Source organism: Ambystoma mexicanum, chromosome 6p (assembly GCF_040938575.1).
Source record: "Ambystoma mexicanum isolate Mex_15411 chromosome 6p, UKY_AmexF1_1, whole genome shotgun sequence".
In the NCBI taxonomy this organism is placed as follows: Eukaryota; Metazoa; Chordata; class Amphibia; order Caudata; family Ambystomatidae; genus Ambystoma; species Ambystoma mexicanum.
This window is the reverse complement of record NC_090935.1, coordinates 605,410,154-605,694,757: the sequence shown is the minus strand read 5'-3', so window position 1 is coordinate 605,694,757 and position 284,604 is coordinate 605,410,154. Positions and strand designations below refer to the sequence as shown.

General features: G+C 45.5%; 1 protein-coding gene across 1 annotated transcript; it reads left to right on the top strand.

Annotated features, from left to right (window-relative positions):
- Positions 1 to 126,178: 126,178 nt before the first annotated feature.
- On the top strand, positions 126,179 to 257,972 carry F2R (coagulation factor II thrombin receptor). The gene is made up of 2 exons (XM_069627447.1): positions 126,179 to 126,605; positions 251,652 to 257,972. The coding sequence occupies exons 1-2, from the start codon at positions 126,527 to 126,529 to the stop codon at positions 252,842 to 252,844; spliced, it is 1,272 nt and encodes a 423-aa protein (XP_069483548.1). The 5' UTR covers positions 126,179 to 126,526; the 3' UTR covers positions 252,845 to 257,972.
- The last annotated feature ends 26,632 nt before the right edge of the window (positions 257,973 to 284,604 follow it).

The following is a 284,604-nucleotide window of genomic DNA, read 5'->3' as shown; positions in this document are numbered from 1 at the left end:
ATGAGGCCAAAACAGCGGAAGTTATCAAAGTACGCAATGGAAGGGGCGGTTATAACCAGACCCACCCCACAGACACAGCAGCAGCATTAGCAGCCACAACAGTTTGCACAGCCCATGGGAGGAGGGTACATGGGGCGGGGCAGCCCACAGCAGGGATTCTGAGGAAGGGGAGGTTTTCAAAGGGGGTGTGGCTTCGGGCACAGATGCACCACAACCAAGGGGGGTTTCCAGGAGGATTTCAGGGATATGAACAATAGATGCAGCAAAACACAGGGGACTTTTCGGGGGGTTTTCAGGACAAGAGAGGGAGCCCCCACAGTGCTTGACCTACGGCCAGCTAGGACATATTTCACGAGCATGTCGATTCAGAGGAACACCACAGAATTGGGGAGGGCAGGTCAGCAGCATTACCAGGAGGGACAAGAAGATTATTATATGCAGGATCAACAGCCACAAGGGCAGATGCAAGGTGCATATCGGCAGATGCCACAAACACAAAGCACCACTATACGCACCAGCACAACCACAGGTACAGACGCAAACGATGGGAGCACGACTACCACAATACTTGCAAGCACCACAGATTTGGGGAAGCACACAGCAACTAGCACACATACAGGATGACACACCAGCACATGTGGACACAGCGGGACAGTATCAGTTTGATGTTTGGGAGGGGTTACCATGGTGGGAAACAACCCCTTTACAGGAAACAGATTATCTATGTACCCTCAATAGGACAGCCCACAGATGAACTTGGTGTCCCATCCTGTTGATCACACCCAACCCTGCGGAGGAACCTCACATGGGGGTGGCGATAGGTGACAAAACTGTTTCCTTTTTTGTTGACACTGGGGCGACTAGGTCATGTATTAGGGAAGGAACATTTAAGTTGTCAGGAAATGCCATGAACACTCAAGGATTATCTGGGGCTTGCGTAGTTGTTCCTTTTACTGATAACATCTCACTATCTATAGGAGATCACGACTTATCACTACCTTTACTGTACTCTCGACAGACACCTGTAAACATACTGGGATGAGACACCATGAGCAGACTGAAAATGACTATTTCATTCACAGACAAGGGCATAGTGTGCTCAACACCAGGCATACACAAATGTAAAACAGATCGTCCATGCATATTGTGGACACATGGTACAGAGGGGGGTGCCAGTGGATGCAGAGATGTTTCAATAATGACATCACCATCGCATGGATGCCAGGCTTCCTTCTCAAGCCCTTCACTCATCAGCCTCCAACTCCCTCACGGTCAGTCGCTTCTCCAAGCAACGAGTTGGTGGTAGATCTCTTTCTTCGGCTGTGGCCTCCCTCTGGAACAACCTTGCTGCCTCCCTGAAACTTGAGGAGAACAATCTCCAGTTCAGAAAGCTCCTCAAGACCTTCCTCTTTGCTTCTGCTTTCTCTCCTCCTCTCCCCTGCTGAACTCCTGGCTGACACTGAAATTGCAATGATGGCCACCTGGCTAACCTCTGTTCTCAGGCCCAGGACTCCGTCCGCCAGTTGCACACCTGCATTGCCCCCCTGGCAACCCCATGCACTCGGGGGCTGTTTCTGTATCCCTACAGCCCCCTACCAGCACCTGACACCTGATGTCTGCACTTAACCCTTCACTTGCCACCACTTGGCTGCACTTCTTATTTATTGTATTTATTTATTTTCTTTACTTATTTTACTGTTATCCTATGTATTGCACTGCCCCCTCCCCTTTCCCATCGCACTTTTCCTTTTCCCCCCTCCCCTGCACTTGCGCAATCTCAATGTCACCTGTTCTAGTAAGATCGTTGTCTCTGTCTTCCCTCTGTTCCCCCCTTTGCCTTGTCGTGCCTTGAAACACTTGTGTATAGGTGCGTTATAAATGCCATATCATATATCATTGCAGGGAAGGTGTTGTGAGTTCCAAACAAATATCTGTTCAGGCCAGAGACACCATTGGACGAGCCAGAAGGGACGATAGTGTCCATAGAGATAGAGGCAGTGTTGGCAAGGGAGGATTGGATTTCAGAACATGTAATAGATGACACAGGAAGGGCATGCAAAGCAATAATTGAAGTTGCAGAGGGGTGCAGGATAACCACAGTGACAGATGAGGAGCTGTTCAAAGAGGAGAGACCGGAACTGGAAATGGTGTTTGAAATGAGTATAACATTTTGGTTACAGATCCATTACAGAGAGAAACCACAGAGTATGGCAATGGCGCTGCAGGCGCCACCCTCATTGGTCATGGCCAAGGTACTGGACAGTTTATGGACCACAAGTTCTTATGACGTGGGCTGCATAAAGGGCATGGGGGGAGGGAAGAATAAACTGAAACCAGGAGCAATTTTGCCAAGAGTAAAGCAGTATCCCCTAACCAAGGAAGCAGACTAGGGCATTTATGAGATAATTACCACCTTGATTGAGAGAGGCATTCTGGTACCATCAGAATCTCCATGCAACACAGCAGTGTACCCCGTGCGCAAGGCGCACGGGGGATCTTGGCATTTTATTCAGGATTTAAGACCTCTTAATTACATTGTAGAAGCAGAGTATCATGTAGCAGCAAACCCGGCGACAATTGTGTGCGGTATCCCAGCGGAAGCCACATGTTTCACAGTCATTGATTTAAAGAATGCATTCTTTTCAGTGCCACTACACTCAGACTCCCAAGATTTAACCAGTTTTATGTAGCGAGATCAGAAGTGGAAACAGACTTGGTTGCCACAAGGGTGCTGCGAGTCACCATCCATCTTTAACAAAGTGATATAATATAGATGGATTAAGCAACAGAGAGACAGAAAGTAAGGTTTCATAGTCGGTAGATGACATTTTGATTTGCAGCGAGACAGAGGATAAGTGCAGAGAGGACTCGATGCACATACTAACAGTGTTAGCTGACAAAGGGTACAAGGTGGACCAGGCCAAATTGCAGTACTGCCAGAAGCGGGGGCTGCACATTGGACAGATGATATCTAAGGACGGCTGACACCTTGCCCCAAAGAGAGCAGAGACAATAAGCAAAACACCCCAGCGACGACAGTAAGGGAAATGCAACACTTCTTGTGGCTGTGCAATTACTGCAGAGCATGGGTCTTTGACTACAGCAAATACACATTGCCCCAAAGAGAGCAGAGACAATAAGCAAAAGACCCCAGCCGACGACAGTAAGGGAAATGCAACACTTCTTGTGGTTGTGCAATTACTGCAGAGCATGGGTCTTTGACTACAGCACATACACAAGGCCACTACTGGGAGCTCTGAAAGAGGCGCAAAGGGGAACAAAGACAGTGACCTGGACCACAGACATGACTGAGGCTTTAGAGGAAATGAATGAAGCCACACGCACAGCTCCAGTGTAAGGAGCCCCAGACTACAAAAAGCATATTTTCTTGTTTTCACACACTGACGGTGTGGTGATGAAGCCGGTGCTCACTCAGAAGACAAGGGCCATAAGCCAATTGCTTACTACAGTGGACAACTTGACCCAATGATGAAAGGACATTATCAGTGCGAACAATAGTTGGCAGCCGCAGTCTTTGCAGTGGGAAAGTCATTAGCAGTGACAATAGGGTGTACCACCACTCTTTACATGGAGCACACCCTCTTTGCGATATTGCATAAGCCAAGGAGCACACTGACCATTCAGAGAGCATCAGGGTATGAAGTGATACTATCCAATGTAGGACTAAAGATCGTAAGATGCAAGACAGTAAACCCAACACTGTTTTTGGCAGATGTTCTCAAGGTAGGAGACTATGCACATGACTGCACAAAGAACATGGAGAATGTTCAGCGAGACACGCAAGGTGGAGGAAGACGCACTTGAATGGGGAGACGTGCTGTACATTGGTGGTTCGTCAACAATTGACCAAACTGATGGGATCGGACGTACTGGGAATGCAGTGGTAAGACTGAAGGAGGACGGGACAAGCGAAGTGGTTGTAAGTGCCTGACTACCACCCCATTATTCAGCAAAGGCAGCAGAACTAGTGGCTCTTATATTAGCACTGGAACACAGCATAGAGAAGTATGTGACAATTTATTCTGACTCCGCGTACGTGACGTCAACAGTACACTCAGGACTGGCGTGATGGCTCAGGAGAGGGTTCAGGAGATCAAGTGTGTCTGTACATTGTCTATACCCATTGTCAAACATGTAAAAACACTAGGCTTTTACCTCAATGCTAATTCCAAACTAACTAAACATGTAAATATGACTGCCTCAGCCACTGCCTACACTGGCAAGCTGATCAGGGCATGCAGACACCGACTATCACCTAACAGTTGTCTCACCGTAGCCAGAGCACTCATACAGTCCAAATTGGACTACTGTAACAGTCTTTTCCTAGGTGCCAATAAATCCATTCTCAATAAACTGCAAATATTGCAGAATAATGCACTTAGAGCTGCCTTAAACATTCCCAGAAAAGAACATATATCGGCCACCAGAAAACTCTGTAAATGGCTATCTATACAAGAAAGAAATTGACCTGAAAACTCTCTGCCTCACCCACAAAGCATTGAACCACCAAGCCACACCTTATCTTACTGACAAATTTACCTTGAGATCCACTACCCGCACCACGAGATCCACTAGCACCCCCTGCCTAATGGTACCCAGATATAACCTCAAAAGAGCAGGAGGCTCTAGCTTCCCGGTCCAGGTCGCCCAACTATGGAACACACTCCCACACGAAATCAAATCTATGCAAATATTCAATAAATTCCGAAGCAGTGCCATCACCTAGCTACTCAAGAAGAATTCACATATCCACGCTGTGCATCATATGTCTTGGTCCTCTTCTGAGGTATCATTTGCCTTTGTAATATATTGTATGATTTGTATATATCCTGTGTCTCTATAAATGCTGTATAACTTGCATCTTGTAACCATCTTCTTATCTAGCGCCCAGATGCCCCTGGGTCAGGTGCGCTATACAAATAAAATAAACAAACAAACATGGGCCATGGTGGCCGAGGTGCATGTGGCTGCGGCACAACTATCAACTGTTGTGCATCCATGGGCAGGGACAAGTTGCATGGTGGCTATGTTGGCAGTGCATGGGTGTCAAGTGAGGGGGGGTCTGGTGGTCAATGGTTGCTGGCAATGGGGCATGGTGCTTCACATGGGTGGTGATTCTGCCTGCATGGTTGTGCAGTCATCATTGAATGTGTCACTGTGGTACTCACCACATTCGGCATTGGCTGCTGGCTCCTACCTCTGCCGTGCCCATGCCCTCGATCCTGACCATGTTTAGGATGCCACTGACCATCTCCTCCCACTGTGTCAGTAGCAGGTGTTCTACTGTGCCACCTCTGGTGGCAGCGGTCTCGCAGCGGTGATTGGCGATGAGGGTCCTGACCCTGGACTTGAGGTAATTCCAGCTCTTCTTCATTTCCTCAATGTCACGTTGAACGTGCCCTCCAACTACCACCTTGTCCCGGATTTCTGCCCATATGTGGTTTTTGCGCTGTTGGCTGGTCTTCCTGTGAGATGGGCCATATAGCTCATCTGAGTTGGCACCTTCTTGCTCTGCCAACACTGTGAGCTCCTGCTCACTGAATTTTGGCTTCCGCTGCCTCATATCGGGTACCCTTGATTTGCCCTTCCCTGTAGACATTGTTGCATTTACCTGGGTCTCTGGATGGCATTCCTATCACGAGATATTTGATGGATTGTGTTTTTCAAAATGGCCACTGCGGAACTTCCTTTCATACCGATGACGAATTTCCGCACACGTAATTACCACTGGCGGAATTTCCGCAGACTGCCATGGCGGTAACAGTAATTCCGCAGAAAAAAAAAGATTTACGTCACACCACAGGGTGTTCGGGGGTAACTCCGTGTTGCGGATTTACCGTTACCGCCATTGCTATGTGCGCGCGCCCGCCAGGTTGGAATTTCACAGAATTAGAACCCCGATGCATGGCGGTAACAGTAAATCTGCCTCAGCAGATTTATCACCGATTTTCCACAAAACTCGTAATGAGGCCCATAGTGTTGTATTGTTTACTATCCCTCTGTCTGGGTTTCAGGTTACCACTCAGTACCGCAATTGTACAAGTGGGACAGGAATCCGGTTGCCCAGCAGCGGGAAGAATTTCTGGAATGATGACAGAAAAGGTAAGTATTAGATGAGGCGTGGAGTGAAGCTAACACAGCACTTGCCACATGGGGATTTATAAAGGTACAAATCTAGAAGGCCGGGTTGGCTGATTAGAAAAGGTTAATGGGCTCATATCAGGGGCAGAGTTGACAGGGATGGAGGTGTGAATTTGGGAGCATTTTGTGATTGAGACACTTAGCCAAATCACCATGGGTGCCCTGCAGAAGCTGCTGGAAGGTGTGATTGAAGCTGGAAGTAACCTGGACTGGGATATGGTATGTAAAGAAGTCCAGGCCTATTCGAATACCCTGCTAATATCGATCTGAGGTGATGTGTGGCATAATAAGTGGCCTAGACTGTTGAAAAATGAATCTGGAATACCAGCACAGCTGTGGCAACGGAGACATTTTTTGAAGTACAGTGGTTGGCACTGTGAAGAAAAATAATTTCTTTTCACTGCATATGGGCTTATCAGAGAACCATGGGCCCTGGCCAGCCGAATACTGCCTGGACCGTGGGCTGGATGTAACTGGGAACGGGAGACTCACCATGAAGTATAGGAAGTCAAGCTGTCAATAATACCTCTAGGTGCCTAATCTCTGCCCTATGGTTTAGTCTTGGATGTAATTGGGAATTATGGCCTTTACAGCCCCCTGCGTTGCAGTGTCTCACTAAGTCCAGGGAATGGACATATAATTTTAGTGGGGAACCAAGTGTGTTGGGAAGGTAAAGGGGTTGGATATAGTCTGACAAGAAGGAGGTTTCTGTGAAGTAAGGATCGTTGTGTAGAATTGATGGCATTACCAGAGTCAGATGTGCTTTTTACAATCCTTAAAAGCACTAAGCAAGTTCATGTTTTTTTGTCCAGAGACGGAAAAGAGAGTAGCAAAAGTGTATGTTGAGTTTTTGAAAGGATGGTCTAAATTGATACCTCATAGATTTGTGGAGTTTGAAAAGGCAGAGGAAGTGGTAAGACATGTAACTGACGTGGCTAACAGTTTACAGGTTTTAGAAACGCTTTATAATCCAGAGAAGCAGGTGTTTGAGTTAGCACACCGAACCTTAAAGATATGTGGTACAGGAGATGCTTTATGTGCAGTAAAGCAGGCAGTAACAGAGCAATCTTACATTGTCGCTATAGTATGTTGCATAATATTTTCTCTTCTGTTGGTAGGGGCGGTGTGGTGCTGCATGAAATATTGGCGCTGTTCCAAAGCCATTGTTATAAACAACACACCGTCCAGCTCTCCTCCTCTTCTGTCGGCCCCGGACCTAAGCCCCTCTTTTGTCCTAATGGAAGTACAGAAGGAAACTGTGATATTACAGAAAGAACTGGGGCAATTGTCGGAAACGAATGATGTAGAATGTGTTTATTATAATTAATGTTAGTAGTGGTAGATGGTTTACCCTCACAAATGAAATGTGCTATTGGACAATAGTATAGTAGTAGACAGAATTCCTGGTGCAAAAGAAGAACTAGCGAATTCCGGGGACAGATTAGGGAATAGTTGCAGTAGAATAGTTGCACAGTTTGTGCAAAAGTGTGGTCTGTGAACGGCCATGAACCCCCGGAGGGGTGAGGATTATTATGACGATTTGGGATGCTATGAAATGGAAGGAGTTTTGGAGTTTTTATAAGCCCTGATGTGTCATTCGTGCATGAACAAACCAGAGGGTTTATTATTTTCTTTTGGTTTCACCGGACATTGGTTAGGGAATACCACACCTTTTGGCTTTGGTAATACTTGTCACAGCTCCGGGAGCTGAGAGCTCAAGCATGCACTCTAGGACTGCTGAGACAGCAGTTTAGGAGCTCTCAAGTGTACTGGGTGAAGGCCCCTTGTGCCTCTATCTAGGATCTAGCTAGTTTGGACTGGACCGCAATAATTGGACCTTATTCATGGCCGAAGTACGTCAGGGGGCAGTGACCCTATGCCTATCTTCTGAGGAGGTGGGCACTAGATATCGTCAGACCAGAATGATGGACCTGGAAGGAAACGATCATGTGGGAAGGAGGATCCAGATAGAAACCTAGGACGGAATACTGTCAAAGAACAATTGTGGCTATTGTGACCAAGAGGGGATGGGTCCCTGGGAGCAGGCGTCACGACAGCACTCCCCCCCAAGGCCCCTTCTAAAATCTCTAAAATCGTTCTTCCCTGTGGTTTCGGTTTGTCTGGGAAATTTTGGTAGAATTATTTCACCAATCGGGGTGCATGAACATGGTCACATGGTTCCCATGACCTTTCCTGTGGTCCGTAACCTTTCCATTCAATTAAATAAAAAAGTTTTGAGTTTATCAGCTTGGAGTCCAGGAAGTTCTTAACTTCAAATTCGGGTTCTCCGTCTACAAGGATGGGGTCTGGTGGCTTGGTTAGTCTTGTCCCTGGTTGTACTGGCTTCAAAAGTGACACATGAAAGACGGGATGAATGCACATATTAGCAGGTAAATCCAACTTGACAGCCACCGGGTTGATAATGGCCTTAATAGAGTAAGGTCCAAAATATCTGGGGTTAAAGGTCCGTGTTCCCTTTAGAGGTATATGTTTGGTGGCTAACCATACTTGGTCCCCTATTTGATATTGAGGAGAATCACTTCTATGCCGATCAACATCTTTCTTGTATTTTTCTTTCGCCGGTTTTAAATGTGTAGTTGCTTCCTTAAAGGCTTGCGTAATCGTAGCGTGCAGATGGTCCACTGCGGGCATTTCTAAGTGTTGGGGTGAGTCAAGGTCTGAGGTTCGAGGATGGTGCCCATATAAGGTATAAAAGGGGCTTTGTCCAGTTCCAGAGTGTACTGAATAATTGTATGCATATTCAGCGATCCAAAGAATGTCTTTCCAATTACTCTCCATCTGATGTAACATACAACGCAGTTATTGTTCGAGAGTCTGGTTGGTCCTCTCCGTTTGACCATCGGTCTGGGGGTGGTGACTGGTCGATAACCTCACATCGATTTGCGCCAATTGACAGCATTTTTTCCAAAAATGTGAAATGAATTGACTGCTCCGGTCAGAGACCAATACGGACGGAAATCTGTGTATGCGAACAATGTTTTCGAGGAACTCCTTGGCCAGGATTGAAGCAGAAGGTAATCCCTTCAAAGGAATAAAGTGGGCCATCTTGGAAAAAAGATCCACAATAACTAGAATGGTGTTAAATCCATTGCATGGGGGTAGATCAGTAATAAAGTCTAACGATAAGGTGTGCAATGGTGTAGGCGGAATGTCTAAAGGTTGTAAGAGTCCAGCTAGTTTTTTGTTTTGACTTTTGTTTTGGGCGCATATGCCACAAGACATCACAAATGATTTAATATCCTTTCGCCAGGTGGGCCACCAGAATTGTCTTTTAATGTTAGCTTCAGTTTTCGCAATACCTGGGTGCCCCTCCATTAGGGTATCATGATAACGGGAAATGACTAGCTCTTGTAGTTGCTTGTGTGGCAGAAATAGCCGCCCTTGGTAATAAGGCAGATCATTGGTGACAGAGTAGTCCGGGCCTTTCCTTACCCAGTCCTGCAAAGCTGTAGGATCAAAGAGTTGCTGGATCTTTACCTGAATGTCCTCTAGTGTCTGTAGAGTAGTCATGCCAAGAATCCTTTGTTCGGGAATTATAGGTACTGGTTCTGGGTTCACTTCTGCCTCTCCCATCCCTATTCGGGATAAGGCGTCTGCTTTACCATTCTTACAACCTGGTCGATAGGTTATCACAAAATCGAACTCGGCAAAGAACAATGCCCATCGGAGTTGACGTGATGATTGGGCCTTGGCTGTCTTTAAATACTGTAAGTTCCGGTGATCGGTGATCACAGTAATGGTATGCCTGGCACCGAGAAGATAGTGCCGCCAAGCCTTGAAGGCGGATTTAATGGCTAATAATTCCTTATCAGAAACCGCATAGTTTAACTCGGGTGCCGAGAACTTTCTGGACCAAAATGCTACTGGGTGAAGCTGGCCAGTTTCAGGGTCCTTTTGAGACAGGACAGCTTCCATGGCTAGACTGGATGCATCAGTTTCCACTATGTATGGAAGTTCAGGGCGCGGGTGCTTTAATACAGGTGCAGACGTGAATTTCGCTTTCAGCTCTTGGAAGGCATTTTCAGCTTCTTCAGTCCACATAAAGCGTTTATTTTTCGCAAGAGTGCTGTGCTGGGATGTACAACATGTGAAAAATCCGGGATGAATCTGCGGTAGAAATTGGCAAAGCCAAGCATACTTTGTACTCCTTTAACTGAACTTGGTGATGGCCACTTAAGGATTGCGTCCACCTTTCGTGAGTCCATTCGGACTCCCTTTGGGGTCAGGATAAACCCAAGGAATTCAATTTCTGTGGCATGAAAAACACATTTTTCCAGTTTTGCATATAGTTTGTGCTGGCGCAATTTCTCAAGGACTGCTCGGACGTGCTTCACATGGTCAGATTCTGAAGAGGAGTATACTAGAATATCATCGATATATACGACAACACAAACGTCGAGTTCACGAAGGACATTGTTCATGAAGTATTGGAAGGCTGCAGGTGCATTGCACAACCCGAAAGGCATCACCTGGTATTCGAATAACCCATACTTAGTGCGGAAAGCAGTCTTCCATTCGTCGCCCTCTTTTACACGTACCAGATGGTATGCCCCCTGGAGATCTAATTTAGTGTATATGCAAGCGTCCTTCACTTGGTCTAGTAGTTCAGGGATCAGAGGCAATGGGTATCGGTTCTTAACAGTTATCTGGTTCAATGCGCGGTAGTCTATGCATGTTCTGAGGTCACCTTCCTTTTTGGGCATGAAGAACAAAGCTGAAGATGCAGGGGACTTAGATGTGTGAATAAAGCCATTGGCAAGGTACTGGTCTAAGTATTGTCGTAGGTGAAGGTTCACAGTTTCCGTAAGGGCATAGATCCTGCTACAAGGGGGTTGTGCACCAGGTTTGAGATCGATTTGGCAATCGTACGATCTGTGAGGAGGTAAGGTGTTTGCCTATTCTTGGTATTCAGGAGGTAGTTGCATGACTGCTGTGGTTACTGTGGCCAGGCCTGCACTCAGATTTTTCTTTGGGTAACAGGTTTGCGCACAATCCGGGAAGGTTATTCTCTTCTCTCGCCAATCAATACAAGGATTATGTGTTTCCAACCAAGGTATCCCCAGTATTATTTGGAACTGTGGGGCCTTGATTAGATCAAACACAATAGCCTCTCGATGCCCATCCAGACCCAATAATGTCATCTCTGCGGTGGAACGAGTTACAGGCCCAGAGGCAATTTCAGTTCCATCGACTGTGGTGATGACATCTGAGGTGGTTTTTTGGCAGAGGCAGATTCATCCTGGAAGCCAATTCGTAGTCCACATAGTTTCCTATGGCCCCGCTATCAATGTATGCCCTTACTGCTTGCATATGCGATGGCTGCCCTGGATCTACAAGGACCATTGGTATGATGAATTGCGAGGTCTGAGTATCCTTCTTCAAGCTCGGCAAGCGGACCTCTACGCTTGTCGGGCATGGTCGTTTCCCGAGTCTGACTCCATATGGCTTTTATCAGCAGCTCCTACCACCTTCTTGGGTGGTTTTACAGGGCAATCCCGTAGAAAATGCCCAGAAGTTCCACAATATAGACACAATTGCATTTGCCGTCTCCTTTCTCTTTCCTTCTGGGTTAAGGGTCCTTTAACCCCTCCCATTTGCAAGGGTATTGAAGCATCTGCTCCTTTGGGGCTAGCGTGGGTTTTGACCAACACCCTGTTCTCAAAGTTGGCTCGATCAGCCTTTCTGTTCTGAAGTATGTGATCTAATTGGACCACTAAGTCTATATATTTAGCGCAGTCTTGAGGTGGGTTCACGACTTGAGCCAAGACATCCTTGAGTTCTCCTTGAAGCCCTCGATGAAATAACGTGATTCGTTTTACCTCAGGCCATCCAGTTTCCACTATCAACCTATTAAAGGTTGCGATGTAAGATAGAAGGTCCTAGTTACCGTGTCGTAGAGACAAAAGTTCGTTATCCAGGGCCTGTCCTTGAGAGTGCCGGGCAAATAGTCTTTCCATGCTCGTTTGAAAGCCCTGAAAATCCCGAATAATTGGGTCATCCTGAGTAACTAGTGCAATTGACCAATCAGCTGCACTGCCACTGAGATATGACAATACAAAGGCTACCTTGGCTTGATCGTTTGGGAAGGCTCCAGGTGTGCATAAAAAGTGCAAGCGGCACTGGTTCATAAACACAGAGAACCTTTTGGGATCTCCAGCAAAGCGTTCGGGTGGAGCTAATGGAATATTTCCTGGTAGGTTTATTTGCACAGGGTTACTCGATAACACAGGAGCTGGATTTCCCCCGGAACCAGGTAGGGGTGCTTGTCCAGCCTGGCTTTGCAATAGTTGCCTAGCAAGGTCATCAGTTCGCTCCTTTGACAAAATCAGTTCTCTCCTAAGGGCATTGGTTTCTTGACGGGCGGAATGCACTTCAGCCCTCAGTTCCCCTAGTAATTGGGCCAATTGGTCATTCACTGAGGTATCCATAACGCCCGGGTGGGAATTTGTAGGTAGACTTCGCGTTCTGTTACACTAACCTGGCTCCCACAGAGGCGTCGATCTGGACTGGACAGCTGCGGTCTCCACCAATGTGACGCATAGGGCCGAGATGACGGACTGGATTGGCCCACCAAGCTTCGTTTGCTTGGCCCGTAGGAATATTCTTCTACAAATGGAGAAAGGGAATTAACCACCTGTGGAGTTGAGCTGTTCTCCCCACTGATGACCTTTGATGTCCCCTCTTATAGTCTCACCTGATGGTTTGAAAAGATGAGCTCTCCATCCTGCATTGAGCGCAGGGGCGCGTAGATAACCAGTTGCTTCACTGGCTCGAAGGAATTGGTGAGTTCCAGAACAATATTGACTCCGATATTCCCGGCAAGACGCCGTAAGTATGTAGTTCGTAAGAGTTCAAATGCCTGACTTTCACTCTTGTCTGATTCCTTGCAGGTTGCAGCTTGACCCTACTGAGGAGTTCCTCGTGGCAACCGGTAATATTCTGGTAAGGATTTGTTTTATCCAACACAGTTCGATAAAATAATGTCCATATGTAATCTGTTGCTTTCTCCCTTATTCAGACGCTGAGAGAAAGTATGAAGTCTCGGGGAATAATGCCTCTGGCGGTAAAATCAGGTAAGTCTTTTTTGGTGAGGAGGGTTCCCCTTGTTAGTCCCTTTGTTTCACCTTGCTGTCCTTTTGTTTCCCCTTAGGGGCCAGGGTTCGGCTAGGATGCAGTGGAAGCTGTGCCGACCCGTGAAGAGGAATAGTACCCCGGTGGTAAAATCAGGTAAGTCTATGGGGGGTATTCCTCTGTGTATTCCCTTGGCTTACCTTGCTGTTCTTGTCTTCTCCTTAGGTGCCGGAGTGTGGCGGGAACATGCAGGAGGATGCGGTGGAATGTGAAGATGCTGCGAAGGCCGGTGAGTTCAGCGCGGCGCTGCAGGCGAGGCGATGCGCATAAAATAACTTCTTTCTTCCAGCTCAAAGGCACGATGGATCGGGAATTCAGGTAAGGATCAAAGTCATTGCTCTTGTTCTAACCTTTTCTCCGTCTTTCTCCCTTTTCCTAGGAGCTCCAAACTCGAGGCGGGCGTGGCAGTAGACTGGATGCAGACTTGCAGGCACGGTGAGCGTTACGCTGCTGGACGCAGAATAACGCAAAGTGTGTGCTGCTCTTCGGGCGTGGTTTAAATAGCCTCCAAAGTAGTGCCAGGTAAGTATTCCTCCCCAGCCCCACCCGAGTAAAAACATAGTCCCTAGGTAAAATAGTCCCTTCCAAGCCTCTTTTGGCTTGGAGTTCTTGCAGCATGGTCTGCATCAGGTAAGTTTGCAGCATGGTCTGCATCAGGTAAGTTTTAATCTATGAGCCTGGCGCCTATGGCGCCAGGACTGACTCTCCATATGAGCCTGGCGCCATAGGCGCCAGGACTGCACCCAAATAGCCCCTAGCAGGGGTTGTTGGGCTTGCTTGGGGTAACTTGATGCCTGCTTCCGGGGTTGCTGGACTTGGTCTGGGTCCCCGGGGGTAGGCATCATGACAGCCCCCAAGGATGTTCCCAATATTTGAACAAAATATTGGTCTTCAAATCTAACAATATTATTAGATAGAAGTATCTTCAATAGACTCAATACACATAACTTGTTGGCTGTGCATTCTTCTGAAGACAAGAGGAACCACTCCATGGCTTCTAGCCCTGCTTCATGTGTAATATGTGTGTACAAGCTACACATATCCATTGTAAAGAGACTGTCCACTGTTTCATCAAATTTAAGATCTTTGATTTTCAATAGAAGATCTGTGTTGTCTTTAAGGTAAGTTTGGGTAGATTGAACTAACGGTTGAATTACTTTATGTACTGCGCTAGCAGCTCCAACAGGCTATCAGACGCTGCTATTATTGGTCTTCAACGGGGGTCAATTAAGCTTTTATGCACTTTGGGTAAAATGAACAACACCGGCATCACTGGATATGATTTAGTGAGGAATAATCTTGTTTTCTCTGAAATTCACTGATTTTGTTCCGGCTCATCTAGGAATGAGTTGATGACATTTCGAATTTGTTCGGTTGGATCTTGAAAAACGTCTAGATAAGTATCTTGTTTTGTCAGCTGTCGTTTGACTTCTTGTTTATATTTCAAGCAATCCATGGGACTGATAATTCTGTGGTTCAGTTTCCCTCTCACCCTCCAGCATCCGTCTTCTGCTTCTACCGCCACTGCTGTCATCGTCTTGCCAACATGTAAGACGCCTCGTCCAGCTTCTTCGACCTCTGTTACTACTGCTGCCGTCCTGCAGACCTGCAAGACGTTCTCAATGGTTCCCTTGAAAAACTCCTCTAGCTTCAACTTTACTTCTCCACTTTCCAGTCGTTTCCCTCTTCCCATTCTTTCCCGTCGTCCTGTGTTGCTGTTTGTTTTATATATCCAAGTCCCTTCTGACTTTCTGTCAGCCCAATAGTCAACACCTGATTGAATTGTCTTTGTGCTTTCCGGGAGAGTTCTTGGATTTTTCTTCATCTAAATACTTGTTTTCGGGAGAATGTACAAACTAGTTCAGCAGCACCTAGTTTTTTAATTAACTATTTTTTTAGAAGGCTTGGGTGGCGTGGTTATGTTATAATGTTTGGAAGCGACACATGTTTTCCCCAGAGTTACATCCCTGTCCCCAGGAGGGGATTCCCTCCACATGAGGTTCTCCTGCATTTTATCACCCGTAGGGGGACACATTGTTAGCGGCCTCACCACCCTAGCCTCATGGAAAAGTGACGCTATCTTAAGGATCGTCACACTAGGCATTACAAATGGTGCGTACAATGACCTCAAGTTTAAACAATGTATTTGTTTTGTTAGGATTGTTCTTCCGGTTTTGGTTTCTGCAAGGTGCTTTTCTTCTCCCTGGTTTAATGTCCACGCCACTCTTCTGGCTTGTGTTCTTCCTCGGTTAGTGCTCAAACTAGCTCTTTTGACTTGTCTGTCCTCAGCGGTTCCTTTCTCTGCCTTCTCATTGGCCGGTGGTTCTCCTTTTCTTTCTCTGCTTTCCCTCTGGTCACAGTTTGTTCTTTCCTAATGCTCTGGGAAACTTGCCCCTGTGATATGTTTATAAGGGTCCTCCCTGCCTCGAGGACCTGGTGATACCACTCTCAGGTCCTTGTGATGGTGACTAGGAGGTCACTTTATCACAGGCCACTTGGAAGGACATGGGAAGAGGGGATGCAGCATGTGATATGCAGCGTTAAGGTATACATATGGGAACAAGCAACCAGTGGGTTTGCGAAACACATTGTTTTGTGACTTTTCTTTTTGTCCTTTGGGACGCCCAAATAAATCTGGAATTTCGCAATACAATCAAAAGAAGCAGCCTTGGCGTGCGTTTTTTGTTTGCAACTTATGAGGAGCCACAGGAGTGCAAGTTCTGAACGCTTGTATTACGTTGTGGCTAAGCTTCTATATTACACGGCACGCTGTAGCGGCCGTGTAGTTATGGTTATTTTGCTAAACTCATAGGAAGAGTACTTCTTTTTTCAGCAGCTTATAACTTGGCTCGCCCTGGATGTATCCTCACCAAACTTTGCAAATAAAAGTATATAGCTGGCTCTGAATTTTTTCGCCAAGTTGGGGGAGGGTTTTGTGCGGGGTTGGGGGGTGGAAAGTTATAGGGGGGTTCCCAATCTTTTTTTTTTTTCCATTGACTGAATGGGGAAAAACTTTGTGCACAGCTACAGCCCGAACGGCTGGACGAATTTTCACCAAATGTGTGGCAGGGGCTTGGGTTAGAAAGCGTGCTTTTGTGTGATTGGTGGAAATCCGACCAGTAGTTTTGTTGCAAATAACTAAAATGTACATCCCAAAAAATGTGTGATATCTGGGTCAGCTATGCGGACCCATTTCCCTGTTCGCTCTGCGGACAGAAGTGTCATTGGCACGCGGTACAGCATGCTGTTGGAGAAGTTTGGACGCAGCCGGTGGTTGCCTGTAGTGAAGCGTGGTGTACGTCAACATTTTTTGGGAAAGCCGCCATGGTGTATCAGAGGACAGTGCGGGGGCGGAAGGGTCTGGAAAATGTACCGTACGGAATGCGTTGGCGAAATAAGAGAGGGGACGGGTTGGGGCGTGAGAAGTGCTTAATGTGATATATTTAGTTGAGTACCGTGTGGTGATTGGAGGCAGCTGTCGTAACGGACCCATAGCTTCTGCCGCAACCTGTTTGTGGTGCCCTCTTTTCATGGTGAGTGATGGCAGGTGAATTGCAGAAGGGGAGTTATTTGCACATATCAGCGGGTGGGTGGGAGCACAGGTGGCTGTTCGCTGCGGGTGGAATGTGGAAGTTGGTGACTTCGTGGCATGCATGGGTGAATGAAGGTGCAGTAGGTCTGTGGAAGGATTGGACTAATGGGTGCATGGGCAAAGGCCGTAGGCCGTAGGGTATGCACTCAAGAGCGTAGGGCTGCAACATACCCACCACAGGAACGCATGTTTGACTCTGTATTTGGTACAGGGTGGTGCTTGTATAGTGTGGTATGTGCAGATCGGTTGCAGTAGGGCTAGTGTTGCGACCAGAATGTGGGTAGGTTGGCAGTGACACAGTACTTTGTGAATGGAAGTGGGGACGCCCATAGTGAGTGAATAAAAGTGTACAGGGTTGCAGGAGAGAGTGTTTTCTTTACACATTATGTTCACTGTTGCAATTTGTTGCTGCATAGCTGCATGGCGGTGCGCAGGTTGGTTAGGAGTGCTGGTGGCAGTGGTGTGTATGTGGATGGTGGTAGTGGGTGCCATGGTGACATGCATGGTGGCATTACGTTGCTGTGGGTGTGTTCAGGGCCTATGCCGTGTGCAGATTTCTTAAAGTAGGCCCAATGTCGTGAAAATGTTGTGGTTAGTGACACAACACTTTGGAAATGGCTGTGGGTAGTGCTGGCGGAGGCTGTGGTGTGTTTGTGGATTCTGGTAATTGCGACCTGTTTTCATGCATGGGTGTTTTGTTTGTGCTTAATGTTAGCTGCCCACATGGGCATTATGTTAAGTGGTGCAATTTGGTGCTGCTTAGCACCATGGTGCTGTAAGGTTGGGTAGGAGTGCTGGTTGCTGTGGTGTGTATGTGGATTGTCGTCCTTGCTGACATGGTGACATGCATGGTGGCATTACGTTGCTGTGGGTGTGTTCAAGGCCTAGACTATTGGGTGCATGGCCAAAGGCCGTAGGCCATAGGCCATGCACTCAAGAGCCTAGGCCTTGAGGACACCCATGGCAGCAATGCATTTTTGAATGTGCATCACTTAGAGGGTGGTGACATGTAAGGAATGGTTGTGGAGCACATTTCAGCCATTATAGGACGGTGTTGCAAACAGATTTTGGGTAGGTTGGAAGTGGCACAATACTTTGTGAATGGAAGTGGGTACACCCATAGTATGTGATTGAAAGTGCACAGGTATGCAGGAGAGATTGTTTTGTTTGTACATTATGGTAACTGTTGTAACTTGCTGCTGCATAACTCAATGGCGGTGTACTGTGTTTGCAGATGCTGCAGTGAAAAGTCATGCAGTGTGGGCTCTGGGTGCAGTGTTTGTATACTGTCAGTGTGGTAGAACTGTGGGTGTGACTATTGGGTGCATGGCCGAAGGCCGTAGGCCATGCACTCAAGAGCCTATGCCTTGAGGACACCCATGGCAGTAATGCATTTTTGAATGTGCATCAGTTAGAGGGTGGTGACATGTAAGGAATGGTTGTGGAGCACATTTCAGCCATTATAGGACGGTGTTGCAAACAGATTTTGGGTAGGTTGGAAGTGGCACAATACTTTGTGAATGGAAGTGGGTACACCCATAGTATGTGATTGAAAGTGCACAGGTATGCAGGAGAGATTGTTTTGTTTGTACATTATGGTAACTGTTGTAACTTGCTGCTGCATAACTCAATGGCGGTGTACTGTGTTTGCAGATGCTGCAGTGAAAAGTCATGCAGTGTGGGCTCTGGGTGCAGTGTTTGTATACTGTCAGTGTGGTAGAACTGTGGGTGTGACTATTGGGTGCATGGCCGAAGGCCGTAGGCCATGCACTCAAGAGCCTATGCCTTGAGGACACCCATGGCAGTAATGCATTTTTGAATGTGCATCAGTTAGAGGCTGGTGACATGTACGGAATGGTTGTGGAGCACATTTCAGCCGTTGTAGCCCAGTGTTGCAAACAGATTGTGAGTAGGTTGGAAGTGGCACAATGCTTTGTGAATGGAAGTGGGAACGCCCATAGTATGTGATTGAAAATGCACAGGGATACAGGAGAGATTCTTTTGTTTGTACATTATGGTAAATGCTGCATTTTGTTGCTGCATAGCTCCATGGCGGTCCGCTGTGTTTCGAGATGCTGCAGTGAAAAGTCATGCAGTGTGGGCTTTGGGTGCAGTGTTTGCATACTGTCAGTATGGTAGAGCGTATGGGTGAAGGGCAGCTTATATGTGGTTAGTTACTGTGCTGTGTGCAGAATTATTGAAGAAGGCCCAATATTGTGCAGCTGTTGTGCATAGGTTGCCAGTAACACAATACTTTGTGAATGGCTGTGCGTAGGGGAGATGCAGCCTGTGGTATGTTTGTGGATTCTGCTAAGTGTGTCATGTTTTCGTGAATGGGTGTTTTATGGTGTGGGGAACTTGGGTGGAAGAGCTGCTACGTATGTTACGTTTGTGCATAATGGTAGGTTCCCACATGGTCGCTTGCTTGGATGCATAGTGTGGTGGTGGGTGTGGAAAGGGCTGCAATGTTGTGTGCATGGCCAAAGGTGTGCTCGGTGCGTCTGAGGATCTTTGTGGATGCTGCAATCGTGCCTTATTTAGCAGAATGTTCTGGTGGAGGGGCTTTGCCATGAAACGAAACGTGTGCTGAGAGAGTTCAACTTTAAATATGGAGTGCTGTATAGAAACAGAGACAGTGTGCAATGCAGAGGCTTTGTATGTCATTGCTGCATGCTTGTTTGACAATTTGACAGCACCCAATGGGGGAGTGCTGCAAAAAGTGACTGTGCATAGTGAAGTGGGAGAATGGGAAAACAAGACCATGGCCTAGAGGATCACGGCCCAGGCACCCCCCACGGGACGAGTTTGTCTATCTACCAGATGACAAAATACCCTGGTTCAGGAACATAAGGGTATGCCCACCAGTCTGTCCGACTCAAGCCGACACCTGCGGCATGGATGAGCTCGACTAAGACAATAGCCACAAGTATCCACATCGTTAGAGATGCCATAACGACCTAGCCAACTGCCAAGAACACACGTGCCACCATGCACACTGGTCACTCACACACCAACCTACACGAAGAACATATTCAGTGCTATGACGTATGTGACTGACACACCCACTGACGTGCATCGTTGTTATTTTTCACATAGGCCTTTTAACAGTAATGCAGAAACGCAAGCAAACCCAGCAGATGTGCAAAATGCTGTACATGAAAGTACCCTATGTAATTGCTGGAAGGGCAGTAGTCTGCCCACTGGTCCCTTGTGCTTTGTGTTCAGTTGTCATCATATGCAGTAGAAACAGTTTATGCTACGCCATTAGTGTTAGGGGTAGCATTCACGGATATACATACATTGTGGAATACAAGAATGTTTACAAGCACAGGAAACACAGCTTCATTACGTGCAGCAGGAAGCCATTTATTCTATGCGACTCGTGCAGCTACATCACTTTTCTAACCGGCACTAAGACTGTTTGCGCTCTGCATATTTTGCTGTTTCCTTACTTGCCTTTACATGCACTTGTATGTGCGTGAGAAAGGTGTAGCAGCTTTGCCATTTTGCAGACTAAACACAAACTGTCCCACCTGCACTTGCATGTTTTCTTCAAATGTACGACCGGCAGGCGACCTCTTGATACTTTCCATCACACTGCTGAATGCAGAGACAATGTATTCATTTCACAGGTCATGGAAAGGCAAGCAGCAGATAAATGAAAGTAATGCGACATTTAACATGGCCACGTGACAATGCAGGTTGCTGTTAATTGTTTAACAGTGGCGGTTAAACAGTTAGGAGTACTGTAGCCACACATTGGTAGGTTTGCAGAGCCCCCCACAAAGTCGGCAGCAGTACTTTAAATGCGGTAGCTTACTGCATGATTCCGTAGGGCTGGCGACAGGGGCGGTGTTACCAGCATACAGTGGATGACCTATACATGGGTCTAGGTGTGGAACGGAAACACGTGCGCTTCCACATCTACTTAAAAGTGCATTCGAAAATGCGGCCACTAATTGAGTCCTACGGATACTTGCAGTGTCATTGCACATACTCCAACCAGGTGCAGTGTCCCTAGGAAACGTACATATTGCTCATTTATCTCGGCCAGTACTGTGTGGCACAGATTTATCATGCTCTGTTAACACAAAAAGAGAGCCTACTGCCACACTACACAACGTTTACTATGTACATCTACAATTAGTACGATACGCCCATACTATTTGGAAAAGTAAGGGGTAGCGCAAATGGATACATACACCATTTAATTTGCACTTTCCACACATTTATCATGAGCACAGACAAGGAATTAGTAACGTTATGGTTATGTTGCGTACGAAATACCTATCCTCTTTACAGAAAACGCTATGCTAAAGCAACGTTCTGCTTACAGTGGCATACTAAAAATCTATGAAATTCACTAACAAGAAAATTGTTAAAGGGACGTTATGGTTACGTTGCACTAGCAAAAACCTATTAGAAATTCTCTGGAAAAACGTTACAGGGACGTCATGGTTACAGGTAAAACCGACTAACCCCTTAACATCAAAGATGACATCATAAATGTTGTTGATGATGGGTGTTAGTCTTAGCAGTGCACGGTGGTGGCGCAAGTTATGCTTGCTTAGCTTACCATAACTGTCGAATTTCGGGGGGGTTTCGGTTTTACCTGTAACCATAACACCCCTGTAACAATGTTTTTCCATAGAATTTCATAGGTTTTTGCTAGTGCAATATATTACACAGCCACGTTAGTGGCTGTGTAGTTATGGTTAAGTTGCTAATCCCATAGGAAGAGCACTTTCTGGGTGGCTTATAACTTCACTCTTCCTGGACGAATCCTCACCAAACTTTGCAAAGAAAGTATATGGCCCACTCTGAATTTTTTGCAAAGTTTGGTGAGGTTTGGTCCAGGGGGGTAAAAGTTATAGGGGGGGTCCCAAAACTTCTTTTTTCCTGTAGACTGAATGGGGAAAAACGTTGCTCATGCCTACAGCTCAAACCGCTGGATGGATTTTCACCAAATTAGTGGCAGGACCAGCGGCATGGTCCCGAAAGCGTGCTTTTGTAAATGTGGTGAAAATCCATCCAGTAGTTTTTTTTCAAAACGACCAAAAAGTAGGTCATCAAAAATTAGTGATATCTATGTGTTCGGTCCGCGGACAGTGCCCCTATTAGCTAATCGGCTTCCGTCATGTCTGCGGACAAGCGACGTGTTGAAGGTGAAGAGCGTGAAGTGCGTCAGATTTTCGGAAACGCCCGCCATCTTGGATTCACGGACGTCTGTGGACAGCGCAGTGACAAATGGTTGGGAAATACAATTTTGGCAAGTGTGTTGGTCTGTAAGACTGTTTGGGGATGGTGGGTGGGTAAGAGATGGTTCAAATATTGTATCTAATTAGGTGGTAGGCACTGCTGTTGTGTTTGTTGTGTCCGCGGACAATCGAGCTGTCCTTGATGTCCGCAATCGACCCAGATTGGGATGTCCTAAGGACACTATACCGGTCCGTACTGTTCGTATGCAAGTTAAAACTGTTCTAAGAACACACGTGGTGTCCGGGATGTCCATAATAGCCCAAAATGGGGTTGTCCTAAGGACACTATACCTGTCTGTACTGTTCGCAAGCAAGTTTAAACTGTTCTAAAAACACACGTGGTGTCCGGGATGTCCGTAATAGCCCAAAATGTGGCCGTCCTAAGGACACTATACCTGTCCGTATTGTTCGCACGCAAGATGAAATTGTTCTAAGAACACACTCGGTGTCCGGGATGTCCGTAATTAAACAAAAATGGAGGTGTCGTAAGGACACTATACCTGTCTGCACTGTTCGCAAGCAAGTTGAAACTGTTCTAAGAACACAAATGGTGCCCAGAATGTCCGTAATTAAACGAAAATGGAGGTGTCCTCAGGACACTATACCTGTCTGTACTGTTTGTGGGCAAGTTGAAACTGTTCTAAGAACACCCCACGTGTCCGCGGACATATAAATTGCTGCATAGTTAAAAATGTTTGATTCTATGGGTGTGATCTATGGGTGTGATATGCTGCGGTGGTTGTGGCCAGGGTCTAGGGTCTTGGGTGCATGGACAAGACCAAATTTATAAGCACCGAAGTTATAAGCTACTATGGGTGTGATATGCTGCGGTGGTTGTGGGCAGGGTCTAGAGTCTTGGGTGCATGGCAAGACCAAATTTATAAGCACCAAATTTATAAGCCACTATGGGTGTGATTTGCTGCGGTGGTTGTGGCCAGGGCCTAGAGTCTTGGGTGCATGGCCAAGACCAAATTTATAAGCACCGAAGTTATAAGCCACTATTGGGCTGTACTGTGTAAGTAAATGTTGTCAACAATTGATGGTAATTGAAAAAGAATATTCATTGCTACATTTGCGTAGCAACTTAAACCAGTTATATTTGAAAATTTAAATGGACCAGATAAGTCTGTGTCCAAGTCATTTTTCGGAATGTGTGTTGTTTCTTTGAAGAGGTACTTGAGTTACTTTGAGTAATAGGTTCTTCTTTGGTTGTGGTAATTGATGAAGTATTAGTTTCTTTTACTCTCTTTGGAGGATTTGCAATGACATCCTGTTGCTTTTTACTTTTTGTGGAACAGTATATGTTTTTAGATGGGGATGTATAGTGAACGAAGTCTCTTGTATTCTAAAATGCAAGGAATATCAGCGTTTACTTTACTTGCATCAAAGTTGATTAGAAAAAGACCATCAAGTGTACGTAAGCGTGATAGTGCTACATAGCTCATGCCTTCTTTAAAGACTGAGTTACCAATATCTATCAATGCTTTGTCTAGGGTAAGACCTTGTGATTTTTGAATGGTGTCTGCGTATGCAAGAGTTAGAGAAAATTGTTCTCTGCGTACATACATGTATTTGAAGAGAAGGAATCAAGCTATTGAGCGTCCTATCCTTTTAATTTCTGAAAGTTTGTCAAAGAGAATATTGACAAACTGAATGTTGTTGTCACGTGGGTATGTTTGAAAGCCAACAACTGTACCCAGTGCTCCATTAACTAGTCCTTGATCTACGTCAAGGTTACGTTTAAGCATTACTCTACAGTTTAAGGATAATTTTAATATTTTTTCCAACCCAGCTGAGTTGGAGAATGAATTTTCTAAACTATTTAGTCTTGTTGTGGCTTGCTCACACAAGGGTAGTGTCATAGCATGTACGTCTAGTTTGTCTGTGGCGCTAATTTCCATTATTGGTTGCATTTCTTTTTTCAACATTGTTTCATTGAATTTGGAACAGCTTGCAAGAGTTGGCATTAAGGCAATACAATTGATATTTTTGTGTGCTAATTGTTCCAAAACATCTGTAGCACATACATTATCGCCATAAAGTGCATGAATGTGCCGGATTTTCAATATTGTTTGTGATTCTTGAGATAGTATACCAACTCTAATACTTTTTAAGATGTTGGCATACGTGAGATCTGCAGATTGTCGCATGTTTTCTGTTCATTCTCTGTATTGGAAATGTTGCCAAAGGTTGACCTATGCTGCCAACAGTTTTACGGCAGAGTTTGTGTCCTAAGGTTTTAAAAATAGGCTCACTTTTCACTGGTGTCAATTGAAGAAGATCTCCGAAAACAATAATGTGTTTTCCTGCAAAGAGCTCTTCGTAGTTTGTTTTGAGCACTTCTTGTGATCTGAGGAGAATCAAAGCCAACATTAGGTTGGAGACCATGCTCACTTCATCTATTAGTAGCATTTTCATTTGTTTTAGTATTCTGTGTACTTCCATTGCAGCTTCTGTAGAAAGTTTGTAATAGTATAATTTGTTTTGGTGTTCTACTGGCAGGAGTAGTAATCGGTGTAAAGTGACACCTATGTTGTAGGCAGCTAAATCTGTGGGGGCAGTGACAACAGCTGACAGTTTGTTGTTTGTCAATTGTTGAAGGAATTTGCTGATGATTTTGATTAAGAATGGTTTGCCAGAACCAGCTTCACCACTGATGTACAGTAGTATAGGTTTGTAATTTTGGCAGGTGCATTCTTTCTTTTCATGTTTTACAACATGTGCAATTTCTTTTGTTACTTCTTGAAAAATGCTACGCTGCTCATTGTTTAGGTTTGATTGTAGTATAGTTGTCTTCTTTATCTTCATACTGACACATGGTGTTTTCTACTTCCGTCATAGCTAATTCTGCCTCATTTGCTATTAGTGGCTGTCCCAGTGGTTCTTGGCTTCCTGATATAGAAGGTTGACTACTGTCAGGAGTGTCCTTATCTAGTTGGGCCTGGAGTTCTTCTTCGTGTTGCTGTTCATTGTGCAACATTGTTTTGTAGTGTGTCAAGTTTATATTGGTTATAGTGCTTTCATTTGCTTTGAAAGCATCTTCGTAGGAGTCATAGTTATCTAGTATTTCTTCTTCTTTTCTCCATGGTTTAAAGAGTTGTAGCAGGGAAATGTAATATAGTTCTTTATGTTGAGGAGTCTTTAATGACAATTTCATATGATTAATTAAACTTGGTTTGGTGAGTTTTACTAAGCTGCCTTCACAATTTGTCACTCTGTATCCACCTTTTTTTTTATCGAGTTTTGTATGTGAAGTTTTGGGCTATGTGGTATAGACACATGGTTTCCAAAGTGGTACTTCTGTTTGGGTAGTATGTGTCCAGAAAATTGTTTTTCAAAATGTCTTGGCTGTTGGGATCATTTTTGGCTATTGTTTCTATGTCATCGTATGATTTGAAAACTCTTTTTTCTAGATTTAGCAGGACCAAGACTTAGCCATACTATATTTTCAGATGTTCCATACAAAGCAGTACCGGTTATACGATCTGCTGCTTCATAGGATCCACATTCTCTATGAGAGAGCATTTTATGCCCAAGCTGTACAATTTCTGAGACAGTGTTTTATCTGATGACAGGTCATTCCAGAGGTCTTTAAGCTCTGTTTTTTCTGCTTTGGTTAAGTATGCTGTAACATATCGTGCAACTGCAGTGGAATTGTCTGCAATGTACTACACATCTATGTTTGCATTCCATGAGAGGGCAATGATTGCATTGTAATCATTGATATATTTTTCTTCTTCTGTTCTTTTTATGTAATATGAATTTTTAGGTGATTTACCTTTAACATTATGTCTAGCTGAAGACATGAAGTTGACCTGTTTTTGTAACTGGTCTAAGGAAACCAAAGCAGCATTTGGTGTAGTATTTCCCTTTGTTTTTGTACTTGCGACAATATTTGCCACATTTGTGTCTTTGAAATGGTAAAATTTGTGCATGAAGATCACTATTTGTTGCTTCCGATGGAATTTCACAAGTGACATATTTTTTAAAAAACTGTAACACAGTGGCATCATTGTCTTGAACAAATTTAGGAGCATCTTTTATCCATAGAAGCATGTGGATATGTGGTGCTCCTCTGGCTTGGTATTCTTTTCTCCAAAAGAAGTGTTGCACTTCTCCGAGGGGAGGAACAGTTTTATTACAAATAAAGTGTAGCATAGCAATGAAGCAATGATGAAAATATCTTGAAACATTAACAGGATCTAGAGAACAAAGTTCTCCAGGTGTTAGTATATCTATGTTTGTTTTGTTTTTGTTAGATATGCGTAGGAAATCATGTAAATCTTCCCATGCATATTCTGCACAACTTAATGTAACAAACCAAGTGGGTGGGCCAAGGTTTCTTATCATACAACGTACATCTCCATGTTTGCTAATAGATTTGTAATACTTGATTGTAAAACGTCATCTTTTTCTTGCACTTTTTGTAATAATTGTGTAGCTGACATATTTTGAAAGTGGGTTCCTGATTCTAATGTGTGTGCAACTCCATAACATAGAGTGGCTAGTTCACTTTCAAAGAGTAGGTGGAATATGTATTCCACATTTTGTCTAAATCTGGGATCTACGAGCGGTATTCTGATGCTGTTATTTGAATAGGTCTATCATCATACCTTCCTCCTTTGCCAGTAGGAAAGAGTACAGGAAAAGCACATGCTTCTATACTTTTTTCCCATATGCCGATTGGTGATCCTTTTGTTTGTCGCATTTGGTACGTTTCTAGTGCATCTTCTACGGTGTCATTAGATTGCAATGGATGAATTGTATGATGGTCTAAAGTATTGGATACTGTAGCCGGATCTAGAAGCTCAAATTGACCAGTTTCTGGTGTCTCTGTAATTATTTCAGTGGTTTCCTTCAAGTTTTCTTGAATATTAATTTCTTTGTAGTATTCATTATTGTCTTTTAGATATTGCAAGGCTTGTCTAACTTTATGTAAGTCTACCAGTTGTTGCCAACCTTTTTTTGTCTTTTGTAGGTACACCATTTACTAGGATAATTAAAGATTGCTCCATTGGACGTTGCACTCCCAGAGTGTGCACATTTTGTTTTAGATCTAATGGTAAATACACTACTTTGCCACAAATGCTTTTCACCAATTCAGAGGGAGGTAATTTTGCTGTTTTTGGTTGAAGGCGTATTATTGCTTTAAAGGGGTGCACTGTTTGAATTATGATGCTCTCATATAAATTGAGTTGTTGTAGGGGTTTTGGTAGTGGGAATAATTCCAAATTATTTGTGATAGCATGTGAAGGAGTTTGGTTGTTGTCAAGTTTTATAGTGCAGTAATTGCAAAGTATTAAGGGGTCAGTTATTTCATATCTGTTTTCTGCTATAAGGTAGAGAGCTAATTCAAACCATTTAGAATCTTCATTGTCTTCTATTTTGTATGTTAGGTCTACAGTTTTTGTGTTACTTTTATAAAACAGTTCTGCGGCAACATATACACTTATGGTTTGGTACTTCAGCAGATGTACTTTTAAATTTCAGTATTTCTTTTTTATATGTGTGTAGTAGAAGGTTACCATGCGTAGAATTGTTGCGAGTCTGTTGTAAAGCTATTGCATTTTGTAAGTGGCTTTCACTTCCAAAATATTTTTTCTGGATATAGTTGATTTCTTCAAGTAGGTCTTTGGCTGTACCATGTAGAAGAATGTTATTTAAATTGGCTAGTGCTAAAGCAGGAATTTTAGCATAGTACAGTTTAAAGACTAGATTTCTTATAGTTGAATGATGTGTTGATATAATTTTGATATGATGGAAGGTGGTTTTGCAAATAGGTCCCGAAATGCAGGCTAATGAATGTCCTTGTAGTCCTGTGTACTTGCGCACTGGACAGGTATCCATATTTTGCAGTAGTTTCATTTTGATTTTGTCTTTGGCTTTCACATACTGATTGAGGAATTGGCATAAAGACTTGAAAGATTTTTTTGGGAATGTTACACATTGACGTGCATGGCCATTTGTATACTAGACGTTCTGGTTCAGTTGAATGGAGAGGTAAGGAACAAGTTACTTACCTATAACTGTTGTTCTCCAGCATGGGTCTGGCATGGATTCACATGCTCATGAATATTCCCCGTCGTCAGGCCGGGAATCCTCGGTAAAGAAAAAATCAGTATCAGTTTTGTTTCTGATCTATATTTCTCAGTAGTAATCAATCAATGGTCTCTGGGTCATACTGCCCCCAACCAATGACTGCCCTCTCCCTGAGCCCACCCTCTGGCAGCCATCTTCAAATTTGGTAGCACGCAAAGTGGCAGTATGACCAAGTGAAGAGCCGCAGGGGGGTAGGAGGGAGGGTTCGCATGTGAATCCGTGCAAGACCCATGCTGGAGAATAACAGTCACAGGTAAGTAACTTGTTCCTTTTCCTGCATGGGGTCGGCTTGGAGTCCGATGCTCATGAATAAAAGAATACATAGCAGTACACACATGCACAACCAACGGGAGGTGGCAAAGGCTCAACATTAAGCATTACATCAAAAACTCAACATTAAGCAATTCTTACCTCCTCACTAGGCTCATCTTAGGTGAACAGGTTGCACAACACCGCTTGGCCGACCCTGGACTCCTCCCTGGAATCCCGTTCGACGCAGTAGAATCTCGTGAAAGTGTGCGTCGACCTCCATGTAGCAGCCCTGCAGATGGCCAGCAGGGGCACACCAGACAAGAACGCTGTGGCAGCAGCGATAGCTCTGGTCGAATGGGCTCTCGGACGGCCAGGCAACGGTGGGTTTGCCAACCGATGACAGTGCATGATGCAGCCGGAGAGCCATCTGGAAATGGAAGCCTTCGAGAGAGCCTTCCCTTGATTCACAGGTCCAAAGTTCACAAATAGCTGTGATGTCTTCCGAAAACTCTTCGTAAGGTCCACGTAGAACTTCAGCGCTCTAGCCACATCCAGCGAGAGCAAAGTCCTCTCGGCCGGTGACGAAGGCGACGGGAAGAAAACAGGTAGCACCAAGGGCTCATTGAGGTGGAAGTCCGGCGGCACCTTGGGCATAAAAGAGGGGTGCGTCCTCAGCACCACCCTTGTGTCGTGAAAAATCAAGTATGGAGGCTTGCAGGATAGGGCCTGGATCTCTCCCACTCGTCGTGCAGAGGTGATGGCCACAAGAAACAGTCTTCCATGACAGGAACTTCAACAGTGCCGAATGCAGGGGCTCGAATGGCGCCTGGTCAGCACCACATTGAGCTCCCACGCCGGGGCAGGGGCCTTCACTGGCGGGAACGATCAGAACAGTCCCTTCATAAATTCCTTCACCGGGTGATGGGACCACAAGGACGCCCGTCCCGTGGTTCTGGTGTATCGGGAGATCGCAGCCAGATGTAGCTTGATGGAGGCGTGAGCCAGTCCAGCCTTGGCCAGCAACAGTAGGTACGGCAGCACTTGAGGGGCCATAATCCGTAGAGCACCAAACAGAGAACCTCTTCCACTTATGGCCGTAGCACTTGAGAGTTGAGGACGCCCTGGCCTTTGCAAGGACCTCTCTGCAGTCAGCCGGGATATCGTACCCTCCAAACTCTAGTGCTACAGGAGCCAGGCCTGCAAGTTCAGCGATCCCGGGTCGTGATGAAGTATGGCGCCTCCTTCTCTGGAGAGAAGATCCGTGTCCGTTGGCAGCTTGACTGGTGGGGACGCTGACAAGTCCAGAAGGTCCGGGAACCAGATCTGCCTCGGCCACGCTGGTGCGACGAGGATCATCCTGCACCGGCACCTCTTGAGCTGGTTGATGAGTCGGAGCTGCAACGGCAACGGAGGGAACGCATATAGGAACAGTCCGTCCCAGGCGAACGAGAGCATCGCCCATGCTCCTCGGCTGGTGAAACCTGCTGGCGAACCTCTGGCACTTGGAGGTTGTCGCTGTCGCGAAAAGGTCGATCTGCGGTTTTCTCCATTGTCGGAAGAGTCGATCCACTTGATCCTGACGTAGTTCCCACTCATGGCACAAGCGCAGCTCCCTGCTGAGTGAGTCGGTGATGGTGTTCTTTATCCCTGCCAGACGAAAGGGCACCAGAAACATCCCTTGGGCGATGGCCCAACGCCACAGATCCTGGGCTTCCTTGGAGAGGGCTGGGGATCTGGTTCCTTCCTGCTTCCGGATGTAGAACATCGTGGTGGTGTTGTCGGTGAAGATTCTCACCACCTTGCTCTTTAGGGACGGGAGAAAGGACCTGAGGGCCCAGAACACTGCACGGAGCTCCAGGATGTTGATGTGGAGCGTCTTCTCCTCCGGGAGCCAAAGGCCTCTCGCGTGAAGTTCTCCGGTGTGCGCTCCCCAACCTTCCAGGGAGGCATCTGTCGTCACCGTTATCTGGTGGGATGGGGTCTGAAAGTCTGTGCCCGCCGTCAGATGAGCGCGGGTGCCCCACCACCGGATCACTCGTCGGAAGGTCTCGTTGAGCGGGATCCTGTCCTCGAAGCTGCCCGTCGCTTGGATCCAGCGGGCGTCGAGGAACTCTTGCAGAGGGCGCATCCGAAGCCTGCACAGGCGCACGAGATATATGCAGGAGGACATCATCCCAAGGAGGGACTTGATGGACCTCACCCTGGCCGCGTCCGTGGCCTGCAGACGCTGCACCTTGCCCAGGATGGCCTTCGTTCTTTCCTCCGACGGCGATGATAGACGCACCACTGTGTCGAGCTTGGCTCCCAGAAACAGTGCGACTTGCGATGGGACCAGGTGGGATTTGGGAAAGTTGATGGAGAATCCCAGGTCAGTGAGCAGCTGGACAGTCTTCACTGTGTGATCTACGGCGAGCTCCCTTGTCCTTGCTCGGATGAGCCAGTCATCCAGGTAAGGGTAGACGTGGATCCCCTGCAGGCGCAGCCGCGCCACCACCGGTGCGAGGCACTTGGTGAACACCCTGGGTGCCGACTTCAATCCGAACGGGAGGGCCTTGAACTGGTAGTGCCGTCCTTGGACCACGAACCTGAGGAAATTTCAGTGTCCTTTTAGAATGGGGATGTGGAAGTACGCATCCTCCAAATCCAACGACGACAGGAAATCGCCCTCCTCCAGCTGTCCCAGCACGTGCTGGAGGGTGACCATCCGGAACTTCTGTGCCTTGATGTACTTGTTCAGTTGTTGCAGGTCCAGGATGGGGCGCCATCCTCCTATCTTCCTTTTTATGAGGAAGTACCTTGAGTATACTGCGGAGCCCCAGAGCCTCTTCGGGACGAGCTCGATGGCACCTTTTTTGAGCATCGCCCTTACCTCCAATAGCAGTTGAGGGATGTGATTTTCCTTCCTGGCCACGGGTGGAATGCGGGGGCACTTTTTTAGAAATTCGAGGGCATGCCCCTGGGCCAGGGCGTCCAGCACCCAACAGTTGGTGGAGGTGGACTCCCACACGCTGACGAACTTCGCCAGCCGGCCTCCCACCGGGGTGCTTCAGTGGGGGTCCGACACAGCTGTCGGTTCAATCTTGCTTGGAGGACGCCTTGCCTCCTTGGCCTCCCTGGCGACGACGGTGGGGTCCATCCGACTTGCCTCATCCTCTATAGGCTTCCTGAGACGAGGAGCGGGCCCCTTGGCGGTACGTAGAGGAGGCACCTGCTTGCCTCCGGTGTTCCGAAAGGTCGGCCTTCGTTGCCGGAGAACGCCTAGGGCCTTAGCTGTCACCGTGTCCGCCTTGATGTCTTGGAGGGACTCATCCTCTGTTTTCCCAAACAGATTGTTCCCGTGGAATGGCATGTCCAAAACCTTGGCTTGTACGTCCTGGCGGAAATCCGTCACCTTGAGCCACCCTCGTCGCCTAAGGCAAACGCCGTTGCCTAGCTGGTGAAAACCGGTGTCGGCAATGTCCGTTGACACCGTAATGGCATGGTCCGACGCCACTTCGCCTTCTTGCAAGATCTCCAGGACCTCGGCCCTCTTGTCATCCGGTAGGAAGTCCAACAGGGGGGCGATCTTGTACCATAACTCCCTGTCGTAGCGAGCCACGATCGCGAGGGCGTTGGCCACCTTAATCGTTGTTGCCGCTGATGAGATAACTTGTCGTCCCATTGCGTCCAGCTTCTTTCCTTCGCCGTCCGGCGGGGAAGTTGACGTTGAGGCCGATGCCCCCCCCGCTTTCTTCTTGGCCGCCGCTGAGACGACCGAGTCAGGGGTCGGTTGTGCCCTAAGGCACAAAGGGGCCGCGCCGGGGACCCGGTACTTCTTCTCGTACCGATCCCTCTTGGCAGGCGCCATAGATGGGTTCTTGAGAAGGGTGAGACCCTCGTCCCAGATGTCATCCAGTAGAGGCACGGCAAGGACTGTCTTCCTCTTGGTCTTGCGCTGTTGGTAAAGGAAACCTTCCTTCTTCTTCTCTTCGGGGCAGAGCTGAAAAAGCTTGGATGCCCTGGCGATCATTACATGGAAAGATCTGATCTCGTCGGTTGGGGAGGCCTGGGCTGGGGGTGATGGGAGCTCCGTCCCGTCGTCACTGCCGTCGTCGTCGGTACCCGTCGTGGCCGTGTCCGTTCCCGTGCCATCCCCAGGGATGGGGGACGTGGGTAAAGGCTGAGCAGGCCGCGAAGGCTGAAAAGGCGGGGCTGGATGGATCCGTCTTCTCTTGTTCGGGGGGCTTCCCGCCAGGCCTGGCTCTGGTTTTGGCTCCTCTGTCGAGCCTGGTTCCGGATCCTCCGTCGGTGGTAAGGGCAATCTCGTCCTTAACTCCAAACATAAGGACTGTATCGCCAACAAAATGGCCGCCGAGTTATCCTGAGGCTCTTGTTGCGACGGGTGACTAGGACCCTCGCCGGTGCCGCCGTCACTCTCGTCGTCACCTTTGTCTGGATCCCTCCCGTGGGGACGGCCTCTTCGACACCCTCGTCGAGGTCCTCTAAGACTTCTACCAGCTCCTCCTCGGATGCTGTGTCCGTGTCCACAATGGCCACTGCCCCCACCCTCTTTTTCCACCGGGGTCTTCATGGGGGTCTTTTCAATGGGTCTGAAAGAGGCTTCCCTCCGCGGAGGCAGGGAGACTCTGGGCCCGAGGTCGCCTCCACTGGTGTAGCCTCCACAGGCTGCGCCAGGGCCGCCACGACTTCCTCGATAGAGGCCTTGGCTGGGTGAATCAAGGCCTTCACCACCTTGGGCGTGCTTGAGGCCTTCACCTTGGGGGGAGGGTCACCGCCTCGCTCCCCCTTGGCTGAATCCTTCGAGATCGACCGGGGCCTCTCCAGAAGCTTACCCGGGTTCTCGGATTTCCTCTTCCCCGAACCAGAGCGTTGGCTTGTGGTTGATGGTGCCGTGGAAGGCGAACCCTGCCTGGCACCCGAAGAGCCCGACCGTTCAGTGCTCCTGGTGCCCACAGACTCGCGGTGCTTTGCCTTCTATTGGGCCCCCGTCACCGGGGCACCCTCACAGGACTTAGAAGACCGCTCAGACTTCTTCTTCTTCTCACCTGACGGGCTCTTTCCTTCCAGCCAGTTGGAGAGACGAAGGTGTCGGTCCCTGATGGTCCGTTCTGACATGTTCCTGCAAAACGCACAGTCCTTCTCCACGTGCGTTTTGTCCTCATGAAGGCAGTAGAGACTTTTCGAGTGCTCGTCCTCCTTGAACACATTCTGCAGCTGGCATCCAGGGCAAACCGTGAACAGCTTCCCGGGCGTCGAGCTTCCTTTCTCCTGGGCCATGTTCGGGTAGGCCGCAGAAACTTCTGGAATCCTCCAAGAAACGTGACTCGACGAAATCTTCACCCTTGAGGGGCGTAGAAAAATCCGACACGGATCCCCGTTAATCGGATGTAGAGACGGTGGAGTTTGAGGCTCTATTTGACCAAAAAATGAGAAATTCTCTTTGAAAAAGCGCGAAAACGCAGAAAAAGCTCGAGAGCTAAACACGAGGACTCCCAACACTTGAGCATGCGGTAAAAATCTGAAGATGGCCGCCAGAGGCGGGGCTTAGGGAGAGGGCAGTCATTGGCTGGGGGCAGTATGATCAAGAGACCAGTGATTGGTTACTACTGAGAAAGACAGATCAGAAACGAAACTGATACTGATTTTTTCTTTACCGAGGATTCCCGGCTTGATGACGGGGAATATTCATGAGCATGTGAATCCATGCCAGACCCAATGCTGGAGAATTCTAAGTTTTCTGGGGATATTTTTGTAAGCAGTATTTCTTGTTCCATTATGGAATTAGAAATGTTTTCATAACCTCGTCCACTGCTATGTATGGCAATTGTATTTGTTTGCTTTTGTTTGTATGCTTCTTCATTGAAATATGGTTCTGTGCTTGTGGTGTGACTCCACTCACCTCCACAGATATTTAAGAAGTTATTTTTGTTGATATTTCGTTTATTGAGAAGTCTTTTTTGTAATTTAGTCATTAGTTTTGTTAGTGGTTTCATTTTGTTTAACACTAAAATAAATACCTTTCTTTTGAGAAGGATTGCACTGTCTATCAAAGCTTCTAAGATTAATTTTCTACGGTAGGTTTTAAGGGTTGTGCATGATTTCTCTCCTGTTTTTATAAGATTTTGAAGGACTCTCTGGCGGAACATTTTTGCTAAAATACTTTTTTTGGTATGTTTACTTGGCACTATATCAATATTTATAGGAACAGTTTTAGCAGTTGTGGTAACTGAATTATTTTTAATCGTTTTCTGTTTCGTTCTATATTTTTATAGAGGAGGCAAAGTTTCTGTACTCGAAGCTTGTTTTGTTTCGCTAAATGACTGTATTAGCTGTTTTGTTTGAACTTCTTGTCCAAATTCTGCTAGAGATGGATGCTTATTTTGGACACTTCTATTTTCATTTGCTCTACTTCTGCGTTGCTTTCTACGGACTTGATTTTTGGTAGGCATTCTTTAGGGTCTGTTGAAAAAAATAAAGAAGGTATGGGTTGGAGTGTTCTGCAATGTATGTGTGCTGTGTGCATGCATGAGTGTTTGAGTATGATTATAAAGATGTATGTGGTGGTGTGTGATTGTGCATTGGGCAATTACAACTAGTTGGAATGGGTATTCTTGAATTTATGTGCTACTAAACTGGGGTTCAGATGACAGTAGAAAGTAAGCTAGTGGTGAGGAGAAGCACAAATACTAAATCTAATGGTATAGAATTAAAACAATTCTTTGTTCTATAATATTAAAATTCTAGGGGCTTACTTATGTCATTTGTGCGTCAAAAAATTGGGATTTGTGTGACATTCTGCCTGCAAATCCCTGTTTAACAAATGGGGATTTGTGGACAGAATGGTGCACAATCTCTGTTTTTAGGCACAGAAATACCATGAATGAACCCCATAGTGTGTTTGAGTAATAGTAAAAATATTATGGTGGTATTTAACTTACTTTTTTTGTGGAATGACCAGGTTTCTTCTGAGTTGTAGTTTGTACTTCAGATTCTGCTGCTGCTTTTCAGGAGAGTGGTCTTCACTGCAATTGTAAAGGAAAGAAATTAGTAATTTTGTGTGTTTATAGCACTGATGTTAATTTAGATATTGATTTTTATGTTTTTGTACATGTTTTCTTGTTTGATATCTGAACATAGTGTGTGCATGCAATTTCATTTGACTGTGCAGTCTTTATATTTTACTTTAAATATGTTTGTTCAACATGTTTTGCAAATGTGTGTGTAAGAAGAAATTAAATAGCAGATAGGTTTGGAAGTGACAGTTTGATTATAGCAGATGGGAAAAATGACAGTAAGTTCATTTCATAGGTTATAAAGGTTAAAAGACAGTTAATCTGTTTATATGCATTTATAAGAATTGTACATGTACTATACAGAAAATATGCATAGCTGTAGTTTGTGTTCATGCATATGGGTATGCATGCAGCTGCAAAAAGAAATCTTGGAGACTTGTACAGTAGTTCTTGTAGTAGGTACTTTCCAATGGTATGACTCTTGTACTCAGAGTGATTTACAGTATATTTAAAGTGCTGATCTATGATGATGGAGTTGGATGTAGAGGTCTTGGATGTGATTGGTGGATGGTTGTGTGACTGCTTAGCTGTATCCAATGAGGGAATGGCACAGAGAGTGAAGTGGAAGTGGAAATGGTAGAAGGGCTGTCCATGTTACGATATGTCCGCGGACATGGCTGTAGTCCACGGACACCGCGTGTTACATACGGGGATTTTGGGGTGGGGAGGTATGCAAATGAGAATGAGCAGAGCAGGGGATTGGTCAGTAAAGTTTAGTGGGTGTGTTGTGTCAGGAGAGAGTTTGTCAGAAAGTCTTTTTCCTGAGAGCAGAACAGATAGCTATGGCTGTGTGTTTAAGAAAACAAGGATTTTGGGAGACTCGTGGATACATTGGTTAAAGGTGCATGCAGAAGGCTGTGGAGTAGCTGTAGATCTTGCATTCCCACATGTGGTAGTGCACTGGCATGGAGTGCGTGGAATGAAGTGGCTGGACTTGGTACCTCTCTGTGCTACTTTGGAGACAGAGCATCATCCAGACATAATGATAATTCATTGTGGAGGGAATAATTTAGGACATGTGTCTGGAATTTCTTTGCGCTCTTCTTCATTTGGTCCACAAATGGAGAAAGCGAGGAGCAATGTCAATAAGGCTGTTTGTGCCTTTCTAAGAGATGTTGGCATGTCCTCTTTTCACAATGAAAATATTATGTTTCGTAGCACATACATTTTTCGCAGAGATGGAGTCCATCTTACTTATGCTGGCAATCCGATTTTTCTGAGAAATGTACAAAATGCATTGCGACCTTTTTTGGAATTTCAGCCATCCATTTTGCAGTAGGTGTTGACCATTTCAAGTTTTTCAAACACAAACAAACACCACAAAAAGGCTCTTTTCAGAGCCACCACTTCCTCCCAGAGAAAAGTGCAATGCTTGTAATAGGGCAGCACCCCAAAATTTTAGATGCCCGCGAACTGTCCGCGGACTGCTAAAAAAAAAATAGGAAGGGCCCTGCTCCATTTATTTGCCACTTCTATTTTTAAACTGTGAAAGGCGGCTCAGAGAGGAGGGGAAAGGAGGATAAGTGGGGGACACCAAAAACGGGGAGAAGAAAGGGCGGGTAGAGAGAGGAAGATGTAGGGTGGGCCTTACTTAGGTAGAGGGCAGGTCTTCTCGTGCTCTGATACCGTAGTCTCGAAAGCACTACGAAGTCTCTCCCCCTGCAGAGTACTGTGTCACAGTACATACACACAACTGTGACCCTCGAAAGGTAAGGGTCATCAGCATTGCGAATGGCCTGTGAGGCAGTTGGAAGAATACGCTGTCCCATAGGAGTGTTCCTTGTGGTGACAGGAGAAACAGAGGATGTAGTAGAGGAACTCAACCCTACTACTGTCAGGAAAAAGGGCTGGTGCAAGAAAGGAGTGTGCAAAAGGCGATAGAGGTCTGTGGAATTCACAAATTCAACTCCAACTACATTTCCCAGCATGCCTTGGGGAGGATTGTAGTTGCGGTCGTGCGGCCGTTGACACAGCTGGTAAGGATTAACAAACGTTTATAAGGAGTTAGAGAGCCACGGCAGGTGTGGCTTATTTTGTGTATCGAAGCAGGAGCAAGGCGAAGCTACGACACCGGCAACAGCATGTGAAAACTCTCTACGGGAACACGGAATACAGGCGGCTGCGGAACCAATTTTAGAAGCTGAAGACTGCTATGTCCGGGAAGGCTTGCGGGTCTCCCGGACTTGAGTTAAGTACAGGCGCGTGGCGGCTGGCCGAATCACGCTTGTATGGGTGTTATTTTCTGTGTGTGGAAACGGCGCGCTTACCGATCGGACATAAAGTAGTTTGTCCTAGTTTCTAGTATCCTGCCGCCTTGTAAATCCAGTGCTAGAAGTTTGTTTGATCGCAAGGTTCATTGATCAATGCGGATGGAACAGCCATTACTGCATTGTATAACAACAAATCACGTTCTAAAATCATAAGGGGCATATATTATTTGTTATTTAGGTTGCTGCAAATACGTTCCACGTTTCATGTTATGTGTTCATATTGATTGTGTTCTGTAAGCCCACGGGCCATGTGTTTGTTGAATTCATTGTGAGATTTTCTCCCAAGTATGACATGTGCAGAGTATCATCTATGTTTTCTGTGTTTTACGAGGTCATAGGGACAGGTTGAAGACTATGTTAGATGCACGTATTAAGGTGTTTCAAAGCTCAGGTTTCTAGTCTGTGTATGGTATGCTGATACAGGTGTAAAGTGTTCAGAGGAAAGTAGGTAGGGCTCTTTCCCGTTGCTTCCCTTGTCCTATCCAACATAGGTTTTCCTAATCCTCTTTCCGGTGTTCCTAATTTCCCCCACCCTATCCACAACCTCTTCCTAACTCCTCTTCCCCCCATTGGCTGCCACGTAGTGTCCTGTTTATTCTATCAGGTGCCTGTGCCAACCACGGGTGGAGGGTTGACTTCATTCGGCTTCTGTAGTTCGGGAGAGAGTGTCGAATTCTCTTCCCTTGTACGGAGTATTATTGACAACTACGCTCCTCGCAAGGTACAACCTTGCGAACTGCCCCACCGTGGAACGACCTTAGGTGTCAGTTCATAGTAGTCATACCAAAACTGTACGAACCAGGCCTCCCGCGACTCAGTACCATTTTGCACTGGTTGCAGGTGACTTTGTTCGCACGCATCTTGTGTACGTTACCCTGAATGGTAAATAACCGCTACCCTCAAGACTCACGACGAGTGCTCGTAGTAGGGACTTCCACTACCTCATTCTCGTCATCCTCCTCTACATCCTCACTCCTATTCACCTCTTCAGGCCCTTGGGGAGGTGGTGGTGGTGGAGGGGCTGGTGGTGGTGCCGAGGCAGACGTAGCACCAGGTGGCAGTAGTGGAGCCCTGGATGCCATCAGGTTTCAGAAATAAATCTGGAAAATTGGCAGTAAAAATGCACTGTGTTCTGTAAGATAGCCAGAAACACAATGAGGATGAGCTCTGGGGTGTGGCCTTTTATAGGGGTGCTTCTGCGCGGTTCACGGACACCCGCGCTGTCCACGGACAGATCAAACACCAAAAAAAGGATCAAAAAGTCCCAAAAAGTATGTAGAAAGTCAGGATTATTGTCTGGAACTTGTGCTATGGTGATTTATTATTGTAAAATATTGTGGATTGCCTGAAAAGGTAGTTTTACATTTTTCTCAGACACAACCAGTGTCCGGAGTCAGAACACACGCTCGGCGTGGGCGCGGTCACATGATGGCTTCGCGAAAATGTCCGCGAGGGGAACGGGTGTCCGCAGGACACCAAATGCACTGAGACTGTTTTGTGCATGCGCGTTGGTGTTCTACAGACACTGTTCGGGTCCTGAAACTAATTAAAAGTGCGACACAAGTGAAACAAACAGTTACGGACAGGCGTTTGTTCTTAGAACAGTTTCAACCCGCCTACAAACAGTACGGACAGGTATAGTGTCCTCAGTACACCCCCATTTTGTTTATTTACGAACATCTCAGGACACCGCGTCTGTTCTTAGAACAGTTTCAACTCGCTTGCGAACAATATGGACAGGTATAGTGTCCTCAGGACACCCCCATTTTGTTTATTTACAAACATTTCAGGACACTGCCTGTGTTCTTAGAACAGTTTCACCTTGCTTGCGAACAATACGGACAGGCATAGCGTCCTGAGGACACCCCCATTTTGTTTATTTACGAACATCCCGGGACACCGTGTGTGTTCTCAGAACAGTTTCAACTCGCCTGCGAACAATACGGACAGGCATAGCGTCCTGAGGACACCCCCATTTCATTTATTTGCGAACATCCTGGGACACTTGATGTGTTCTTAGAACAGTTTCAACCTGCCTACGTACAACACTGACAGGTCTAGCGTCCTCAGGACACCCCCATTTTGTTTAGTTACGAACATTTTGAACACTGCGTGTGTTCTTAGAACAGTTTCAACTCACCTGCGAACAATACGGACATGCATAGCGTCCTCAGGACACCCCCATTTACTTTATTTACGAACATTTTGAACACCGCGTGTGTTCTTAGAACAGTTTCAACCTGCCTACAAACAGCACAGACAGGCATAGCATCCTAAGGGCACCCCCAATTTGTTTATTTCCAAACATCCTGGGACACTTGATGTGTTCTTAGAACAGTTTCAACTTGCCTACGGACAGTACGGACAGGTATAGCGTCTTCAGGACACCCCCATTTTGTTTATTTATGAACTTTTCAGGACACTGCATGTGTTCTTAGAACAGTTTCAACCTGCCTACAAACAGCACAGACAGGTATAGCGTCCTCAGGACATCCACCAAAACTGGCTTTAAAAAAAAACACAAAGGACTAAATTAACACACACATAACATTTATTTTTCATTATATTATATATATATGTACAATTTATGATAGAGAATGGGTAGCAGAAACTGACACAAACACAGGGGAATTGGGGTTTTCAGAGGATGGATAGGAGGAGATGAAGGGATGGAAATCTCATCAAAACGTTTTTCTATGTGGTGAGGGTTTGGGGATAATTGACTGGGATATGGAGAGGGGGGACAGGTACAGGTTGCACAATGGTATCTATTTTTTCTTTTATATGGTCCTCCACAAAATCTTTCAAAAGGTGGAAATTTGTCATGAGCTTGTTCATTTTTTCTTCCATGCGCTGGAGAGTTTGTTCTAAAGTATCTTGTTGTGTATTGTTTTCATTGTTTGTGAATATATATATATATATATATATATATGTATATATATATATATGTTAAGTGTACATAAAGTAATGTTTATTAATTTGGTTATATAGAGAAGTGTCTACCATTAGTTTCACTATCTTCAGACATTTCACCATGTGGGAAATTCTCCTCAAGCCATTCTAAAGTATTTGACATTTCTGTGAGGAAAAAAAAATATATATTACTTTTATTGTATTTAATATAGACATTTTAGAAATATATAAGAAAAAAAAGTTTACTTACTAGATTGTAGTAAGTTGTCTTCTCACAGTTTTGTAGATCTGCTGCTGCTCCTAGTTGTGCAGTTTCTGTGAGGTAATTATGTTAGAAGCATACCTTTCTTGTTTTGGTATATCCATTTTACTATATATGGTATTTAAATGGTTGTTTGATGCGTTAGATATATAGGTTCTACTTCTTATTTATTACTATATATAATGTGTTTGTGTGTTGGTTTTTCAACTTGTACAGTGTTCATATGGCATGATATAACAATTTAAGATACCCCTGAGTTTTTGGGTAGTATTGGTGTTGTCCGCGTCTGACTGCGGACATTCGCACAGTCCGTGAACCCCAAAATCACTAGCTAGGGGTTCAGTATGTTCTATGTTAAATGTATATAAAGTAGGGGAATCCTAGTAAACATCTATCAAAATTACACTATGAATATGTATATTCAGTAAAATAAAATTTGATAAAGGGAGGTTATTGTTAAGTTGCGCTACTAAAAACCTATGAAATTCAGTAAAAAAAACTTTGTTAAAGGGACGTTATGGTTCAAAGTAAAACCGAAAACCCCCTGGAATTCGCCAGTTATGGTAAGCTAAGCAACCATAACTCGCGCCACCACCGTGCCCTGCTAAGACTAACACCCAGGACATCAAAGATGACATCACAAATGTCATTGATGACCTCACTGATGACATCACATGTGTATGTAATTGTCATGAAAACTCTGTACAAGGGATTTTTATTATAATGTTGACCAAAAAGTGTGAAGGATCATTGGGATAAATATCATGAGCTAATTAGTGCATTAAGCAATGCATTGATATAAATAGCATTCTATTATGAAGCTCTATCCAGTATAGTAAGCTACGCATGCAGAAACATAGGTAGTGTGTGCAGCATACATGATGAAGGTGCAATATTCATAATCTTGCTATGTTGAATAGTGAAATGATAGCTACTTTCTTATTAGAGTTTTGCTTAATGTGAAACATATAATAAGTAGCTAATAAAACCAACTTACTACATGATTGCCTTATTACAGACAATACACAAAGAGACAACAACAAATACAAATATGAGTATATACAGGGAAAGTGAAGTAAGCAAAAAAGCAGAAGTAGTAGCAGAAAGAGTTCATAACCTAACTGATTATCTTTATGCAGAGAAATGATTGCTCTGTTTCAAAGCTGCTACTTACCTTATGGATGTGTATCACATGATGTGACTGGAACCTAAGGAAAGGAGTGTGAGTACAATGTATACAAATATGAGTATATACAGGGAAAGTATAGTAATAAAAAAAGAAACTATGAGAAAGTGTTGATAACCCTAATAATTATCTTCTGGCACACAAACAATTGCTGTCTTTCAAGCCTGTGTCTTCCGCTATGTATATGTTTCATATGATGTGACTTGATCCCACCGAAGGGAATTACTGTAAGAACATAATCAAGGATAAGTCTACAAATATAGTACCTTTTTAATTTTCAGTTCTTGACTGTCACTGAACAAAACCATGTGCCCTAGATATGTCAGTAAAGGAAAAAAGGGGGAGCCGGACATGTGATGTCATCAGTGATGTCATCAATGACATTTGAGATGTCATCTTTGATGTCCTGGGTGTTAGTGTTAGCAGTGCACAGTGGTGCGGCCAGTTATGGTTGCTTAGCCTACCATAACTGGCGAATTTCAGGGGGTTTTCGGTTTTACTTTGAACCATAATGGCAAGTTTATAACGTTTTTTTTAGTGAAATTCACAGGTTTTTAGTAGGGCAACTTAACCATAATGTCCCCTTAACAAAGTTTTTTTTGTGAATTTTATGGGTTTTTAGTAGGGCAACTTCACCATAACGTCCCTTTAACAAAGTTTTTTTAAATGAATTTCATAGTTTTTTAGCAGGGCAACATAATCATAACATCCCGTTAACAAAGTTTCTTTACTGAATATACACTTTCATCATGTGAATTTGGGAGATATATACTATAATTCCCTTACTTTATGTACATGTAACATAGAACATACTGAACCCCCTCGCTAATGATATTTGAAAGGCACGGACAGAGCGCCTGTCTGCGGACGGGCATGGATAAGATCAGCACTACCCAAATAGTCAGGGGGTTTCTGAAATTGTACTATTGTGCCATATGAGAAATGCACAAGTTTAAAAAAGAACACATAAACACATTATGAGTACTAATAAGTAACCAATTGAACCTACACGTCTCATACATTACCCATGCATTTAATTACTATGTAGAATGAAATGGATTATACCATAACAAAAAAAGATATGCCTCCAACGTAATTACCTCACAGAAACTGTGCGGCCAGGAGCGACAATAGACACACACAGCACAACAAAGACAAATTACAAGAAAATAGTAAGTGAACTTTATTTTTCTTATGTGCGTGTGTACTTTTTTGTATGAGGGGCAGAAAAAATAATGTATTTCTGTTGTTTTGACACAGAAACGTGCAGTACTTTGGAGTGGCTGGAGAAGAATTTTCCACATGGGAAAATGTCGGAAGATAGTGATAATAATGGTACACACTTCTCTGCATAAGCAAATTAATAGTCAGTATTTTATGGGCATTTAACATATATATATTTATTTTTAACAGAGCAGGTAAAAAAAGAAGAAAGTCCACCAAAGGACACATAGCAAGACAGCCTGAAACAGATAGAACAGAAAATGGACATACTAAATGAGAATTTTAACAGCTTAAGGCAATTTGTAGAGTAATACGTGAGAGGAAAAATAAGATATCACTGTCCCACCTGTACCTGTCCACCTTCTCCATTTCCTAGTGAACCATCCCCAAACCCTCAAGCGAACATAAACATTTTGACGAAACATCTTATCCCTTCATCCCCTCACAACCAGCCCGTGTTAAACCCTAATTCCCTATATTTGTTTCAGTATCTGCTTCCCCCTGTATTTCTCTTGATTGATGTATGTGTGTGTATTAAAACATTTGTTCTGTTAGTTGTAGTTGAATGTTTTGGATAAAAACATTTTTTTTAATAAAAGGTTTAAAATTTCTGCGGACAGCGCGCCTGTTCGGGCTGGCCGTAATCAATATAATATGGATGTTCTAAGGGCAATACACCTACCCGTACCATTGACAACCAAGATGGAACTAATCTTACAACGTACCAGGTGTCCAAGTTGTCCGTAAATGAGCAGAATGGGGCCGTCCTAAGGACATTTTACCTCTCCGTACTGGTCACAACCAAGATAAAACATGTTCTTAGAACACACCAGGTGTCCGGGATGTCTGTAAATGAACAAAATGGGAGTGTCCTAAGGACACTATACCTGTCCGTACCGTCCAAAGTCAAGATGGAACTGTCCATAGAACAGGCGCGGTGGCCGGCATGTCCATAGTCAAACAAAATGGAGGTGTCCTAAGGACACTGTACCTGGCTGTACACTCAGCAGAACATCTATGCACATGCGCACCACACCCATAAGTACTGCGAACATCGTGCCTGTCCCTAACTGTCCGTCTCACTTGTGTCGCGTCTTTTAATTAGTTTCAGGACCCGAACACTGTCCGTAGAACTCCCGCGTGCATGCGCACGTCCGTTACTCTGCATTTGGTGTCCAGCGGGAACCCATTTCCTTCACGGATGTGTTCACGACGTCATCATGTGACCACACCCACGCTGAGCGTGTGGACTAATTTGCGCAGTTTGTCTGCTCCGCAACATTTCAAAAGAACTTATACAAACATGGGAAATTATATTACAGCATAAAATCACCATTTTACATGTCCCATACAATGGCCTTACCTTTCAACATATTGTTTAGAATTTTTGTAACGCTTTTCAGTGATCGATATGGTCACAAGGCGCACCCCTCCACCACTATAAAAGGCCACACCCCCGAGCTCATCTTCATTGTACTTCTGGCTATAGCAGATTGAGTTTTGCTGCCTTTACTGCTGTAGCAAAGATTAGCTAAGCAATCCTAATGGCATCCATGGCTGCTGTTGCTTCATTAGCCTCTGCACCACCCCCAAACCCTCCACCGCCACCACCTCCCCAAGGGCCTGCAGAGGGAAATACGCCTGAGGATGTAGAGGGTGAGGAAGAAGAGGAAAAAGAGAAAGAGGTGGAGGAACTCTGCACTACAAGCACTCACCGGGAGTCGTGGATGTGGCGGTTGTTTACCGTTTTTGGAAACGTACCAAAAGCATGTGCGAACCAGGTCAGGTGTAACCAGTGCAGGTTGGTGCTGAGTCGCGGGAGACCTGGTGCGCACAGCTTTGGTAGGACAACCATGAAGCGATACCTAACTTCGTTCCACAGTGCCGACATTCGCAAGGTGCTACCATGTGAAGAACGTAGTAGGTTGAGTTCCTCCACAGCATCCTCCGTGTCTGATCCTCTCACCACAAGAGACAATCCTGTGGGAGAGCGCATCCCTCCAGCTGCCTTACAGGCCATTTGCGATGCTGTTGACCCTTACCTTGCGAGGGTCACAATATTGTGTATGTACTGCGACGCAGTACTCTGCAGGGGGGAGAATATTCTAAGTGCTTTTGAGACTACGGTCATGGAGCACCAGAAGAACTGCTCCCTACCTAGGTAAAGGCCACCCTACATCTTTCTCTCTCCACCTGCTCTTTCTTATCCCCGAGGTTGGTGTCCCTTCCTTACCCTCCTTTACCCTCCTCTCCTAGTGTGTTGTGTGTTGTAAAATAAAAAAATGGAAAACAACAAAAATTACAAAAAAGGCCGCCTTTTTCAGTTTAACAATGGAACTATCAAGTGACCGGTGTAGGCCCCGGTGCATTTTTTCTAAAAGTCAGCGGACAGTCGTAGGACGCACAAAAATGGAGGGTGCAAGCGGAGCAAAACCAACGCACTTTTCGCTGGGAGTGAGTGGTGGCTCTGAAAAGAGCCTTTTCGGTGGTGTTTTGTGCGTTTCAAAAACTGTGGATTCGAAAAAAACGGATTGCCAAATAGGTGACTATGAATCCAAAAAAGGTTGCAATGCATTTTGTAAATTTCGAAGAAAAATCTGATTGCATATGTGAGATGGACTCCATCTCTGCGAAAAATGAATGTGCTGCGAAACAAAATGTTTTCATTGTCGAATGAGGACATGCCAACATCTCTTAGAAAGGCACAAACAGCCTTATTGACATTGCGTCTCGCTTTCTCCATTTGTGGATCAAATGCAGAAGAACGCAGCCACTTTTGTCTTTGTGCAATATGGGAAAAACGACTTTGCAATTTGGAAACATGTCCAAGACCTTCGCAAGTCCTTCCTTCATTGCAAATTGCAAAGAAATTCCAGAGACATGCCCTAAACTCTTTCCTCCACAATGAACGAAAATTATATCAGCAAGGCTGTCACAAGGTGTGGTGAGGGGCAAAAAATCTGGCAAGGCCCCCTTATGATTGTTTGCACTGGGCCAGCGGCGGCACTGCCGCAAACAGGAGACATGAGAAATATCCCCTTGAGTTTTTGTGTGGAGGAACCAAAATATGATTTATTCCTACAACTGTGAATCAACTACAGCAAAGTTAGGTTTTTCTACTGAAGAAAGGTTTATGTCAGACTAACCTTTGTATTATTTGCATAAATATGTATAGGGTGGCATGCCGACGTGTGGTGCAAGGCGCCAGCATTAAGGATGGTCTAGCCCCTGTATGCGTATTACAACACACATGATACAAAGTGACATGTACAGTCGAGGCTGGTGAGGGAGCCCAAACCAAACCAGGGGTGCTTGAGAGGGGTTCTCACTCCCGAGAAAATGTTTGAAACATTGGGTTAAAATGGCGCATTTTACATCACTTTCTTTTAGAAATTGGGTAGAAAGCCATACAGTTTGCAATTGGTGTTGTATGGTAGAACATGGGAAAACCACTAGTTGCAAGTCACCAACCAGGCACAGGAACATTTTCAAATGCATCTCATGCCGCCTTTGCCCAATACATATGTCAGTTTAAAAATATGTTAATGCTGGCTGTTCCCATGCATGTCCATGCAGGCTGCACCAATATATATCAGTATTACCCATTAAGGACTCCCAGAATGTATATCCAGGCTGGCTGCAGATCAGTGTTATTACTGGCTAGACTGGCCTACATTCAATGTGGTCCAGATTAGCCATGTAGTAACATTTAAATTTGCTCTACCCTTGATGCATGGTCCTGTACATCAGGGGTAAAGCAAAACAAGCATTTGCAATGGCAACAGTTCGGGCTTTTGTGTAGGCATGGGAAAGGTACTGCTGTATTGGAATTAACTGACTATCAATGGCAGCAGGTGCAAAATGGTTCGAGAACCTTCCCAACTAATAGCAGTTCCTGGAAAATGCCTAATACTTGTGCACATGCCAAAACTGTTGGCTTTGACAGTGCTTGTTTTTAACAAGACTTCAGTAAAGGTCACGCATGGTACTTTTAAATAAAGTGGCTGAAGACAGACCTGGTCAAGACATTTTTATTACACCAATGGTGTGTTTATAGTGCCCATTAAGTCATTCACTCTAAGAAGACTCTTGAGAAAACACTGGCAGGCACTTCGAGTGTAAAGTTTGACAGTAAGGCTTGATTAAAGCGAGCTCAACGTGCTGCCATGAGGAGGTGTTTTCTTTGGGGTGGGGGCGGTCAGGGACTGGGTGGGAATTGTATAGGTATTCGCATGGCCATAGGCAGTCAATGGGGGGTAGAGGGAGGTATCCAGGCAACACCTACAAGCTTTGTGCCATTTCCCCCATCTGTACTCTAATGCAATAGTTTTGACTTATTGGTGGCACACCTAATAGCTAAAACTAAAAAGGATGTCATAGTCTATCAGTTGGATGATTAATATTGAGGATGTTTATGTCTGCATTCTTGAGAGCTGCCTTCCTTGGATTAAAAAAATCTGTGTTTCATAAAGCTCTGCCCTATAAGAAAAAAGACAAGTGTCTTGGCCTTAAAGTCAAAAGCACTTTGCAGTCTGAACTTAAATGTGTACTGTTCATGTGGGTATTTTAAGTCAGATGTATGCAGCTGTGTTAGCTAAAAAGAACAGCTACGTGGAAATGTCACACATGAGCATAGGCTGTTGCAAAAGGACATGTTCAAGGCAGGCTTAATTACTAGTCTTATGGTGCCCTTGCAGTGTTTTCATTTCATCAAAACAAAACTTTCTGCTGGTTGTAGTGGATACTCAGTTTTATTTTTTTGTCAGAATAAACACAATCGGACTGGTCAGGTGGAAGGAGGATTTATGGTCAACAATCACTGTTCCCAAACTTCGCAGCTGGAAATGCTGTGAACGCGAGAACCTCACACAACAACCTTGATGAGGCTGAAAATGTTTCTGTGCTTCTGGCAGGCGCGAGGCCCCACCTAGGCACGAGGCCTGGGGCAGTTTGCCCCTCCTGCACCCCCCTTGTGATGGCCCTGTATATCAGGATGACGCTCTGTCTGTAAAAGTAGCACAGAGAGGTACCAAGTCCACCCACTTCATTCCACGCACTCCATGCCAGTGCACTTCCACATGAGAAAATCCAAGATGTGCAGATATACCGCAACTTTCTGCATGCACCTCAACCAATGTATCCATGAGTCTCCCAAAATCCAGACAATCTGTTTTCGAGCACGCAGAGCCATAGCTGTCTGGTCTCCTGTCAGGAAGAAGACGTTCTCACTAAATCTCTCCATTCAGAACACACCCACTGAACTTTACTGACCAATCCCTAGCTTCGCACATTCTCATTTGCAAGCGTCTCCACCCCAGAAACCCCATTGGTAATACACGCTGCCTGCAGACTACTGCCATGTCCGCAGAAATGTAGAGGATCTGAGCGTGACGACTGTACATTTAAATAGTATTCCCCTTTTCCCCTTTAAGGTGGGCTCTGAAAAGAGCTGTTTTTTTTTTGTTTTTTGGGCAGATGCCTGTCAGACACCTGTTATTTTGTATTTTTTTATTTTTCTTCTTCTTACATTACTCCTACAATCATTACAGAACCTTCTCAAAAGCAAGCCTTACATTCCAAAAGAACATGGCATTTCCCCAAAAAGATAACGAAACACCATCTGCTTCAAAATAAGCCACATTACTGGACAAAATGTTCTCGTGGCAGCAGAAAAACATACCAGCTCGTAACATGAAAGCAAGCATGCCGCGATTGATGTTACACCTCCCAATACTTTGATCAGGACAGAAAACAGAACAGTTGTCCCATTTTCCTCTAGGCAGTAAGCCAGAAAAAATTACTTTCGCAGTTGGAAAGATGTTAATGACTGCTTGCACCAACTGTTCCAAATCTTCCAACAAAGTATGTGAAGTCACGTAGCCCAAATGGCAAGCACCGTAGTGCAAAACTACCAGATGGGGACTGGTCATCCTACGCATATCTCTGCAAACTTGGAGAATTGCCGCAACTTTGCAATCAGTCGCAGCGCTCCACACCACCTCCACTCCTCTGACATCGAAATTGTGTGCCACATGCCTACTTTCGGGATAGTGCTGTAAACCATGGGCAAAAATATCTCCGAGCACCAACACCCTGACTGTCTCCACCTCTGCCATCTTCAGTACACGCACCGTCTTTCGACACAAATGAACAATGTGAACATCTAATTGGCTGATGCCTACAGTCCCCTTTCCATGCTGGATTTGCTGAAGAACCCTGTATGTGGCACGCCCAACCCGCAGACGAGCGCTGTCTACGTGCGGCACGTAACTCTTAGCCAGTCACTCGCAAATCCATTCCCTCATTGGACACAGCTAAGCAGTCACACAACCATCCACCAAACATCTAACTCTGTCATCAGAGTTCCGCACTTCAAATGTACTATTGATTACTATTGATCACTCTGAATGCAAGTCGCATATCATTGCAAAGCATCTATGTCAAAAATTACTGTGCAAGTGTCGCGGATTTCTACTTAGAGCTCCATGCATACGCACATGCATGAGTACAAAGTACAGGTATGCATATTTTATTCAGAGAACATGTGCAACCCTTATGATTTCATTTAAACAAATTAATGCCACTAAATCTGCATAGCCAATACATACTAACGCTCCCCCTTTAAGTGCAAGACTTCCGATTTTTCATTTTTAAACCGCACTACTTCTTACTGTCTCCCGCATAACCTATACATACGTAACAACCCTCCCGATTTAGGCACGAAACTCGATTTTCCATTAGAAAAGCTCACATTTTTTACTGTCTACCGCCTAAATTAATGCTACTTCCAATGTGATTGTACGAGGAAAATAAACGTTATCGATTGCTGTAGTGACATCTCCCTCTGAGGTTCTCCCGATTTTTCACATTCGTACTTATAACATGAAAGTAGTCAAATTTTTCCCATCTACTATAATGACCTATCACTTACAAACCTCTCTGCTATGGACAACACAGCTTAAAAAAAACAAGGGATTTTCATGAACTGAAAACTGTACTCATTTGCGAAACAGGTTCAACTAACATACTGCAAATAACATAAAGGCTGCACATAGTGAAATGAAATGCACACATGCACTGTGTTGAGATATCAAATGAGAATACTCTGACGAAAGATGCAAAATGAATGTGCACATTAACATCACTGCTTTAAACACACAAAGTTACTAACTTCTTCTTTTTACAATTGCAGTGAAGACTACTCTCCTGAAAGTCAACAGCATCTACACTGCAAACAACATATCCGGAGAAACCTGGTCATTCGCAAAAAAAGTAAGTACAGTACTACCTTTATATTCTTACTGTTGGGGGGCGTGACTACGAGAGCCATGTAAGAGGACGCGTTCTGGAGGAGCTCCCGAGATCCTGCAACGATCCGGGCAAATAAGTGCGTTAAGACGGACTGCCGACCACTGACAAAACACATGCCGGTGTGTGAATGATTGGGCTACGCATGGTGAACTTCTGGATGGTGCAGGAGTGACGGCGGCGGAGATCGGTGCGGATGAGATAAAGAACACCGGAGACGAAGGACGACACAAAATGGCCGACCAGGGTCCGGAACAAAGGAAGAAGTGAGCCGCACGGTGACCCAGCGAAGGCGGCGCACTGCGTGCACATTTGACACTTGAGCAAACTACAGGATCCCTGGGTCATGTCGAATAGGACGGTGAGGCCGAAGGCGAAACAGCCCACCCTGGACGATTTCACTAAGACGTCCCCGGGTCAGGACATCACCAAGAGCAGGGACAAGCTGGCTGCGAGCGGCATGATGACTTCGGGCGCCAACCAAGAAATCCTGGCAGCGATTGCGGACCTAAGGGCGGCCTGGGAATCTAAGCTCGAACTAGCCGTCACCAAACTAAAAACGGCGCTGGACCTCAAGGTCGGAGAGGTTCAGGAGGACGTTAACCTACTCCGACAGGATGTCAGGGCCTTGGCGGAGCGCATGGAGTCCCTTGAGAAGGAAGTTGGCCCGAATACTGCGGACTGCGTCTCCCATAAAGCCGAATTGCACGCCCTGATACAAAGAGTGGGCAACCTGGAGAGCAGAGCGGAGGAGGCGGAAGGACGAGCCCGTCGCAATAACATCCGCATTGTGGGCCTGCCGGAGGGGATGGAGGGCCGTGATCCTACAGAATTCATTGAATCCATGTTATTACAAGAGATACCCGGAGGAGCCCTATCCCAAGGATTTGCAGTAGAAAGGGCACACAGAGCCCTAACAAGGAGGCCGCCGCCGGGGAACCCGCCTAGGCCCATGATCGACAAAATTCTCAATTACCGCGACCGGGAGAGGATACTGGAACACTTTCGTAAGGGAGGAACAATCACACGAGGAGCGGCAAACATCACGGCTTACCCGGATTATACCCTGACTGTGCAGCGTAGCCGCATGAATTTTGGATCAGTAAAGCGGAGATTGAGGGAGGCAGGCCACAAATATATGTTACTTTATCCCGCAAAATTGAAAGTCATTCATGAACATAAAACTCTGTTTTTTGAGACCCCGGAGGATGCCATGGGATGGCTCGATGCACAAGAATGCCCACAGGAGTCACAAGTTCGGACGAGAAAAAGCTCGGAAGAGATACATGAGGCATGAAGATGGCGCCGCAAGATGGCGTGGCACGTGGGACTTGAATATAGTTGTTTGCGCAGCCTTCGGTAGAGAAGGTCAGATGATTGCACTATTTGTCATAAGCACTGTGGTTAATGTTGACTTAACGGGAGCCTTACGGAACGATTCTCTTTACCCCACGATAGTTTTAGTTGGGTGGCCATTAGGGCGACCTCACCCTACTGAGCTCTGTGCATCGGTCGGTGCTTGCAGGGCTAGATGTGGGGGTGCCTGAGCTCCGAGGCTGGAGCTGGGCAGCAGTTGGGGTGTGTGATGTTGGGGAAGGGACGGGGGGAGGGGAGGGAAGTTGGGGTTTTGCTGTGTACATAGTTAAAGAGGGTTTGAGCTGGTACGAGAAGCTACTAGAACGAGATGCTATCTGTACCACGTGGGCAAAGGGGAGTCGCTACATGGGAAGCAAGAAGATACTCATGAGCCATGGGAGACCTTAAGATCGTAACATGGAATGTCAGGGGACTTAACAGCTATTTAAAAAGGAACAAGGTCATGATGTACCTTAAAAGACAGAGGATTGATATTGCGCTGCTGCAGGAAACACACCTGACCCAACAAAAATTGGAACTGGAGGGGAAAAAGTGGAGAGGCACAGTAGTGGGCTCTCCGTACTCTGCCTATGCTAGGGGAGTGCTGATCTGGGTGGCACCGCATGTTCCGCTCCGACTCATACAGGAGGTGGTGGACACGGAGGGCAGGCTGGTCATGCTGAGGGCCTTGGTAGAGAATAGGGAGGTGTGCATTATAAATACATATACCCCCAACCAAAACACTGCCACGTATTTCAGAACCCTATGTACTCACCTGGGCGCGTGTGTGGGGGGAGCGGTTATTTGGGGAGGGGACTTTAACTGCGTGCTCGACCCAAAGGCAGACAGATCTGATGAGAAGATTGATCGGCCCACCCCGGCGGCCAGGGTATTACAGGCATTACTAGAGGACTTTGGGCTGGCGGATGTTTGGAGACTGAAACACCCTAATGACACGCAGTACTCTCACTACTCTGCTCTGCAGCACTTACATACGAGGTTGGATTATTTTTTTTGCCACGCCAGATGTGGTGATAGAGACCACCCAAATAGAATATAGAGCAAGGGTCCTGTCGGACCACTCGCCCCTGGCACTGACCTGGCAGTACTGTCGCCCTAGGGCGCGGATACCGACGTGGCGCCTCCGTGCGGAGGCGCTTAGAGACTCAGTCTTCAGGGAAGACATCAGGGATGCGATCTTGCAGTACTTCAAGGTGAACATGGGTAGTGTGGATTCAGCGAGTACACTCTGGGAGGCTTTTAAGGTTGTGTTGCGGGGCACTGCCATTTCTAAGTCAAAAGGCCTGCAGGGTGGGGTCCTAATGGAACTAGAGAAGGCGGAGAAGCAACTGGAGCGCGAAAGCAACAGGGCAGGAGGGGACGCGGAACTTGTACTCGAGTTGCAGCAGAGGTGTGCGGAGCTTTGGGAAAGGCTCTGCAACCTTAACTAAAAAAAAATTGTCGAGAGGCAACATGCAGGTGGGGACAAAACTGGCCGCTTGTTGGCGTGGTTATATAAGAGCGAAACCCCCAGTCCCCCGATTAGGATAATAACTAGAGAGGACGGGGAGGTGGTTGACACCCAGGGAGGAGTCAATGGGGCATTTTTTGACTATTATAGAATACTATATGAGGACAGAGGAGGGGAAAATCAAGAGGAGATTAGAGAAACATTGAAAGACATGGAACTACCTAAGATTAGTGATGAAGAAAGGGAGGAACTAGACGCACCTATTACCCTGGATGAATTAGAGGAGGTGGTGAAACAGCTGCCCACCTGCAAGACCCCGGGCACGGACGGATTCCCGGGCGAGTTTTATAAAGTATATAGGGCAGAGGTACTCCCCCCTATGCTAGAGATGTTTAATGAGTCTTTTGAGAAGGGTCGGCTACCGGATACGCTTAGAGAAGCACTAATCGTACCGCTCCCCAAGCCCAACAAGCCAGGGCATTGCTGCGGCTCGTAGAGGCCGCTGTCAATGTTGAACCAGGACAGCAAGATCTTGACAGCGGTCCTGGCTAATAGGCTACGAAGGGTCATCAGTAAACTGATACACCCGGATCAGACAGGCTATGTCCCCAATAGAAATATAACTCACAACCACAGGCGACTCCACCGGGTGATTGAAGAGGGGAACAGAAGCGATGAGGAAATGGTGGTGGTGTCCCTAGATGCAGTCAAGGCTTTTGATTCGGTGAGGTGGCCATGGTTGCTGGCGGCCCTGGAAGAATACGGGATGGGGCCGGGTTATGTTAGGTGGGCGGAATTGTTGTACAGCGAACCACTGGCCAGAGTACGCATCGGATCAGTGATATCTAAGAGGTGGCAACTCAGTAGAGGCACTAGACAAGGGTGCCCCTGGTCCCCGATGTTATATATTCTAGCCCTGGAGCCCTTAGCAGTGTACCTCAGACAACAGTATGACTTGGTTGCATTGAAGTGGGAGGAGAGAAACACCTAATATGCCTATATGCTGACGATTTGTTGCTGTATTTGAAATATCCGGAGGAAAATCTTCAGTATATTTTAGAGGTCATGGAAAAGTATGCGGAACTGTCCGGCATAGCGGTAAACCCCCAAAAATCGATCATGTTTCCATTGGGGAGCTACACAGGAGTCCCTCTGGAACGATTGCCAGTGTTGTCCGTGCCTTGGGCAGCTGATTCTTTCCGCTACCTCGGAGTAGATGTATATCATACTGTGGAGGGGGAACACTTGCACAATACCGAGGTGGCTGTGAAGAAAATCCGCACGAATATGAAGTTTTGGGAGAAGCTGCCTCTGGCGATGATGGGGCGGGGGGCGATGCTCAAGATGGTGGTCCTGCCTAGGCTGTTGCATTTCTTCAGTAATATACCACACCTGATACCCAAGAAGTTTTTTGCCAAACTAAACAGCATGTGTAGGGACTTCCTGTGGCACGGCACCCGCAATAGAGTGGCGCTATGGAAGCTACAGAACTTCCATGATAGAGGGGGCATCAAGCTGCCGAACTTTGAGGCCTATTATGTAGCCAGCCAATTGCAATATGTAACAAAATGGCTTTCTGATGAAGAAACTCCTGAATCTAGGCTGTTTGGGCAGGACTGCGCTCCGTTTTACCTAAAAGAGATCATCTGGGTTCCTAGACTTGAAATGAATGAACGCCCGAGTATGCTGTTGCTTGGGTGGAAGATGTGGCACAGAGCATGCCAATTGATGGAGATCCCGTGCCCGTGTTCCCCACAGGTGCCGCTAGTTGCCTTAACTAAGGGAGACAGCCATCTTAGGATGATAATCAGGACCTATTGGGAATCGGTTGGGCTGGCCACATTGGGAGACATATGGCAAGAAGGGACTATCAAAGAATTCGAAGACCTGGGAGAAGAGACAGGGTTGCATGTTGGCCAATATGTTACGTATCTTAGGCGAGTGCAGACTATCCGTAAAACTTGGCTGGAGACTGTGCTGGCGGAAGAACCAGACGCTCTAATTGGAACAATATATGACATATCGGAGGGAGGTCACGAGATCTCTAAATTATACGAGATGGTGAGGACCCGGGTGGGGAAGGACTTGATGGAATTGAGGCTGGACTGGGAAGCGGAGGTGGGGACGCAGTTGACCGATGGGATGTGGGAACGGGCCATGGGATACCAAAAGAAAGTGTCCAGAAATGCTAGATTGCAGCAAATACAGCTATACATAACGCATAGAGCCTATATGACCCCGAAAAGAATATCTAAGTTCGCGAACGCAGGAAGACAAGCATGTCCGAAATGCGATGAGGAAGACGCAGATATGGCACACATGTTCTGGTCTTGCCCAGTGATCGAAGCTTTTTGGGGGGAAGTGGCACGGAAACTAGCAGACAAAGGGGTCCCGCTACACATAGATACGGCCTGGGCCTGCCTGCTGGGAGGGTTTCCCAGACCACGGAACACTAAACACCTTGGGAAACTGAGGGACTTGGCATATGTGCTTGCTAAAAGAAGGATAGCCATGAGCTGGAAGCAATGCCACAAGCCACGGATAGAGGTATGGTGGCGGGACTTGCAAAAATGGGCGGAGGCTGAAACGGTGGTATGGCAGGAGGCATGTAGCAATTGCGGGGAGGAAGATGTGGGTAACCTGACGGCTTGGAGGATGTTAATTACAGGACTGTTTGGCACAGTAGTGGACCCTGCAGCTTCGGAAGGAAGCGATACCCAGCCACACGCAGTGGATACAGAACCGAAATGTTGATAAGCTCTTGAGCGGGGGAGGGGAATTGGGGTGCAGTAACGATTGTTAATTGATGTTTACGAGTCTATTGTAAATTAATGCTGCAGGTTTGGTTTGTATTGTTTATTTTCAAAATAAAAAATTAAAAAAAATAAAAATATATATATTCTTACTGTTCCTCAAAGAGACTGTGTGGGTTATTCATGTAATTTGCGCACCAAAAAAAACATTGATTTCTGAACCATTCTACCCACAAATACCCATTTATTAAACAAAGAATAACCGGCAGAATGCCACACAAATCCATGTGTTTTAGGAACACAAATAACATACAGAAGCCTTAGAATGTTAGTACTACAAAAGAAATAGCTGGTTTAATTTTATACCATTACGTTTACTATTAATGTTTCTCCTCACTACTAGCTCACTTTCTACTCTCATCTGAAGCACAGTGTAGAAATATACAAACAGAAAGATAACCTTCCCAACTCATTGTAACTGCCCAATGCACATTCACACACAACCACAAACAGCTTCCCCATCAAACTCATGCACGCATGCACACAGCACACATACAATGTACAACAGACCAAACCATGCCTTCTTTTTTTTCAACAGACCCCAAAGAATGCCTACCAAAAAGCAAGTCCGTAGAAAGGAAAGCAGAAATAGAGCAAATGAAAATAAAAGTGTCCAAAGTAACAGAAAACGCTTTACAAATAATCGGCTACCAGTACTGCTAACAATGCTCCTATTAATCCTGATATAGTAACTAGAACCCATAGTAAAAAAAGTATTTTAGCATAAATGTTTTGCCACAGAGTCCTTCAGAATCTAATAAGAAGAGGAGCGAAATCATCCTCAACCCTTACACCTACCGCAGAAAATGAATCCTACAAGCTCTCGTAGACAGTGCAATCCTTCTCAAAAGGAAGTTATTTATTTTAGTGTTAAGTTGGATGAAACCACTAACAAAACTAAGTACTAAAGTACAAAAGAAACTTCTCAATAAACGGAATGTCAACAAAAATAACTTCTTAAATATTTGTGGAGGTGAATGGAGTCACACAACAACCACAGAACCATATTTTAATGAAGAAGCATACAAACAAAATCAAACAAACACAATTGCCATCCATAGCAGTGGACGAGGGTATGAAAAAATCAATAATACCATCATGGAACAAGAAACACTGCTTACAAAAGTATCCCCTGAACACTCAGAATTGCCTCTCCATTCGACTGAACCAGACCGTCCAGTATACAAATGGCCGTGCACATCAATGTGTAACATTCCTAACAAATCTTTCAAATCTTTACATCAGTTCCTCAATCAGTATGTGAAAGGTAAAGACAAAATCAAAATGAAAGTGCTGCAAAATATGGATATCTGTCCAGTGCGCAAATACACAGGACTACAAGGACATTCATTAGCCTGCATTTCAGGACCTATTTGCAAAAGCACCTTTCTATGATATCAAAAGGATATCAATACATCATTCAAATGTAAGAAATCTAGTGTATAAACTGTATTATGCTAAAAGTCCAGCTTTAGAATTAGCCAATTTAAATAACACTCTTCTGCATGGTACACCCAAATACCTACAAGAAGAAATTGACCGTATCCAGAGAAAATATTTTGGAAGTGAAAGCCACTTACAAAATGCAATAGTTTTAGAACAGACTAGCAACAATTCTGCACATAGCAACCTTCTATTAGACGCATACAAAAAATAAATACTAACATTTAAAAGTACATCGGCTGAAGTACCAAACCATTTATGTGTGTTGCCGCAGAACATTTTACAAAAGGAACACAAACACTAGAGATGTAACATACAAAATAGAAGACAATGAAGATTCCAAATGGTTTGAATTAGCTCTCTACCTTTTAGCAGAAAACAAATACCAAATAAGTGAACCCCTAATATGTTGCAGTTACTGCACTACAAAACTGGACAACAACCAAACTCCTTCACATGCTATCACAAATAATTTGGAATTATTCCCACTACCAAAACCCCTACAACAATTTGTATGAGAGCATCATAATTCGAACAGTTCACCCATTTCAAGCAATAATACCCCTTCAACCAAAAACAGCAAAATGACCTCCCTCTGAATTGGTGAAAGGCATTTGTGGCAAAGTAGTTTATTTGCCATTAGATCTGACAGAAAAAGTGCACACTCTAGGAGTGCACCGTCCAATAGAGCATTCTTTAATTGTCTTAGTAAATGGTGTATCAACAAAAGACAAACAAATTTGGCAACAACTGGTGGATTTACATAAAGTTAGACAAGTCTTGCAATATCTGAAAGACAAAAACAAATACTACAAAGAAATAAATATTGAAGGAAGCTTAAGGGAACCAACTGAAATCATTCAAGAGTCATCAGAAACTGGTCAATCTGAACTTCTGGATCCTGCTGCAGTATAGACTCTTTTGGACCATTATACAATTCATCCATTGCACTCTAATGAGAGCATAGATGATGCACTACAAACTTACCAAATGTGACAAACCAAAGGGTCACCAATGAGCATATGGGAATAAAGTATAGAAGCACGTGCTTTTCCACTGCTATTTCCTACTGGCAAAGGCGGAAGATATGATGATAGACCCACTCAGATCATGGCATCAGAATACCGCTCATTACGAACGTATTCTCAAGATCCCAGATTTAGATAGAATGTGGAATACATATTCCACCTACTCTTTGAAAGTGAACTAGCAACCCTATTTTACGGAGTTGCACACATATTGAAATCTGGAACCCACTTTCAAAATATGTCAGCTACGCAATTAATGAAAAAAGTGCAAGAAAAAGATGAGGTTTTACAATCAAGTATAACAAATCTGTTTGCAAACATGCGTGATTCGAAAGAATACTGCTTCGGACGGCACGGAGATGTACGTTGTATGATCAGAAACCTTGGACCACCCACTTGGTTTGTTACATTAAGTGGTGCAGAGTATGCATGTGTAGATTTACATGAGTTCCTACGCATATCAAACTACAACAAAATCAACATAGATATACTAACACCTGTAGAACTTTGCTCTCTAGATCCTGTTAATGTGTCAAGATATTTCCATCATCGTTTCATTGCTATGCTACACTTTATTTGTAATAAAACTGGTCTTTCCCTCGGAGAAGTGCAACACTTTTGGAGAAAAGAATACCAAGCTAGAGGAGCACCACATATTCACATGCTTTTATGGATCAAAGGTGCACCTAAATTTGGTCAGAACAGTGATGCCACTGTTTTGCAGTTCATCCAAAAATATGTCACTTTTGAAATCCCTTCACAACGGACACATAGTGATCTTCATGGACAGATTTTACAATTTCAAAGACACAAATGTGGCAAATATTGTCGTTGCAAATACAAAAGCAAAGGGAAATACTACACCAAATGCCGCTTTAGGATCCCTAGAGCAGTTACAGAAACAGGTGAAGTGAACAACTTCATGTCTTCAGTTCGACATAGTGTTAAAGGTAAATCACCTAAGAACACGTATTACATAAAAAGAACAGAAGAATCAGAATATATCAATGATTACAATGCAATCATTGCCCTTTTATGGAATGCAAACATAGATGTGCAGTGCGTTGCAGACAATTCCACTGCAGTTGCACGATATGTTACAGCCTACTTAACAAAAGCAGAAAAAACAGAGCTTCAAGACCTCTGGAATGACCTATCATCAGACAAAACACTATCTCAGCAATTGTACAGCCTAGGCATAAAAATGCTCTCTCATAGAGAATGTGGCGCCTATGAAGTAGCAGATCGTTTAACCGGTACTACTTTGTATGGAAAATCAGAAAACATAGTATGGCTAAGTCTTGGTCCTGCTAAATCTATAAAAAAGAGTTCTGAAATCATATGAGGACATAGAAACAATTGCCAGAAATGATCCCAACAGCCAAGAGATTTTAAAACACAATTAACTGGACACATACTATCCGAACAGGAGTACCACTTTGGAAACCATGTGTCTATACCACATAGCTCAAAACTTTGCATACAAAAATAATATAAAACTTGATGAAAGCTAAGGTAGATATAGTGTGACATATTGTGAAGGCAGCTTAGTGAAACTTACCAAACGAAGCTTAATTAATCATGTCAAATTGTAATTAAAAACTCCTCAACAGAAAGAACTATATTCAATGTCTCTGCTACAACTTTTTAAACCATGGAGAAAGGAGGAAGAGATACTAGATAGCTATGACTGCTATGAAGATGCGTTCAAAGCAAATGAAAGCACTATCACCGATGTGAACTTTACGCAGTACAAAACAATGTTGCACAATGAACAGCAACACGAAGAAGAACTCCAGGCCCAACTAGATAAGGACACTTCCGATAGTAGTCAACCTTCTGTAACAGGAAGTCAAGAACCACTAGGACAGCCACTAATAGCAAATGAGGCAGAATGAGCTATGGCAGGAGTTACAAACACCATGTGTCACTATGAAGAAGATATAGAAGACTTAACTGAACTACAAGCAAAACTTAACAAAGATCAGTGCACCATTCATGAAGAAGTAACAAAAGAAAATTCAATTGTTGTACAACACGAAAATAAAGAATGTACCTGCCAAAATTATAAACCTATACTGCTGTACGTCAATGGTGAAGCTGGGTCAGGAAAAACATTCTTAATCAAAATCATCAGCAAGTTCCTTCAACAATTGACAAACAACAAACTGTCAGCTGTTGTAACTGCCCCCACAGGTTTAGCTGCCTACAACATAAGCAGTGCCACTTTACACCGATTACTACTCCTTCCAGTAGAACACCAAAAGAAATTAGCCTATTACAAACTTTCTGCAGACGCTGCAATGGAACTACGCAGAGTATTAAAACAAATGAAAATGCTACTAATAGATGAAGTGAGCATGGTCTCCAACCTAATGTTTGCTTTGATTCACCTCAGATTGCAAGAAGAACTGAAAACAAACTACAAAGAACTCTTTGCAAGGAAACACATTATCGTTTTCGGAGATCTTCTACAATTGACACCAGTGAAAGGTGAACCTATTTTTAAAACCTTAGGACACAAACTCTGCCGTAAAACTGTTGGCAGCATAGCAAATGTCAACCTTTGGCAACATTTCCAATACAGAGAATTAACAGAAAACATGCGGCAATCTGCAGATCTCACTTATGCCAACATTTTAAAAAGTATTAGAGTTGGTGTCCTATCTCAAGAAGCACAAGCAATATTGAAAAACCGGCACATCCATGCATTTTATGGCGATAATGAATGTGCTACTGATGTTATGGAACAATTAGCGCACAAAAATGTCAATTGTATGGCCTTAATGCCAACTCTAGCAAGCTGTTTCAAATTCAATGAAACAATGTTAAAAAAAGGAAAGGCAACCAATAATGGAAATTTGCTCCACAGACAAACTAGACGTACATGGTATGACACTAACCATGTGTGAGCAAGCCACAACAAGACTAAATACCTTAGAAAATTAAATCTCCAACACAGCTGGGTTGGAAAAAATATTAAAATTATCCTTAAATTATAGAGTAATGCTTAAACGTAACCTTGATGTGGAGCAAGGGCTAGTTAATGGGGCACTGGGTACAGTTGTTGTCTTTCAAACATACCACGTGACATCAACATTCAGTTTGTCAATATTCGCTTTGACAAACTTTCAGAAGTAAAAAGGATAGGGTGCGCAACTGGTCGATTCCTTCTCTTCAAAGACATGTATGTACGTAGAGAACAATTTTCTCTAACTCTTGCATATGCAGTCACCATTCATAAATCCCAAGGTCTTACCCTAGACAAAGCATTGATAGATATAGGAAACACAGTCTTTAAAGAAGGCATGAGCTACGTAGCACTATCACGCTTACGCACACTTGATGGTCTATTTCTAATCAACTTTGATGCAAGTAAACTGAACGCTGATATTCCTTAAATTTTAGAATACAATAGACTGCGTTCACTGTACACCCCCCATCTGAAATCATATCCTGTTCCAGAAAAAGTAAAACGTGCTAAAAGAAAACTAATTCAAACAGAAATGCAACAGAATCTGACGGCAAATCCTTCAAAGAAAACAAAGAAGCTAAAACGTCATCAATTACCACAAGCAAAGAAGAACCTATTAGGGAAAGTAAATCAGGTACTTCTTCAAAGAAGGAACAGAAACTCCGAAAAAATCACTCGGAGACAGAACTAGCTGGTCCATCCAAATTTTCAAATGAAACTGGTGTAAGTTGCTATGCAAATGTAGCAATGAATATTCTATTTCAATTGCCACCAATTGTTAACAATATTTACTTACACAGTACAGACCAATTGTGTTTGCAAATGTTAGTCCTTCATTGAAACGCAACAAACAATACTGACAACACGTACAGTGTTCACGGAATAAGACAAGAATTGGACTACTGTGCTGAAATGGTGAGATTCACTATAAACTCACAAGAAGATCCACACGAATTTCTAATGTACTTACTACAAGTACTGGAAATCAAAAACATACCTATGAATGAAGTCTTCCAAATTTCATACATGTGGAAACATACATGCACTCTCTGTAACAATGAGACACAGGAACAAATCCCAAATGAGCGATGTGTGTATGTATCCATACCTAATTGTGAATCCATTCAATTTCAGCAACTTCTACAGAATGCAAACCATGGCAGATTATGTACTATCTGCAATTCAGATAATTGCTCCACCTTACTGATACAAACACACAGTAACTACATAATACTTATGCTTCTACGATACAATGCAGATGGTAGCAAAAACAACTGCAAGCTGACTGGATTCACACACGGTCAAGTGTCACTTGGTAAGAAAACCTTTACAACAATAGGTATAATCTACCACACAGGAGCCACAACCACTGCAAGTCACCACAATGCATATATTACAAAGAAATGTGGATGGTTCGAATGTAATGATAGTACCATTACTCTAAAGCAGAGATTGCCAGCTAATCTTACAAATGCGTATTTAATCTTCTTAAACTCCAAATTTAATAACTAATGTGTACTTCAACATTAACAAAAATTCCAAGTAAAAGACTATAAGCAGTTAGAATACACCAACAGGTATCTAACTGCCCATGAGTGTATAACAACCACACAGATAAATGAAAACCACAGATCCGTAACAGAAAATACACAGTTAGAATACGCCAACAGGTATCTAACTGTTTAAAAAATCTGCAACAAGCCAACATGCATAACATTAATCAGAAACAACAAGTAACACTCGAAGGAAACACAGAAAAGTGTGTAGCATAGCAAAGAAAGGGTTTTTTCTATCCGACAAGGATTTTCTTTCCCCCAGACGCAAGGATTTGAAAAACAAACACAGAAACTGAGCAAAATGCACAATACACTGGTTTGTAAACTAAATATGAGGGTAAAAAAAGCTAAAATGTCTATTGTACAATGTAATAAGTCTTTATAAAATACAAACACTAACATGCTCTTTTCTTTTATCACAGAAATTAAAAAAGGATATTTCCACCAAGTACTAAAGTCATGTAAGAAATATGTGGAATCTCAACAAAGTAAACAGTAAGTATAATTTCACACATGTCATACATATTGGAATCTATACGTCTAATCTATGGCAGTAATATGGTGCAGTGGCTGTAGGCAGGGCCTAGAGTCTTGGATGTATAACCTACCACCTACACCCTGCGGCCAAGCAACCAAGACTGTAGGTCCTACCTACAACCATCGCAGCATATCAAAACCATGGTCCTTATAATTTCACTGCTTATAAGTTTGGTCTTGGGTGCATGGTCTGCGGCCATGCACCTAAGACTCTAGGTCGTGCACACAACCACCGCACCACAGCACACCCATGCTGACTTATAACCTCAGTGCTTATAACTTCAGTCTTGGGTGCATGGCCTTGGGCCATGCACCCAAGACTGTAGGTCCTGCCCACAACCGCTGCAGCATATCACACCCATTGTGGCTTAACACTTCACTACATATACATTTGGTCTTGGGTGCATGGCCTTTGGCCATGCACCCAAGACTCTAAGCCTTCCCCACAACCACCTGATTGATGTTTGATACTATGTGTGTATCTATAGCTGTGATATGCTGCAGTGGCTGTGGCCAGAGCCTAGAGTCTTGGGTGTAAGGCCATAGATATTTGAATGTATGGGTGTGCAGTATATAAAACCCATAGTGGTTTATAACTCCAGTGCTTACAAGTTTGTTCTTGGGTGCATGGCCTTTGGCCATGCACCCAAGAGACTACGTCCTGGCCACATCACCACAGAATATCACACCCTTTGTGGCTTGTAACTTCACTAGGTATAAATGTGGTCTTGACTGTAGGCCCTCCCCACAACCACCTGATTGATGTTCGATACTACGGGTGTATCTATATCTGTGATATGCTGCAGTGGTTGTGGCCAGGTCCTAGATTCTTGGGTGTATGTCCATAGATATTTGAATGTATGGGTCTGCAGTGGCTTATAACTCCAGTGCTTATAACTTTGTTAAACTTTGATAAACGATACTACAGGTGTATCCATTGCTGTGATATGCTGCGGTGGTTGTGGCCAGGGCCTAGAGTCTTGGAAGTATGGCCTACGGCCATGCACCCAAGACTCTAGGCCCTGGCCACAACCACCGCAGCATATTACACCCATGGCCGCTTATAAATAATTAGCACACCCATAGAATGAAACACTTTAACTGTAGCATGTACTCAATTTGCACCCAGGACTCTAGGCCCTGCCCACGCCTACCAGATACATCATTGATTGTATGGGTATGATGTATGAATGTGATATGCTGCTGTGTTTGCGGGCAGGCTCCACAGTCTTTGGTGTATGGCCTACGGCCTGCAACCATGCACCCAAAAGTGTACGTCCTGCCGACAACCACTGCACTATACAAAACCCATGTTGACTTATAACTTCAGTGCTTATAACTTTGTTCTTGGGTGCATGGCCTTTGGCCATGCACCCAAGACTCTAGGCCCTAGCCAAAGCCACCACAGCATATCGCACCCATTGTGGCTTCTAACTTCACTACCTATAGGCCCTCCCCACAACCACCTGATTGAAGTTTGATACTACTGGTGTATCTATAGCTGTGATATGCTTCAGTGGTTGTGGCCAGAGCCTAGAGTCTTGGGTGTAAGGCCATAGATGTTTGAATGTATGGGTGTGCAGTATATAAAACCCATAGTGGCTTATAACTCCAGTGCTTATAACTTTCTTCCTGGGTGCATCAGCTATGCACCCAAGACTCTACGTCCTGGCCACAACCACCACAGCATATCACACCCATTGTGGCTTGTAACTTCACTACGTATAAATGTGGGTTTGGGTGCATGGCCTTTGGCCCAGCCCTGCAGCTCAACATCAACTGCTTATTGTCAAGCAATAACATTCCGCAGAAGATCTCACTCTAGAACTTCATGACCTCACCACTAACACAGGTGAGATTTATATGGTAACATCATAATAACAAGGCATCTTCATAACACACCCCCCTCCCTTATCTGAAACAAAGAATGAATATATACATTAAAAATACAACATGTTCAAGAAATATTAAGTGTGCAGGGGGAAAGAAACAGAAATAAAATGATAATAACATGCGTGTTACCCACAATTGAGGAGCAACTGAACCTGGAAGTAACATTTTAGCTCATGTCCTCATCCTAGCAAGTCTTGAGAAATTCCATATTTGACCACTTTCTAATTTTACAGCACCCTCAAATACTTGGGCAACCCTGACAGGATCCTAATATAAAGGATCACCCTTCTTGGAAATGACAGCTCTCCTTATTCTAATAAAATCACCCACTTCAACAGCAGTTCTCTTCCTGGGAAACTTCTCATTGATCTTTTTAACCCATTTCCCCTTTTGTTCTTCCATCCTCTTCTTCACCTCATCCACTACCTTATCAGTTTCTCTCGCCCGACCCAGCCATGCCGGAGACAGCAATGTGTTCCCCTTTCGACCTCTCATTAACTCAAAGGGACTGACCCCCGTTTCAACATTGGGAGCCATACGTAACGCATACATCCTTTCTTTAACAGCAACCTTCCTATCAAGACCACATGCGCTCGCCCCTCTAATTCCTTCCATTATACACCGGTTGACTCTCTTAATCATGCCATTCCCCTGGGGATAATAAAGCGCAGTTCTCTTGTGTTTTATCCCACACTTGTGCATATACTGCTGAAATAATCTTCCAGTGAATTGTGGACCATTGTCCGTGAGCACACTCCTTGGCAGCCCTTCTCTTTCGAAGACTTCCTCCAAAAATTCTACAATATTTTGACACGTGACTTCCCTCATCACTTAAAACTCCAGCAAAACAGCGCGAAAACATATCTACTAGGGCAAACACAAATCTACCTCGGCCCTTACCCATATCCACTGGGCCCAAAATTGACAGATCTTGCCAGACTCCTTTAGGTCCTTCCATTTTCCTCACTGGCTGAACCACAGCTGACAAATTCTTTCCCGATTTGATACAATCCACACATCCCGCAACCACTCTTTCAACCCCGCGATCAAGACCCGGCCACCAACAATCAGCTTTTATTATCTCCTTGGTTTTGTACGTTCCAATGTGACCTTGATGGGCAATGCTAATCAATCTTTTCCTCAAACAACCAGGAACAAATAACTTGTCCCAATGGTATATTAACCCATCCTTCACTGGCAACTCCAATCTCACCTCCCATAAGGATCTTTCTTCACCAGACAACAGCCTCTTCTGAGGCCAATCCTCCCTGATAAAATTGACAATGCGTTTCCACTTTTCATCTGACTCTAACACTTCAATCCATTCTTCTTTGCGTATCACACCTTCTACGGTTGCAAAAACCATATTCCGTACTTCCACATATTTGTCATTATCTTCATCATTTTCATCATCTATTCTTAATCTAGATGCATGATCTGCTTGTACATTGTCTTTAACGGATACAACTTCAATAATAAATTTGCGACATTGTAACCTGCTTACCCAGCAAGCAAACCTCCTTGAGACTTTATCAAGACTCTTACATTCAAAAATCGCTTTCAAAGACTTATGATCTGTTCTTAGGACAAATTCCTGACCCCACATGAAATGTTTGTGTTTCTCTATGCCCCAACGACATGCCAAGGATTCTTTCTCCAAAACAGAATAGTTAAGCTCAGCACCTTTTAACATGTGGGAGGCATGCATCACCACTGCCTCAGTGCATCTGCCCCCAATTGGGACATCACATCTCCAATACCCATTTCACTGGCATCTACGGAGAGTACAGTCCTCTTCCTAGTGTCATACATAGCTAAAGGTTTTGCCATATCTATTTTCAATTTAATTTCATTGAATTCCCTTTCACATTCTCTGTCCCACTCAAACTCTACGCCCTTCCTCAACAATGCCCTCAATGCAGTCACGCTGTTGGCATAGTTTTCCACAAAACGATGATAGAACTCTATCGTTCCCAAAAATGACCTTAATTCTGCCTTATTTCTCGGCAGTTGCATTCTTTTTATCCCATCTACCGAATCCCTTTTTGGCATCAACCCCTCTTCGGATATCTCATGACCTAAGTATTCCACTACTCGGGTAGAAAAAACACACTTCTCCCCTTGCAGGGTTATGCCACGTCCTTTGAAAATTTCCAACACCACCTCCACTCTTTTTTTTAATTCCTCCTCAGTTCTCCCACATATTGACACATCATCTTGAAAACACCAGACATCACTCACCCCCTTAAGCAGCTTGTCCATAACTTTTTGGAAAACAGAGGAGGCTGATATTAGTCCAAATGGCATGCGTCGGAACTGATAAATCCCCTCATATGTGATAAAAGCAGTAAGCTTATGAGATTCAACATGTAAGTTAATCTGGTGATATGCACTTGCCATATCTAACTTTGCAAAATATTTCGCATTTCCAATCTGACTCAATAGCTCTCCCATATTAGGAAGAGGATGTTGGTCAGCTATCACGCATCGATTCAGTTCTCTCAAGTCAACACACACTCTTAAATCCCCACTAGCCTTCTTTACCACTACTACTGGGGAAATCCACTCTACAGCTTTGTCTGGTTCAATAATGCCAGCCTTTTTTAGCTTCTCCAACTCCTCACGCACAGCATTACACATTGACATTGGTAACGGTCTGAGTTTGGCGGGCCACAGGCATGCTCCCATTTTTCAAAACAATTTTGTGCACCATCCCTTTGAGACATCCCACACCCTTTTTGAAGACATCAGGATATTTGTCTATTAAAGTATTTTCATTAACTTATTTGTGTCTGAAATATTTTCAACATTTAGCACTTGTTCTTTGCTATTAGGATCTAATCTGATACACAATCCCCTTTGTTCTCTCCATCCTAGTAATGTTTCACCTTTCTTGGTAACGTACATTTTTCCACACGTCTCCCTTCCTTTAAATTTGAATTGAGCAGTACAATATCCCAACACTTCTATTCTGCCTCCATTATAATCCCCAGGGTCTTTGTCAGAAGGACTCAAATCATTCATTCTGCCACAACCAACATTTTCATAAACTGCCTTTGACATCAATGTGATTTTTGAACAAGAATCCGCCAACATTTTCACCTGATGTCCATTTACCTCAACCCAAGCAGATGGGTGTTCACGCTCATCAACTCCAGTACACTGTACCATATTCACAGTAATTATCTAATTTTCCGACCCTTCACCTTCCTCTGATGATAACATGTCACCCTCCTCAACAAACAAAGTACCCTTTCCACCACCAATACGGTAATTCTTACAACAATTTTCAAAATGCCCCTGTCTTTTGCAAATACTGCAGTTAGCTCGTCTCCCAGGACATATGGGAGAAGTCGATATATGGCGTGCACTTCCACACCGGAAGCATAAGCGGTCATCCCTCTTTGTGCCTCCCTGCATACCATCTTTCTGGGTAACTTTATTCCCCAGCTGGCTCCCCCCCACCCTTGCTCTGGGTAACATCACTGCGTTTCGCCGGTCTAGTCTTCTGCCTCTTTTTCTCTTTTATGCCATCTCTCTTTTTATTCCCTACTCTGAGCACTTCAGTTGTCTGAGCAGTTTTAGTTTCTTTGCTAGTTAATTTGGTGACACATTGCAAAGTATGTTCAATCCTCTTGGCAATGCCTATGACCTCATCCAAATTGGGATCATCTTTCAACCACACCTCCTCTCGGATTTTGTCATTTGAGCAGTGCAACATAAATTGATCCCTTATGTGTTCATCCTACCCCCACCAAAGTTACAATTAAGGGATAAATGTCCCGCACTGTAATGTATTCTTCAACAGTTTCACCCTCATGTTGGAACCTCATGCCAAAGTGGTACCGTTCCAGCACCGTGCTTATCTTTGACTCAAAATGTTTATCAAGCTTGGCCAGTGCTGCATCAACGTCGTTCATTCCATCTTCCACATCTAACTCACCGACATCAGGAAGGGTCTCATAGATTCTCTGTCCTTCATAACCGAGGAAATTCATGAGCATGAACACTTTTCTCTCAACAGACATTCCATTTCCACATGTTGCCTTCACATAATGTAGGAAGCCTCTCATCCAGGGGCCCCATTTAATTCTGGGTGGCCCAGGGGTTGGCATGAACATTTCCGGTCCTGGGACACCAGATAGGGCCATGACTGGGCTCAGTCTATAATTTCACCACAATGGGGGACCTCAAATCTCACCACAATGAGGGCACCTCGTATTATGTATACTGCCACAGGGGATACTGCGTGGGTGAGTACACACAAAAGTTAGTTTCCTTTTTTCCCTTTCACCTTGTACATATAATTGCAGTAATCTAATATGCCACAGGGGATACTGCATGGGTCAGTACACACAGAAGTTATTTTCCTTTCTTCCCTCTCACTATGTACACGTAATTGCAGTCAAGTCCAATAATCCAATGTAATGCTCTTGTTGGGTGCGGTGCGTGGTCACTTCGCATTAAATGCAGCGCACTGTGCCGCCCAGCTGTTGCTCTCCTGCCGCCTTCCTTTATGGGCCCTGGCGGACGCGCAAAGGGGTATGCTCTAACTCACCCTGGCTTCCTGGTTTCATGAAGGGTGGTGACGCTGGCGGTCATGAGACGCTGTGCGCGTCACGCGACAAGATCACGTGACTAGGCGCAAGGATTTCTTCCTCACGGTGATGGGTGCTCCTTCCCAACCGTGCTCACCAATGAGCCAGCGCCTTACCCGAAAGTCCTACGGTGCGAGTTACCATCACAGGCACCGTTATTCCGACAGACGCCGTGCTGGGGTTGGATAGGGGATCACACCTTCTCCCAGCCTGGCTCTGTGTGATGCGGAATCATCTAAAATAGTACGTCTTGCTCCCGGCCAATCCTACTGCTGCAGAAAAGCTCAGCTTCTCCGACCAGATGGTCGGCGCTGAATCACGGTGGCCCCTCCTTGTTAGGGGCCAGGGGTTTGGGTTCTCAAGCTCCACCTGCGGTCCCAAGTCTGGTCCCCGATGGGTGCTACCACACACATCCCATCCTCATCACCAATGTTTGGACATCAACCGGACCAGGTAAGTTTAAATACATGCTTAATGCTTGTTATTGAGGATACATAGCAGAGACCCCCAACCTACCCTGCAGCACAACATCAACTGCTCATTGTCAAGCGATAACATTCCGCAGAAGTTCTCACTCTAGAACTGCATGACCTCACCACTAACACAGGTGAGATTTATATGGTAACATGCCGTCAAAACTAATTCTTGACAACGCTGCAATCTTTGCGCCGTTTTTTACAAGAATGGTAAATGCTTCGTTCAGAGACGGCAATATCCCTGCCGCTATCAAAACTGTTACGGTAACACCATTGCCAAAGAAACCTGAACTCAATCAACAAGACCCCGCAAACCTAAGTCCAATTACCAACTGCAACTTACTATTAAAAATACTGGACAGGATTGCCACCGAACAACTCCAGGAGTTTGTGGATGACAACAATCTACTACATCCACAACAATCGGGCTTTAGGACAGCCCACAGCACAGAATCCGCGCTATTGGATCTGCAAACAGAAACGCTCAGCATCCTCGACCAGGGTAAAACTGGTTTGCTGATCCTATTGGACCTCTCGGCAGCCTTTGATCTGCTGGATCATCAGAGGCTCCGAGAGGCCCTAGATCAATCAGGAAATTGCTCTAAAGAGGCCATTGACTGGGTGTCATGCTTCTTACAGGACAGGCAATCTAAGATTGTCTGGGGGAAACATTCCTCAAAACCAAAACCAGTTGACTGTGGAGTCCCTCAGGGCGCAAGCTTCCCCCCCCTACTGTTCAATTTATACATGCGCTGCCTATGCTCACTGCTGACACAACTCGGTATATTTTTCACCAACTTTGCTGACAACACCCAATTGGTGTTCGAACTTAGTGGTAACTATGAACAGGACAGCAAAAAACTCTCGAGAATTTATAGCATCATCGAAAGTTGGATGAAGGACAATTGGATATGCTTAAATGCCACCAAAACAGAGCTCATGATTTTCGGATCACCTTATGCTAGAAAAAATTAAGTCCGCAATACACTGCATTCAAGATCAAAGAGACACACATTTTTATAGCAGAAAAAGTGAAAACACTAGGCATTTACCTACAGGCATCCTTGGGAGAGAAGCCCACACTGCCTACCTTAAAAGGAACTGCCAATATCACCAGAAACTACTGAAAAAGATCAGACCCTTGCTGAGCCTACAAAACAGCACAACAATAGCAAGAGCCACAATTCTCTCCCGGTTGGATTATGGAAACTCTTTATTACTGGGTGGCAGTAGCAAATATCCAAAACAATGCCAAGTGGTCCAAAACAACGCTATTGGAACAATCACCGGTAAACCTAAGAGAGAACATGTCACAAAGGACAGAAGGGATTTACCCTGGCTGGCTATCGAGGAACGCATTACATTTAAAGCCATTACCCTAGTACACCGATGTTTATATGGAAAAGCGCCAATCTACCTAAAAAAACAATTCATATGGTATGAATCATACTGCAACTGAGATCAAATAAGACTGGCCTTCTCCAAGTTATTCCAGAAAAAAAAGCAAACAGATTAGGTAGGTCTTTTACGACCAAAGCGGTCCTTAAATGGAACAAACTCCCTCCCGCACTAAGACTGGAAACCAACCATCTACTCTTCAGAAAACAACTAAAGACACTTCTCTTCAAATAGGAGCCTGCCTTAGTTACTTCAGTGAGCCCAACATCTCTTCTTTATGTTTTGTTTTATGTGGCCCTCGCCATGTCCTGTCTCCTACATTCCAGCCTGTCTTAATGTAATGCGCTCTGATGCCTGCGGGCTGCAGTACAATATAAACATATACATAAAAATAAATAAATAAATAAATAAATAAATAAATAAATAATAACAAGGCATCTTCATAACAATATGCTCCGGTGGTTGTGGCCAGGGCCTAGCGTCTTGGGAGTATGGCCTACGGCCTACGGCCATGCACCCAAGACTCTAGGCCCTGGCCACAACCACTGCAGCATATCACACCCGTGGTGGCGTATAAATCAACAGCACACCCATAGAAACAAAAAATGTAACACCACGCGTGTCTTTGGAACAGTTTCAAGATGCCTGCGCACAGCAGCACGGACTAAAGTACTATCCTTATGAGACCCCTCATTTTCAATACATACAAACATCCCACACAAGGCGGGCATAGGGAATACATCATTAACACCTACCGCCTGAACAAATTCAGTATTTCACCCATCTCTTATTCTCTGAACCTCTGCAAGCACTCTGACACACGAAAACAGTTTCCGAAACAGCAATTCGCCTCTGGTCGCCGCCACGCTGTCGGCGGATCCAAGATGCCGGGCGCATCCAAACAATCTGACGCACAACACGGCTCACTGCAGCCAATCGGTGGAGACGTTGCGTGTCCGCGGTCATGACGCCAGCCCCTTAGCCAATCGGTATAATTTTTCCGCGAAGCGAACAGGGAAGTGTGACAGCGGAGCGGACATAGATATCACTAATTTTTTGAGACATACTTTTTGGTCGTTTTAAAGGAAACTACTGTAAGGATTGTCACCAAATTTACAAAAGCACGCTTTCGGGACCAAGCCCCTGCCCCGCTGCAAATTTAGTGAAAATCCGTCCAGCCGTTTGGCCTGTAGGCGTGCGTAAAGTTTTTCCCCCATTCAGTCTTTGGGAAAAAAAGACGTTTTGGGACCCCCTCTATAACGTTCCCCACCCTGGACCAAACATCACCAAACTTTGAAAATTCAGAGTGGCCCATATACTTTTTTTGCAAGGTTTGGTGAGGATTCGCCCAGGGGGAGCGAAGTTATAGGCCGCCCAAAAAGTGCTCTTCCTATGGAAACATCAACTTAACCATAACTACACAGCCACTACCGTGGCTGTGTGATATATATTTATATGCATATATATATATTGCAAAAAAAGGGAAAGTGATTCCTTCTTTCCCCAGAGGTGATGGCACTCCAAACGGTGAGGTAATCGCCAGAGAAATGCTTTGTCCGTTTTCGTAAAAAACCAAAAGCAAATAAAGTGTCCTTAAAAATATCCTGTTTTATTGCGGCATTAGCCAAAGAAAGAAAACACACGGTACAACGCGTTTCACAGCTTCCTCGCTGCTTGATCACGTACAAGTGAGTGCTCTGTGACATTGTGTGGATATACCCACAATTACCCAACTCTATGGTTCTACTGCCAGTGGTGGTCCCTTTTTAGTTTTAACTTCTACCAATTCTTAGCTTATTTTTGGCTGTTGGACACGGTTGCCATTTTGTAATGGCTTTAACAGCTACTATCGCATGCACTTTATTGCTGATACTCTTAAGTTAGAGCATACATGGCCGTAAGAATATTTTAAGATTCATGCATTTTGACACATTCTTTTATTTAATCAGTAAAATGTTATTAATTTGGGCATTTTGTTACAATTTGCCACTCATGTCAGACAATACTGCCACTTCAATTATGGATGTCATTTTAGAGTACAGTAGATGAACATTTTTGTTGAGACCTAAGTCTGACGTTTTGCAATAAAGTGCATAGTGCTAGTTTACTGTAAACATGTAATAAAGTGCATAAATCAAGCTTTGCATACAGACACATGTCTAAGGCTTGTCAATAAAGTGCATAGTGCTTTGCTTTACGTAACTGTTTCCAAAGTGCAAATTACATGAAGTTTTCGCTTGAGGTGCATTCATAAAGTGCATAGTGCAGAAGAAATCTCACTTGAAGTAGATTCATAAAGTGCATAGTGCTAATATAATATTTCTAAATAAAGTAGACATCTATATTAAAAATCATCATATGTCATAGGCATGAATCCAAGCAAAAACTTCTGTATGAAAAAATTGGCAGCAAAAGGGAACTATTATTTCTAGAAAGCAATTTCTCATTCTCCTTGCAAGGGAACCACCACAGAACCAACGTTTAAAATACAAATAAAAACACACATAAACACCACTTATTAAACAATCATATAACCACAACTAGGCACTAATCAATAATATTAAAATCTTAGATAAAATGTGATAAGAAATATATTACCACCAAACCTCACTTTCGCAAACTCTTATTAGTGTATAAATTATCAGCATGAGAAACCATAATGATCTTAAAATTAAAATACACTAATGACCCAATGTTTTTCCATAAGGCACTGAGGACAATAGAAAGCATTCATAAAATTCATGATGACCCATTTTCTTAAGTTCCTAAGTATCTATATAACTATTCATCAAGGTTGTGGCCTTTTGGTTTTTTAGATTCGAAATCCAAGATATATCTAGTCTCCATTTGGCGTAGTGCCAGTTCTCTGTTGCCCCCACGAGGATTGGCTCAAATATGATGTAATCCAAAGAATCTCAGGCTGTCCAGTTTACTCTCATGTATATCTTTGAAATGGACTGCCATCGGGTAGGAGGGATCGCAATTTTTTATATCTCTCATATGCTGTAGAATTCTGAGTTTGTTTGCCGATGGTACTGCCAATGTACCAGCGGTCACAAGAGCATTGAAGAGCATATACCACAAACTCAGTGTTACAAGTGATATGACTACCCAATTCTACAAGATGCTTCGTTATAGGATGTGTGTTTTGTTTTGAGCAAATTTACATGCCTTACATTTTGAGCATTTGAAAAAGACATTAGTGTTTTTGTGTAACCAAGTGGTAGTATTTTGACTTTCATTTATGGGCAACAGAAAACTACTGACCAAAGAGTCTTTGATGGAGGTGGATTTTTTGAAAGTTATATTTACTTTTTCCTTTAAAACCGGTGCTAACGCTTCGTCTGACTGTAGGACATGCCAATGTCGATGTAGTATCTTTCTTATGACATTGGCATGTGTTCCAAATGTAAGAATAAGTCTTATTGCATCCTTTTGTTCTTTAGCTTCTGGTAATTTATTGGTCGAGAGTAAAGTCCTTTGATTTAGATTGCGGGCTTTTATGTATACTCTCTCTAGGACAGCTTTAGGGTATCTTTGTTTTAAAAATGTTGCCGCTGTGACTTAACATTCTTTGTCAAAGCTTTCTATTTTACTTCAATTACGTCTTATTCTTACAAATTTGCTGTATGGAATACTCCACTTTAAGGATGTGGGGCGAACAGTGGCATATTGGAGCTAGTTGGCTTGCGGTACAGTTCAGTAATGATGTCTTGTTGATTTGTATTCACCAAGACATCTAGAAAGATTATTTGTTGCCGACTATGAGTTTCAGTAAATTGTAAGTTTAGATTGTTCACATTCAACATACTTACAAATTCAAGCCAATCTTTTTCTTCACCTTTCCAAAGGATAAAAAGATCATTGATAAACCTTAGCCATAAAACTACTTGATCAGTGTACTGGTACTGGTGATTGCCTTCTGTCCATACATGAAACTTTTCCCACCACCCCATTGTCAAGTTGGCGTATGATGGGGCAAAACTTGTGACCATGGCAGTCCCTCTAAGTTGATTATAAAATATGTTGTCGAATAGAAAGACATTGTTGGTAAGACACATTTCTATCATTTCCATTATCATTTCTCCATGGAGGAAGTATTTGCAGACTTTTTTGCCATCGCTGTGTTGAATGGAGGTGTATAATGAAACGACATCCAACGTGGCAAACATATAATCTTCCTCCCACACTATACCTTCGATCTTGCTGAGAAAATCTTTAGTGTCCCGCAAGTATGATGTTAACGTAAATACAAGGGGTAATAGAGTCTGATCCACATATTTAGAAATATTTTCAAGAGAGGCTCCATTCAAAGTGACAATAGGTCGGCCTGGGGGACGGGTCGGGTGTTTGTGGACTTTCGGGAGAAAGTAGATAGTAGGTATATTCGGGAATTTGTTAAAATGAAACCTGCAGTTGTCTTCATCAAGGAGATCCATCTCAGACCATTTTTTAAGAAGAACCTCCACTTTATGGTTTTTTTTCTCTGTTAGATTGCTTTCCAATTGCTCATAGAAATTTGCATCCAGCAATTGTCTGTATGCTTCCCCTGTGTAGTCTGTGCGGTTTTGGATAACCACATTCGTGCCTTTGTCTGAGGCTTTAATGACTATGCTTTTGACACTTTGTAGATCTTTTAGGATTTGTCTTTCTTTTGATGAAAAATTAGATTTAATTTTAGTTTTTTTGTAGTCTAGCTTTCTGAAGATCATGGATAACTAAATCTTGGAAGGCTTCTATTTTTCCCCCTGGTTGAAATAGGGGATTGAACCTTGATTTGACCTTTAATTTGCTGTTGATCAGCCAATCTGTCTCTATGTTTGGCATGTCCATGGAGATATCAGAGGACAATGCCTCCACATTCTCTAAGGACTCCAGTGCCGCCAGGTTCAGTAAGGTATCCAGATCTTCAATAGCAACTATATATATATATATATATATTAAGATGAAAGTTGCAATCATCTTTTGGCATCTACATGGACAAAAAATTTAGAGAGGCTCTAAAGGCAATACAATGTTGCAAAAAAGGACTGAAGTCCAATAAATGATCATGTAACCTGAAGCAATAGCCTTTCTCACGAGCAGAAACAGAAGTTGGGGGAGTCACTTGAGACAGCTTGTTGGGACCATCCTGAATTTTTTGATGTAGATCAAACAAAGTCTTACTCATCTATTCAATCCAACAGACACCCCTCAGTTCTATTGGGGGTTAGCAGATGCAGCTGCAGTGCACATTCTCACGGGTTTCACGCAGACCTGGCCCAGTGCAGCTTGCGGCGTTGTCCACTTGTCTTTATCTACCCTGCTCATGATCCTCTGCCCATAGAACTATGAGCAGGGTTAAAGTACAGAGACTAAGTCTAGTGGCAAAGAGACTGTTTCCGCATCACCAGAAGCTGAAAAAAGGAGGATATAATGGGCCTCATTACACATTGTCCGGTAAGGGAATACCTAATAATTTCCCAAGCCAATCACGACCCTGACACACCGCTATTAGCAGACCCGGTAAGTACGGTGCCACTAATAGCGGCAAGGCCGTGGGCGCGCGACCCCCATACCGGAAATAGCGCCATGGCGCTAATATCACGCCATCACAAGCCATGCGGACATGGCATTAGCGGCATGGAAAAGAACCCAAAATCCCTTACCGGCATGGCGCAAATAACGACATCTAAAAGCACCCGTTAAGAGACCTGAGCAGTGTTCCCATCTGTCACAGATGGACACAATTAGCACAGGTGGAGGCAATGGAGTCACGCAGCACAAAAGAGCACACCACACCCCTTCCCACACCAAGGTGGTCCCAATACCACCAACATGACATGGGCTTCAGTACATGATTGCAGTGCAGCACCAACAACAACAGGCCGCACCAGAGGTGACCCGTGACAGGTACCCATTCCTCACACCATACAGGTGATGCCAGCTATCCACTGAAGAGGTGGCTCCTAACCCCTGTACGGAACCCACAGAACCAGCAGGAAGAGGACTATAACATTGCACATACCGGTACCTGCGTCGTGGTAGAGCCGTCATTCGGCCTTCCAATGACAGTGTGCTGGTGCCTAAGCGGCCTGGGTGAGGCTCTCCTGTACGGCCGTGACAAAGACAACCATGGCATGTGTAGAGCATCACAAAATGTGCATCTGATGGAATGTGTCTATGCCACTTGTCATTAACATGCAACCACCAGATGAGGATGCGGTGGATGGGGCTGAGTATGGGTGAAATGCTCCGGCAGGACATGCTAGAGGCGATGGCAAGGAGGCACATGATGTGCGTCAGCATCTGAATCAGGAATTCCATTAGGTACAAAGGTGAAATTACATGGATGGAGATGGGTATTGTTGCCCTGGTGCATGTTATGAGGCCCACAAAGGACCCTGTCCACAATAAATGACACATACACAATGATGGAGACGACGCCTGCTTTTCAACTTCAGAACAGTGTATTGTGAACATAATGTGATAAAAATGTGCATGACCCCAACTTTCCAAACGCCCCTTCCCCCCTCCCCCCACAACACCCCCAAGAACACCCTCTCCCCCCTCCCCCCACAACACCCCCAAGAACACCCTCTCTCTCTCCTCCCCCCACAACACCCCCAAGAACACCCTCTCCCCCCTCCCCCCACAACACCCCCATGTGAGCCTTATAGTGTCTATGTGTGGTGCTCAACATGTGCCACCTAGTCCTTGCTGGACCTAAGCCACAGGGCCTCCTCCACCATTGGGTGGTTGTGACGTGGGGCGCCTCAGGTTGCGCAGAGAGCGGCGCAGGGGGCTTGTCTGCAGGGAACCCGAGGAGGAGGAGGTGCCCGGTTGATCCCGTGTTGGTGCTTGGTATTGCCGCTCCATGATGTCCCCAATACGGTTAATGAGCTGGCGGAGTTGGCCCATTTCCTGGCAGATCCTGTCAGTGCAGGCCTCAATGGCTTCCCTTATTTGGCCTGCATATTTGCTGAGGTCATCCCTCAGACGGCCTGTCTCGGCCACATGCTGGGCGACCATCGCACTAATGTCTGCCTGCCTCCGGCTGATGGTTGCAAGGTCAGGTTGGGTGGCATGTGATGTTGGGCTGGATGCTGCGTCCTGGTCCGTTCCCCCGGCGTCAGGTGAGGACACCTGAGGGCTCCATGCCCCTTCAACTGTGTGGGTGTCATGTGCTCCATGGCTACCTGATCTGGACGTTGCCCTTGGACTTTCTGCAATGGAATGTGTCCGGCTGGGGGAATGGCATTGTTCTAGAATGTCAATTTCGTCCTCCTTGTCAGTGAGCAGTGCGGTGGCTGCTGCCTCACAAGTAGAACTGGTGGCAGCGGAGTGCATGCCCTCCGTGCGCATTTCACCTATGATGGGGCACACTGGCGTGGGTTCAGCAATAACAGCAGCCATGCCCTCAGGCTGTGTGGAACTGGTGCTCCGGCTGCCTTTGGGCCTCTGCTGATGGAGACTCCCCCCCAGTTCCCCTAGAGGTGGTGGCGGTGTCACCTTTCTCACTCATCCTCGCCTTTTTGGCTGCTGGGGGGTACGTGTTGCAGTGCATGTGCCTTCAGTGTCTGTCGGTGATCCTGTTGAGGATATAAATAGGGTATATCAACGTTAATGGTTCTAGGTGCCTTATGCAGAATATTTATGTCATGCTGCTCTATGCATTGGGGCCTCTTTATCATTGATTCTAGTAATGGGGATGTCGGGTTGGTCATGCATGGATGGGTCTCTGTTGCACGTGTATATGGTGATGCATGCATATATGTGTGTGGCAGGATCAATGGCCTGGTCATAGACACATATTTGGGGGACCCCTCACCCTTCACTGTGCATTGTTTGATGTATACACTCACCTCCATCGGATGAAATGGCCACACCAGCTCCATATTTCCGACTCCCTCTATGGATTTGAGTCCAATTGTGGAGGCACATGTCTCCTCCCACTCCTTCAGCTTCAACGGGGAATCTGCGCCACCTCCTGTGGCAATTGCCAGGTTACGGTTGGCCGTTAGTATGTTCCGCATACGGACCCGGAGGTCGTCCAACCTCTTGCGGCAGTCCTTGATACTGCGGGTGGTACTACCCACCGCACGGACTTTGCGGGCAACTTCGGCCCAGATGGCCTTTTTCTTGGCGAAAACAACTTCAGCATTAGCTACAAGTGTCCCGGTCAACATGATCAGCTCCTCATTTGGGAATTGTTCTTTCCGCTGAGGATCTGAGGATTTTATTAGCGCCTTGGGCATCTTCGGGCTTTCCTGGATGATTTCTTGTCGGAGTTCGCCGGAAAGAGGTCCTGGATGAAGAGGATGGCAATGGATTGTGTTTTTAAAGATGGCCGCCGTGCTCTTTCCCGTTCCTGTGCGATGACGCTATTTCCGGTTCCGCTTTTTTACTGTGACCGCTAATAGCGGTGACCCCTATTTGCATGTAGCGTGGGGGCGGAGGTGCTATCAGCACTTTGGTCGAAGCCGGTAAGGGGCATTTTGGGGACTTTTGCGGCATGGCGGTAAGGACTTTTACGGCATGGTGCTATGCTCGTGTCCGCGAACTCGTAATGGGACGCAATTAGCGGCCTCTTTCGAGGGCGGTTACGCTAATAGCGCCATGCCGTAAAATTCTGATTTTTACCGGACAACGTGTAATGAGGCACACTGACAGTGTGTGTAGGGGTCAGGTGTCGTCATGTTGTGAGGGCGTAGCAGTAGGAGACCAGCCTAGAGCTCTCTGTATTGTTGAATTACTTTTCCTATTTGTGGTGGCAATGAGGAGCTAAAGGGAAGGAAAACATTATTTGTATGGTTATGGTCACAGTATATGCTGTATCCACTGGAGTTTATTGGAGACAGAACATTTCTGATTTTACAAGGGGCCTCATTACGACCCAGGCGGTAAGTTACCGCCCGGGTCGTACCTTTACCACCATGGTGTAAACTACATTTACGCCATGGTGGTTGGCGGACTTACCGCCCCATTCCGAGGTGAGTGGGGCGGTAAGTCCCCATTAACCCATTTACCCTTCCCCATTCCCATTTTTGCCCCATAGGGCATAATGGGAGTGGGGAAGGCGTTAATTACATCACCGTAAAGCAGGTGTTAAAACCTCCATGGCGCTAAGGGACCTCGGAATCAGGCGGTAAGGGTCGGCGCTGTTTACGCCGCCGTAAACCCCTTACCGCCTGGGTCCTAATGAGGCCCAAGGTGTTTGAGCTGGACTGCCTCGTTTGGGGTAGAACCATGCCGTATTTGCATATGGTCTTTCCCTTTCTTTTATGGCATGCTTTGCTGGAAGGCGATATTTTGGATTGTTGCCCAAATCAATGACAGTGTTTAGAGTGCATTTCAAACCTTCTATTCATCACTCATCAGGTTTGTGTGTATCCTCAGACCTAGGTAATGAGCATGCCGTGCCTAGACACCCAGGTTACACCACAGTGATGACGCCCAATGAGCCCAAAGTATGTCTGCTGTTCCTTGCCGTCTTGTGCAGAATGGGTGTGATTTAGCAATTTGGGTTGGACTGCCTTTTTTGAGGTGGGATCAAAACTGATTTGCACATGGTCTTTAACTTTCTGTTATGGCATTACAGACTGAAAAACACTGGGTTGGAGGATTGTGCAGAGCAATGCTAGCAGTTTATGATTTATTCAAAACCCTTCATCTATCTCCCTTCGGTTTGTTTGAAGTCACCCTAAGTGGACTGACATGCCCAGGCGTGGATCCCAAGGTTGCTGTGCCTGGACACCCAAGCTGCAACTCACTGATAATGCCAAAACCTGTCCGGGACTGCTTGCAGACTCGTGCCAAATAGATGCGGTGTAGCAGTTAGGACTGGACTGGCATTTGCGGGGTGACACCGACTGGTGTGTCTTTAAACACAATCATTGTTAACGTTTGTTTCTGATTTTATGGATGCTTCTTAGGTAACTGACAGTTAAAGTAGTAAAGTTGCCAACACACCAAATAATAATTGAAATTAGCCTGAGACAATAGGTTCCAGGGCTCAGAAATAAGTGCCAGGGTTGAGCCCTGGCAAAACCCCCCACAACTAAAGCACTGACACTAAGCCAGAGTTGCCTTTGGTCTTTCCCCTTCTGTATAAAGGCATGTGTGGCAACCAACATTATGCACAACATGAGATATCGTTCAAAATGGTTTTTATTCTTGTAAAATATAATGAGAGAAGTAGCTACAGGTTTTAAAGGATTCTTTAAAATAGAAAAGAGTTGTGTGTAGAAGATTAACAAATGTAGTGCACTGGATTTTCCAATGTAGTAAGGTTACTGGGCTACCTACGGTTCTATGTCTATTCTCCCTCTCGGGAGTATAGTGTCTGGCCGGCTTCTTGGCAACCTCAGGGTTTTAGCGTCCAGCACATCTTTTTGGTAGCTGAGCTCAGTCTCTGTGCAGGAGTGCCGAGAATGCATTTTTGGTCGTTAGAAAAGGGTCGTCACATTATAGCACAAGCACAATGCTTTGGTGGCCTGAACACAGTCTTGGGGTTATAGCAACCAGCACACTTCTTTGGTAGCCGTCATCAGCCGAACGATCAACAGATGATTCAATTATCTTTGCAATTTTATTGAGGTGACAGACAGAAGACAAGTTTCTTTCCTTGGGACTTTGTTCCTCGGTCCCTCTCTGTTTCTCAACAGGTTGTGTCCGTCTTTGTTGCAGAAGCAAACCAGTGATGTTCCATGGAGAGTATACTGTCCCACTTTCCTTTATTCGTTTTCGTGAGGGTGCTCAAATTTGCTAAAATGTGCCCTTTAACCCACGCAGTGGTAGTCCGCAGGTCTTCCCAAGCTTTGAATCTTTCACCATGTCTCAACACAGGGTTTGAGCTCAGCCATTCCATCGCAAGGCCCGAGATTTCAGAGCGGTGTTTTACCAGACGAGCAGAGTCCCTGGACCTTTCTCTAACAGGTTTGAGGGCGTTTAAAAGGCACAGATTGCTTCTTCGGGGATTTTGTTTGGCTGTGAAGTTAGTGGATTGGGCGGCCTCACAAGCTGGTGGTGTTGGAGTGCTTCTGGTGGATTTTGGAGACATTAGGTTCTCTGTTTGTTTGTTATTTAAACTCCCTCTATAATCTTCCCTTTTTTACCTTTCCCCTTCCTTTGAAGAAAGAATATCCTCTTGTACTGCCCCGTCTCTTCTTACCCCTATTGTGTCACCCACACCATTTCAATAACAACAGACAAGATACTCTTGTCTTCCTTCTGTTACTTTTTCCCTTTCAGTCACCCCAAAGTCAAAACAAGTTTGCTAACACCTTGCCTTTCCCGTGTTTGCAGAGAAACCTTTGTATATGAGCCCAAGAAGTCTTGCTGTGCTCAGTCATTCTGAGAATCCGTTACCATTGTGCGAGTCTTGTCTGAATCACTTTGTCATTGTCACTTGTTCTGTGTTTCGTTTATTGACATGCATCTTGTCTTTTTATTTGGAAGGAATGCAGGAGCCAAAAGATGAGGAGCAGGACTACTCTTCACCTCGGTGTCAGAGGTTGTTAGTGAGATTGCATGCAGCCTCCAGAGGGGGAGAATGAGATTGCATGCAGCCTCCAGAGGGGGAGAATGAGATTGCATGCAGCCTCCAGAGGGGGAGAATGAGATTGCATGCAGCCTCCAGAGGGGGAGAATGAGATTGCATGCAGTCTCCAGAGGGTGAGAATGAGATTGCATGCAGCCTCCAGAGGGGGAGAATGAGATTGCATGCAGCCTCCAGAGGGGGAGAATGAGATTGCATGCAGCCTCCAGAGGGGGAGAATGAGATTGCATGCAGCCTCCAGAGGGGGAGAATGAGATTGCATGCAGTCTCCAGAGGGGGAGAATGAGATTGCATGCAGCCTCCAGAAGGGCAGACTGTGTTTGAGGGCGAGATGGTGCGTGGATGTTTTAGAGGCAATTGAAGCATGAGGAGGAGGATGTGGCTACCAATCAGGAGGTGGTTTTGGGAGCTGTGAGTCACCCGTGGAGTGCCCATTGACATTGCCAAGCGAAATTGATTTCACATGAAGTGATGTATTATGAACTTTGCCCTGATGCCTTCACAGATAAAAAAGTACAAAAGCTTAAGATTGATAAAATAACAAATAGTTAAATATATGTGTATGTTTTATTTATTTATTTAATTTGTTTAATGTACATTCAGCAAAACATAGCTTTGTATATATATAAATAGCAATTCATAAGACATCTTGACATATCACAAAATCACTACTTACTTCATTTTTGCGATCATAAAAACACCTCAATGTATAAAAGTCAATATAAAACTCCCTGCATGAGTTCACCTAAAATTTCAATGCATAATAGATAAAACTTGATCATGTGATGCATAAAGTGAATATCATTACCCTCCATAAACTTATTCCATAGGGTTGAATTCTTTTCACTAATCATATCATTGTTATATATGCATTTAGATAGTTTATTCTTCAGCTAAGCTCTCACAATGAATTAGAACAAGTTTGGTGGATTCAATCACGGCATCACCACACAATCGACATTCGCGATCAGCTCTAGATATACCAATTTTTCCTCCTTCTATTGCTAGAACCTTACAAATATTAAACTTTATTAAGAGATATTGGGCCCCATTACGAGGCATGCGGCCACGGAATGAAGGGGACTGGTAAAAGTCTGGCCCCGTTCGTTCTGGCCTGCCCCATTCCAAGGTCTGAGGTGGGACCCGCTAAGGACGTCTGGTAAAACCAGGCGTCCTTAGCGGGACCCGCTAGCAGTAGAGGGTGCTAACAACGGGCCCGGTATTAGCACCCTCCCCATTCCTATTGAGCCATATGGGGGCTGAAATGGGAATGGGGAAGTACCGGGTCCGGGTCCTGCGAAAGGGATTTACCGCGCCCTCCAAGGTCGGAATGGCCCAAAAGTCCTCTTTCACGGGACCCGGACCTGGAACCCGGTATGGAGGCAGCCATGCCCTTATTAAGGGCATGGCTGCCTCCATACTCGTAATGAGGCCCATTTAAAAAGCTGTTTGGAAAAGCAATTATGTAGTTAGGCATTTGCTCACGATCCATCACGTATTGAACAAAAGGACCACTATTAACATTAGTAGCCAATCTCATAATATCATGTTCACTACTGTATATGCCATATTTTAACTTGGGTGCTGCCTCAAGATGCTATGGGGGAGGCCATTAAGGGGGTACACCTAATAGAACCAGCACTTGCTTCATGTGTCCTTAAAGCACCTCATGGATAGTTACTGCCATCTTATGTCAGTCATATGATCATGTGCCAGGTAGACAAATTCTGTATGCTAAATAAAGCCCCCCATTTAGCCGGTGCTGCCATAATATGTCAAATGTAGCCTCCAGTTTGCAGATGAAGCCATTTTATGCCACTTGAAGTCTTATAAGGGTACAGCCTGAAATATCAGCTTACTTACATTTTATGCCAAGTACAGTCTAACTTGCCATTTAATTTCAATGTTACATGTAAAATATAGTCTGTCGCATGTAACATATGAATGATCGCTGCACAAAAAGAAATTCAAGAAACCAGCTGCTCAGATCCATACTTCGTCCCAGATGGGGACAGACTCACTACTTTGGCCATGAAAGATCTATATATTCACACCCTATACGGGCCCATCATTGAGGCTTAAAGATACTCTCATGGACACAAACGGTTTCAATACAGGGTTCTACCTTTTAATCTAAGTACAGCTTGCAAAAGACGGACCACAGTGATGACAGCAGTGGCAAGGGCCCTGTATCTGCGGGAGGGAATCACGTTGACCCCCTTCCACAGTGGCTGTATGGATTTGGCCTCCCATCTAGAGGGTGCCCCGCAGCCCTTCGTTCTTTGCTAATTTGATGGTTAATGAGAAGATATTATCCCCAGTGCCAGGTACAACTTGGGCCTTTATTGGCTTCGTATAGCAAGCAAGATTGAGAGGTTTTTCCCACCTTATAATTGAGCTGAGGTTTTTCCAGAATTGGATCTTTCATAGATACCCCCACCTCTAACCCCCTGTTGTAAAGCTGGGAAGCCTCATTATAAAGCAATACCATAGCAGTAGTAATATACTTTTAACAGCAGTATTAATATACTTTTAACCAATAGCCTACCTACCTCTCCATCTGGGCCAGTGAGGTGGAGAGGCTTAGACTCCATACAGGAGACCCACCTTCAGATTATTAATGAAGCTTTGTGATTGGTCGTGCTCTTATTGTCAATTCACTTCAGTTGGTTTACCTTCTTTAACCAAAAAATGATTTCTCTTTCTGACACCAGAGTATTCTAAGTGTGATTTCTGTACATTTTAATACCACGTGATACCATGTTACAGGCATTTTCACAGTTTTCGGTCTGGAAGATAGCTTTGCACATTCGATGTCCCAACCTCAAATATCTGAGGCAGAAAGTAGAAATGGGGAGCCCAGATCCAAGACGTCCCTCTTTAAAGAGTGTCCCAATTGTGGTAAGTAGAAGGGTTTCCTGAAGGAGCCTCATACATTACTTCAGGGCAGGTAAGATTGGGCCCCCTCTTGGTAGTCTTGGGGGAAACATGCTCATTTTAAGCCCAAAAACCTGGATATTGCACTCAGTGGCGTATGCTAAATGGCTAATTTTAAGACAGTGGAATGCGCAGGCAATGCCAGACATTGAAATGTGGTTGACAGCTTTGTTAAAACTAGTGGGCTTGGAAAAGTGGCGATCAATTCAGTGATCAACCCTACAATCCTCTCCTCCTTCCTGCCCCTTTGTCTTCCACACCTCACCCTCCTACTTCTACCTGGTGGCTCTCCATCCGTTCTGGCCATTCCTCGCTCATTCCCCCATGTCCACCTTTCCTCGGATACTCTTTGATGTGTTCCTTTTTATTTAGAGTTTGTGGATATTTATGTTACTTGATATATGCATATATATAGTCGGTAGCTTTGCTGGTCTCTCAGTGCACTGTAACAAAAAGGTTTGAGTATAATATTTTATATTAAAAAGGGAACCTAACAGGAAAAGCATTTATCATCTGCACCCCTCCAACTCACCCGAGGGGTTTTATACAGAGGTTTATCTCACAAGGCGAACAGGCAAAGGAGGCTACTGCTTTTCCTTATTGTGAATGACTCAATGACCGAACACAGATGGCGGGGACTCAAGGATAGAAATTAAAATTAAGTTTATTAATATAGAGCCTAAACAGTTGTCAGGATGTTGCTGACCTTCCTCATCGAGTCATCACAATTCACCATGTAGTTCACAGTTTCTGAGGAGATTCAAATTTACCCCCAGGTGATGGATTGGGTTGTTGAGAGATTTCGTAGACCCTACTGGAACAAAGAGTTTTTTCACCAACAACTAATGTTCTTTTGTTCAAATATCCTCATTGCGTGGACTTGTATTTCAGTTTTTCTCCAACTTTGGATCTTTCATAGATTATGTGTTGCAGAACAACAAGCTGCATTCACTTTAGTGATCCATCAAAGCCATGTTTGATTCATTTGGCCGCCAATAGGTACCCCTTCCCTTAGCTCCATCCCTGGAGGCCACCTTCAGATTTCTTTCCACTGTGAGGGGTTAGAAATGCGAGGCGGACAACTTAATAAAGGTTTTCACAAGAAGCCATTTTAATAACTTAAAAATGCTGTGATAAACACCTCACTTTCACTAACCTAATGTAGGATTATGTGCCTATTGTGAGAAACAAAAGGGTGTCTCACCCGCTAGTCCCCGGGGATGTTTCTATCAGGTGGCCAAGGCACAGCCCTTGCCTTTGGATCCTGACCTTGGGGGTGGACCAGTGCAGGATGATCACCTCGGTGAGGGGTCTTCGGGGAATGAGAGTGAGGCAGCCGATGGTGAGATGTAGTATTCCTCCCTTTCTGTACCCATGATCCCTCCTATTTCATAGAATTTTCTGATGTCCCAACTCCCCCCCTTTCTACACAAACACTGGGCCGAGGAAGAGGGTGACTGAGAGTAACAATACTAACTATTACACATCGCATTGGACATGTCTCGCTAATTGGGTCAGGCAAAGTCAGGCACTTGACTCCAAGTGCATACACCTGATGCCAATTAGGTCTCCTCACACGGATAAAAGGCAGAACATAGAGACACACTCTGACCAAGGTGGAAAGGAAGTAAGAGCAGAACTTCTGGGGTGAAGGCGACCCTACAGGAACAGAGCAACTGACTGAGGGACGAGAGCCACGGGTGGAGAACCCAAGGAGTTCCCTGCAGGAGGTCGTTGCCTCCAAAAGGCTGCGAAAGATACGTGAACAAGGACAAATCAGAAGGCTGCATTGTGTTTCAAGCATGCCAGCGACCCTCCCAGGTGAACAGCAGAGTTGGTGAGGCGAGGCTAAGCCTGTGGTACTAACCTCGACTCAGAAACTGGAAGACAAGAAAGACAAGAAAGAAACACACACAGCCAGTGAGTTGGCAAGCAACCTGAGAGACTGGTGTGTGCTAAAGAATGATGGAAGTGGCAACATTATATCGCACAATTGAAGGCTGCATGCGTGGGGAGGAGACGTGAAGAAAGGCAGACCTGCGAATGAACCTTGAGGTGAAGATAGCTGTAAAGTCAGCGATACTGAGTAACGGCGTGGTCCGGCCAAAGTAAGAAGCCCACTTCAAAATCTATGTGAAAGGTGAAATGTTTGTAGCGATAAAGTGAATGAACTGTAAAAGTGAGGTGATTGAAAGTAACCCTGAGAGAAGGATGAGGAAAAAGGTGAACGTTGAACTTGTTGCATAATACAGAGAACTGCCCAGACCAGAAATAACTGGGGCAAATAATTTAGGATTGTGACTTTAAAGCTAGAAAGTCGAAGTGGTCCTGGGGAGGTCTGTAGAAAAGAGCCACGCACATTTGAAAGTCTTTGACATCAGGAAACGGTCCGAGCCTGACTGAGTGAGACTGAAGGTGTAATGAGTTAGGGGAAAGGAATCCCTAAGGAGGTGAATTAAGCTTAGGGAAGGGAACCCCTGCAAGTGTTTTGTTTTGCTATAAGATGTCTGAGCCCGACAGAGGGGGACCAATGTGAACTTTTTTGTCAAACTTAGATCCAGGAAAGAGAGACTTTAACGTGGAAGGCCAGACGGGCCTCGATCCACCGTTTTAAATTGCATATTGTGTTAAGAGCCTGAGCCACAGTGTGTCATCATGCCTACAGGGACCGACTTACTCTGTGCTGTCCAACGTGGGGAGGAGAGCTGACTCAGCCACATTTATTCTTTATATTTTGAACACTGACTTGCCTTTGCATATATATCATACTTTTCATTTTATTTATCAAGGTATAGGGCAGGCATTAGGTTTTTGCCATTTTGATTTTACAGACACATCTAGGACTGTTTTATTTATTATTTGATGGTTGAGACTACTCCCATCCTAGCCATAGGGCAAAGTAGGAATTTCTCCAACCCCATTGAAACTTTAATACAGGTTTTACAAACTGTACCTTTTGTGTCAGTGTCATACTTGTGATACCATGCCTCCCTTACACTATTGAACTAAGACTAAAGGAAAACACTCTAATACACAAGGACATCTGTGCCTCACACATGTACATACAACAAAAGCCTTTCAGGTATTCATATTGCTGTTCAAGTTCAACAAAATAATAATTAAAACCAAATATTTGTGTAACCAGTGCCGGATCTCCTTCCCTGGGTTCAAAGTAGAATTTCCAAATGTAAGTTCCAATTAATATATTTCACTCCAATAATCAAGTTCCATATAAAAGGGTATCATGCATAAAGGTTTCTCCCAACAGCCAGGTTCTGTTTCCAACATAAAATTCCTTCATTTTTGGAGGGTTTCACTTGGTGTCGTGATAGTCTTTGAATCAAACAAAGTTCATCATTCTTCCAATTAATATTTCAAAAGATTTCTCTTTTCTTGAGCAAGCATCTACTACACACCTCTTCTTTATACACAGCAATGTTTTTGTCAGGATGTTTCTACCACAGTTCATCAGACATATTGGCGGTGTTGCCACTTTCTTTCCACCACAACCTTTCACCCTAATTCAGTATTTCAATGTCTTCTTCCTGGTTCACTAACCTGCCAGACTATCACTAAAAATCCCTTTCCTGGTTTACTCTTCTGACAGGATACATCTCCTAATACTACTACAAGTACTCTGCAGTGTGGGTTACTTCAAAACCTCAAGTCTTTTGACTTTCAACAACAATAGGATTCACGACTTCTTCCATTATGATGCAACACCCATTGATGCTGGTTGTTCTACTGTTTCATTGGCCACATATACTGCATGTTGTATTACTCTTCCCCTTTCCGCTCTTCACAACGAGGGTCACTTTACTGCCATCTTTGAGCTCTCACTATCACACCTGGTAACTGTTAATAATGTCTTTAATCCAACTTTCTCTCTCCAAGAAAGCTATTTTACCCTTTTCTTTCAATTGCCCTTCTTTGACAATGCTGGTTCTTATCTGTTTTATAGATTGCCCCCTATTTACTTTGGCAATGCTTGTTATAGTTCTGGTTTGACATTGGCTCTACTTTGTTTTGCCAGTGGTGGTTATACTGGGGTTTTAATACTGGCCCCTCTATCCTTGGGCAATGGTAATCACAGCCTTTCTTAAATATTGTTTTTCTTCTTTTTGCGAAGTGATAGTTAAATACCTTCTCCTTTTGTTTCCTTTTCATATAATCTTTGGGCCAAAAACACTTCTTTTCATTAGTTCGGTATCCAAAAGATTGGCAAGCGGTTTACAGCTGAGCCCCCAGTGTCACCTGTCATAGGATAACTCACCAGGTTTTCCCTGTGCTTCCATGTCTCTCGCTTCTGCTCTGCTCTACTGTTTAGGAGCTTCTGAGAGTTCCGATTGCGGTCATGGTTATGTCATCCTTCAAAGATGATGAGTACCGCATCTCTCCTAGTGGAAGCCTCCTCTTCCCTTAGGGGCCTTCTCCTCCCAGTTGATCCAACCTGCTAAAACCATGCCCAGAGTTAGTATCAGGAAGCCTCTTCCTTCCCCTGGCCACTTGGGAGGAGACTTTAGACCGGGATGCTGTGAGGATTCCGCAGGATTCATCTTACCGCACATTCAGAGTCGAGAGTCCTCTATTAAATTCTTCTTTTGATGCTTATTCTAGCATCTTTCCATCTACAACTTTGTGTTGCATCTCATCTTGAAGCTTCAGATAAATACTTCTGATTTTAGGATTCTCGGGAGCCTTTGTACTCAGGGAGTGCACCTCAGAGAGGGGATTAATATCCTATTCAGCCCTCTGAAGTGTTTCCCCTTCCCTTCATGACTGATTTGAAGGAAAATAAAAGCCTTTTCAGTTACTGCCATTGCTCCACCTGCAGCCGCCTAAACAATATGTATGTTGAGAATAAACATGAAGAGTGTTTGTACTGCTTATATCCCAACAATGACATGGGCTCCTGCCCTATTTGCCAGCCATTTTCTGACGTGACTCAAGATCGCCATAGGAGACTGGTGGCCTGGCTTGATGCAGGGACAATTGTCTCAAACATTGCCACTACCATGAGCTTCATTTCTGTTCACCCAAGCAGACCTATGGAAAAAGCCACTTCATCAGTAAGGGCAAAATCACATGAGGTACCCCTCAGGTAGAAATGGGTGCTGACAAAAAATCCTGCCTGGGCGTTTGAGGACCCTCTTAAACTCTCCCTTGCAGCAAAATTATCTTCCAATGGACTGAAGGATGATGGGACGGTTGAATTGTCACCTATAGGTCTTTCCATGAGATTGTCAATGAAAGACATAAAGTCCAAGAGTCATCGCAGCACCATCAATTAAGCCTTTGTTGATGACTTCTAAGTCCAGGTCTTCCAAGTAACTGTCGATGGCAAAACAACCTGTCAGGTCATCGAAGAAACTCTCGTGATGATCTGGTTGACTACTACAACCATCTCATCCATGACCATCCCATTGACGGCGATCCCAATGACAGCTACCAGTTCGTCCACAAGAGCCTTGTTAACGATTCAGGTTATCTCCATCTACGACCCCATCATCGAGACTCACAAAAAGTTCAAATTCACCTCTGGCAATCGCATCCACTGGGCTTTCAGTGCCCTCTTCATCCACAGGCTCTTGCCAAAAGCAGTGTATGCTACACTGAGATCATATATCCTACCAATTTCAGAACTCACTGCCATCCTCCCTGAGGACCTCCTGGAGCATCCCATTGCTTCAACCTTTTATGGCCCAGAGCGGTGTTTTTTCAGCGGAAGAGGAGGAGTTAGGAGAAAGGCACATATTCCTCATATACCACTTTGATGTGCAGTACAATTAGACATGCTGTATCCCCAGCCTTTACAACCTCTTCTGAAGGCAAGCTACCTGTCAGTGAGCATTTTGCATACTTTAAAATCTCTAATCACAGAGCTACATACTAGGGTTCCAGACCTTCCTTAGGGACCGGAGCCCCACCAAGAAATACCACCTCAGCGTCCTGCAGATCAGCTGTAGCCAGAAAGGCTGCATGTACCAAGACAATTGGCCTCGACTCCCATTCCACCTAGGGGAAGTCACATCCCTTGATGTACCTGAAGACGCTGAGTCTGAAGAGCTGGCTCTTCCAGGCACAGCCTCTAATCATTCCTCCTCTACCAATGACTATAATAATAATAATCTATTGCCATCTGAAGGGGAACCTGGAGAGAACCCACCTAGACATTCCCCTGATGAAATTGAGGCATTCCACTCCACAATGGCCAAGGCACCAAAAATGTTTGATTTTCTTCCAGCGGAACAGAGGAAGGAGTAATTCTTCTACAAAAATAGAGAGCAATTCTGTAAAACGACCCGGTCCATACCTATCCTTGAATACAGATGGGAGGTTGGCTTGGTAGACATTAGAAATCTCGACATGGCCCCAGCAAGTCGGGACCTTTTGGACAAAAAGTATCAGGCACCTGGCAATGCGCCTTAATGTCCACAGACACAGCCAAGTACTGATTATGTACTCTCTCAAGCAGCAGCAAGGAAACATACCTCCAGCTCATCGTCCCCTTGTGCAGTTCCCTCTGACAAAGAGCAGAAGCAGCTGGATGCATTTGGCAAACAAGTAATTACTGCAGCAGTGACTACAATCAAGGCGGATAATTCAGTGGCCATTCTTGAGCGCTACGACAGAAAACTGTGGGTAAAATGTGCTCCCACTCTTAGAATACTTGCCTGATGACAAGAAACAGGCCTTATCACTCCCCAGAAAAGGAAAGGTTGCATATGACCATGCCATCTCAGTGGCGTTAGGCCTCGCTGCACATGTTACGGACAGATAGTTATTGGAACGGTGCTTCTATGCCAAGGCTGGCTCAAAGCCAATAATTTCAGTCCTGAAATTCAAACCAAAGTAGTGGATACGCCCTTTGACATGAAGAACCGCTTTGGGAAAAATGTGGACGACACTCTAGGCATCGCTTCAAGGAAAGAAACATTTTCAAGAATTAACATTGTGGACAGTAACTAAAAAACAAGCATTGTATTGGGCTGACTATACAGAGAGATAATTGAGTGATCACAGAGAGAACTCGTAAATAATATCAAATCAATGATTGGAATTTACTGGGGAATTAAATATATAGGAACTGGCCAACACTACTTAACAATGTTGAATGGAAAATGTGCAATAAATGTTTTGTTTTGTGAATTACCTTCAAGTACAAGTTCAGAATAGGAACTCATTTATAACAATTATGATTTATATGTAATTAGTACCCGGCGAGGGAGCAATCAGAATGAATGAGCCATTCTGATTGGCCCTCGCCGAGTCGTTACCAGACCGGGAATCCCTCCGTCGGGATTCCAGGGCCTTTTTCCCCGGCGGGGGGCGTGGCAGCCCCTCAGCCAATGAGGAGGCTCGAAGCAGGGCCATCCCCGCCGGGGACAGAGGTAAGGCTTTCCGTTTTCCCTTTCCATGGCGGCCATTTTCTTTGATGTCTTTTTTTTTCCCGAAACGCTGCAGTGTTGCGGGAAAAAAATGAAGCTTTTAGTAATGGGTAATGCCACCGCCGCTAGGGTTCTATTGCTATTAGTACCACGGCCCGCATTATTTGCGTGACCGGGGCACTAAAAGCATTTGTTTCTGTCCCAAAACGCTGCAGCGTTTCGGGACAGAAAAATAAAACGACCAAGAAAATGGGCACCGCCATGGAAAGGGAAATCAGAGTCTGTTTTCCCTTTCTATGGTGGCCATCGGGAGCGGACGCGCTGGGAACACAAGTGTCCCAGCGCGTCCGCTCCCGAAAAAGGATCAAAAAGAAGGTAAGAGGGTTGGGAGGGCGTAAGTGGGACGGGGAAGAGGGAATTTTTTTTTTTTTAAAAAACAAAAACTTACCTGCGTCCCCGGCGGGGGACGAGGGAAGCCCCCAGCCGTGTGGAGGTGCAGAGCGGGGATGGCCCCGCTCCGAGCCTCCAGACGGCTGGAGGCTTCCCTTGTCCCCCGCCGGGGACGCAGGACCAAGAAGGTAAGTTGGAGGGGCAGGTGCGAGGGAGGGAAGGGAATTTTGAAAAATAAATAAATAAAAGACTTACCCGAGTCCCAGGTGGGGGCAAAGGCAGCCTCTCAGCCGCGGGGATGCTCGAGCCTCCTCATTGGCTGAGGGGTTGCCATGCCCCCCACCGGGGACAAAGGCCGTGGAATCCCGACGGAGGGATTCCCGGCCGGTTAGGGACCTGGCGAGAGCCAATCAGAACGCTTGTTGCATTCAGATTGTCTCCCGCCGGGTACTAATGTGCAATAGGATACAGTGAACCATGCTTATTTGTTTTTGAGACAGTTTTCCTCTGAAAAATGCTTTTGCAGTTTATATCACAAGGTACCGACATTGGAAGCAAATAAAGTCACTACAGTTAGAGGGCCTGATCCACAGAAGCGTTTTATAATGGTGCAGTCCCATTTGAAAACATGCTGTGAAACAGGCCCAGGGTTTCAAGTCTCTCCTGGGCACCCTTTCATCATGCATTCCACTGACTCCCACCTCCAGACTCTTCATGTGCTGTGGTGGATCAGAAAAAGGACGCAGACTCTCTGAGGCATCTTTTAGAATGACTTTATTAAATGATAGTGTGAAAACCTGACGATCCTTACCTATTTTACTAACCATCTGCGGTTCCGGAAGCACCTCAAGGCCTACCTCTTTGCTTCTGCCTTCGCCCCTCCTCTCCCCTGCTGATTCTGTTCTCTCGCTGCACCGTGCACCTGGCCTACCCTCTGTCTTCACTGCCCAGGTACCTGCTCACCCTGCTACCCACCCGCATTGCCTCCGGGCCACCCCTTGCACTGGGTTCTGTATCTGTACCCATACAGCCCCCCCTTCCTTTTCTGTATTCCTGTACTATTCAGACATACCCTGTCTGCCGCCTTAAACCCAGCACTTGCCACTTGTGGGCTGCACTATCACTGTTTTTTGCCTTTATTATTTATGTATTTATTTTATTATTTATCTGTTTTTCCTTTGCTCCGCACTCTCCATTCCTTCCCCCCTTCCATGCACTTTCCCCCTTCCCTCTCCTATGCACTTGCACGGTCTCATTGTCACTGGGCCTAGTAAGTTCGTTGTTTTTTGTTCTCCCTTGTTCCCCTCCCTTGCATTGTCACGCTTTGAATCACTTATGTACGAGCACGGTACAAATAAAATATTATATAATATCATAACTAATGTTATCTTGTCAGTCATCTTGTAATGTCCAAAAAAATGAGTGAGTCCACCGTCCAAAAACAAATACTATCTGACCCTACCACTAAGTTGAACCAAAAAGAATAAGGTCAGGAGAATGTCTCCTTTCTCCTGGCAGCTGCTTCTTGCACTGTTCTTTTTAGTCTTTAAACTCCAGTTTAATATGTGATTTTCAAATAGTATTTTATGAGTCCTCATATCAGCTTGTGCAACTCTCTCAAAAGGCTCTTGCTGCTTCCTTTCTTTGGTACAACAACTTTCCTTGAGTATGGTCAGTTTTACCAGTTATTTCTTATGAAGACTTCTTAGGCCTTCAGCTCCTTGTCTTTCGTCTTTTCTTATGTACCATTCATTTACTTGGTATTCGGGGTTAATCAGCCCTTTTTACCAGGATAATGCTGTATTTCCTTGTAACTTCTTCATCATAAAGGCTTCCCAGCCTTCCTCACTTCCCTAGGACGAGATTCAATGTTCCTATAATGAGCCCTGCCTCGGTTCCCATTCCTCCCGTGTTTCCCGTTACCTTCTCTTTCAGGTGGGAATGTCTCAGGGTTGCTTACGGCTCAGGTACCTCTGGGTGTGTTCACTATTTTTCGTTCCTCTCCTCGCCGGTGTCTTTGCCTGACACAGCTAATATTCTTTCACGGCTTTGGTTTTCCTCACTGGGGCAATGTGTTAGCTGTAGCGGCTTCCCCTGGGCGGTCTCGGCATTTTTACCTGGGCAGCCAGCGCACCACTGGAATCCCATGGTCACACCACCCCTGCTACTCTGGTCGGCTCGGAGTCCTGTCTCCTTCAGCCTCTTAGCAGATTGTTTCTCTGTGGATGGATCCCAGCATGGTTGGACTTTGAAGGCTCTGTGGTAGTCCAGGGCCACACCTCCACCTATCATGACGTTACAAGGGGGCCACCCCTGCTTCACCTCTCTTCCTGCTCCCTCTTCCTTCTCCGGAGTTAACAAATACTCCTCCTTAAATCCACTCATCCCAGTGGATCTAGGCTTTTCACTTAAAGAGCCAGTTGTTCTTTTCCCTTGTGAGTAGCATATTCTATCTTGCTCCTTTTCCAAATCTCGACAGTTGGAATTATTGGAAATGAGAGACAGACCCATATATACCATTACATGGCTTAACTTTGGGAGTTCCTCACAGGAACGGGAGTCCTTGTCCCCTAAGGGGGAGTCTCTCCCAGTGAGGTCCCACTTGCCTTGGCCCGTAAGGAACATCCATGCAAAGGGGCTGTGGTCCTCGGCTGAGAGGTTGCTGCACATCAATGTTTTGGAACTCAGAGCAGTGTTCTGGACTCAAGTTCTTCCATCCCATCTCACAGACATCAGCACAATGATTTTCTACATCAAAAAGAAGGGAGGTACACAAATAACAGTGCTCTCAACTGAGGTGAAGTCACTATGGAAATGGACTTTGCTGCAAGGGATGTTCCTGGTGCCTTACCAGCTTCCAAGAACCGCTTAATCAAGGTCTGGTTTCGGCCGACAATAGGCATGTTTGCTACCAGAGACAACTCCAAGTGCGAGTTGCTTATAAGCCAGTTCCCACAGCAAGATAGTCTAGGGGAAGTGTTATTCATCTCATGGGCAAACTGGTTCTTTGAAGCATTTCTCTCCTTCCCACTGATCCCCAGATTGCTACAACATGCAAGGAGGCAGCTGTGCAGACTGCTCTTGATTACTCCTGTATGGCTCAAGGAGTACTGGTTCTTCAGACCTGCTGTTCCTTTCCTAAGCACAAAAGATTTCCCTCCCACAATCCTTTGCCGTATTGTAACTGGAAGGGGACCGAGTCCTACACCATGACCCGCCATCGCTCAGCCTCTCTGCTTGGCTCCTGACAATATTGGAATTTGGTCGAACAGACATGTCTCCGGAGTGCAGGCATCTCAGTCAGAGTTCCTTCCATCATCAGGTGCTATGGCAAAAACTGACAAAGATTCATTATAATGCACCTATAAACAAGTGTTTCAAAGCGCGGCGATGCAAGGGAGGGGGAAAAGAGGGAAGACAGAGACAACAATCTTACAAGGCCAGGTTACATTGAGATCGCACAAGTGCAGGGGAGGGGGGGAAAGGGAAAGTGCGGGTAGGGGGAGGGGTCAGTGCAATACATAGGATCAACAGTAAAAAATAAATAGAATAAATAAAAACAGTAGGTAAAAGTGCAGCCAGCTAGTGGCAAGTGCAGGGGTAATTGCCGACATCAAGTGTCAAGAGCTGGTGGGGAATGTGGGGATACAGAAACAGCCCCCTAGTGCAAGGGTTGCCCGAGAGGCAGCGCAGGTGTGCAGCTGGCGGGGAAGGGGACCTAAGCCCGAGATCATAGGGTAGCCAGGTGACCAGTGCAGTTTCTGTCAGGAGTTCAGCAGGGGAGAGGAGAGGAGGAAAGAAAGCAGAAGCAAAGAGGAAGGTCTTGAGGTGCTTCCAGAACCAGAGATGGTCCTCCACAAGTTTCAGGGTGGTGGTGTGCGAGCCAACACGTCAATCTCATTGCCCGTCAAGAGCCTATTGCAGCGTTACTTCCATCTGGCAAAACGTAGATTAAGTCATTCATGTATGAAGTTCCATTTAGCCACGATCTCAGATTAGAACCAAACTCATGTACTACATCCTTGTGTGCTTCAAGACTACTAAAGAAGTTAATGAGGGGCCTATTCCATACGTTTCCACCAATTCAAAAGATTGCTCCTCTATGGGAGCTCAACACTGTTGTTGCAAGAGTGATGAGAAAACCGTTTAAGCCCATGCACACAGCAGACACTAAGCACATCACCTAGAAAACTGTGTTCTTGATCACTATCACCTCGTCCATATGAGTTAGCGAACTGCAGGCTCTGTCAGCACAGGAACATTTTCTGGTGTTCCACAAGGACAGGGTTGTTCTATGAACTAAACCCAAATTTATACCCAATGTTCCTTCTTCTTTTCCCTTAAATGAACCACTAGTTCTTCCAGCTTTCTTCAGAACTCCATCTACTGCTTCCGAAAGGACTCTATGTTTGTTGGAGGACAGAAGCGTGCTAAAGTACTACATGGAGCGCACTAAGGCATTCCGCCAGTCTAAACAACTGTTTCTTATAATTGGCTGTCCATCTACATTACCTATTGCTATATAAAAGTGGGTGGGGCGCGTCCTGGCAATGTAAAGATAGAGCCAACAAAAGCAATGTCTTTTACGGCTGCCTTCCTGGTTGGTGTGCCCCCCCTGTGACATTTGCAGAGCAGCTACGTTGAGGGTTATGCAGACCTTTAAGAGGTTCTACTGCATCAATATGAAATGTCAGAGGAGTCGAGGGTTGTACGGGACGTTCTACACAGCCTGTTCACATGAGGAGACCCCCTTTTGTTCCTCACCCTCGTCTTTTGTATTTGTAAATTCTCTGCAATCTATTCAACAGCATGTGAAGCTATGAAGCTATGAAAGATTCAATGCTGTAGGAGGAGAAACTTGAATACCTGTAACTACAGTTCTCCAGCATTAGTATCTTTCATTAATATGCAATTCTCCCTCCCAGAGCTCATGTGAGGCTCACCTTCACACAATGTCCGTGCGTTAAGGTAATCTGAAGTTGGCTTTTAGGCAGGGAAGGGGGTGCCTATTAGCTGCAAGGCAAACAAACCAAACATTTCTCTGATCGATCACTAAAGTGAATACAGTCGGGGAATATTCAACAGCATGTGAATCTATGAACGGAAATGCTGGAGAACCATAGTTTCAGATAAGTAACTTTTTCCTTCTCCTCAATTCAAGGGTTCAGATGTGTTGTACCGTTGCTGGTAAAACCTGTATTCAGTTTCCCACAATTCAGCATTCCAAAGTGCACTTTTCTTAATACAGTATGTGCATTTGCACGCTGTTTCATACAAGTGAATGTTTCGCTGTTCAAATACTTTCTTATTTAATTCTTAGCATTAGTACACAGTCTCTCACACTTCAGCTTTTTAATGTTCAAATGCTTTTGTCTTTTACTATGGGCATCTGTTGTCAATTTCCCACAATTTAGCTATTCAGTATTCAACTGCTTTCTTGCTTCATACTCGGCTACCCACAGTTCTGCTGTTCAGTAATAGTACCTGAGAAGATGCTGCAGCTTGTCTTCTCCAGCAACTCTTGTCATTGTTACTTCTTGGTCTTCTGGAATTGGTTCCTTCTTTCTCTTCTTTGCTCACTCCTCCTTTCCCTCATAGAAATGTCTGGGTTTGCAAGCTCCTCCTCTTTGCTTAGGCTATACCTAGTTCTGCTTCTTGCTTCTTCTCCAGCATTGGATTTATCATGGATTTACGTGCTCTTTAAGGCAGGTATTGCTCATGCTATTCTCTCCTGTTACGACTCTGAACTATTGTTCAAACTGGGACCAATACTGGATTTTACCCCAGATGACAAGCCGGATGAAGCACTGACACTGCTGCATGAAGGGGAAGCAGCATCGGATCATGCCATCTCTGTTGCTGTGGACACAGCAGATACAGGATTCCGACGGATGGGTAACAGGGAAGTGTTATGACGCCAAATCTGGTTGAAGGCCCCCCAACTTCCGGCCGGAGGTGAAGTCAAAGGTAGTTGATGCCTTTTAATGGCACAGACCTCTTTCGAATGAAGGTGGATAAGACACTGCAGGCCATCAAGGACAACATGGAAACGGCCCGTTCACTTGGCACTCTAGAGCAACGCTGCCAATCCTTTTGCTCAGGTAAAGCAAGGTTTTCTAGGTCTTCGAGGGACTATAGGTCCTCCCATCATCCACAAACATTTTGCAGGGGTGCAACCCAGGAGGCTTATAAAGGAAGACCCCAGGCGTATAGAGGAAACCAGTGGTGATGCAGAGCTTCCTACAGAAGTCACGTACCAAAACAGGCCTCACCAGGCCATGGCCTGACCCCCTACTTTGACATTCCAGTAAGGGGGCTGCTTACCAACTTTGGTGCACAGTGAAACACCATCACCACCGACAAATTGGTGCTGTCCATCATTCAGCAATGATAGATTTCATCAGGAAATGTCCCTCCATTCCTCCCATTCCAAAGACTGAGAAACACCAATCCTTGCTCCTCCAAGTGGTACGGTCGCTCCTAATGAAGGGGGCTATCGAAGTCCTACCACCGCACCTCCAGGGCTCCAGAGTGTACTCCGGATCCATCCTGGTCAGGAAAAAGTCAGGAGGATGGAGACATATGCTAGACCTCAGGAGACTGAACAAATTCCTCAGGTCTCAAATGTTTTGCATGGTGACATGGCAACACATCCTGGACCAGCTGAAAGAAGGGGACTTCCTCATCTCTCTAGACCTAGAGGATGCCCATTTCCGTATACCCATTCATCGGCGGCACAGACACTTCCTCCAATTTCAATTCCAAGGAAAACACTACCAGTTCAAGGCCCTGTTCTTCGGATTTAAGTGAGCGCCAAGAGTGTTCACAAAATGCCTGACTCCAGTGGCGGCCCACCTCCGTCACTCAGGTGTTCACATTTACCTGTATCTGGACGACTGGCTGGTGCACGCTTCATCTTTACCACTGGGAACGCAACACACCGAACATACTGTCCATTGTCTAACTGTGTAAGGTCCAGCAGCTGTCAGGGCTACCGAGAACATTAATCTGCTCCCTCAAGTCGCTCCTAGGAATGATGTCATCTTGCATCCCATTAATCCCTCACTGCAGGCTCCAGATGAGGCTTCTCCAAGAGTTCCTAGACACCTGTTGGCAACAGATCAGGTTCCTGGGAGGGCAATCTTCTCCTCACACCATCCTTTCACCAAGCTCTCCAATGGTGGAGTTATCATCTCAACTTCACTCAAGAAACCCACTTTCACCTTCTGACGAATCAGGTCACAGTTACTCCGGATGCCTCCCTGTATGGTTGGGGAGCCCACACAGGACAGTTTGACACCAGAGGCCTGTGGTTACCAGAAGAAACAGCCCTTCACATCAATATCCTGGAGTTGAGGGTAATGTTCTGGGCCCTGAAGTCTTTCAGACTCAACTGCAAAACAAGGTGGTTGCATCTTCACAGACAACACCACCACGATGTTCTATATCCACAAGCAGGCGGGCACCCGCTCTTCGATTTTGTCTGCAGAGGTGCAGGCGCTGTGGAAATGGGCGCTGGCGCACAGCATGTTTCTGATTCCCTTCCATCTACCAGGGATCCATAATAAGATTGCAGATTCACTCAACAGTCTTTTCGCAGAGTGGTGGCATCCAGAGATTGACATGTTCTCTACAGCAACCAACAGAGAATGCACCAAGTTTGTGAGTCGCTTTCCCCAGAAGGAGAGCCTGGGAGGCTGTTTTGCTCAAGTCGATCCTAGGAATGATGTCATCTTGCATCCCATTAATCCCTCACTGCAGGCTCCAGATGAGGCTTCTCCAAGAGTTCCTAGACACCTGTTGGCAACAGATCAGGTTCCTGGGAGGGCAATCTTCTCCTCACACCATCCTTTCACCAAGCTCTCCAATGGTGGAGTTATCATCTCAACTTCACTCAAGAAACCCACTTTCACCTTCTGACGAATCAGGTCACAGTTACTCCGGATGCCTCCCTGTATGGTTGGGGAGCCCACACAGGACAGTTTGACACCAGAGGCCTGTGGTTACCAGACGAAACAGCCCTTCACATCAATATCCTGGAGTTGAGGGTAATGTTCTGGGCCCTGAAGTCTTTCAGACCCAACTGCAAAACAAGGTGGTCGCATCTTCACAGACAACACCACCACGATGTACTATATCCACAAGCAGGCGGGCACCCGCTCTTCGATTTTGTCTGCAGAGGTGCAGGCGCTGTGGAAATGGGCGCTGGTGCACAGCATGTTTCTGATTCCCTTCCATCTACCAGGGATCCATAATAAGATTGCAGATTCACTCAACAGTCTTTTCGCAGAGTGGTGGCATCCAGAGATTGACATGTTCTCTACAGCAACCAACAGAGAATGCACCAAGTTTGTGAGTCGCTTTCCCCAGAAGGAGAGCCTGGGAGGCTGTTTTGCTTTTCCAAACAAGTGCACAGATATATATATATATCTTATCTTTCGATCTAATACACTGAATGAAAAGAACTTTATATGCTTGAAAGGCAATGATTCACACACACTCAGCTTAATAATGAAATGGCTCTTTGAGGCTGTTTATTCACTCATAAAACATACATAGATTAATGAATGCAACAAAAATAAATGTAGATTAGATAGAATACTTCACCGTTGCCACAGCTGGAAAACACATCATCTTGCCAAGACTTCACTAGGAATCTCTGTACCAGGCTGGCAGAGAGATCTTTACCACGGGATGGAGAGCGATACGTCTATCCTCTCCAAAGAAGCTTTCTCTGTCTGCCTAACCCAGTGCCCCCAGTTTTACAACATCACAAAAATGCTTAATGGCATTTTCCGAAAAGTCCTGGTTTTTAAAGCTCATCTGTTGCTGATTTCCACAGACCAGCGACCGAATAGCCCATGGTCATCTGAAGAGGTAAACTATTCCCTTTCTCATGGAGGCGTGAAAATGCTACCACATTATCACACAGCTGTAGGCATCTCTATTCAAAACAGTCCTTGACTCAATGAAGACTAGCATAGGTGAGCAAAACATGTTTTTCTACTGGAAGAGTACAGATCTCACTGCAGAGGAAAAATGTCAATTGCTACTCTGTACTCACCCAGAATGCATTTCACCCAGACACAATTTTTTTACATTTCAAAAGGATTACTGGGGTGCGTTCCTATTGCACTGGGAGGGACTGTTCCTTTACGCTTTCCCTCTAATCCCACTGCTACCTTGAGTTCTCAGTACACTCAAACAGAACTGATGCACGATGATCTTGGTGGCCCTAGCATGGCCACAGCAGATTTGGTACGCAGGCCTGCTTCATCTGTTAGTGGCTCCGTACATCTGATTGCCTCCTCTTCCTGACCTGCTCTCCAGAGACCCTGGGTCCGTTTTTTTCCTGCAGCCCTAGAATTTGGAAGCATTCTGCTGCCTCCAGGCTGCAAACAAATCCTAGCCAGGGCATGAGCACCATCTACGCTGTCCTTCTACAGGAGCAAGTGGAAACGCTAACTCAACACCTAGATCCATTACAGGCTCAAGCTGCTGAAGACTTGCCATACCTCCTGTCTTTAACAAAAGCTGGCCCGGCAAACTCGTCTATCAAGGTGAATTTGGCAGCCAGTTCACACTACCTCAAATCAGCCTTCCTGCTGGTCAGATAGGTTGGTGAAGGAATTCCTCAAGGGACTGTTTTGTGTGTTTCTCCGATTCAAGCCCCTGCTGCAGCTTGAGAACTCAATGTGGTCCTCTCAAAGCAAATGGGCCCTCCATTCGATCCTCTTCACAGAGCTCCTTTGAAATTTCTCCGCTGGAAGACGGCATTCCCAGTTGCCATCACTTCAGCCAGACAGGAAGGTGAACTGCAGGCCCTCTCCTGCAAACCTCCCTACTTGAGTTTCCACTAGTCTAAGGTTGTTCTGTGTACAACCCCTTCCTTCATGCCGAAGGTCCCTTCAGCATTCCACCTTAATGAATCTCTGATGGTGCCAGTGTTCTTTGGCTCTCCTTTGTCTCCAGTGGAGCAATCCTTACATTCTCCAGATGTCACCCGGGCCCTCAAGTTCTATCCGGCCTGCACAGGGGAGTTCTGAAAGTCGTCTCAACTGTTTGTTGCTTTCGGACCTGCCGGCAAGAGCAACGCCCTTTCATTCTCTTTCATTGGCTTCGGAGGAGAGCTAAGGGGCAACACACACGGTTTGGAAGAAAGACGACACGGAGCAACACAGGTTCTATTCCCGGGGTCCACGCTTAGAAACCTCTGGATATTAAGCGCGTTATAAATAACCAATTACAATTACAATTGCAAGATGGCTGTTGGCGCGCATTCTCCACTGCCAGCGTCTGGCCAAAAGGCCACTTCCAGGAAGACCGAGGGCACCCTTGATGAGAGCTGTGGCTTCTACTATGGCATTCCCGCCCGGCGTCCCCCTGCTCGACATCTGCAGGGCAGCCACGTGGAGTTATGTCCGTATCTTCACAAGGTACTACTGCGTTGATAGGGATTCCAGAGAGGAGTCCCGAGTCGGCCAGGCACTGCTTCACAACCTGTTCGCATGAGGTGAGTGTTAGAAAGGCGAGTTGATTTTCTTCTGTTGAGCTGTGCCTCCGCCCATTTGGTTGTGTATGTGTACTGCTGTATGATCTTATTCATAGATCATGTGAATCCATGAAAGATCCAATGCTAGAGAAGGAATATATTACTTAGCGGTTTCTTCCCCCTCACTTAAAACCGGTTCAGTTTGACATTTGTCTCTGGTAGCAGGTACAGGTAAGCAGCTTTCCAACTTTACTTCTCCAGCTGGTACTTTGCTTCCTAGGCAACACAGGAACTGAGCAGGATGAAGAATTCTGAGATGGCATTCCTCCAGTATTTTGAACCCTAATTTCAGGTCACATGATCAATATCATGGAAAAAAGACAGAGACCGCAGAGCTCTACAGTCAGTGGTCGAAGTGAGTGGGAGCGGTCGGAGCAGTGCTCCTCTACTTTTTTAAATTACCTTTTACAGCTCCTATACTTTTATTTTAAAAAGAAACCATTCTGGAATAGTTTCGTTTAAAAATAAAAGTGTAGGAAGAAATTGAAACTTGCACTTTCAATGCACTGCACTAAACATTCCCTTAAACAGCAGGTGCAAGTGTTTGGGGTGTGTATTGTGTGTGGGAGGGGACGTGGTGATGCTGTTTGTGGGGAGTGGGTGCAGGCCAGCAGGGAACATAGTTCCACTACTTCTTTTCGTACACTTCGACCACTGTCTACAGTCAAGGACCAAGCAGGATGTGCCACATTAATGAGATTGATGCTGCCTTGCTGGTTATGAATCTCACAAGAGTGCCCTATCCTCTCCATTTACGGGTAAGAGCACGAAGGAGAGAGCCCTTATCACAAAAATTGTTACTGAACACCCTTGGGACATGGCGTACACTTCCAAAGATCATATAAGAGTGCATGCCTCCTAATCAATGGTCTTTCTGGTTCAAATATCTTCCAGGCAGAAACTAACACAAACGTTTAATAAATATTTTTTTTCCTCCTGTCCTGTCCATGGGGCAGTCTTTGTATTCAATGCTCAAAGGAGCCTTCACGATCAATGGACACCATCAGTCAATCTACAAGCCATCAATGAGCAGATGGTTGTCAAGTCTGCTTTCTCCATCCATCCATGTTCCTTGCATCACAAACCCAGTCGATGATCTTAAGGGCAGCAAAGACTAGCTCAGCACCATCCATGAAGGCCACTGTGTTTAATGAAATATTATCACAGTCACAAAGAGACCTGGATGCAGATTCATGAAAGTCTAAGATGAATTGAACTTTAGTAAGATTTAGTAAGATTGTAAACACGCATGGTTTCACTCGAGAGAATATTTGGTATGGGCACATGAAGGAGGTGGGGAGGTGGGGAAGACAGAAATCCACAGGATCTTGTTATATCTGCTTGCTCATTCCCCAGGCTTCTGTCATACCTGGGTTATTTATTCCAGATGAAAGAGAATCTAGAGTTGCACTGTGTTTGGTGCACCTAACCTTGTGTCGGATTCTAGGACAGTTTCAAGGTCTTTCTTACAGTGACTTCGCTGGGGCTGCATTATTCCAGGAAACAAAACTTTAGCCATGCAACATTTCTGCTCACCGTTTCTGCTGAATGTTCAAGAAATTCATGCTGCTTGTCACTCAAAGGCCTGCAGCTCTTTTAGTCTGGGCTGTCTGTAAGAAATGCTTTCCTAACGTGGACCTACAAGAAAATGGCTTCTCTGCTGTTCACATATTGCTCAAAATCCCCCCACAATATACCCCCACATGACACCCTGCACCCCACCCAGTGCTTGCTCAATACAACTACCCCTTACTACACACAATGCACCCACTCTTTATTGCGTTCCACCATAGGGCTTCTCGCTCTGCGCTTGCTTTTGTGTCCCGTTATACAAGCAACACCACGTTCAATGACATCCCCACCCCTGATGTCACCCACCCCATCACTCTTGACATCACTACATTACTTGCGCAACTGGTACATGCGCCCCCCTTGGCAGCATTGAACCTGGACCTTTATAACACTGACATGAACTATCTTGGCACATATGGGTGCTTCTCATGTGTCCATATGTTGGCACGCATGTTTTGACTACAGTGCATGTGTATTGCTATATTTACCGGACTCCCCTGGCAAATGTGTATACTCACTTGACATTTGCTGTGACTGCTATGTGATGAACCATTCCTGTGCCCATGTTGTGCATCTCTGCTGGGGGACGCATGCTTTGGACATTACATTCACATGTACACGGTGTTAGATGTGCTTACCGCCATCGTAGTGAGTACCTGCTCCAGCCTCCATGCTCCCTTTTCCCTCTATGCTCTCCATGTGGAGGATGGAGCTGCCCATCTCCTCCCAGGGCGTGGGGTAGAGGGGATCCACCGTACCTCCTCCTGTGCTGACGCTCGCCCTCCTGTGTCTGGCTATAAATCTTCAGACCCTCGCCTTTAGGTCGGCCCAGCGCACGTGGCAGTCCTTGGCGCTATGCGGTACGGTTTCCACTGCCGTAACCCTTGCCATTATGTCTGGGGCTGAGGTTTTTCTCGGTCTGTCTTTTAACCACAGTCAAGGTATTTATTATCCATAATATTTTCTAGCTTCTCTTAAGCAAAAGCGATAATTCTGGTGCATGGGATGTGATTTGAAGATACAGGAAACCTCAACTATGGAATATGCAAGTCATGCTTGATGGTGTAGATTAGGAAAATTATTGATCAGCACGGAATTCTGTTACCGCTTCTGTAAATATTGACTGCTGGGTAGGAGGCACAACAGAGAAGCAATGGTCTCTGCGCTGGCGTTTAATTTGAATTATGGACACTGCTCATAGCCACCTTTCAAAAGAACATTGGCTAATGGTTTTGATTGGTGCAACATCAAACCTGCCAAAATCAATGTTATTTGACCACTTGCGTCCCTAGCATTTTTGCGCAGAACGTCAAGTGTCTTTGTAGAGGAGCAGCTGCATGCCTCTGCAGGAAACCCTGCCCCCCTACATCCCATATGTTGAAGACCTGAGATTTTGCCGTGTTTGACACCAGCAGTTGTGCCAATACTGCAGCATGTGTTCAAAAGAAGATACCCATTGAGACAACCCTACGGAATGTATCCCCGAAGAGATGATAACTTGAGGGAGGAACTCTGTGAAGGAATATGAGAAGGAACAGAGAAAAGCCAGTGATGTCACAAAAAGTATGCACAACATCTCGGGATATTGACTGAAAAGGATGTATGGATCCTAAGAAACTAATGACGAAGTAAGGAATCGAATGAACTCTCAAATATAAAGAAAGAAGATTACACGTGCACGAAGTGCTGCAGAAAATCAACCGTTCAATAAATGTACAGATGCTGAAACGCAAGGTAGACCAAGTCATCATAGAAACTGGCTATATGTAGTGAGTAGAACGTAGGTGAAGCCACCATTGGCTAGAAACTGGACATCAGTATCATGAATTTAGTAAGCCACAACCCATGAAGTGGGAAGGGAAAGCTGTGTTGCAGCAGGAATAAGTGGAATCCTGAAGCTGCAAGACGAGGTTGTCTTGCCTGGAGTCAAGACTGAAGCAGCCAATGTCGCTATCTATTCTGGAAATTGGCGAACATGCAAAGGATGAATCATACCTTGTTTTTTGTTTTGTTTTTTGTTGTTGTTTTTTTTACTTTTTTAACTTTGTTTATTTTAAATCAAGGCAGGATGACAATTACACAGCAGTTTATAACATCATTGAAGCATTTTAAGCATGTTAACCCTCAAGCGCTCCCTCGCGCCCCTCCCCACTCCCCAACCCCAGGTCTGTGCTTCTCCTTCCAAAGCCGTCTGTCTCGCGCCCCAGCCTTTATGTGTCCCTGTCGGGGTTTTCCTGGTCCCTCAGTGTTCAGCGAGCGTTAATGGGTTTATAGGTCAGGGCCTGGAATCGCTGGTCGTATTCTAGAACTGGGGCCCAGATGTTCTGAAATCTGTGGAGGGTACCTGCCTTTGCCGCTGTTACCTTTTCCGCTACCAGAATGTCCCAGAGCTTTGTCCACCACTGGGCCATGAGGGGGCCCTCTGGGGACTTCCAGGTGTGGGCCAGGGTCGTTTTCCCGGCTAGTAGGCATTGGGTCAGCAATTTTGCTCTGTTGCCGGCCCGTGGGTAGATTGTGGGGATCGGTGCTCCCAGCAGGACGGGCTCCGGTTCTAGCGGGATCGTTGACCCAGTGATTTGTGCGATGGTCCCTAGGCACATCTTCCAAAATTGCTGAATCCGTGGACAAGTCCACCACATGTGGAAAAAAGAGCCCCTATGGCCGCACCCTCTCCAGCAAAGGTAGTCCACTTGGGGGTTCATGTGATGAAGTCTGAGGGGCGGGTAATACCACCGTAACATGACTTTGTAGGCACTTTCCCTGTTAGTGATGCAGGTAGATGAGGTATGCTTTCGGGTCCAGATGTCCACCCAGGTCTGGTCTTCTATCGGGTGACCCAGGTCTGCCTCCCACTGGGCCATGCAGCGTGTTCTCGTGCTCAGGAAGTCCCCTAAGAACCGCCTGTATAGGGTAGATACCCTCCCATGGGCCAGGAGGTCCGTGAGTGTCAGTTCCAGGGCGGTAGGGGGCCATGTTGCCACCCGCAGAGTTTGGGGGTGTGTACACCAGTGACACAGTTGAATATAAGTGTATCTGTCCCATTCCTGGAGTTGGAATTTTTCCTTACATTGCTCGAATGTCAGGGGTGTCTCTTCCCCGTACAGCTGGTCTATGGTTTCAAGGCCGCCGTTTATCCAAGTTTGGAAGTTGCGGGGGCTCGCGCCAGGTGAGAAGGCCGGGTTAAAGAAGATCGGGGATTGAGGGCTCAAGCTTCTTGGAACCCCCTTCCGTTTCAGTGCCCAATCCCAGGACTTCAGGGTGTGGTTGGTTGCCCGGAGGAGGTCTCCCCAGTGTGTGCGGAGAGGGGGTGGGATGTGTGGCAAGAATCGAAGTGGTAGCAGTGTTCGTGACTGCTCCAGCTCCACCCATCTGGGACGGTTTGTAATTGTCTGCCATGCGTGGACCTGCGCTAATTGGGCTGCCACCCTGTAGGCCTGCAGATCCGGGACTCCCAGACCTCCCAATTTGGAGCCCCCTAATAGCGTCTTTAGGGGAATTTTCACCTTCTTACCTCTCGAGATACATTTCAGCATCTTCCTCTGTAGGTTCCGGAGGGCTAGAGCGGGGATCGCCACGGGGAGGGAGGCACAGGCATAAAGGAACCTCGGGAGGAGGTTCATCTTGCACGCTGTAATGCGCCCTAGCAGCGAGATCTCTTGCGTCGTCCAGCGTTTCAGGTCCCCTTCCAGTTCCCTGAATAGCCGGGGAAAGTTTGCTTTGTATGTGTCTTTCGGGTCTGTTGAGATATAGACCCCCAGATAAGGGATCGCCCTTTTTTCCCACGTGATTGGGCACATTTTAGCCAATGGTTCCCGTTCTCCTGGGGTGAGGCCAATACCTAGGGCCGTAGACTTAGTGAAGTTCACTGAGAAGCCGGAAACCTCTCCATAGCTAGTTATTTCTTCTAGCGCGTGTCGCAGGGATGTGCTGGGTTTTGAAAGCATGAGTAAGACGTCATCAGCATACAGAGCTATTTTGTGTTGCGAAGGGCCGACCATCGGGCCTTTGATCAGATTGTTTAGCCTGATCCTTTGAGCAAAGGGCTCCATGGTTAGAGCAAAGAGCAGTGGGGACAGCGAACAGCCCTGTCTAGTCCCGCAGGTCAGGGGTTTTGGGGCCGAGTTGTGACCATTGATTCTTAGGAATGTCTTCGGGCCTGCATAGTTAGCTAGTACCATTGATTGGAATGTTGACCCAAAGCCGAAGGCCCCCAAGGTGTTTTTCATAAATGTCCAATCCACCCTGTCGAAGACCTTGGTCGCATCTAGGGCCATTAGGACCAATTTCTGGGAGTTCCGGGTTGCAAGGTCCACCAGGTTAAGAGTTCTCTGGATATTATCCCCTGCCGCCCGGTGTAGGATGAAACCTGCCTGGTCCAGCTGAATGATCTCAGGTAGGATGGGACCCAGGCGGTTCGCCAGGATTTGAGTGTATAGGTTTGCATCAATGTTCAATAGTGCAATTGGCCTGTATGAGGCCAAGTCTCTCAGATCTTTCCCAGGTTTAGGTAGGAGGATGGTGGTCGATTCCTGCATCGAGGGCGTCACAGATCCTGTATCTCTGAAGGAGTTGAAAAGTGTGACCAGGGGGAATCAGTTGGGGCCTGAATAGTTTATAGACCTCGCTGAGAAGCCATTTGAGTGACTTAATGGCATCCCCAATCTCTTCCTCTGTGATGGGCGCCTCCAGCTTCTCCCTTATCGTGTCAGGAAGCCGCGGTAGCGCAGCTTTCCGTAGGTATTCCAGTTGTTGTGGTTGGTTTCGTGGGGTGGCCGTCATGATGTTGGTGAGGTAGTCTACCGCTAGTTGTTGCTTTTTGGATTCCGAGAATTGGATAACTCCTTTGGGGTCACGTAGGCCCGCGATAATGTTTGATCGCCTTAGTTTGGCTAATTTGGCCACCAAGATTTTATTTGCCTTGTTGTTTTTCGCATAATATGATTGTTTGGCTCCGGCCATGAGAAGGGCGGTCTGTTCCGCATAATGGGCTTCCAGTTTCTTCCTGGCTATACGCAAGACTTTCTGTGTCCTAGGGGACCAACCTTTCTTTTTGAGGGCTTGTTCTGCAGCCCCTAGTTCTTCCTCAAAGGCTATCTGGGTTTGTCGCCTATTCCTATGGTAGGCCGCTCCTTGGGCGATCAGGGTGCCTCCGATTATCGCTTTCATGGCATCCCAGGTGTTCGCCACAGAGGTGTCAGAAGCTGGGTTTTCTTCAAAGAAAGTCTTGATGGATTTCGCGATCTTGTCCCTTGTAGCCATCTCATTGAGGATCAGATCGTATAAAGTCCATCTGCGTGGGCAGTCAGCTTTTGGGTTCTGCGCCCGGATTTCCAGGATCACTGGGGCATGGTCTGATAGGGCTCTTGTACCGATGGTCACCTCCTTGAAGAACGCTAGAGTTTGCGGGGAGGTTAGGAGGAGGTCGATCCTCGAGAAGGTCCGGTGGACGCCTGAGTAAAAGGAGAAGTCTTTTTCGGTGGGGTGAAGCACCCGCCAAGCGTCAACTACCTCCAGCGACCGAAACATCTGGAGGAGGCTCAGTGCCTGGGTGAAGTCGCTCGGGGTCGGGGGGTTCAATCTGTCATTTGTGGGGTCTGGAACGCCGTTGAAGTCTCCTCAGATTATCGTTTGGCCTTCTATGAAGGGTGAGAGGGAGTACCCCAGTGAGTCGTAAAAGTTTGATTGCCCGACGTTGGGGGCATACACCGAAATGAAAGTGTATAGGTCTCCCAGCAGAAGACACTTGACCGCTACAAAGCGGCCTTCTGAACAAGTTTTTGTTTCCAATATCTGTGGGTTTAGGATCGCAGTGCCCCCTTTTTTAGTTCCTCCTGAGGCGAAGAATTGGAGGGGGTACCACCGGGAGCAGAGCCGAGCAACATCTGACTGTAGCAGGTGCGTCTCCTGGAGCATGGCTACTGCTGCCTCTTCATCCTGAAGTTTTAGCAGGATTGATTTCCTTTTAGCAGGATAGTTTAGCCCATTGACGTTTAAGGAGAGGAGTTTCAGGGTTTGGTGGTCTGCCAACCGGCCATGCGTCGTGGACTGAGCAGGGGGAAAAGGGGGGAGCCGAGCGGGGATGGGTCAACTGCCATTCCTGTTGAGAGTTTGAGGTGTGTCAGCCTGCACTTGGGGTTTTAACATGCGCCCCCAATGGGGGGGGCGTAGCCATAACTAGCGGGTGGGCCGTCATTGTGTGTGCGGACGCACCCTCGGCCAACTGGGCCAATAAAGGAGACGAGGTGGGTTTCCAAGTATGCAGGGTTGGAACTATCCTTGGAGAGGGTATGAACCATGGGTGTGGCCCACCGCCACCGTCAAAGAGCTCTATTTATTCGAGAATGAGCTGGTGGTTCCAAGATGGGTAAAGGCGATCAGGTTGAGGTTAATGTAGCCCAGATCTCTGAAGTGCGCTCTGTCCCCAGTTATCTTCTCCTGTGGTTTTGCTGGATCTTCGACCAAGAAGACCGCCCGGGCTTTGGGGAAGAGGGTGGTTCAGAGGCCCCGGCTTTTTCACGGTTCGGTGAGGGGGTTTCCCTGGGTGAGGTTGGGTGCATGATACTATTTGCGTCTTCCAAATCGAACAGTGCCTTTGTATGAGAACTGTAGCGCCGTTGGGAATAACCATCTGTACCGTACCTTTTGGTCTTGGAGGAAAAGTGCTAAAGGGCGGAGCGCCCTCCGTTTCTGTAGAGTGAGCAACAAAAGATCTTGATAAATCTGAAGGGAGTTGCCTTGGAACGAGAGGTTGTATGCCGTACGGCTAATCGCTGAGATGGAGTCCTTAGTTGTAAAGAAGTGAACCCTAGTGATCACATCTGGGGGAGGGTCTGAGTCCACTACCCGGCAGGGGCGCAGTCGGTGGGTTCGATCTCGCAACAGTTAGGATTTGTCTAAGTCCGGGAGCAGGGCTTGAAAGAAGTCCCCTGCGTATTCCGCTAACTTGTTGTCGGGGACAGAGGATGGGACCCCTCGGATCCGAAGATTATTGCGATGCGCCCTATTTTCGAGGTCCTCTTGTTTAAACTCCAGGATCTCATATTTATCTTGTAGGGCATTGATGGATTGCTGGATTTCTCTGAGGAAGGCAGTGTGGGCTTGTGAATGGTCCTCGATCTCCCCTAGCCTCTGCTTAACCTCCGTTACCCTCTGGTCAGTCTGCTCTACTTTGGAGGTGAGTTCTGCTAGGCAGGAGCGAAATTCAGACTTAATGTCCGCCATGAAGGCCACCAGGGCCCCTCTGGTAGCGAGGGCGTCTTTTTCCTCTGGCTGCTTCTGTGGGGTCAGTTTGAGAGGGTCCTGTTTCTTGCCTTTGTCCGCCCCTGCAAACATAGTGGGAATGTCCGTAGCTTTGCTGGCCTTCGTTTGCCTGGACATGGTGGCTGTATGGGGGGGTCGCGTTGAGAAGGTCTTGGTGGCCGCCGGGGGCCCCAAGAGCGTGAAGGAGGCCTTATCGGGGAACCCTCCTGGTGGGCACCTCCAAAGATCAGGTCCTGCGAATGCTTGTGAGTTGACTGACTGATTGACTGCGTGTGTCCAGTAGTGGCTGTCGTGAGGCGTTTTGCGCAGGGGGGAGCCAGAGGTCTGTAGCTTTTGTTGCGGGCTGGGTCAGCGAGCGTGGGCCAGGGCGCCCGAGGAAGATTGTGGGGGGTAGGAGTTCGTATCCGGTTGGGGCTTGGCTGGAGGCGCTTTAGCATGCTACGAGTTGGATAAAGCTGGGCTGGCTGTGCTCCGTGTCTTAGGAGGAGGGAAGAAGACCCCACTCGGGTGCACTGTAGCCCTTGGTGTTCGGCCCAGGGGCCTGCTCTATTAAGCGCTGGCACCCCTCACTGGGGGGGGGAAGTCAGCGCTCTTCGTAGGGGGGCTGTGTTCCGCTGTTTCTGGGCTGTACCCCTGCGCTGCTTGAGGGGCCGAGGAGTAACCCCGTGTTGTTGGTAAGGTCGGTCCAGGTCCGCAGAAGACAGACTTCAGTGTTGGAGAGGATCTCGGGAGGAAGCTGAAGGTTTGCGACAGGAGGGCCGAGTCCTTAAATGTAGTTGGACAGCTCCAGGGAGGGCGGGTTAGTCGATGACCCAGGAGGTCTGTGGTGCAGGGGAACAACCTCAAGCCCCTGATCCGGATGCCTTCTGGTGCAGCGAGGTCAAGACTGGAGTCGGAGGCCTCAATTAGTGGGGCAGGTTGGACATGCTGTGGGGCCCCCGCTTATTACGCTGGGGTTGGAGTCGTTTTCGCAGCTCCCAGGAGGTCCGGGTTGGAAGCACGTGTGGGGGGGGATTCCCACCTGAGGTCCCAGCCCCCCGGGCCTGCGCCTGGAGTGACACTGAAATATGTGCCGGCCGGGGGTCAGGGGCGGCGCCTGAGTGTCCTCTGGAAGCGGGATGTTACCGCTACTTCCCCGCAGTGTGGGCTCTCTCACCTAGGCTCCGGCCGGGCTTGGCTTGTGGTGCCCCCGTCTTCGGGGCCCCAGGCAGAGCGGCGGGAGAAGGGGGGGAGAGCAGGAGGAGCTCCTATTCCACCGTCCGCCTCCGTCAGGACTCCGGGCGTAAGAGGGCACCCGATGGATGCGCAGCTATGGATGCAGCGGTGGCTCACACTCGGGTCGCGGAGGGCTCTGCTTTCTTCTGGTCCTGGGCAGGTTTCCTTAGGCGGATCCGCGGTTGATCGTGTTGTCGGGAGTCAGTGTGCCCCTCCTCTCCGTCCTCTTGGTTCTCCGCCAGATCCTCCCAACTCGGCCTGTTCCCTTCACTGGGCTTCGCAGGCGTCCGCCATCTTAGTTTTCGCGGCAGGCACCGGGTGCAGGGTTTGGGGATCAAAATCAGGCATAACGCGTGCGCATTAGCCGGTCAGCCTTGACCTCATTGTGCTTGAGTGGTTCCGGTCACCTTAGATGGTACTGGCGAGCACGGAACTACGGCGGAACCGCATGATATTCGCGGCGGCGGCAGGTCATCCACAGGAGGCTTCAATGGAGTGACCGCATCAGTGGCGCTCCAAGCAACGCCCCCCGAATCATCCCTTGTTAAGGTGCAAAGAAAGAACACCAAGAGTACCAACTTAAATTCATTTAGAACATTTTAAAGCTGCAAAATGGCCCAAATCATGGTCTCCTGTCACATGAGCCAAGGATGAAAATAGAGTTCGAACTTGAAGTCCCAGAACAAGATAACAAGTGCTCTCACTCCGATATATTATAAAAGACAAGGATACTTTGCAAGGACAATCTTCATGGCAGAAGGCCGGGGCGATGCTGGGTTAATTGAGTGGGTAAGTAGTGTCTTGCCCCATCTCCTTGCACCTGGATCTGCTAAGTGAACTGAATGTTGCGGACCTGGCACAAGCGTTCCAACCAATTGTAGTAGTCCATATAACGAAGGACCTTATAGTATGAAAACCAATGCGAAACTGTGTATCTAATGTTTCTGAAGATTAAATGTTTTAGAGGCAGGCATATGTTGTCCACCTGATAGTAGACAGCCAATCACAATCCTAGTTCCTATAGAAGGTATACAGATGTTCCTCTTAGCCCATTCCGACTTTTGAAAGGTTTTTCATTATTGCCACGTAGTATAATGAAGTCACCTCTGACGTATTTTTAGTATAAAGTCTATGTTTTGTGAAAAGATCGCCGAGAGAATTTGTGCGTCCGTCCGTTGTAACTCCCCGTTTAATATAATTGTTAATAAAACAGTACTTTGCCATTTTCCTGAGTTGGTCCGGTTATTTGGACTCTAAATTTATCTGTGTGATCCCATCCATTACATATGCACGTTCCGAAAGGGCCCTAAGCTCATCTTTTAATCATCATAAAGTACATTCAACCCTGTGATTTCACAGATGTAACATTCGATCTACAGTAGATTAATAAACAATAACATGTGAAGGCCATAGTCATTTAAAAAGAGACATATTGGGATATCCCATCATTCCAAAGGGGTGAAAGTGAGCTTTGTTGGACCACATCCATTCCCTAGAAAATGATGCAATTTTAAATGAACATTCATACCTCGCCAATGACATTGCACAAATGGGTGAGAACCCTGCATTAGACGGACCCAATCTGTGAAGTGAAGGGGGAAGGGATACTTTTGCTTTCAGAAAAACATAAAATGAAGTTCTTACATGGCGCAAATGAACCAATATTATGTGTGCTCTAAAACGAAAGCAAAGCTTTTCTAAACCCCAGCCTGTAGATTAGGAGGTAGTCAAAGGCAGTGGGGGTGGGGGCATAAGTGGACAACCACTCCCTATACCCCCATGATTGTTGCTTTCAGATTCTGGTGTGCCGACCCACAAAGTAGTACAAGGCTATTGATCATTGCCCGATGAGGAGCACTTTACCCTCTCACACACCAAATCTGCCTCCCGCACTGAAGGGGTCAGAGTTTCTGATTTGACCCAGATCACATCTTGCTGATGTAGTGCGCAAGGGAAGCCACTGAAAAACAACAAAAAGCTCAGTCCAGGAGGAGCTTATCACAGGAAATAGGATCACTGTTGGAGGAAGTCGAAAGCTGAATTCAATGGGAGTGGTGCAGAGAAGCAGCATCAGCCCTGTGAAGGAACAAGAAAATGCGTCAGAGCGTACTGGAGGCAAGGCTCAGGTTGGAGTCGGAAGGAATGTGCAGGTGGCGGGAGGAGGGAGGCAGTGAGGTAGGTATATGGGACAAACATTTAACATGGCGACTGTACCCTAATTATGAGACATCATAAGAATAACATTCCTGGGGCATTTGAAATTTAGGGACGTCATTTGGGGGTCGCAATTGTGAACCATGAAGTCTCCCTTGCAACCCCTGTGGTCTCACTTGCTACCCCTAAAAAAAAGAAACATTTATTTATTGATATATTTATTTTAAATGGAAGCTCCTGGGCTGTGGCCGGCGCCATGTAGCTCTTTGTTTTTGGAGTGGCTGGGTTTCTTTTTCAGGCCTCTTAAAAAGAACAGGGGGTTCCACAAGTGTAACACTTCAGCGGTGACCCTAAATAAGAAAAAATAGGAATAACAAATAATGTGTCTTCCTGGAATTCTATGCAATAATTTCTAAACTCATTAAAGGTTTACTTCAGTGGGCGAGTCAATGATTTAGTCTGTTCTTAAACATCTCAAATTCACAATGCAGACAAAATGTTCCAAAAAGCATTTGGAGAAGAATAAGCATCCATTTCGGACTGTATATTTTGCTTTTCGCAAGTTGCAGTTATAGCATGTTTTATTTCTGCCGTCTCCGTTACGATCATCACAAGACATTCCATCTCGGTGTCCTCAGTCACTTGACAAAATACTTGTGCCTAAAAGTTGTGTAGTGTAGAAATGTTTTGACCAGCACATACAGTGGCCCTTGATTGTATTGTGCCACAATTAATGCTTTGCTGTAATATGTATATCTTTCCTATCTCCATGGCATGCTGTTCAGGATGTTTGTTTGCACGTATGAGGTAATGAGTGCCCAGAGTACGGGATGCCGCGTGAGTGCACTGCTTTCCCTGTGATATTCAAAAGTCTTTAATACACGGTTATGAACCCTCCCGATGGTATGTATTTTGCCAACCTCTGAAGCCTGAAAAGTAGAAACACGCAGGCTTGACATGTGGCCAACTTTGCACCAGTCCTGCAGATGAACTGGCTAGCTGTTAAATCTCAGTTATCAGTTTAATGGTATCCACTACAGAGTGCAATTTGCTTTCTGACTTTGAGAACATTCAGACATGCAATTGCTCATTTTACTAGAGCCGGTGCTATAGCTATAGGCGCTATGGTAGCTCAGTGGGTTGAGCGCTCGCTGCTGCGATGTGTGTGTGATCTGCAGATTGCAGGTTTGAATCCCTGCAAGACCAACTCAGCCTTTCTTCCTTCTGAGGTTGCTAAATGAGTACCATAACAGGTTGGCCGATAGTGTGTGTATGTTTGTTCTATATAAAGCACTTAAGCATGTGTGCTATATATTAACACATCATTATTATTTCGCCTTGGACGTCTGCTTGCAGTCACAGTAATTTGGTAATATGGGCCTATACATACTGATATTAATGACACGTGATGATCCATTCTTGTAAGAAATGTATATCACATTACAGTGATATTGTACCTATATTTTTGTAGTGTATTTAAGAACAATGCTATGTGATGCCACGTAATGTTTTGTCAAGGGGTGAAAGATCGTGTTCAATCACTTCCCGTGATGTCACTTTGGGGTGGGGTCAAATGACATCACTTCCTGTAATATCAAATGTCAAGTGTCGGGTGATGTCACTTCCGCTACCCCTGGCATTTTTGTGAAATGACGTCCCTGTTGAGGTTGTTCTTGGCACGGATATGATGATTATATCATTTATTTAAGTATTTACTATGATTTCTGGGGTATTTTAGGCATATACTGGCAGACACTGCACATGTGAAGCTGCAGATCAGCTGTACACATGAAGCATTAACTGGCATTTTTGGGACACCTGAGGCTGCATTTGGCTTATGATCTAAGCAACTATACATGGAAGCCTGCACATGACTTATGGTGACTATAACATGCATTACATTAGATGCATTAACCAGTCTTGGAAGGCATTGCTGCTGCATATGAGAGTGTGGGTGACATCTGATGACCGATACTTGCTATGTGAGGAGTCACCTGCAAAGTGGTAGTTCTATCGTGAATATGGAGCATTAACTGGGATTGAACTATGCTACTGGGGCTTTTAAGGCTATGCTTGGAATTTAAAGCCAGACACTAGACATGCATGCTATATCTTGTGGCTATACTAGTCTCCTGAGAGTCTAGTAAGCATAACTGTCTCTACATGTAGCAGGCACCTCTTGGCCAGGGGTGGATTGGGAACAAAATGTGGTCATGGAAATGTTTTTCCATGTGGCACAGGGCAAGAAAGCCAACAAATCCTACCAAGCAGAGCGTGGGGGTTCTGTCCAAGAACGTTTTGAAACATGACTCCAAATGGTAAATTCTAAAGAACAATTGTACCTATACAAGCGTGAAAAAGTAGTTAGACTTAAAAATTATAACACATTAGTTAAGATTGAGTAAGAACACACCGGAATATATATGTTATCCCTTTCTTTCAAGGCACATGGCGGATGAGAAGAGATGGATGGATGGAAAAGGGTTTGGTTACTGGGGAGAGGGAATGAGGAACAGAAAACCAGATTACCCTCACAAAAGAGGCCCGTGGTGTGGAGACCCACCGGGAAATCTCCAGAGTTCCCTGTAGGCCTGCCCACCACTGCTCTTGGCACATTATAGCATATTATGACAGTGAGAGACTATTAAGCCTAGAATTACTACACCCGGCATAAGGTGGTATTCCCCCTAGCCTTTGTTGCTTATGACCCACACCTATGGCATATCAAGGCCTCACTAACTTTAAATATGATTGGTAACTAAAACCGACAAATGTATTTAAGTAACTATTTGATGAATCATTCATTACCTTATATCAGTTTTGTGTGTGATATCCCTTGCATTGATGTCATCATGATCAATGGTTGCTTGGTGCCACTCCCCATAATGTCACAAGGGTCAAGGGTCATATGGCATCAATATCTGTGGTCGCGTCCGCTACCCCAGGCATTTTGGTGAATTGACGTCCCTGATGAAGCACTGTACAAAAACCCAATATCACTGTTAGCTTTACCAGTTCTCTGAGTGCTTTTTATTGGTTTACCTCATGTCTTGTATGGGGTAATGTGAGCTAAAGAAGCATGTCATTGAGCGGAATGGTGATGCCTTGATGTTGCTTTTTGGGTTGAGAGCTGGCACGCACATTGGCCAGGTTACACTCGCCCTCACTTTCATGTACCTTCAGAGGGGGTGCCTGCTGCCACCATAGTCTCTGACCTAATAAAATACTTAAAAGTATACCCTCGTCACGGACCCTTATTCTTAACATTGGCAACGAGGACGTGCCTTCGAGACCCACCTGAAGCCGCCCTGCAGCTCCGCTCCTCGTACTTCTGTGTGGCCTCGCCTGGGCCCCGTCGCTTCCTCATCCGCGCGTGTGGCAGCAGGCGGAACCGCAGAGGGGAAGGCAGCTGTTCCGCAGGAACATCAGGCAAGTTGCGGCCCGATTGGGAGGGGCGCCGTGGGGACCTGGGGGTGCTGTGAGGGCGCTGACGCCGCTCCCATATCGTCACTGGATCGTGCGCGTGGGCAAACAGTGAGCGTGCCAACCCGCGAGCTCATCCTGCACGAGCGCCGCCCGTGCACCCTGGCCCCGCCCTTATCGTGACGGAGAGCAGTGTCAGAGGAGGAGCATCACCAGGAGAGCGGCGGCAACAGCTGGCACACGCCTCCATTGTGACGTGCGTTGCCCAGGAACGTTTCTCCTGTTCCTGGGCCCGGCTCCTCCACGTCAGCTACATTGTGTCGGAGAGCTCAACTCAGCTGAACGTTTCACTCTGACAGTACAGGAGTGGAATTGTATTCTCCGCAGCACTTGTTCTTCCTTCATTATTTGTGTGCTGCCTTTCTGAAATTGGAGCTCCTCATTTCTGCAGCAAGTGGTGCACTGACTTTGTGACATTGCCAGATTGTTGTGCTGTGGCTCAATAAAAGACTTGAAGAAGAACACTATAAAAAAAAAAAAAAAAGAAAGAAGAAACACTTATTTTTTTTTCTTTTCTTCTTGCTCACCCTACACCGACCCAGTATGGCTACATCCATTCCGCCCCCACTGTCCTTCCTGAATGAACCAGGTCGGCCTTTACTTGGATGGGACAAGTGGAAAGACAGTTTTGAAAATTATTTGTCAGCCATGGGGAGTGACAGGTTCTCGTCTACACGCAAGAAAGCCCTACTTCTTCACAATTTGGGCGTAGAGGGCCGCAGAATATATGATGGCCTAGCCAAGAGACAATTACCTGAAGCTGGTGATGCCGATGAATACGTTTTCACTCTTAATCTGCTGCTAGACTACTTCGAACCAAGGAAGAACATCAGTTTTCAGAGCCACACATTTTTCCAGAGAGTGCAGGAAAACTCAGAGTCTGTGGAATCTTATGTGGCCTGTTTGAGGTCTCTAAGTTATACATGCAAATTTGAACAGTTAACTGACTTCTTGATCAGGGATCAGTTAGTGAGATGCACAAATAATATCAGAGTTCAAAATAAACTCCTTGCCAAAGATATGAAACTGGATGAAGCGGTTGAGTTGGCCAGGAGCATTGAACAAACGTCACAATACCTTAAGGAACTTAGGGTGGACAGACCTGCAGTGTCATTGGTGCCCGTGTGTGCCATTGATCAAAAGAAAAAAGTGAACTTTCCTGTGGGAAAGAAAGGTAACTGTAACATGAGGAACTCATGTTCTTGCTGTGGAAGCCCTAGACATGGGGCGAATTTCCCGTCCTGCCCTGCAAGGTTCGCAGGATGTTTTAAGTGCAAAGGCAAGGGGCATTTCGCCAACGTTTGCAAGGCCAATTCAGTTAACATGGTAGAACTCAAGACAGTAGAAAATGAGGAGGATAGTGTGAGAAGAAGCTATAACATTCAAGAAGTATCAGAGGAGCTAGAGTCAACTTCCAAGTATGTTTTTGAAATTTCGGCCATTTCTGGGGAAAACAAGGGTCCATCAGACACTTTTACTATTGATGGGTACGAACTCATTATGAAGGTAGACACTTATTCTCCTTGGACTATAGTATCGAGAGACACATTAGTAAGTACCCTGTGAAAGTGTAATGCAGCAATCTGCCCCACTAACATAAGGTTTTGTGGTTATGGAGAATCGGAGATTGAAATTCTGGGTGCAATCCCTGCAAAAATATGTTACAAGGAAAGAGACTGTAGAGCCAATGTCCTAATAGCAAAAAGAGGGGCTTCCTTGTTAGGATGGTAGGAACAGAGGAAGCTGGGAGTGCGTGTGCAGGCTAGTGCACCTAATCCTGTCACCATTGCCGAGATTGGAGATACTTGGACCAAAGAATTTCCAGAAGTGTTTTCGGAGAGCTTGGGGAAACTCAAGAAATTTGAGCATCACATAAAACTGAAGAGCTCTGCACATCCTGTGGTGCACAAAGTACGCCAAGTACCTTTGAAAGTGAGAGGTCAACTAAGAGAAGAGTTGGATAATCTAGTCAGCAAGGGAGTGATTGAACCGGTGATGGCAACTGAGTGGTTATCCCCTATTGTTCTGGTGTCTAAGGCTAATGGGAAATTGAGATTGTGTGTTGACTTGCGCAGCCTTAATCAAAACATAGTTGTTGAGAGGCATCCACTGCCGAACATTTCAGAAAACTCTGTCCACGTTAAGGGAGCCAAAGTTATTCTCTATTATTGACCTGTCATCTGCCTATCATCAAGTTCCTTTGTCCAAGGAATGCCAGCACCTGACGGCCTTTATCACTCTTGAGGGTGTTTTTAAGTATAACCGCATGCCATTTGGGTTAGCCTCTGCGGCGTCAGTTTTTCAGAGGATAATGGAGGAGGTACTCAGGGGACTGAAGAAAGTAACTGTGTTCCAAGATGACATTCTTATTTTCGCTGACAATGAAATTGAGCATGATAAAATGTTGAGGGCTGTTCTGATTAGACTCAGAGATGCTGGTTTGACTGTCCAAAGAGAAAAATGTAAAATTGCTGTCAATGAGGTGGACTACTTAGGTCACAGAATTTCATCTGATGGTATTTCTCCCAAGAAATCTTTAGTGGACAGTATTAGAGGTGAACCCCAACCACAAGACAAAGAGCAGTTACGCTCGTTCATGGGGTTGGCGGAGTATTATCATAAATTTGTGGAGGGTTTTTCTGCTATGTCATCTCCATTGAGAGAATTACTTAAAAAGGGCACAAAATATGTGTGGTCCGATGAGTGCCAGGCGGCATTCCACAAAATCAAAGAAAGTATTGTAAAAGCGCCTTCGTTGGGGGGGTTTGTTACTGGTAGAAGAACTGTGTTGGCTGTGGATGCGAGCACTTTTTCCCAGTATGACGCTAGTAAAGCTGAACATGTTATTGCTTTTGCCTCCCGACCCTTGAGGGGGGCAGAAGGAAATTATTCTGTGGTAGAAAGAGAGGCTTTGGCAGTTGCATGGGCTGTTGCACACTTTAAGTTCTATCTATGGGGACAAACCTTCACTGTGAAGACAGATCACAAGCCTTTAGTTCAATTGTTGGGTAGTGCAGATTGGGCTAAAGGGTCCCCTAGAATATCGAGATGGATGGTTGATCTATTAGCATATGATTTCAGAGTTGTATACATACCTGGAAGAGAAAACTTTGTTGTGGACTGTCTTTCGAGACTACCGGTACAAGATTTTGATTTTAGTGAGGTGAATTCTGATTGTGCTTTGGGCATCTGTGAGATTGGGTGTGATGCTATAGGAAGAGATGAGTGGGCACTTGCGAATGATGCTGATGAGGTGTTAAAACAAATCAAATTGTGGACCAAAACTGGGTGGCCCAGGAAGGATCTCGTTGACAGGAAATAGGATTGCTGTTATAGCATAAAGGAGGAGTTAAGTTTATCTGAAGATGGGTTTCAGCTCAGGAAAGGGATGAGGGTTTTTCCCCCCTGTGATATTAGATCCAAGTTGGTGGACATTGCACATCAAGGTCATCTTGGCATGGGGGGGCACTAAAAGGCATCTCAGACAATCCTTTTGGTGGCCACGAATTGATGGTGAAGTGGAGAAGTGTGTGAGATCTTGCAAGCAATGTGAAAGGAGTGACAAGAGTAAAGTCATTAGAGAAACTCCCATAAGACCTGTGAGTGTTCCGGGGGAGCCCTGGAGGAAGCTTGCGGTGGACCTAATAGGTCCTCTGCAGGATTTGGCAGAGGATCTCAAATATCTAATTGTTCTTGTTGATTACCACTCGAAGTGGATCGAGTGGAAAGCAGTAAGGGAGGCAACCACTTCTCAAATGATCCTGTTTTTTGAAGAAATATTTTACAGGGAGGGATTCCCCACTGAATTGGTATCTGATAGCGGGGTTCAGTTTTGTTCAGACAGGATGGTAGATTTTCTCAGAAGGTTTGGTATCAAGCACTACAGAACGGCTCTCTACCAGCCTAGGGCTAATGGTCTTGTAAAGAGGGCAAACAGATTTATAAAAGGGGGACTGCAGTTAGCAATGGCATCAGGTCTGAAGTGGCAGACAGCTCTTAAGGAAATGGTGTGGAATTATTGCACTACTCCGCATACTGTCACCAGAGTGTCACCTTTTATGTGTCTAAAAGATAGGCAGCCGGGGACAAAACTATGCCCGGGTTGGCGAAGAGTGTACATGTGAACAGGGACAAAATTATGACACTCATCAAGGAAGCTCAAAATGAGTACAAGGAGAGGTTCAATTCTAGAAGGAAGTTCAAGGAGGTATCATGGAAGGAGGGTGACTGGGTCTATGTTAAAAATCCCAGGATGTCCCCTAAATGTACAGAGAGCAAATGTATTGGTCCCAAGAGGATTTCTGTGATAAGAGGGAATGTGGTCATTATGGAGGGTGGTAAATGCTGGTCGATGTCCAGATTAGTTAAATGCAATAATAATGGTGAAGCAGAGGATGGTGAGGAAAGTGAAGAAAATGATGACGATGAGCCAAATGTGAGTAAAAATATACATGGATATAATAACATGAGTATGTGTTCAGAGAGGATCAGGAACAAACCTCTCAGGTTAAGAGATTACTATCTTGAGTGAATATTTCTTTGTTTTAAAGGAAGGAGATGTGTTGGGGTGTTTCACTTAATAGTAATCACATAAACATGTTAAATAGTAGTAGAATGGTAAGCTTTGGGATGTTCTGTATCACATACATTGCTATGTCATAAGATTCTGTTTTAGAGTGTTATTCTTCATGTTGAGTTCTTATGGGTAGGTAGGAGCCTACCTTCAGAGGGGGTGCCTGCTGCCACCATAGTCTCTGACCTAATAAAATACTTAAAAGTATACCCTCGTCACGGACCCTTATTCTTAACAGAAGGGAGGGGGATCTTTTGTAATAGCATGTGCGCAAGTCAGCCCTGTTAGGTGGATAGTAGTGCTGTGAAAGGAAGGGGCTAGAGATGTCCTATGGTGTTGTGGTTTTAGGGTTGTATCCTCAAGGTACAGCTGGACAATCCTATGTTAGTATGCAATGTAGTAATGTATGCATGATGGAGTAGAAGGTGTGTGTGCTTGGGAACACATGGAGGTTTGGTACCTTATGTGCCCTGGTCCAGCTATAGTTGTACCCCAAATTCAAACTCCAGAATGTCACTACCAAGGGGGCTGACAAGCCAGAGCCATGAGTGGCTTAGACACTTAGACACTATTGGCATAGGTATCCGTGCGAGGCTATTGCACTGGATGGCTGTTTCTCGCATTTCGGGTCAGCCCACTTTCTCTGACCCAACTGCTGCAGAAAGTTGCACAGACACCCCCTCAAAGTTACTTAAAACGCTTCGCAACAGGTCCTGCTCCTCGCGGGTATTTACAGTGAAGTTCTGTACACCGCCGCAGTCTCATTTCTGGGCAGAGGCTCCCCTCGGACACTCTGGGGAGGGTTTGTGGCGTCTGCGTGGGCTGCACTCCCCAGAACCGACCCCGCCCACTCATGCCGTTCGGTGTGATGCCTGCGCCCTCCTGCTACTCGCTATCATGCTGCCTGGCGGCTGGCCAGCCATGTTTTGTGTATGCCCCTGAGTCTCACTAAGGACGGCAGCGCCTGCAATCAGTAGTGCGCCACTGGGAGCAGAGAACAACAGTGGAGCCCGCTCCCGGCGGTGCGTATTCCGAGAGCCTCCCCGCGGCCTGACGCCAATGGCGGAAGCCAGTGGCCCTAGTCTCTGAACTGCGGGTCTAAGGAGGCGGCGGAGGAGGAAGGAAGGCAGGCAGGCGAGGAACGCTGCGCCCGACGCGGAGCTGGCGACATGGCGCCCCGGCTGCTGCTGTCTCTCTGCTGCGGCTTCACTCTCCTCGCCCCAGGCTTCAGTGCCATGAGACCTAACGGTGAGACTAGCCCCTCTCCGAGATTTTGGCGGCCACGCCTGAGGCACCCTTTGTCCAGCAGAGTGCGCGTGTACGTGTCTGCGAGCACTGCATGCACGGATTCCACGCGCGCACTAGTTCGGGATTTCTAACCTCCAGTGGAACTTAAATAACTACTGTGGCCAAGCGTCCCATGCTGATAGGTTGCGTCCAGCGTCCCGCACACCCCCTGCGGGGTGGGGAAACCTGTCGTGTGAACGTTGTAGCTCAGGGCAGTGGAGTTGTGAAACACCTTGCCCGCTTTTGTCAAATAATGTCAATGTTGGGCGATGAGAAAAGGCAAGGGTTCATAATGCTGCATGCTGTGTGAAGTAATTACTACAGTTTTAGAACACATGGGTGATGTGCTAAGGCTCACGTCAATTTGTATGGTGTGACCTCCCATGTTGGATGGAGAAACCCAAGATCAAACCATACTCGTTTTGTTCAAAATGCATTTAGGACTATTTATATATTGTACGGTTAGTTTATTATGCAAGGCTAGTTGTCTAAAAATGTGTGTTCTTTTCAAGGCATTGCTATAAAGAAAGTATTATTAAAGCAGATGAAACCTAGACCAAAATCTTAAATTTCAACCGGTTTCACCACATGACCAAAGTGTGTGATCCTGGTCACATTATTAAATCTCACTGTGTTTTGTATGGAGTCTCTGCAAATGAGTCAGTTCGTACCTTTATTATATATTCATTGTATCATATGGTATTATCAAAAGCCTCGCTCGTGGGTTTACATGACTATAGAGTTGCTTCATCATAATAATAATAATTGAGAATTGTGTTTATTCATGTATTTGACAGCACCGTCTCTCGCCTCATGGCCATTTCTTGTAATGTCACGTCCCATGGTGGCACCACGTGTCTAACATTGATGATACTCCTGGGAATGATGCCCGTTTCGGTGAAGTCACGTATGTTGGTGGGAATAGATATGCCAATTAGAAGGGTTTCATGTCTTTTGGCCCATAGGACCCGGACAGATCTCTAACACAGCGTCCCGCGTCTATAATGGTCCAACAGTTTTATTTTTCTTCTGTGAATGTGTTAAAATGCCACTTGCCACTAATGTTACCAAAAAGTTGATTTTTGGGGATGGGGGTTGGGGGTGAGGACGAATGACACTATGGAACTGCACACTGCTTCTGATGCGCCAGCAGCTCTAAAGTGCCCTCCGAAATCATGTTGTGAGTTTGCCCCCCCACCTCCCCGAAAACATTTTGTGGAGGTCGTACGTAGTTCAGGAGTGTTTTTTGATCCATTTCTTATTTTTGTAAACAAGTGTGAAAAGTACCTGCGTCTGCTAATTTGTCCAATTTATTGGCCAGTCTATTAATGGCTTTTTGCATGAATATACCGGCTTTCACAGGATATAACTCTGCGAGTTAAACGACTGCTGCCGAGATCACGCTCTGATGTGCAGGTAAAATTAAATGAACCTGGTTTAGAGCTACTTGTATCCTCCTTCTGAGGTCGATTGATTGAACAATTAAACTGGGCAATAATGACGCCTTTTATTAATTATATCTCTGATATATTTACCGGAGTGCTTGATAAAAACAATGGCAATCTTGTCAGTGAAATAGGGTGGCAAGATAGCAGTGGCACACCACGTGAACCTCCACCGCGATATGTCAGGCACTATAAAGGTGCTATACAAAGTGTCTAATATGTGTAAAAAGATAAGAAAGCATACTGTCTTCATTCTTATACTCAATGGTTTGTCTTTTCGTGTATGTAAAATTGTAAATAAATAAATAAAAAGAAAGCATACAGTCAATAATCTGATCATTTGTTTTTCAGTTTTGTAAAATAGGCTCCGTGTGTCCTTTTGTTCAACATTGATTTGAACATATGAACGCAATATGACATATTCATAGTGGAAACCCTAGGGGCCCAGAGTTGTGCTGGACCCAGTTTCTGGATCAAGGGGTTTTGGGCATATTCTGTACTACTTTTGAACACCCTAGTTGCATCTGGGAAACACTAATTTGTATCTCTTTGTTTAGCATTTCGTTTTTTCTTTCCGCACTTGATTTTTATTTCATTAATATAGCGCTATATGCCAAAGTGCTGTACAGAAGTAAAAATCATTTTGGTCAAGAGACGAGATATAAGATGACAGCGAAAAACAGGAAGAGAGGGCAGGGATCGAAGACAAAGTGGAAGCGCGTTCCAGTGATTCGGGGACCAAGAGATAAAAAGAGCAAAAGCGGGAATTAGCACAAGGGGGGGTGAGGGACAATAAGAAGAAAAATGGTACTGGGAACGCAGAGAGCGAGGTAGGACTGTAAAGAGATGAGTGGAGAAATAGGGTGAGGCAAGAAAGACAGTGGAGGCGTTTGAAAACAAGATAGAGAAAATTAAACAGTAAGCATCACTCAAAGAGGAGCCATTGAAGAGAAAAGAACAGGGGCGATGGAGTGCGAGGAAGAGGAAGAAGATGTATAGCAGAATTGTAAATGGAATGAAGAGGGGAGAGATGAGTAGCAGGACGACCCAGTACAAGAGAGAAGCAATACAACCATCGGAAGAAGATTAGAGAAGAAACGAGAATTTGGGTGGCAGAGAAATTCAGAAATGGTCTAGCCTTTCCGGATATTAAAGAGATGAAACTGAAATGAGCGTGAGCGATCAGAAATATGAGGAAGAAAAGAAAGATGAGTCAAGAATAACACCCAGATTCCGAGCAGAAGCAGAGATGTGAAGAGACGAGGGGGAAAGGAAATGGAGGGAGGAGGCGCAGGAGGACGAAGAGTTGTGACAGGAAAGAAAAGAACTTCAGTCTTGCAGGGATTTAGGGATGGGGCGACATCCAAGACTGAATAACAAGAAGACGGGAGCTAAGAGTAGTGTATAGAAGAGGAGAATGATAGAAAGAGCTGTGTATCGTCAGCATAAAGATGAGAGAGACCAAAAGAAGAAATAAGGCAGGCAAGTGGAATTATGTATATATAATTTTCTAGGAAAAATCATTAGTTGCAGGGACGTTTAGGTGAGAACAGAACAAAACCACTGAAATTCAGCTAAAGCCACCTTAACTTCGCACCCCCTGTTGTGCAGCCTTTGACCACAGTGATGACACCACTGTTGACCGCACTAGTTACATCTAGGACATCACTGGTGACATCTCAAATTACATAACAACACTAACTGTTCATGACCAGTGGCTAAAGCCTTTAGCTGTGCCCACTCTATATTTTAGCACAGTATGTGGCCGTTAGCCGTGGCTTTTGGCCATGGTCAGTGGCCATGGCCTTCAGCCCTGTCTGCTGTATATTTTAAAACACTAACTGGGCAGCAGCTATGGCCATTCACCATGCACACTGTATATTTTAACACGTTAAGGGGCCACTAGCTATGGACTTCATCCATGGCCGTGTCTACCTTATATTTCACAACACTAACCAGCCACTAGCCATGGCCTTCAGCCCTACCCCTTGTATATTTTACCACATTAAGGGGCAGTAATCATGGCCTTCAGCCATGGTTATTGGCCACTGCCTTTTGGCCTTAATGTGTGGTACAAAATCTGAAGATGGCAGACAGGGGAGGAGCTAAGGGAGGTGTTTGTATTGGCTGTGGGCAGTATGACCCAAAAAGGACTATAATAGAACTCAAAAGTGACTGAAAATTTCAGTTTAAATTGAAACTGCTCTGTTACCGAGGATTACCAGCCTGCCGACAGGGAATATTCACAGCATGTGAATCTATGAAAGATACCAATGCTGGAGAACCAGAGTTATAGGTAAGTAACTTATTCCTTAACTTATTCCAAGCCATGCCCACTGTATATTTTACAACACTAATTGGGCAGTAGCCATGGCCTTTACGCATAGCCAGTGGTCACGGTCTTCGTCCATGTACACTGTATATTTTAGCACATCAAAGGGCCACTTTCTATGGCCTTTAGCCATGGCCAGTGACACAGCCCCCAGCCATGGCCACTGTATATTGTACTACACTAACTAGCCACTAGCCAAGGGCACGACCTAAATTGTTATTTTGATTATTTAAAGTTTTTATTAGCTAAGTCATAAATGTTATATCTGAGATGTAATCAGTGCTGTCATATATGATGTAATTTGATCAGTGATGTCATAATTAGTGATATCACCAGTGATGTCGTGGTGCTGTCATAATTGTGGCCAAAGGCTGCTCAACCGGGGGTGCAAAGTTAAGGTGGCTTTAGCTGAATTTCAGGGGTTTTGTTGCGTTAAGTTCTCACCTTAACGTCCCTGCATCTAAAGTTTGTTTCTTTGAATTTCATGGGATTTGAAATTCCATAAATTTGTTCCCAATAATTTTAGAACACTACCAGACCACTACCCATGGCCTTCGGCATCCACCGAGCAGTTTGGGGTGTGCGGTCTGGCACAAATCAACCTTTTTTGTTTATGGGAAATTGAATGGGGAGTAGGCCAAAACTACCTTTTTTGTTTGTTTTCCTTAATAACTTTTTATTTTTTAATGAATCATTCCCAAAATGTGCAGTCTGGGGGTGCCCAGTCGTACCTTGTTATCCTCAGAATTTCGGCCAAATCTGTCAAACAAGTCAAAACACTGACCAATACATTTTTCTGATTTCCTGTGGGAGTCCGAAATACCTTAGCAATAGGGCCGCGACTACCGCCCTGTAATATATTACACACACACACAGATCTGCTGCAACTGAGCCTAGTAGAAACCATTTGTATTTCCTCACCTGGAATTTTCACCTGGGTTTCTACGTTGACAAGTGCAGAGGGTGGAGAAAATCTGTTTGCCATGTACTCGAGGCAAGAGAGGCCAAGGGTGTTGGTATATTTTCATCAAATATCAAGTGCCAAGATACAAATCCTGTTTCCGGTGTGCATTATATAAATGATAAATCAAGGATAAGTATGCTAAACTAGGCCAACCGATCTATCTCGCATTTGTCGACTTCAGAATAGCTTTCGATTCTGTGGATCGACTACTTCTTTATCAGAAATTAAGGAACTATAATTGTCCAGTCAGCTTACTAGCTCTGATTGGGATGCTTCACTCAAATACCTACATGCAAGTGAGATTGACTCTAAATGGCATACTATCTGCCTACATAAGGACACAGAGAGGATTAAAACAAGGATGCATTCTAGCGTCAACATTGTTCAACCTCTTCATCTTAGATATAAGTCTCATCTTCTCGCAAATAATATGTGACGCTCTCAAACTGGGTACCCATCTGATCAACTACCTGCTTTATGCAGATAATCTCATTCTCCTATCCAAAACCCCTAGTGGACTACAAAATATGCTGAAGGCATTAAACTCGTATGCATCAAAGGACAACTTGGTGATTAATACGGCAAAAACACAAGTACTAGTCTGTAAACCTAGGGTACAGTTGAAGAACATCACTTACAAATGGTATTTAGGAAGTGAACAACTAGAAATAGTTAAAATGTATAAATACATGGGAGTTATGATCACCAACTCGTCAAAAAAAAAATCATAATGGGACTGAAAATCAGTCAAAAATTACTCCCCTTGATCACTCAGGCAAAGTCTTTAATGCACAAATATGCGAAATTCTCTTACTCTCATATATTATTATATTACAAACAAAAAGTGATTCCCATTCTTACATATGGGGCCGAAACCACATTGCCAAAACAGCGTAAATTTTGGGATGGATTAGAATCTAAGTTCTGGAAAAAAATTCTGAGCCTTCCTATGTCCATGTCCAAAGCAATATTACAATACGAATTGGGTTTGACATCTATGGCTGCACAAGATCAATGGAAACGATGTGCACTATTTAGGAAATGCTTGCTAAATATTGGTTCGACCAATGTAGTCGGAATACTAGCGTCTTATCTAGCAACTACAAATAATTCCTTTTCCAAGATATGGACCCAGAATATATTAAACACTCTTGCAGACTGTGATATATCTCTAGATATCTTGCTTAATAATCCTGTTAGAGCGAAGTGAAGCTATTTCAAATGGACTGGATCACAACTATTGATGAATGCTCCAAAATGAAAGATTTTGACATAGCAACATTTGGTCATAAAAAATTGGGAATCATGGCTAGTTATTTGCAAAAATATCCATCGCCGTATATGCGCAATCAATACATGCGCTTTAGATGTAACCTTTGGCATACAAGATCAGTTTTGGCAAAAAGAAAACAAATATCAGAAAATTAGAATTATTGCAGATGGTGTTGAGTAAAGGTGCAAAAAGAAACGTTGTAGCAAATTTATAATTGAATGTCCAAATCTTAATGATCTGCGAAAGAAACATTTCTCCAGAATTACTTCCGAGTTACTTCCTATGAATCACTCGGAAGCTTGGTGGTGGCTATTTTCGACTACGAAATTGTCGGTACAAATTGCCATTGTTCAATTTTTGGATGAATTATTTAAATTCGAAGTCTGTTGAATAATATCAATGAAACATAGAGATTGATGCTGAACGGTAAAGTTATTGTTTTATGTGTATATATGATGTGGTAAGCTCAAATTTGATATATGAATTTATCAGAAAATCAAAGCAAAAGAATATTAGCAATTCTCTATAACGTATAGATATATTGGTTTTAAGATGTATAAGAATATGCAAAATGTAATGATGATATCTGATTTTATTGTAATATTTGAAAGGTTCAATGAATTGAACTAACCAAATAAAAAAAATAAAAAAGTAAATAAATGATAAATCATGTTATTAGTACTTGCTTCTCTTCACATTTCACCCAGCTGCAAAGTGACGTTATACTGTGAGAAATTGCTGCAGTGAATCTAATAATTGAAATATGCTAATGCATTTAATTAAAGAGATAACACAACCGTCGGTGGGTTTGGTAATCCACGATCAGCCGAACAGTATAGAAAATCAGTGGTTTAGGACGTTTCTGAAGCTTGGAAGCGAGGGTTTATCCTGTTCTAACGCATTTATGGGCTTGGGAGTACTTTTGGGTACTCGCTTTGACAGCCGTCAAAACGGACATCTGTGCAAAGTTGTATAAGAAGTTATGTTTGGTGCTAGGCATCCAAGTCATAACATATTAATGGCGATTACACTCACAAGTGTGTCTAGAGTCTCGGGTGCGCGTGGTTATTGAGGAGTATGTGTTGATGGGCCAATGGAAATGGTTAAACATCAGCGTTCCGAGCTGTGATGCTGGACAAATGTGTTGCCATAGAAGCCAAGTGGTGATGGCATCTAATATCATAGGTATGTTGGTCCATGAACCGGCCTTCAATTAAATCACACATTTGACATTCCCCCGCCCCTCTGGGTTGGATATTGGACCTTTTTTTGTTTTTGACCGAAGTATTTCTCCGATGACTCAAAGAGGGCTAGGAGTTTGATTAATCTCGTAACGCCATCTGGCAGCCAAGACTGACCTTTTCGAGCGGCTCATTACCACCACTGAGTTACACCTTGTTGGGGGTGTGTCCCGACCCCCAGCGTTACCCGTAAGCCCTCCAGCACACAAGGACTCACACAACACACGTCCTTCTGGCTCCAGCTTCCCGGTCGCACTGACGCGGCCGGGAATGCCCCGTTTATTTATGCTGCATGCGGCGGCGTGCAACGTCACGGCGCCGCGTGCGCGTCCCGTCATCGGGCAGCGCCACACACCTGCTTCATTGATATTTATAACACCACTGCTGTGTGCAAGAAAATACAGTAGTTATTAGAGAGGAAGGATAGCTCAGGTGCAACGTGTTTGTCCTGGAAGCAAGACAACCTAGCAACATGGCTACGAATCCCGATCCTGCGCTTAGAGACCACTCATTATTGTGAAACGCTACATTATTCCAACCCATTCCTGTGGGAGCAGACTATCGTGATTTCTATGTTTTGTTATTTCAGTCCCGGTCTTGGACCTTAGCCAGGACACAAGTACTAGTGTGTTTCCTCAAAGTGTTAACCTCATAAATCGTAGATCTACAGGGGGATGCTTTCGTCAGAATTAGCACTATGGAATTTAGTTTGAATGTTTTACACGTTTAAGGACGGGGCGTACTCTTCTACCCAGATAGATCATTTGGGAAATTTGCACCAAATTCATACATTCCGTGCACAGATTCATACAACAAAAGTGATGGAAACGGCCCATGCGATTTTGCGATTAGACTAGCGGCAATGTGTGTAAAATGAATTTGATTTCCCGTGGGATCACGGGCAGGCCAGAGCAGAGTTTCGTCTTTTTAGGTGAAGAGACATTTAAAGCCCCATCCAATTGAGGCGCGTTTGTTAGTTGTGAGGGCAGTGTATTCCCCTGCTGGGGGCATTCTAGGCAGCTCCCGGGAGTGCCTTGCTCCTTTAACTCATCCTGTCTGTGATGGCATTTTATCCTTTTTTTATTGTTAAGCTGCAAAGTTCCCTCATTCTCGCCCTTTGGGTGTGGTTCGGGCTATGAAAACCCAGAAACCCATATACACAGTTCTAAGCACAAACTGCTTATATCAGAGCATTTGAGAGGACCCTTTGGCTTGAAAAGCTGCAACAATGCTTTTGCCTGCAATATAGGTTGTTTTTCTGCAGGGTTGCATTCCCCTGATTTATTTGACTTGAGATGACTGTCTCATCTTGACTATCTTTGGTACGCCCACCAGCTGTCTCGATATTTCTGGTCTGAAAGCACAAACTTTCCCCATTGAAGGTATCCTGACATCCAGGCCCTACTCTTATAAGAATATCTCACTAATTATTGATCGTTCCACGCAACCTTATTCTCTCTTTTTGGAGATCCTGTCCTCCCATGTTCCCCCTATTTATCAAAGCTCCTCTGCTTCCCACACACCCTACCTGTAATCTCCTTGGTTCGTTCCCCATGTGCAGTGCTCTGTTTCTACCTACTCGGGTTCACGCTTTACAAATCCCATACATGCATACTAGGGTTTATAGTGACTTTTTCGACAGTCACTATTTCGAAATACCAATATGTTTGCATTTTAGCCTTTGTCATAAAAACATCCTCTCTTCTTGTTCTCCTTGACTTGTCAGCCCCACTATCCTTCTTTCTTCTCTTCATCATCTTGGCTTTCGTGACTGTTCTGGACTGGTTTGACTCCTATCTTTCCAATTGGACTTTCTCTGTTTCTTGGGCTGTTAACTCCATCCACCCTCTCTTATGGCGTTCCTCAAGGCTTTGTCTTGGGCCCTCTTCTTTTCTCTCTCTATACCACACCGTTGGCTTCCATTATCTCTTCTTCACAGATCTTCCTTTGTTTTTTTTCTTTGTCTGACTCTATTCATTCTTCTCTTTCTGACTGCACATCCAAGAATGGATGGAAAACAATCATTAGTTGCACCTCAGTCTTTCTAAGACTGGGATTCTTTTTTTCCCTGCTTTTACTATCCCCTCCCTCCTTTATCCATTTAAGTTCCTCCTTCTGTTATTTCTATTTCTTCTTTGACCTTTGTTATTTCTGACTCTGCACTTTGTTTTTCTTCTCATATTCCAGCCACCTCTCGTTCCTATCGCTTTCATCTTTTTAATATTCGCACGGTTCGTCGGTTTCTCAACTTAGAGACTGCTCAAAGTCTCTTCTATTGTTTTTGGCCTTCTTCTTAGCCTACCCGTCTATCAACTCGCTCATCTCGGCTCTAGTTATTGGTTTGCGTTTCTTTGGCCTTCCCCCTTGTGATTCTATTTCTGCTACCTTGTGTTTGTTACATTGGTTATTTTTTAATATTGTTTGCTCTTCAACTTTCTTGTCTTGTATCCAAACGTCTTCATGGTCTAGCACCATTTTATCTTTCTTTCTTGATTTTAATTTTAGTCTGCTCTTCGAGTCTTCAAGTCTTCCATTCTCTGTCTCTTTTTCTACTGTTCATAGCTTTTATCCCGCATGTGCTGCCTCCTCGTTTTCGCTCATTCTCAGTACTTGCTCTTAAGCACTGGAATCTCCTCTCTCTTTCTCTGTGTTCTATATCTTCTCTGTGTCTTTTTAAATCCTGTCTGAAATCTTATCTTCTATCCATTTGATAGTTTGTTTCATTTATCCTATGTTGTACCGTAATGTTCCTTTTGTAAAACACGTATGCATGAAGTGCTCTGAAAATTCAATAAAAATACAAATGAAAGAATTTCCTAAATTAAAACGGTATCAGAAATATAACACCAATGTTTAAGAACTTCTTCAAATGTCATCTGGTGAGAGGAGCGCTTCTGTGTCTCACTTCAGGCTCGCTGTAAAGCCTGCGTTTACAGAAATTGCTGTTGCCTGTGCAGCCTCTCTCTTTCACCTTGCAAGTTATATCCTGGAATGTGGACGACTCAGCGATAAACTACTAGTACAAGAAGAGCTTAACAGCTGTCACAGATGGCTTCAAGAAAGCTCCAAGTCTCAAAGATGTTTTAAGAGTTTTTATTGTGGACATTAAGTCCAACTTGGGGCCGTCCCTCTTTCTCTTGTCTTCTCTGCGTCTCCCTCCACGCTAGCCCAGATTTCACTAAACCCCAAGGTGGTCTCTAGAGATCGGTATCTATTACTGTTCATTATCTAGCAGGCCAGTGGTGAGGGCCAGAAGGCAAGTGCCTTATCTTTTTTATGTCTTCCAGGGTGTACTAAGTGGAACATAACCCGGGGGTCAGACAAGAAGAATGGTCACAGGAATTGGTGCTGTCCCATCACCCAGGTCTCACTCAACCTACTTCCTCACACGCCCCTTTTACCCCTCAACCTGATGTTCTCTCCTTCCTTTCCCTTCCTTCCACCCCTTCTTCTCTTCTCTCTTTCCCTCTGATGTTATTCCACCACACATCTACTCCTACTCTCCCTCTCCTACTCGCCTTTCCCTTCTCCACTTCTCTCATCTACTCTCCACTCCCACTACAATCTATTCCTCTCCTCTCTCCACCCCTTATGCTCTTAAAGTCACCCTCCTTCTAATCTATCACCTTTCTCATTTTAGTCACTCGTAAACCCAAGCACTACACTCTCTCATCAAATTTTACTTTACCTTGAACATGCTATCTATAATACTCTTCGATGCTCCTCTCTACTATCCTTCCTCCGCCTGGTCATTTGGTCCTCTTTCTCCTTCCTTTACCTCATCCAAACAACCCACACTCACCCATTCTTCTTGTCACCTTTTATCTTCATCCTCCTCCTTCCATTGGCTCTCAGCTTTAGTTGGTTCCCCGGGCAAACCTTTGTCTTGCTCTGGGTTACAGAGATGGGAAACCATAAAAGCGTCTTTTAAGCCCTGCCCCCATTTCGAATGTAGACCTGCCGGCATGTTGCAGTGGCTGCCCGGCTGGAGCGAGAGTTTGTTTTATAGAGTTTGTGTTTCGTGGAATATACGCGTCCTGATTGCTGGTCTGTTGCAAACCACTCTGCGCTGTCTTTGTGTTATCTGTTTGATCTGTCACTGGTGGGTTGCATGTTCCGTCCTCTGTCGAAAGGCTCTCTGGATGCGGTGATCCTGAAAGGAAAGAGAAAAACACTAGCCAGCATGTTGTACGGTAGATAATGGATGATTGTGAGTGTACTTTAACCAGGCACATGTGGGTGGGACAGAGACTGTGCCATTCTCAACTCCCTCAGCTTGCCTGCAGGGTAGGGCTGGCTCTGTCAAACACCCTGCTAGGTCTCCTGTCCCAGGTTGAGACAGGGTTAGGTCTCTGATCCTGTCACACTGCCAGTAATACTGAAATACGGGATGGCAGTGACATAGTTACTTGCAAAAGAATAATATACATCCCTCACTGTTATATTTCCTGTACGCAATTCAGTATTTCCTTGTGCAAATGGCTCACTGCAGGAGCTTCAGCAGCATCTCACATCGTGACATGTTTTTTTATTTGGGTTTTTATATTGGACTGCACAGAGAAAACTAAATAGCTGATAGGTGCAATGACAACAAGGATCCCCAAAACCACGACAAGATGGTTTCAGGCAAAGGGCTGTTTTTACTGCCTTTCGGCTAGATGAAAAAATGTCTCAACTGGAAATATGTTCCAGATCTTGGGCGCTTATGCTCAAAAACTTGTCACCTTATAATTTAACCGCCAGAGGAGCCTGCAACGATGGCTTAGGAAAGGAGGGGAGCAATGCCCGCTATAGCTGCCGGGGAGGAGGACGACGGCAACATTGCGACCCGGCCTGCAAGCGGTGCTGCTGCTGGTGGGTGTTCGGAGGCGTGCTCTTCTTGGCCTCGCTCAGCCTGCAGCTGGCCGCCACGTCCTGGGGTCGCAGCTCGTGCCTATCACTGACACTGCCTACATAGCACGCACATATGTGCTAGCACCCTACGGTACTTTAGTGTGGGATCAAACTGCTGTTACTAATGTATATGAAGGTGACTGGCAAGTGCCTCATTTCTGAAGTGCACAGCGCCATAATGTCATTGCGCACTTGCCGAACACCCTTCTAAGTCGTCCACCTCTCTAGCAACTATTAATGGATGTAAAATGTGTTGGAAAACGGGAGAACTTCCTTTTATCCTATTTCAATCATGCTCTGTAAGACATTGTAACGTAGTTTCTCAGTATTAATGTTCATAAATATGTGTTCTATTTGGAGCAATGAAGTTTCTGCATTGCCAGATCATGCGCTTAAAGGCAGCAGTTGACCCTGGAAAATAATAGGCAAACTGCTGTGTAACTAGAGTGTAATGACGATCAGAACGGTTCCCCGAGTGCCTGTTTATAACTGCTGGACCCAAATGCATGCAGTAACAATAAACCGACCCTACCCTCTCAGTACAGTAAGGTGGACCACACAGGTTTACAAGTGTTGCCAATAAAAGGCCGTAGGATTTTATTGTTACAGATATGGTTATGGAAACAATAACAATAATCTCATATCCTTTTGGTATCATACTTTTGGGCACCGGGTCCTGAGGTAACCCCCTCTGGCCTGTGCCGCCTTCTTGTCCCACGACTTGTTGTGGTCACCGTACAGTGTCCTGTTTTTCTCTTCTTTTGTTCCTCTCCCTTCTTTTCTAGGGTGGGAGGGTTTTGGGAAAAGAAGAAAGAGATGGAAGACACTGAGTTGACGGTGAACTTCCTGACTGTTTGGGTCCCCATTCAGGGTCGGCAAACAGTTTGTATTTTGTGAGAGCTCTGCAGCCCTTTTTATAAGACCCAGGGGTAGCCCTGGGCCATTGAAGTGTGGCTGTGGGGGATGAAGCCCAACCCCCCGGCCAGCAGTAGCTGACTGTCTGACCCCCAAGGGGGGGGGGGCAGGCATTGTGTTCTCCCTGCTTGACTGGTGGTTTCCTCTGGGTGCTTTGCATCCTGTTGTTTTGTGGAAGGGTGAGGTGATTGCTCACACCTCACCCTTCCCTGTCTTTGTAGTGGGAGAGACTGTGTGTCTCCGACTGAGATGAGGAGAGGGTCAGGCATGAGGGAGGAAGCTGCCCCTCTCTAGGCTTGCTGGATGGTACCAGCAGTTACCCTGCCTCGCTTTGGGAGGCCTTGCAGCATTGCCCATAATTGCTGTCAAGGCTTTGTTCTTCCTTTGTTCTGATAGCTGATGCTGGAAGTCTGCTCACCTCGCTGGTGTCCGGTGTAGTATTTTGGTCAGAAGCAGGATGTGCTTTCAAGTTTGGCTGTGGGTAGAATGAAAGCGCAGGAGTAAAACAGAACATCCGAGTGATCATTTTCTTCCTGGCTTCCCCCTATTTTTAGGTTGACCGTTTGGGCTTATAATCTGTGGAAGTAGTGTCTGCGCAAAAAGTTTGACAGCCGAACTGAAAAGCAAGAGTTTAAAGTCAATGCAGGGGAACCCCCAATCCAATATGGACGCCAGGTCATGCCCTGTAGGTGAGCAATGGGTAGGGACCTGCAGGAACCCGCCCCATGTAAGTCTTTTACTCCAATCCCAACTCCGCTTTCTTTGCTGCTGACGCCACAAGCTACGTCACTCCTTCTAGTTATGCCTTGTTGCTAGTCAGTAGTTGTTATTGTATACATTGTAGCACTGTGTATTGTAGTACTGTGGTACAAGGACAACTCAGTCTGCCTAGAACCCCTAGTCACGTCTCATCCCCAGGGAGGGGTCAGAAGCGTAAATTGGAGGGGTCCCAACAGTACCAGTCAGTTCCCACTTGGCCAGGTAGCTCGCAGCTTCCCGATAGTGCTCCTTCAGTTCCCATTTCGACTACAGACAGTTCAGAGGATTTAGACTCGCCTCCAAAAAGGCGCAGGGGAAGGGAATACCCCGTGATTCCTTCCCAAGGGCCGGTGGTAGATGTCAGCGTGGTTCCGTCCTTTGAACCAGCCCTTATTCAGCATCCCAGGTCTGCAGAATGGCACCCGTCGGATGCTGTATCCTCCTTTTTAAACTATTGGGTTAGATGTCCCTTACCCAAAGAAGACAGAAACTATGCTCTGATTGCCCTAGACCGGTGGTTCCAGATAAGGTGGCTCTTACCCCTGACATTGACCAATCTATGGTCTCCTTTTTGTCCCAGAAAGGGAAGGATCCCAAGAAGGGGGTGGATAAGGCCTGGTGGAGTTGCCAGGACAAGTTTTTGGATGTGTTGGGGTCAGTGACCCAGATTTTTGAATTGGCAGAGGAGGCGGCACTTTCTAATTTCCCTATTGATGATGTACAGGCCCTTCGGGGCTGGATTCAAAGAATAGTTTTCCTGCTCGGCAACGCTAACGCCGCCTTCTCTAGAGAGTGGCGTAAATCCCTCCTCATGCGGCTTGATTCGAAGTTGGCAGATATGGCTGAAGGGGAGGCGGGTCCTAAGGCCCAAGGCAATTTGTTTGGTGACAGATTTATTAAAGACCTCTCTGCCTACGTACACACTTTCACGGCACTAGCTAAAGCTCAGGTCAATATAAAGAAGGTCTTTGCCCCTAAGGTTTTTGATAGGGTCGGAAGTTTTAGAGCCCGCTCCTCTGGCCGCTTCTCCCAGGGCTCTACCCGTCACCAGCAATATGCATCAATAGGTGCACAAAATTCCTGCTCTGCTCAAGGAGCTCAAGCTCAGTTTTACCCCCAGAAGGGTTTCCACTGGAGAGAACGTACCGGTTAGGGTGCTGGTAGAGCGAGAGCAGCTCCAGGTAATGCCACATGTGTTAAAGGTTTCTTTCCACAAAGGTTTGGGGGTCAGGTTGGCCAGGTTTCTTCCTCAATGGGAAGCTCTCACCTCAGATCCCTAGGTGTTGCAGACAGTGAAGGGGTTTCAAATACAGTTTTATTCTCCCCCTTGTCAGCTTTCCTTACCCTTCCCCCTAGTGTTCGACAAGGACTAGCAGAAATTGATAGAGGCAGAGGTCTGAGACCTCATTTTCAAGGGGGCAGTTGTAACGCGTCGTTCACTGTCTCCCAGTTTTTTAGCCTGATATTTCTGGTCCCAAAGCCCGAGGAGGGGTTTCGCCCAGTCATAAACCTGCGAGCCCTCAAATCATTTGTAGTTTATCATCACTTCAAAATGGAAGGAATTCACCTACTCAGGGACACCCTTCTCCCGGCGGATTTGATAGTCAAGGTAGACCTCAAGGATGCGTACCTTGTGGTCCCTGTCTTTCCACCCTACCAGGTGTTTCTACAGTTCCAGTGGGGGTCTCGCACTTGGCCGCTTGCCCCCCTTCCGTATGGCCTCTCGTCAGCCCCCTGGTGCTTGACCAAGTTAATAAAGCCGGTGATGGCTCACTTTAGGTCCAAAGGGATTCGGATAATAATTTACCTAGACGACATGCTTCTGCTAGCTCAGAGTTCTCAGATTCTTCAGACTCATCCTGAATTAACAGTGTCTTTACTGCAAAGGTTGGGCTTTGTTATAAATGTAAAGAAGTCCATATTCCAGCCTGAGCAATGTATCCAATTTCTGGGCTTCAATATAGATAACAAGCTTTGCATCCTTCTCCTTCCGGATTGCAGGCTCTCCATAATATGGAAGGAGATCTGTCTCCTCAAGAAGGGGAGGGCCTCCCTCAGGCAGCTAGCCAGGGTTGTGGGGATATTGTCAGCTTCCATACAGACCATCTTTCCGGTCCCTCTCCATTACTGAGCGTTACAATACCTAAAGGCCAAGCACCTTTGCAGAAGTCTGTCTTACTCGCAGTTAGTGGTTCTATCATCCGAAGCCAGGTTGGAGCCTCTCTGGTGGTACAGGCACATGGATGCCTGGAATGGCAGAGCGATTTTTGGTCCCTCTCCGGATGTCATCCTGGAGTCAGATGCCAGCAGAGCGGGCTGGGGGGCAAAGATAGGACAGGTTTCCACAGGCAGAAAGTGGTCCACTTGGAGAAGCAGCTACATATCAACTGTCTGGAGTTGTTAGCGGGCTCCTTTGCAGTCAAGAGTCTTCTCAAAGATCAGGGTAATTGCTGTGTCCTTCTCCGGATGGACAATGTTTCAGTGGTTCGATACATCAACCATCTTGGGGGAACCAGGTCGAAGGCCCTAGCAGATCTAGCGAGGAAATTCTAGCATTTCTGTCTGGATCGGGACATTGGGCCTCATTACACGGTAGGAGGTAACCATGGCTCTATTAGCGCCATGGCTACCCCCTTACCGCCTTCTGGGTCCGGGTAGGCGGTATGGGGACTTACCGGGACATTCCGACCCTGGAGGACCCGGTAAGTCCACATGCCAATTATGGGGGCTCGAATGGGAATGGGGAAGGAGCTAATAACGGTACCGCTATTAGCGTGTGGTCTGACCCGCTGAGGGACCTCGTAGTAGGGCGGTAAGGGATTACCGGCACCGGTGTAATGAGGCCCATTCTGTTGAAAGCTGAGTATCTTTCGGGGATCAACAACGCTGTCGCGGACTGGAATTCCAGGAACCTCCAGGACAGGAGCGACTGGATGTTAGACAGGGCCCTGTTTGCCAAGATCTTGTCTCTCTGGGATTCAAGTGGATCTCTTTGCCTCGAGAGTCAACTGCCAAGTTCCCTGGTTCTACAGTTGGAAATCGGATCCCAGTGCATTAGCAACCAATGCTTTCCTCCAGGATTGGTCGGGTCCCCTATCATATGCCTTCCCTCAATTTGCCATGATAGCCAGAGTCCTAGTTCTAGTGCGCAGGCAGGTGGCAACACTGGTGTTTGTAACTCCGTTTTGGCAGGTGTGGTTTCCAGCGCTGTTGGAATTGGCTGTGGATATTCCTCATCTTCTCCCGCTCCACCCAGCGCTCCTATAGGACCTTGTGGATTTCCCTCACGAGTTGGTCCTTCAGGGGGATCTCTCCCTTGTGGTTTGGAAGATTTCAACTCTTCCTGGTGCTTCCAGGGACTTTCGCAGGACTCTATCTCTGTGATCAAGGATTCCTGGGCAGCCTCTACAAGTCAGGATACTCTTCAGCATGGAACCGCTGGGTTAGCTGGTGTGTGGCTCAACACTTCGATACCATGCTGTAATGGTGCCGGTGTTTCCATGTCCACCTGCAGACGGGTGGTGTTAAACCCGCCAGGTCAGACCTGGCGGGAGTGACACCTCCTGCCTGCAGGACTCTTAATCAGCCAGTCCGGAAAGAACGGTGGTGGCGGATTTACCAACACCATTCTTTCCGGACCGACTCACTCGTAATAAGGCCCAGAGACTCTTCAGCCTCCTAATACCTCTGAGCTGCTCATTTTCTATAGGAAACCCCATAAGCCTGTGTCTCCTGCCACTTTAGCCAGTTGGATTAAGTGGGCTATGAAGGAAGCGGGAATTGATACTTCCTCCTTTGGCTCTTATTCAGTTGGAGGCGCTATGGCCTCCAAGGCCGCTTTATTGGGGGGTAGACTTGACCAAATTTTGAAAGCAGCTGATTGGTCAAGGGAATCAACATTCAAAACATTTTATCACAAGCGTATTGATCATGTTGCGATTAATGTGATGCAAGGGCCTTAAACTTGCATAATATGAAGCCTCCTGTCTTGACATGGAATGGTTAATCCCCCTCACTAACGTGAGAGGGGGTTTAGATTCTATTAAAGACAAGGAGGAGAGTATTATATCACCCACCAACCCTTTGTTGTGCTTACAGCTTCGGGGTGAGATGGTCCGTTCAGGAACAGTCCGTTGCGGTTACACAATGCGGCGAGGTTGAGATCGTTTGCACTTCGTATGGATCCTGTCTCCGCGCTACACCGGCTGGTCTTCACAGTGGGCGTCTGATGCAAGACAGCTGCAGAAAGAGGAGTTGGGATTGGAGTAAAGGACTGCCCATTGGTCCCCTACAGGGCATGACCTGGCCTCCATGTTGGATTGGGGGGGGGGCTCCCCTGCATTGACTTGAAACTCTGTTTTTCAGTTCTTTTGATCAAACGTTTTGTTTGTAAAGTTTTTTCTTTGCTGCTTGGTTGTCGGAAGAAAAGAATATAGAATAATACTTGCCTCCTTGTCTTTAATAGAATCTAAACCCTCTCTCACGTTGGTGAGGGGGATTAACCATTGTGTATGAACTGTGCATCCTTACCCTGGGACCTTTTTCTGCTGGAGGGCACCTAGTGACTCAGACAGAATGAGAAGTGTTCTTTTTTTATTGTTTCACTCAGGGAGCTCTGTTGAGCATGGAAAAGCACCTGTAATGCTGTATGCTTGTGTAGGCACTGAAGTCATAACATTAAATACATGATGTGACTAGTGGTGAACAATTACATCTCTGCTTCTGTAAAGAGGATGGCTTCAAGCGCATGCCTACAACGCAAATTCCTCCATGCCTTTTCTGCTGAATGACCATGGCTTCTGCAGAACAGATGTGCCACCAAAGAATGCCATCAAAGGAGGTTCCAAAATGAAGTTATATCCCACACAGTGTGTACATCTAACGCACATGCCATTTTAATTTATCCCGAGCCTGTTTTTATTTTCCTATGGGCCCAGGAGGGAAAGCACTGCATGAGTATGAATAGGTTTCCTGACAGTAGTTTGTGGTTGTGACATCATGCTCTCTGCTTATTAGATGGACTGTCCTGAACTGCGGTAAGGGATGCCTGACAGTAGGTGGCAGCAAGGTGTTCCTTGGAATGTTGATGGTGAGAAACTGGAGCTATAAGACAGTGGAATTGACATTTAAAAAAAAACCTATTTTATTGTTTAAAGTTTACTGTTTAAGGCAGGGCAGGGTAGTCCAACTCCATGCTGGGAAACTGGTTGGATTTTCAGGCTACCCCTCATTAATATTCATGAGATGCATACAATGATACTAAATGCACATTTCTTCTCATTAATATTAATGAGGGGTAGTCTGATAATCCGTCCGGATACCAGACCTCGAGGCCTAGAGTTAGAAAACCCTGATTTAAAGCATGGACTTAGCTCGAGAGCAGTGTTGCGCTGTACAGAAGGGGTATCGGGTGGTATCTTTTACTAGTGCAGTACTGTGAGTGGAAGTTTGTGTGTAGGTCTGTGCATCCATTGGATTAGTACTTTGTCGGGCATTGTTGAAAAGGCCATGTTTTGAGAGATTTTCAAAATCTGAGAATGGTAGGGGCTTTCCGAGTTGATACCGGGGAGCGAGTTCCAGCGGTTGGGTATGTGACAAGAGAAGGATTGTTTGCGGGTCCTCTCTTTGCAGGCAAGTTTGATTCAAGCTGGTTGGTCAATTAGTTGCCCGAGAAGATGCACGTACCACCAGATATGTGGAGCTTAGATGTATTTCTGGAACGTAAGGCTGCTGTAAAGTGGTGAATGCCAATGATTTTGTTGAATTTCTGAGTTGTAGATCAAATCCTTTTAGGCGCATATGTAAGTAACTCATGGTGGCAACAGTAAAGACAGACACAAGTGATCACGATTCAATGGTAATTATTTAAACAATGTGCAGGTTGGAAAAATGCCTAATCTTAACCTAAATCTAAGAGTGGAGCAAGCATCGACCATCAAATAAAAAATAAGGCCTTTCCTTGTGGCGTCTTGTTAAAGTGAAAAGGCCTATATTTAAAAAGGACCTATTGCCAAATCTTTACAACTAATTACAGAAAGAGTGTGGGATTGGGTTGTCAAATAAAGTCAGGATGTGATTGCCAGGGGTCGTTCTCCCCCATCTTTTCAGCACGGGACAAGATGGGTCTCCTGAGCACAGCACACACTCAAGCTTTCCCAGCATGAGCTGACAGTTCCATTCCAGCTATCAGGTTTTCTGATGGTTAAAGTCTCTATTCAACAAAAAGTCCCTGGCCTTCAATTGCCTGATATTTTCAACAAACAAACACAAAGTTCTTTCCTCTATGGATACTTTGGGTGATGGCTTCAACCCTGGGTCCCCCTCTTCTGGGCACAGACCACTCACAAATCATATTCATCAAAAACAACCACACAGTTCCTTTCTGAGTGAACTTTGGATGTTGACTTTCCACCCCTGGATCTTCCCTGACCGGGCTTGGACCCCAAATGACAAGGGGGACACTTCACTTCCCCTTGTCTTGTACTGTTTTTTGTTTTCACAAATCTTAATGTCTTTTCAAACATTCAGTGTGGACATTCTTCGATTGTGTTCACTCTTTCCAACCTTTGCAACACACTGTCTATGGGGACTTCAGGCTTTCCCCCTTTTTGTTAACATCCCTCCACCGGGTTCACTCTTGCCAACCTTCATAACACACTGTTCATACGCTTACTTCACCAAGCGGGATTCATTTCCCTCAGTTTCTCCAATCACTTGTCGGTCAAGACTTTCAAATGTACAGAGGATTTGACACGACCCCCGTATGACAACTTTGACCCCCTTTCGCCTTTTCCTAAGGCCTTCTGGTTACGGTAGTCTCTACCACCGGGTAACCACCCTGAGTTTCCTACTTGAGCACCCATGTGGTGTCGGACTTCTCTGTTCCTGGTTTTCTCCCTCTTTATCAATAGTTCTTTGTATATTCAAATCAGCCGTTTGCTGCTTTTCGTTCCACACAGTTGGGTTTCTTTATCAGTTCTCCCCTCGACTCAACGGCTGTTATGAGTTGCTTTGCTTTCTTGTCTGTAGAGTCAAGGCCAGTTCCATTGGGCCATGCGTCTCTCCCCGGCTTGGCTGTCAGCGGAGGAGGTGCCCGAGTACTGTTGACATCTGCTGCAACTTAAAGGTAGACCAATTTACAGGGGTACCCCTTAAATACAGGTACCCCTAATCACACTCAGACCAGATTACAGTTCATCCCTCTAGGGAATTAAGGCCAAGAGTCTTGTCTTGTAAGGATAACAATTTAACCTGTACAAAAATGAGAATAGGGAGGCACAGGACTCTGCCCCCCGACCAACATTCTGTCCTTCCGTGGCCGACTCCTCCAGACTGATGCCAAGCAGGCACCTTATATACTGTTCAACTTGGTAACTGGATAATGGCATAGCTCATCCAAAACTGTTCTTGCCTTACAAGAGCCACTGCAGTCTTTGTTCTTGCATGGCAAGGTACAAACTACTTAGCAAACTGCTGCCTATGCAGGAATACATTGTCGCTTCATTTTTCATAATTTTGCTATATTATGAACCTTTATATATAAACACACCTTCCCGCCATACTCTCAAGACTTCACTCAGTATTCTTATATTTTATCTGGTCCAGTAATTCTGCTTAAAACCCTCTTTTCTCATACTGTTACATTGTGTATATGAGCTCCAGCATGTCTGTGTGTTTTTATTGATGGGGGACTGCTGCTCAGCTACTTCGTGTGCTCTACCAGAGCTAGCCGACACCAGGCAATGCCTGCAGTTAATTTTTAGCACAGCCTGCATTCACTGTGCTTTGAGATTTTAAAACCACATAGAATAACATTTACAAGTGTATTCAACTAAATAGTTATTTGCACCTTATATTTAAATACTATTTTCATTTAGTGGCTTGCCACATCTGTGTGTGATTATTCTTGCATGAAAAAAGCTTTCTCATTGCTCTAGTGATTAGAGAAGTCTTGCCTAACTGTAAAGCGCTGGTGGGGTGCAGGAAGGCGCTAGCCAAGGCACTAGCTCCTCCCCAACACAACACACGCAGGCTATTGTTTGTGGTCTTATGATTCCTTCTCTTGAGGCTTCACGGATCTCTGTCGATAAGGGCAAGGTCACTTCTCCCCTTGGTATCCTCTCGACTCGTGCCGTCTTTCCTCTCCTCTTGAACTGCCGTTCTGAGTTAGCTCTCACAGTGTGCGGTCTGCCTTGCTCGTAATGTGCTGTCGTGCTCCACCTTTTATCCCTGTGGGGAAGGGTTGTCAGGTGTGTGTGATTCTGATCAATTGCATGACTTTGTCTGACCCCTGTATTGGGACATGTCAGGTAAACGGCTCTGGTGTTAGTCAGTTGTCTTTCGTGTTGTGCGAAAGTGTTTGTGTCAGAAAAGATGGGGGCAGTGTTCTGGAATATCCTGCGTGGTAGGGTGGGGAAAAAGTGTTTCCAGAAGGGGGATACTGCGTCTTACCCGTTGGTGTCCCACTCTGACACCCAAAGGACCCCCCATCCAGGGGATCCTCCCTCACTGGTCCACCCCCAGGAACTGGATCCAATAGTGGTGGCCGTGTGTGTCCTGGCCACCTGGGTGATTTATCCCCAGGGAGTAGTCAGAGAGACACTGTTAGGTTTCTCACACATATCACTAAGCCATTGTTGGTCAAGTTGTTTAACGGGAGGACCGATGAGGACAAATTCAGTCTTGGAGGGTTTAGGTTTGAGGTAGGCAGTTGGCATCCTGGACTGGATGCTAGGTAGGTGCTAAGTTGACTGATGTCCTATAGGCTTTTTACGCTCATGTACAACCAAGTATTGACCATGTATTGGGCGATGGCTGTATCAGGATCTTTCAGGAGTCTACCTAGAGGCTCCATGTAAATGGGATTGGTGAGAGGGTAGAGCCTTGGGGTACTCCGCAGGAGACAGCTAGTCTGTTAGAATGCCACATGTTAACCTGGATGGCCTAGTATCTACCCAAGAGGTAGGACGTAAACCAATTCAGGGCAGTGCCAGAGAATCCCATTTTGTCAGTGAGGAGGGAGAGCAGGATGTGGTAGTCAATTGTGTCAAATACAGTCGAGAGGTCCATTTGGCATGAGTCACCCTTATCCATTATTTGGAAGTGATTGCAACCACCTGGGTGGTGGTTGTCTCGATGCTACACTCCGATGGAACCCAAACTGATACTATTTTGGAAGTATAATTGCTCAATTCTGGTGAGTAGTTGTGTAGCGGCTACTTTTCACAAGATTTTGCTGATAAATGGGAGGTTCGTCAGTGATCTGACCAACAACTGTGCATGTTTCTTGACAGGAATGCCAGTTGTGACTGACAGTTGAAAGTCTGAAGGGAGTGGTAGTGATCAGACCTGTTTCAGGTGAGAATTAGATTTTAATAGAATCCCAGGACTACGGATTATCTATTTAGGAAATCCTTGTTCCCTCCCTGCCCAGGTGGGGGTGGGGGAATCCATGAACATCCTGACATTATGTGGATCCCAGTATAATGAAGCATGCCACCTGAGAGTGACTAGCTGTGGGGTTCACCATCGGTGAAGCTCCAGGAAGGGATTTCTGACGGTTAGGTTGTCTTCACCGTACAGACCATTATGACTGCTCTTCTAGGCATCACTGTGTTTTCCTATCACAGAACTGTCTCTGGACCCACTCCCTGTAAACGTCCATAGCAGACCTCACAAAATCTACTCGACCATTCGCATAGTCGAGTAGTTTTCATGAAGGTTGAGTACCATTTTCATGGTATTCTACTTTGCTGGTGAGTACAATGAATATCTGGGATAAAAGTATCACTGTGCATGACTTGCCACTGGATGGCAGCAGTGCGCCAAACATGGAGTGGCCTTAGGGTGACATGCATCGTTTTATCGAAAGCTCTGGTAACATTTTTGTCACCTGCCCCATGGGTCGAGTGTATTTCTATTGGGTCGAGTAGGTAGACTGAGTAACTCAACCTGCAGGTCCAGCAGGATTTGAAAGAATTTACGGGGCCTACCTACAGTCGGATCACCTCCCTTTTGAGATAATCCACCTGTGCACCCACTCTTTTGAAGCCATAAGTGCCGGCAGGAGATGCCGAGTACCAGCCTGTGCACTGGTCTGTTCGTTCCTTAATTCAGTTATGTCGGCCGTGACCCCTAATCCGTTTGGTCACCTGGATAGCCTTGCTCTGTCTCTTTTCAAATTTCGATCCCCCTTATGTCAGTGTTGACTTCTTTTAATCCCTGTATTGCATCGTATTGTATTTGGTTATTTATAAAGCGCTCTTTCACGTACAAACTTTTGGAATTTCCCCCAGCAGGATATTTTCATCGCTGTGTAAGAAAACTTAAACGTCAACACATACATAAGCAGAGGAGAGGGAGTCGCTTATGTTAGCATTAACACTGCCTGTGGTGTTAGTGAGCTTCTGTGGGTTCTTGGTAATTGCATGCAGGCCTGGCCTTAGGGGGGGCGAGCCGGGCGACCGCCTGGGCCACCACGCCCCCAAGGCGCCAATAGCCCCCGCCACACCAGATCGGGGGAGTCTTTCAAGGGCTTCCCTGAGCTGGCATAGTGGCAGAAGGCATGGCAGGCGCCTCATTGTTGTTGAATGCGCCCGCGGCAGAAGAGCGCATTTAAGAACAATAGGGTTCTAATGCACCCTATTCATAGCATTACCTCCTCGCTGGAGTGAGGTTTAAAAAAAAATAATAATAAGTGACCCTTCTTGGCCCTGTCCCCTGTTGACCAGGGGCTGGCGGTTGAAGGGGTGGAGATGCCAATTCACCCAGGTCGCTGCTCCCCCCAAGGCCGGCCCTGATTGCATGAATATACAAACCAGAGTACGGATAGGCCTCTTGACATTTTACACCAAATTTTATCCATATCGACGGCAACTAAACGTGTGGCTTAGACAGAGTGACAAAACAATCACAAAAGAGCCGACCATGGCGATTGTGTTTTGTGGAACCCCCTTGCGGCACTTTTGGTAAGATCTGTTGTGATGTGTGTGTGGTATGGTCACCACAGACACCTGCATTGCACTAAACTGTCTGCATGTGCTGCGGCAGCCTTCAGCTGCTCGAGTTACCCTAGCAAACTCTTCCCTCGGAACCTCTTTTCAAGGCTCTTCTTCATTCATTCAGAAATTAATACATGTAAAAAGGTCAATCGCTACAGTGTCAAAAAGCAACACATTGCACAACAACAGACAACAACAACCGAGAAATGAAAATGTGTATCGCAGCTCTGGCAGCTAAAAAGGGTTTGTTTTACTTAGAATGTGCTTGTGAGTTGCTTGAAAGCTGGTGTGAGGCTCGTTGTGGTTGGATTCGTTTCTTGGATTTGACCGCTGTCGGGTGTCTTTGGGGCTGTGCTTAGTTGGGCGGAAGAGCTATTCAAACAGAAGGCACGGCAAAGAACATGCTGTTTTTTTCTCAAGACGCTGACAGGCACTTCCTGGGACCCGCAGCTTCCTTGTTCGGCGCAGTCGGTTTTCTCACACCCGAGTCACTTGACACTGCTCGCATATCGGCTGCTTGCAGAGATCCTGTCACCCAATGCTGTTGTGGCTTCGAGGGCCTGCGTGCTTGTTTAATATACCTGCACTTGTTTAGTCAGGGCGTTGATTGCACGATTGTCCCAGCCAGGGTGTCAGATGTGGCCATGATGACTAATTGGAATCAATCGGTTCTTCCTCACAACCTCACGGGAGCAAAACATCTTGGAGGGGGGGGCGGCTTCAGCTCACCCAAAACATTTAACACCGACCGTCACACTCTGGCACACGGTTCCAGATCCACATTACACGTGCGTATCTCCTGCGCCCAAGCAAGACATTCTCTGTTAAGACAGTTTTGACTCTGCCGCCAGTCTGTGGGGGGGGGGGCAGAGGGGGGAGTGTACTCGTTTTAGGCCTGGCCATGCGTCACTATCGAGGGCAAATGGCGCTTCGCTTTCCGTGTGAGATAAACCAGACCCCCTTCCCTCCTTCGGCATTCCTAAACATATCCGCACTTCGGTCTTAAAGGTAAGGTTTTTGACCTGCATAATTTCGTGTTCACACGGGAACCAATTTCAATACGGTGCAGGACTGCGTCTGGTTTACAAAAATATTGCATGCGTAACCGGTAAGGCACCGCCATAATTATATAATTAGAAGATATATTAAAAGGCCCTTCATTTAAAGCAATACAACGCATTGTTCGGGAGGCCAGCTGTGTTCACACGGCCAACCCTCACCATTGCTGGGAGGTCCACCACCTTGTTGAGTTGCCGGGATCACTCGGACTTGCAGGGCGGGACCCTGGTGGCCTATGAGGACATGGGGCACGGTGGATGCTGGGAGAATCCGGATGGAGGGTGGCCTGGATGGACCCAGGGCCCCATGCAAACCTGGGGGTCCCACACCAGCAGAGACTGCAGGACCATGATCTCAAGGTGTGGGCTTGCAGGCCAGGGCTGCAGGACCGCGATCACACGGTATGGGCCTGCAGGCCCAAAATGAGAGACTGAGACAGCAGTTCCATTGTTGGAGCCTGCAGCCATTCTGAGGCACGTGCATGCAGGAGCTCCCTTTATTAGCTCGGGTCATGACCCATCTTAAAAGGGCAATACACATTGTGAGGTTCCCACATAACATGCATCAGTATGTATTCAGAAGTTGGAGAATGTTCATAGTTGGATATCGACCAAATTATTTAATGTTGCGTACATTTCCAGAATATGTAAGTAAATAATGGTTTAACGTGAAGTTACAGCTGTTAAGCAATTGGCCCGTTCAGGTACGGTGGTGCACTGCATTAGAACACTCCAGCCCAAAGCCCACCAATTAAAGACTATCCTTCATGTCCTTAAGAAATAAAACCCAATAATTTCTGCTGTGCATTCTGCCCCACCCCAGAATCACACTGTATATCAAGAGAGAAAAGTTTGCCCGATCTCCCCAACTTTCTGCCATCTTATTATTCCACCTTGCACCCTCAACATACTGGACAGCAGTAAGCTGGCAATGACCTGTAATGAACCCAGCATGGCATATGTTAAATTTTGTAAACAATTGTCTGGGTAACAAGCATCCTGTCACCTTCCAATCTCATGCTCTTAGCACGCAGCGTCACTGAATTGGCCTACTTGGTGATGCCCCCCCTTCAACTCCTCTAGACTAGGAGGAACCTCTTTCTCAGTTCAAGCTCCAACTATCTGGAACTCCCTCCCTCTCCACCTACACCTCCAAGAAGAACACCTCACCTTTAGGAAGGCCCTCAAAGACGGACTATTCCCTGCCTCAACCTAAGTACCGCTGGGCGTTCCCTAGCAAAGTCCCATGTCCAGGGATCGCTCACAACCAATGGCTCAACCAGGGTAATCCCCCGGTCAACCATCAACAGATTGGAGCGAGATTTCAAGGTCCTTGCCCTTCTTTCTACCCAACCACTGGGAAGCCCCAACAAGACATTGTAACTACTCTTCAGCAATAGCATGGAAAGACACCTCGCACCCCCTTCTTCAGTAGTTACTGTGATGAATCCTATGGAACCCTCACAAAGACCCTACCTAAAATCTCCTGACAGGTGGCCAGGAGAAGGCAGCTGCTACCTGATCCTAACCCTGGGAGTGGTATTAGCCAGGAGGATCACCTGGGAGGAGAAGGGCCCCAAGGGAATAGAAGGACTCCGTTGCGTGAGATGCAATACTTGTCTTCCTCATAGGAAGAGGGGATGCCAGAATAGGTAATGGCTTGTTGTCAGAGTGAGGTTTCCTGTTGCAAAGCTATTCATCATGGGGGTTGCGAAACCTGTTCTATCAATCATTTATCAGATTTAAAGCTCCCCCTCTATAATGGTAAGAACTCTTGTAGTCAACATGAGAACGTTAAATGTGGACATCAGAACCATTACCATCTTAAGTTCTGATAAAGCTAACTCTCTTTTGATTCCAAACCAATCATTGACTCCTTTTAAAATTCCTTTTGAAAACATAATCAATAATGGAAGTGAAGTAAGTACATTTCAAAACGATGTTCAGAAACAAGGTAATTTGAACAATGTGGACTACAAGTCCCACAATGGCCAAAGTACTGGGATGAGGAAGAGGGATTTGAAGGCACTAGACTGCAAGGTGCAGTCTAGTGATACTAATGACCCACTCCTGAGAGGGACTGGTGAGTATAAAGGGCCCCCCTCAGGTGCAGACCATTAGGAGAAGTAGAAGGTGGAGTAATTGTCGAGACCACGTTGCAGTGGCAGCAGAAGTTGAAGGGAAGCAGAGATGCCAGAGCCAACGCTATGTGTGAAGCGGATGCCGGTTTAATGAGGGTCTCTACCCTTAATGATCATGTATGCAGAGGCTGCACGGCGTGAAATGATGCGTATGCAGTACCTGGTGAGTTCACTAGTATTGTGTGACCCTGGAATGATCCGTAATCGCCTGCTGGCCATTGTTGAGAATATTGAATACCAAATGAAATGTAAAGAAGCTAAAGTGGCAGGTTAAAAACCTTGGAAACAGACAAGAAGTTTATAATTGTAATTACCAAGGTCGAAGTAGTTGCCAAATGCAAAAGAGGGCAATATTAAAAGAAGCTATGAATAACCACCATTGCCAAAGCCAAGAGACAGCAATATTAAAAGAAATTAACAACCAACATTACCAAAACCAAAAGAGGGCGCAACGCTAAAGGAAGTTAATGAGAACCAATATTACCAGGACCAAGAGAAGGCAATTAAGAAGCAAGACAATTGTGACCCCTATTGCCAAAGAGAGGAAGAGGCATTAGTTGATAAAGACCCAAACAAGTATTGTCTAAACTAAAGAAGAGCAAGTGTGACAAAAAGCCATTATCAGCATTTGCTTGATGTAAGAGTGGGAAAAGAGATTCCCTTCTGATAGAAAGCATTTAGAAGGAGAGGAGTATATCCTGCATTGCATGTGGCAATCACATGGGCGGAACAAACAGCACCAATGTGTTTCATGTTCTCATGAAGTAGCCCATACTGATGTTGGTACTGATATTGTTGAAAGCCAAAATACTTTGTTGTGGCAGTAGAGCAACCCTCCTGATAGAAAGCATTCAGGAGGAGAGGCGCATAACCTGCATTGCATGTGGCATAAACAGCACCAATGGGTTTTATGATTTTCCAGAAGTATTAATTACTGATGTTGTTGATAGTCGAAAGACTTTGCTAAGTTGTATGAAGTGAACTTTCCACAGAAGTATTTGTAGTAATATTAAATGTTTTTAGTACTGGCAGGCGAGTAACCAGGGCAGGGACCGTGTAGTGGTAGTCCTGGCAGGTTAGTGGACCAGGAGGAAGTTATTGAAAACCTATGTTGTGGTTAAAGACTGAAGAAGTGGCAAGACCACTACAGTACCTTGTTAACTATTGTCCAATCATCCTGACAAAACATTGCTGTTGCTACAGATGAACTGTGGAAGTGTTTTTGTTTCCTAAGAAGCTGTGTTATCCTCTTTGCTACAAGTGGAGAGATAACCATTTGTCATTTCTTTTGAACTGTTGGAAAGTCCAAGTTAGAGACCTTTGGAGTAAGAAGAACTTTATCATCAGAACTTTATTGTAACGAAACATTCCTATTTTGAACTGTTGATGTAAATTCCTGCTTTGAATCTGGGGAGGGGAACACTACACAGGTTGCAAGGAGAAAGAGGAGTTATGTTTAGGTTGGACATAACTGTGATTTCGTTTGGTCATATTTGAATTGCCATATATTCCCATTATATGTTTGTTGTATGCATAATTGTGAGGGACAGATCACTTTTGTTAGAGTGTTTCCTTTAGTTCATTTTGTCAGGCAGGGAAATCCTGTTCAGGGTTGGCATAGTTGGACATCTATCAAACCCTTTTAAATGAATAAAATGGCATCTTATTAAAAGCTTCTAAAAGTTGTCCAACTCACATTTCGGACCCCTCACATTGCCCTCAGCAAAGGGCCGCTAAGATAAATTCACTGCACTCCTCCAGATTGATCCAACTATACGACCAATATCCCTTCCGTGTACCAGTATAATACTGGGCTGGATGAAGTAAACGTGACATTCCCTTACAACTGAGCAGCATAGCCCTATCGCTAAGCATTAAATTGTAGCATTGCTTAGTTGCACACAGAATAGTTCTTTAATTCACAGTTAGTCGCATTTGATGAATGTTTGCTCAACTTAATCCAAACAGCACTCTTGGAGCCATGAATAATGTACAATTTGGCCAGATATTTAGTCCAGAATAATACGTCTGGCAACATTTCCCTGCCCTTGGAACTTTAGAACTTAGCCCTTCTAGAATCTACTAACTCAAGTGCCCAGCCAGCCAGTTGCAATTTCCTTGGTCTTTGCTTAAAATATAGGTTAAGCACTAACCTCTTCCCTCCTTGCAAAGAAAACTAGCCGAAGGCACTGCTGCAAACTGGGCCGTACCCACCATCATGCACCACTAAGACACACTTTGCGCAACACCTCTGCCATAAAAATGCAGTTACCGTTCACAGCATGAATTCGATACATAGTTGCACACATACCTTCTATCCCGCTTCTCTTATCACCTCTAGTCCTGTAGTATTGTTACCACATATCCACATGCCGGCTCAAAATGGGTGGTCAGCAGGGACTTGGCCACCCCTCATATCACAAACATTGGCCAATATGCACAAACACATACTAGCACATCCTCCGATTTCCCGTTCCTGGACTCCAGAGACCAAGGGTGTTTAACCAACAGCGCGGTGGGACCATAATAATGGTGAAAGGCGCTATACAAATGAGAAACTACTACTACGTTTCAGACCCTCCCAAAATCAACAGTAGGAACAGGTTTTGATAAATGTGGAAGGCCACGACCTAGTACATTGCTTCTTCCTGTAGCCTGCTGCTAAAATTACTGTTCAGCCCCAGCACAGTCTCCTAATGTTGTATTTACGCTGTCATCATTAATGCAACATGTGCTATGATTCAGACTCTGGTCAACAGCGGGCTACAAAGCCACATCCATAGGGTGGGACTTTAGGACTTAGCGAATACCAAATAACAAAATGGTACAGGAACAGTACAACCCTGCTGGTAAAAAGACTGGACTGTGTCACAGATACAGATATTTTTGCTCAGCATTTTGGTTGTGGGCTTGCACAGCCTATTCACTTTTTCCTCCGTTCACTGATGGAGGAGAGAGGTGCAGGGTTGGACGTGATTTAGAAAGGAAAAGGAAGAAGGGTAGTGAAGGATGTTTGTCGGGGATTAGGTCATGAATGCAATTGTGTGGAAGCTTAGAGTAGGGTGATCAGACGTTCTGAGTTTGGCAGACATTTTCAAATTTTACTAGGCCAGGTGACATTGAGATTGCGCAAGTGCAGAGGAGGTGGGGAGGGGAAAAGTGCGAGGGGGAAAATGGGAGGTGCAGTTCAGTACATGGGATCAACAGTAAAACAAATAAATAAAAGTGCGGCCAGCTGGTGGCAAGTGCATGGGTATGTGAAGACATTGAGTGCTAAGTGCTGGTAGGGGTATGTAGAGATACAGAAACAGCCCCTGAGTGCAAGGGTTCCCAAGGGGGCAGTACTGTATGCAACATGCAGGGAGGGGACCTGGGCCCGTGATTAGAGGGTAGCCAGGTGACCAGTGCAGTTTCAGTTTCAGCCAGGGGTTCCGCAGGGGAGAGGCAGAGAGAAAGCAGAAGCAAAGAGTAAGGTTTTGGTGTGCTTCCGGAACAGGAGATGGTTCGCTTCAGGTTTCAGAGAGGCTGTTCCAGAGGGAGGCCCCAGCTGAAGAAAGAGATCTACCACCAACTCGTTGCTTGAAGAAGCGACTGACCCTGAGGGAGTTGGAGGCAGATGAGCGAAGAGCTCGAGAAGGAAGATATTTACAAAGAGAGTGTTGATGGTATTGAGGACCCAGAAGGCCTTGTGGACAATGCAAAGGGTTTTGAACTTATCCTCGCAGCCACTGGGAGCCAGTGCAGAGATTTCAGTCCTGTAGAGATATGATCTCTGCGCTTGAGGCCAAGGGCAAGTCTTGCAGTCCTGTTTTGGATGAGTTGCAGAGGGCGGAGAGTAGAGACAGGCAGATTTAGCTAGAAAGAGGCTGTTGCAGTAGTCCATCCTAGAAAGAACCAGAGCTCTGGAGATAGTGAGCTTCTGCGGTAAGGAGAGGAAAGGAAGAATACCTCTGAGGAGGTCCAGTTGGTAGTGTGACTTCTCTTAAAAGGAGAGTGTGGAGTCGTAGATGACCCCGAGGTTGTTGGCCTCACAGGTGGGAGCAGGAATTGGGCCAAGAGAAGCCGGCCAGAGAGTAACAGGAAAGGAGGGAGCAGGTGTGCCAATGAGGAGAATCTCAGCCTTAATGGCATTAAGGCAGAGATCATTGGCGGCACACCACTTCTGGATAGCAGACACAGTCAGAAATGAGAGAAGGAAAAGAGGTGGCAGAAGGAGCCTGAACATTAGCTGTCATCCGCATAGTACTGGAAGTTGGGGCAGAGAGCGGCAATACAGTGGCCAAGAAGTGCTATGTATTGGTTGAACAGCTATGGAAAGAGGTTAGACCCCTGGGGAACACAACAGGAAGAGAGAGATAGAGGAGAGGAAGGACCCAAGTTGGACCTCTCAGGGTTGATCGGAGAGGAAAGAGGTTAGCCGAGCCAGGGCCTGATCAGTGATACCCAGGTTATCACGGAGACCGTTGAGCAGGATGGCATGGTTGACCGTGTCAAAGGCAGAAGAGAGATCAAGTAAGATGAGGACACGGGTTACTGGAATCAAGGATGGAGAGCAGGTCTTCACGGGTGTTCAGGAGAGCTGTTTCCGTGCTTCTCGCCGCTCTGAAGCCAGACTGATGGTCATGGAGACAACCAACAGATTCAGTGTGAAGATGAAGCCTGGAGATGGGCAGCCTTTCCAGGAGTTTGCCCAGGAAAGGAGCGATGGAGATCGGGTGATAGTTAGCTGGGCAGGAGGGGTCGGCTGAGGGTTTCTTAAGAAGAGAGTGCACAAGGGAGTGCTTCGGGGGGAAGGGAAGACTCCAGTGGCGAAGGAGTGGTTGCAGAAGTCGGCCAGAGCAGGAGCCAGGGTATAAATGTGGTCCTTGATGGTTTTGGAGGAACAGGGGAGAACCTGTTTTGACAAGACTTTCATAGATCGGACTTGTCTAGAAACCTCGTCTAGGGAAAACATGGGAAAGGCAGATGAGGAGGGAGGAGAGGTGGCCAAAGAGGGGCCAGAGGAAGAGCGGGGAGTAGAGGGAAGAGGGGGAGAGGAAGAGAGAGAGGACAGTATATCCTGGTTTTAGAGATGGAATGAGAAGCCAGGACCGTACAAGCGGCCTGGGAGGGGACAGGAGAGGTAGAGACTGCAGCATGATTGCCCAGCCCCTTACAGATTTTAAAGAGTTTGGCCGAGTTGTTGGATGCCACAGAGATGCGGGCTTCGATATGGGCTCTCTTCTTGGTGCAGAGAGAGAGCCGGTATTGCCTTTGAAGCTGGCGACAGACCAGTTTGTCAGAGGATGTAACGGAAGCACGCCATTTCCTCTCAGCCACCCTGCACTTGTGTTTAAGGGTGACAAGGTCTGAGTCATACCAGGAGTTGCAGTTGGCTCTGGGCTTCAAGCGGATCCTCAGGACAGGGGCAAGAACATAAAGAGTATCAGATATAGCAGATTGGAGCATGGAGCGGGCTGTGTCGGGATGTGAGTCAGCCAAAGGGGTATGTGGGGTAAGAAAGTGGTAGCAAAAGCCTCAACTGACAAAAGCTTCATGGGTCGGATAACCGAGAAGGTAGGTGGCAGTGCTGGAGTTGGCTTGGCCTAAGGGGTAGAGAGGGTGAGATGGGAGGAAAGGAGAAAGTGATCACTCCAGGAGAGACGAGTGGTGAGAGGGATTGAAATGGGAAGGTCTGAAGAGATCAGAACATCCAGAGTGTGCCCTGCAGAGTGAGTTGGGCCAGAGCGAAGGATAGAGAAAGAGAGAGAGTCGCAAAGGTCGTGAAAGAGTTCAGAGGAAGGACAGGAAGCATCCAGGTGGATGTTAAAGTCAAGAAGGAGTAGTTGAGTGGTCGAGGCCAGGAGGGAGCACGAGAGGTCCACCCACTCAGATAGGAAGGAGGCGATCTGACCAGGTGGCCGTTGGATGGTAGCCACAGGTAGGGAATGGCCAGGAGAGAGAGAGAGGCTGCAGACGAGGCATGCAAAAGAAGAGTAGGCCTGCGTAGGAATGACAGAGGGAGGAATCCACTCTGGGAAGATCAGGGCTATACCCCCTCTGGAACGGTTGGATCTGGGTGCGGAGAGGATCTTGTAGCCATCAGGGAGGAGAGTGTCAAAGCTTGTGACAGAGCTAGCTGTGAACAATGTCTCGGTGAGACCGAGGACATCGAGGTCAAGTTCTTCCAGGAGGCAGCAGATGTCAGAGGAGTGTTTGACAGCTGAACGAGAGTTTAGAGTGGCAATATGGAGAAGGTTGACATCCTTGAAAAACTTCTGGGGAGGGGTACAAAAATCAAAGGTATGCCCTGCAGAGGTGTAGAAGAAGCCAGAGGGGGAGGGGGGCAGAAGAGGAAGGGGGAGAGGGCACGGTAGCCAAGGAGGAGACAGCAGGCAGAGGGGAGGCAAGGAAGCTGTGGAGGGAAGAGAGGGGACAGCAGGAGAAGAAAGGAAATTGATGAGGCGCTGGAAGCATCTATCAAAGTGGAGAAGGTTGGCCTGAGGGCTTTGGACCAAGACGGTACCATTCAGGTAAACATTAATGATGACCTTAGAGGAGTGGAAGGGGGCCAGGAGGGCCTCCCACCCAGTTCCACCATTAATGGGAGAAGAAGAAAAAGGAGAAAGCAAAAACCATATGAAGAGTCCATAGGTCTGGCAATGGCACGACAAAAAGGATGTTGGTGAGGGTTTGCCTGGAGGAAGCATTGGTATAGATGTCAGTGATAGGGAGGCTTGGGTTGGAGCCCAGGATGTTCTTTTTTAAACTTCCTCCTACCAGATTTAGTGAGGAGAGCAGGATAGTTGATAGAGAAGCAGTTGGAAAAGATAGGAAAAACAGAGAGCACCATAGTGTAGGTAGGGCAAGGAGAGAAGAAATGGTGTGGGAGGGGCCAGGCGGGGAGACACTAGGGAACGAAATATGGAGGGGTGCAAGCAGACGACAAAGAGGGACGTGACAATAGTAGACAATTGACCAATACGACAAGAGCTCAGGCAATAGTAGAACAGTTTGCTAAGTGAAGCATTTGTCAAGAGGACAAAACCAAAAAACAGCAAGGATAAGTACTTGGCAAATGAGAACCTGGAGGAAGGAAGAGTGCAACGGAACACACAGCAGTAAAAATAGGACAGGACAGTCAGTGAGGCGAATACAAAAACCACAAAAAAACAACACAGGAGAAATCAGTGAAAGCGGACCTAGATGAGGGAGTGATATAAGGAGAAATAAAGGCAGTGTAAGCAAAACAAAGCAGTCAGTGAGGAAAAAAACAACAGCAATCAAGAGTGATGACATAAGTAGACAAAGACACAGTAGAAAACGGGACAGTAGGACAAACAGTGATCAGGGCAGTCCAGGCAGAAAAGAGGGTGTGTGGGAACAGGGAATGGGGGGGCGGGTTAGGAGGGGAGGCACGAAGAAGTGCACGGAAAGGCAGTCTGGGAAAGCAGCGAAGTTGCGAGACACGCGATTAGGGAGTTGCAAGGAACCACGCGGTCAAGAATTGCGAGGGACCACGCGGACAGGTGCGAGGCACGGAATCGCGAGGAAGTTGCGAGGACATGCGATCAGGGACGTGTGAGGAATCAGGCAATCATGGCCTGCGAGGAACCACTTGGTGTAGGGAGCAGGGCATGGGTTGAGCACGTGGTCGGGGGGATTGCAAGGGCGCGCGATCAGGGATTAGCGAGGAACCACTCAACTACTTGCCCTGGAGAGGTGCCCAATGTACCGCTGTGGTGCAATCCTCGTTTGGGTTGAATTCAATAGAAAATCCATGAAATGGCAGCTCACAAAAAAATCCTCCCATCCCAGGATCACGGCCTCAGGCTGAGCCCTCCAGGCTACAGCCGGCATTGGCACTTTTGCACTTCTGACCCTCCCCGACAGGAGTAAGACTTTTTTCCCTAAACCCAAAAGCAAATGCAAACCATGAAACCCTAACCACCAATCCCAGAACTGGCATTGGTCTGTGACAGAAATCTTCATTTCACAGTTCCTTTAAGGATAAAGCAGGATTGTGAAGTGCATACGTTCTGATGTTGGGAGCAGATGTTTCAGATGGTTGGGGATATAAGCCACTGGCTCGACGATTGGGACAAACAAAGCAAATTCTTTTAATTAGGTTGAAATCTGGCAGAGGAACTTTGATAGTTAAGGGAGCCAAGGCTATGCAGTGGGCTACCGGAGGCCATCTGTGATTGGGTGGATCATTTCAAATTCAGGAAACCCTTATACAAGCTTAAGGGTTCAGGTCTTGCAATAGCCCCTTTCTTTATTCTGTTACTCCTAATCATTCTTCTCGCCAGCTCAGAACCCTGGACAGCTTTTCCATTGCGCGCAGTCTTTAGACATCAATAGTAGCTTGTCATAACAGATGCCAGTCTAATACAGCACAGCGTGTTACACGGCAACTCACCGTATATTTCAGAATTCTGCCCAACGCCCGATTGCGCTCGGCTTTAACCCCTTAAGTGCCAATGCTAAGCATTTTTGCATAGACTTGCATAATAGCCTGGCAGTTTAAATGGAATGTGTGTGCTTCTTTAGATCATTTGTATTCATGTCAGAAGTACCTTAAACCTGACCACACACTAACGTCCTTTGCATGCTCAGGCAGGTTCTTTCTTGTCGCTAAGCTATGTGTACTCGAGTGCAAATGAATTAAGGCACTCCTTCCCCATAACTATTGGTCTGCAGCTTCCAAGTTGCCACCCAGCGCTGAAATAGGCTCAGCTCTTGCCAGGCACTCGGTACAAATCCAAAGGGTAAAGTAGCATTGCAATATGGCCCAGAATGAGAGGCACGTGTGCTGTGAATCATGGGGCAGAGTTCACATCTTGATATCATTAGTTGGTTATTACAGCCCATGATACCGGATACTGTCCTCACCCCTTTTGCATTCATGCGTCATTTATAAAAAAAAAACTTCATGAAAATAATAGCAAAGCCTAGAGTTGCTGTCACAGGTCTTTGACTCACTCGGCTACTGGTAGCTGGCCGGCTGACAGTGAGGCAGTGCCGGCCTCGCTGGATTCCCAATATTGACAAAGAAAGCCCAAATGTTCCTCTGGCACATGGAATCCTCTTTCTTTGTCTACTACCAGCAGCGCATTGCATGGATTACCCGACAATCCAAGGGCTCTGGCTATGTCCACCTGGATGGACTCGGTGTGGGAAGAAAAGGAAGTGCAAAGACAATACAGGGGTTCTGCTGTGAAGAGGTGCAATGGAAATTCGGGTGCTCATTTTCAGCTCCACGAAACGGGAATGGTCTGCGTAACAGAAAGGGGGTTTCTGCTGCCTTCCTTCCTCTCCACCATATTGTGCCCGCCAGCTTTATGCGCCCGGATAAAGCAGGCGGACACCATGGGTAGGATGGCAGGCAGCGTTTTCAATTACCATTAAACACTGCCTGCCATGCAGGCATGACAGGCAGCGTTTAAGCATTTGCATGGCGGAGAGCAAATGTGGAGGCAGCGTTGACACATGCTGGGCCCCTTTTGCCTTGCACATTTGCACTCCGCTGTGCTGGGAGCCGCCTACATGTATACCTACACGCAACGGCTGCCCGCCACTAAATTATGACTTGCTGCAAAATGAGCTCCTCAGTGTTGGGGACAATGAAGGCCAAAAAAAGGGAGAACCGGGAGACAAAAGCAGGGTTCAGTGTGCAAACACCTGTGGTGTAGCTGCAATGGAGCAGGTCATAGTTGAGCTGCGTGCATATTAAGCTTTAAAAAAGAACCAACTCCGAAATGGGTCAGATGAGATGTTTCTTAGAGCACTTTAAAGTTACAAGGATAAGAAAGAAAGCATTTTTTTTTAAATAAATGTTTTATTATAATAAACCAAATATTAATAGATTTTTGGATTCCTCGGAGTTTGCCTGTAATCAAAGGTTATTTTAAATCTGACGATGTAGTTGTATAACAGTTCTGGCACAGTGGTAAAAGCAACGTTGCCATTTTTCAGAAATCGCACGAAAACGATGAATGAAAAGGTTTACCTCTTCGTGCTTACCAATAAATATGCAGTGTTACTTGGCTGGCTCCATTGCGAGTGAAAGAAGATCCGAAATGTCTCCTTTCCAAAGGTTAATATGGAGCATTTGCTCCACTGCAACCCAAGGCAGGATGAGTCTACCAAAATCAGACGCTTCCACGTGTAGCTGCACCAGGGGATTATTAAAAAATCCTCCCGGTGGAAGGGTCCAGTGGATTGCCTCATGCAGTAGTCAGTAGGGCTGGGGCACGTTCATTCAACAGAAGTAGCTTTCATTACTGAAAAGGAAAGAAAGGTGGGCGACCCAGGCAGACGGCTACCCTGGAGGCTTCCCAGATCGCATGCCTCCTGTGAATGTATGGGCGCCATCAGACAGCAAAGACAGCAAGAGCACCTGCGAACATCGAAGCACGTTTTCAGCGATGAGAAGTGGGTGCGAGAAGAAGGCGGCCTAATGTAGTACAGGAAATTGTTGCATCATCTCATTGCCATCGTCGCCTTCTAACCCACCTCTAAACGCCAATATGACAGAAAACAAGATCACTTCTAAGAATTCCTTTCAACTAAAATATTGTGTTCTGTGCAATCAAGCGTGCAACTCTTACATTGTATCGGTGAGGTGCCATGCACTTTTTCTATACTTAGTTTTGGTCTTTTCCAACATAACTCAATGCTACAGAAATGCGCAACAGAAGAATTAAAACCAAAGCCTCGGTGTAATGTGTGCCCTTTTGGGTTAGGGTTGCCCCAACATTACCCATGTGTTAGTGAATAGGTCTTACATCTCCTATTTGTAAAGAATGTCTGTGTCTTGGTAGCTTAATATATTTTCCCCTAGTCCATCTTGTCCTGGGGTCTTCTGCTATGCAGCGCCTTCATGCCCTTCCAATGAGGATGGTTCTTCCCCTTCACAGTGAATCCATGTATTTAATTTATCGACCACCACTTCTCTAGGGTTAATTTACTATTCCATTCTTAGACACTTCCAGGCAAGAGTAATATTGAAGAAATTGATGCAGAAGATAAAAAGTTCTGCTTGAGCTAATGTGTGATGAAGTTCTAGTGTGGAGAGGTCAGTGTTTGGAACTATTCTAGGGATACCTTTTATAGCAAGGTAACCTCTTCTTAGTGTTCATGTACTCTAGAGGGGATTCTCTCATGCCCTGCAATTCATGCGTCTCCATCAGTGTTGCCCACATCTCCATGGGCATTCTGTCACCACCATTAGCACAGAGGCGAAAGGAAACCTGGATCACGTTTATTTGGTATTTTCTAGTTCCTTTCAGCATCAATGCAAAATATGGCTATCCTGTCATCCTGCTGGACCATCCAGAGCTTTAGAGGGTGCCCCCTTAAGATGCCTGAATGACCAGATCTGCCACGATTAATCTGTCGTGACTTTCCTCTGGGTCGTGAGCCTGCCAGTATTTCCTGGCGGTCTCCAGGCCTTGTGCGTCTTTCCTCTACTCTCCAGCTGCCAAGCTTAGATGCGAGTCTTCTGGCCACCTTCCTGCCCAGGCTGTCACATCTATCTATCCCTGCCTGTCATGGGCATTATTACACTATGCCATTTCTACACCGTATCACTTCTTCTGTATGTGTTAAAAACAAAACAAAATGGTGGTGGCTGGAAGGTTTAGAATTATTCTTAAGCTCCGGCATCATCACTCTGGGCAACGCTCCAGACCATCATTCTTTGCCATCATTAACCTGCCCATCTCCCTGACACATTTCCTTTCTTGTGGGGGGGGTGTGTAGGGGGGGTGACGTGGGGTTGAAAGGCAAGGTTCAGATTAAAGGGATGCACAGTGATTTGTAAGATACTGTTCACAACCTCACCTATAACTTTCGGAGCTAAAACGAATTCTTCTTATGCCCACTGGAAAGAATTGGGGTGAAGGTGCCTAGTTATTTCTTGGAAGATATGCGGCCTCTCTCTTTGATATCTCCCCAACATGTGGTTTGTGAGACGTTGTTTCTGGATTCCTTCACTGCATACATATAGACAGGGAAGTAGGACAAGGGTTGCTCTGCTACATTATCAGTATTGCTACAGCACGACGTCTGTCACTGATATGGCCCTGCAGTTCTTTGGAGTGGCTAGAATCTGCATTTCCGCTCAGCACTTAGTTCTAATGCAGACTGGATTCAGTGTAACATGGTTTGCAATGGTATACGTTTTCCGAGTAGTTTGGGGGTCGAAATGTAGGGGGGGGGGCAGTATCCAGGAGTATTTTGTATTAGTTGTATTGTGTATAAATGATTTGGTGTGAAAGCAGTCCAGTCGTTGTGGTAGTTGCATAGGGAGTTGTGGTTCTGTGTTCGCTGCCTTGGGGCAGGTGTGTGCATCTGGAGTTGCATTTATGCCTTACTGGGCAATGGCAAACATGAAGGTTGAGTCAATGGGTTTCATGTCTGCTGATGTCAAAAGATTGCTCATTGGCCAGCAATTGAGATGTGTGCATGCAGTGGTGCCAGGGTGATGTGTAGTTGCTAGTTATAGCATTATCTAATGTGATGGCAAGAAGGCCGCACCATCTGATTCATGACAGCGCCATTGCCAGAGTTTCCTATTTGACATTTCTAATGCTGAAGTGCGTCATCAGCGGCGACTGCTGAATTATTTTATTTTGTTTGTCTTGCCAATAGTGCCAGTGATAAATATGCCATGCCACTGTAAGTAGACATGCTGGCTGTGCCAATATGTCTGTGGACGCACACACACTCACCTTGCCTGTAATTTGATGTGTGTAACGGATTGCCATCTGCGCGGAGGTGAAAGTCTAAATAGACATACCGTCTAAACCTGGATCCCACCACTTAAAGGTAGATGGCCTCAGTATATTTTCTCACCATCAGCATAAGCCAGATCCTTAAAAGGGGGAGGCGCAGCCTTTTGGAAGTGGTGTGTGATGGATTACCATCTGTGAGGGGGGAGAAACCTGCCTTCTGTTGATTTATATTACATAAAATGATGCCGGTCATTCTGTTTCTCAAGGGGAGGTCTGATAATCGGACCCCACTTTCATAAATTGTCAATGCCAAAATTATAGTGCACACATGTGCCTTTGCTGAGACAGTCCCCTGGCACCCTCAGCACCAGCCCTTCTGTGGCACAGGGCATGTTCAGAGGTCACATGTGAATTCCTAACTGCTGATGAAAAACAAAGTTCCTGCAGGAAGAGGTGGCTTTTTATCTTCTGCACCTCTTTTTCCAAACTTAATAATTGTATGCCTTCATCAGTCTGGTGGCATGTAAATCTTTAAATCTAAACTATGCCTGTTGGGGATTGGTAACTACTAAGAGCACATAATGGTACAGTTGCAGCAATTTGATTTCACACTAGTGTCTGCTCTGTGAGCAGGGCCCGGCTATGACAGGTCAGATGTGTATTGTCTATTCTAGCTCTCTTCACAGCTCCAATATGGAGCAATGGCCCTGGTGCTGCCTTTTGATCCTCTTTTAGAAAGTGTAACACCTTCCTCTCGGGGAACAGAAACCCTCACCAGATCATCTCTTGGAAGTTGGCACTTCAAAGCCACACTCGCTTTTGATCCTCTTTTAGAAAGTGTAACACCTTCCTCTCGGGGAACAGGAACCCTCACCAGATCATCTCTTGGAAGTTGGCACTTCAAAGCCACACTCGCACCAATGGGATGACCACTGGAGTCCCTTTGAAGTCAGCAGGCATAGGAAGGGGACAGAGTTAGAGTAGCCTGAAGAAGAGAGGTGGGCTAAAAGCGGATTTCCACCCTCTTGGTTTCTGTTAGAGCTCTCTACCACTTCCTGCCCCCACCCATTTTCTGCAGGCAAGACACTCTGGGTGTGATTCCAAAAGGCAATGGGCACTTGTTACAACAGCCTGGATTGGACCTTACAACAGACTTGCTTTGGCCCAATCTCCTGTAATATTTTGCTTTTATAAGGAGAGGGCCAACCCCTCATTCTTTAATTCATCCATCGACTCTTACAAGGACAAGGATTCACTGGATTTCCATTGGGCATACAGCCTGCTCCAAACTCTTCTGCCAAACAGGTGAAGACAAAAGGCATCTAAGACAGTGAAGAGCTCTGCCCTAACCATTACCCCCAATATTCCTTGGGAGTCTGTTGTGCATTAAGGGTTCTCTGCAGGCGGCAGTGTTACCAGGATCATGTTCACTGAAACGGAAGGATCCCTGTAGATGCCAGCCAAGCTCTCTGTAGTGGGAGAGAAGCATGCATGGACTTGCCTTGTCCTGGAGACCATGGACTGGGTCCCCTAGCAACTACGCAGCAAATGATGGCCAGTTTGGGCACCTTCAACACCATCCAAGCTGCTGAAAATGAACCGCAGGAGTCATCCTCAACGCTCAACCAATTCTGCATCTCAGAGTTTGATTGATGCCAAAGCTCTACTGTTTCTGGATCTGAGACCTGCCGAGTCTTCTAGTGACCCCAACTCAACACTGCAGCCTGGTCAACAACTCACTTGAGCTCTCAGCCGATGTGAATGCAGTGCTCGATAGTGTTGAGCCAGCCAACCTCACTTGTAACTTAAGTCAAGTCTCTGCTTCTCTGTCTCCGACGTCACTGTTTTTCAGTGTCACCGACCTGACAATGCCTGCCAAATCCAGCATTTTCAACCTGCAAGCTGATGCTTCTGCTGAACTGTACCACATTGTTGGATCCTGTCGCCGTAGCTTTACCACTCAACTCCAGCCTGGTGTCAAGAGCGCCGAGACTCCAGGTTCAATGTGAAGAAGCCTAGCTCAGTGCTGTTGAGCACCTAGTCTGAAAGGCCCTGTGACGAGGCCCTGTCCCTCAGACCCACTTTTTGGGATGATAGTGACTTTTAAGCCCCCCACCCTCTTCAAAAACATATACTGGAATCAGTGCTCCAGATAATATTTTGAGTTGGGAGTATTTTACTCCCTATTTTTAAACTTCAAGAGTAAATGCAATTTAAAGGGAGTCCAAATTAGTTTTCTCCTTGGTAAGAGTAAAACGTATGTGACATCTAGTCGACCCGTGCACAAATGTAAACCGTATGAAAATGATTCTCATGTGTTAGCAGTCCACATTGAGACAGAAAAGCAGGTTTCTCTCAATTAACAGATAAAGCACAGAGTGAGGTTGCACCCTCTCACCAATGGAACAGATGTGCACTAACACTCTGAGCTTCCATTGCATGCACAGAATCTCATTGTCAAATGTTTGCTGGACAGTTAGCCTTATATCCTTCAGAAGTCGGTAAATTATCGAATGAGGCAACAATAATTACAGTGCTTGGAAGTTGAAGGAAGTCTGCATTAACTACTACATAAAATACTTATCTGGATTACCTCTACAGTGACATGTCTTGCTTAGTTTCTAGTTCAGCTACAAATTTAACACATTTATGTTCTTTGTTTTGTACAATGCTTGCACTGACTGGAGTGCCTGGTTTTGAATGTTAGAATTGTAGTCTTGAAGATTGAAAGATGCTATGAACCCTGTGATTGGTGTAATGACCAGGGCTTTGCTTCCACTAAGCAAATATAGTGGCATTTACAACAGTGGCCCCAAGTTAAGGTCAGTGGATGTATAAACTAGACATTCCATACTCCTCCGAGCCTCATACATGGTTTTGAGGAACAAGTATTTTACACCTTTTTTATAATTAGAATGTTTAATTAAATTGTAAGAGTAAAATTGATTTGTCTATGGAAAGTGTAAAATGTATGCTACAGGCATTGGTCCGCACAATCCAATATAGTTCACAGCAAATCCAGGGGGAATGCCTCCCTTCCCCTGGCGTCACTTGAGTATATTCAAAGGGCTTCAGTTTCTTTACAAGGAGAATGACTCCCTATTCCTGGTGTTTGAGAGTTATTTTCAATGTCTTTCAACAAAGCCAGGGGGAATGCCTCCCTTCCCCAGGCATCTCTTGAGTATATTCAAAATGGCTTCAGTTTCTTCTCCTGGTGTTTGAGAGATATTTTCTGTATCTTTCAGCTTGCTGTTTATTTTGCCACTGTCTCACAGTATTAGCAAAGTCCCAAATACTTCTCGGGTTTCAGTGGCCTTATCTCTGCCACTGCGACGAGGAAGATTTCCTCGGATGTCTGTTTTTACTGGTGTTTGGGGTCCCAGAACTGTCTCTGGTTGTCAGTGGACTTCCCTGCCAACTGCAATGAGGATATTTTCCTCAGATGCTCAGTTCACTTATGTTGGGGTCCCATACCCTTCTCCGGTGATCAGTGGGCTTATTGCTTCCACTTCGACGAGTAAGATTTCCTCAGATGCTCAGTTCACTTACGTTGGGGTCCCAGATCCTTCTCTGGTAGTCAGTGGGTGTATTGCTGCCACTGCGATGAGGAAGATTTCCGTGGATGCTCAGTTCAGTTCACTTATGTTGGGGTCCCATACCCTTCTCTGCTGGTCAGTGGGCAGAATGCTGCCACTGTGACAAGGAAGTTCTCCTCAGGTGCTTGATTCGATATTGCTAGGGTCTCTGACCCATCACTGGTGGTCAGTGGGCTTATCGCTGTCACTGTGATGAGGAAGTTCTCCTCGGATGCTTGGTTTAATAGTGTTAGGGACCCAACCTGTCTCTGGCGGTCAGTGGGCTTATTGCTTTCACTGCGATGAGGAGGTCCTCCTCAGATGCTCACTTCACTCTTCCCAATAGTTTGGTTGTTACTACTGGGTCAGGGGAGAGCCGCTCGAGCCTGCCTCTCTTCCACCCACGTGTACCTTCCCAGTCTCTTGTTCCTCCCATTACCTTATTTGGGATTTTGGTACGCCACTGGGGCTTCCAGGGCCTGGGGTCCCTCTCCGGCTCTTCAGGTTTCTCTCCTCTGCTTGCGGCATCTCTGCGCTCTGCTCTACTGCTCGATTCTCTTTTCCTGCTTCATGCTCGTGCCTACTTCAGCTAGACCCATGGAGAACTCCCTCAGCAATTTGCCAGCATTCTCCGCTCTCCTGTATCTCCAGTCTGCTGACAGAATTTGAAACTCCTGCTCTGGATGGTTGCCACATATGTTGCCTATCCCGGCTGGGCTTGACAAGTTCTTTAGTCCATCGTCTCTTAATATACATTGTTGCCAGTCCCGCACTGCGGATTGTGAAAGTCCTTTGTTTATTTTGACACATTGATCTTCATGCCTCCTCGGCCCACCTCATACCAGTACTAGCTGTTAAGACGGATTTCTGAACTCTGTCCTGGTGGCGCAGAAGTTCAGAAGGCCAACCTAATTACTTGGAACAGGGTAACCTCTGGACGAGCCAGACCAATCAAGGTAGCGATCGCGGCGGTCAAGACTAGGTCTCAAGAGGGGTGAGGGTGACTGAAAGCCCGCAATGAGCACACAAAGCAAGAGCGCTTACAAACTACTCCAAACAGTTGTTATATCAAAAATATATACACATTTATTTTAAGGCCTTTAAAATAATGACCGTAGCGAGAAAATCACAATATCACAATATTAAGCCAATACATACCATATCAACACAATATATATACAAATACGACAGTCGCAAGCGTTATATGCACGAAATGTGTAGTCCACCTGAAAGGGAAGGAAAACAGGCAGTGCGATAATGCTTTAGACTCAGTTCGCCTTCAGAGGCACCTAACTAGATGGAAGTCCGAGCCCTGCGAAGAGTGGAGCCTTGTGCTCAAAGTACCTGCACACGCTGGTGCCAACGGGCAAAAGGAGAAGCTCTTCGGAGGAAGTCAGGCAGTTCGGGTTAGTGCACAACAGAAGAAGAACAGGTTCCGCGACTCAAGCGCAGCCTCCACAGTGAGCAGTAGCAGAGCGCGAGTACGGACAAAAGGGTGCTGTTTTTACACAGCGGGGAAAGGCAATGGGCTACTGCAGGAGGGCGACCAGATCCTAGCTAAACTACTCACCGGTCCCCGATGCAAGCAGACCCAGGCTTCTCCACGTTAGTTTCAGCAGCTGGCAGGTTCAGAAGAGCCGGGAATGCCTCGTCGTCGTGTAGGGAAAAAAGACGTCCCAATCGAAGAAACCTGCACAGTTTTGTCGCCACAGCCGGGCAACGGAGCGGCCGTGTGTATCTGACCAAATGTACACTACTCACTTCAGACTTGGGAACGCCAAGTGTACGAAGCGTGTGAGAGTGACCAGGACTCGAAATACAACACAACCTGGCGGCGGTTACAGAGCAGGACTCCCGTGTAAGCTGGTCAGTCAACTGGATGGCCCAGAGATGCTTCCGAAGGCTTACTGGCAGGAGAGGATGAAGTCGCCGAGAATAGCTGTTCCTGCTATTCCAAAGGTCGAAGCACCAGTACAGGCCTTCTGGTTCGATCAAAGGAGGAAAGGGTTTCACAGGACGACAGCAGTGCAAAGGAGGAGTCCTTCAGCGGGTCACCAGCGATTCCTCGGTCCAGCCTCTTGGTTGCAGGATACTTGGCTCCTGTATTCCTTCGTTCGTGAGAACTCAGGAGATCGACCTGGTAGTGGTGTTTCCAGCCCCCTCTTATCCACGGTTCCCTTCGCGCCAAAACGGAGGGGAGCCAATGGGAGATCCGCTCATCAACACACACACCATTCGTGGACCAATCACGGACCACGGTGGTCCCAGGCATTCACACTACCCTAGACTCTCTGGCACCCAGGATGTGTATTGGGACCAGACATCCCAGCCCACACCCTGGAGGCACACAAAAGACATGTAGAAGCCCGCGAAAGCATCCGTGTTTCGCGGGAAAGTACATGCCCAAATAAGGAAGGCCCCGGGTCGCTCGACCTGGGGAAGGTGAAGGGAGCAAGACGGTCAGTGGACAGGACAAAGGAGCCTCGTGGTCTGGCCATTTTGGGAGCCAGGCCACCATTTTGGGTTCAGCGCGAAAAATGCGCTCAGAACGCCAAAAGGAGCTCAAAATACACAAAACGATCGCTGCCACCATTCCAGTCCCTGAATGACTTGCACCGATCAAATACAATCCTAAACGAGTATCTAGGGCCTGTAGAAGGCTAGAGACCCAAGAGAGCTGTAACTTAGCTTACAGTGCCCTCTTGTGTCATGTTGCCCGAAAGCCGCAACATGATAAAAGAAACTACGGGAAACAGCGTTCCCCGGTACTGACTGTCTTAAGGGCATGTCAGTTTCCCCATAAGAAAGGAGCAAAAGCCCAGAGGAGTGCGGCAGAAGGCTGCACTTCTCTGGCAAAGTCAAGAACAAGGTGAAAAACAACAGCAAAAAGTTTAGGGGTTGCCACATGGAAGGAAAATTACCTACAATTACGAAATCTTTCCTAACACTCGCCCCTCCCAGACTATGGACAGAGGGAACTAATCCACCCCTGGATGAGTCTCTTGTTCAGGTCGGTTAAACATTCTGGACAACCCATCAGCATTGCTATGTTGGACGCCTGGCCTATGCTCAATAGTGAAGTCGAAGCCTTGTAGACTTATGGACCACCTAAGCAACTTTGGATTCTCCCCCTTTATGTTCATTAGCCACTTTAACGGCTTATGGTCAGTTTGCACAGTGAAGTGGGTCCCATAGAGGTAGGGCCTCAGCTTCCTTAGGGCCCACACAACAGAGAAACATTCTTTCTCTACCGTGGACCATCTGAGCTCTCTGTCCTTAAGCTGGCGACTAATAAAACCGATAGGGTGTTCCTTACCCTTCTCATCTACTTGTGATAGTACAGCTCCTATCCCAGTGTCAGAGGCGTCCGTCTGCACGATAAAAGGTCTTTGATAATCAGGGGCCCTAAGGACAGGGGCCTGGCACAAGGAGTCTTTTAAGCCATTGAAGGCCTTCTCACACTCGTCGGTCCAAGTTACCTTCTTGGGTTTCTTCGGAGTTGTGAGGGCAGTCAGAGGAGCAGCTATGGTGCCATAGTCTGCCACAAAATTGCGGTAATACCCTGTGAGTCCTAAGAAGGCTCTCACTTGGGTTTGCGTAGTGGGGGTAGGCCAGTCTTGTACTGCTTGTACTTTACTGGGTAGAGGCTGTATCCTCCCTCCACCTACTTCATGTCCAAGGTAAACCACTGAGCCTTGTCCAATCTGGCATTTACTAGCCTTTATGGTCAAGTGGGCTTTCTGAAGAGCCTGGAGCACAATCCCGAGGTGTTTCACATGGTCTTCCCAGGTGGCACTGAAAACTGCTATATCGTCCAGATATGCAAGACAGAATTCGTCCAACCCATTCAACACATGATTCACAAGCCTCTGGAAAGTGGCAGGTGCATTCTTCAACCCGAACGGCATTACCCGAAATTGGTAAAGGCCGTCTGGAGTAGAAAATGCTGTCTTCTCCTTGGCATGTTCTGCTAAAGCTATTTGCCAATAGCCAGCAGTGAGGTCAAACGTGCTGAGGTACTTGGAGGCACCCAGAGTATCCACCAGCTCATCTGTTCGAGGCAAGGGGTTTGCATCTGTCTTGGTGACAGCATTCAGAGCCCTGTAATCCACGCAGAACCTCAATTCAGAAGTGCCTGCTTTTGGAACCAACACCAATGGGCTGGACCAAGGACTACTAGAGGGTTCAATCACCCCAAGGTCTAACATCTTGTTGACCTCGGTCTTAATATAAGACCGTACTTTGTCTGACATCCTGTATCCCCTACTTTTGGTAGGTACACTGTCTCCTGTGTCAATGTTATGTTTGCACCAAGGTGTCAAACCAGGCGACTGTGAAAACAGGGGGGAAAACTGCCTAAGCAAACTTTTCACTTCAGCCTGCTGATCAGAAGTCAGGTGAGGGGCCACTCGGACACCCTCAAAGGAGCTATCTGAAGGACCGCTTTGGAACAGGTCGGGGAGAGGTTCAGACTCCTCTTCCTCAACGTCTGACGCCAGTAGCAGTGCTGCGATTTCGACTCTTGGGACGAAAGCCTTCAGCCTATTCACGTGAAACACATTTGGAGCCTGTCCAGGCCTTCCAAGGTCCACTAAATAGTTAACCTCACCCAGGGGCTCCACCACTGTGTAAGGGCCTGACCATTTGTCCTGTAAAGCTCGAGGCCTTATGGGATTCATGATCAGGACTTGCTGACCAGGTGTAAAGTTGATGAGGGAAGCTTTCTGGTCGTACCAATGTTTCACCAGCGCTTGCCCTGCCTTCAATTTATCACCAGCCAAGCCCATCAGAAGTACCATCCGTTTTCTGAGCCCTAGCACATAATCAACTACGTTGGTAGTAACAGGGGGAGTGGGCATCTCCCATCCCTCTTTGACGATGGCTAAGGGTCCCCGTACGGGATGACCGAACAGAAGTTCGAAGGGGCTGAAGCCAACACCCTCCTGTGGTACCTCTCGGTAGGCAAACAGTAAGCATGGTAACAGAAGATCCCATTTTCTTCTCTGAGCCTCCTCCAGAGCCCCAATCATGCTCTTTAACGTTCTGTTGAAACGTTCCACCAGACCATTGGTCTGGGGGTGGTATGCAGAAGAGAACTTGTTGGTGACCCCACATTCTTTCCACATAGCCTGCATATACTTCGACATAAAGTTGCTGCCACGATCTGACACAACTTCTTTAGGGAAGCCAACCCTAGTAAATATGCCGAGTAAAGCTTTTGCAACTGACTTGGCAGTTGCAGTTTTCAATGGGATGGCCTCAGGATATCTGGTTGCATGGTCGACCAGCACCAGGATAAACCTATTGCCTGAGGATGTTTGCGGGTCAAGGGGACCAACGATGTCGATCCCTACCCTTTCAAATGGTACCCCCACAACTGGGAGCGGTACCAACGGAGCTTGGATTGTCGCGCCAACCTTACCAGACAACTGGCAGGTGGTACAACTCCTGCAGTGACTTTCTACTTGCACCCCCATCTTGGGCCAGTAGAAGTGCATGGATAACCTTTGCTTGGTCCTCTTCATACCAAGGTGACCAGCAAGGGGAACTTCATGCGCCAACTGCAGGAGGAAGGGCCTAACAGCAAGGGGAACCACCAACCTCCTATGGTCTCCTTCTGTAGACTCTGTGGGCTCACTATACAGGAGTCCACCTTCCCAATAAATCCTATGCGTCCCAGGAGGTTCACCCTCAAGCTGGGAGCAGGCCTGTCTCCTTAGGCCTTCCAGAGATGGGCACTCACGTTGGCCTTTACTGAATTCGTCCCTATCAGGACCTCCTTCAACTAACAAGTCTTTTAGTTCAGGATGATCGTTGGGGTCGAATACTTCAGGCATCGCCACCTCCTCGTCAGGCCCGGGCGATTGACCAACTTCCTCCACCGCAGTGGTAGGCGAGCTCGGGGGAATATTCTCTTTCCCTCGTCTTGACTTGTCGACTCCTTTCGCCTTGGGTTTCCCCTTCAGCTGGGGCGGCGTATTGGACTTGGCCAATGCTGCCCGTGCTTGAGACCGTGTGTAGGGTCTTTCGGCAGTGTCTCCTACGAGCCCTAAAGCTCTGAGATCATTACCTAATAAGACCTTTCCCGGGACGTTTCTCTGAATGCTCACTGGAATCCTGACTGCTGTACCATTTAAAGTAAGATTTACAGGTATTACTGGAAACATACGGAGGGGGCCGTCAGCCAACTTAGTGGGCATCAGAGTAGCTCTGGCAACTTCCTCTGAGTCTACCAAGGTAGAATCCACTACAGTGCGACTGCACCCACTATCCCTAAGAGCTGGAGTATCCACTCCATTGATCAGCACACTGTCTTTAAAGTAGTGCTTGGTATTATCCGGAATCCTAGCATAAGCCTCTGCGACTTTAGGCTCCCAGGAACCCAGGGACACAAACTACCTCAGCCTCTATCCCGCTGGGAAATGAGTCTGAGGAGAAGGATGCTCCTGTAATCTCTTCTTCCTCGTAGGAGGAGAAGGCCAGATTAGCGGAGTGGACCCCCAAAGGTCTAACCTTACACCGGGGATCCCCCTTCACATGGTCAGTTGCTCCACAAGCAAAACAAGATCCATTGGGTCTGTTTACATAGGGAGGCTTATTGTAACCAGAGTTCTGTTTCGGAGGCGGACCTCCACTACCCTGTGAGTTCTCTTGTGTCTCACCCTTATTTTTCTTTTTGTGGCCCTTATGGGAAGAAGATTTAGCAGATTCTCCACCCTCCATATCTTTGGACTTTTTCCCTTCCTCCTGCTTACCAGGATGAGTTTTGTCCTTATGGGACACTCGATGTGACACCCATAAGTCTGCTGCAATGGCGAGCTTCTTAGGATCTATCTCCTTCGAATCGGCCAAATGCTGCTTAAGCTCCGGGGAAGAAGAAGCAAAAATGTGTTCCAGCATGACAAGATTTATCATGCCTTCGAAGGTAGAAACCTTATAACCTTCGACCCAGCTAGTTAAGTTTTTCAAGGATTCAGTGACATAAGATACCCAAGTACCACCTTCCTTTTTCTTATACTCTCTGAAACGTTTCAAATATTGGGCCGGAGTCTTCCCAAACTTTAAAATGAGAGTTTGCTTTAACATTGCGAAATCAGCTCGCTCAGCCTTCGACATTTCCATAATGGCACTACAGCCAGAATGGGGCAGTCTGCTGAGTAACCAGGCAATCTTATCAGCATTGTCAACTTGTTGAACTTCGCATGCATACTCAAACGCATTCAGCCAGTCCATAATGTCATTCCTTTCTTCATACACACTGAGCAGATCTTTCGGAAACCGTGGATGAGAGGAAGCCCCAGACCCATGTCCAGGACCCTTGGACCCATTTGCAACCTGAAGCTTGGCCAGTTCCAACTGGTGATCCCTGTCTTTCTGTTTTTCTGCCTGTTCGATTTTTAGTTTGGCTATGCTGAATTCAAGCTCCTGCTGCCTAAACCGCAGCTCTTGCTTCTTGAATTCAAGCATAGCCTCTCCATCAGCACTGGCAGAGGAAACATTAGACATCTCGTCCTCCCTGTCCTCGTGGTCGCGATGGATCAGTGCGGTGGCAGAACCGTCGGTTCTATCAGTGAGAGCAGCCCCACCACCTTCCGCACTGTCCTCAGAAGTTATAGCGTCAAGCTGCGCTTCTTGCCACGCCACGATTCTTTGGATCATTTCCAATTTAGTGCCTTGAGAGGAAACACCTCTCTCCGCACACATCTTCTTCAATGTTTCTGATTTGGAAGCATTTAAAGTTAACAAGGTATTTGTTTCCATACTGTTAGATAGTACTATGGCCTTTTTAAAGTTATACTACAACAATTCACTACGTGTCCTGGTTGGAATAACCTGAAATGCCTTAGTTCGTGCGCAACACTGGATACCTTCAGTCGTATCCCACCGCTGTACACCAATTTGTTAAGACGGATTTCTGAACTCTGTCCTGGTGGCGCAGAAGTTCAGAAGGCCAACCTAATTACTTGGAACAGGGTAACCTCTGGACGAGCCAGACCAATCAAGGTAGCGATCGCGGCGGTCAAGACTAGGTCTCAAGAGGGGTGAGGGTGACTGAAAGCCTGCAATGAGCACACAAAGCAAGAGCGCTTACAAACTACTCCAAACAGTTGTTATATCAAAAATATATACACATTTATTTTAAGGCCTTTAAAATAATGACCGTAGCGAGAAAATCACAATATCACAATATTAAGCCAACACATACCATATCAACACAATATATATACAAATACGACAGTCGCAAGCGTTATATGCACGAAATGTGTAGTCCACCTGAAAGGGAAGGAAAACAGGCAGTGCGATAATGCTTTAGACTCAGTTCGCCTTCAGAGGCACCTAACTAGATGGAAGTCCGAGCCCTGCGAAGAGTGGAGCCTTGTGCTCAAAGTACCTGCACACGCTGGTGCCAACGGGCAAAAGGAGAAGCTCTTCAGAGGAAGTCAGGCAGTTCGGGTTAGTGCACAACAGAAGAAGAACAGGTTCCGCGACTCAAGCGCAGCCTCCACAGTGAGCAGAAGCAGAGCGCGAGTACGGACAAAAGGGTGCTGTTTTTACACAGCGGGGAAAGGCAATGGGCTACTGCAGGAGGGCGACCAGATCCTAGCTAAACTACTCACCGGTCCCCGATGCAAGCAGACCCAGGCTTCTCCACGTTAGTTTCAGCAGCTGGCAGGTTCAGAAGAGCCGGGAATGCCTCGTCGTCGTGTAGAGAAAAAAGACGTCCCAATCGAAGAAACCTGCACAGTTTTGTCGCCACAGCCGGGCAACGGAGCGGCCGTGTGTATCTGAGCCAAATGTACACTACTCACTTCAGACTTGTTAACGCCAAGTGTACGAAGCGTGTGAGAGTGACCAGGACTCGAAATACAACACAACCTGGCGGCGGTTACAGAGCAGGACTCCCGTGTAAGCTGGTCAGTCAACTGGATGGCCCAGAGACGCTTCCGAAGGCTTACTGGCAGGAGATGATGAAGTCGCCGAGAATAGCTGTTCCTGCTATTCCAAAGGTCGAAGCACCAGTACAGGCCTTCTGATTCGATCAAAGGAGGAAAGGGTTTCACAGGACGACAGCAGTGCAAAGGAGGAGTCCTTCAGCGGGTCACCAGCGATTCCTCGGTCCAGCCTCTTGGTTGCAGGATACTTGGCTCCTGTATTCCTTCGTTCGTGAGAACTCAGGAGATCGACCTGGTAGTGGTGTTTCCAGCCCCCTCTTATCCACGGTTCCCTTCGCGCCAAAACGGAGGGGAGCCAATGGGAGATCCGCTCATCAACACACACACCATTCGTGGACCAATCACGGACCACGGTGGTCCCAGGCATTCACACTACCCTAGACTCTCTGGCACCCAGGATGTGTATTGGGACCAGACATCCCAGCCCACACCCTGGAGGCACACAAAAGACATGTAGAAGCCTGCGAAAGCATCCGTGTTTCGCGGGAAAGTACATGCCCAAATAAGGAAGGCCCCGGGTCGCTCTACCTGGGGAAGGTGAAGGGAGCAAGACGGTCAGTGGACAGGACAAAGGAGCCTCGTGGTCTGGCCATTTTGGGAGCCAGGCCACCATTTTGGGTTCAGCGCGAAAAATGCGCTCAGAACGCCAAAAGGAGCTCAAAATACACAAAACGATCGCTGCCACCATTCCAGTCCCTGAATGACTTGCACCGATCAAATACAATCCTAAACGAGTATCTAGGGCCTGTAGAAGGCTAGAGACCCAAGAGAGCTGTAACTTAGCTTACAGTGCCCTCTTGTGTCATGTTGCCCGAAAGCCGCAACATGATAAAAGAAACTACGGGAAACAGCGTTCCCCGGTACTGACTGTCTTAAGGGCATGTCAGTTTCCCCATAAGAAAGGAGCAAAAGCCCAGAGGAGTGCGGCAGAAGGCTGCACTTCTCTGGCAAAGTCAAGAACAAGGTGAAAAACAACAGCAAAAAGTTTAGGGGTTGCCACATGGAAGGAAAATTACCTACAATTACGAAATCTTTCCTAACACTAGCATAGTCTGTAATCTTCATGTCTTCTGTGCTCTTCTTCATCCTAGTACTTTCTGTTTTGACTGTATCCCAATGTGCTAAAGTAATACATTGTTTTACTCTCAAGGAAGTGGCATGGAGGGGGAGTTAGGGAAGGTTGCGGTGCGACGTTCAGTGGACTGTACCCTAGGTGATCATCTTTGTCCCTAGAGGGGGAGTTCCTCCCCATGAGGTCTTCCCGCATTAAACCACCCCTAGAGGGACTATTGGGTAGTGCCCGCACATCCCTAGCCACATGGGAAAGGGCTGCCCTTGGGGAGAAGTGATGATACTTGGCGAATCTTCACGATGCATAATGTTAATCTCCATGCATCTCCAGACACAAAACACAGCAGATGTTGAACAAAAGAAACCTTTCATTATAACACTGGGTGCTGTTTCCTTCTGAAAGTCTAAATGCACACAGATCAGAGAGCAAATGTCTTGCTTTGAGACTGCTTCTCTATGGCATGCAATTTCATCCAGCAGATAAAAATCGAGATGTTCTGGTTTCTGTCAAGTGACCTGACCTTTGCACTGCCCTATGCGCACAGCTAGTGCGCAAATGAAATGCACAGAAAAGTAAACAGTGTCGTAGTTATCATATTTTAATGTGTAAAAAGGCCCTGTATGAGCCTTATCTGGATGCCTGCCTGAAATATGTTTTTTTTTTTTTTATTAAAACCTTTATTTTTGGTTTTTGTAATATTCTGTTAAAACATAGAAACAAATACTCACCCACATTAGGGTGGACTTAACTCTGCGCCGTGTCCCTCTCACCCCTCGTCCCCCCTCCCTTCCTCGCCTGCCCTTCTCGCTCGGCCCCGAAGTTCAACTGTTTGTGTTGTCCTGATTCCAGGTCGATGTAGCATGGAGATGGTGTTGCTAGCTCTGAGCCTTCATCGAGACTCTTCTCCTATGTCTGAGGCAATTGGTTGGCTGGTAGAGGCCTCCTCTGATTCTTTTAGCAGGAATATTATCAGCGGACCCCAGATGTCTGGAGGGCGGGCATGAAGGGGAAGTTGTTTGACAAAGTCTGTTTCCACGTCCTGGCAATAGAGGATATCCTTGCGCCAGGCGATGAATGATGGGGGAGGGCCTCGGCCCCAGGACATGGCCACTCTCCTCCTGGCCAGTGTTAGCAAAAGACCCGCCAGCTTCCTTGTCGGGGCAGGGAGCAGCCTTGTCATGCCCAGTAAGGCCGCTGTGTGGCTCGGTTGTATCGCCTCTCCCACTATTGCTGCTGTTGTCTCTAGGACTTGATTCCAGAACGGAGTTATTTCGGGGCAGTCCCATGCCAAGTGGACGAAGTCTGCTGAATGTACCCCACATCTCTCACATTTTGCCGCTGCTTCAGGGTGATGTTTATTTGCTTTTGCAGGGGTGTAGTAGGTCTGGTGTAGAAAGTTAAAATGGATTAGTTTAAGGCGCGAGTTGAGGGCGATTTTTGAAGTCTGCTTCAGGATGTAGGTCCAGTCCTCCTCTGATATTGTACTATGCAGGGACCTTTCCCATCTGGTCTTTGCTTGGTGGAGTTTAGGTGATGTATCAGAAATAATAGCTTTATAGATTTGTGACACCAGCTTGCCTTCACCTTGTGCTTGAATGACGTTGTGTAGTAATTGCCAGGTCTGAGGCTGACGTGGGAAGTCCGGCAGGAGCGCTTGAAACGTGTATCGGGTCCTAAAATATAGGAATATATCAAGTTCGGTGTTGCCGCCCTTCGATTTTGCTTGTTGCGGGGTTATAAAGCCGTCTTCAGTGAAGAGATCTCCCAAAGTCTCAATTTTCAGTTTATTGGCCCATTGATGGAATACTTTTTCCGATGTTAGTGGAACTCCTGGGATGAATTTCACAGGCAACAGGGGAGAATATCTCGTTTTTACCCCGTATCTATGGGCTAATCTGAGCCAAGCTCTGTATGTTGACAGCATTACGTTCATGGTGGCGTTGGGAATGGGAATTTGACTGATGACGACTGCGGTTAGCAGGTTTGGTGTTGCTAGCGCTCGTTCCACCTGAACGTGAGGTCTGATTGTGTGGGAGGCATACCAGTGACTGAGAAATTGCGCTTGTGCTGCCCAAAAGTATTTCTCCAGGTCTGGGAGTGCGAGGCCACCGCTCGCCACCGGAAGTGTCAGCGTTGTGTATGCTACTCTGGCTGGTTTGTCTGCCCATAGTAGCTCGAGGACCATGCTTTTTAGTCTTTTTAGATAAGTTTGGGGAAGGAATATTGGAATGTTGGTAAACAGGTAGAGTAGTTTTGGTAGAATCACCATCTTGACTAGAGAAGCTCTTCCCCAGAGCGTTAGCGGAAGGGTCTTCCATCTTGTCACTTTTTCCTGGAGGGACTTAGTCACCTCTCCGTAGTTGTCGCGGAATACCTCGTGGTAGCTTAGGGACACTTGAATTCCCAGGTATCGGACGTTGGATGTTTTCCATGTGAATTGAAAGTCATCTTCGAAGGGTTTGGTGGCTGGGGTCAGCGGGAATATTATGGACTTTGATTGATTGATTTTCAGGCTGGAGGCTGTTCCGAATTTGATGACCTCCCTCATGACTGGGTTCAGGTTCTCTTCGGGATCGCGAACGAACAGGACCACGTCGTCCGCATAGAGGGATATGATAAGCTTGTGCGGTCCAATGACGAGTCCTCTCCGTTGTCGATGTTCTCTTAGGATGGAGGCCAGTGGTTCCATCACCAGGGCGAAGATCAATGCTGAAAGTGGACAGCCTTGTCTGGTGCCCCGCTGGATTACCACTGGAGCCGATTTTGCCGTTCCTACGATGATGTTGGAGCGCGGTTCGTTGTACAGTAGCGATACCAGTTTGATAAAGCGGGCGCCCAGGCCCATTCTGGTGAGTACGGCAAACATAAATGGCCATCCTACCGAATCGAATGCCTTTTCGGCGTCGAGGAGGACCGCTATTGCTTGAGTTGAGGGGTCTAGTGCTTCAATGACGCTGAAAAGCCTCCTGATGCCGAAGGTCGTGTTGCGGCCTGGGACGAAGCCTGCCTGGTCCGCCAGGACGAGGGTGGGCATCAATGGTAGTAGCCTTTTGGCAAGCACCTTTGCAAGTATCTTGTTGTCGAGATTAAGGAGAGAGATGGGCCTGTACGATGCACAGTCCTCTGGTGGCTTGCCTGGCTTGTGCAGGAGAATGACGTTGGCTTCGCGGGAGGAGTTGGGAAGAGTCGCTTTTTCTAGTGCCTCGGCGTATACTGTCGCTAGAAGGGGGGCGAGGGTGGTGGCGAAGGCTTTATAAAATTCCCCTGTTAGGCCGTCTGGGCCTGGGGCTTTTGAGCTAGGAAGGGTTTTGATAGCTTCTATGATCTCCTCTTGTGTGATGAGGTCGTTCAGTGGTTCTCGCAGGGAGTGCTCGACCCAGTACAACTCTGCATCTTCGAGGTACTTCAACGAGACTTGTGGGTCGCTGTTGTGACTGTTGCTGTATAGGTCCTGATAGAAAAGCCTGAATTCCTCCGCTATATCTTCATCGGTGTGGACGAATTGCCCCTGCCCGGTCCGAATCCTTTCTATAGGTGATAGTTTGTTGTGTGCTTTGATCAGGTTTGCCAGGAGGGCTCCCGGTCTTTGTCCTTCGCCGTATTGTCTGACTAGACTGTTGCGATTTAGAAATTTCACTTCTCGATCCGCTGCGTTGCTGAATTTTTGTAGCTCTTCCCTCAGAGCGACTGGAATGTTTGGGTTGGTTGTGCTGGTGCGCTGGAGTTCAAGTTATTTTAGTTTCACTTCACAGGATGTCAGCTCCCGCCGAATGAGTTTCAGTATGCCATTTTCTTTGGCGTGGCAGACCCCTCTGATGAAACACTTTAAAGTTTCCCACAGTGTACTTGGCGAGGTCACAGATCCTGTGTTGACTTCGAGGAACAACGCAATCTCTTCACTTAGTTCGGCAGCGAAAACTTCATCCCGCATTGAGCCGGTTTTGAAACGCCACCGTTGTAGGGGGGGTTTGGGGTGTGTCGAGTTTAGAACGAGAGTTACAGGGGAATGGTCTGAGAGAGTTCTTGGATGGATATCGCATGGGCCGTTGGTCCACGGGCCGTTCACTGAGGTGAAAAGATAGTCGATCCTGGAGCTCGAGTTGTGTACAGAGGAATAGAAGGTGTATTCACGCAGCTCTCCTTTAGATGTTCTCCATGCATCCTTCAGATTGAATGCCTTGCAGATTTCTTTTATTTGAAGGCAGGCCTTGGATGGAGGTTGTGTGGTTGTTCTGGACCTGTCTCTCACCGGGTCCAGCACTGTATTCATGTCTCCGCCCCAGATTATGGTCGCAGGTTCTTGGTGTGATAGATGGGATAGTACCCAGCTGAAGTTTTCCGGGCCGTCTATATTTGGTGCGTAAGAGTTAACGAAGGTGATTTTCTGGCCTGCTATGATGCCGCTGACAAGGAGAGTTCTTCCTTCGTTGTCTTTTGCAGTGTGGACAAGCCGGAAGCTAATCTTTCTGTGTATTAAGATCGCGACTCCTCTGGAGTAGGATGAGTACGAGGAGAAGTATCTGTGACAGCCCCAGCCCTTGGCCCACTGATGATCCTTCCCCGGGAGTAAGTGAGTTTCTTGAAGCATGGCAACGTCGACTTCATGCCTTCTAAGGTACTGGAGCATTTTCCTAGCTTTTGACGGGATGTTACCTCCTCTTATGTTCCAGGTTATGATTTTGAATAGAACGGGTCAGGGTCTATATTGAGTCGTTTTTTGTTCCCTCTGATCTTGCCCGGAGGCTCGGAGGATGGGCGGAGAACCAGCAGTGGTGGCGAGCGAAGGGGATGCGGGGTCGGAGGATGGCGTGGAACTGGTGGCGCAAAACTTGGACGCTCCTCGTGGCTAAACGAAGGTGAGGATGCGCACCTCAACTGGAGGTGGTGTGGTAACTGTGACTTCCCTCCCGCGCGCGGGTAACCCCCAACTGACCCGCGAGGTTCCCTCTTCATAACTAAACTATAAGGGATGCTGTGCTTGGGGCGCTTGTGCCTCCTGAGAGGGGAGGGTGGCTCTCCAACGTACTAGGAGTGAGTCTCTGCGGTATTAGGTTTGTGCATTGGTGTCGTGGGTATGAGTCCCGTCCCCTTGAGCGCCTGGGACGACCGTTATGGCGGATCTCTGCGTCTTCGGTTTTCACGCTGCTGCAAGGGGTTATTAGGGGCGGCTCTGCAGCCAGCGTGATCAAGGTAATCGCTGGCTTCCTCAGGTGTGTGGAAGAAGAGGGCTTTCCCATCATGTTGAATGCGAAGTTTTGCTGGGTAGAGCATTGAGTAGAGTATCTGGTTGTCTTTCAGCCTCCTCTTAACTGTCGTGAAGGAGCGCCTCAGTGTTTGAACGGTAGGGGAGAAATCTGGGAAGAACTGGATTGAGTCTCCGTCATATTGAAGGTTCCCTTTTTCTCTGGCTGCATTGAGTATCGCATCTCTATCTTTATAGTTTAATAGTTTTGCAATAATCGGCCGTGGATTTGCGCCTGGGACTGGTCTGGTGTTCGGAATTCTGTGAGCTCGTTCAACTACAAACAGTTTGGAGAGCTGCTCTTTCCCGAAGAGGTCTATGCAGATCTGTTCGACATGATCTTCCATTTTCGTCAGGAGTTGTTGTTCTCTGATTCCGATGATTCTGATGTTATTCCTCCTTGAGCGTCCCTCTAAGTCTTCGTTTTTAGCGCAGACTGCTTTCAACTGGGACTCGAGGGTGGTGACTCGAGTGGTAAGGCTCGCTGCACCATCATCCAGGTCGGATACTCGTTGCTCTACTGTATCTAACCTATCGGTGCGCTTGTCGAGGCGATGTTGCAGCTGGTCAACTTTAGACGACAGGTTGTCGAGTTTGCTGCCCAAGTCGCCAATTCCAGCTTTGAGGTCCATCAAAATTTCTCTGATATCGAAGCTCGGTAGAGGCTCTTCTGGCAGGGACCTAGTGGGTGTTGGTGACGCCGCTCTGCTAGCTTCGGGATGTGGTTTGCTGGTGGAGCCAGTCTCAAAAGTCAGTTTCTTTTGGGCTTTGTCAACTTTCCCCATTTCAAGCTACCTTCTGCTTCCGAGCAATCGGGAGTGGAACAGGCGGATCGACCTCTGCGGTTCTCAGGCAGGTTTGTTGTGTTCCTCAGGCTGCAGGTGTTCTGGTTGTAAGCTGCCGGATTTCCCCTGGGCCTCGATGTGAAGAGTAGTGTCGCCGCTCGGCGGGGCCTTTATGGTTAGGTGTCGTAGCCAAATCTCTAGGGGTGAGATTGTTAGTCGGAGTCTCCAATGTCTGCCGTTTTGCTGTAAGTTAAGGGTTGTTGAGGATCTTCGATCTGGGCTCTGTTTCTCGGCGGTTGTGGGGTTCGACAGTGTTAGCCCTGGCCAAATGGGCTGATCGCTGCGGCTTGTGCTGTGGCTGTGGGGAATGGTGGTGGTATCCCCAGGTCGCTTCGCTTTGGGGGGGGCGGGGGGGTGGGCCCCGATAATTTCGCACTTCCAGGAAGCCAGGAGTGGGTCGGATGCGGCCCTCGCACCGAGGGGAGGCAGTTGGTTGGGCGCCAGGGACGGTTGCTGGCGAGGCGTATCTTGCTGTGCCTCCCGTATTCACAGAGGATTTTGCCGGCAGTGTCGGGTTTCAGCTGTCACGCTGTCAAGCGGATCGGGGAGGCAGCTGGCGCACGCTGGGGGGGGGGGGAACTCCTACCTGGGTGCTCGGTGAGGGTACTGTTGCCCGCCGCCCTACTTCTTGAGCCTCGGCCGGGCCGCCGCAGGGACGGAGACTGTGTGTCTCTTGGCGCCGCTGGCGCACACGTCTACCCGCTGCTTGAAGCGGCCTGGTTCGACGCTTCAACGGGTCTCGGCAGGCTCTGGTTGTCGGGTGTTACACTGATGCCGCTGCTCGCACTTTAATGGGAAGCTCCTGCCCCCCACACCCGATTTCCTCTTCCGTCCCAGGCGCTCTGCTGGCGTGTACCGCAGGCCTTGCTGGTCAGGCCGGGACTCGGCCGTCGCTCTGCCGCCAGAGACGATTTTCGGCTCAAAATGTTCGTCGGCGCCTCCTGAATGCACCTGGCTGTGTTTGTGGGAGAAACGGACACCGTAGAGAAGAGGATGTCGCAGGATTAATGGAGAGCCACACGGAGCTCTCTAGGAGGCAGCCATCTTGGATGGCTCTCTAGCGCCCTCTCTGCCTGAAATAATGACATTGTTGCCAATCTATTGTCTGAACACCCCTGCTCATCCACCCAGAGGGTATTGCCTTCATTTCTACTTCTACAGTGGGTTTTCCTAGTGCTTCCTGATAAGTTATTTTTAGTTACCTATGTTTTTGTAGAACATTGAATGGGCTTTCTTTCTAAAGCTGTTTGGGTTGCTAATATTATCAGCTCACACCCCTCCTGAAGTTAACTGAAGGTACACTTTCCTGCCTGTTTCACCTTTTAGAGTTTTGATCACTGCTGTTTTAGTTGTAATGCATGGCTGAGTAGGGGGTTTAAATTCTACCCGTTCCTGTACTCCTGCAGAGCAGTAGCTTTCATCAGGAATACAGTTGCCTGCCTGCAAACGTTTTGTTCATAGGCGGATTGCCCACAGAGAAACTTGCTTGGGTCCCCATTTTGACCGTTCATTGAAAACGGGGGCCAAACAATTTTTGTCCCCTGCCACCAATCTTAAGGATGAGGGGGACACTCCTGCAACCCTCGAGGCCGTAGATACCGAACATGGGGGGGGGGACCCCCGCAATCCCTGCTCTTCATGTTCGGTATTTTCATACCCAACTATCAATATCAGTTATTTCACAGTGATCCTATTCTACTTGCTCGCCAAACTGCTCCAAACTCCTCTCTCTGGCTCCTTGTCCAAACTCCCACTCTTCCAAACTGAGCTTGTGGGATTTAATAATGCTTTTGGCCCACCTTCCAGTGTTTCTGTGGTGAAAAGACACACACTCGCAACCCCTCACTTGCATGCCTACCCACGCTGTTTTTTCCCCTTGACTTACCAGCTAGCGGCATCGGCTCCTCCACAGCTCTAGGCGCGAGCCGCCACCACGCTGATCCAGAGGCCCTGCTCTCTGCACGCAGGAAGCAGCGAGAGATGCCAGTCAATCACTTCTCTCTGAGTCCTGGTTCCTACGCCTGCAGTAGAGACTGAACACCTTGGCTCTACTAGTCTGCGAGTATGTGCAGGGGCACAGCCTACACACTTCTGTCTGTCCATGCTATATGACAGCCTGCATGCCCAGTGGATAAGAAAAACACCCCCTGTTCACATCTCCCATTGGGCATACAAAGCTGGGGTACTTTGTGCTAGATTAAACCGTGTTTACCCGAGCCAGAAGCTGAGTCGAGAGCACTTCCTCTGACGCACGGAGGGGAGCGCTCCAGGTTTTTTACTGGGCCAGCTTGACCCCTGTACAAAGGTTGCGTGGTCGGCTTCTAGTTCATTGGGGTAGAACTGCAACTGGGTGACACGTGGCCTCTATTTGCCCTCCGGCTTCCGGCTGGTGGCATGTTGCACCCCACGCATGGAGGCATCTGTGGCACAGACATGTTGCTTTAGTTCGCTTTGCATTTCCTTTTGACGTCAATTACCGTAAGCAATCCAGATGCAAGGTTGAACTTTGTATCACGCAGCTCAGCTGGCACCTGGCCTTCTTATCAGAGATTGGCAGCAAAATTGGCGCAGACGTAGCAACGTGCCCTGTAGTTCTTGGAGCAGACTTTTACGGCGTGAAGTGGACAGAGAAACTGACTCTACCACCCATCCCACACAGTGCACTCCAGGCGTGTATTTCCTAAGCCTATAGCTTCATCCTTCACAGAAGAAAGGGAGTCTGCGCATTTATTATAAAGTGTTGATGAGTGAGTCATCTTGCCACACATGATTGATATGCTTACATGCTCTTACACTTCCTGCTGGAGCACTTTTTTGTTTATGCTGGTTATAGTCATTGCATTACATTAACACAATCTAATTAACAGAGTTGCACATTCAACATTAAATGAAATTAACAAATAAGAAATGTGCATAACACATCGCTGAGAATTGATGGCCTGGGGGCGTTTTTGGTGGAAAATGTGATGGGCAGAGGTTGGAAAAAGTGGCACTATAAATTATTTCTGAAAGGTAGGTGGTTTATCTGAGCGAATTCCTATGGTGAGAAACCTGCTCATCAGACTTCAAACCTGTACACTTTTGGTATGTTCAGTGTGTTCTGCAGAGGTAACCCGCATTTTAACTTGTTTGTTTTGCAGCGCTGACTGATTGTCCTGCCGTATGCTGCGCTACTTTGTTGAAATACTTTACAACATGTTAAGTTCCCCTTCTCATTCACATCATCTCTGGATCTCTTTCCAGTTAAGAGTTAGATTGAAGCAGTTTTGAACAACTCAGAAGTCTTAGGTTTGTTGGGGGGAGGGGTGGAAGAGATTACGTCCGAAACGGGATCAGATGTCCAGTGAGATGTCGGGGATGACGTCTGGCTCCGTCTCCGCATCAAGCGCCATCTTTCATAGTCCACTTTCTACATCTATGGGCAAAGTCTAATTATGACACAGGGCCTAACGCCTAACTTTCTGCAGTCTCTGAATGCTGGAGATCATTCAGTCTGTACGACCCACCCAAGTGTCTTTTCTAGGGATTGTTCTAAACATGTGCCGGGGTTGGGTAAGCCTACCACCGTATATATTTAATTGTTTGGTGATTTCTAATGTGCCACTCGCAAACCAGTAACTTTCAGCACTGATGGTTAAAAAATGGATAGGGTTCCCAGAGCATGGATTAGGTTCATGTAGGGCAATTATTCATCTGGGCTGACAGTTGGAGTCTAGGGCCTTGCGTAAAGAATTGGAAATAAGGGGTAAGGCCCTAAAGGCTGCTTCTGTCTTTTCTCGTCAGCAACGCAGGCGCAGGTCCTTGTACCCCAGAGTTAGTCATTGGCTGTGAGGCCTCAACAAAGGTAAGCAGTCCTTTAGACCCCTTGATTTGGGCAGGTCTACACAGCATTATAGTCTTCCTTAGGGATGGATGGGAAGTCCAGAGAGGAATTGTGTCTGTATGCTTTATTGTCCTGGGCCCAGAGGCGACTTCTGCCACAGCCTCTATGCGGCTCTGCTCACTGTAGAAGTACACATGAAGGGTAAGGCAGCCAGGTTCATGCACATTGTCCATTTTTGAGGGAAGGTTTCTTGGCCCACCGTTGATATTTCAGCATGCCCTAACTACCCTGGTCTGCCCACAGCATCCTCTGCCGGTAGGACCTGCGCAGGAACCAGGGTGGAGTGGCTGCTCTTTCCTGGGAAAGGGCTGTAGAGAAGTGTAGGGCACAGCGCAGTGATGCAGAACCTTAACTATCATGACCTCCCTGTGGATTTTGGCCACAATACTCAGAGGCGTGGCTGTGGTCCAGACTGCAAGACAACAATGTTATGTTCTCAGATTCTCTGCTTGACCAAAAAGGTTTGATGTTGGATCAGTTCCCGGACAGAATCAGAGGTCCTCAGTAAAAATGTAGTTAGGTGACGATAACACACTGTTCTCATACATCGTTGTCTGTGATGAGCAACAGACTTAAAGTAAGCAGAGTTATTAAACCTGGTGCTAGCTAGGCTGCCTGTCATTTGTCCATGTAATGTACACAAAGTGCTGTGATTTCTACTTCACAACATTTTTACTTGGAACCCAGACCCCCAAGTTTGAATATGAATTAACTATTTCCCACAATGTGTGACATTTGCCAGGCGTTAGGTTCCTTGGTTAAGGAATATTCTGCCGCCTGTGTAGGGATGTTGAGTTTAAATGGGTCTTCGGTTCTACGCTAATGTGCAGGACAGAAGGGGCTTACAATACATGTGATGGTATGTCGGTCCTAAGTCTAGTGGTGTAGAAATAGTAGGCCTGTTTTTGTTCTTTTTTTGCAAATCTTGGTATCATCCTGGTGCTGGCGAGGATTTGGTGGTTGTGCTGCCCTCTTGAGCTTAGGTTTGGGTTTTTGACATTATCCTTTGTGTGTGAAGCAGACTGCCCAGAAGATGATTAGGGCTTGGCAGGGAAGTCTGTGCAATTCCCTAGAGACTGAGGCGATCTATTTATTTTTTCCTTTGTACATACCATTCAGACTTCTCTTTCCCTTTATCTTTTACAAGACTACACAAACTCCAGGTTTTGATATTTTTTATTGGACTAACCACTGCTCCAGATAAGATTTGGAAGTGGGGGTATTTTACTTCCTATTTTTAAAGTTGGGAGTACAATGATTTTTTAGGGAGTAGAAATGTAAGTCCAATTCCCAATGATAGTGTTTTATAAGCGGGAAAAATATTTTTTAACTGGAAAAATAGAATGTTTTTGTAAAAAAAATGTTTGCACCTAGTTATTCATGCACATTAAAAGATACCTGTTTACTTCTTACAATCAGGCAGTTAAAATAGTTTATTCCCCTGGTACTATGTTTACTCCTGGTACAAACATATCCATGGAGCTGCGAGGGTTAAAGCACAGGCACAAGGTTCTACATGTCTTTTTTCCTATTTTTTGTTGGCAGTATTTTTACTCCCTATTTTTATTTTTGGGGAGTATTTATCAATTGTTAGGGAGTAAAAGCGGCCGATACTCCCCTTTTCTGAGGGGTGGGACTAACTGAACATATTATACCGAGAGGATAGAGTCCTTTGCATTTGAAGCCCTGCAGACTCAAACAGGTGGTGTTCACAGAACAAAATAATCGTGAAAAGAAGATTGTGCTGGATATTGATTTCATGGACACAAAACGGGAGAACCTTTTTACTTTAAACTACATTGGCTGCAGGTAGAGTCTGTATGGAATGCAGTCCTCGGACACCCACCTTATCTACTGAGCAATGAATTGGGGATCAGGACCGAAAAATCACTGTGCACTAAAACAAATAATTTGCAGTTCTAGCAATGATGGAAAATTACATTTTAAACGGGCACAAATTACTCACATAACACTGTTGCACGCGATGTGTGTGCAAATTAAGCGCAGATAAGTTTGAGAAAATATTCATGGCACTGTTTGACCAACTCGAAATGCAAGACTTCAACTCCAGGACCTAAAGGGAGGGTGTGTGGTGCATTTACCTTTCACAATGTCTAATTTCGCGGTAAGACTGCCCAAAAATGGCAGGGCGAAATCTTCAGGCTATGTGGAGAGAATATGTCTGTTGTGTTTGAATGCTCGTAGGAAATCAATGTTGAAAATCCCCTATTAAGGAAATGTCCAACCCTGCATAATGTAATTGATGCACTGTTGCAAAGTTCTAGCCCAGACATTTGCCTTTCTTGCACAGGATTTATGGATAAGGAGAGAAGGGCTTGTTTAGAAGCTAGAATTACAGTGGACTCTGATTTAAGAATTCATAGGGACCAGGGTTACTGGTTTGTTGTTGTCAACGTTTGATTGAAATGATATTGAAGGAGGATTATCCTTAATCAGGTTTTATGTGACCTTTTCCAAGAGTACTCTACAATAACAAGGTGTCTTTATTCTGTTACTTTCTATTCAATCCTCCATACTACTTTACTCTTTTCCCCCTAACAGTCATTCCCCTCGTCAGAGTTATTATACAGTTTCAAAATGTGCATAGAGTCACAGACTAAAATGAGTCTAACATTAGGAGAGATGAAGGTGAGAGAAATCATCTGGCGTCTACTCCCAAATCTATCAGCAACTCTTGATAATGTCCTCTTGATTCATTGTACATCCGTTCATCACCTGCCCAAACTAAATCTTTACGCCCGTCAGTCTCCCCTCCTTTGTGCCTTAGTGCTGGTGGCTAATATGTTCTCGACTGCAAATATTTATATCATTAGGTCTGTCCTTATACCATGATTTGAATGTGCCATAATAATCCTCCTAGCCTTTGAAAGAATAGGGTCTGATCTCCTACTCTGCTGGTTTAGCATCTTCTGGTGGACCAAAGAGACGTGTAGTAACACTTTAGTTTGCAATCATTCTTAGCCAGTTTTAATAATCCAGCCATACTACCACATCCTCTCAAGTGGTAATGTATTCAGCCCTGTATCTGTAGGCTTTCCTCTACCTTGCCTTGCTGGGGATGTCGTAGGGTGTTGGTTAACGGCATGGGCTTTCCTATATAGGTACTGGATGAATCGCATCTTGGCTAGTATTGTTGGTTGAGCTTACATTAAGGAGATTGTACCCTTTGCTTTCTATGACCCAGCGCAAACAACCATCCTTTTAACCCAATGAAGAATAGGTCATTTACCCATTCATACCAGAGAGTATTTGCTCCAGGACTGAGGAAACGTTAAGGGCTCTTTTAATTGTGGCTGTGCACATGGACTGCCATTTTCTACCACTCTCCTCTAATGGCAGAGAAGTCGGCTGGGTAAGCCCCCTGATGAACGAGGTCTGGCCATCTTCCTGTGTGGTCTTCCCTGACCACATCACCCCTTCCATTGAACCCGTTGCTGTTCAAATCCTTGCTCCTTTTTGTTTCCTTCACCTCTATTGACACACCTGATGCTCAGAAGTCTTTGCTCACTCACCTTATCAACTAGTCCCTCAACACTGAAGAAGCCCTTATGGGTGATTTCATCTTTTCAAACATCCCAATTTCCAAATGTCTTGACTCCACCCTCTCTGGTCACTCCTATGTCGCCCTTTAGAACCAACCCACACACAATTGGGCCAATTGTTTTTGAGTAAACAAACTATATAATCACAACAGACACACCGGCTGTGTACCCTCTGGGCTCATATCGAGCCATAGACTATTATTAACCTGTTCAAATCGTTAGTAACTACAGTATTGAAAGTGATTTATGAACTTATTTTATACCATAAAGTTTCATTTAATATTCCATTCCAACAAATAACGTCATAAATGTGTCAAGAATAACAAGGTAATCAATACATTTGTTGTGTGTTCACAACATTTTCAAAAGAACAATTTTCATAGATTTTTCAAGTAGAACTTGACCGAGTAACAAGTAAGTCTTCTTCATCTAATTCTGCTGGGTGTTGTACACCATAAGACCTCCTACCAGTAGCCCAACGAGTTTCGGATATAAATATGTTTTTTTTCAGGGGGAAAGATTCTGTGTTTATTTCCTACAAATATATGAAAATCCATATCAGTATTTAAAATTAGTAACAGTAATTTACATTTGAGTGCCCCTGGTATGTAGAACAGCTTTTTTAGGCTGCCTCTCTCACCTCCATCCACCCCAATTGATCCATCGCCCACTGACCACTTCCTCCTCCACGTTTTCTCTCGTTCACCCAACCCGCCCGTACTATCTCAGTTACTAAACCCGTATTCACACCGACTGCATGCCTCCCTACCATGGCACAAGTCATATCTTGCCACCTAACTTTCTCTCTGCCCCACACTTTATCTGTTTAGCACCACTTTGCAGACTTCAACTCTGAATATGCATGTTACTAAAAGCGCCGCCATTCTGCCTGCTCTTTCATGCCCCTAGTCCCCAGCACTGGGTCACCCTGTCTCCTCTGCCAGCAGAGGGTGATGATGCGACTCCATCTTTAATGCTGGCATACAATGCCTGCTTACAATGCCTGCTTACAATTCCTCTTTTCCTCCCTCCACTACTGTGGACTCAGCAAAACCCTCTCACTATAGCAACTTCATCTCCATTCTCTGCACCAATCCCATCAATTGCTCTTGTACCCTGCAAGTCATCCTCCCCTCCGCTGAACCCTTCTATCTCCTCCTCTTCCATAACATTCTTTACCGCCATGTATTTCCCCAGATCGTCCTTCCCATCCTGACAAATCCGTTCTTGGGCCTCCCCCTCTGCCTGGCTTATTCCGTCTCATACTCTCACCTCTCAGCCTGCGATCTCCAGCACTACTCAGTCTTTGAGTTCCCATGCCCCCCCTGCAGCCACCCTCTTCCATTTCTTCACCAATCTTGCTCCTCAACACTGCAGCTCCCTGACCCATAATATTAACCACCAAACCACAATACAGGCCTCCAAGACTGCTATCAAAAAGCACGGTATGCAGGGATAAGGCACTGGAGGCCTGCGGCGGCACCTCCCTCCCCCTTACCTTCGCCAGACCCTACATTCTACAAATCTAAATCTTGCATAAAAAGGTATGTCGGCCTGTGATCGTCACTTTCCATCTTCCCACTGCCACCTCTCTGCTCCACCGCCTGCTCCGTATCTCACTCCCTAACCACTGTCATCTATGTTAAAGCACTTTGCAAAGGGATTGTGCCCCTCAGTGCTGTTTTGCTTATGGATGGATGGATGGACACTGTTATGGATGAAAGTGCTTGCCTTTACAAATAGTACTTCTATCTGTACCTTGTGTTTGTATTTATGTAGTGCGTGATTGGCTAGAATGCACTGGAGCAGTGTGCAATTATTTGATGTTAACAAATGTCGTGGAAGGGGAGGTTACTGGTTGCAATAGCTTGGATATCCCAAACTAAGCTCTGCCTCCTGGCTTTCGTTGCATGTGTTGGCAAGAGCACGGCTGTTGACTGGGTTCCTGTTGCGGTAGCCCCTGCTTGCCCATAGATTCCTCAACAGTGGACGCTTTTAGCTTCGCCCTCAGTAACCTTGCCTGAAAAGGTGATACTGGGACTGTGGAAAGGGCAGGTCTCTAAAGCTTCATTCTCGGTTTAGGTGATAGTGGTAAAACGGCGGCATTTGGGAATACAGCTGGTTTTACCACTCCTGCTAATTATAGGTTGTGGTACCGGAACCCAGAAAACCTGATTGTATTTCAGTAAGGGTAATTACCTCCACAAAAGTGTGGTAATAGTGGAGGCAATGACCAATGTGGTATTACCACGTGCAGTAACACCAGATCTCCTCAGTGGCGTCCAATGAGATTAAAATGGAGACTAACCAGAACCCTCCAAGCCCTAAATGCTATGGAAATGTGCGGTTACCGCAGCGCCTGTAGTTACAGAAATTGAGTTTCGTGGTGAGGCCCTAAGTCTTTAACTCTGGCTGCCACTTCTTGTAGCGCCACTGATTGGCAATGTTTTGGAAGAGGCCAAGCACAGGTTCTGAAGCATTGGGGTAGAATTTGGTTTTCTCTCTCACGTGGTCAAAATACGGAGCTGCACTCAATCTCTCGTGTGTATTTGCAAGCCCAAGAGGCCAGGTGGTCCCCCAGCGGTGCACTCGCCTGCAGACACGCGCAGTGCTTCATGAATAATACCCAGCGTGTGGGCCTCTCTTGGCACAGTGACACCATTGGTTTAAGCAATTTAAAAACACAGACCTTTTTGTGACCTCCTAATGATTGACGACTTTAACTGCTCAATGCTTCTTTCCAAACTGATTTTTTTAACATGTAGAAAGGCAAACATGGGCTAACCACAAAACAGAAGCATTACCTAGGTAAAAAATCACAACCACAGACCAGGGCATTAAACACATTTGAATAATGTGTGCAAACCGCAGGCAGCGCTCGCAGGCAACTGACGTAACGGTCCTGGAGGAAATGCAGGTTGTCATGAAACATGCGTCAGAGTTCTTCGTCCCAGGATCTTTATTAGCTAATGTGTTCCCTCGAGGCTTCTCGCGCACGCAGCCAAGCTCCTGCCTTCAAGTACTGAGAAGTGCTCTGGGTTCGGGTTCAATGTAACTTTTCAATTGTTAGCTTAGTGGCTTGTTTGAATGAGGCGATTTAAAGTTGACTTCTGCGGGACCAGTAAGCCTGGGGCGGGGGTCTCTTAAGGCAGGTGCAGTAATCACACAGTCGAAATGTGAATGCACTTTGTTCCCTTGGGTCTGACTGGAAGCTTTCTGATTTCCGGCACTGCCAAGGCCTATATGCTGCAGGCGCTGCAGGAGGAACAGTAAGCGACTTCCTGCTTTGGAGCTCACATTAGAGTCTCATGTAATGTATACCGAGGCGGCCTGTTACGTTTACACTTTTGACTAAACTGGTCTGTCTGCTTACTTCTCCACTTTTGCACGGCAGAATACAAAGGTGGAGACTAAAGAGGAGGCACCCGTAATTGCATGGCAGAGAGGAAGGCCGAGGCGGAATCGTAACGTACGATCCGCCGCTCCTCTCCAACATGCAAATGGTTGAAAATGAGTCGTAGTGTACATGACAGGCTTGCAAGTCTTACGCAGGGCTTTTACACATTTGTTTTACATTATGGCGCAATGAGAATAAAATGAGCCCCCTTGAGTTCCATAGATGGTTGGGCAGGGTTGTAGGCAAGCTTAAGAAGGTAATTTCTGCACACAGGCCGGGAGCGGGGAAAACATAAATATGCAAAGTGACATCTTGATGATTGCACTGCCTAGTGCCGGATACATTGAGAGGCTTTTATGGTGTCCCAAAGCTTTTATACTTCTATACAGTGAGGTTTAAAGAAGGCCTTTTGAGAAGGGGCTTGATGGGTCTGCTTGAAGATAGGGGGGTAGATGCAGAAGCAATGGAGGGGTTTAGTAGGTGTTGTATACAGTTGGGGAGGAGGGGTGTACTCTTTTTAACAATGCAGGGTGTGCTGGAGTTTCTGCTTTAGTTGAAGGAGAAGAGTTTGGCACAGCAGACTGCAAAGAGCAGGTGGACGATTTCTGCCCGACAGCTGTGAGAGCTGGCTTAGGGAGGGGGGTGTCATGTCTCTTGCTCCTAGAACGTCCTTAAATGAAGCAAGGCTAATAATGCTCCCCTAAGCAACCCAGCAGTTAGATGAAGCACTTATGCTGGTGTAGAACATAATTGGGGTCCCAATGAAAAATCAAAAATTCACCAGGGGCTGCAGTTTTCCCATTATAGGCGCCCTATTAGATCTGACTGCATCAGGTGGCGGTGACCGCATAGTGCTTTGTCCTGAGGCCTGATGGATATTTCAAGTCTTTTTGATCCGAGGTTATGGTTGTAAGTGCAAGTTGCAAGAGCACATTGTGAACTTCCTCACACCGCCCGCCCTTCTAGAATCCCTTCCATACCTGCTCGCCTTCCGACCCCTAGTGCATGGGAAGGTAGTGCCTTGCAATGAATCCTTTGCATGTATTGCCGTAGCGACTGCACCATTTCAAACCTCCCGCTCCTAAATGTATTCTAGGTGTGGGAAGGCGTTTAAAAGTCTGGTACCTCCCCCGCTTGCTCTTCCTCGTCTCCCATTCCACACTCTCCTTTGCCTTTTCTGTGCCGTTGGTTACATCTCTTGGGTTCACTATTGACTGTTCCCGTGATGTCACTGACACTTGGCCCGAATCCCTAAATCCTGCAGGTATTATTTTAATTTTCTGAATGAAAATCGAGCCTTTCCCACCATCCAGCGTCAGTGCCGCCATCCAACCCCCCCCCCCCGCCCCAGCCCCTGCTTATTAATGGCTGAATGAGGGGAACGCTGTTCTCTCTGGTCTTCCTGTTTCCTCTCTCCCACCACTTACACCTATTCCTCAATCCTGCGCGTGACGTGTAATGTCCAGCGTATTGCCCCCAAGCGTCCTCATTGTCACTGGCACCCCCTTCACTTGCGTATTGCCCCCAAGCGTCCTCATTGTCACTGGCACCACCTTCACTTGCGTATTGCCCCCAAGCGTCCTCATTGTCACTGGCACCCCCTTCACTTGCGTACCCCACCCGGGCGGCTCTGCGCCCCTTTCCAGGCATTTTCCCCGAGAGATTCCACCTCAATGTTAAAAAAACTGAAGGGGTCCATCCTGTGGCTCCAAATGTACACGCAGAGAGAAGAAGGCCTTGCATCAACCCCAAACATTTGCCACACAACATTTTTCAACTAGGCTGCACTCACTCGCACCCCGGCCCACTAGCCCTTCCTCTCGCAGGGGAAATTCTGCTCCAGTGTACGTTCAGCCAATGCACAACTCTTCCAACCTCTCAGAAACCCTTTTCTTTCCGCAGAGCCCGTGTTGGACTGTCCAAACCCTCCTGGACTCTTTCTCCCACCCGCTTCTGTTTCCCCATTTTCCTTCACCCCCTTTTGCTTCATTTTTAGTTTTGGCTATTGGGTGCTTTAGCGCCACCTATGATCTGGAACTGTTACATTACAGTACAGCTATGGAGAAATGGCATGTGAGGAGGAATATAAAGCTTGTATGTATTTTTGGGTTATTTCCCCACCCATTGATTGGCCATGTTAATCCTTATGGCCATTCCCACCCAATTCCTGTCCCTCCTCGCCCATCACACATCCTCCTAGGGTTTCGTTGACCTAGGAATGTGCGCGAAATTGCCTGCCATTGTTTTTTTTTTTTTTTAAGCAGTCTTCTGAAAGTTAATGACTTACTTGGAGCTGTAAAGGCGCTACACTGTAATACAAATATCTTAAACAGGTCTGCTTCAGCCACTCGCTTTATAAGCACTATGCATGTCCTTCACTGAAGTCCTGTTAAAAACAAGCATTGGCAAAGCCACACGTTTTGGCTTGTGTATAAGTATTAGGCATTTGCCAGGCACTGCTATTATATGCCCAGGTACTCGCACCTTCTATCATCAATAGCCAGTTCATACCACTAAAGCATTGCCTGGCAAATGCCTTTCCCAATGCCTACACAAAAGCTAAAACTGTTGGCATTGCCAATGCTTGTTACATTTTATTCAACCTCTTCTATTGTTTTCTTTCCTTCTGTTAATATCTTGTGGTTCACTGTTTTTCTAATTAATTTTATAACCCCTTTAAACAGCATATTGTCTCCTCTCTTGAGGATAAAGAGCACCATAGGAAATTACTGAAATCTAATGCTGCCACTGCCCCGATCCCTCTGCATTTGTCTGAAGGCTCGGCCCGGAGGGTGAATTGCATGGCCTGCATTGCTACCCTCGGCTGATGCTCGTGAAGTATCCCGGGCACAGTAAGGGGGACAGATATATGGCCCGCAACACTTCATTCCCAAACTATTGCCAACATGGCGTATCTGAAAAGCGGGGGAAGCCACCGCCCCCACCACCATCGCGCAATGTTTCAATGCAAGCGAATGCCGTGGCAACAACCCGCCCCACCCCAGCCCCGCTTGGCCGTGAGCTTTTCAGTGCGGTTGTCTTGTATCACCTGTTTCGCAATCCATTCATGGACGCCATTGCGTATCTTACGCCTTCCTTGTGCAGGTTGTCTTCTGTTATTTCTGATTTGTTAAATTTTGTCTGGTTTTCGCTTTTTTAGAAATGTAAATTTAACACATTCCCCTAGATTAAATGGCCTCCGTTGATATTCAACGCTTAGCCTGGAGAACCTTTCAATGCTGTTTGTCTGTTCATCTTTGTTACTACCTAAATACGCTCCCAAGCTACTTGCAAGACAATCTCTGGAAGTCTGGAAGGTTTGGAGCAGAGGCGGTGTTAGGGAGAATTCTCTGTTTAGGCTGAATTTCCTAACCTAGTGAGTCCCCCAGCAGCTTTGCTGGATTTTTGGGGTTTAATTTTTTCTCCTGCCAAGAGTGAGACTCTTTTCCCCTCACTCTTGGGCATAATTTGAGTGTGTTTCTTTGACTCTAGATGTGTTTAATGGGCTATGGGGTCTTTTACTCCATAGGGCTTCATGTGTTTTTGTGATGTGTGTTACACAGCACCCTCAGTGCAGTAACACAGGGGTGTCATAGTGACCCCCCAGTATAGACTCCATACCCTGGGACTGACTACTGTCTCCCAGGGCATGTAAAGTCACCATTGACTTTACTAGTCTTAAATTCTGAACAGAACCAGTACAAACCATCATATTGTGGACGTACTGGCTGGGGCAATTCAATTGCCCCGGGGTCTGTTAGTCGAGGGGGCACGTCTTCGTCCCCCCTGATCGAGTTTTGGCTGGTGGCAGTGGATACTGCTTTTTATATTCAACCGCAAATATTTCTCTATGGGATTTTCCCATTGTTCGAGGCTACTATCTTTATTTATTTAATTACGATAGCCTCGAACATACCGCCGGTTTATTTAATTAATATTAATTCTCCGGTTGGTATTTTTTGCCAAAACTCGGTTCTAAAATGGCGTTTGTGTTCTCTTCTGTGACTCCAACCCAAGACGAGCCCTTTGTTCCACTTTTTGGCGGGCTTCTCCACAGAAGCACTCCAAAGTGGTGCCACTCTGTCTGGGGTACTTAGGAGGGGCGGAGGGGGATTTAGGCACCCTGGACTGAGTTGCCTAGGCAACTCAAGTCGCACTCCGTCTTGATTGGCCCAAGTGGTGAGCCGGCCGGCTCACCACTTAGCATGTTTGAGTGACAGCTAGGCTGAGTGAATGGGGGTTTTCTGCATAAAAGCAGGGCTTTGGGGACTGGAACTTCAGAAGTCGCCACAGGACCTAAGAATCCGACGAGGGAGAAGCTGAGCCGACCTGCCACGACGACACCACCGGTGGAGCCCTGCTGGACCGTCTCACCATTTTTCCCAACGACAGAGGAGATCTCCCGCCGGAGAGTCTTCTTCCTTTGACTGGTGGGGGTAACCAGTTTCACCGTCTTTTCGCCTTCCCGACGTATCTCGTGGCCACCTTGCCTGTGCCAAGCACCCCGGCAACCGGGATACCACGTTTTACCACAACCGCGAATTAAAGGGTACTACCTTTAACCGGAAAACTCTGATTTGTTTCTTCCCTGGTAGTGCAAAGACCTTCATCTTTCCTCCAAGTCGAGATCTTCTCTTCCCCTGGACGACGACGAGACTTGCACCCACTGCCAGGAATAACTGCCACCGCTGGAGGATCCTTCCCACTTAAGGTACCGTGTTCCCCCTGGCTTCCCTTGCCACTGACTGTATGGGGTAGATTTAGCCCCCGGCTTTCGAACCTGGGCTAGCCTGGGACACCCTGGCTAAACTTTTCTGAGCCTTTCTAAACTCTTTTCGAACTCTCTGCAAGACTTTCTAAGCCTAGTGTAACTGTGTGATCTTGGGCGCATTTGTGCTCTGCTATCTCCAAGAGTGGGCCCAGCCTATGGACTTTGGCTCACAAGTGACTTTTGCTCTTCTGCCTTGCTAACAGTGTTCCTAAATCTTAGAGTGGTGTACCTTTCCATATTCTGTCTTTTTCCCTCCCTTTTTCATAAACTAATTGGAGTGCCATCTATAGTTAAACACTCACCTCTGTATGAAAATAAGTGGTGTTTTACTAAGACTTATCTGATAAGGAATAATGGTTGTATATATTATAATAGTAACTGTGTTTAGAGTGTTTTACAATAAGAGTGCTGGAGTGTTTCAAATAAATAATTATATACTTTGATACCAAAGCTCTGGTCAGTATTTGCTTGTATTATTGTGTCTGAGTGCCTATTGTGTATACTCTGCATACTGCCTAACTCTTCTTGAGGGAAGTCTGACTGCTCAGCCACAGCTACCAGGTAAATCTGGGTGGTACAGACTGCTACCAAGTGGGTTTACTGCTAACACCTGTAGTCCTAAATCTTTTGCAGTGTTCCCTAAGGGAACTGCACAGGTTTCTGCCTAACAGGCTGCCATATTAAGGACCTTTATTCCTGAAGGTAGGGTTGGGGCACAATCTGCTCTCTATTTAAGGTTTCTGAAGAATGTTCGAGTGCTTGCGTGTTCTGACGGAGTGTGGGATAATACGGTGGGACGGTCCAGAGTGGTGAATAATAAAATAGCTGCTGCAGGCCGAGAAGAAGAGCTGAGTCTTCAGGGTCCTGTTTTAGGGGTGCACTCGTAGTATGCCCCTGGCTTCTGAACATAACACACACTGTATTTTAAGAATGATAACGCACCACTTTTTGGACGTAAACAGGCCGCATTTTATTACAGAATCTCAAAAAGCACTTATGACGGGGACCTATAGTTCTTTACCATCTTGCCTCATGGTTACCATGACCTTGACCCTTAGCAGCCCTGCCGACCCGGCAGATGCCTCATTGGCCTACTGGCTGTCTGAGCTGGCCCAGGGTTAATTGCAGAAAATCCGGTGTCCAACCAGAAAGTCCAAACGGCCAACCCTGGCTAAAAATCCACCCAATGGGCCACCCCTACCGTCCTCTCCAGCTTGGCCTACTGGACACAAGTGGACCCCTCAACCCACAACCCTGGTAGCAAATTCATAGTTCCCGTGAGTTAAAAATTTTTGGTCATGGTCCGAATATTTTATATAGGACCCCATCCAGAGCACCACAAGGCTGATTGGGCTACTGTCCAACAGCCCTCCCCAGTGCTCGGGGACAGATACCGGTGTAAACCCCCTAGCAAATTGTGAATGAAAACATCAACAACTTCAGGGGAGAGATGGACACAATCTGTGTGAAAAAACTCTGGGGAGGAAAGCCTCAATAAACCATGTGTAAAGCTGCGTAGCCAAGGCGTGCTTGTGAACTTTGCCAATTCCGTGTTCAACTTTCTTACTGATGAGTTCATGGCTGCGGGGCTCACCCCTTTCCCACACTACACTCTTGGGATCATGTCTGACCATACTGGGACCTTAACCCCGAAATACTGCACTAAGAAAGCCAATAATTACACACCAATCATCAAAACATCATTGTGAAAATTGGATCCCCAGATAATGGCTCAATCAAGACTGCTGCAGCAAGCGATTGGGTGGGCGGGCAAAATTCTTCTGTGCGGGCGGCGGGAAAAGAGGCTGGGTCTGCAGCTCGGCCCACTTTTATTGGACAACCCACTAGGCCTGACCTGCTTATATACATTTCCCCCACCGGATACAGGTAAGGTTACCCCGCGTCGCAGCTCCCTACTCTCTTTCTCCCAGAAGTCCACCACAGAGCTGAGGCCCCCGCTACGGCCCATTAGGCAGCCCCTAATGGCGCTGCTCCTGCTCCAGATCAAGGCAGGACGATGGTGGTATTTCTGACCATACTAGGACCTTAATCCCCGAAATCCTGCACTAAGAAAGCCAATAATTACACACCAATCATCAAAACATCATTGTGAAAATTGGATCCCCAGTAATGGCTCAATCAAGACTGCTGCAGCAAGGGGTTGGGTGGGCGGGCATCATTCTTCTGTGCGGGCGGCGGGAAAAGAGGCTGGGTCTGCAGCTCGGCCCACGTTTATTGGACAACCCACTGGATGCTAGGTAAGGGTGACCCCCACCTTCTGCTGCGCTCCCTTCCTTTGTTGCCCCTGGAAGGTCCCTGTCCCAAACAAAGGCCACGCCATGGCCCACGAGGCATCCCCTAATGGTGCCGCTCTGGTAGCCATTAGGGGCTGCCTCCCATCTGCTCTCCAACGCGGCTAGTCCCAGCTTAACTTCCAGAATCCAGGAGGGTGCGGGATAACGACGGGAAAGCAAGAGGAGGATTCCTGGGCCTGACCTGCTTATATACATTTCGCCCACTGGATACAGGTAAGGTTACCCTGCGTCGCAGCTCCCTACCCCCCTTTTCCCCCCCAGAAGTCCACCACAGAGCTGAGGCCCCCGCTATGGCCCACGAGGCAGCCCCTAATGGCGCCGCTCCTGCGCCAGTTCTAGGCAGGATGATGGTGGCAGGCAGTTGAAGGGCCTAAAGGGGTGGCTGGTATGGAGTGAATATTTCAGGTTTTCTTTGAGGTCACAGTAAGCATTGCGGTCCCTTGTGGAATCTTAAAGTAGTGAGTTGTTTTGTGAGTAGCCATTTAATAGGCTTCATGGCTGAAGAGATGTGCTGAGATCTTTTGAGGCTGAGGCTCGATGCTTGTTTCTGCGCATACTGTAGATTAAAGACTTGGACCAGAAGAAATGTTGTTGAAGTCATCAAAGGGGCATAGAACCGCTTGCTAGGGCTGCCCTGGACTTGTGATGGGTCCGTAGAAGGAGTAGGATGCATTGGAGATTTGCTTCGTGGTCAAGTACCTTATGGGAGACCACAAAATGTGCACCCGCTGCTAGCCATTTTCATGTGTTAATTAACTCTTGGTCATAAAGACCAAGTGTGCTGTGTGCATGTGCAGGCATTCATTCAAGGGGGCAAGTAAGGTTTATGCCCGACTGGTAGCTTTCAACTTTTTACTCTTGCCTTAGTGTCAGTGATCATTTATAGATTGAAGGACAGTTCAAAGGATACCTCTGAGATGGCTTATTGTGGGTAAGGCATAGTTTTGGTGGCTACTTAATGGCGCATAGTCCATAGATCCAAGGAGGAGCCACTCTGCTTCCCTGTGATGACCACCGTCCTTCTCATGTAGAGATCGAATGAAAGATGCAATGAGCAGGCGCTAAAAACATGTCATGGGCATCAGACATCACCCAGTGTGCAGGAGGCAACAAGGCGCTATTAGATAGTGTCGCTGGTCTAACTTCCACATAAACTGCACTTCATAACTTTTACTCTAGTACCTTGGCTACATTATCCTTGCCATTTCTTCTAGAGGTTTCCTGATGAACCTTTCTACAACTACATAAACGCGCAGCGAAAATGTCACTTAGACATAGGTTTTATGCCACCAGTCGAAAGCAGCTCAGCGTGGCCTTTTGGTGTGCAGCTTTCCCGGCTCTTTTATGCAGCCAGCAGGAGCTGCTCCAATAGCTTCCAGCTCCAATTTCAGTCTCTGGTTTGTGCTGCTATGGAGTTTCGCCAGCTGTAATGCCATAGCCAAATGCATAGCTAATGAGGATGTGTGCCAGTGGGCCCATGTAGACCTTTAAACAAATGAGGGACACCGATACTACCGGTAGTGCTCTGCATGTGATATTTGTGATTGTAGATGGACAAGGACCAGCTTCATCGAGTTGGTACAGTTTGAGTGGAAATCAGCTATCATTTTTGCGTTCATTCATGAGTTTATTGACTTATTAACCTGAAATAATGCAGTTTTTAAAGCTTAACTTCACCCAGACAAAATGTATACTCCTGTGTCACCCCGCCAAGCAAGAACCCACTCGAAGGTGGCTGGACGGGTTCCACCCTCCCCTAACCCATTCAGCTAAATCTGTAGCCTCCACTGTGGATAGAATCCGTCCAACAACGCATGGCAAAAAACACTCAAACGACATGATATCGGATCTCTCTTATCCGCAGCTCATACAAAGTCATGGACTGATGTACTGCACTATGCAGACAAGATACCCACCTATTGTTCAATATGACTACCAATGACGACCCTGACAATGCCCTCAATAAATGCTTCATCAATATAAACCTCTGGATGGCAAACTACAACCTTAAAATAAACCCAACCAAAATAGAAATAATGATAACCCCTTGAGATGACAATCTAACACTGACATCTCTCAGATTTCCCCCCTTCCACTCCCCTGAGTATGGGAACCCAACCGAAGTCGTCAACAGTGATAAAACAAAACTGGGAATTCTCATGGCCAGTGGTCTCACTCTGGAACCAAAGATCAACGCAATCGCAAATACAATTTCAACCATCTTTGTCTAATAAGAGGGATCATACCTTACTTCAATTTCCCACACAGAACCCTTGTTATCATTTGCCTGGTATTATCAAGAATAGACTATGCAAATAGGCACTACCTTGGAATGCCTGAACACCTCACCCTAAAACTACAATGCATCTAAAACCCAGCAACAAGACTACCCCTGAGACTAAACAGAAGAGATCACATCACCCCATCAGTCTACAAGTAAAGAAACATATCAATTTCAAAGTCCTCTCCATAGGCCATAAATTGTTACACAGACAAGAAGCTGAATTCCTCCAAGCAAAAGTGACCCAATACCAACCCAGAAGAACCTTAAGATCTAGCACCAATCTCCATGAGAAAACTACATTCGAAGAAACTGCCTTCTCCATTCTCATAGCCAAACTATGGAACTCCATCTCGAACGAAATCCGGATGACAGAAGAACTTGATACGAAGGAAATCAGGACAACAGAAGACCACCTAACCTTCAGGAAACAGATAAAAACATCACAGATTAAAGAAAATGGAACAACTACTACACAATAACCATCCTCATCTTTAACCTCATACAATGCCTAAACCTCATCCACTAAGGCACTGAAACTCTGACCTCGAATAAAGAGACCACAAGATAAATGCCATACAAAAAGAAACAATAGCATAGCTGCACAGTACCCAGAGACCACCCAGAAACTGACTAACCTTTTCCCTGGTCTCTACTACACTCCCTGCCACACACCTACTGTACATACACAGATGGGTTAGCGAACCACCCTGCTAAAAATGCTCAAACCACACATCACTCTCAATCCAAGTCGCAAACCCCAAAAGCCTCCTACAGCAACACAACACAATCACTAGACTCCGCCAATCCGTAAACAATAAGCACCCACAGGGGTTGCAAATCCACTAGATCACTCACATTGGCGAGGAGATATTATGAAGGGAGAATACCATTTTAATGGTACTTGACCTTGCTGGAGTGTATAGGGATGTTAAAAACATATTTGACATTGTCTGCAAACAAAGGTATTACTGTGCATGTCTGGCCTTTGGGTGGCAGCGTTGCAGCAAATATAAAGTGTGCTTGTGGTGACATGCGCTATTTTACAGAAAGTGGTATATATTTTGTCACCCGTCATCATGTGGCAAGTGCATTTCTCTTAGGAAGAGTATGTAAACTAAGGAGCTCGCTGTGCAGGTCTAGTGGGAGTTTCAAGAATTTGCCAGGCCTGCACTCATTGTACAAAAACAAAGCACACCAAAAAAAGCTCAAACAAACAGGCACCAGTTTCAACTGGTTCTACATGCATATAGATGAGCACAACATCTGTCTTATCCCTCTCTCCCTAACCAACCCACCCCACTTTACCTAGACCATAGAAATGGCAGCAGCGCGCGGTATAAATCAATTTAACATAACATTCAATATTTTGCTTCCTCGAAAGGGCAGTTGTGCAGGCCCTAGTGGTGTTGCATATCAACCGGTTTAACGCCCTCCTTGCAGGGGTGCCAGCAGCTCACCAGGCCCCCTCAAAGTGGACATAAAGCTCAGGCTTGCCTCCTCACTGGAAACTTGACCAAGTCACTGTGTCACTATCCTGGCTATGAGCTGGTTCATAACTGCATGCGTCACCTACAAGGCAACCCCGCCAGTATGTTGGCATATGTGACATCCAAACAGTAAATATCTCGCAGTAATACTATCACCTGACTTGAAATTAGACTGCCTGGCAAGGGGAAAACTAGGACACCGCCCTTCTCATGCTGAGCTCCAGTCCTCTGGAACTCCATCCCAGTGGCAATCTAGAGTGCTCCAAGACTTCTTCAGTTCAGGAAAGAACTGAAGATCTGCCTTTTCCATCAACACCTGTAACCTAGATTCCAGCTATCGTGTGCCCACCCCATCCCTATATTTGATTTATAATGAACAAAAATGGGCAGAATGTACTGCATTTTTTTGAATCAATGGGTAAGCAATGCAAGGAAATTGGAGTAACAAGGTTTATTTAAAAATATAAGCATTCGTTTTTCGAAAAATAAGTACAAAATCAATACTTTGCAGACTCTAAAGGTGAAAATTCCAATGCTGAGGGCCCAGCCTCCTCTTTAGGTATAACAGGATGTGGGGAACCAACAAGTATTGATTTTCCTTATTGTAATATCACAATTATTACAAATGTTTACCTTGATAGCTTGTTAAATGCTCGCAACCAGTTTTGCTTTGACATGACAACATTCCGTTGCTCCAGAGCTAATATTAACAAATATATAATAATAATAAAGGGGTGGGGTTGAGGATGAGTCTGTCCTGTGTCAGACTAGTGACTCGGCCGAGTAACTTCATTATTGGGTTATTTAACGTGGGTCTGTCAACTTTAGAAGGTACGAGTTTTCCTCTGTTACAATACTTAGACCTTCTGAGAATGTGCTGTACACTAAGCTAGCTGGTGTGCTCTTTTGCTGTCTAATTGTTAGGAAGCCATGTTTCACTATAGTTGTATAGCTGCTGTGTGACCCATTTTGATGGTGTTGTGGAAAACAGAAATTGCACCCGATCTCGGGTGAGGTCGGTTTGTCTAAACTTTAACAGCAGCACTGCAGGATGAACACACTAAAGAAGAACATACAGACCCCATGCAATTCCAGACTGCGCTCCCACCCTCGATTTGACTACCCAGTGCAACAAATCAAAGATTGTATAACCTCACAAAGCAGGATTTCAGTCTTCCCCATTTAATACAATAGTTAATTCTTTAGATACAGACAAACTGAATTCAAGATCAGTCTAGAGCCCTCAGAAGATAGCCAAAGAAGATCCTTGCCTCGAAATACAGTGAAGCCTTAATTCACTTCTAGAACATTCATTTGAAGTAACTTTATCAGTAGACTTTAATATATTTTTGGTAGTGCAAGCATGGCTATAAATAATTTTGAAACCAAGAATGAAAAAAACAATACCATCTAAAAACTGGTACTCATCAGAGATCCAAAATCTGATATACAAGAAAAATAAAGCGTTCCGGAGATGGAAAATAAACATTGACTCCAGAGGATAAGTCAAGTTAACCTATGCAGAAAAAGAGCATACAAACGCTATGTGTGCTGCAAAAAAACATTCATATGAGAATAGGATTAAGGGAGCCTACTCGGACACCAAGGACCTTTTTAAGATCTTAAAGGAGGCTGAAGATCCCTGTCCGGATATCATTTCAGTTGTAAAAGATTCCAACTGGTGCACCCAAATTGAGAATGCCATGTCTGACAAGATCACTAAGATCAAAGGGGACATTGACACATAGCTAGCTCAATTGAAACCTACGGCATCCTCTGCCCTCTTTGGGCATCAGCGGGTCCTTCTAGGCCTTTTGAATTTGTGGAAGTACTGAAGCAGCTGTCCTGGACACGTTAAGCAGTATAAAACCAACTAGCTCCAGGGGTGACATCTGTCCAGCATCAGTGGTCAAATCATGCACTACGTATCTCACCCCTCTATCACAAAGTTTGTAAACACCTGTTTTAGAGAAAATCTGGTTCGAATGGCTAGCAAATATGCATGGATCACACCTCTTTTGAATAAACCATTGTTGGAGCCTTGTGTTGCTGGGAACTATCGACTTATTACAAACTCTCCCTTCCTCTTAAAGATTCTGGATAGGATTGTGCATGGTAAAATCCAAAAACTCTTGAGTATGCATAATATATTGGGCCGCAAACAATATGGTTTCCATAGTGCAGACAGTACAGAATCTACCTTACTAGATTTAAAGACCAACATAATGCAGCATATGGACAAGGGCAAAACTGTGCTGTTGATGCTTTTGATCTCACTGCCGCTTTTGATCTAGTGGATCATCCCATCCTTGCTAACAGATTACGAGACTATGCTTTCTTTACTAATGAGCGGTTATCTGGGTGCTTTCATTCTTGTTGTATCGTACTGCCAAGAGCTTCTATGAAGATGCCATGTCAGAGGGCTGTGCTGTAACCTGGGTCGTGCCACAAGGATCATGCATGTCTCCAACTCTTTTCAATATCTTTATGCTCACACTGTTTGAGCAACTAGACGCGGAAGGTAAACGCTATGCTAACTCTGCAGATGATACTCAGGGCCTCATCCCACTTACTGGCAAGTACATCATAGACACTGTGGTCATTAACACCACATACAATCATATCCACTCCTGGATGTTGTGCAGTGGCATAGCATTAAACAACGCCAAAACAGAGATCATGATCGTGGGCACTGACGCTAAATTGTGCAATCGGAATCGGGCGTATTCTTCATTCCAAATTGCAGACTGCCTACTCTTAAGAAGGTGAGGACGTGGGAGTAATTATCGATCAAGAGCTCACCCTGAAGGCCCATCCCAGCTGCTTAGTATCAAGCTCATCATATTACATCAAGCTATTGCCACAAATTAGGCCTTTCCTTGAGGTGTCTAGTTGTGCCACTCTGGCTAGGGCCATCATTGGCAGCTGCCTGGATTATTGCGCAAGTGTCTTGCAACGAGTCGGATAGGGATAACTTAATCGCCTGCAGTTTGTACAAAACAACGCAGTGGGGGTCGTGGTGGGTCTACATCAAAATGACCATGTATCAGGAGCACGAAGAGCCTTACATTGGCTGCCTATAGCGAAAAGGGTCATGTTTCGAACCCTGTGTATTGCCCATTTGTGCTTTTTGGGGAAAAGTCCCTCTTACCTTTCGGCGCATTTACTGTGGCTCTCAGAAAGACGCAACTCGGGTCTATTACAAATCCCCAAGTCAAGAATAACGCTGATCAAAGATGGATGCTTTCCAGTTTTAACACTCCGAATGTGGAATGCCTTACCTCCTGACCTGAGGATGTGTCCCATGCTTTCCACATTGAAACACACATTGAAAACTATTCTTTTCGAATAAATTAGAGGACTACTTCACTCAACCTGAACACTGAAACCTCTTCCTGATTTCCTTTTACTTTCCTTTTCCTTATTCCTTTTTTTGTTGTTTGTCAGTCTTAGTGCTTTTCTGCCTTGTCCCAAGCGCTTTAGAAATACATTAAAGTAAAGAAAATGGGCCCTAGATGGCAAACTTATAAGAACATGTTATTCCCCACATTTGCCGAATGGCAATTTCGTTGAATGTTCCCCACATTTATTTCCACTTCTTTTTTTTGCCACAAACTTGCAGATGGTAAATTTGGGTAAGGTATATAGTATGTAGGTAGTAGAAGGTGGGTTGTGGAAGGGGTCTCCCCTGCTGTTTGTGGTAAAATAAAGTGACAAACTCTGCGACAAAAATGAAATGAAATGGTCATAGATCCAAGAAATTACATTATTTGCAAAACTACTTTTCTACATTCTGCATGCAAGCACACACTTTCAAAATGGTATTATTTCTTCAGATGCACTGGAGCTAATACTGATTTGGAGCTCCTTAGAAGCCTAGTCTTTCTCAAAACAACACATTGTTTATATTGGCATTAAAATCATTTGCAATTACATTTCCCATTAACATGTTTTAAGCATATATTTATATTTTTCCCGACTGCATTATAAACTCAGTTTTTTAAATTTTACATTTCTTTAGTCAAAAACGGTACCCTCCAAAACGGTCCTCCCTTTCAATGCCTTGTGATTGCCCGTTCAAGTTGGATCGCCATTACTAAAGTAGAAAATGAAATGCTGAAAGACCTTGGGTCCAATTAGGAGCACAGTCCAAAGTTTTCAGGTAGCGGACATTTCTTCAACTCAGCTACTCTTTTAGGTTGGAGCTCCTATGCGACGCTTTAGCAGCACCAGACTGAGTCAAGACTAGGAGTATATGAAGTGTGGAGAGGATTCAGTGGCATGGGAGCACAAATACAGTGCTTCCCCACTTTGCTCGGCCTCTGCCTCTTTAGTAGTGCTTGCCTGTCACCTCCTGCCCTGTGTTGTGCTTTTTATAATGGCTGCCCATGGTGTCAATTTCTTTTCAGAGTGCCAGCTGTATTTCAGTGCCAGCCATTTTTTTTCTTTTATATTTTCAGTGAGAATTGTCCGTTTTATAGGTTAGATTGATGGTTTCCTCTGCAGTTAAGCATTCCTCCTTCTTGAAAGATGGGCAGCAAATTGTAGTGTACTGCCCTTAAACATTTATTTACAACGGTTGGGAGGAAAAACGCAGTACAACAAATGTAGTTTATATTCTGGGTTATTAATTTTAATGATGGATGCCAAAATCCTTTTAATGTAGAAATGCAGCAGTAAGAGTCCAACAGCCGTGGGCTTCCAGATGCCAAACCTTGAGGTCCTAAATGGTATGGGGAGGAAAGTGGAGGAAAGGACACCGTTGGGACACATGAAGAGATGAAGAAAATGTGCTGAAAATTGTTATCTTTGTAAGAGGCGAAGAAAAAGAAAAATGGGTGGGAAAGGAAGGATGAATCCTGTCGACAAGTGAGCAGAGAAGTCTCTAAGGCGCATCAAAAATAGTCTGGTCTGAGTAGGCAGGAGAGCAGACAAGACTAGAGGAAGGCTGAATCAAAATACCAGGATGCCTTTAGCAAAATCAAGCCTGTGCTGTAATATAACACTACAATTGAGGTTGAAGCAGATGGTGTCTTACATGGTTAACATAGCTGGACCAATCATGGGGTAAGAGTTGCGCTAACTGGGGGTGTGATGACATTGAAGAAATGTCCCTGTTGGGTGCTTGGGTATTGTTCTCTGGCAGTATCCCGCCTGCTGGCTGGACACCGGGCATGTTCCCTGTGACCCCATCCTGTAGGGGAAGTGGAGCCGCTGTGCGAGACAACTGTCACCCACCCACCATTCCTTAAAACCCGCATCGAGTAAGCAAAGTCCAGAGCCAAGGTAAGAACTACGGTCTAAATAATACAATGTATTACAGATGTGTGGTGTTACTGTAGGCACAATATGAGTAGAATGGATGGGTCTGCTTACATTCTGAATATCTGTAGCGAGTTGTGAATAATTAATACTGTTATAATGTGAAAATAACTATTGAGTTGGAGGCTAAGTAGAGTAGATACCAGAATATTTGAACACCTATCAAGACAAGCGATATTCAGTATCTATAGGCAGCACCTAGGCATTATACCTTCCAGACAGAAAGTTATGATGACCTGATATTTGGGGAATAGAAAGTATATGAGCCCTAACAGAGGAGGTGACAAAAGAGTTATTCATGAGACGAAGAGACGTAGAGTGGCGCGAACCCTCCTTCTATTTAAAGCAAGTGGGGAAGGTTTAAATAATTAAACAGAATTTAATATTTTTCTTTGAGTAAAATCAAAAATGTAGTTGATGCTTCACAAAATCCATAACATTTATATCATTGGCAGTAATTATCATATAACAAATTGTGATACTTTGAGTTGACCCCACGTCTATAGTAAGGTGCCAATACAGAATTCTGTATTGAAAAAAACACAATATACAGAAATTCTTAAAAAGGCATGGGGCCTCATTACAACTCTGGTGGTAGCTGTGCCGTTAAAAACAGCGTGGCTGCCGCCGGAGTTGCATTTATTCCGGCACCCGTTAATGGGCAAGAACTGGGTCATGCCGAGGTGAGCAGCCCATTTTAGGGCTGAATGGGTATGGGGATAAGCAAGTGTTGTGAGCACAAGGGTTTCCTCAATATTTTAAGGGGGCTGTGGTATGTGAGGAGAGATACAGCAGAAAAAACGTACATATACCACTAGCTACCCACCTCTAACACACCGAAAGGTGGCTACTTGTCAGAAATTTACCTCACAGTAGGAATTTCATAGGATTATATCTCCCACCATAGACAAAGAAATGTGTTTAGCATATTTTAATTATTATTGCATGTTGTATAATTGAAAATGCGATCAAAATACACCATTACTAACATCACGCTAATTGTACATTTCAAATGTTTTGGTGTCTGCTTCTTTCGCCCATTTGTGTTTCTACAAATAACGAACGCTGGAAATAGGTTTTTTATGTTGTTTTACCATGTTGTTTGATATAATAATTAAAATATGCTAAACACATTTCTTTGTCTATGGTGGGAGATATAATCCTATGAAATTCCTACTGTGAGGTAAATTTCTGACAAGTAGCCACCTTTCGGTGTGTTAGCGGTGGGTAGCTAGTGGTATATGTATGTTTTTTCTGCTGAATGGGTATCGGGACGTCGGATGAACCGGCACATGCAGAGTTGTTCCAGTGCATCTGTCGTGCTGTGCTCGCGGGTGCCGGACAACCCACCAGGAAACACATGGCGGGCTGTCAGGCACCCGTGAGCACAGCCCGTATTATGGCGGTCCGGGAACTACGGTACCGGCATGCTTACCAGTACCATAGTTCCCAGACTGCCAGGGTCGTAATGAGGCCCATAGTCCGTTAACATTCATATTCTGATATACCTCATGTCAGCACCCATGTACGACTGTCTATGTGCATACCAAACTAGGATGGTATTTGCCATCTTTAATCATTGTGTTGATTCAGTGGTCCTCAGAGAGCAATACAATAATACATATCGGAAGATTATCATTCCAACAAACCATGGAGCCACATGATTTTTCCTTGTATATAGGAATTCAATAACCAAGATGTAGCTTACCAGTTCTATCTCTAATACTTAAGAATGTAATAATATATAAGTATATTAGGCACACAAATATATAGATACGAGTAATTTTCTTTGTAAATCTAAGAATCCAAATGTATGTTAACCTAATAATGGATGATGGGTAATTTAATTGGTAAACAGATTATGGGATTCCAATGTACACACCACCATTCAAATATGGAGCCCTTATTTCCCATGAAGGCACATGATTTTGCAAGGTACAATGCAACGTATTTTCCAAGATGGCGTCTGGATACGACATTCCCAACAGCGGAGCCTACATGCTGTGTGCCAATTTTATTTGAGTTGGATTTAGCCCAAATAAGCATTTATTTTAACATGATCCAATATTAGCAACACGTTTTTTTGTACAGGCTAACCAGGTTTTTTTTTTTTAATTGGCAAAAGCTATGATCCATACTCAAAATTTGATTACAGATTTACTGCCGAGCACCTGCCTGACAGGGTTCCAGGATCCTGTTATGATTTAGTATATCCATTTACTGACAGTTATGCATTAATGGAGGAATAACTAATAGAACATCAGCATGGTGTCTCAAATATTTCCACACGAGAACCCGCTCCAGTCATTTAAGACCATGCCTCTATAACCATCATTGTGGTATAGGCAGGCATTACTCACGCATCAGCCTGCCTCAAATAGGATCTTAACCGTGACACTGGCTTAAATGCTGCGACTTAGTGCACATTATCATGATGAAGAATTGAAGTTAACAGTATATATTTCCTATCTTTGACATGCAGAGTCATTTCTTGTATTCATTTTCTTGTAGCTGGCGAGCACTTGCTCGATAGGGCATTTCACTCGCCATTTCAGTTGCGCCTAGAAACACTTGTGTACAGGCGCGTTATAAATGACATATCATATCATATATCATGTAAGCATGAGGAGTTACCATCCAGATGATGGGATCACCAGACATTTGCTGGCCAGTAACATTAAGCATTTTGGCAAGAGTTAAATGCACAGAATAACCCAACAGTATTATGGTATTTGTGTTAGTTTGATAAATGTTATTTATTTTAGCAATGGCTAATCAGGGAGAGACGCAAAGAATGTTCCATCACATCAGAAGGAGATTGACTGCATAAGCTCATTTCTCGTGTTGATTAGTGTCGCATGATTAAAGCAATCGTTATGATGATTGCAATGCAGGTTATAGGTACCACAAGTTGCTGGCGTAATTAGTATAAGTGGCGCACCAGGCCACTTATATGCGTCTGCAGTTAAGAGCCTTAGTACACATAATTATGAGATAATGAAGTGGGTTATTAAGGAACGGAATAACTATTTACTCATTTTAAAAGCTAAGATTTGCCATTAATGTGTTAACAGAGTAGTTGCTAATGTCTACCAAAGTACTGTTTATATAATGTTGTTTGGTTATTTATTTATCTATACGTGTATCTAGTTTGTTTTGGTACCTGTAGATGGTCTTTCATCAGATGTCATGATGAATTTGAAATACTTTGTGCATAACGTTGCCTTGAAAGAAACTTGTGAGAGAGCGAGACGCGTGTTGTCATGATGTGGTATACATTATGGCAGGCGGAAGCACTGATTGTGCCATGTGAAATAATACTTTTTTGTGTACTGCTATACTGTAATTTGTTTGCCCAGCTGGCAGCTAGATATTATGAATCAGGCTCGTGGTACATTGTATCTCACCATAACACACAGCGCAGCAAAGCATTTCTATAGCCAGTTTACTCAGGGTATGTGTTGGGCTGCCTTGTCTCTGGGCTTTTCCACAAAACAGGAAATCGTTTTACTTACACGTTAGAGTGTAGTGCAGCCGGCACACCCACTGTGAGGGGTTGGTGACTTAGTCACACGAAGGGATGGCAACTGCCTTGTGCAAAAAGAAACTTCATGTTTGTGCTGCGAATTTTATGCTTTTTAAAAATCTGGCCCAGCTAAGGCATTGTTGGAGCTATTGAAGCTTTTTGAAAGGGTGCAATATTATTTGGTTATAAACTGAATGGGCTCTGTTTGGAGTCCCATCTCTCATCTAAGGGACTAAATGGGCAACTTTGTTCTTGAAAAATGTAGGCACCCAATTTTCTACTACTCTAGATAGAATCAAATAATGAAACGACCAAGCTCGATTTAAAAGTCTGAAGGGATTAGGAGGGCAGTCCGTTTTCGCCTTAAAGCAAGGTGTGATGTGGCAAGCCTGTGATGATGGTAGCGTTGGTAGTCGGCTGTACTCTGATCGCTATCCCTTTAATAGTTCCTGACTAGCTCACTTGTCAGTTTATGGAATGGCAAGCATGCTATGATAGGTCTCTGCAAGACATCTGTGATCCAAATATTTGGTGGCATTAATCAACGAAAGTTTAGGAAACATCAGCTGCATTTTTGCTCATAATATAACTTGTTCCCCACCAAAAGATGCGGCACAGGTTGAAAGGGTAGGTAGGTCATGGGTAGGCTTAATTGGGGATAAGTGTGGGGAAAGAGGGGTTGGGGGATCCAACCTATTTAAACGACCATGGCAAGTCGATAAAATGCAAATCAGCATTGTTTTTTTGATTTGAAAGGTGGCCGCTGTGATGCAGTACGCGTTGTGGCACGAGTAATCTGCTCTTCCACATCCCTGGCCTCAGTCTCGGTGCAGCAGAACCACTGCTGCTTGCAAGCCTCTACCCTGCTTTGTCCATCCATCTCTCCTTTTCTCTTTCTGCCCGAGTCTGTCCATAGTGAACATAGAGAGTGTGTCTGGATCAGTGGGTATTCCATGCAATGCATTACCAGTAGACCACAAAGGAAGAGGGCCATGTGTTGGTGCTTTAATTCCGTTCATTTACTCAGACAGTATCAGGTTGGGGGTGAGGGTGGTACTGTTTAGGATGACTTAAGAGCTGTTTATGGGCAGCAGGTGAGCTACCCGTAGCCACATCTACCCATGGAGAACTGCTGGTCTGAACCTTTCTGCAGCCTTATAACATATGAAATAGATCCCTTGGTGACATGCTCCCACTCTGCAGAGTATATGAGGAGTTCGTAGTGCCCTACGGAGAATTTAGGTCTTTGCCTCATTGGCCCTGACCCAATGCAAAGACCTTACACACATTTTCCAACATCCTACTGCATTGCACTCAAGTCATACAAACTTCAAGATGCTCTTTCAATACCAATTTCAGTCACCCGGTCTTTAAGGGATTTGCACGAGTAGTGTTGAGCTGATCTATGACCGGCCAGCAGTCCGTTTTGAAGTGTGGGCCATGTGTGTGATCTGCCTATGCCCAAGCACATCCTCTGAACAGGGGTAAAGGTGTCTTTGATCTCAGAGGAGGACTTAAGTGTCCCACTCTCCCTCGCCTAGAGGATAGTGTAAGAGGATTCAATTCAACACTACAGCTAAGTCAACGCCTAGTCTAGAATACTGAATGAAAACCCTTATTGATATACCTTTATGTCCAGTTCATGCGTTCTGGATGACTACCCCTATATAACACCCCTCTCTTGGAATCCTCCTGACCCCACTGAGCCAAGAAGTAGTTCTGTTTTGCAAGTTAAAAGGTTTATTTGATAATTTAAACAATAGATATATATATCACACTTTATAATAAATTAATAATTGAATAGCACACTTAATCTGATATGATAAAGATTAACAACGGAGAATCTGGCACCAACACGCTTCTCTATAATCAATAAGGAGTTGACATGAAATGGATAAGGTAGCACACAGGTGAATAGGAACAAAAGAAGAAGGTGGTACAGAATGCTTTATGTAAGCTCAGGTGGATGCAATATTCAATGAATGCAGTACAGAAAATACTCAATATGATTTCAACCAAACAATGTAATCACTTTTCTCTGGCTATTCACTCCCCCCCTCTTTATGCAATGCAAGGAAATGGGAGGAAAGCACACAGTTCTCAGAAATGCAATCAATGTAATTCAGTTCAATCCCCCCAAGCACGCTTAAAGAAAACAGATAGGAGTTTTGAAAACACAGGCCCAAATGCTTTTATATGTGCTAGCAATGGATGAGAAATATGCTGGAAATGCTTTTAATTCCCACTAGAGGTTCAGGGTGAGTGGTATCTAGTTAATATTAGCTCAGGCTCACTCTAGCAGTGATGCAGGGATAGTTTTTATGAGGCAAACGATTTTTTTTCAGAGGAAAGCAAAAGCAGCTATCTTTTTGCAAGTGGAGAAATTTTCAAATCGCGGCAAAATTCGCGGATGCGTCTGGCGCGATTACAGAGGAACTACAAGGACTATCACTATCGTTTTGGGGTCCTAGGAAAGCCTAGGATCTCAGCTTCCAGATGAAAGTTACTGCAAGTCTCTAGCACAAACGGTCGCGGAGATATGAGCAATTAAATAAAGGTCGTTTTTCAGATTTGAAATTTTAAAGTTCAAAAGACAAGTGCAGCTTGCAACTAGAAAATGACAGGTGACAGCTTTACAAATGACAGGTGACAGTTAGGAGACAGTTCTACTTAGATTAAGCTAGATTGAATTATATTATTTTAACTAGGAGATTGGTTCTGCACAGTTTTCTAGGTACTCACACTATATTCTTGAGTGAAATGGGCCTCGCCATGGATCTGGTCAGGTTTTAGACGGGACTCTGGTCTCTGCACTTCACAGTGATCTGGGTCTGCTCTCTCTCTGGATTCTGAAGATTGAGGGATTTAAAGTCTGGATCTTTCTGCACAGCTTTCTCTGGAGATTGATGGAGGTAAAGTATGGATTTTCCCGGCAGAGCTTCCAGCTGCAAATGGATTTGAAAGTCCCTATCTGTCCTGTCTGTCTGCTTTTATGTGTTTAGAATGTGGGTGTGTTCTAGCATCACTGACCCTACCTCTCTCTCAGCTTCTAATTGGTCAAACTTCCATTTCTCATTTGATTGGGGGAGCTAAGTTGTGTCAGAGTGATGTCATTTTATGGCTTGCAGAGAGGACACTCCCCAGTCAAATTGCACACATTCTATATTTGATAACAAAAGACATATTTGCACAGGTAAACATTGGTTTAAAATTACATGCACACATCACATATCACAGGAGATATACCCTGTCCAAACTTTGCTCTTCCTGGGGGCTTGCATTCAGAAATGGCACATATTTCACTTTTTAACTGATTTTGCAATTCCGGACATTGACCCAAATTTACACACATGTGCGCAAGGAGTATGGACATTAGTTGATGAAGTGTCAGATTTTTCACATGCACACATTTTGAGTAATATCCTCTTTTCCGCTAAAACCCCCCTGAACATGCCACCGGTTCTAAAAACCTCTTAAAATGTGGGCAGAAAAATCACAAGAATTATGGTGTCATTTATACAATTTTCACATGTCCGCTCTATGAGTTATTCATCTTTTTCTAAAACCATATTCTGGCTATAGAGGTGTGTCTTTTCATGTCACATGGTACAGAAACCAGTCTTTCCAGTTTCTGGCAAGCTCAGAGACCCTGCCCCTCCCAGCTTCTGCCAAGAGGAAGCTCCATTTACGACTCCCGCCAATAAAACATTTGCCTGAGTCAGGACAGGGCTTTGTTCAATTTCCTGCAGAGCCCAGGTAATTCAATCAGGGAAGTGTCATATCCCTTTTGGTGTGAGCAGCAAAAGAGCAGCTAGGCCTGGGAACACAGCTGTGACTCAAGTTTCACTCCTGATGGGGGTAGTTGCCAGGCAGAATTCAGTTCCTTAAGCCAGGTTTCAGATAAAATGTCACTTTTTGTTTCCCAGTTTAAGTCAAGACAATTTTTTTACATATGCAGCTAGAATGCTGATTCTAAGTTCAAAACTATGACATTTAAACAATTGCAACCTATGTGACACTCAAAGTATGTCACTCATTTCTCTTAAACCTTGAGATTTTTAATGTCTTTCAGTCCAAATTTACTTAAACTGCTGAAATCCCCAGCTCAGCCAGTCTTGTTATAAACCTTCAAGTCACTTCAGAATATAACTTTACATTGGATCCACCTCTCAGTAAGTCTTTCTTTGGCCTGTTTTGGGTTCATTTATTCAGTTTTCTACAAAAAAGTAAAATCTGGTGGTTTTAAAACGCCGGCTTTCTGATAGTGGTGAGTACTGGTACTGCACCCCTTTTTGGGATTTAAGAAAATGAATTCCCAACAGTTATGGGTTTGCTTTTGGCAATCAGCATTGCCACTCCCAATGGTTTCAGACTACTGTGTGGGTAGTCCAATGGTGGTTTTAGGCAGTGTCCTTCTGTGCCCATAACATCGGCAAAAATGAGTGGCAGCCTATTCTTCATGCATTTCCCTGTGCATTTTCTGGGAAGCTCTGGCCATCATGATGTTTTCCATGTCAGTACTGCACAGTTTTGAGGTATGGCTCGGATGCATGGGTAAATACATCCCACAATAGCAAGCCTTTGCCTGCATTGCTGAGGTAATTCAAGGGTGCACCCACTTAGAACTAAGCAAGCTATTCCCCCATAGTAATGCCTTCCCAGAGCAGCCTCGGACACAGTCCAAAACTGAACACTCATCGGAAGTATCGGCAACATAGCTTTGCAATGGATAAAATCCTTTCTAACAGAAAGAATGGAAACAACCTTGCCAAACCCCTTCAACTCGGCACCACGCACACCAACCTGTGGGGTTCCACAAGGCGCATCCCTCACGGCACCACTCTTCAACGTCTACATGACCCCACTCCTCAATCTAATCAAAAGACATGGACTCACCTGCTACAGCTACACAGATGATGCACAAATCATCTATACAATCAACTCTATTGGACAACCAGACCAAACCATCACCACCGACTCACCAAAGAGAACACATCACATCAGTACTGAGCACCCTACATTGGTGAAAAGTCAAACAAAAATCCTCTTGCTAATGGTTTGCATAACCAACAGAGCAATCTACGACCAAGGAGCTTAATTCATACAGGAAGAAATCTGTCTACAGACCAAACAGAACCCAGAGATCCAGGAATTACATTTGCCTCGAACCAAAGCAATACTCAAAAGCTGATTTTTGGTGGATCAGCCTTTTTGTGGTGCTCTGCGTAACTTTGGAATTTACTGCCCAAGGGAATTCAAACAGAGGAGCACCTAAAATTCAGAAAAATTCTAAAAATCAGTCTCTTTAACTCACCAAGCTAAAAAGGAGGTACTATCGAAGAGAAACAGCTAGCCGCAACACATGGAAAGAACACCAGAAAACAAAAACAACTAAAACCGTATGAATCAAATCTGGGCCAGCACAACAAGATGGAGTATATTAACGCCAACCACCATACAAGGACGTGTGGCGAGCCACACCAAGTAAGCAACAAAAAAGCACAGATCCCTCCCTTACACTAACCCTACTAAAGGTTTCCTTTTTGCTCCTACAAACTTACCTTTAACCACCAAATAAAACACACATCCCCCTCCCACAGCACAAACTCAAAATCACAACACAAACTGCACACCCTCTGAGGCACCTGACTCAACCCAGCACACTAAACCCCCACAGAAATCCACACCACAGACACACAAAGAATCCCGTAAACATCAATACACTAAATCATCAAGCCCATACCGACTAAATACAAGCCCACCACAGTGGCCATTTTTTCCAAACCGAAGCTTCCAACAGCACAGCACAGCTTGATGCGCTTTCCCTCTCCATCTCACTCACTAACCCTCTGGAGCCCTCCTTTGTTTTCAGATTAACATGAGCGTCTGGAGATCATGAAAATGCCAACGGCGCTCGGTACAAATCTCAATAACATACCTTCAGCAGAAGGTTCCCTTTTCCAGTAATCTAGTAAACCGTGCCAATCAGGCATCTATTAATATCATACATCGGTTGCTCTGGTGGTGGCTTTTTTTATGGTGGGTATTGCTCATACAGTCAAGGCGCTTTTGCATTTGAGATTGAAAAACACATTAGCAAAGCCAACAGGCCTGGCTTTGTAAAGGGCAAGTGAATTTTTGTAAGCCACACGGGACAACAATTACTTACCCTCCACCTTTGAAAAGCCAAACCTATTGGCTTTGCCAATACCTGTTAGTCATGGCATCACTCCATCTGAAGAGATACGCGCTGCTGCAGCTGTGAGTCCATGTTAGTCACACATAAATAACTTTAAAACACTGCAGCATGTTGCATGGTGCTGGTGATTGTCAGATCACCAAAATGATAAGGAAGGTGACCGTGAGCCTATTAAAACAAATTAGGATGGAATCCAGTTAGGCAGAAAGAGCAGCATTTTGTGTCAAGGTTCAATACATTTAAACGGCAATCACCTGCTTACCAAGAGAAATGTAACAGCACAGTGACTGTGCGAAAGCGTGTTCACACGTCGAGAGTGGATCGTTCTGTGGTGAAAGCAAGTTGTGGGCACTAAAACACAGCCCACACAACACATCACCCACTGTTTGTCACTGAGCTAAATCCAACAAGCCTTGGTAAAGCCAAGACAGTGGTCTCTGTGTATGTATGGGGCAGGCATTTCTTAGGAATTGACTTCATTTTCCAGTTGGTTGCGCTCTTATGCCAGGCCGTAACATTAACACAATGTAATGCAGCTCAGTAAGCAGCACGAAAATAAAACAAGCTTTCCAAACTAGGGTGCATTAACACTCAAAAATAGTTCCATTCGTTCCTACAAAATGGCTGCCACTATGACGCAGCTTTCGCCATGATGCAATTGCTGTGTATCATGGTGCAGCTGATTATCATAGAGAGCTGAGGCTCTCTCGATGCTTGACAAGCACCACATTTGAGGAAGCTGAGAAAATGTTTTATAAGTAGCTTTATTATATCAAGCACTGTAAGCAAGTGCTGCATAAAGGAAATGTATTATGAACCATGGTTTTATAGATTTTTGACCAGTTGGAGAGTTTCCTGTGATCAAACATTATTTTGGAAGTTTGAGAAGCCGATATTCATTTTACTATTACTTGCATGTTTTGTCTGCACTTGCACGTTCTGAATGGTCACAAGGCCTAGTAGGTCCGCCTCTATCATTCATTGTTTAATTTGCCTTTCATTCCTATGTTCCCTCCCTGCTGCCCTGTGGGCGTTTTGAAACACAATTTACTTGATTTATAAGCGCCTTACAAATGCACAATAAAATGAAATAAATAAATACTGTGGTAACATGTGTTTTACTTGCTCATGTATAACAGACAAAAATAATGAACCACTTTCTGCCTTTTTTCAGTCCATTTTCCTGCAAAACATTTTAATAAAGGTAAACGCTACAATGCTGAGTAGATATGCACACTAGGTTCTTTACTCACCTGGGGGTCGTACCTTAAATCAGGCGACTAGCAAGGACGTCATTTCACCAAAATGCCATGGGTAGTGGAAGTGACATCACATGACCCTTGACCTCGGATGACATCACATGAAGTGATGTAATTGGACCCCACCCTGAAGTGATATTGCAGGAAGTTATGGAACACAACCTTTCAACCCTTGATAAAATAGGACGTGTCATCAAATAGCAATGTTCCTAAGTACACTACGAAAAATATGGTTACCATAGCACTATAATTTGATGTACATTCCATTCAAGAATGGATCGCCAGATGTATCATTAGGATCAGTGTGTATAGGCCCATATTACTAAATTACTGTGACTGCAAGCAGAAGTCCATGGCCAAATGATAATGGTGTTATTATATAGTACTTAATCTTAAGCACTTTATATATATATATATAAAAATACATACAATATCATGTTGGTACTCCTTTGTCGACCTCAGAAGGATGAATGGTTGAGTTGTTTAATCAGTGACCCACCCACTGAAGTGTGCTTGAAATAAACCTTTAATGAGTCTAGCAATTATTGTATAGAATTTTAGAAATGCACATTATTTGGTATTCTTATTCTTTCTTATTTAGGGTCACAGCTGAAAGTGTTAAATTTGAAGAATCCCTTTTTAATTTTTATTTAAAGAGGTCTGAACAAGAAAGCCAGCCACTCCTGAAGCAAAGAGCCACATGGCGCTGGCCACAGCCCAGGACCTTGCATAAAAACAGTGACCCCTGGCAACCCCTAAATGACGTCCCTGGCAACTAGTGGTTTTTGGTGGGGCTGGTTTGCCCTGCTCTGGTTACTTTTGCTCAGATGAGCTTGCCTGGTTCAGTCTTGTTTTTTTTTTCTTCCAAGGTGTCCAAGGTTGAGGAGTATGATGTGGATGGTTTGCCAAGGCTGGAAGGGCGATCACCTCCAAGGCAGCTATAAGCAGAGTTAGCAGCCGCATAAATACCTCCCGGGGTCTAGAATGCACAATTTTCCCTTATGTGCTTTCTTTTCTTTGGCCAGAATGATCAACCACCGCCAGGGTGTGCGCTCTGAGGCCTGCGGGCATGTGGCGCGTTATAAAAATTTAAATAAATTAAAATGATGGATGTCCCTACTTGGGTTTGGTTTTCTGTTGTTATCATGTGTTATGTAAATGCCTGGTGTGTAGACTTCTGATTTAATCTTGCTTTTCTTTTGGTGCCCACATTTGCATTTTGAGTGTGTTAAATTAAAATATATATAAAAAAACTTCAGAACCAAAAAAAGTGACTTTTCAGTAGTTAAGCCCTTCCCCACATGTCTCCCCTTCATCAGGAGGGCTGCCGTGAGCTTCATGAGCTAAATACACAAATATAATAACCTCAATGTTACTCATTTCAAGTTTTTGTGCTCTTGCTTTCGGTGCGTAGAGTAAGAAATCAAATCACAATCTCCTGCTTTCCTTTGTGGAGGTAGGTTAAGCCCCTCCTACGTTTGGCGGATTTCCGAATGTAAATACTGCACATAGGAAGTTCATTTTGCCGCATGTGGTATTTCTAGAAAAATATCAAATTATGTACAATCCACTGGGTTGGGAGTAAGAGGTGGATGCATGCCTTATTTTTCCTTTCTGAACAGTGCATTGCAAAGGTGACGAGAGCATGCGCGTGTAAGTTGGTATAGGGCTATTTAAGTTCGAGTCAAGCTGGGAAGCAACAGAGCACTGTGCGCCATGGAGGTGGGCTTGGTTCAGAAAACATATTGTTGTGGTGGATTAGAATGCTGGTGGAGGAGCAATTTATAGCACGTAGTGTATATACAATCAAAGCACAAAGGATTAACACTGCACTATGAAAAACAAAAGTCTAAATAAATTTGATCTATGTGCAGCAGTGCTGTGCTAGTTTTACAAAGGTGCAGTGTGCAAAAACCCCTTTACATCAACAGACACCCCCTCCTAACCCAAGAAATAATGGCACAGCCATGATTGTAACTGAAATAGTTGCCATTTCAAATAGCAGCTCCTTCCAAATAGCGACTGTATTTCCTGGAAAATGGAACACCACGACCTTGACTTTGTTAAACCAGTATCCTCGATTTGTGGAATGCCGCTGCTCCGGTTCTAGATACTCGGCCTGACTTTATTTCGCCTCTAGATGCGCTGTTTTGCAAATACACATGACGTGGAAAATAATTTACATAGAGAATATTGCATCATCAGTCTGCTCACAGCTTGTCCGGAAGAGGAATGGGGGAGTTTTTAGTCACCCCAGTATTTACTGATTAAAACAATCGTACGGTATGGTTTAAAAAAATTATTAGTGTGATTTGGTTAACAACAAACCATTACGCACAAGAAAAACATGTACAACGCTAATCATTCAACAGTTAATGCACAATCCTACACTATTATATATAAAAATCAGTTTAGTAATTCCATCCATTAAGTAATGCAATCAGTACTCTATTTCATATCTATCCTGATTAAATCAAGACTTTGTGGGGGGCGTGGCCGAGCGCCGGGAATGATGGCCGCCTGAGAGTGCAGCTCCGCCTCTATTTTATAACAAATATGCATTAAGTCTATATTTTTCTTCAAAAAATAACTTTTTTAAGAACGTCCTGTCCTCGGCAGCTGCTCCGCGACGCTGGTGAAGTCCTGGCTGCGGTCCATATTGGAAAAAAAAGCATCTCGGCGAGCCGCACAGCGTCCCGTCATCTGGCTCCAGGAATCAAAGGGAGACGCGCCGCCCCTCGTGTGGAGAGGCGCGGCGGCGCGTACCAAGTGATGTGCCGGCTCAGGCCTGGTTTCGCGGGCCCCGCTTCCGGGACGGCGCCACCTGTGGCGAACTGAAAAAGCTAAATAAAAAAATAAAAAAGAAGTTCAGAAGCTTAATTAAAACGTCTAAAAACAAAAGAAGGAAAAATCACAGGAGCTAGCACAAGTAAGAACTGGGGGGAAAAAATCATAATTATAAAACAAAGGGGTGAGTGGGAAAGAGGAGGAGGTTGAAAGGGGGATTGAAAAGAAACAGCTCAAAAAGTTCAAGGAGAAATACCAATATATTAAGCAAAAGAGCTGAAAGGATAAAGCTAAAAAGACGGAGCCTATAAATGTATAGCATGTACCAGTAACTCCTAACCACCTTACCACCTCACATATAGTATTGACAATTCTCAACTCAACGGTTTATCCTTCATATCTCTGTCAACGTGCTCCTTTCCTTACCATATATTGGGTCGACTGTCTGCTTCTGGATGCTAAATATCCCAAATAATTATTAGATCTCTCCACACTTTCAAGTTTCCACAGTCTGCGCCTTATTATTTTCTGCTCATCTGAGGCTCCTTCTGCTAGAGTACGACAGTATAAGTAATATGGATATAATAATTGCAGATTTTGAGTAAACATAACTAAATAGAGATCTAAGAGGCTTTCACACAACTGGACTTAAGTGGTATATTGCCCTAACCTGCATCTAATTATATCTGCCTCAGTCACTTTTCCAACAAATCTTTGCCAATATCTGTCAGCAATGGCTGCTAACAAAGGAAATCAAAAAAATGCATCCTCCCCAAAGGATGCCACCTCCTCTTCAACAAATCTAGAAAGACCTAAAAGTGACTCACCACCTCCACTTGGCATCTCTGATCCTGCTATTGAAGCCATTCTTGTGGAAATTAAAGCACTTAAACCCTTTATTGAAACTACAAACGCTAAGCTACAGCAATTAGATGACAGATGGATGGGTGTTAATAACAGAGTGGAGGAACTATAAAAAAGAGTAGGAGTCACTGAAGATTTATCGCCTAGAGTATTACAACTAGAAAAATATATCAAAGACCTCCAAAGGCATAATGAAGATTTGGAAAATCGCAGAAGGCGCAACAACCTACGCATATCAGGCCTGCCACAAGGGTCTGATGGCACTGACCCCATTGCTTTTCTACAAAAATTCCTACCAGCCATCCTACATTTGCCCTTGGAGACAACATTCAACATACAGAGAGCTCACAGAATAGGTCAAACCTCCTCAGTATCGAGCACTTCTCGTCCGTACCCAGAACTCTCATATTTTATCTACTGCAATACTCACAACTACAACTTATTATATCCACAGCCAAAGAGTGCAAATCCCTCATGTGGCATGGCAGCAAGCTATTCATCTAAAAGGATGTGGCCAGAACCACAGCTCAACGAAGAAAAGTTTTCCTAGCCTTTCGTCCCGCTCTAAAGCAGCTAAATATCCGTTACAGATTATATAATCCATGCTCCTTTAAGGTAACACATGAAGGTCGTACAGCTGTATTTGATGATCCAGCAGATCTAAGGGCCTTTATACAATCCATAGAAAATGATGGCATGGATACATCCACTTCTGCACTTGCATTAACATCAACTGCTACTTGACTCATGGATCTCAAAACATTTGTAGGTTTTCTTCCTTATTTTTTATTATTTACTTAAAGCAATTACTATCAAATTATGTTAATAGGTTGAAGGGGATGCTCTTATGGTGTCCCTCTTCCACTGTTGGACGTTCTCTCTCCTTTTGGTGACCCAGTAGGTGCTACCTATCCCTGTTATATTCTTCCTCCTAGTTCCTTCTCCTATGTCCTGTTTGGTCTCCAAAATTATTGTTTTTTCATGGCTGAAACTACATCAGTCTAAGATCAAACTCCCTTCTCCCTTCCCCGACCCCCTATGTTTTATCCTTATCTGTCTCAGTTTGGGTATATAGTTTTCAAACCACATTATTATTAATCCAGTTCTAGTGTTTCACTACAGCTATATGATGCATGTTTATCATTATATATATGTCTAAATGATTTTCAAGTGTATTACATGGAACATCAAAGGATGTAAGAATCCCATCAAAAGATGCAAAATTATATCACACCTTAACAAAAATAAAAGCCATCAGTTGCCTGTCTACAAGAAACCCATTTATCCATCAAAGAGGCAATTAAACTTAAATCCCTGTGGGTAAAGGAGGTTATTTCCTTTACCCACAGGGTAAAATGGAGTGGCCATATTAATTAGTAAAAAACAATCCTATAAAATGTATTTTAGATCAAGATGCTGATACCAATGGTAGATGGGTATGAGTAAAACTTTCAATTGACTCTACTCCAGTCTCAATCCTTAATATCTATGGTCCTACCTTACCAGATCCCTCCTTTTGGGTCTCAATCAAACAAATTATACTCAAAAACAACTTTACTAACTTGATATTGCGTGGAGACGTCAACCAGGTCCTAGATCCATTTTTAGGCCGAAAATCTAGTTGTATGTTTAATTCAAATAAAACTCATAAATCCTTTTTAAGTTGCCTAGCAGAAACGGGACTAATTGATACATGGAGACTGTCCCATCCTACACACTTAGACTACACCTGTCATTCAACTCCGCACAATACACTATCACGTCTGGATTATATTTTTGCAACTAAGACCCTTTCCGGATCCATTGTAGATTCAAACATTTCTAATATTATTATATCAGATCATGCACCTGTCATTACAATTACATCCTTCTCCCTTACAGAAGCAAATAAAACTGCTAGCAGATGGAAACTTAATAATTTCCTCCTACAAGATCCACAGATTGTTGAATCTATTAAATCATTTATCCAACAATATTTTATTAATAATAAAGACAGTGATACTTCTGTTGTTAACAACTGGGGCGCGTTCAATCAGCTTTAAGAGGTCATATCATGACCCTTCCGGGTAGGAACAAGAAACTAAGCAAAAAACACTTAGATGACCTTTATGCCCAACTTATCCAAGCAGAACAATGCTACTATTCAGATTCTAGTTTGATGAACCTTCAGCAGGTGATAAAGTTACGTTTCATAATCAATAAAGAAATAACAGTACTAGCAGCAGGAACAATACTAAAATACAAAACTAAGATATATCAAACATAAAATAAAGCGGGCAAAATACTTGCCTCTTACTTAAAAAACGAAAAAGGAAAGATTTTATATATCCCATGTTAAGGATAGTCATGGTAAATCCTATCTTCGCTCTGAAGAAATACTGGATTGTTTCAGAAAAAACTATAATGATCTTTATACCCCAGAAAGTTCTATTCCTATTGAGAATATTGATTCCTTTCTTAATAATGTCAATCGGACGTCATATCCTTGAGTAGACCGTTCTCACCTTGATAATGATATAACATCCTTAGAGATTACAAAGGCCATTCACAGCCTTGGTAAAGGGAAAGCACCCGGCCCCGACGGACTGTCCACAAAATTCTATACCAATTTATCTGAAGAGTTAACCCAAAACCTAAAGCATTCTTCTCACACTTTATTGCCCAAAAACCTTCTTCTGGTTCATTCTCTAAAGCTTTACTTATTATCTTCCCTAAACCAGACAAAGACCCAACAATTCCCGGTAACTATCGACCCATTTCCCTTATTAACATCGAAGTAAAATCTTTGCAAAAATACTAACTAATAGAATTGAATCCTCACTTCCAACTCTGGTGAAGGCAGATCAAACAGGATATGTGAAGGGTCGCAACATATCCTCTAACTCCAGACTGTTACTAAATGCCATAAACCTAGCAGCCAAAGATAAAAAAAGATAGACAAGGCTATGCTGCTATTGCTTTGGATGCGGAAAAGGCTTTTGACCGTGTCGATTGGAACTTTATGTTTCAAACCCTACGCTGGCATGAATTCATATCATTGGTAAAACTTCTTTATTCATCCCCCAAATCCTCAATATTTTTAAATGGCCAAACATTCTCCTTCTTTCCATTGCTCAGGGGAACCAGGCAGGGCTGCCCCTTCTCACCGCTACTTTATATTCTTTCATTGGAACCGTTATTGGAATTAATTAGATCTAACAAAAATATCCCAGGGATTCAAGTAGGAGTTTCTTGTACCAAAATAGCAGCATATGCAGATGATATCCTTATTCTAATGAAAAACCCCAAACATCATCTACCCAATCTCTTTAATGCTTTATCACAGTTTGGTCAAGTATCAAGATACAAATTAAATAGACAGAAATCAGAAATCATGCCCTTGTATCCCTACTGCCTCAAACATGACATTGATATTTTCGCCCTTAAATGGTGTAGTTGTTCCATTAAATATTTGGGAATTAGGTTTGCCCCTACAATTATTGATACCATCAAGCTTAACACTAAGATATTAGTGGACACTCTTAAAGACCTAACATCCAAATGGTCCCCCCTTTACCTCTCTTGGTGGGGGCGATTGGATACGATAAAAATGATGTTGTCCCCTATTGAATTATACTACCTTCAGCTTCTCTCTGTTCCACTATCTCTTTCCTTCTTCAAATCTATATACTCTATTCTACTGAACTTTCTTTGGGGAGCCAGAAAAAGTAAAAGCATTGCGCTAACCAAACTTAAAGCACCGTATGAAATGGGTGATGTCAAATTCCCAGACTTTGTTATATCATTCCGCATTTCTTATAAAACAATCTCGCCACTGGTTCGCAGATCCTGAAATCTCAGATACTCCCACTTGGTGCACATTAGAAAAAAACTCAGTTCATCCATATAACATTACAGATCACATGTATATTTTTAAACATACCTCCATGAACATTTTAGTCCCTATAATGTCAGTCTAGAAAAGTAGACAACCCTCCAACAGAAGGCTTATGCAGGATAATTGGTTGGCCGAAGACCAACCGCCTCATTTAAAGTATAAAGAATATATGCTCATTACTCATTACGTAGCTATTAGTTTAACTAGAGTGCGGCCATTTTAAGGTAACCAGAATTGCCATTTTTATTTTCTCGATGTTTCTCTTTAACATCGCCACTTTTGCCCCATGTAAAACTGCTTTGCTGTAGATATTATTTCGCTTCAATTGTCCAAGGTTATTAAAGACATGTTGAAACATTGCGCGGGGAGCCAGACAGAAAAGCCCGTTTCCCTCCTTCACATATCCTTAGAAGTGGGGAGCAAGGCATTCTTATCAGTACACGGATGCCAGTAAGTCTCCTTAAAAGAATAGCAACATACGAAACTAATATTAAAGGGTTTGAATTATGCTCTTCTTAACGGCCCCCCTTCTGAGCGCTGTGAGCCCCCGGAGAGCAAGCTGACCTCTAGAGCGTGAATCGAAACCAGAAGATAGTAAGGCCTGGAATGTGCCAGTCCCCCTACGCGCAGCTTGTCCATGAAAACCGAAGCGCTGCGTTCTCGCAAATAAAGAATAGTGTCTGTAAATTCGAGATTGCAAACTGTTACTAAATATGGTGATCTAAGTGTCATATTCGTCAGCATGGTCAATCATCGCCTCCGCTTCAAAGGGAATGAATTAGGGGCGGCATCGAATGTGTCAAATGTGTCATTACTGATTGTGCGATGCTTATTTTGTATATATGTAACTGATGTACGATTTTTGCTCTCTTGCGTCCCCCGAGGTCTGTTAGACACACGTCGCGGGGCGTGGGACCATTTGGCCAACTGGGACTATTTGTTTTTGCAATAAACCCTAGATTTTGGGAATACAACCTCGTGCCTGGCGTATCAGTTCGTGTGTGGTGATTGTGCCTTGTTTCCACATCCGAGGGTCCCTCAGGGGCCCCTTCAAGATGGCACCCGAATAAGGACCCTCGCCCACTTGTTCCATCGTGTACGTTGCAAACTTATGAAGGTGACAAGAACGGCGAGGACGGGAGCGATCGAGCCGGGATCAAGAGGTGTCCAAAAACGCCCTGCAAATGTGATGAGACTCCGTTGCAGATCTGCACACAGCTGATCCCTGATCGACGTGCCTGGCCAGTGAACAAGGGGGCGAGGGTCCTGAAACGAGGTAGTGCCGAGATACGCAGACACGACGTCATTGGTTGCGTCAGTATACGGACGAATTGTGTCTTGAAAAGACAAATTGACTAATCAGGTGAGTCGTGCCCCGATTCGTAAGTGATCCTGATATTGGTTGAGAGTTGATTTTGCAAAATCAAACGCCCAGAGTAAGTTTGATTAGCCACGGGTAAGGTTAAAACATGCCTGGGGTATTGTCCACCTTAGCGGGTTTTTTCCGCTGCGGCGAACAATCTTTGGAAACTGGCCAGGTTGCGCCTCCCGGGGGAACGCCGGCCTAGATATGTATGTGAAGTATGGTGTGGGAGCGATAATGTTTTGTCTAATTTGGCATAAGCAAACCAGAAAGCAGGAAGACCTTCAATGGCCGACGAATGGTAGTTTTGAGATGGATCGGATAGATAACCTGTAAAAGGTTTTGATAAGTAAGAAAGCATGTCCTGTGGCACTTGATATCCTTAGGGATTGGAGGAGGAAAGCAATGCTCCGATTTAGAAGTAGAGAAAAACATGCACACAGGCATAAGCCAAAAGCAGATAGAGCAGAGGAGAAAGAGGAGGAGGAGTAGAGCAATAGTTTGAGAAAGGCAAATAGACTCAACCAGTTGAATATTGAAAAAATATATCCACAGAGAGAGTTACATGCATCAGACAAATTAATAAACAAAATACTAACCGAGACAAAACAAGGCCCGTGAAGATTACGTCAGTAGCTGTCATCCAACCCCCTCCTATTGCTCAACCTGTCCCAACGCCAATACAGACACAGGCAGCGTTAGTAATGGTACCGCCCTCTAGTCAGCCAGCCCCAAGTGTGTCACAACCATCACAGCCCCAGCAGATCTCTCCCGTGCCCACTGCCCCTTCCACACCTTCCACTCAAGGGGGTATTTCTGTTCCGACTGCGCCCCCCATTAGCGAATTAGAACAAAGCGAGTGTATGAGAGTGACCCGCAGCGCGATTAGCAAGGAGAGAAAGCGTGAGCTGCAAGAGCAGGCGGAAATGTATATGGACGAGAACGATGGGACGGCCACTTTAGCTTCAGGAAGAGCAACGAAAAACAGGTATTGTTGGAATGCATCGGGGAATATTTGTCGGCGCAATGGAAAGTTAGTTGGGAAGTTACCCCCTCAGCGATTGTTGGATTTGAATGCATTGGCCCGTTGTAGAGGGAGAGATGAGAAAATAGAAGAGCATGTGAAGCGACTGTTTGAATTAAAGAATGAACTTGATGAAGAATATTCTGAAATACTTGCCACACCGGGGTGCAGGAGGAAAGATATTGAGAGAAGTAGGAAGAAAGCGACAGGGTTTTATATGCAGAAATCCTTGCCACCACCAGGCCAGATAGGTGATAGGCAAAGATTGCGAGTGTGTATGCGGGAAACAATGAGATGGATGTCAAGCCAAGGATTTCTGTGGGTGAAATATCTAATGAGTACCCTTTACAAATAAGAATAGAAGCCCTGCGAACAATAGTGGGAGTGTTACTTCAGCAGGTGGCAGGACATAACAGGGGAAGGGGAAATGTGCAGAGCAGGGGCAATTTGAATATGCATGGAGGGCCTCTGGGGTTAAACCAATGTGCATATTGTAGAGAGGAAGGACACTGGCGGGCACAATGCCCACACTTGCAAAATAGAGGCGGATATGGTCAGAGGAGACAGCACAGAGGGCATCCAGGAACAAATGGCCATAATAGAAACCATATGCAGCAGCACCAGAATAGTCGAGGGAATGATGCACAAAATCAGGGCCAGGCGCCGAATCAAAATGCTTTTACTCAGAGTCAAAATCATCAGGCCAATCAAAGTGGAAACAGAGGAAGAGGCGGGAATATTTTTGATACTCAGGTGCATACTATAGTAATAGTAATGATTACACCTCGGATGATGTGCTGTTACCCCAATAGGACAGCCCAGGACAGGGGTCGGAACCAGTATCCATTCTTGTGAATCAGAAAGGACCCTACGTAGAAATGAAAGTTGGGAATGAAGAGCATAGATTCCTCGTAGACACGGGGCACAGAGGTGCTCGATAGATCATCACTTGGTTCCAGATATACCTCTGTCAGGGCGACAAAATATCTCAATAGGGTTCGCAGGCACCCCAGTAATAAATCCTGAGTCCAAACCAGTAGCAGTGACAATAGGGCCTTTTTACTGAACATTGTCCATTTCTTTTGACAGAGAATTGTGGGGAAAACCTCCTAGGATTGAATCTATTTCTCCTCAGAGTGGGCCGACTTCTGAATTTGTGACAAAATCTTTAACAGGGGAATTGAGTGAGGTGCCAACTTGTATTTGGGCCGTGAATGACAATGATGTGGGATGCTTGAAAATAGCGCCAGTGAAAATTGTTTTGAAAGAAGGAGTGACGTTACCACGTATTCCACAGTATAAAATTTCAGCAGAAGGAGAGAAAGGATTGAAAAGTATTGTTTCTGATTTGGTGAGATTGGGAGGGATTGAAGAAATTACAGGCAGTGTATGCAACAGCCCCATCCTTCCAGTGTATAAGAAAGGCGGTAATAAGGTACCGTACCGTTTCATAATTGATCTCCATGCACTAAACAAAGTAGTAGATCCCCAATTTCCGTTAGTGCCAGATGTCACTATGATATTGACAACACAGAGAAAGCAGCTATTTATTTGCTTTCACTTTAGGAGGACGATCATTCACATTCACACACATTCCACAAGGCTACACTGAAAGTCCAAGCATATACAGTAGAGCATTGAAAGAACAGCTAGACATGTTAGAATTACCGGCAGACTGTGTGTTGTTGCAATACATTGACAATTTGTTAAACGCTGCCGACACAGAAGAAATTTGTAAAAAAGGTACTGTCTTATTATTGACCCATCTAGCTATGCATGGCCATAAAGCGAGCTTAAAGAAATTCCAGTACTGTCAGAAAGAAGTGGTTTATTTAGGTTACTTACTTTCAAAGGAAGGGAGAAGATTAACGCCAGAGAGGATAGAGAGCATTTTTGGTATGCCTATTCCAAAGACGCAGAAGGAAGTAAGAGCTACAATTGGAATGGCTTCATATTGCCGTCAATGGATTGTGAACTTCGCCTTAATTGTAAAACCAATGGTGGAATTGACAAAAAAGGATGCTGTGATGCCTTTGCAGTGGAATGAAGAGTGTCAGAAAACATTTGACTCGCTAAAAACCATTTTGAGTTCTGCTCCAGTTTTGGGCACACCGAATTATGAAAAGGTTTTTAGGCTGTTTGTGCATGAGAGCGAAAGATGTGTGTTGTCTGTCGTAACACAGGAACAAGGTGGAAGAAATAGGCCGTGCGGTTATTTTTCTTCCGCGCTGGACCCTGTAGTGCACGCACTACCACGATGTTTGCGAGCTGTAGCAGCGGCTGCTGCGTCAGTGAAACAAACAGAAGGGATGGTATTGGGGCACACTTTAATTCTAATGGTGCCACATGCCGTAGATGTTGTACTTAATAGAACACAGATGCAACACCTCACCTCTGCTAGATTGACTAGATATGAAATTGTATTGTTCGCCCCCCACATCCAAATCATGAGGTGTAGCGCTTTGAATCCAGTAGAATTAATGGCAATGCCCGGGGAAAACATTGATGAGACTGAATCACCTCCCCATGATTGCTTAATGGTTACTGAGGAAGAAACAAAAGGGAGAATTGATCTACACGATACGCCACTAAAAGAACCAGATGGAGAACTGTTTTGTGAGGGTTCTTGCTTTAAATTACCTGACGGCACTTCAACCGCTGCATACGCTATCACCACGTTAAAAAGCATTGTGCAGAGTAAAAGAATCCCATACAACTCTGCCCAAAGAACAGAGATCATTGCCTTAACAAGGGCTTGTGAAATTTCAGAGAACTTGAGCGTAAATATCTACACTGATAGCCAGTACGCCTTTGGCGTGGTTCATAACTTCTGCCGACTGTGGGCCGAGAGAGGGTTCCTAACATCACATGGGGCTAGAATTTAACATGGCCCTTTGATTGTACGATTGCTGTCTGCACTTACGTGTCCAAAGCACCTGGCAATAGTGAAATGCGAGGCGCATAAAAAGGTGACATGCAAAGTGGGAGAAGGAAACGCATTTGCAGACAGAATTGCGAAACAAACTGCCACTGATTTGAATACAAAAATGTTAACAGTACAATCGAAGGAAGTACCCTGTATGATAGAAAATGGAATTGTGACTGTTAGAGAGATGCAGGCGGAAGCTACCGCCGACGAAATACAGGGATGGGCCAAGGGCTCTTCAGAACTAGACTTGGAGGGTTGTTGGATGGACAAGAAGAGCTGGAATTGGATGTTGCCGAATGCTTATTTAAATGCGATGGTAACAATGGCTCACAGTCCCACCCACATCTGTGCGAAGAAAATAGTCCAACATTTGGCCACTGTCTGGGAAAATCCTCTCATAAAAAAGAATGCCGAAAGGCTAGTACAGAACTGCATGATGTGCCTACAGTACAATGTGCGGAAGGGAACGGTGACTCCAACAGGAAGTTTCGGACCTCCCTCTATGCCATTCGAAGTGATTCACTTTGACTTCATAGAAATGGAGAGATGCCAAAACCTGAAGTATGTTCTGGTGATCATATGTGCATTCAGCAAATGGGTAGAAGCGTATCCATTGAAAGACTGCACAGCCATGAGCACGGCAAAAGTAATGCTAAAAGAGTATTTCTCTCACTTCGGTCTGCCCCGTGTCATATGGTCGGACAATGGTCCGCATTTTGTAGGTGCAGTAATATTACAGATTTGTGCAGGTCTCCAGATCGATAAGCGATTCCATTGCTCCAGGCATCCCATGAGTGCCGGACTTATTGAACGTCATAACGGCATCTAGAAATCCAAAATAAGTAAGATTTGTGCAGGCAGCAAGCTAAGTTGGGTAGATGCATTGCCAATAGCGTTACTGTGTATGCGAACATCAGTGCAAGCCAGAACTGGTCTCTCCCCATACGAAATCATAATGGGAAGACCGGCGAATGTGTGGTGTGCACCCCAGCCGAAAAGAATGAGAGAGGTAGAATACCCTGTACTCACCATTTATTGTAATTTGTTAGTAAAAAAACTGCATTTGATTCATCAGCAGGTGCAGGAGGCATTACCAGGGAGGTACACTGGTCCAGGACATGCATTGGAGCCAGGAACCTGGGTGCTGATTAGAAATTATGAGCGGAAAACATCGCTGGCATAAAGGTGGCGTGGGCCCTACCAAATCCTTTTGACCACGCAGACAGCGATATGCGTGGATGGGCGGAAAGTGTGGATTCACGCCACGCACGCCAAGATAGTCCCACCGCCATTTGACACTTCGACTGATCGGGACAAAGACCAGAAAGAGACAGCAGCGGCTCCAGAAACGAAAAATGCAATTGCCAGTTCTTTGCCACAACAACTGCCTGATCCTGAAACAAAGTCTGATGAGATTGCCATAAGAGAGGAAGGGCAAAGGGCGCCCAAGCGTTGTCCAGCAGATTCTGCATCACTGCTGGCCGATATCAAGCGTATACCTCTGGGTCGCCCACCATCTTCTGTTGCGCTGCAGCCTGCATCGTCGTCTGGGCACTCATCATCTGCCATTGTGCCCCAGGCTGACTCCAAGTTTGAGACCGGAAGTGCACCCGCACTATTTGTCGACCACACGAGCAAGGAGCAAGTCGGTATAACCTGCGGAGCAGAAAAAAGGAATGATCACATCTTCAGCTTTTTGTGATTTTATTGCCTCTGTTTCCTATTCTCGGATGAAGTAGGAACCGGAGGCCTGGAGGAGAGTGGCTTGAGAGTTGTGCAAGCTAGACAGCTCAACAAACGCAACTCCTAGTGCTAAATGCATGTGTCCGGAACCCGAGCGGACAAGCGGGGCGCACATGGTACAAAGGCAGCTGCTCTGAAACTCTAGAGCAATGTGCAAATGCACGGGAATCTTACTAAACAGATAAGCAATCGAAGCTGAATGAGAACTGGCATGGAAGAACTGTAGACATTTATCGAACTCTCTGACATCTCAACAAGCGCATCGGCAGAAGATATTCACGACAAACACGGCGAGAGCAGAACGACAGGGGACGATGCCAGAGCCAGCCAATGTCTACTCCTGCACCAATGCTGATAGCGAATTAAAAGCAGTACATAGAAAGGCGAAAAAGGGACATGGTCGAAAGAATTGTATGTTGGGTTTAACGATAATAATGTGTATAATGAGTATATTAGCCCCAATAATGACCATATCAGTATTATGGTACCTTGAAGAAATGCACCCCCTTGAAGTACTATTGCCTACTGTGAACATTTCCATGACGGAAAGCCCAGTCCATGTGATTTTCTATACCTTGTCCCCAATGGAAAAGAGACATAGGGAAGGATATGGGAACAACACATTACTATTGATAATGAACATGACCCACTCAATACTAAGAGTGAACAACTGTTGGGTCTGTGCCCACCTGCCGCAGCATGGTGGTCAGGGAATAGGATGGTATGTACAGCCCCTGCCATTAACTTCTGCATGTTATGCTTCTCTGAGTGCCTTATATTATGGGAAATGGAACGAAAGTGAAACTGGTCAATTAGACAAAACAAACATGAATGAATTCGAGGAAGTGATTATGAAACCAGTGGGTTGCTCCATATTCCATAAAAGACGATTAATTACACCAGCAATAATGCCACAGGATAGAATGTCTGTACCTTATAAATATTCTGTGATCACGTTCCACATGAACCCAGAGGGGAATCAGGATGCGGAACCCCCTTCATATACAGCGAATTATAACCCTCATTCTGTCCCATTCTGTTTAAAGAAGAAGGGTTCTTTCCAGGTAGGAACATTTACCAGATGCAGGAACATAGCATTCCTTGATAAAGAGGTGGAACCAATATATGTGGGAGATCCTGTGTACTTTATATGTGGAGAAAAAGCATATCCTTGGTTACCTAGGAACTGGGGAGGCACGTGTTATTGAGCCTTTCTGTTTCCAGGGGTGTTTCTTTTAAAAACATCAGACATAACCAAATTGACCAGGTCACGACCTCGCCGCAATATTGAAGATGGGTTGATTGTAGGGGACATAGCAAAATCATCCATACCATTTTGGGGCCAGGCGATAAACTCCTATAACATAATACGACTGTCTAGAATATTGGAAGAAACAATAAATGGAACCACCGACATATTATATAATATGACGCTTGAGGAAAAAGGAACTAGATTGATGTCACTGCAAAACAGAATGGCCCTTGATATAATCTTAGTTGATTGCGGCAGTGTTTGCAAAATCGTGGGATCAGCGTGTTGCGTATTTGTAAGTGACTCCTCCCCCACGATTTTCGAAGCGATAAGAAAATTGCATGTATTAAGCTCTGACCTTCACCCTCCTGAGAGTGGTTGGGAGTTGAATATAAGCTCCTGGTTCTGGGAAGTGTTACGGTCCTGGGGATGTAAGCTATTTGCAATTTTAGTAGCAATTTTAGGAATATTCATTATGTGTTGTTGTTGCATACATTGTCTCCCCATAGTATGCACAGAAATTAGTGGGGAATGTGTTCAAATGGTAGAACGAAAACACATTACTAGACCAAATACCCACAATGATAATGAATCCAAAACAATAAAAGAATTCATGGCAATTAATATCGATGATGAAAAGGAGAAATCTGAGAGTGAATATGAGTCAGAGTGTGAATCAGATTCCGAGCCTGATCTAAACACTTAGTTGGAGGAAGATGCAATGTATGGATGAGGCATTTGGCATACGGCCAAGAGGAGGGTTTGTCAGTCTAGAAAAGTAGACAACCCTCCAACAGAAGGCTTATGCAGGACAATTGGTTGGCCGAAGACCAACCGCCTCATTTAAAGTATAAAGAATATATGCTCATTACTCATTACGTAGCTATTAGTTTAATTAGAGTGCGGCCATTTTTAGGTAACCAGAATTGCCATTTTTATTTTCTCCATGTTTCTCTTTAACATCGCCACTTTTGCCCCATGTAAAACTGCTTTGCTGTAGATATTATTTCGCTTCAATGGGCCAAGGTTATTAAAGACATGTTGAAACATTGCGCGGGGAGCCAGACAGAAAAGCCTGTTCCCTCCTCCACATATCCTTGGAAGCGGGAAGCAAGGCATTCTTATCAGTACACGGATGCCAGTGAGTCTCCTTAAAAGAATAGCAACATACGAAACTAATATTAAAGGGTTTGAATTATGCTCTTCTTAACGGCCCCCCTTCTGAGTGCTGTGAGCCCCCGGAGAGCAAGCTGACTTCTAGAGCGTGAATCCAAACCAGGAGATAGTAAGGCCAGTCCCCCTATGTGCAGCTTGTCCATGAAAACAGTAGCGCTGTGTTCTCACAAATAAAGAATAGTGTCTGTAAATTCGAGATTGCAAACTGTTACTAAATATGGTGATCTAAAGTGTCATATTCATCACCATGGTCAATCATCGCCTCTGCTTCAAAGGGAATGAATTAGGGGCGGCATCGAATGTGTCAAATGTGTCATTACTGATTGTGAGATGCTCATTTTGTATATATGTAACTGATGTACAATTTTCGCTCTCTTGCGTCCCCCGAGGTCTGGTAGACACACGTTGCGGGGCGTGGGACCATTTGGCCAACTGGGACTATTTGTTTTTGCAATAAACCCTAGATTTTGGGAATACAACCTCGTGTCTGGCGTATCAGTTCGTGTGTGGTGATTGTGCCTTGTTTCCACATCCGAGGGTCCCTCAGGGGCCCCTTCAATAAAAGCATCTGTAACAGCCCTACAATCCTTCCTCTTCCACTATACCAAAACCCCCAATAAGTACCGTTCCCCTTTGCTATGGCACAACAAGAATATACTGATTAACAGCAGGGTCCTTAATCGGAAATCATGGATTAAAAAAGGAATTAGATTTATCCAACACATTATAGATGGTTCTTCCATTCTTTCATTTCAACATTTTTCATCCAAATTCGCCATTCCCAAAGCTGATTTTCAGTACTACAATCGGCTAATTAACTCTTGCCTAGATGCACTTTATCACTTCTCTAATGAAACGCTTTCTCCTAATGCCCTTAGATTATTACAGCTCACCATGACCTGCGAAGTGAGAGCTTCAAAAATGTATAACATACTTCAACATTTGATGTTTGCTCAATTCGTCTTAAATGGAAAAATGATTTAGGGTGTAGGTTTGAAGATCAATGCTGGCTCGGTTTGTTTTCTAAAATTAAACACTTATCGGTTTCAGCTAACATAACACAACATTATTTTTTTTCATTCATAGAGCATTTATTACTCCAGCAAAATTAGCAAAGGCCAACCCTAATCATGATGCTAAATGTTGGTGATATGGCATATCTCCTGCCTCATATATGCATACGTTCTACGAATGCTCATATCTCGCTAGATTTTGGCAGGATATCTGGAAGTTCATTATGTTGATTTTTTCTGTGGATGTGCCGCTGTCCTCTATTAATGTATTTTTAGGAAGTCTAGCAATAACTACATATATCTCTCCTGAATCAACTAGACTATATGATTTATTCATTTCTACTGCTCTGAAATGTATCACAGCCAACTGGAAAGACTTCCAATCTCTTTCTACCAGAGGATGGTGGAACTCCATTTGTCATATTCAAAAAATGGAACTTTGTATGGCTAAAAATCACAATACTATTCTTAAATGGTATTTTTTTCATCCGCTATCTTAATTGTTTCAATGCTACTGCTCATGGTTCGTGAACACCTATATTCATACCTATTATAACAAGGTCATCTTTCTTTTATTCGAATGCCTGTCATGTATTTTGATTACAGTGGTAAGAAAAGTTTGATCAAATAATGCATTATACCCATCCTCCCCCTACCTTACTTCCCTCTGTCTATGTCTGTCCAATTGTTTGTCTCCCCACATGTTCACTCTTATTTCCCCATAATCTACTATTTGCAGACCGGTTACTGTATTCAATGTTTAATGAATACTACATTTATCTATTACACAAGTTAATATATGTAACATGATCCAATCTGTTTAATGCATGATTTTTGTATTGATTGACTTTGTTGCTGGTTCAAATTATCGACTTCCGTTCATTTTCTATTTTGACACAAACTTCTCTCTAAGTCTGTAATTGCTAAAATATGTATTATCTCTATTACCTTATACAATAAAAATTGTTAAAATAAAAATAAAATCAATACTTTGGGCCTCATTCCGAGTCCGGCGCTAATGGAAAAACGATGGCGGTAAAGTAATACCGCCATCATTTACCGACGTGGACTATTCCGACCCTTCACACCGTAATTACCGCCACCGTAAACTACGACGGCGTAAATAGCGTACCAGTGTCGCGCGCCCGACACACCACGTCGGAATTAACGCCAAGGCGTAAACCAGTGCAGATCCCAAGTAAAGCGGACACGGTAAAAACGGCCTCCACAAGGGCGCAAAGTACCTCCACGCCATGGCGCAATTACCGGCATCGCAGAGAAGGTGTTAACAACCCTGAAGAGTGCCAGAAAGAGGAACAGGTGCACCCAATCAGCACAGGTGGAGTCCATAGAGTCAGGCACAGCACAAAAGGAGCACACCCACACACCACACCCCCTCCCACACCAAGATGATACCAATTCTCGCAGCATTCATGGAGCTGGAGGCCCTGCTTGCAAGGCAGCAACGACGACAACATCAACAACAGCAACCACAGCAACCACAGCCCCCACCACAGAGGATACACAGGAGGAGAAGGAGGCAGAGACAGGGCCAGCATGCCCCACCGGTGCAGCCACAATTACCACGCCGTCAACCCCCAATCCCACGCATCAGACCCACCCCCTTCAACCTCACACCAGAGCAGATACACACCCTGTACCGCCTTGACCGGGACACGATAACCACCATAGTGGCCCTGATACATAACGACATAGTGAGCCTAATAGAAATCAGCACTGCCATCCCCCCTCTACTAAAGGTAGTGTCTGTGCTCCACTTCCTTGCCACAGGGACCTACCAGCATACAGTGGGGCACATGCACGGCATTTCACAGCCCATATTCTCACGTATACTCAACCAAGTGCTCGATGCCCTCCTCAAGCACAGAAGGGACTACATATGCCTCCCCCGGACTCCCCAGGAGACATATGATACCAAAGCTGCTTTCCATGCACTTGCAGGCATGCCAAATTGCATAGGTGCCATCGACTGCACCCACGTAGAATTGGTGGTGCCCCATGCCATGGAGGTGCCGTATCGCAACCGCAAGCAATATCACTCCATCAACGTCCAGATGGTGTGCAATGCCAGTAAAACCATCACACAATGCAATGCCCGATACCCTGGATCAACTCATGACTCCTTGGTCCTGCGCAACTCTACACTACCACGCTACATGGAGCGACATGCTGAACGACGTACCTGGCTGCTTGGTGAGTAACCGGAATGGGCCATGGCAGTCCATTGGGGCTGTGAGTAGGCTGCCAGCATACTCCACCCGGGTGGTAAAGGGTGGGGTAGAGAGATGCATAAGGTTGGGTCAGTCAACGTCATTGTACGCTGTAATGGGGTCACTGTATCCTGGGAGCTGTGTGCATGGCCAGTGAACACCTGCTGCAATGTCAGATTAGCCCATTTCTCCACCATGATTGCACGAACACTTACCTTCATTCCACTATCATGCAGGTGATGCTGGCTACCCATTGAAGGCATGGCTCATGACCCCCGTCCGCAACCCACAGAACAGGCACCAGGAGGACTACAATAGATCTCATACCCGTACACGGGTGGTGATAGAGCAGACCTTCGGACTACTGAAGGCACGATTTCGTTGCCTCAGCCGGTCAGGTGGGGCCCTCATCTACAGCCACGAGAAGGTGTCCAAGATCACCATGGCATGTGCAATGCTGCACAACATGTGCATCCAGCGGAACGTGCCACTGCCCCCTGACGTGGGTCTGCCCCCACCAGAGGAGGAGGAGGAGGAGGAGCAGGAGGAGGAAGGAATGGCAGGACAGCATCACGGGGCCGATGCACAGGAGGGACGTCACGTGCGACAAGCATTGATTGACCAATATTTCTGAGTCACAAGTCAGCTGAGGGGGTGAGGTTGACAGGACATTGGGCACTGGGTGTGGGGATACGTGTACTACATGCACTGTGAGACATTAAAAGACACATGCACAATGATCAATGTCCACTCTGTTTTCAAGTAAACACCAAACTGTGTATTGTACAATCATGTGAACACGTGTACAAATATTCCTCCACCTTCACCCCCCTCCCCCCCAACTCCCACGCACACCCTCACCCCCCTCCCCCCCAACTCCCACGCACACCCTCACCCCCCTCCCCCCCAACTCCCACGCACACCCTCACCCCCCTCCCCCCCAACTCCCACGCACACCCTCACCCCCCTCCCCCCCAACTCCCACGCACACCCTCACCCCCCTCCCCCCCAACTCCCACGCACACCCTCACCCCCCTCCCCCCCAACTCCCACGCACACCCTCACCCCCCTCCCCCCCAACTCCCACGCACACCCTCACCCCCCTCGCCCTCCCCCCACAACAGCCCCACAATGGTCCCATCAAGTCTACATAGGCCACATGTGTGTGGCTTCATAGTCAATGTCCACGCCCCGAGCATGTGGATTCATTTACGCATTGTGCGTTGTGACCTGCGGACCGGGCTGGTCTGCGTGGAGGAGCACTGGGAGGGTGGTTCCTCCTGCTGGGGCTGAGGCCTGGGGGTAGCTGCCTCCAGGGCATCAGCAATCCTGCCGAGCACCTCACATAGCCGGTTTGTTGATGTTGTGATGACCTCGCCCAGAGCCTGCAGGTCATTGTGATGCACCAACCCTGATTCCCGGTTGTCCCGCAGAAACTCCTCAATCATGGACGTGAGGTTCTGGGAGTGCACAGCTTCTGCGGCCGTTGTGGGGGATGTGGTTTGCAGGCTCGGTATGGTGCCTGCAGGCCTCTCAGGTGTTGCGCCAGGGGATGTGGGCTGATGTGAGACAGGTGTTAGCCCTTCGCCTGTGAGGCCTGGCCCATCACTCGACCCGGAGTCGCTATGTGCAACCTGGCTGTATGATGGTGACTCAGGGCTGCAGACGTTGGTCTCCTCAACGTTGACCCCGGAATGGGATGTGGGGCTGTCTGGCACACTAAGGAGGCACATGGCAGCATTCTCCCCTGACATGCTGGATTCCTCAGGGTGTAGCGTGGGGCTTGTTTCCTGCGGAACTGCAGCCATGTCCAGGTGCGCGGGTGGGGGTTGTGTACCCTCCATGGGGGTTGCTGGAGCAGGTGGTGTGGTATGGGCCTTGTGTCTGCCAGCAGGTATGCGCTGTACCCTGCCCCTGTGCCGGGAGGTACTTGGCCGGGAGCCTTCCTGCTCCTCACTTTCATGACCGCTACCTGTGGGGGGCAAGAGAGAGAGAGACAGCATGATCAATGATCTGGGGGTCATCATGACTCAAAGCCTATGGTAACACAATGGGAGAGCAGCGTCTTGGTGATATTTAGGTTTGTGTGAGGACTTGGCTTGGATGGAAAAAGCATACTATTGGCGGGGTCAATCATGTTGGCGGAGTACAGTGGTGAGTGACATTGGCCAGCTCTCTGTGTGGAATGGCCAATATGGGTGTCAGCCTTGCACCTGACATCATCCTGGGTCACACTTGTTACGACATGTTGGGGGGGGGGGGGGGCTACGAAGCAAACTTCATGTGACTCTTAGGGCGGCCCTTAGCGGTGATTCAAATTAAGGATGCATGTACTGTTTGGACTCATGACACTCACCTGCATCAGCGGATGAGGGGTCACCGCAGTCCATTTCGCCCACACCTTCGATGGCTTCTGTGCCCATCATCTCCGCACATGTTTCCTCCCAGGGCATCATTTTAATGGGTGAGCCTGGGCCTCCTCCTGTCTCCAGGGCCTGCTGACGGTTTGCTGACATGATGGCCCGCACCCTGAGACGAAGGTCATCCCACCGTTTGCGGCAATGCGTTGTGCTGCGGGGGGTGTTTCCAACGGCGCTCACCCTCTGCGCGACCAACTCCCATATCTCCTTCTTCCTGAGGATGGTGGGCCTACGCATGTCGCTGCAGAATACGATGTCTGCATGTTCATGCAGGGTGTCGACCAGGACCTGTAACTCATCCTGGGTGAATCTTTCTTTTCTGATGCGCGCTGCCCCCTTTTTCAGAACTTTCGGCATGATGATCTTCTCTGTTGTTTGTTTGGTCGATCTGAGTCCTGTATGGAGTCCTGTTTGTCCTGTATGGTGTGGATTGCAATGGATTGTGTTTTTAAATATGGCCGCCGTGATGCTTCCCGTTCCTGTGCGATGACGTTATTTCCGTTTCCGGTATTTAGCGGTGGCCGTAAATTACGGTCTGCGTAACTTACGGTCACCGCTAATTACGGATTCTATCGAAGGCGGTGGTGTTAATTGCGTCTAGGCTTATGGCGGTAAGGGGTTTGACGGGACCTTTTGCGCTATGCCGCAAGGGAGTTTACCGCCATGGCGGAATACTCGTGCACGCGAAGTCGGAATATGTTGTAAATAGCGCCTTCCGACCACATCGTACATGGTATTTACGCCATGGCGGTAATTACTGTTACTTTCCGCCGGACTCGGAATGAGGCCCTTTGACTCTAATTTTTTATAATCGTAATCACAAACACATCCAGTAGATTTGCAAGTATCTAATTCTCTCTATAATAAGAAAATAGCAAATAGAGTTTTTATTTTTCAGTAAATAGCAGTCATGGCCATGCTTTTCCCCCACGGCTTAGATAGTTTTCTGGTAAGCATAATTGTGAATTGGGCCTCTCATTTGGAGTCAATTTCTGTATAGTGATGATGGTGAGGATTGCTGCAAGAATTGATTTGATTGGTTATTTATAACAAGCTTAATACCCAGAGGTTTCTAGGCGCGGAACCGGAGATCGAACCTGCTTTGCTCCACGTCGTCTTGCTTCTAAGGAGAGCGTGTTGCCCCCGAGCTATCCTCCCAAGACAAGAATTGGTATACCATTCACTAAGAGATGAAAGCACACATTGGTTGGACCTGATATGAGAGAGCTGATCATTTTAAGACCTAGTTGGCATTAGAGGACAGCCTCATGGTTTACTAATGCCTGATGGACAACAATCGGAAGTATTAATCAAAATATATAATTTCCAAATACTTGTATGGAGACACTGTGCAAGATTTGACACTTATATGAATGAATTCCTGTGTTTGAAATTCATAGTTGCGTTTTCTTTCGAGAACCTCTCCTACAACGTTTTTATGATCTAATGACCAGTAACCTCGGAGTATTAAGGTCTACCCGTAGTGTGTAGTTGGCATGTAAGACCAGCAACATTGAACTAGATGCAAGCAGGCACATCCAACCTCAACAGAGATGGAGGAGCACTGGATCGACATGGTTATACATTCTGGCACCAACCTGGTAGCATTATGGAATACTGCCCTCAAAGATGCAACAGTGGAATTGGGCAACTCAGCTTGGACTGAGTTCTTCAAAATAGAACTGAAGGGATGGGGAGCTCTGGAAGGGGGCGCTCGAGAGCCCACCGAGGCAGGCTGACCTTTAGTGAAGCTCCCGATTTGACAAGAAGGCCGGCCCATGAAACAACTGTTTTCATTTCTCAGAACGACTGTCTAGGGGACCGGGAGCAGCCTATACTCCCGGAAAGCCGTGGCGTGGGTCCTGGCACAAGCGATGCAGGCAGAACCGAGATATTCGGAGGCTTGGAGAGAGCAGAGCCTCCTCTTCTTCCTCTCTCATTCCTTACTGTCTGACTGCTATTTAGGCATGGTGTGCTGCTAACGATCTCTGCCTTAATGCCAGTAAGACTGAGATCCTTCTCGTTGGGACCCCTGCTCCCTGCTTCCATCCGAATCTCTGTCCACCCTTCATGAGCCCCCTCCTCTCACCCTCTTGTGATGCAAAAAACCTTGGTTTCAACTTTGACTCCTATCTCTCCTTCTCCCCTCAAGTCACAGACCTTGCCAAGAAGGCCCACTTTCAGCTGCACGTCCTCAGAGGCATTCTCCCTTTCCTCCCCTTCCCCCAGAAATTCAATGTCTCCAGAGGTCCTCTCTAGGTTGGAATACTGCAACAGCCTCTTCCTCAATCTGCCTAAATCCTTGCTTCGGCCCCTTTCACTAATCCAGAATAGGACTGCAAGTCTAATCCTTGGCCTCAAGCCCAGGGACTTTATCTCTCCAGCCACAAAATCTCTCCACTGGCTCCCGGTTGCTGTGAGGATGAAGTTCAAGACCCTCTGCATCATCGATAAGGCTTTCTGGGGCCAGAATCCCCGCTACAGTCAACTCTCTCTACCTAAATACCTCCCTGCTTGAGCCTTTCGGTCTTCTAGCTCCAGCTCTCTGCAGAACAGACGCTTTTCCAAGCAGAGAGTGGGGGTAGATCTCTCTCTTCTGCAGGAACCTCCCTCTGGAATGGCCTCCCTGCCCCTCTCAGACTTAAGCCAGAACTCCTTAAGTTCGGGAAGCTTCTCACAAGTCCCTTCTTTTCTCTTCTTACTTCCCTCTCCCCCTCCCCTTCTAATGTCTCCCTCTGCCACATTGACTGGCGGCCTGGTTCCTTCTGATTCATACACCGCTCCATGCCCTCCTCACCAAGTCTACCACAGCACCTCAGTCTCCCCTTAACCCCTCCACCTACACTAGCCCCCGCTGGGCTCCCTCCCCCTGCGCTAGCCTGGCTGGGCCTGCACCCCTATTGAGCCCACCCAGCCCTGTCCTCACACTTAGCAATTGGACCTTCATTCCCCTGCATACTCTGCAGTCATCTTGTACATTTCTAGAAATTGTTAATTAAAAAGAAAAATCACTCGCCATATTTCTTACTTGCCAAGAGCTTGTTATCACTAGCCAATAGTGAATGGCAATGGTCAATTCTGAGCCCTGTAGAATGTACTGCAATACACCTGAAGGATGTGTTCAATATATCTAATTTTGGGGACCCATTCAATGTACAGATAAAGCAGAGTTGCGCAATGAGACTTATCGCTATAAGTGCCCTAATAAATGCCGGGAGACATGCGATTGGAGCTTGCGGGGAGCATCCTTATCACCTGCAATGTTGCTGTGTTTATACTGCAGCTACACCTCCAAACCCATATTAACCTGATTTCTCAAGGTTTCCCATGTCAATCCTGAGTATGTCATTCAGTCCTGATTTTATTCTTTGTGTTTTAGAAGTTGGAGATTTTATTTTTCCCCCTTTTTATAATTAAGAACTACAAATCATAGAAAAAACAGGATTGGAGTACTTTCTCATGCATGGCATGCAGAGCATTGAGACCTCTGCTTTCGCAGTTGGCCAGAAGTTTCTGCCTTGTCACATGCCAGCTTAGCAGCAAACACCCTCTCCGTGGTTTCACCTAAACATGAAAGTGAGTTAATGCCTCTACATTTACGTTAGGGTTCTTTAATGATAGTATGTGTGACCTTTCAATTTGAGCTCTTCCACACCCTTTCGTCCAGGAATTTAACACTGCAGAAAGGCTGGCAATGTTGATACTCTGTGGTTGTAGCCAACCAATCCCAGTGTATGGGCCGCTTTGGTCGTCTACTCTTAATGTATTGTACAATGAATGCAAAGAAGTATCCTTCATCTTAGTAAAATGGTGCCATTGTGTGATACTGACGTATGGTACACAGCTGTATTGCTTCAACAGCCTACTTATAACGATTTTCTCTTTTTGTTTCAGGTACCGCATGGTCGAACAACACCATCATCAGAACCTTTTATAAAACTAACAAGCATGAAGTATATGAGCCCATTCCCCTGGGTGACTTGTTTGATTATGACCTTGAGTCAGATAGCGGATCGGGGCGTGAAGCCTTACCTCCTCTTCTCCGGAATACTGCTAACTTGGAAAACGGAATAACAGAAGAGGCAAAAGGCTACCTGACCAGCCCGTGGCTGACTCTGTTTGTTCCCTCTGTGTACACGGTTGTGTTCTGCATCAGCCTCCCGCTCAACGTCCTCGCTGTGCTGATGTTCTTATTCAAAATGAAGGTCAAAAAGCCAGCTGTGATCTACATGTTGAATCTGGCTTCTGCTGATGTTCTTTTTGCAAGCGTGCTTCCCTTTAAGGCTGTATACCACTTTTCTGGCAATAACTGGGGTTTTGGGCCTGGGCTGTGCCGTTTCATCACTGCGGCCTTCTACTGCAACATGTACTGCTCTGTTCTGCTGATGATGAGCATCAGCATTGACCGCTTCCTGGCGGTCGTCTATCCTATGCATTCCCTGTCATGGCGCACCCGGGGTCGCGCCACCCTGATGTGCGTACTCGTGTGGGTGTTATCCGCGGCAAGCACCATCCCCCTGCTTGCCACTGAGCAGACCGCAAAGTTACCAGAGTTGGGTATTACAACGTGTCATGACGTCCTTGATCTTGCCGACCTCAAGAGCTTTTATTTGTACTATTTCTCCATTCTGTGCTCTCTTTTTTTTTTCCTACCTTTAGTTATCACCGTTGTCTGCTATGTGGGAATAATTCGATGCCTTAGCACCAACGGTATTGAAAACAGCTCAAAAAAGACCCGAGCCTTGATTCTGGCACTGGTTGTTTTCTGTGTGTTTATTCTTTGCTTTGGGCCCACCAATGTCCTAATGTTGCTTCACTATGTCCACTATTCCACCGGCTCCAGCGAGGTGATGTACTTTGCCTACATCCTTTGCGTTTGCATTAGCAGCGTGAGCTGTTGCATCGACCCCATTGTTTATTACTACGCTTCCGCTCAGTGCCAGCGACACCTCTGCAACCTCCTGTGCTGCCGAAAGACTTCTGAAACAGGCAGCAGCAGTAGCGGTCCGCTGATGATGCGGAACAGTAAAATGGATACCTGCTCCACTAATGTCAACAACAGCATCTACAAAAAGCTGCTGGCTTGAGTAGCCTGGGCCGCGCACACCTCTTCTTTGCCTTCAGTGATAGCAGTACACCAACTGCCAAACTATGGCGCCTAGCTAAGTTCAATTACAATTTTCTCAGACTAAAATGATAACATAAGCTTGCATTGTAGTTATTTTATCCTTGCATAAAGGACTGTCGTTTCTCAGATTTCTATGAAGGCGGGGACACTCCACTATGAGTATGTCTGTGGGCATTAGAGCCTTTATTGATGAGTTTGTAGACAGTTAAACAGAGGAGGCCTCCATTTGAAAAATTATTTTGTCTAACTACACCTATTTCTGTCTGATACCTGCATTGAACACTGTGCTTAGTTTTGTTCTTAAGTAGAAAAACCAAGCAAAGCTCTTAAATTGTGTGACTGGGTCGTTTCTCGCAGTCTAGTCTTAAAAAGTCAAGGCAATTAGGCATTCTAAAAGTTGGTACAACTAGACCTTTGCAGCAACATGGCCATTGGATGGAGTCCTCGAAGTGAAAGTCATGCGAGAGCTTTTGTTCCCAGTAGGTTCTCCATAGGTGGTCGACCTCTTGGCTACTGTCTACCCTCTCTTGCACCTTCTTTCAGCAGATCTGCCCAACAGTAGCCACGCTTACCCTAGACAAGAAGACAGCATGCTTACACTGTAGAAAAAACCCCACCAATGAGTCAGTGTATTGGCAAACATCTTGCAACTGCTACAAATAACAGGAGCTCTTTTCCTTCTTTACTAGTGGGCCGTGGGGTGCCTTAAATTCCTCAATGAGTGGGAATGAAGAGCGGGACTTGCAGTACCATCTCGAGGGGCTCTTAGTTTGGAGCAGTAAGCCATAGACAGATGCATGTCTACCACGAGATAACTCATTTCAGCAAGAGGTTGAGCCAGGACTTGAACACATGAATGCCTGTTTCAAACCCAGTGCCCCTATTAGAACATATGTTACTGCAATTCTTTCTCTCCTCTGTCACTCTCTTCCGCACACTACTCATGGCCCACGTGCAGGGGTAATCTATGGCTGAGAACACACTCTGATCCCATCTGCATTCTGGCTCAGGGCCTTGCCCATTGTGCTTAAGGCTGCCACAGCACGGGCAATCTCCTTTAGGAGGAGGCATGACCTCAAAGTTCGAAAACCATTGCATTCAGCCCATATTCATCTGTACAAAAGTTCAGAATTCAGAGGCAGCAAGGGGGTAACGTACAGTGCCCATAAGAGGAGGGCTACTATTAATTGTGCATCGCGTGGACTTACAGTATTCAGAAAGGCACTATGTTTTTGTAGAAACCTGGAACCCTTTTCCTCCCCAACACAGCTGTGAAGAGTTGGCCTTTTCCAGTCCCCAGTGGTAATACTCCCGTTTTCCGGATTTACAGAATAACATTCCTTTGCTCTCAACATCCGTACAGTAATTCCTTCATAAGATGGAGAGATCTGATGTGTAGAATCAATGCTGTGGTGTGTCACCACACCAGTAGATTGTTCTCTCAGACTACGGGCAGTAATAGATATTATAGCACCCAAACGAACAAGTGACACTAGCCAGTGCATGGGAATTGATCATGAAATCTGTGCATTCTGTGATTACTATTTGATGGAGAGGTGCATGGGACTTTGAAAGCTAACACATTGGGCATCATTACGAGTTTGGAGGCAGCCATGCCCTTAATGAGGGCATGGCTGCCTCCAAACTCGGGTCCGGGTCTGTGGTCCCTGAATGGGGAATTACCGGGCCATTCCGACTTTGGAGGGCCAGGTATTTCCCCATTCAGGGAACCCGGACGATCCCCATTCCAATTTGAGCCCCCATAGGGCTCAATGGGAATGGGGAGCATGCTAACAACGGGCCTGTTAATGACGGGCCCGTTGTTAGCATGCTAGTTCCCTCGCGGGACCCACAAAGGACATCTGGTCTGACCAGACGTCCAGAACGGGTCCCGCGAGGGAACCTCGTAATAGGGCGGAATGGGTTTAACGGTGCCGGCACCTTTACCGGCGCCGTTAAACCCTTTCCGCCAGGGTCGTATGAGGCCCATTGTAACATTTTAGCATATTGTTTTTAGGTTCAGATAAACTGGTGTACACATTTATATTTTTCATGAAATGCTGCATGGCTCCAAAGTTCGATTGATATCAATGCACTGTAGGCCTCTAAGTGAGATGAACAAATGTCACAGCATCAATGCTGCTCCGCCGGGAGTATCTCCATGCTGAAGCATTGCTGCCGGGAGTATCTCCATGCTGAAGCATTGCTGCCGGGAGTATCTCCATGCTGAAGCATTGCTGCTGGGAGTATCACCACGCTGAAGCATTGCTGCTGGGAGTATCTCCACGCTGAAGAATTGCTGCCGGGAGTATCTCCACGCTGAAGCATTGCTACTAATCAGATTTATGACTGGGAACGCAGGTGTGGAGCCCAATGGGGACCTTCAGTTGATGTACTCGATGTACTCGCATGCGCTAGATCACCATTCCACTGCTCTGTGTTAGTAGTACAGTGCATGGATGATGGCATATGTGTTGCCTGGTGACCCGTTGCAGGGCGAAAAAAACAGAAGTGTGACCACTGAAGTCTGGAAGAGCTGCGGATGTTAGAGCTGGAACAGATTCCATATGACATACGCTTTCTCCAGACGCGCTTCCATAGCCATCAAGACTCGGACTAGTTATAGGCTGCACTTTTGTGAAATGTTTTCTTTTTTTTAACGGAAAGTCGTTCATTTGTCTTCCCTCTTTGGAAACGCCTCAGCAAAGGTGCAAAGAGTTTCCGTTTGCTTCCTTGGGGATCGCACTTTGATAATTCCATCAATGTTGCAATTTGGAGGAAGATGTACTTATAAAGTTAGTTAGCTTTGTATCGTGTTTTAGGTGCACAGGGGTCACTTTAGTCTTCAGGCCCTTCCTGAGACTGGTTGTATAGTCCCGAGCAAAATGGGCTTGCGTGGAAATGTACTGTGACCACACCTTCCATGCCACGTGTAAAGGGGTTAATGCCCATATACAGAAGCTCCACACAAGTATGGCGGCGCACCATGTTGAGAAGCATGGAGTTTCCAAATCCTGCAAACTTCGGAATTGTTTAGCACATAGTGTAATCTGTCAAAATGTATGCTCATTGTTCAGTCACCATAGCAGATGTCTAAACCATTCTGTGCATCCATGTGGTAAACTTCCCTGCAGCCGGAATTCCTCGAACATATGCAGTGATATTGCAATACCTTATCAACTGCCTAGCCGGGTGGAAATGGAAAAAGAATAGCATGACTGCTGGTTGCAGCATCAGTCCGACTCTTCCCCATGGCCATACCATGGAACTCGGAAGGAGCCTGCTGGATGAAGAATTGTGAGGCAAGGAAGCAGCGAAAATCTCTTTAACCAATTGCCTTGTGTACAAAAATGGATCCGGGTGCATCCACCAGAGCCATGTCTGTGACAATGCATGTACATGTTTGCATCAGGCTAATCTACCAATCAATAGACTGGGCTGGTCCCGATTCCTTCTCTGCACTCTCAGATGCCAGCTTCTGGGTGCTGAAATTCATTTGAAGTCTTGCTTAGTCCGATACTGCTTGTCCAGTCCTTTTAGAAACTGCAAGCGTTGAGGCATAGGAGGAGAAGGGATTGTATCGCTTTTAGTCCAACTCATTCTCCATATACAATGGTTGTCTGTGTCTGCAGTTTTCCCGATGGTCCCAAAACTGTCTTCTTTTGATCATAAACGCTGCATGGAAGCAGAGACGTGGGCACAGACTCTCCATTGGCTAGGGTCTTGCACGTGGGTGCGATGGGCTGGACATATTAAAGCCTGTGCAGTTTATGTGTCAGATTCTTGACCCACTGAGTAATCCGCGTAGCTCCAAATGGAAGAATGTTGCTCTGTACAAATTGATTCTTCTTTCCTGTTCACTGCAGCTGTAAAACTGGTCACTTGGCTGCATTCAACAATTGTCGACGGTTCTTAAGAGATCAAAAACTGTTCCGGTAATGAAAAAAGTAGGTACGCAGAAGTATCATGGATGTAGGATTGAAATTATTATCATCCCTGGTTTTCTAAATTGAATGTGAGTAACATTTTTTACAAGGGGCATTTATTCAAATGGCAGACACCGCTGGACCCCTAGCTCCGACGGAGACCCAGCTGAAAAGGCTTGGAATTCAGTCCAGGGATCTCCTGCTTTTCTAGTTGTAATATTTCTCTGGGGGCGTGTGCATCAGGGCTAACACTTCTGGCTGTGACCTCTAGCTTGATACCCAGACGAGCTTCTGGAATACAATTAGCTAGAGTTGAAAGTTTGTGGAAATCACAGCATTTCCCTAAATCTGATTAGGAATCTCTGGGCATCATTACAGGTATGCCGGTCCGGAAACAACGGTGCTGGTAACCTTACCGGCACTGTTGTTTCCAGACCGGCATACTACAGGTCTGCCTGCCGGAACCGCTGTGCCTGGCATGTCTGACCCTGACAGGCACAGCGGCCATGGTAGGCAGACCGTCACAGAAGCACCAGCACCGTTATTAATGGCGCCGCTGCTTCTGTGGTCCCCACTCCCATGGAGTCCCATAGGACTCCATGGGAATGGGGACTTACAATTTGCCGGCGCCTGACTTTCCGGATGCCGGGGCTGTAATCTCCCGGTGTTACTGGGAAGTCAGGCACCATTAAATTATTACGGGTCCTGCGGCAACCTGCCGGTAGCACCGGCATGGTTACTGCCGGACCCGTAATGAGGCCCTCTGTGTTGTATTATTGTCCGTCTGTTGATGCATATTTAGATCTTTGACTCCTAATGTAATAGTAAAAGAGGAACGCACTTATAGAGGTACTATTTATACTCTTAAAATCTGTGCAAATTATTTTGTAGCATTTTTTTCTTTTGCAAAATAGATTCATTAAGTCAGCAATATTATTTTTTACTATTTAACTAAACATATTTTTCGTGTACAACCTGGACTGTTGAATGTTTGTATATGGTTAAACATCTGTTCCGTAAGTGTTTTAGAATTTAGAGCTGTGCCATCATCTGGCGAATGGCCTTAACATCACTGCTTGCAAGAGGTGCAATATAAATTAGTCACATATCTGCTTCATTCCGTAGATTGTTTTGATAACTAATAAATGTGAAATGCTTTCATCTCTTCAGTGTCATGTTCATTTGTAGGCACAGGAAAAACATAAGCTTGATCCGCCTTGCACCAGTGTGTTTATTAGAAAGTGGCAGCCATCTTCTAACGGTACGACATCCTTTCGTCGCCTGCAAGTTCATCCCCAGGCATTTTAACGTGTACATTCCATCGAATGTGCTCATCAAATTTTTTAGTGGGGAGGGAGGGAATATAAGGGTTTGGGCTGGTAGGCAATAATAAAAATAAGTATGGTAGGGGGTTTGATGGAAAGTGCACGTTAAAATGACAGGGGATGACATTACAGACAATGAAATGACATGGAACCCTTCTAACTGAGGTGAACTAGCTCGCACCATTCTTTTTCCCCCAATGTATGCATTTATAATTCCTCATTCACGGTTTCCCTTGCATGTAATGCCTTTTCATCTACCCTGATTGGAAAGTTTGAATTCTAGCTGCAGTCTCCTAGTTAAAGGTTTGATGAGCAGGACCTAAACGTAGCTCCTTGGCATCAAGCATTGCTCGACTGGGAAACAAGAATTATACATAGTGCCACAAATCTAACTTCCACATGAGATACAAACCTTAACTTTATGTTGAGTTATATATGGCCCATTGTACTTTACATGTTTTCTAGATGTTTTCGATGTGTCTAATGCTCTTTTCTACACATTCCCAAGCTCACTGAGCTAATGACATACAGGAGTTTGTACAGCAGCAAATGAACTGGGGAGTCAAAAGTAGCTCTTGGCAAGTATTTGTGCCCTGCTATCCTGGCACTTCTCGGCTAAACGTTGGAGTCAAGTAGCTCCCAGCAGTTTTGATATCTGAATCTACTTCTAAGTGACCTAACATTACAGTTTGGGGTGAATCTTTGGAACTTGTGTGGTCACAATGACGAACAATTGCTGTCTAGAAGTGCAGCACCTTTGTCGCACAGAATGCAATAGAGGCATACGTTCTGTCCATTCCCCGATAAGTACGGTGTTGCGGGCCGCGGTGGGCATGCACAGATTCTGATAGAAACCTCATCCGGCCTTTCCTGTGCATTTGAAGAACCTACAGTCATGGTAAGAGCGCACTATATTGGGTTGTGGCGGTCCAGATCCATCTCGAGGAGCCCTCCTGCATAGAGAGACACATATTTTTACCAACTTGGCCTTTGGAATGATAAGCACATATACTAATCCAACATTTAAATAATGCCCCAGGGCGAAACTGTGCTCGATTCGCTTCATTGAGGTCCCATGAACCTAAAAACGGCAGCGTGCACAGAAATGGATCCAATTGACTGGCAACTTATCTGTGAAAAGCTCCGGTGCTGGCCTGATCTATCTGGAAAATCTGTGCAAGACTTTGTTAATTCCAAAAATCTGTGAACCCTACACGACACTACGTGGATCTGCTAATACAAATACTATTCTCTTAATTCAAGTAAAAACATCAAATGTGCACATTACCATCATACATTTTGTATTATATGCTTCCTATCTCCAGCATCTCTCACTACAAAAAGATGTAACACAACAGCTTCACATACATTTTATTGTGTCTATTATTCCATAGTTTCATTTACACATTCCATTCTACATTCCACATGAAAGTGTAAAACGAAATTAGACAAACTACTCACACATAACTTATGCTTAGTTCATAGCTAAAGAAACCGTAAAAGAAAAAGCCCTTCTTTAAAATCAACCCCACTCCATCCATGGAAGAGTTAAAGTGAAACGGACATGTGCTACTGCGCAACAACCAAAAAAGTTCTAAAGTGATCCTAGACAACCCATATGGTTCATGGGGTTTGTCTAAGGAGAAAGTGTGCAGTGCTGAACATGCAGAAGTGCCAAATAGCTAAATCAATCAAGTTTCTAAAACAAAAATTGCTGCAGTGCTCTGATATTTTAGTCATTAGTTTTAATTTATCATTTTGAGTATAAATGTATAATATTGCCCTGAAGAAGATGGTTTTTCGTTGAAACTAGCAAGCATCCTGGTCTTAAGATGAAGAGGATTGGAGCAGTGCAGCAATTGTTTTAGAAACTTGATGTGGTTAGCTAGTTGACACTACTGCATGTTCAGCACTGTGCACTTTCTCCTTAGACAACCCCTATGGACCATTGGGGTTGTCTAGGATCACTTTAGAACTGTTTAGCCTGTTGCGCCATATTGCATTCATTTATTACTTTAACCCCTGCATGGATGGACCCCTTCTGACAAATCATAACATAATGTTTCGTGCTAACGCCACTCTTTTCCATAATTTTCAGTGATTTTGATCAAGTTTTATAATTGAAGCACTACTACATTCAAAAGTACATTAGTGCTCATCGGTTGATTTTTAACAGCCTTGTGGCCAGTCTTTTCCATATTAGTAGAAAAAACGAAATGATAGTCCCAATTGAAACATGTTGATGGTCTGCTATGATTTATTCTTTTTCAAAAACATGCCCTTTGAAGCTTATATTTGTGCTTACTAAAAAGACTTCAATCCTTTTAGGAGGAATCGCATGACTACCCATTTTAGAACTTCCATAGGACATATATTGCATCTGTTGTAATATTCTATTCCTTAATCTTTCAGTTCCATGTTGGAACACAGTTCATAGCACTCGCTCCTCCCGCATCTGCTCATCCCAGCACTTCTACCCCCTTTCACCAATGATCCTACCCTCCTAGCTAACACCTTCAGCCAAGCAATAACCACAGGGGTAGATGCCATCGCACCCGTCACCGCCAAAAAAGCAAAAAAAAACAAAACATTCCAACGCATGGTTCACACAAGAACTTGCTGATCTCTGCACTAAGAAAAGAGTGCTATTGGCCACATGGAAAAAGGACCCCTCTGAGTCTAACAAAATTGCCTTCAAATCTATATCCAAAGACTACAAAATAGCCACCACACAGGCTAAGGCAAACTCCTACAACACTAGGATCAGCAACGCCAACTCTGACGCTAAGGACATTTTCGCCATTTTCAGGGAACTTGAATCACTGTCCATTCCGCCATCCACCATTTCCAAGGATGAGATTTGGTGTAACTAAATTCAAGCAGCCATGCTACACAAACTAGACACCCTACACTCTAAAATTCTAGCCCACCAAAAAGCCCTTTCCGCTCTTCTTGAGCGCACATCGGCTCCTCCATCCCTACCGTCAAACGCTCCCAGTCATATGCCGAAATTTGCATTCTCTAACATGACTGAATCGGAGGTCATTGCACTCATGAAATTCATTAAGCCATCCAATTGCAAGGGAGATACCTGCCCCTCCCACATTATCAGAGACTGTGCGCCTGCCTTGGCTCCCATTATTACAGCCTTCATCAACGCATCATTTTAAACGTCCCATGTACCAACATCCCTAAAAGAAGCCTGGGTTAAACCTCTCTTAAAAAAAACCTCCCTCGACCCATCTATCCCAGGGAACTACCGCCCCATCACAACCGTCCCCTTTCTGTTAAAGATTCTGGACAAAGCAGCCTACCTGCAGGTTCAAAAATGTATTGAAGACAACCACCTCCTTGGGCTTCGCCAGTCTGGCTTCCGCCCTCGACACGGCACAGAGACGGCACTACTTGACCTAAAAAATCAAATAGATGACCTAAGAGACGCGGGAAAACCAGCTCTCCTCTTGCTTCTGGACCTCTCTGTGGCCTTCGACTTGGTCGAGCATAAGATGCTATGCCACCATCTCACAACCTCAGCACACTTCTCAACCAAAGAATGTGAATGGATTTCCTCGTTCCTTCAGGAGAGGGTAATGAAGGTCTTCTCAGACTCCGCCAAAGCAACACCAAGCCCCATCAAATGCGGAGTCCCACAGGGCTCCTGCATAGCCCCCACACTTTACAACCTCTTCACAAGACCTCTCTTCAGGATACTTGACTCCCTGGGCATCTCATATACTAACTATGCAGATGACACACAGGTTCTCATCCCCCTGTCGGGTGACTACACCAAGGACCTGGACACACTTAACAGCATCTACGCCACCATTCAATCTTGGATGGCTGAGAGCTGGCTCTGTCTAAGCAGCGACAAGACTGAACTCCTGCTTCTCAGCTCCCCATCCACTTTGGGCAAACTGAATACTAAATACCAATCCTTCACTGTGGACAATATTCCCATCAGAGTCTCTCAAACAATCAAAACACTGGGTGTGTACCTCGAGCCCAGCCTCACGATGGACAGACAGGTAAATGCCATTGCATCGTCCGCAGCATACCACTCCAAACTCATCAATGCCATCAGGGCCTTCCTATCACGGAAAAACTGCATCTCAATAGCCAGAGCCATCATTGGCTCTAGACTCGACTATTGCAATGCCCTGCTCATTGGAACTTCCCAAAAAAACCTTGCCAAACTCCAGATTGCCCAAAATAATGCCTTAAGGGCTGCCACAGGCACTGCATGCAAGGAACACATATCAGAGATCAGGAGGGAGGTGGACTGGCTCCCCATCAAAGAAAGGGTTATCTTCAAAACTCTGGCCCTTACACACAAGTGTCTACACGAGCAAGCCCCTCCCTATCTGACACAGAGGATAACTAGACAAGCTATCGCCAGAGCCTCTATTGCAGCATATGCCAACCACATCACTGTTCCACACACACGGAGAGTGTGCGCGGGAGGCACCAGCCTTCCCACTATGGCGGCTACCCTATGGAACAACCTCCCAGCTCAGATGAGGTCAATCGACTCACACACGGCCTTCCGCAAAGCCCTGAAAACCAAGCTCTTCATCTGAAGAGCCTGTTCATCCTAAGTATGCACTATTACTGTATTCACCATGTATAGGAGACCATACACCTAGACAAGAATACTAGTAACCAACTGTAACAATCAATGTTTTATTTGAGGCGGCTTACTGTAACCCTCAAGCAAGCCTTCTTAAAACGTCCTTATAGCGCCTTGTTGCCTTTGGGCTGTAGTGCGCTCTGCAAATGATAAAATAGCGTGCAGGTTTTTCACATCTTCTATCTCTTGGAGGTCTACTCCTTAAGTGTTGCTCATCTCCCATTACAAAGAGGTCACACATGGTTACAGAGTATTTGAAATAATATCCTCAAACCTGCAATCTTTACCCTCTTCCATTATTAACAAAACTGTATCTTTAACCTCTTCCATTATTCGGTTACGAGAGCCTTACCCAGATTCTTTAGCTCACTATCCTTGACAGAGGAGAAATATCCAAAACATATCAGTCTTTGTCCTGCCCTGGGGCAGTTCAGCACCGAAATGCTAGGAAATTCTGTTATGAATAAGAGTACCAACAGCAACCCCAGACACGTGTTTCGGTCTGGTCGGACCTCATCAGTAGGGTGGAGCTGTGCCTCTCTAAGAATAGTGAGAAGGGTGCTTTCTTGCCAATGGTACAAGCTTCACAGCTGATTGCGACATTAGAAAGGCAAATGCAGAGTTGATTACTTGAGGGTTTCTTGCCCTTACGGATTATGCAGTGTAGCCTTCTCTCTCCTCTCTCCTTCTCACCCTGTTGACTCGTTCTGGCTCTCCCTCACTTTAGGTCCACCCCCCTAGTCTCTTCCTTTCTGTGGTAGTCCCTCACTCCCTGCCATTCCACCTCGCTGTCTGTCAGAGTGAGATGAACGAAGAAAGCTAGAAGTGCTTTGGAATCAAATGTTAAATACGTTTTTAATAAATATAGATTAGAAAGTATGCTCTTTGGTCTGTAGGAATTTTTAATTGCTACCCAGTTACTTAGCAGTACAGTGGTTTTGGTGTCTAAATGTCACAGAACATATTCAAGCTTTGCACCTAACGGTGGCCTGACTTCAAGTTGCATCAGAGTAGTGATGCTCTGAAGCCTGGTTCAGTGCAAATTCTTAGCTTACCTCATATCCTAGTGAATTATGATTCAGAGTTTGGGGGAAAGGAGAAATACTTTTCCTACACCGTGATATTTTGTGCAACACAGAATAACTAAACATAAACATATGCACAGTATCCCATCAACTGCTCTTTTTATTTTGTTAAAGGCTTTATCAATTTTCTAATGATCAAGACAAAATAAGAGAGCAAATACAATATAACAAGAGTACAAACAAGGAGAAGCATGTATCAATAAAGTGCAAATAATGACTAAGTGGACATGGGATTGAACTAATATTAGAAAAACAGATTCATACATCAGATATTCCATTTGACAAGAGAATTATGTGGCAAGTGTCTTAGATCAGAGAAAGGTGGCGTAACATTTGAGGTTTAACTGAGCATGCCGGATACTACTTGCATTATTCATTTAGCGAGAGGCAAGTGGAGACACGTTTAGAATATTTGATCCTGGAGCAAGGCCCCTATCTTTTCAGCCGCCGCCACCTCTCAGATTTTGCACCACCATGTATTAGCCCTGAGGGCTTTCGCTACATTTTCAAGATTTGGCCAGAGCTGTACAGGTGAGCAGCCAGCAGCAATTGAGAAACCACGGAAGCTCTGCAGCCGCTCATCAGGTAAATAGACTCCATCGTGTCCCCAAGGAGAATCCCATCAACTGTTCTACTGAGTGACAACTTTATACTGACATCTCATCCATTACAATATGACCCAGAGATACAGGTGTATATTAGCCATGTACAGTGGCGGCCGCTTTCATAGGGCGGGGGGGCACCGCCCCCCCACCGAGGACCCAGAGGCCCAGGGAGTGTATGTACAAAACCGTTGTGCTTGTGCTGAACTGATTCAGAAGTTCTGAATCTTTTCTGCATGATGGTGTGGTGGCTGCGCACGGCAATGCTGTACTGTACTAGACAGTACAGTGTATTTCAATAAATAATTATGTGCTGCTTGTTTGTGTGCTTTCTGCAATGTGCCGGCTGCCACAGGGGCGCGTCCCTTTTTACGCATTTTTTCTACAGTAAAAATGCATGGAGCTTGTAGCTCACGCATTCTACGTAACCCCCAGCACATTTAAGATGCTGGCGGGGCGCTAGAGTGCTGGCCCCGCCAGTAATGATCTGTGCGCAAACAGCGCACTGGATTCTGTATCCACCTTAGGCTCAGGCACATAGCAACAGTTCTTTATGAATGGCATTGGCTGTTTAACAGCCAATGACATTTGAGTGTGTGGGTGGGGTCATGGGCGAACGGGCGTGGTGTGTGAGTTCTTCTCACTTTGACTGCTGCAAGCTACCCAGAGAGAACAGGGCCCAGGGACGTGCACTGGCCTGTACCTGTTGCTGTCCCGCCGCCGGTAAGTAAATACTTACTAGTTTTCACTTGCATTATGCGTGGCATCAGCTCAGGCTCTCACCCCCACTGCTATAGTTGTAGCACTTGGGTTAGATAGAGCCTGAGCCATGCTATTACAAGTAGGCCGCGGCAAGGTGGGCCATGCTGCCCCAGGCCCCACATCGACACTCGGCTCAGGCTCTCACCCAAGTGCTACTAACTAATAGCACTGGGTGAGAGCCTGAGCCGTGCTACTACAACACCAAATGTTAGTCCGTCTGGTGGATTGGATGGATACTCTCTGACTGAGAGTATCCATCCAATCTGGTCACTCACAGTGACGGACAATCACGGAACAGAGAGCCGCGCTGCAGGGCCAAGCAAAATCCCCCAGCTTGGCACTGTGGTACCACCACAGTGCCGGTGCCAAATTGGGGGATTTTGCTTGGCCGTGCGCCGTACCCAGCACCCTCTACCTGAGGGCCATACAGACTGTGCTGTTGTGCCTGCTGCTCACGCACTTCCCCAGGAGCGTGCAGGAGCTGCCCATCCCTCATGCGCTGAAGCCTCTTCCCGCACACTGCAAGAAGCTGCAGCTGTAAAACATGCACTTCGCTTGCCATACCCGCACTACATGTACTGTGCACTTGTATGTTTCTCTGGTCTGTACGGTGCAAATGTTTAATGTTTATATGGGCCCTTTGTGTTGCTCACTTTAACATACACAGATTTTCGGTAATTGGTGCTTTGCAAGTTTTTGGAGTTGGAAATGTTCGATGCATATCATGAAAGTCTCTGCCACTAAACACAAAATATTTTTACAACCTGAGCAAATTAAAGACCTGCAGAGCCACAGCCGCTGTATCTTTAGGTCGAAACTGAGGGTATTCTTCATTTCTTGGGTGCGAGAACACAACCATTTCCCCTCTGCTCCTGCAATTGGCCACAGTTGATTTTGTATGGTGTGGTCGGCTGTGTTGTAGGCAATAGAGGTTCACTAGGATAAGGAAATATGCATGTCTCTTACTTTTTAGAGGTGAATAATTTGCCTCAAGATATTAAGTGCCATTATTGCAGTGGCTGATTGAGGCAGGGCAGGGATGTGAATAAGTGCACCCGAGAGTCAGTTTGAATGGTGCATTTCAGCACCTATGGCATACCAGGTTGTTCAAAAGTGATTCCTGACCTCTTCAATCTACTTTTAAAATCTCTTCCTTCCTTCCTTCCAATGCGGTTTCCTGTGTGTCTGTCTGCTTAGCTGGGACATGGGAAACTGGCAGTGCTTGAATGTCAAGCCTGATCCGATTCTAGAACTAGCTCAGGACTCGGGAGCAGGCTCTCTCTTTCTGGGAACGTATTCATTTGTTATGAAAAATGCAAATACATATAGAATGTATTGCTTAAGTCCCTGAGACCTAGAGGGAAATGTGATTGTGTAAATTGAACAGGTCCATGATGAAACTTAAAATCGGGCTCAGCTGGGGTCTGTCTCACTTGCTGTCACCAGAAAGTTGATCAAATTGTTCACCAAAGTGTCTAACACATTACAAGGTGTATGTCACTGATGATGAGCAAGGCTGTACTAGTTTGTTAAGTGTTTATCTCTTTGCTCCCCTTGGAATATATTGAAGCTTCAAGCCATAGTGTGATTGCGTTATGCATACACCATAGTACCAGCTATTCTCATCACAAGCTGCTGGAAAATACACCATCACACCTGCACGCGTACGAATAATGTACCACCATTAGTATGTAAAACCTAATGCCTTTTATGCCATATGTCTATGGGTTTGGACAGTAAATTGCACATTTTGGAAGCCATTTTTCCTTGATCTGGGTTGGGCTTGCTCGCTCCCAAATTCGGCGGGGAAATTTACGCCCCACCACCTTTCAAAGTCACCAGCCACCACTGGCCATGTAACAGAACGTTTGTGCAACTAGAAAGCAATTAGTACCAGCGCTTTTAATGCCGTACTCTCCTCTCCATATCTGCATTGGGCATCTTGCTATTTCGAAAGGGCTTAGTACGACCAATGCTTGGAAACCCTGCGTAAGATGGCCCCATAACAATATCCACACCTATTCATAGTGCTGACATCACATGTATCTTTCACAATGTCCTGCCAGTCAAGGGTCGATCTTGGCATGCTTCTAGGAAAACAAAGTCTTGAGTCAACACAAGCATCTGCAAAACCCACACTCGAGGATATCAAATTCATATCGATGAGTGGAAAAATGGTTCACTATTCGATACAGGCTGCAAAAGTAGAAATTTGAAATGTATCCTCCCAACGCTGTGTGATCTCCCATCACTCATCTTCAAGAGCTGAACATCCTCTTCTTCAAATAAAATTTACAGGTAGGGTTTTATACTTTGTCAAGACTCTTACCCAGCTCACATTCGACCAAATGAGCTGTCTGCCAAAATCCTGACTTTGTCCGCAGGGCACGTAAATAGCCATCAAGACAGCAAGTCCAAGGGCACCAGTGTGGTCTGGCGTGTCTAACCTGAAAGATGAAGGGAAACCAGATTGCAATGAGTGGGTGTTGCCCTGAGTGTGCCAAAGCAGAGAACAGTGTAGTGCCAAGTACTGTAGATTGCAGTACACATTGGAGTATATGTTGTGCATAAATGAGGAAACATTTGGTAGCTTGAAAATAAAGTTGTTCAGCTAATTCAACATCACAGGGAACAGAGGTGGCAGGTTAGAGTATATGCGGGATGTGGAGGCTGTGATGAGGAAGGGAATAAGAGCGTAGTTTGAAAGGTTGTACAAAAAGACTGTATCTAAATGGTTGCATGAACAACAAGTTCTAAAAATGGTACCACCAAAAGTTCGAACCTTTGGTGGTAGCATTGCAGGTAAGTAAAAAAAAAAAAACAGGGGCTGCGGGGGTTTCCCCCGCAACACCCCGCTCACCATACTGTGTGGTATAGTGAGCAGGGGCTGTGGGGGTGTCCCCCACAACAGCCTGCTCACTATACTTCACAGTATAGTGAGCAGGGGTTGCGTAGGAAACCCCTGCAGCCCCCGTAAAAAAAAAATATAATATAAAAGGACCCTGCGGCGCCGGCTCCCGATCCCGGAAGTGAAAGGGAACTGGCACCGCAGGGAGACAGCATGAAGAAGAAGGTAAGTGGGGTTTATGTTGGGGGTGTGGGTGGGGGGTGTATCATGGGTTTGTTGTGGGTGTGGGTGGGGGTGTGGTTATGTACGTGTGTTTGCATGAGAAAGGTGCGTTCTTTTGGTGGTTCGCACCTTTCTCATGCAAACTTTCCGGCCGCAGCAAAATCAGCCGCGGTCGGATCACGTAGATCAGTTTGAAATTAGGTGCTGATGACCAGGGTGGATGACATGGTAATCCCCATAACCATTATACCATGCTGTAGAACATTTTTGTATTGTTATATGGTTATAAAAATAACCTTTAGAAAAATTCAAAATACAAATGTAAAATACAATTCATTAGACAACATTTACAATTCATTAAACTTTATTTGCGTATACAACACCTAAATATTTTAACACAATTCAGCTTTAGGAAGTTAACTCAAATGTATGTTAGGAAATGCACAGCGGCACCCACTCAGTGATTCGTACCATAAGAAAACATTGTGGATTGCCACAGATAACAATTCATATTGTTGCAACAACTGCCCCAAGTAGAAACACCTTAGATAGTTCAAAGATTGACAGTGTAATAAAACATGTCTTAATGTCTCCACTTCATTTACTTGAAGATAACATCTACAGGTCCTTTCACCATGTGGTATCCTGTCTCTTGCACCTGTGATTTCCGTAGTTGGCAAAATATTTCATCTCAGTCGTATAATCTGAGCATTTTAAACGTGGTGATTTAGACAATTACGCAGGATCCATCCCATAGGGCCTCATATCCAAGAGAAGATCCCTGTGTAATCTGTACAACCTGACCTTCTCATATTTGTGGATCCAATCCATTTTGTAAAGCTTTTTCTTCACTTTCATTGGGGTTTTCATGATCATGTCGTTCTATAAACAGTACTCTTTACGTATTTTCTCACTCTTTTATCCATGCATTGAGGGAAGGCCAATAAGCATTCTCTGATAATATTTTAATTTGCCACCACATTAAACCCTCATCTGCATTTGAGATCTTACTTAATAATGAAAGATTTTTCCACAGGATAATTGATTGAATGGAGGACAGGTCTAACTCATAATGAATTATGGCTGCTGGGACACCCCTCTGCACCTTCAAAACCTTGCGCCAAATGTGACCCTCTAGCGCAGCACAATCAAGAACTATCGGCAAGCAAACATTCTCCACACCATAAGTTATTGCAGGCAGAACTTTCTTTCTGTAAAATTCCAGCGTCAGGACAAGGGAGAATTGACAGAACCTATGATTTATTAGAATTGCTTGGGCTGCCAATGCAGACATGTTGGAGTGATAATGATCCGCCAATTCTTCTCTGATCCCTAAGGTCTGTCAAATAGATCCCCAAGTATGCAAAACTCGATGCACACTCCAGTCTATCCACCCACAGCCTCCAGGCAAAGCTCTTGTACTTATGCCTCATTCCTGGTCTAAACTGAAACACCTTAGATTTTGAGGCGTTAATTGTCAAATTGTTCATCCTGACATACAGATCTAATGCCTGCAACTTATGTTCCAGACCAATTGGTGTGTAATCAAACATTGCCAGATCGTCCGCATATAGCAAATAAGAATTTGCAAAGCCTGGAGGAAAACGGCGAACACCTCATTGGTATCCGAGAGAAACCGGCTGAAAAGCATCAGAGCTAGAATGCAGCCTTGTTTAAGGCCACGACTGGTACCGATGGAAGATGTTAACCTACCATGATTATTCAGCCTGACTCTCATTGGTACGTGTGTGCAATGCCAGAATAATGGTGTTTAGGGTATTTTGGCATGCAAAGGTTTGCATTTTTTAGCCCAAATAGGAGGCACAAACCATTCATCCTCCTTCTGGGCAAAAAATGAATGCTCCTTCAGGCAAAATTGTTGCCAATGCATTTATTTATTTATTTAATAATTTTTATTTCCATTCCGTTCCAACACAATTAGACCACATTCCAACAGATTGATCAATACATATGCATATTTGCTTCAATGTAGTAAACCTCAGTAACAAAGCTCATACTGTTTCTGTCACTACAGCTAGACTGGCTAGCTTCCCTGCTGCGCTTTAGTCCATTGATTTGAACCTATGTCACCCAGCAGGCTCTTCCAATGATACTCCACCCAGATTCCCTTTTCAGGGGGGAATTATATCTGAGGGTGCAAACATGGCCTGCGTCAAGGCATTCCTAGTCGCTACATCCTTGCTCACCTCTTTCAATCCCCTATACACTGCTCTATGCCAAGCTACAGTTTCAGCCATAGCCCATCATTTCAGGTCCCCCCACCATGCCTCAATTCTCATGCCTGATTCAGTTTTCCAAGCCATTGCTATCCTACACTCAAGCAGTATACAGATGAGATCCTTCATTCTTGTGAGGTGGGCTGTTGAGCGACTGAGAAAGAACAACCGCAATTGGCATGCCTTTGGAGGCCATGCATGCATGTGTATTCCACCACGTGCCACCCTGTCTGCAATTCCAGACCAACACTCTCTGATCACTGGGCAGGTTCAGAACATGTGCAGCATATCTGTGTGGTAGTCCTTACACCTGTGCCAACTTTGTGTGCTCTGGCCCCTGAATTGTGATTTTCTGTGTGGCATCCAATACGTCCTGTGTGTCACATTAAGTTGTATGAGTTTGAACCGAGCATTCCTAGATAGCTTCTTTGTTTATTGTAGTACTTTAGCCCATTCCACATCCGTAAATACATTGCCCAATTCAGATTCCCAATTTGCTCTAACTCTGAGATCATCTTTGTCCAATTTACTCAAAATTAGCTCATATAGCCTGGATACCACATGCCCTCCTTCTTTCACATTTGATATTAGTTCCAGCCTAGGGTCTGCTTCTACGTCTTCCAACATCCCGGCCACCTCGCTTCAATTGCCTTAACTATGCGCAGGTATGTTAAAAAGTGACCTTTATGTATCTCCTGTTCAGTCACTAGTACTGAGAATTCTACCAGCATGCCACGTGAGAGTAAATCACCCAGTGTAATCACCCCTTTGCTCTCCTAATACTTCCTTATTATGCTTTCATCCGTGTGGTGTTGCCTGCATAATCCAGCTAGCTGGCTATCTGTGGAGTAGGGGCCAATAATGCCCAATAGCCTCCAGGCTCGTTTCCAGAGCCTTCTACCCAGCACTAGTAAGTGAGATGTGTCAGTGGTCCTAGCTTCCTTTACCCTCATTTTTTCCTTCAGGTAATATGGTTGTGCTAATTTCTGTAAAAGGATGCTATCAAACGATGCCTCATCGGCTAGCCATTTTATCACAAACTGCAGTTGTCCCGCCAGGTAATATGATTCGAAATGTGGTAGCTTTATCCCTCCATTATTCGAATCTCTGCGGTGTACTCAATGCTATCCTGTTCTTCTTTCCACCCCAAACAAATACCATCACCCTGTAATCCAACATGCAAAGGAATGACCCAGGCACCTCGAAGGGTATATTTGTCAAGTGATACAAGAGGCGAGGGAGTACAACCATTTTAAGGAAAGCCACCCACCCCATTACTGATAGAGGCAATTTGGACAAGCAGTGCATTAACTTGACAACCCCTTTGTATGATTTCAGTTTTTTCTTCTCATGTGAAGTTATAAAATCGTGCCACACGTTCACTACAGGGTAGTGGAACGTGTCAGTAACCCACTGTAACTCTATGCTAGGTAATAGTGTATGGTCCAGCCCCGCTAGCCCAGCCAGTGGAAGTAGGCATGATTTCTTGCTGCTAATGGTTATGCCCCAAAGCTTCGCAAAGTCATCTAAGATCTCAATAATGTATGGTAGGTTTACTTTCGGGTTCTGCATGTAAAGCAGCATGTATTCTGCATATAGCGAGATTACATGTGCCTTCCCATCCACTGTCATCCCTACATCGGCATATTCTGTGCTCAGGAACACAGCCAGGGGTCCCAGCACTAGTATAAACAATATGGGAGAGATTGGGCAGCCCTCTTAGTCCCCTTTTTTAGTTCCCATCTGTCTGACACCTGTTTGCCGGCTTTGTGATTATTAACCTAACCCACCTCAAAAAGGCTTCCCCAATTCCAAATTGCCACAAAGTTACATACAACCAGTCGCACCAGACCAAGTCTGATGCCTTGATGACATCCAGGGAGGCCACCACATATCGTTCATTACTCACTCTGGTCTTGTCTAATATGTGAGGTAGTCTCCACAAGTTCCATGAGGTATTTCTGCCTGAGACATACCCCGTTTGATCTGTCTATTTGTGAGTAGCACAGCCAGGATCTTGCAGTCCTGATTCACCAGTGAGAGCGACCTATGCGAGCCAGAGTCTTGAGGGTTTATTTGGTTTTAAGATTGCTGAAATAAGAGATCCTCTCCTGCTATCTGGCAACTTGTCCAACTCGTATGCTTCCGTCAGCATCTCCAGCAGTCAGGGTGTCACTTCTATAACACATTCTTCAGCTCATCTTCCGTCAAGGGGGCGTACAGCATTGCTGCTTGTTCCCTATGTAATCGGGGCAGCGCAATCTGGGACAAGGTCTCCACTATATCCTGCGTGTTCCCCTCAGTTTCTGTACCATACAATAATCTATATCATCTGTGGAATACGTTATGTATCGTACTCTGTGCTCTTACAGTTTCACTGCATTCATCACTAATATTATTTATCATTGCCCTTCTTATGTCTCCTCTGCACAGCCATGTTAACGTCTTCCCAGGTTTGTTCCCTTCCTTGTGCAATTCTTCTGTGTATTTGGCGTGTTTACCCAACCTGCCCCAATCTGCAATACATTCCTGTCTCAAGCCTCTTGCATCCTTCCCCTTTTTGCGCTCGCAATCTCTCTTCCTGTCATATCTCCGGCTCAGAATTGGTGATCCTATCCAACAGGTTCTTCCGGATACCCCACATCTTGCCAATTGCCTCCCCTGTATGAGCATCTTAAAGGCCTCCTATATGTTCCACACGTTCCCAACTCTGCTCAGACTACCCATGTTGACTGTCTGTCTCATCACGAGTTTGGTGGTAACCCTTAAATGCGGCAGTAATGTTATTACCACCGCATTTATAAGGGTCCGCCAATACATAGGTTTGGCAGGATTTACCCCCATCTCTGAGCTGGGGGCAAATCCGCAGCAATTTTGCCGATGGCGCTATTACCGGCGTGTTAATACTGCCAGTGGTAGTAGCGCGGAAAATTCCCCATTGGTCCCAATGGGAAATTCCCAAATGGGCCCAATGGGGAATGGGAACTTACCGTTCTGCCAAACCCGTGATCCGGCGCTAATAGCGCCGGGGGGGTTGGCGGTAACACTAATAGCCCGGCAGTAATACCGCCGGAGATACCGGCCAACTCGTGATGAGACCCTTTGTCTATTTTATCTTTTATGTGGTTTCTGAATAGCCCATCTAGAAGTGCGTCTGCCCCTAATTTCCAGGACGGGATTGGCTGTCTGAGCGACTTCCTGTGCCACATAACCCTAAGCGGGGCATGATCTGAAAGGACTCGCTCTGTATTCTGCATCAGTAAATTCACTTATGTTCTCCTCCCTAGTGAATATGTAATCAATTCGTGTGTGTACACTGTGTGAGTTTGAGTAATGTGAGTAACCTCTGTTGCCACTGTGTATCGTTTTCCACACATCCCTGAGTCTGAGGCTCCAAAGTTGGGATCCTAAACTCTTAGTCAGCGGAGCCGGTTTCTTATGTTTAGTGCCGAACCTATCTATTTTCGGGTCGATCGTGCAAAGTCTCCACTACACAGCCACATTGCACCTCTGCATGACGCCAGTCCAGGATATAATGATTTGAAGAAGGCAGTGGTGTCATGATTGGGTGTGTAAATGATTTTTATTTTTTTTTATTTTTTATTTATATATTTACAAATATCTACATAAGCAAGAGTAAAAACAAACTGAACACACTAACCACAAATAACAATAAACCATACATGTACAGAGAAACAACCAAGCAGAGGAAAAAAAAAAACTTCAAAAAAAGTAATTAAACTTATTCCAGATCTGATCATACATGGTCAATTTGCGTTTCAATTTATAAATCATTTTTTCAATCCTTGAAAGATTGTGCATTTCTTGGACCCAATCCTCAAATAGAGGAGGAATCCGGCTTTTCCAACCTCGAAGTACCAATTTCTTGCCCACAATGGCACCCCTAAAAAGCCACTTTCTAAGGGCAGAACAAAGATCAGACAACCCAGAATCATCACCTAGGATCATAGTGTGTAGATATGTATGATACATACCTCTCTGTTTTCCAAGAAGCCATGAACAATAACCATCCTTTCTTCATCCTATTTGGTTTCCATCAATTTGAAAGTACTGCTGGGGCAATCCATGTGAAAAAAACCTCTGTATATTGTGAATACGTGGAGCCAAATCCTATTCCGCACCATTATTTTGCCATTGTGTTCTGTCTATCTGATGCGAGGTGCCTCCACCTCCTTCCTGCGCTGGTACATGTGCAACCTATTGCATTTTTATAAAAACTGTTATTTCGGTTTATAGTGATTGTATCAAATGCCAAAGCATCGAATGCCTTAGCATCTAAAAAAAAAGCAACGAAAAAAAAGCATTGAATGCATATCTTAGCTCTCCCACAGGACGGCCAACGCTGCTCAACTACTGTGCTTGCCTCCTTGGACACTAAGTGCCACCCTTGTCACACCAGTGCCACAGGGGCCAGTGCAGTCCGCTGCCAATCAGAGCGCCTTCATCTACTTGCCAGACCGCTCCACCTCTAACTCTGTCTGTTCAGATCTTCTTCACCACGGGCAGGCGCTCTCCCCTGTAGTCGCAGTGCGAGCGGCTGTCACCATTTTGTTGATACTCCCCAGTGAAATGTACAATGACCACACTCCTCCATTCCTCGGGCGCCTCCTCCACCAGTCCTTCCCCTTGCTTCTGTGGTGGTGGACCTACAACCTTCCTAAACCAAAGTAGGCCCATCTCTTAAATAGCGAGTGAACATTTGTCCGTAAAGCACGTTTATTGTACAAATGTCCGGGGGGGGGTAGATGACACCGTAGAGTCAAACTAACCTGAGTCTTCTCAAATGCCAAAAACATCTCACCTTATATACATTTTACAACAATTAACACACTACCACATATTACATTACATAGACATACATGATTGGTCAAACCTATACAAAGAAATCTAATCTCCTTTAGTTCACATGCTGTCATTGGTCCATTTATTTAACTGCCATCCCCTTTCAACATACATCTGCATCATATCATGTTTACAGCACCCCCTTCTCGAGATATTTCCGCAGTTGGTCATGATGTGGTTGCATATTCGCACAACAAACATGATTCATTGCTGATTCCATCTGGTCAAGGACCTCTAACCCCAGTTGGGATGCACATGGTCTTTGCAACGACACTTCAACAATATGAGAAGGCGGGGCCCAGTTCCTTTTGAACTGGCGATTAATATCTTATCCACCTAGACTTGCATTCTCATTTCACACTAATCTATACGAATACCATATTTGTGTGCATGGCCTCCAGCCATATCCTGGTCATTCCTGAGAACCTGATCGAAACCCATAAACCATATGTTCACTCTGCCTTAAGCATCCCTTTACACCAGCTTTGTTATCGGCCAGATGACCCAACTTCGCTGGACATTGAATAACAGGCTCCCATATACTTAAAGATTACATCTCCTCTTCCAATAGTACCAAGTCGTAAAAACCGAGCCTGGCCGTAGCTGACAATTTGATGTTATCGCAGCTGCCTTCCCTGAGCCTGCAACCTTGCTCAACCAGCTTTCCCGGTCACAGAATTTATCTTGCTACCCCAAGTTTCTGGGCCTGCACAATCCCTAGCTATGTGGAGACTCATGGCATACAGATACATTTATTTGCCATGTACCCCCTTGCTCCCAAACTGTCCCAGACACATGTCTCTAAAGATGCAAAGTGATGGCTTCCCGTAGTGCACGAGATGCTTAGACAAGGGCACACTTTTGTCTGATATAATCGGAAGCAATTTAAAACACAGAGTTTACGTTTTTTTCTCTGTATAGATTTACAGAAAGGAATGTTTTATACGTTAAACAAATTTTAATTTTAGAACTGTCTGTTCTCTTTGGTCTTCAAACATAATCAATAAAACATTACCATTGTAATTAACAATCATGACATTGTATATGATTTGTCTTAATATTTGAACACATTGTAAAAAACTCAGTTGAAAGTACGTCAATTTGAAAAAGATAAATTATATACAAAATCATGCACTTCAATAACTCCAAATATTATCTGATATCTTGTATAGGATTTTTAGTTCAATGTCCTGTTTGTTGTTGATTCTTCTTTACAGAGACAGCTCCTATTTTACATTAAGCGTTTCGGGCTGTCTTTTAACCCTTCTTCAGATATAGATAACAGATAAATTCACTGATTCATCTAAGGGTAATAGAAAATATGTGTGTTACTTTTTGTGATTATTTCCCAGTTAAACATCATGGTTTCATGATTCTCTCGGCACCCATCGTGAACCAACCTTAAAGATATGTGTCTAGTCAATGACACAACGTCTTGAGAGATTCCGTCTTGTGTTCTGCTTATTTGCTCTTTAGCTGCTGCAGCTTGTGTCCATTCTGTGAAACGAAGGACACTTAATTTAGTGAGAAGTCTGTATTTACACTGCTTCCTGATGTTGTGTCTTAATGTGACATAAAGTGGGACCAGTCGCTGAATGAGCGCTGGGTCCCACTATTATGTCACTTTTCGGTGGAAGTCATAGGTACTTTCTGTTCTATTCATTTTTTGAAAAGAGGGGAACTCACCACTTTGGCATATCGTTCCATAGTCTGGATGCGACATGGATTGTATGCTGCTAGTCAATTCTGAACACTCGATTCTAGTTGTCATCTGTATCTTTGACAACACGCGGTTGTTCCAGGTTTGTAACCTTCCTGTAAAGACATGTGTTGTCTTGCTTTTAGTCAAACGTCCGAGACCCTCCTAAATCTGATAATTGCTTCTCCTTCGCGCTCTTCCCGGTGGGTCCTGTGCCGTCCTCTGCTATTCGGTTCTGTCTCCCTGTGCGCTCGCTGCCTTCTCCCGTGATTGTATTCCAGCTCGCTAAGCAACCAAGTGAGTAGTCCTTCTTCTCTCACTGTTCTGTATTCGCTGTGATTCCCAATGATGCCGCCATCTTGGGTGTATTGTTCACAGGCTGTAATTGACTAGAGAGGTCAGTTACGGCTCTTATTTAATCAGAGAAGATTTACCGAAGTACACTAGTTTTGATCATTTGGGTATCATTTTGTTCGTGTTCAATATGACAATCCATTACTTCCCGTTCACTATGTAAAAGTATGACATTTTTTCCTTCATAAAAAACAAGTCAAATCCCATTCATGGTTCATGACATAAGGGTGCATGCTGTCTAATTTCTCAATTCAGTAGATTTCTCGCTGCCGCAGACGTTTTATTATATTGCCTCCTCTTCTGGGTAGAATTACTTGTTCAAGGATGATGAATTGGATCTGGGCAATCGAATGTTTCAATTCTTTGAAGTGTTGTGACACTGGTGATTTAACTGATTATTGTGTGATGTTTGATTTATGTTCACCCCACCTTGTTTTCCCTTTAAAGATCCCTGTTCATGTATGTCTGTGCATGTATGTTCAAGGCTGCCGCATCTTCTCACAGTGGTTTCACAATCCACAAATCTCCTTTGATGCATGTGCATATGAAGCTCCTCGCTTCCCATCTTTAGGATATACGTGGCAGCCACACGATACATTGTTTTCCTATTGCATCGGCAGATTTGACATTACGTTACTACACACGTGCAAATCTTCAAATGTATCAACAAAGCACAAAGTAACATTAATAGTAACACTTACCCATTCTCAATAACTACACTAAATACATTCTAAATAACAACATTGCGCTAACATTGCATCTACCATAGTCACCCATATAGTGTGCACACTGCAAACCCCTCTTTCCCATTGGAACCTTTATTGACAAGCACAACACTTCCACACAGTTCTGCACTTCGGAATTGGCATTTGGGGAACCTTCTGGCTGCTGTAAAGGGTAATTGATGTAGGATCCTGCAGGAGCTGTTATTGTTGTGACTTCAACGCATGGCTGCTGGCCACACCCACCATTGAAAATACATTTCTACCCTCCAAAGGGGCGGATTAGGCAGTCATTCTTCTCTGCAGTTATTATGGCCACTCTTGGTGGATTGCGGAGCAAGTCCAGATTTCCTTTTTTTATAAAGTAACCGTTGGAACTAGTGAATCATAGTTGAAGGGTGGAGGACTCTGAAAATTCATGATTTGTTAAGATATGTTTTTATTTATTTTATTAAAGGGCATTTATGTTGCACTGATAACACTTTACTTCCACTTTAGGTAGCTCTGGAGCTTCCAGGATGCAAAGGGATAATGGAGTAGACTGTGCAGTCCAAGTGGGCAGTGATGGAGCCATAGTGACCTCGGGGTGGGGGAATGTGGTCTTAGATTAACAGAGACTGCTGGTTTACTGTCCTACGCTGTTACAGGGTTTAAAGCTTTGGTATATTCTGGTGGCTTCACTAAGTTTCTGAGAGATCATGAGCAAAAGACACCAATAAAAAGGTGGGTCTGCAGGCAACTCCAGAAACCTGGCAAGTCTTCGCCCCTGAGGCGAAGGGGGGAGAATTCATTACACAGTTGTGTGCATGGAGGGATCCCCACCTGAAACGGCTTAGATACAGTCTGCTGACAGGCTAGCATTTGCAGCTCAAAGGCATTCTCAGAACGATGAGGCAGATGGCCGTCCGATAGATGAGGATTTTACTAGGCAAATGGCAGGAACGTACTTGCTGGAACATGTGCTCCTAGATGTCCGTAACCATTTTTTAACATAGAGAAGTCATGGATCAGAAGTTCTTTGTCCCAGTACCTTTTCTAAACGGTAATAAATTACCTAGATGGCAGATATCCTCAGCTCTATGTCTGCTGCCCTTCTCCTGTTGCGGACATGTTTTGTATTTTAGATTCATTTTAATGGTAAGTGTGCATTAACGATATTGCTCTGGGGCTATGGGTGGTCATGCTATGATTAGTAATGCAGTGCTATGAATTCAGCTTTATCAGTTACCCTCTTGCAAACACTTCAAGAGGTATGCAGTTGCGTGGCCGGCAGGCTCCCTGTTTGCCTTGCACATGATGACTGCATCAGTTCAGTGTTTGAAGGCATCCTATGGCTCCTGGTATCACAGCCACCAGGCTTCAGGCTGTGGGCAAAACACCTATTCAAAAAATGCTGTGGACTTGATAAGTAATCTGACACCTTCATGCATCTTGGCCAGCATTTATAAATCCCAGCATGTTGACCATATTTCTCCCAAAACATGAATCTTTGGTTACAAAATTGCTTTAGAGTTGGTTTTTAATTGGTCACAATTTATGGAATAATTTGAAACGGGTTTAAGCACAAACAGCTCAAAATAGCAAAATCTCTTAGAACGGTGCTAGTTGCCACGGAAGCACTAAGCCTCCATCATTGGTAACATTGTCCGGAAAGCGTTGCTTTAAGTCTACTCCGATTCAACCTCCTTCCCATGAAGCAGAAGAAGCATCTCTTCCAAATATGCTAAACCTCTCTACAAAAAACAGATTGTTGCACAGACACAATATGCTTAATACCCTTTCCTTGCACTTTGTTTTAAACAATGTCCCTTTAGTTTTTGTCACCTGTCCATGCTGAGAGATTGAATCTTATTTTGGAGAGTTTTAGAGAGTAACCATTTTGCCCTTCCTAATAACATTCACTGGAGTCCATTCAGGGAGAGACTTGCTTTGCATCAGTTGTTGGTGACTTGGGTGCCACCCTTTTTCAGAGTCAGGCGGTATTATAGAAAGACAGCTGGAATGCTTACTGTGCCACAGCTATCGAATGGCAATTTGGTTAAAAATGGCTCTAGATTACTGGCTCCAGGGACACTGCCGAATGGATCTAAAGTACTACTATGCCTACTGGAAATACAACTTCAGGTGCGTGTTCCTGGAGGGCGAGTTGCAGATCGATTCAACATGGGTGCAATTGGTGGTAATCCCCCCCACATCGCTCCTTCACCTGTTACAGCCACCTGCACTACAGTCTGAAGATCAGGCAGGGAATTTCCAGAACACAGTGCAAACCTCAGCGAGTACTTCTGGCAGGATCTGGACAATCCAGTTGTATTTGTTCCTTACTTGACCAAACAATTGGACGTACTGGAGCCACACTGTTAGTGCTTCACAAATGGGGTAGGACTGGAGGTGAACTGGAATTGGCCATTTGTGGAGTAGGGGAAAGGCCATTGGCATAAAAAGACGGAAGCGCTGCGTAGCATCAGGAAAGTACAGGAGAGCACTTGTCAGGGAATTAGCTTAAACACAGACAACACAGTGGTGATGCACCGCCGTACCATCATCTACCACATGTATACATAGAATTGGGCAATGGCTGCAAGAGGGCTTGCGCAATGGCACACACCAACCACATTCACCACTTGGAAAATCTATGAAAATGCAAGAAAGCGAACAGAACCCTTGGCACACACACAGTTGTCATTCTGCTTCATGGAACTCAACCGGTGGTGTAACCAGACACAGCCTCGAGGCACGGCCACAAGCACCTCCTGCTTCTATTACTTATAATGCAATGCTGCAAGCTCCCGTGCTTCTGGGCTAGTCAAGAGGCCCCCAGGTGCTAGGCTGTGCCCCCGTAAACCCATGCCACACTAACAGTGATGAACCTGGATGCCATGCTGGTCCAACATTCAGGGATGCCCTGCTAGTGCTAACACCCAAGCATAGCAGCAGGCCTGTCCCCAGCCCTGGGCTGATCAGGAAACTGACGATAACACCAACCAATCCACTGGGGCGAGTGAACAAAAGATGCAATTTCATTGGGCTAATGGGATAACCCTTTCAGTGAACCAAATCTTGCAAAGAAAAGCAACCTGGAATTCCTCCTGCCAGTCCTTCAGCAGAGGAGATGACACGGAATTGGGATCAAACTAGTTGCCAGCCACAGGATTTCGCATGAAATGTGTGAATAACTGGATGAAGCCGTCTGTTAACAGGTGATCAAAGGGAACAACAGCAGGGTTGCCAAGGCTCACAAAACCAGGCAATCAACCTAAACCGTCCACAAAAGCACCAACAAAGAGATCTTTTGTACAACTAAACTATGTTGCCCACACAATATTTTATTGCTGACTTCTTACAACATCGACATTCCTCTTGCTTGATGAGAATTTATATGCAGCAAAGTACATAATTGTTGCAAATCTTGCAACAACACAACATAATAAAAAGCTGGCATCCATATCTAGAAGAATCCGAGGATACATTCCATACAAACAGTAAAAAAGGAGTCGTACAATTTATAAGCACATTTGTCTATGGAAAGAACCATCTCTATATTAGTTTGGGTGGTAATGACAAAATAATGCACACATTGTTGCAATATTTGATTTACTTTCCCCATCAGATCATAAGTTTGAGAATGACTAGAGGAGTGAGAATTATTTTTTACAAAAATAACAGCAAGGTTTATTCGGATTCATTCATAAAACAAGCACAATAACAGAAAGCATGTTTACCAAAAAAACAAAAACAAAAAAAACAATATACAGATGAAACTATTAAAACTCTAGGAGGCAATGGGCTCAGGGCTGAAGTCTTTAAAAAAATGAAGGCCGCCGTTCCCTGTAAGGATTGTGGGTCTGAAGCAATAACATCCCTCTGGGTCAATTTAGCGTTTTCCATTTTATCACGCTTTTAATTCCAAAGGCTGTATCATGGCTCGTGAGAGGATTTCATACAACACTCAGCTATGTTGTCCTAAAAAAAGTTGAGATTTCGCAAGCACAGAATGCAACTCTTCACTGTGAAGCTAAGATGTAATTCAGTGGGGAAAGAAGAAGGCCACGTGCATCACGTTTACAGCAATGCAGACTTCCCCAGCTTTACAACTCAGTGGCTGATTGCAGGTTGCGTGACTCCGAAAAACTTGGATTTACTCACTGTTCGCAGCTTGAAATGTCCATAGTTTTGCTCTTTGACTGGACTCTCGCCATCCAAAGTTCACCAAGCCTGGGAATGTTAGCGTTCGGTGTGGTAAGGGAGACGCCTTCTGTAGATTACACCAGGTGAAGGAGCCATTTCTATTCTGACATACTGGCTCAACTGCCCAAACCGGGCAGCGTGCACTGAAGGACACACCTTCTGCTGAATCATCGCCCACGCTTGTGCCTGAAAGCTTGCCTACTCTCCTAAAGCTGCCTCTCACCTGCTATCGTGCCAGTAGAATCGAATCGAGTGCTCTCATAACCACATAAACAATTGCTCACTGGTGTAGACCTTTCGCTGCAGCAATGACCAATAACAAATACTCCCGCCCAACAAAGCAAGGTCGTTTATAAATAGCCTTAAGCTGGGTGTAAGGTAAAACAGTAACACATGGAGAAAGTAACAGATCGAGGCTGCTCAGTGGGTAAGCTGAATGTAGATCCTGCAGCAGGTGAACTAAGACTCCCATGATTAGATTCAAAGAACCAGGTGCTCCAAATTTCCCAGGTCTTTGCCAAATCACAAGGATCCCTTATAGGAGCCATAATTGAAATGGACATGGAAGGGACTCGCACTACTGCGCACATTTAATTGGATATGGATCACTGATGACACAAAACCAAGGCCACAAAAGATTGAATGCTGGAGCATGCACTGTGTTAAAGTAGTGTCCCAAAGTGTGAGGACACTGGGAAAATACAGTAAATATTATCTAACAGACTACAGAATACCACACCTGTCTGGAATAGGCCTACTGCATGACTTATAAAGCCTTTATTACATTTCAAATGTCAAAAGGGATGCATTTTGATAGTCTTGAAGTGGCCATTTGTGTGATCTACGCACATAGGAAATCTGCACGCTCCATGTTTAGAAGAATGGCTGTGCGACGTAATGAAGGCCACCATGCACGAGAATTAAAGAAGACCTCATTGACTCCATCTGGTGAAACAGGGGCATATCTTCCGGAAGACGTAGAATCTAAGCTTACTGCATCTAAGTGGGACTGTGGAGGCGGTACATGTGGCACACCATGTGGTGTGCCAGTACTAATACCATTACCTTCTATTTGAATGGGAGGCGGATGGTAGGGTTTCTCTTTTGATTAGGGAGGTTGATTTTACATGGGTGATTGTGCCCATGGACGTATAGGAAATATAGGTCTCAGAATACCCACTATGGATCCTCTTATGCATACATATGTCTTATCTGGTAGAATTTGCTTCACATGCTCTGAGGCCACCAGTGGCTTGCAGCATGCTACAAGAATGGAAATAATTATAGATTGCTAATAGAAATAACTGTTGAGAAATGACTGCTGCTGGTTCATGGCTCAATAATGTATGTGCAAGCATTAATCATTTTACAAAGTCAGAAGGTTTGGCACCTGAAAGTTATCTTGCTAACATTTTCAGAGGTTACCAATGCACACTGCAAACACTGTCCAAAAAGCTACCCAAGAATCAGCTCACAGCACTGAACCCTATCACAAAAGGGCTGTACTACAGCCTGATGAAAAAGATCCTCCCTGTCATAAACAATTGCTCACTGGTGTAGACCTTTCGCTGCAGCAATGACCAATAACAAATACTCCCGCCCAACAAAGCAAGGTTGTTTATAAATAGCCTTAAGCTGGGTGTAAGGTAAAACAGTAACACATGGAGAAAGTAACAGATCGAGGCTGCTCAGTGGGTAAGCTGCATGTAGATCCTGCAGCAGGTGAACTAAGACTCCCATCTCCTATCAAATGCCATATCATATCTTCGGCCTATGCCCTCTTACATCAGCTGGTAATGTGGGTCCTGATTCAAATCCTAGTGAAACTGGAAGCGAGACTAAAAGCTGCCAGCAGTCTACAGCCGCTCTATCATCACACGTATGGCAAGGGAGAAAGGTCTTGTGTCATATTAGACACTGTTAGAAGGGGGTGATACTTGCAGTCTGCAAGATTTCTCTGTATCCGCTAGAAGCCCAAGTGAGCAGGCCAGTAACCAACCTATTTTCCATCATTTCTAAAATAATTTTTACCATATTTCTTGTGGGCGCTGCCCTGGTTCCACCTCATTGATAATAGCACTAAAGCTCTCTGTACATTGCATCAGTGTGTTGAACATGCGAGAGGAAGAGGATAGCAATGTGCACGGCTGTCTACTGAAAGCAGACGGAAGGGAGAGGCCAAAATACTGGATGTATCTTTACTGTCTTCTCTCTTCTAAGGACATTTTCTTTTTCTCATGGCATTGCCACTATGGCTCT

What these genes read in the sequence shown, in the direction of transcription:
- F2R (XM_069627447.1), top strand. Translation starts at nt 126,527, where the DNA reads ATGGCGCCCCGGCTGCTGCTGTCTCTCTGCTGCGGCTTCACTCTCCTC. An exon ending in CAGTGCCATGAGACCTAACG is followed by an intron (nt 126,606 to 251,651) that starts GTGAGACTAGCC and finishes TTTTTGTTTCAG; the next exon opens with GTACCGCATGGTCGAACAAC.